General features: G+C 35.4%; 1 long non-coding RNA gene across 3 annotated transcripts; it reads right to left on the bottom strand.

Moving 5' to 3' along the window:
- Positions 1-123,058: 123,058 nt before the first annotated feature.
- On the bottom strand, positions 123,059-284,789 carry LOC122211886. Of its 3 annotated transcripts, none has more exons than XR_006198884.1 (4): positions 284,543-284,789; positions 250,717-250,790; positions 208,915-209,042; positions 123,059-123,785 (listed from the first exon to the last, which is right to left on the bottom strand). It is a non-coding gene; the product is annotated as an uncharacterized LOC122211886 (long non-coding RNA). The 3 variants fall into 3 exon arrangements; XR_006198886.1 differs by lacking the exons at positions 123,059-123,785; positions 208,915-209,042 and adding exons at positions 216,591-216,832; positions 236,316-236,448; XR_006198885.1 differs by lacking the exons at positions 123,059-123,785; positions 208,915-209,042 and adding exons at positions 216,591-216,832; positions 236,316-236,445.
- Positions 284,790-288,358: the final 3,569 nt, after the last annotated feature.

The following is a 288,358-nucleotide window of genomic DNA, read 5'->3' as shown; positions in this document are numbered from 1 at the left end:
TACTGATGATGTATCCAAATATCCCTCACTTGGAATCCAACATAATCCTCATCTTATTCTCATGTCAAGAGTTTAGGATTTGCCTTCTATTTTAGAATATTAATAGAATTGTTTCATTAATCATGCTATTCAAGGTGGGAAGAATTAACATTTAACACAGAGTAATAGTTTAGAGTTTAGAGGTATAACACAAATAATCTCATCGTGTTAAATAAAGAGCAAGAGCTAAAGAAAAAAAAACTGATAAAATACTCATTTATTAACTCCTTTATGAAACATCACTTCTATTATTGTATGCATGTAAATCTAGAGTGTTAAATTATGTTGGAAATGCCCTTTGCCACAACATAAATATAAATGGACTTTGAGGGCATCATGCTAAGTCAAATAAATCAGAGAAAGACAAATATTCTAGGTTCTCACTCATATGTAGAATCTAGGAAAGGTGAACTCAAAAAAAATAGTATAATGGTGATTACCAAGGGCTGCAGGTGGGGAAAATAGGGAGATATTAGTCAGAGAGTATAAATATCCAGCTTTAAGATGACCAAGTTCTGGGGATCTAATGAGTATAATTGGCAACACTGTACCATATACTTGAAAGTTGTTGAAAGAGTACATCTTAAAAGTTATTTACCACCAAAAAGTACAGTAATAATGTAAGGAGATGAGGATGTTAACTTTATTGTGGTAATCATTTTGTAATATATACATGTAACAATTATCACATGTACACCTTAAAACTTATACATGTTATATGTCAGTATCTCCATAAAGTTGGAAACATTTCTAAACAAATAAATAACAGGAAAGTTTTCCTGGTGAAGTGAAATAGTATTAACTATTCACCTTTGACATAGTGGGGAAAGAAATGCATTTCATAAATGGTAGACATCAAATTGGTAAAAGAAAGATATGTGAATAATAGCCAGAGAGCCAGCATAAGGAGAACAGTCTAGAAGTGTTGATGGAATGCAGACAGACTCTGAAAACAAATATTGAAATCTTTTGACAATAGACTAATATAGAAGTGTTAGAAATGAAGCAGCAGGTCCGACCCAAAATCCTGCTAAAATATTGCTTCCCTGCCATTTGAATTTAAATGTGGTATCATAACATCACCAGCCCTGGGTTGCCATATTTATTCATGCTTACCTTGTTCAGATTCCCCAGGTTTCCATAGTTTCTTTTATGTACCTGTATTACATTCCACTGCACAGTGGATTTTAATTTTAGACTACTTGCTCTTGTTGGGTTTTATGTTATTGCTATCTTATACTTCCAGATACAGTTACCTTCTGACTATTCTTAAAATAAGGCTAATAGATAATAAATATTATACAAATCCTACAACCTTTAAAATAATGAGTTTTAATAATTAGGCTAAAATAAAATTGGTACTTTCATTAAACTAATAACTTGGTTATTACTTTAAAATATAAACTTTAATTACTTTAATCTTTAAAATGACCCAGAATGAAAGATGGCAACTTTTCATTAGCAATTTGCAAATTTAAAAATTTATGGTCTGTTAATTAATGTATGTTCCATATAACAATTGTTTGTTTTTGGTTTTTGAGACAGAGAGAGAGAGAGAAAGAAAGAGTGCATATGTGCAGGAGTGCGGAAGGGGCATCGGGAGAAAAGAATTTCAAGCAGAGTCTATGCCCTAAGAGGGGTTTTATGTCACCACTGGTGAGATCATGACCTGAGCTGAAATCAAGAGTCAGACATTTAACCATCTAAGCCATCCTGGCACCCCAACAATTGTTATTTTTAAACAACTGTTAAGTTTAAAAATAATTCTTTTTTTTAAAAGGTTATTTATTTTTCAGAGAGAAACACAGAGCATGAGCAGAGGAGGGGCAGAGAGAGAGGAGACACAGAATCCAAAGCAGGCTCCAGGCTCTGAACTGTCAGGGCTCAAACTCACAAACCATGAGATCACGGCCTGAGCTGAAGTCTGACTCCTAATTGACTGAGCCACCCAGGCACCCTTGTTTAAAACTAATTCTAATACCATAAGATATATTTAACAATAACAAAAATAGCACTTACAATAAATCAACTAGCAAGGATGCAGAGAATATTTTAAAAATTTATGGGGCTAGACATTGGTCACTTACAGTAAAAGTATCTGTGATTTTATTCCAAATCTGTGACCTTTGGTAAGCCTGCAGGTTTATTTGTAATAATAGTACTTAACAATATTGAGATCAATATATATGCCAAGTATTATTCTATAGGTTGTATATGTTATCTCATTTAATACTTGAGAGCACTGTAAAAACGTGCTATAATTATCTCCATTTTAGAGATGAGAAAACTAAAGGTTAACTACCTTTTTCAATGTTATATACTGAAAAAAATGATGCAGTCATCTTTCAAGTCCAGGCTCTTTGATTCGTTGAACCAAATAATTGGGTATCTATTAATATGTCTGAGATTCTGTTTTATATGAATTTATCATATTATTACAATGTTGAGCTTGAGAAAGATGCACTTAATATTCTAGGTGTAGCCACCTTTCAATATTTGCATGTTGCATCATACCAAGAAACTCAAACAGGTAACTTCCTGGACATTTAGTTTGAAATATTTTCAGGGACTATATCATCACTACTCTTGTGGAAATAAATAGAAATGTTGGCAGTGGTGGACACTGACTTAAGGGATTCCCAGAAATGTGATTTTCCTATATCTTACCAGTTCAACGACAAGAAAATGAATAATAAATTTCTTGAAACTAATAGCAATGGAGTTTTATCATCTACATATAAAACATAATTAAACAACAGTTGCTAAGCAGAGAAAGAAAGTAGAGGAGAAAGAAAGAGAAGAAGAAAGACAAAGGGAAAAAAAAAAAAAAAGAACCTGAGAGAGGATTTGTGGGGAATAAGCTTAGGAATTTCCCCGGGTTTACACCCATGGGTTAACAAGGCAGAAAGAATTAGAAAGCCACAGGGTGATCACACCCAAGTTTGGGTAAACAAGATTATGTAAATAGGTATACGGAGAGCAAAGCAAAGGCCCCAGTATAGAGAGGGTGGGCAAAGGCCACAGTATAGGTATATGAGGTAAACAGGATTAAGTATTCAGGGCTGAAATGCGCCCCCCCCCCCCCAATTGGTACAATAGCAGAAAGCTGCTTTCACAGGAGGGAAGGACCAAATCAGGTAAACAGGTAAACAGGGCTATAGACCACTGCAGGAGGAGTTGCCTAGAGCGGAGCTAATTAGCAAAAGAAAGGTGTCTTATGGACAGTGAGGTAGCAAGCTCTATCTGTCTTATCCCCTAGGCTAGCTAAGATAAACAGGCAAGGTGCCTCCAGTCTGCCATTAACAACCATCTGTCTGGGGCCAGGATTTTGTTTTATATTGACCTAAACCCCTAACACCATATATCTTCAAAATCCCCTTTTCCTCAGGCCCATGAGTTAATGTACACAGACTGTTTGTGCACGTCCATCACGCTTGTAAGCCTTCTGATCTTAATAAATACGGAGCAAGAACACTTACTCGGGGCTCTTGTCTTCTGGACATTAGCCATCTCTCGCATTTTAATCCTGCACCCCGCTTTCTTGCTGGACAAGAAAGAACTCTAGACCCAGAGTCTAAGACAATGATTAAAAATCATAATGTGGTCATTGTACCTACTGATCAACCCACAAGGTGTGTACCACAAAGAAGGGCAGCCATGTCCGTCAGCAGCCTCAGTTCTTGAGCACTTCTCATAGTAAGAGAATCTAGCCTCGTGGAGTATGAAATTCACTTTCAAAGTTACTGAGTATATGTGTTATGCAAGATAGTTTCAATCACTTTATCTGGAGCTTAAGTGAAAAAAAGTGAAAAAGACTTTGTTTCAAAATAGGAGAGAAAAAGTTTGATCAATTTTTTTGAGAAACCATATGTCAGATTACAATGTGGTATCTAAATATGGTCACATACATGTGAGAAAAAAAGATGAAATTAAATTTAAAAGGACTGACAATTTTTCCGGAAGGTTTCATCCAAATAGCATCTCCAACTAATTTCTCTTTTCCAAATTGCTTTTGGAAAAATATCAAGATTACCCTTCCTTGCTTATTATACTCTAGAAGTTGATTATCAAATACATCCTTGTTCTCCCTGGGGAAACAATGACTTGCCCAAGTTCAATTTATAAGCCACAAACTACACCAAGTAGCAAAAAACATCTAGTTTAGGCTCTCTAGATCCATCCATGTTTTCACAAATGGTAATACCTCATCCTTTTTTATGAGGGTACTACACTAAGTGAAATAACAAATACCATATGACTTCACTCATATATGGAATTTAAAAAAACAAAATGAATGAACAAACAAAAAGCAGAATCAGACCTATAAATACAGAGAACAAACTGATGTTTGCCAAAGGGGATGGGGATGAGCAAAATGCATGTAGGGGAGACGGAGTACAGAATTCCAGTTATGGGATGAATAAGTCACAAGAATAAAGAGCATAGCATAGGGAATATGTTCAGTGACATTGAAATAAATGTTGTACAGTGACAGATGGTCCACACTTGTGGTGAGCACAGCAGAACATATAAAACAGTCAAATCACTATGTTATACACCTGACACAAACATAACATTGTGTGCCAACTGTACTCAAAAAAATTTTTTTTAATATTTTTTAGCCAGAGACAATTGTCTGGAAATCAGATGCATTGTAAATATTTGGAAATCATAGGATGAGGCATAAAATCTAAACTCATCTCTGCACAAAATATGAGCCTCACCTTGGTGAGGAATTGTGTAGAATTTCAGGTAATTTCCTACTTCAAACCCGACAAGCTATCCCACTACAGTTGCATGCAAGACACAAAACTCCTGGGTAAGAGACAAAGGATTTTACATTCATGGATAAGCAGGCAGCAGGAACTTAGGTTTGTACTATTTCCTTTTGTCTCCCCTCTTCCAGTGCCATAGAGATGTTGCACACTCAGTAGGTTTGTGTCACAGCTGACACAGCCCAATGTTAGAAATTTTCAATAGTGTAACAAACCTGACCAAATATGCCCCCAAAATATTATATTATCTTAATCATTCTGCTGAAGAAAAAATTCTGAACTCCACTCTCAAGGAGGAGACACTATTTCTAACTTCCTAGGCTGGTTTTTAATATCCTTGAAAAGATGGTATAAAGCAGAATCTGATACAAGATGTGAAGAAATGTGAGACTTGTAGAGAATTGTCTCCTGACAATATGCTCACATCTAAATACTTTGGAAAGAATAAAGTTTTCTTTATGAAAAAGTTATTGTTTATAGACTAGATATCATAGTGAACTCATCCCACACAGGGTGTGTCATAGAGCACAGCATCAAACATAAAGGATTATTTAATAAATTTTAGATAATTTTGATCATGCATTCTTTTACACTGAATTTTAATATGTTTCCCCTTCCTTCTTGCTTAATTTTTAAAACTTCTGAGAGCTATGAATTACTTTTCTTATTGTTGTTGTGTTACTTATAAGAGATTCATAGTGGTTAAGTAAATTTGCCCAAGGTAACAAAGCTAAAAGCCTTGTTAAAATGTATATTACTATTTTATGAAAATAATTACCAGGGGCACCTGGGTGGCTCAGGCTGTTAAGCATATGACTCTTGATTTGGGCTCAAGTCATGATCTCATGGTTCATGAGTTTGAACCCAGCCTCAGGCTCTGTGCTGACAGGGTGGACCCTGCTTGGGATTCTCCCTCTCTCCCCACCATTTCTCTCTTTCTCTCTCTCTCAAACTAAATAAATAAATTTTTAAAAATAATTACCAAAAGATGACAGTTCCTCACTCTACTACAGGTGTGAAGATTTTAGGAGTAAATGATATTGATATTTTTCCCCATATATTTGCACTTTTTTCTGAATTTTTCAATTCAGATTAGAGTTGAAGAATATAGTCTCCTTTGAGAATAACTCCCAAAGTACAGTGGGAAGAATAACTCCTTAGAAGATGGAACCATGCATGCCAAAAGAATTTCATTTCCACCATTTATTAATACTATAATCATAATAAGGACTTAATTTATCTGAGCCTTTTCCATGTCAGTAAAATAGGAATATTATTAGTTGCCAGAGAGCTTTATTCTACAAATTAAGTTAGATAGTATATGTAAATTTAATAGCACATACTAGGTATTCATTAAATTGGAATGATAATTTTCATATTCTGAGTCAATTAGTTTTTCAGCTCCATTTTCCCCCTTCTGTTTTAAAGCTATTAGACAGAAGAAGTCTGACTTGTCTTAGAAAATTACAAGATAGATTTTTTTTCCAGATAGAACTGCTCCATTCATTTTTTTACAGCATCATAAATCACTTTTTAAAAATAAATAACTCAAGAGACCTTTTTAGTTATTAACATGTTGGTTTGTGTTTTAGTTCAAACACATGACTTTAGTTCAGCAAAATATTACAACATGTTGGTTGTTTGGGTATTCTGTGAGACATGCTAACTCATCTGTATCAAATTCTATTATGGTGAGCTTACAACTGATTGTAAAAACTGAAGATGGTATGACGTTCTCTAGAAACACAATTCTAACTATGTCTTAAAATTATTCCCATTCTATTTTCTATATGAAACTAGTTTTCCAATATGCATGTATTTTCTTCCTAATTTTTGTTTCACATTTTATGCTTTTATAGAGATTTTATATATTTTGAGTGGTGTTTCTTTTTTATGTTTGTTTCAAATTTTTATTTAAATTCAAATTTGTTAACATACAGGGTAATATTGATTTCAGGAGTGAAATTAGTGATACATCACTTATATACAACACCCAGTGCTCATCACGAGAGCCCTCCTTAATGCCCATCATCCACTGAGCCTGTCACCACACCCACCACCCCTCCATCAACCCTGTTTATTGTCTATAGTTAAGAGTCTCTAATGGTTTACTTCCCTCACATTTATTTTGTTTAAATCAGTAGCAAGTACCTTTTGATACAAATATTATTATCTTTTGAATTGGTAAAGGTAAATACATTAAAACAATTTTTAAGGTGAATACATTTTAATTTTATCACTGAAGTAGAACTTTAACAGCATTCTTAAATTAACATAATGTATTATTATATAGTTCACCTAAAAATGTATTCGATGTCATTATAATAAAGCAGATAATCAAATATATATAGTTTCCTTTTTTTCCCCCTACACAAATATTTATTAGAAGTACTCTTTTTATCAGGACTATACCAACAACAGCTTGAAAGTCAAACCTGGCCCCTACCTGTTTTTGTGAATAAAGTTTTACTGAAACACAGCCGAATTGATTCCTTTATGAATTGTCAATATATGTTTTCATTCTTTTTAAAAAGGTTTATTTCTTTTTTTTGAGAGGGAGAGAGAGAGAGGGAGTGTGTGTGTGTGTGTGTGTGTGTGTGTGTGTGTGTGTGAGCGTGCACGAGCGCACAAGTTGGGGAGGGGCGAAAAAGAGAGAAAGAGGAAGAGAGAGAATCCCAAGCTGGGTCCCCACTGTCAGTGCAGAGCCCGATGTGGGGCTCAAGTTCAAGAACCTGAGATTATGACCTAAGCTGAAATCAAGAGTTAGACACTTAACCAACTGAGCCACCCAGATGCCTCAATATATGCTTTCTTATTACAATTGCAGAATGAAGTCATCGTGACAGAGACCATAAGTCCCTCAAAGCCTAAATCATTTATTTGCTGATGTTTGCCAAAAAATGTTTGTTGGCCCTGCATAACAGAATTATATGTATATTATTTGCAAAACACAAAAGTAATTTACCTTTACATTATCTTTGTTAAATATACAAATGATACTGAAGCATAAAAGCTAAAGCATGAATGATTCTCATCTACTCTCAATATTACTCTCCTCCAGAGTGGGTCCTTAATTCCTTGGTGGTTATTCACTTAGATCTTTTAACTCTTAACTAGCCAAAGTGTATTTTTATATTAAGCATATGAGATTCCATACAAAATAGGCAAATAATATACATAAATTAAATCTAAAAATCCCTGCTTTGAGTGCTATCTAATGTATGCTCACAGCCATCTGATTCTTTTCTGTTTCTTACTTTTAATCACCATTATCAGATAGGAGATTTTCAAGAATGAATATATTTATACAGTTATTTTTACCTATAGAAATATGTAGTTGTGGTGTATGTGTGTGTGTGCGTGTGCGTGCGTGTGCTTGAGTCAATTGCATCTCTTAATACGTACTTTTCTGCAACTGCCATTTTTCACTTAAGTTGTCTTGGACCTTTGCTGGTATCACTATATTTATGTACTTGACAGTTTTTAAACTTTTCATAGACAGCCTTGCACCATAATTTTAAAAAAATTCTTCCACTTTAAAAAATTAGGTTCGGGGCACCTGAGTGTCTCAGGCGGTTGGGTGGCCGACTTCAGCTCGGGTCATGATCTCACGGTCTGTGGTCGGACTCTGTGCTGAGAGCTCAGAGCCTGGAGCCTGCTTCCGATCCTGTGTCTCCCTGTCTCTCTGCCCCTTCCTTGCTTGCTCGCTCTCTCTCTGTCTCTCTCTCTTTCTCTCTCAAAAATAATGAACATTAACAACATTTTTTAAAATAAATAGGTTCATTCTAATTTCTCATAAGCTACACAATGCTTAGTTCTTGCTTTAAGGACTAGATCATTGTTTCAAATTGAAACAACAACATTTATAATTAAATAATTATAAAGATGGGCATTCTTTACTGACAACTATATTACTACTGCAAACTGCATATGCATATGCACATACTCTGGCATATTTTCCCCATTGCACTGACCTGTTTATCCTTCTTTTTCCTTAAAATAAAATAAATAAATAATAAAACCCAGGCACACAATATTCATACTGTCATGCAATGATTCAAACATACTAAGTATGCAAAGTAGAACAGTGTTACCCACAGTCAAGAGAAAAATAAGTCAAAAGCAAATAGACCCAGAAATTACAAAGTTAATGGAACTAGTAGACAATGTCTTTAAAACAATTACTACAACATGCCCAAGAATTACAAAAAAGTAATAAGCATCTGAAAAGAAATAGAAGCTACATAAAAGCAGCAAGAGATAAAAATATAAAATCTGAAATAAAATATTCACCAGTCTTGATTAACAGGTTAGGAATAGAAAAAAAAAATGAAGTGAATTAAAGGAAGATGTAGCAATAAAACTATTAAACATAGAGCAATGCTGAAAACTGAACAGGGTATCAGTGAGTTACAGGAAAAATATCAACTGGTTTAGAATATTCATAATTGGGTTCCAGAAGAAGAGCAAAAGAGTAGTAAAATATTTGAAAAAGTAATGGCTAAATATATTCAAAATGTGCTTTAAAAATATAAATATTTTAGGGGCACCTGGTTGGTTCAGTTGGTTAAGACAAAGGAAAAAGATGCTTCTGTTTGGGGAGGGTGGGTGGTTATTAAAAAAAGGGGGGGTGGAGTAAATAATAAACATACCAAAATTCTGAGAGAAAAGTCAAACAGTGTGTATTTTCAGGGAATAGGGACTTTTACATCCTATGGAGGAAACTAGGGCAGATGAATGTTCAGGCCAGTTAACCTGCTCACAAAAAAAAAAAAAAAAAAAAAAAAAACCTGAGAAGACAATAAGTTTCCAACTGTGGCTTGTCTTTAGTCTCAGAACAAGTAGGAAATATAAGCTAGTAGAGTGATAATTGGCCTGGCTAGACACTGAAGGAATGCCCCAAGAGTCAATTTGCAAAGTCTTGAAAAATAGTATTTTACTTTGCTTTGCTTTTTCTTTTCCTTATTCCCTTTAATTTTATTTCCCTTACTCTGCCTTCTTTCCCTTTCTTCTTTCTTCCATCCTTTTTTCCTTTCTCTCGTTCTTCCTACATGAGTTTCTTTCTTCCTTTTTCCCTCTCAATCTTTTTTTTGCATGTAATATTCAAAATATCCATTTTTTAACTAAAATTTACAAAAAATGCAAAGAAACAAAGACATTATCCATTTACAGGAAAAGAAATTAATATTGTCAATGGAGAAGTGCAGATGTTGGCGTTTAAATCAACTCTCTTAAATGTGTTCAGATAGCTTAAGGAAACTTCTGACAAAGAGCTAGAGAAAATGGGAGCAATGTAGCAAAGCAATGAAGAAGAGAATATCAATAAAGAGATAAAGTGTATAAAGGACCATAGAGATTCTGGAGCTGAAAAGTACAGTAACTGAAAGGAAATTTCACTAGAGTTCAATAGCATTTTTGAGAAGACAGGAGACTGACTGGGTAAACTTAAAGATAATTTAACCAGTCTCAGGAGAAGAAATAAAAAATAAAGAAAAATGAATAGAGCCTAAGGATGTTAGAGACATTATCAATTACATTGACATGAATTATGGGAGTTCCAGAAGGAGAAGAAAGAGAAAAAAAGAGGCAGAGGGTATATTTGAAGAAATAATGGCTAAAAATTCCTCAAATTTCTTGAAATATAACAATCTAGATATCTAAGAATCTCAATAAACTCTGAGTAGGATAAACAAAGATATCCACACTAAGACATATCATAATAAAACTGTGGAAAGCCAAAGATACATAGAATCTCAAAAGCAGCAAGAGATAAGTGACATCATTCTTTTCAAGTTCCTTTCCAAAACAGAAGAGATAACATTCCTCAACTGATTCTGTAAGACCAGCATTACCCTGACACAAAAGCCAGAGACATTATAAACTACAGACCAACTATAAATTTATGAATATAAATGGAAAATTGCCAGCAAAATATTAGCAAACTAAATCCAACAACATATTCAAATAATTATATATCATGACCAAATGGGATTTATCCCAGGAATCAAGGGTGGTTCAACATAATAAAGCTAAACAATATAATATACAACATTAATAGAATGAAGACAATGGAAGCACATGATCGTCTCAGTTGAAGCAGAGAAGGCATTGGACAAAATCAAACTTTCTTTCATAATAAAGACACTCAGAAAACTAAGAATAGAAAGGAATTTTTTTAAAATGAAAAACCCATACCTAATATCATGCTCAATGGTAAAATAAAGCTTTGTTCTTAAGATCAGGAACAAGATAAAGATGCCTGCTTTTGCCACTGCAGTTTGCATTGTACTGAAAGTTCTAGCTAGAGCAATTAGCCAATAAAAGAAATAAAACCCATCTAAATTATAAAGTAGAGTTAAAACTATCTCTAATTGCAAATGGCATGATCCTGTATACAGAAAATCATAAGGAACCCACACATGCACACTATTATTGCCAATAAACAAATTCAGGAAAGTTGTGGGTACAAGACCTATACAAACAAATCAATTGTGTTCTACATACCACAATGAAAAACTGGAAAAGGAAGTTAAAAAAAGCAATTCAGTCTACAATAATATTCAAAAAAAATAAAATACCTAAGAACAAATTTAACAAAGAAGGTTAAAGACATACAATGAAAACTATAAAATATTGCTGAAAGACATTTAAAAAATCTACATAAATGGAAGACATCCATGTCTATAGATTGGAAGACTATTGGCAAGTTGGAACTACTACTCAGGGTGATCTACGGTGATCTATAGTATCAATGTGATCTCTATAAGATTTACTGAATCCCTATTTCAATGGGCTTTTTTTCGGCAGAAATGGAAAAGCCAATCCTACAAAACAATCTTGAAAAGAACAAAATTGGAGCACTCACACTTCTATTTCTAAACTTATGACAAATGTACATTTATCAAGACTCTGTGGTACTGGCAGAAGGATAGACATATGGATCAATGGAATAGAATTAAGACTTCAAAAATAAAGTCGTATTTATGGCCACTTCACTTTCAATAAGGGTGCCATCACCATTCAATGGGGCAAGAATATTTTCTTCAACAATTGGCACTGGGATAACACTTATCTGCATGCAGAAGAATAAAGTTGGACCCCTAACTTATACTACATACAAAATTATCTAAAAATGTAAACAGCAATATAAATATAAGAACTAAAACAACAGAACTCTTAGGACAAAACAGAGGTAAATCTTGATGACCTTGGATATTGCAATGGATTTTCAGATACGACACAAAACGTATGAATAAAAGAAAAAATAGATTTTGGATTTCATCATAATTTTAAAGTTTTATGCAAAGGTATTATTAGGAAAAGGCAACTTACAGAATGCATAAAAATATTCCAAAGTCTATATCTGATGAGTCTAGTGTCCAGAATATATGATATTCTTACATGTAACTCTTATATATAACTCTCACAACACAAAACAAAGACAACACAAAAAACGGCAAAGTACTTAGTAGACATTTGTCTAAAGAAGATATATAGGATTTTAACAAGTACATAAAAAGATGATCATCATTCATCATTAGCAAAATGTCGTTAAAAAATAAAATGAGATACTGACTTCTTTTCTAGTGTCTTCCTGGGACACATGTGACAGTGTATAATTGTTTTTCCATATAGAGCTAGGTTTTGTTTTTAATTTTTTTCACTGTTCTTTCAATTCTCTGATTTCTAAGTATCCAACTTCAAGTTCACTGCATCATTTTTTCCACACGGTCCAATTTGATATCGTGGCAATCCAGTGATTTTTAATTACAGATTTTATATTTTTTATTTCAGATTTCATATATATGGTGTTTTAGTTGTATAATCTACACTTAATTCCATTTAAACTTTTTTTATTTTCCTACTTATTGAACTACCTATCTTCACTAATGAGTCTCTATTTAAAAGAGCTGCTTTAAAGTCTTATTTTAACAAAAACATTGGGTCATCTCAGAGTGTTCTTGGTGTTCTGTTCTTTTTCATACATGGCAGTTTTGAAGATGGAGGGAAAAAGCCATGAGCTAAGGAAATCAGAAGGCCTCAAGAAACTAGAAAAGGCAAGAAAAGATTCTCCCCACAGCCTCTAAGAAGAACAAAGAGCTTTAATACCTTGATTTTACCCCAGTAAGATCCATGTCAGATTTTTGACATCCAGAGATGTAAAATGATAAGTATATATTACTGAAACTGCTAAGTTTGTGGTAATTTTTACAGTAGCAATAGGAAATTGATAAGCTTCCTAATCTGCTGACATCTGACAGCTAATTTAACCTATGTTTTCATGTCTATTCCAAGAAAAAAAAGATAGTAAGTATATTAAATTTAATAATTTATTAGCAAGATTAATGAAGTAATGCAGATAAAATACTTATTTCCATGCCTGGCAACTGGAAACGTTTAATAAATGTTCATTATTCAACAAAATTTATTGAGCATCTACCACGTGTGTTAATATCTTTTCTAAGAGATGAAAACATAGTGGGCAAGAAAAAAATCGCTGCTCTTATATCATTTAAGTTCTAGTGATAGCAACAGCTAGTACTTAAAGTATTTCTGTGTTCCAGTCACTTTTCTAAATGTTTTACATATACCAATTCATGCAATCTTCACAACAACCATATGTGATAAATTCTATTATTATCATTCCTGCCTGACTGATTAGAAAACTTGCTCAGCGTAAGAAGAGCTAGGATATGAATCCAAACCATTTGTCCAGAGTCCATGCTCTGAAATTCTATTGTCCACTTCATTCTGTACTCTGATTATTAGTATTATGTAATTTAATGTTCAATGTGAGGGCTTGATTATGACATGAGAGAATTCATGAACACTTATTAAGGAATTAAAATGCCATGATGTTGCTTTGTAGAGAGTAGGCTTATGGCAATGAGAATGAATGATACTAACAGCAGATTAGAGCGCAGTCACACGAGGTATACCCCTTAATCCATCGTCCCAAATATCATGCAGCCTATTGAGGATAAACAGAGAAAAGGTTGAGTGACAAGTTGATATTAAGTGCATATTCCTCTAATATATGAAAAAAATTTGGGGATCTAGAACAGCATGTGGAAAGTAAAAGTTATTTAAATATCTATTACATGAATATCAGGGTTATTTTTGTAATATTTATTTTGAGGGGGAGAGAGAGAGAAAGCATGTGCACAAATGGGGAAGAGGTAGAGAGACAGGGAGAGAGAGAATCCCAAGCAGGCTCTGTGCAGATCATGACTTGAGCTGAAATCAAAAGTCGGACACCAACTAATGGAGCCATCCAGGCACCCCTTAGGGTTACTTTTTAATAAAGCATTTGTTTTATTTTCATACTTTAATGGCAATTACAGGAAAGCAAATATATTCTTAAATATTCGATATGATTTTCCTTTAGATTTTGTTTCAGTCTTAATTTATGGTTAAGAATGCCTTAATTTCTCGCTTATAATTACCTAATATCTGCATTTTTGTCTTTTTAAATCCATTATTTTTGAAAGTTTCCCTAAAAAGCTTTTAAAAATGCTTTTTTATCTGAATTTACTACTTTCTCTGTTTCTAATTTATTGATTTTTTCTTAGTTGCAATTATCTTGTCATCCTTCCAGATATTTTTCTGGCTTCTACTTCACTATCATGTAGCTTGTTTTCTTTTCTGACTTAATAACCACCATGTAGCTATTTGAGAATATACATTGACGTGGGAAGATGTCACGTCACATTGACAGTATTTAAAATTTTATGGAGGGAGCATATTAAGATATTTCTCTATATATGCAGATAGCCAAACAGATGGAATTTAGCTCATGAGTACAGAGGTAGGTCTTTGAAAGGAGAAAGAATACTTCTTTCCAGCTAGCAAGGATGAAGAAAACTGCTGTAATAGAAATGAAGAGTGGGGTATGGATTTTGATCCAGGAAAGGAAGAGATAAGTTATAGGTTATTTCAAAATGTTTGTAGAAACAAATACATTTTTTCTTTTTGTTCTATAATTTATACATAAGCAGCAGCCTGTTTTTATAGATATCATAATTAACGGCCCATAGGCTAATCTTGGCTCACAGAGACGTTTATGCCTGAGAGAAATAAGAGGTGTCCAAATACAAATATGGACTTCTGTTTTGTTTTGAAAAATTGAAAGTATTCTTTTGGTGATTCTAAAAGTCTCAAAGTAACAATATTTTTGAAAATTCCAATCCCAGGGCAACTTAAGCTGCTTAATTTTCTTTGGCTAGATTCATTACAAGAAAACTACAGCCCTGTGTGGACTACTCCAATCTCTGTTACATACCACTATATATACTCTTCTACTCTTTAAAATCTTAATGTTCATCCATAAAGTACATCAGAAACTGACTTACAAAAAGAAAGGTGCCTATTCGTGAGGCAGGGAGGCAACCGAAGTATTCTCTTCTCATCTCCAGAAACCAAATACCAATGTGTGGGAATCTGGAGGAAGGAAAAAAATCACCTACAATGTTGTTTAATAAGGCCCTTGTAGCTCAACGCTAGGAGTTAGAAATAGCTATAATCTCCTGTGAACTCTGTGGGTAGTCAGACTGAGATTTGTAAACTGAAGAGTACATTAACATTAATACAATTTGTAGTCCCATGATAATAATACTAAAACAGCAGACTCAAGTTCTAAATTCTGAAGAATGGATGTTAGACTTATTTTCCCATGTAGTCACGTATTTCCCCTTTTGTTATGTTTTCAATAATATTTTAATGGGAATTTAAAGAAGAAAATGTCAGGGATCAATATGTCAAACTAATGTCACTTTAACCTAAGTATTGACAGTATATATCTTACCGATTTACCCATATATTTTCCTTCTAGGCATTCTGTACCCTGTATTTATTTCTCTTGGTAGAATATATGTCTAAAGATAGCCACAGAAAGAAAGGGATGAGGAAGGGGAGTGAAAAGGGAAGAAGGAGAAAGGGAGAGAGAAATGGGATTCTTGAAACCCATAGTTTAGAGATTGAACACTCTTATTAGCCCAGATATCTGATTTGAAAAACAACGAAACATAATATTTGCAACAAGAAGCCTTTCCCCCACCAATGCCCGTCCCCCTTCCCCCCCACCCCCACACACACTATGTTTACTCCAGGCCAGAAAGAGAGCCATACTGAGTGGGAGTAATAAAGGAAGGAGGCTGTAGGCTTAGGAGAGTGGGATAAGACCCTCAGGGCCTCTGTGGACAGAAATGGACTGTCATGAGATACCCCAGTTGTTTCCTCCGGGAGTCCATCACTTTACCCACAAGCCTTGACAGTTCCCACAGAGACTTCTTCATGGTAACACTTACAGAGCCTGATTCTGAGAAGCCCCCTGGATGGTCTTACCAGATAGCTGGCTTCAGGTCCACAGCTGATCATCCGTCAACTGCTGAAAGTTTAAGACACTCAATCATGCCCCATGATCTGAGTCCCTTTACACCTCTTCCATGTACCAAACAGTTTTTCCACTACCAAGGACATTCATAAGTCCCTCAAGAAAGGGAATGGACTCCTAGACATCTACTATTACACTTAGAATAGTGCCTCTAAGACTCAAACAATATTTAAGTCTTCCAAAATCTGGGATATGGGAAGAAAATCCCTACTAGCATCCCTACTTCCCAAACCAGTATTTCGGTCAAATTGATTGGCAATAGATGGAGATCATTCCCTAAAGTGGCACAGGGATAAACCACATTCTTGTTATACAAGTTGAGGAAATGATATAATTCTAAAAGCAACTGGCAACATTTGCTGTGTTTTTAAACAGGACAGAGTTGCATGATTTTCTTTTTAATTTTAGGAATATCACTATGACTGCAGTGTGGAAAATAGAAATGGCAAGTGAGGTTAGGAGATGTCTAAATAGTTGGAGGACCTGAGGGGAATTTTTATAATTGCAATGACAGTGTGTGACCTTGAACAAGTTACCTAACTTCTTGAAATTTAGCTTACTTAGAAAATAAAAATAATTGACACATAATCATACTGTGAGGTTTCAATTGCATTGTTTTCATGACCATCTGACTTTGTGCCAGTTGCATAATATAAGCTTCTTCCATCAAAGTGTGAGTTCCCTAAGGGTAGTTCCCTAAGGGTATAAAACATCTTTTGTTTTATATATGTGTCTTCATCTCACTTCATACTAAGCACTTAAATGCTTCTTCAGTCAATTATGATGATGTGTGTAATATTTATCAATGTATAAATAATACTGTTTACAATAGGCTCAATTGTCATGAGCTTCTGAAATTTATAAAATATATTTCTTTATATTTAATGGCTTTTCATAAGAAAGCACCATCTAGAATACATACCTGTGTGTATAATTAGTAAAAGTAATATAAAATATAATATATATGTATATGTATTTAATAAAAATAATATAGTATTTATAATAATGTATATTATATATAATGTGAGGAAGGTAGATTTTTAGGAATTTTTTGATACATAAATGTAGGATGTATACAGGTCTAAGGTAAATGGGAAGATACGTAAATGGAAAACATTAATTTCTTAATATATGTAACTCCCAGATATCACAATACACTAAAGATCATAGTTATTTAATTCTAATACTTAGCCATTAATCAAATTTCCCTTATGACTTATTATTTTGATTCTCTTACATAATTAATTGCTTCACTATCATTTCCTATGTTTCTTGTTGTAATTCTTAATCTTTCAAGCTTGGATGAAAACTTCCTTTAGGAAGGAAAACAAAACTTAATTTGAAACTTTGGTAGTGTTAATTGAAATTTTGGGAGTGTTATTTGTAATGTTCTATCATTTGAATAGGTAACTTGTTTAAAAGTATATCCTTTAAATAGATTTTAAATAAAGTACTGAAACACATGCAAAGGAAACTCAATGAATTGCATTGACAATTTAATCCAAAATTCATTTTTGCAGATGGACCAGACAGGCAATTGTCCTAATTTTAGAAATAGCAGTTAGTTACCAATATCTATGACTGTTTCTTAAAACAAATTTTCCATATGTAGCCTAAGATTAACTTCCAAGTTTAGAAATTTCTTAAGTCTAAATTATAGGACACCTCTTTAAACACAGTATGCATTCAATTTAATAAAACAAATTTGTGCCCTAGTGGTATAAAAGAGTAGTTTATTCTTTATAAGTAAACTATTCTTTCAAATACCAAACAAACCCCATGTATAGTTAATTGAGAGATTTAAAATATTCATTCTCTAATTATCATTTGTATGCTTTCTGTCTAATGAGGAGCCAACACAGTGGTTAAGAGTGGAAAGCTGTCCACCTCCACTGCCTAGTAGCTGAGAGACCCAGCACAACTAAGAATATCTGTGCTTCAATTTGTTAATTTCTAGGAAGATAATACAGGTGCTTAAATTTCATAAAATTGTTAGATAAAATAAATTCATATACGTAGAGCCCTTAGAATAGTATCACATTTATATACAACTTTATATTAATAAACTAGGGTTATTATAATGGTTTATATAGTATAGTTAATGATGTCACTAAGAATCTCACAAATCTAGCAAACAAGCTAGGAAAGAGCACATGAAAATAATTTACTTTAAATGTTTATTTATTTTGAGAGACAGAGAATCCCAAACAGGCTCCACACTGTCAGCACAAAGAGCCCAACGCAGGGCTCGACCTCAAGAAGAATGAGATCATGACCCAAGCCAAAATCAAAAGTTGGATGCTTACCTGTCTGGGCGACCACCCAGGTGCCCTGCACACAATTTCCTTAATGTCATGTGCCGTGAAAATCAAACAGACATCCTATGGCATGTGCATGCTAATTATTATCAACATTACTCATTAAAGCTTCAATATTTTAGCTAAGTTACTGTGAAAGGAAAGAAATTCATAAGTTTGATCCCATAACACATTTTGACTCCCACAGTGTCAGATGATGGTTTTCAGCTCCAGCTGTGGCATAGCTATTAAGTTGTTTGGCATAAAGTAACAAAAGAAGGTTTTTAATGGGAAAACAGTGGATAATTGCATGTTTTTTTTACCCAATCCAACTAAACTCATCTCTTTCATTCCGCACTAATGCCCAATCAGATAATCACTTTGCTGACCAAAGTGACATTGATAATTATGCAGATTAAATATTTTATTGAAATAGTATTCAGTCATACATCCTGAATGTTATACATACTTATTTTGAAAATGTGTTCCAAAACTTTGGACTGAAGATATAACAAAAATCCTTTACAAACTGACTTTTACTAAACAGATTCACAGCTAAGGTATGTTTAGAGCTGGTTAATTCAGAAGTACCATAATGACCTCAAGGACCCAGATTATTTCTCCTTCTGTTTTATCATCAGGTGACAGCTTTGCCCTCAGTCTGGCTTCTTTCACAGTCACAAAAATTACTGAGATTACATCAAGACATAATAAATACCTGAGGCAGAATAGGAACTATTTTTCCTAGATCTCTCCTTTTTTAAAAAAAAATTTTTTTTAATTATTTTTTTAATATTTATTTATTTCCAAGAGACAGAGACAGAGTGCGAGTGGGGGAGGGGCAGAGATAGAGGGAGACACAGAATCCAAAGCAGGCTCCAGGCTCTGAGCTCTCAGTGCAGAGCCTGATGCGGCGCTCGATCCCACCAACGGTGAGATCAAGACCTGAGCTGAAGTCAGATGCTCAACCTACTGAGCCACCCAGGCGCCCCTTCCTAGGTCTCTCTTTAAACAAGAGAGGAAAATCTTACCAGAAATACTGGCAGACTTCTATGTATAGCTCATTTGCCAGAAGTGGATCATATGCTAACCCTGAAAGCAATCACTGACAAAGGGAATCGGAACATCCTTGCCTTAGAAGCAACCAGGCTTTACATCTGAACAAAAAGTAGGAGTCATCTTTCCCCCAGACACATGATGAAAGGATGAATGAATTATTAACAAGAGGATTATATTACTAAAAAGAAAAAGGAAATGAACATTGGTTAGGCAATAATGCCTGCTTGAATAATCATCTCTACATCTTTTTCTTCAAAAATTGTGAACTACATTGTACATAATCAAACTGCATGTATACAGGTGAATAATGCTAGACCTTGCTAAAGCAACTTATAATATAATCAAATTAATATAAGAGAATTAGTTAAATTTGAGATAAATGCATATTTTTTTTAAAATTCATTCTCCATCTTTCTTTAACTTGATCCAAAAGTTTGTAATTTACCAAATGCCATCCCTGAGTTAACTAGGTGTTAACTATACCCTGATGAATAAAACACATACAGTAGACATATGATGCTAATAAGTTTAAAGCAATAAGCCAAGCATTAAATAAATATACACATAAAGATATAATTAAAGTTAAGGTAAATGAAGGAAAATGACCAGATATGATAAGAAAGAATAATATTTGAGGGGAGGAGATAAATTTGATTGTACGATCTGAAGGCTCTGAGGGGGTCTCATTAAGAAAATGGCATTTGAGTCCTGAAAGATGAGTAGGGATTGACATACATTCTCCCCTTGACCAAACACTACAGTCAGGCTTTTCTGAACTTGTCAACAAGGTCTACTTTCATGTTCCTCTTTGCATTGTCCAATTTTAGCCAGACTCTTGATAAGCCACTTTGACTAGAAGCTCTCACTTTCAATATCTGATCAGTTTCTCCATTTTTCACCATCTTCTGTATAATGTCTCATCACCTGGCATGCCTTCTAGAAGAACACCTAGGCCAGTTTAGCTAGAATCCTTCCTTACGCCTTTTTTCCTCTGTAATTCCACTGAGTAATTCTCCATCCACTGAACCCAGCCCTGCTCCTTGGCCATTCATTCCTACTTGCCATCCTGTATTCAGAGTTAAACACAATCTCTCCTTCCCACTGCAAAATTCCACTGCTGCAGTCTTTATGTCTATCATGATAGTTCTCCCTTTGAAAAAAGGCTGTCCTATTGTGCCTTAATAATGCTATGGAATATATATTTTTTCTTTAACACTATTCACTATGTAAAGAATGGGGATAGCATCCCTGTAAGAGACCACTCTCTGCAATGAATCTTAAGGAGGAATGAACTTTTATGTTTACAGAGCAAGTAATTAAAAAAAACCTTACATTTCAATGATCAGAAATCATAAAGTTCTTTGTGTTTAAATTTAAATTAAAGTTCTTTAGTTTTAAAGTTAATTTATTAAATTTTTGGTTTCTGATGCAATATTTTATGCGTAACATAATACTATTTTAAAATATATATACCTATTTTTTCCTGTTAGCTGGAGAAGCGTCAAACTCATGACAAAAAGCAAAATTTACGAATAGAAAATATTTGCTGTCTTGTGATTTCAGTAAAATTATGCATGTTAATTATTAGGATTTGAAAGATGCTTTTATATTCATATTAATATAGCATAATGAAATCTTTCTGGAATTATCAACTGAATGGGACTTACAATGACACTACTTTGAATATTATTCATCTTCAAAAGGCAGTCACAGTGATTGCTACCTTTGGTAGAAACCATATATATTCGCCTCAATGCTTACACTGTTTTATCATTTTACAAAAGGAAAAATTAATATGGAGTAGTTAATAGCATGCATAATTTAACATTTTATATTTGTGACAGATCAGAAAATGTTACATTGTGACAGACCCAGGACTCTTAGTTATTACAACCATGAAAACAAATTCTTCAAGTCTGTGATTCATTGTTTGTCCTAGAAACAGATAATACAAGGGGAACACATTCTTTGAACCCTATCTGACTAGTTTCATTGGATTAGAATTTCTTCAATTCTGCCTCTATCTCTTGTGTGATGCCAGGAAAAGTTCTGATTACCAGAAACCTTGATTTACTCACCATCCTTCTAAAATGCAAGCTGTAGATGGGCAGGAATGTTTGTTTTGCTCACTAGTATATCCCAAGAACCTAGAGTCCAGCCCATATTAGGGTCTCAGTACATGTCTTTTTAACAAAATGAAATCCTCTAAATGAAACTCTTTTGAGCTTTTATGACTATTAAATAATATTGTGCACTTAAATGCTTTTGAAAGTGCTGATAGTAGGTGCTTATTAGGTATGGTATTATCAAATAACACTTCCAAACATAACATAACTAGACTCTTTTTAGAATTAGAATATTTATTATAAATATGGGTTTTCCCCAGATTAGTAAAAATAGCAATTTTACTCAAACTATTTTAGCATACATTTACTTCAAAATAGTTTTCAGAGATTAAAAAAAAATATGTTCATACAAGAAAAATAAAGCCTGTGTTTTGCAAACATTAATAACCCTGGTAGGCTAGTTTAAATGACTGAGTTAAATTTTGTAAATTCCTAATGTCATAATCCATCCATTAATAACATTTACATTTCCTGAAAACAAATGGGATTAAAAGATTCAAGCATAGTCATGAATAGTTAAGCTATTGTAATTTAGATTAAGAAAAGAGAGGATACTATCGGTTGAATCATGGGGGTAAACATGTTGAAGAAAATTAAAACAATCTTCAGTGAGAAGCTATCAGTAAAACTAGGGGGTGATTATTTTGAATAAAATTTGAAGTTTGAAAATGACTCTGGTACCCAATTTCCAAACAGTTCTCAGACACCAGCTGGGTAGCCTACAATTCGACTCCATCTGACACTATCTAACTAGATACGGCATCAAATCTCACAGGTTAAGGATTCAGTCTCACAAGGCTGATTCCCTGCTACATACACTTTAGATGTTGGGTACAAGTGCAGCTTGTGACCCATGCTTCTGATGACTGACTACACAATTAGACATTCCATTGACCCCTCCTTGGGTATGATTAATTTGCTAAAGGGGCTCACAGTAACATTTTATTTGCAGATTACCAGATTATGAAATGACAATTCAGGAACAGCCAGAAGGAAGAGAGGCAGAGGACAAGATATGGGGGAAAGGGCACGGAGTTCCCACACTCTCACCTGGTGTACCACTCCCAGCAAATCTCCAGATGTCCACCAACCCAGAAGCTCTCCAAACCCAGTCCTTTTGGGTTTCTAATGGAGACTTCATGATGTAGGCATGATTGATTAAATCGTTGACTTTTGGTGACGGCCTCAACCTCCCCTCCCTTGATAATTTCTCTCAGCAAATAACAGCCTTTTAAGCATCAGTAAAGGTCAAGAAAAAAATATATACAGATTTTTTTTTCATTTTAAACTCATACAAAACATAGACAGACATGAGGGGCACACTCATAAAATGGGACCTCTCATTTCCCCAGCACTATTCACCCCCTCCCTTTAAAACAAAAACAAACAAACAAACAAACAAACAAACAAAAAAACCCTGCTTCTTCACATCAACGCCTTCTAAACATCCTTTGTTCCTTCCCATTTCTTAGACCTCTAAATGTTGGGGTAACTCAAGGCTCAGTGTGAGAACCACTCTTCTTCTATATTTATTGTTATCCCATAGGTAATCTGACACAAGCTTTAATACCTTCTTGAAACAGGTCACTCCTACTTTTATACCCCTACTTTCCCATAAATTCCAGAATCCTTATTTGTCCTCTTCATTTGGATTTCTAATAGGCATTTAGAAACAAGTATACCAAAAAGACCTAGATTTTGGCCTCCAAATCTGCTTTTCTATCAGAGCTCCTGCGAGTGATACCACAATTCCTAAAACTTGGTATTATCCCTAATTGGTTTCTTTCTCACGGTCTCCACAAAAAGGCAGCCAAGAAATACTGGCTGCCCTCTCAAGAATTTCACAACTATAAACTCCAGACCAAACCACTATTATCACTTACCTTAAATTGGCTTTGTTTCCTTTCTTGCCATAGAGAGTTACTTTGTACATAGCAACAGGAATGATACTTTAAAATATAAGTATCTTAGATATAGATATAGACCATAATGACCACAATTATGGTCAAAGCTATGGTTTATTTCCCATAAAACTCAAAAGACTTGTCCATGGTCTATGAGGACCTCCATGATGAGCCTGTCATCAGATTTCTGACCTTATCCTCTCTCCCCTCTCCCTCTCCCCCTCCCCTTCTTTTTTCCCTTCTCAGTTTGTCTAGACCTTTTGCCTCTTGGCTTTACCCAAACAGGGCAAGCATGTTTCCTACTCAAGATTTTTGTAACTGGTGTTCTCTCTTCCTTAAAACCTCTTCCTCCAACGACATCATAAAGAAAAATGAAATTTTATAAGAAAGATAAAAAGGAGGTACTGTTATTTTAGAAAGAGTGGTCAAGAGAAAATTAACTGGTTAGTTGAATTTTTAAAGAGATACATTTGAGTGATATCAGGTCTATAAATACATATCTTTTACCTTTACATTGAAAACATCACGGGGTTCATCTAGCTAGCTTCATTTCCATATTTGAGCTCCCTTTTCTGAAAGTGAGAAACTTAACTCCCATTGCTGTTAATATAGTTACTTTTCCTAAAATCAATCCCTCCGTGTATAACCAATCCCCTACGCACACACAGTTACCCTCTTCACCACACTCAGCACCAACTGCCTGTCCTCCACCCCCATGCTCCACCTCTTGCTTACCTGCTTGAGTTCTGACACTCCTGCAAGACTGCCTCCTTCCATGGTATCCCACCTCACCTGCATCCATTAGCCCTTTTATCAAGGCTTCCTGGGCTTGTTGGATCTCCAACACCTGCTCTGGTCTTCGCACCAACTTTACTCACCGACTCTCCCCACATGGATACTATTCTGCTTGCCTTCTCGCTAATGATTTCAATCTGAAGTAGATTTTAAATGCTATTATGCAGAGATGAGAATAGTCACCAAATCTGTTAGGGTCAGAACTCTCCTCATTTAAAAGAGGAAATGCAAATCAAAAACACCATGACAGGATCCGTGAAAGCAGTTTGAAACATGAAGTAACAGAGAACTTTTTACTCAAGACATAATGAGAAGGATGTGGATTATAAACTAGAGAGATAGCTGAATACAATTTTATTATACTTCTTCACTGTGTTCCCATAAAATTCTCTCTTCTATGTGCTCTGTGAAATAAATATGCTGATATGAAAGACAACTGAAACAGATGAAATGAACCAGAAGAGAAATTAAACAAAAAAGAGCATGCTGATTGAGACAAAAGGGATGTAATGAACCTAAAGATCTAACGTTAAAAAAATCTAACAACTGAAATCCACAAAATAGAATCAATAAGTGTATTAGGAAAAAATCCTTTTGAGAAAACATCCTCAACCTTGTCAATATATCTGATAAAGTTGTGAATTTTATTCCCTTACTTCTCTATCCAGGCTTCCCCTCCCTGTTAACCCACAGTGGTGAGCATGTAACAGGCCTAGTCAATCACAATACTCTGTTCTGGCACAAATGAATGCTAGGAGTTATGCAAACATCATCCCATCAGGGACCATTAAACGTCTTTTATGGAATTCTCATTTGGAAGCCTAGGGGGAAAAAAAAAAAACTTCAACGGCATTTGGCAAGCAAAAATCTTATTGTTGCATTAACAATCATACAAAGGATTCTCTTCTCTGAGAATAAAAATCAAAAATGCATGATAAGATACAAAAGATGGATTGAAAGAGAGAATGTAAAAGACAGTTTACTAGGTAGTACCTCTTGGTTCCAGCTCCGGAATCCCTGGATGCTCAGATACTCTGAGCTACCACTGGGTCTGTTACACAAGCCAGTATGTGCTGTCCATTGCATACTCATCTTTCCCATATTCCCCAGCAGTTTTCCTTGTTTACTTCTCAGTGTTTACCTCTCACAACAGAGGCTGAAAATACTAAGTATTTTCTCTGCCTCCATTCAGCTAAAATACAGGCAGAATCCTGGCATGTGGCACGAGGAGAAATCTCCTAATAAAATGAGAGAAATCTCACAAGTTCTTCCCCATCTTAACATGGTTTGCATATTAAGAATGACTGGATGCTGGAGACAGAGATGAAGAGATCAAAGGAATCCTAGAAAAGCCGACTCAGCCTGGACATCTTGAAACTCCTGAATACCTCCTAGACCTACTAATCTGGAAATTGTGTGTGGGATAAGAAATGAAGCTTCTATTATTTAAGCACTTCTAAATAGAAGTTCTATTACATACAGCCAAGTGACTACCAAATGATATGCCAGTTCATTAATTTTAAACTAAAAACAGAATCCTGTTGAAGGGGAGCAGAATTTGTCACCCTAAAATACACCTTTTTGGCATAAGGATTATTTTAAGCCAATTATCTTTTAAAAAACAGCAGCATGAGAGAAGTTCTCAAAAACAAGTAGAAGTTATCATATTGTAAAAACAACCTCTTTAGTTCTTCAGCTGGTCCAATAATTATATTAATATATGACAGATGAATAGGAGAAAAACAAAAGTTTAATAACATGTAGACCTCCTGTATTCATTGGAGATGAACTCCCTGAAGTGGCTTGAGCCACCGTCTTAAAATCCTCTCCAGCTAAATTGGGGCACCCGGGTGGCTCAGTTGGTTAGGTGTCCAGCTTCAGCTTCGGTCATGATCTCATGGCTTCTGGGTTTGAGCCCCATGTCCGGCTCTGTGCTGACAGCTCAAAACCTTGAGCCTGCTTTGGATTCTGTGTCTCCCTCCCCCGCTCATGATGTCTCTCTCTCTCTCTCTCTCTCTCTCTCTCTCTATCTCTATCTCTCTCTCTCCCAAATAAATAAACATTAAAATTAAAAAAAAAAATCCTCTCTAGCTAAAAAAAGATATCAGGAGTGGGAGAAGGAGGCCAGTTATGAGAAGTGAAGGGGAGCATATTTTGCCACACCAAGATGTGTGTACGTCTTTAGCGTACTGATTATTTTATGCTGATTGCTTTGAAGAAACTGCAGACACAAGGGAAGCTCTGAAAACTAAGTAGAATTTACCCTTTTGTTAGAGACACTGACATTTCTAAGGGTACATTTGTACCCAGGACACAGTCTCAGGCTGTCTGCCTGTCAGACATGCGGTGCTACCAGCTCAGATGGGGTTAGCTATTGCTATGTCCCACTGACACACTGCAGGGCACAGACACACAATTTCAACTCCCTCTTTCTTAGGATGTAGGCCCCGGCTGGGCAGAGAGCTTTCTCATGCCAAGTAGAACCCCGGTTAGCACCCTGGGAGTGATAACCCCCAGATGATGGAGGAAGACAGATCATGTCCACGGTTCAAAGAATGTGAAAATAGGGCATGGAGAGTATATCCCAAGAAAGAGATGGAAGAAAGAGGGAATGTACTTGAGTTGAGTCTCAAAACCCCTAGCACATGCCTCATTGTCCCATCGGCCTTCAACTCCAAAACATAAAATTCTTAATAATTTAACTTAAGACTTAAGAAGAACTGAATAATTTAACTTAAAGAAGGCCTTCCAAATGTGTGGTCAGGTGCAACTACAGTGTTCTTATGCCCAAGAGGCCAGTTCTGCCCAGAAGCCAACCTGAATGAGTTCCCAACTGCCAAAATTAGAACAACGTGAGCAACAAAATAAATATTAAAATAATGGATTATAACACAAAGAATGAAATAAACACTTATGAGTCCATGTTGATTTAAATAACTAAATAGGAACAGAGGACAAATCATCTACACAGAAAAATTACAAATAATATATGTAGATACATTTTTCCAACCCATCCCCAGGTAGAGTTTAATTCACCTCCTCTTGAGTGTGGGTTGAATTTAGTGACTCAATTTAAAAAAAAAAAAGACAATATGATAAAAAAAAAAGGGGGGGGGAGTACATTTAAAGAGAAATCTGGCAAAAAAAAAAAATCCTAAACAAGTGACACATATTAATATCACTAACAATAAATAGTAGGAAACATAGGTGAGTATATCTTACAGACCAAATGTGAGAAAATGCTAGATATGTTAATTTTGAAAAGTACTCTATTGAGTGACTTCTTACAAGGCAAAGAATACATAAAACTCTCATAAGAATGGTAAAGGGAGCATCTCATCCATGACAGGATCCTCATTCAGTGGATATGACATCCTACAGTGCATTTTGAGATAGGCAGAGTTCTAAGGTAATACCCTAAAATCTCCAGCTTTTTGTGTTCACACACCTTCTTCTAGGTATTCAATCAAACATTTATCTAAGTATTGCTATAAAGGGATTTTGCACATGTAATTAAGGTTCACAATTAGTTGACATTAAAATAGGGAGATTATCCAGATAGGCCAGACCTAATCACATGATTCCTTTAAAAGTGGAAAGTTTTCTACAACCAGTTACAGAAGAGTAAATCAGAGAAGCATATTTTGTCTAGTCGAGAATAAAGTAAACATTCCTATTGGAACTGTCTATGGGAGCCACAAGCCATCCACAGGCAGCCTCTTATTACTGAGAATGGTGTCTGAACAACAGAGAAATGGGAGCCTCAATTCTATCACTACATGGAAATCAATTCTTCCAACAAATATTGAGCTTAGAAGACTATGAGTCTCATGGTCTTCATATAACTAACACCCTGAGCAGATCCAGTTCCATGCTTGGACCCATGACCTACAGAAAAGGTAAGATAATAAATGTGTCTTGCTGTAAGATAAGCTTTTAGTAATTTGTAGACAGAAATAAGAAACTAATCTACTCTCTATTCCCTTAGTCAACTTAGGGAAACTCGTAAATCCTACACATGGTTGGGAGCATGTTGTATAATCGTCCACTTTATGAAATAATCTCCATAATTTTTACAATCTTTTCTATTAAAAATGTATAATTTCTATTTTAGAGTTGTTTTTGGTTAATCACATCAGACTGCTGTCAGGGAAACCATACAAATGGCAAAGAAAAAGCATATAAACTACGAATAAAGGAAAATTTTAGAATATGACAAAGACTATTTGTCTCACAACTAAAGCTGAAATCATACACAAAACTGACAGTTAAAAACAAGACATTGATGGCGAGAGTCACCATTTTTGTTTAAATTAGCTTTTATGTCCCAACAATTCAGTTGTAAAGAAAATCAAATACCATATAAATGTTGAAAATGAAACCGTGACAAAATGGTAATGGCTTTTTCAAAATTGCTTTGATATTTCAAAAACAATCCAGTTATAAAATAATAATCTTATAAATATTGAAAATAACAATGCAAATTAACTTTTCTACAGAAGAGATGCTTACTTACCTATAAAATCCAGAAGAATTACATGACAACCCTTAGAATTAATAAAATAATTCATTGTACATTTGATTAAAAAATACTTAAAGATAGAATAAGTTATTTTCTATATATAGCATATTTGACCAAGTTAGAAGTATAATGGACATAAATCCTCTTCATAATAGCAATAAAAATATACAATATCTAGGAAAAAACTCAACATTGCAGGGTTATATGTATAAAATTATATTGTTATGCAGACAAAAGGAAGGCGTAGGATCCTAAATTTCTATATTGAAGATTTTAATATTTGCTTGTTTCTTTTATTACACACACACACACACACACATATATATATATATATATATATATTTTTTTTTTTTTTTTTTTTTTTTTACTTCAGTTATATCAATTTATCTTTATGACAGGGTCCAGGGCAGGCCACCCAGAATACGCCACTTGGACAAGGCATTTTGAGTTGAAGACAATCAAGGCCGTACAGACTCAAGAAGAGCTTTTTACCTCCCCGTTAACAACATGAAAGAATTTAGATAGGGGGCTGTTGCGAGCATGCTACGAAGGCACACACATGAGTTGTATCCTTCCACAAATGTCAGCTTTATGCAGTCATAAAGCAAGGTTACCATAATCACAAGGCAGGTTCAGGATTTCAAAATGAATGCCATTTCATTATGCATCTAACTTGGCTTCATTCATGTCATACAAAGCAAAGAACAACACAAAATTACACAACAAACAAGATACAATAAAGAGTAAGAAATTAACAAACTAAACAAGAAGTTAGCCCATGAGTGCACAGATGAGATGAGGCCTCAGTCCAGTCCTGGTCAGCTCTTGACGAGTGTTGTTTATTATGTTCAAGCAGTGGAGAATCGCACTGCAGCAACCAGAGAGTAGTGGGGCAGAGAATTCAGTAGTAGTTGCCTCTTTGATGTGATCAGCATCTGGAGAGGGTCAGCATCTGGGGAGTCTGACAGTTTGTTGCAAAAGTCCTCCCTTTTAAAAAAGAATGTTTACTTATCTTAGAGAGAGAGAGAGAGAGAGAGAGAGAGACAGCACACTTGAGTTGGGGAGGGGCAGAGAGAGAGGAAGAGAGAGAATCCCAAGCAGGTTCCATGTTGTCAGCACAGAGCATGACATACAGCTTGAGCCCACGAACCGCGAGATCATGTCCTGAGTCTAAATCAAGAGTTGGACACTTAACCCACTGAGGCATCCAGGCATCCCAAAAGTCTTTCCTTTTTAAAGGATCTCCTGGTTACCAGTTCTGGATGTTGTCATTTTGTGCTGGTTTTGGCAGTAGCCAGTCTAGCTGCAATGCTTTTAGCTTGTTTATGTCACTGCTTAACATGAGTGACTCCATCTTGCCCACTACAAGGGCCTGTACCAGGAAGGAGCTATTGCCAGAGATAACTTTTTACATCAGAAAGACTTATCTGCATGACCTGGCAAACATTTGTTTACCAAACATTTGCTCTTCCCATCTTCCTGTGAATTGTCTTCCTCTCCTTTGAAGACCTGTAAGCCTACACCCTTCTCCTTAGCTCTATCTCCTTTCTCTGCTGCCACCAACTACAGGACATTTATCCACCTCTATAATCCTTCTGAACAAGAGATTCTGTAATCAGTTGTTGCATCAATGCTTGTGAAACAACTGAGTGACTTTCTGTGGCCAGTTCCTGTTTAATTTATGCTTGTTACATGTGGGTAATAAAGTCCAAACATTAAAGCTGCTAAATACAGCATGATGAAACTAAAAGATCATTTTATGTACAAGGAAAAATGTTTCTTTGCACATGGTTTAAAGTATTTGATTTTTCTCTGTATCAGGAGGAGTGGACCTTTTTTAATGCATCCCTAGGCTCTTCTAATAAATATATTCCTGAGCAACTTTTGGATGAAATAGTCATTCTTCTGAATTGCATTTTTACTGTTTCAATTTTCTAAAACTTTGCTTCTTTAAGGTAAATGACCATCCAGCAGAACGTTGATAACAAAGAATTTCACATGTCACTCTCTTCATTGACTTGCAAATGCAATCATTTATGCTCTTTTTTGGATGTAGAGCAATACAGTGCATTGTATTACAGACTGCAATTCTCATCAAGCAGGGTGTGAAGAGCTGGTTCTGTGTCTAATTCATATCTACTATTGAAGGCTCCTATTGAAAAATACCATATTTCATATGCAAGGTTAAGCCTATCTTTCAACCAGAAAAAAATAAACTGTCTTTCTAGCTGAGGTATAAGTAATAGAATTAAAGTCAATCGAAGAGTCAATATCAGAAAAAGAAAAAAATCTGAATCCAAGATTCAAAGTATGAAGAATCAAATGACCTAGCACAGAGATACACATGAATTTAAAACAATGGAGAAAGAAACTAGATTTATTTCTAGGTTTTAAAGAAAGACTTAAACATATTATGATTATATATATCCCTCAGAGGGCTACCTCCTCGACAGGATATGTTAAGCTGGGAATGCATCTGAGCCTGTGTGTCCTAATTTTGTGGCATATATTTCAACTTCTTTGACCATGCCATATCTTAAAAATGAAATAGATCTATTAATAAAAGATTGTGGTCAAAATGAAAGGAAACAACCAAAATGTTTTAAAAAAGAAACAAACTTGGAGAATTTGACCAAAGCATTCCAATTGATGACATGGACCAACTAAAACCCTTTTCATTGTATAGCAGAGAATCGGAAAAAAAGAGGAGACAAAATGAGAGAACATTATATGTCCAGGACGAGTGATTTTATTATTGCTTGCTGTCATGATTTTTTAAATAAAATACAGTGCTGCTCAGCTGTCAGTTAAGACCATGACTGTCACTAATGAAATATGTCCTGCTGGAGAAATATTTAAAACAATATCATCGCAAAGGTGTCCCAAATTGGGAACTTTTGAGAAAAAGAGAAAGCAATTTTATTGGAGACTTAAGACACAAAAACCAAAGTCTATAAATACTGATTTATCTGGGTGTTTTTCCTCCCCAGACATTGCAGTGACAAATTTCTTTGGCTTAAATTCAGTTTAAATGAGTTATGATAAAGGATTATTGAAAAAAGTTAGGATATTTATGCTTTCGTGTTAATTTGTTTCCTCAAGTGGTTACGGCCTCCAAAGTCTTCAAGTGATTTCTTAAATTTTAATTCATAAGCAACTGGATTTAGGATTTGGTTGCAGTTTTTAGCTGAGTGATATTTGAGTTTCCAATTTCAAGTAGTCTTTAGAAAACCCACCTGAAGGAGACAGAAACAGTAGCACATAATTATTGTATTTTTTACATAACAGCTCCATGGCTGGATTTCTGCCGTGAAAAAGTCCCATCTCATAATGTGTGCTGGTATTGATGTATCTTCTTGTATGGCTTGTTTTCTGAATCATTAAGTGTTACAATTATGGTTTATTTAGGTGTAGCACTGTAGGAAATAATAACATCACTTTTAGTACTTAAAATATTAATTTTAATAAAAAAGTCTCAGCACAGTTGAAATTTCCAAAGGAGGCAGCCAGTGTTCCTGATGCTAAATTTGCCTTCCTGAAAGGTTAGGAACATTTAAAAGTGCCAGTAGTTGTTCAGGGCACAAAGATACCATAAATCTCTCCTAAAGTGTGGCTTAGTACTCTGAAAAAAAAGCATATATTCTCAAAGTCCAACACTTACTCTCCTGATGAAATTTATATTCTGGTGAGAGCAGTACTAGTAAGCTTCTCAGTTCTTTTCACTGTGCTAAAAGTAGAGAAAATGCCCACGAAAGAATAAACAAAACAGCCTTATGTTAAAGGTACAGATCAGTGAGGCTGAGATGATGCCTGTCATATCAGTAATCTGGCTCCCTGCCCAAACAGGGCCTCAGGGTAGCCGACTGAGAGATTGTTAGTTACATTCCAGGATCTATTTGTAGTGTTTGCACGTACTTGAAAGAGTGGGACCCTGGTGGAAATGGCTCACATTAGCCAAATTCACAGGAGACTGACATGCTGACCAAATGACAAACCATTAATGTGTAAAGAGAAATGTAAAATGACAAATCAGTAATGTGTAAAGAGAAATGTAATGCTCAAGGAGAATGTAACATCCATTTCCCTTAATCAGGACAGATGCTCCCATGAGAAAAATCTTCCTGGAAAGCACAAAGAACTTACAGTTGAGTAAATGGCAGCAATTAACACTTGTGACCAGAGGTGTCTGTGTCGGCTGAATGGAGCTCTCCTAATGGACAAGACTGCAGACACAATTAAACACTTTTAGTCTTTGAGTTTTACCTTTCTAAAGATCCTCTGCTTACTATTCCCTTTCTGTTTACCCAGTCTTCTTTTAGACAGGGCATATTATAATAAATTTAGAGAAGCCAAATTTGGTTATTTAAAATCTTGGGGCCGCTGGGTGGCTCAATAGGTTAAGTATCTGACTCTGGATTTTGGCTCAGGTTATGATCTCATGGTTTGTGGGTTTGAGCCCTGCATCCTGTGCTGAAAGCATGGAGCCTGTTTGGGGTTCTCTCTCTTTCTGCAACTACCCCACTTGTGCTCTCTTTTTCTCTCAAAATAAATAAACATTAAAAAATATTTAAAAAAAAAATCTTACACAGAATCTCAATGTATTAAGTGGCTGACCCAAGCAGCACCAAAATGATTGCAATGGACTTGAGGTCCACTTTTTCTCCACGTCACAAGCTATCCTGCCCTATCTCCACCTCATTTAGCCTCTAGAGAACTCTGGACTTTTGTAAATCAAGATTGGAAACTTCTGGATTGAAGAGAAGCAGTATCCTCTAGTGGTCACTGATAGAATCTTACTTGGCTAGAATTTAAAGCCAGTGTTTCTTTGTTTATAAAATAAGATTATGTTCCTATACCATTTGGGTGAGCTTGTTTACACTTTAGTAAAAACAACTCTCAAATCTCACTGATACGTCAGCAGAGAGCTTGTTTCCCACTCCTGTTCACGTTCTTCACAATTTCCCTGCATTATTTTTGTCCTTCCTCAGGACTCATCTGCTCTCTGGACGTCACTAGAAACGTTGAAGAGGGAAGGAGAGCATGTGGGTGGCCATGCAGGCTGCAGGAACTTACACACAGAAGTACAATAGCTTAATTCTACTTGTGTGGTATTGGCCACAGACACAAGACCAAGGCTGATTTCACCTGTGCTGGCTAGTCCAATATCGCCTCGGGGAAGAGTACTCATTATTACACACTACCTAAAACTAACCTTGATCACAAATCTGAGAGTTAGTTGGTCAAGGAAACTACATTTGCCAAAACAGTTTTGGCAAAATGTGGCATTTACTGTGTTTATTCTTAACTCGATGTTGTGTATAGAGGGAGGGGTATGTGGTCATTTGAGAACATTTCCAAGCAGTACAGTTTTATTATCTTTTAGCGATGTTCCAACAAGATGGGAGCAGAATGGACACAGGCCCAGCAGTGTTAGAAGGAAGACATGGCTGTGTGTCCTGAAGATGTCATTGTTCTATTTAGTTTCATTGTGTTTTCCTTAAATATTAATCATGTTTATTCTCTCACCAGTCTTGAGGAGTTTACTGCACAAGTTAACCAGAAGAGCTTCTTAGGGGTGATTGGAAACTTGCACCCAGCAGAAATCTGGGCAAGGTTTCAAAGATGGAGTCTAAACATCTGATGTTGGAAAGGGCGTACTTTGCTCTTTTATAACCAGTCATCATTGTACTAAGAATTGACTACTGGAAATAGAGACTACCTGGTGGACGTGCCAATGTTCATATATTCGTAAGACCTAATATTTGGGGGGAGGGGGAGGGGAGGGAACCAACAACCAACAAATATGGAACTACGTATTTTTCTATATATTTAAATAGCAATATATATATGAATAAAGCAATGTTTATATCTCTAGATTTTATTTCAATGTTTTCAAAAAATAGTTTTCACCTGGATTAGGGTTTTCAAAAATATGACCCAAAGAGGCATTTCACTTATCCTTTTAACAAGCTGTACAATGCCAAGGGAGGATGGGGGCAAGAGAAACACGTGTCCCCAGATACCAGGGCCCTTGCCCTACTTCAAATACAAGAGCTACACATGTTTTTATCTATATACATTTATTTAAAATTTCTAGGTTTTTATTTGAAAAATACATCATGGCTAGAGACAACAAATCAAAATTTTAAAAAAAAATTTAAAAGGGAGTGAATACCATTAACCTGTCTGATGTGACAGACCCTAAGGGAGGTCTGATAGCATGATGATCAAGACTGTAGACTCTGGGTGGTCCTATCTGTTAAGTGTCTGACTCTTGATTTTGGCTCAGATCATGATTTCATAGTTCATGGGATCGAGTCCAACATTGGTCTCTGCACAGCCTGCTTGGGATTCTCTCTCTCCCTCTATCTCTCTGCCCCTCCCCTGCTTGTGCTCTCTCTCTTTCTCTCTCTCTCTGTCAAAATGAATAAAATTTAAAATATTTTCAAAAAACAAAAATAAAGACAATAGTCTCTGAAGCTAAACTGCTTGAGTTTATATAAATAAGTCTGATATATGGTATTCAAGCCTTTTTGTTCAGTTAGCCACTGATTTATCCAGAGAAATAATAAACAAAACTCATTTTCAAGTTCATATATACCAAAATAAGGAACATACAAGAATGTTGTTTACTGAAATGTAAAGTAACTATTAGAGGAAAGTTTGAAAAAAAATTAATCTGCAAATTAAGAGAAGGCTTAAAACTTAAACTAAAAAAAAATAGCAGGTTAGCATAAAATGTTAACTGACATTACCAAACAGAAGTAATTTTCATGTAGCAAAAAAGGAAGTGGAAAGAGTTTTAAGAAACTAATAATGTTTCATCTGCTCCTAATTCAGGACTCCAAAGATGTGTTTGGTTTGGGTGATTTTGCGTTTTTGTTTTTGTTTTGCACTATCATAAAGTCTGTGGCAAATACACTACTGAAGGTAAGTTATTTTTTAAGACTTCCGTTTTATATTGTGTCCAAATGATAGCTTCCTATTAAGGAAAAATAGTTTGGAATTGATTCTACTTCTTCAGAAATAAAGTCTCTAAAATTTATTTTTGCCCTGTAAATTCAAGATAAGTTCTAGTTTGAAATCTGAAGAAGATTTAATAGTAACTTCTACAACTTTCACAGTTTAAAAATTTATAAGATATGTTTTAAAATAAATTGCAGTACAGTCTACAAATATTCAATATATTTGAGAGGAAAGGCAACAACATGCTGGACTCAAGAAGATACCCTTAGAGTTCTCGTTTCTGTTAAGTACATAGAGAGCTAAAAAGGGCGTCACTCCTACTAATCACCAAGAAAAAAAAAACACACACACACAATCTGTAAAAGCCATACTTTTCTAGAGCCCACTCAAAAGCTAAGATCACTCAGCCCAATGAAGACACACTAAAAGAACCTTAGTGAACAACACACCTTATGGTGGAAGACTGAATGTTTTCCCCTGATACCAATAAGAAGTCAAGTATATTCACCCCATCACCCTCATTCAGTATTCTTACTGAAGTCTTAACCGGTGTAATAAAGTGACAGTTAAAAGGATCTCTGAAAACTATCCAACACTATACATTCATTGTGGATTGGAATTCTAAGGGGAAAATGGAAAATAAACATTACACAGAGTTCTAAAGAATTCCAGAGTGGAAAGAATAGTTTCTGGACTTCCTACAGTGTAGCATAGAAACTATCCATCTCAAAAGAAACTTGAGTTCAATATGGCATGTAGGGAGTAAGGCCATGATGGATGACAACTATGTCTAGGCAGGTATATCTGTGGGCAGCCTCAGATGACCAGAAAAAGCAATAAATGTTAGGGAATCAAGCAAGGTGAAGTACAGCATAGCTGAGACCAGTGAGTAGAGAGAGGCACATGTGGTTATCAATATTGCTGGACTCCTGAGTGTTCCAATTCTCCCTTTAGATTTAGAGTAAGATCGTACTTCCTCACTACTTGTGCCCAGATGGGGCTATGTAACTACTTCTGGCCAATAAGTTGTGAGTGAAAATGATATGGTCCATGTGTAGAATGAGCACTTAATTGCCAGCGTGTGGCTCTCCAGAGTATTTTTTCCCCCTCTGCCATGGCTAACTGCAACACATCAGATAGTGACTTCTCTGTTATCCTGGGTACCAGAGAAAGGATAATGACAATGTTAGGCAGAATTTTAGGGTCACGCTTGATGTGTAAATAGTATAAGTATATATTACAAATATATTTAAGTAGTGTAAGGAAGAAATGAAACCACTGAGATTTTGAGGTTGCATATTACTCCAAGTATTCTGTGTAATCTTGACCCAAATAGCAACAAAAGCACTAATTTCAGGACATCATGTATCCCTAAAATACCCAATTCATACCTGGAATGAAATAATAGAGAAATAATTCCCAAACTCTGAATCTATATGAGAGGAGACTAGATTGTTTGCCAGAGTATCACTAAAGTTGTTAGACTTCAGAAATCAAGTACAAGTTCATTTATTAATACATATGAATTAAAAATAATGAACATAATGAATTAAAAATACCAATTTTGTCGTATCAGAAATGCAAATGGGTATGTATACGCTCTAAGGTCTTCCGAGAAACCAGTTTTGGATGATTCTGAGACTAAAATTAGTTAGTTGTGTAATTCTTATTAATCCATGATACTTACTCTTGTAACTCTCATACCATAGTATCTGAAATCATGTTTCCCCAAAGCTAACATTCTTGATAGCAACATTTAAAATGATACTTTATTCTTGGGGTGACTGGGTTGCCTAATTGGTTAAGTGTCCCACTTCAGCTCAGGTTATGATCTTGCAGTTCTCGAGTTTGAGCCCCACATTGGGCTCTCTGCTGACAGCTCAGAGCCTGGAGCCTGCCTCAGATTCCATGTGTCCCTTTCTCTCTTCCCCTCCCCTGCTCATGCTATGTTACTCTCTCTCTCAAAGTAAACATTAAAAAAATTAAAAAAATAAAGTGATACTTTATTCTTCACATTTTTGTCTATCATATGGGTTTATTTTTACCTTCAAAATAATCATTTATCATTAGTATAAAGATTCTAACATAATTTTAAAATGTCACTCGTAATCCAATATGAAGAATGTTTTTTCTCTAATAGAAGATTGGATATCCTTATTCAAAGCCCATAATCAGAAAGGTCAAGCAAAATTAGTAATTGTATTTGTATTTACAAGATGCTAAACAATTACTCACAAATAAGCTAATGTTAGCATTTTTGTACTATGCTAAGATTCATCCCCTCCTTAAATGTGTCATGTAGATTGTTGTTTGTCAGTTGATTATGGAATTAAACACTTGAATCCCTTCTTGTTATTTATTGAAGGAAGAATTGGAAATGAGCTTTTAAGAAATCTAAATTTAGGGACACTAAGTTTTATCTATATCATTAGAATTCATTTTATTAAGTCATCATACCCTTCTGCACCAAAGTTTAGGTTTACAGGTTGAATAAGGCCGAATTAAAACTAACCTATTATCTTCAAAGTTGCTAAGAAACTAGCACATGTTCTTACCACAAAAAAAGACATGATCGTTACATGACATGATAGAGGTGTTAGCCAATCATGCTATGCTGGTAATCACATAGCAATATATACATGTATTAAATCAACAAGTTTATACCTTAAATTTGCACAATCCTATATGTCATTTATATCTCAATTAGCAAAACACTCACACACACACACACACACACACACACACACACACACAAACACACAAACACACATAGTTCATCCACAATGCTGTGCACCTACAGCGTCTAAATAGTTCCAAAACATTATCATCATGCCAAAATAAATCCTCATACCCATTAAATAGTTGTTCTTTATTTATCCCTCCCCCTACTTCCTGACCCCACCAAACTGCTTTCTGTCTCTATGTATTTACATATTCTGGATGTTTCAAATGAATGGAATCATGCAATATGGAACTTTTTGTGTCTTGTCTCTTTCACTTAGCACAATGTTAAACAGTACTTAATTTCTTCTCTGAATGAACAATATTCCATTCTATGTCCATCCATTCATTGACATGTGCATTGTTTCCATGCTGACATTTTGGCTTGTGAATAGTGGTGCCGTGAGCATCAACGTACAAGCATTTCTTAGACGTACAAAGCATTTCAATGCTTTGGGCTGTATTGCCACAAGTCGATTTGCTGGAATCATATGGTAATTCTACATTTAGCTTTTTGAGGAATCACCAACTATTTTTGATAGCAGCAGAACCATTTTACATTTCCACCAGCAGTACACAAGCGTTCCTATTTTCCTGCCTACTTGCCGACACCTGTTATTTTCCATTCTTTTGATTATAGCTATCTTAGTGAGTGTTTCACCTGAAAGTTTTACTTTACAATCTTTTATCTCGTATTCTATAAATGCCATCATTTCTTGAGAGCAAAAAGTAAGTATATGCAAAGTCATGTTTCCTGTGGTAGTTTCCTTCAAAGTATTTTCTTCTTAGGGCTGTTTAGAATCTTTAAAGTGATTGTTTCCACAGATACTTCTGACGATTTTTTTTAGTTACTCATTTATACTCAAGCATAGTATCTGAGGGGGGGGGGAATCCTGTTTTGTGTACTACTATTGTAATTATATTTTGAAATATAATTAATTCCAGAGTTAGCCAATGCAAATGATTTATTCAGAAAATTAATAGACTAAGGAAACTGGGGACAGAATATGTGCTATAGGCTGTCCCAAAGGGACAATTCATACATAAACAGTTGAGTCAATTTCAAGAATTATGTTCATATATCAATATAATGTTTTCTTCTGATCAGCGCCCTCAAAAGGTATGCAATGACATTGATATTAACTGCTGAATGTCCTATATGGCGTATGGGAGACTCACTATTGGGGGCAAACCTGGCCCCTAGAGCCTGCCTGGTTTCTGTATTTGCAGATGCTCTTGTATTCTTTGTGTAATTAGTTATGATTACTTGGGATCTGCAGCAGCAGAAGGCAAACCATGTACCTCTGCCCCTACTGTTAGCTCTATTCTTGGCATCTTTTTCTGAGTTTAAATTCCTATAACGTTAACATACAGTGCTATATTAGTTTCAGGTGTACAATAGAGTGATCCAACAATTTCTTACAGTACTCAGTGCTCAACATGGTAAGTGTACTCTTAATCCCCTTCACCTGTTTCACTGAACCTCCTCTACCTGCCACCTCCCCTCGGGTAACCATCAATTTGTTCTCTATAGTTAAGACCCTGTTTTTTGGTTTATCATTTTTTTCTTTGTTTATTTTGTTTCTTAAATTCCACATATGAGTGAAATAATATGGTATTTGTCTTTCTCTAACTTATTTCACTTGGCATTATACCCTGTAGATTGATCCATGTTGTTACAAATGGCAAGATTTCACTCTTTTTGATGACTGAGTAATAATCCATTATATATAGATAGATAGATAGATAGATAGATAGATAGATAGATAGATGATAGATAGATATGGATATAGATATATATATATAGATAGATATAGATATATATATAGATAGATATAGATATATAGATATATAGATATAGATAGATAGGTATAGATAGATATACATGTATATACATATACATATATATATATACATACACACCACTCTTCTTCATTTATTCATCATCTATCAATGGACACTTGGATTGCTTCTATTATTTGGCTATTGTAAATAATGCTGCAATAAACATGTTTTCATAACCTTTGGGTAAATACTCAGTAGTGGAATTACTGGATCACATGGTAATTCCAATCTTAATTTTTTGAGGAACCTCCATACTGTTTTCCACAGTGGCTGTACCAGTTTGTGTTCCCACTAACGGTGCACCAGTGTTTCTTTTTCTCCACATACTCACTCACATTTGTTGTTTCTTGTGTTTCTGATTTTAGACTGTCTTAAAAAAAACCAATGTTTACTTATTTTTTGAGAGAGAGAGAGAGAGAGAGAGAGAGACAGAATCCAAAGCAGGTTCCAGGCTCTGAGCTGTCAGCACAGAACCCGATGCGGGGCTCAAACTCACAAACCATAAATCATGACTTGATCCAAAGTCGGATGCTGAACTGACTGAGGCACCAACGTGCCCCTGATTTTAGCCTTTTTGATAGATGTGAGGCAACATTTCACTGTGGTTTTGATTTGCATTTTACTGATGATGAGTGATGTTGAGCATCTTGTCATATGTCTGGTGACAACCTATCTTCTTTGGAGAAATGTCTGTTCATGTCTTCTGCCCATGTTTTAATTGGATTATTTGGTTTTGGGGTGTTGGGTTGTATAAGTTCTTTATATATTTGGGGTATAACCCTTTATCATATTTGTTTTAATGGCTTTATAGCATATGTATGAGAATGAGGGAGGATAATGTATGTGCAATATTTAGGATAGTGCCTGGCACATTGTACATTCTAAATATCAGTAATAATACTAATGCTCTAATCACTACAGTGTGATAAAATAAATAGCCTATGGTTAATATTATCTATATTCCAAATTTAAATGTAGCACATTGGTTATCACAATATAGGGTTTTAAAAATTAATACAGCTGCATCCCAAAGCAACAGAATATACTTTCTTCTCGAGTGCACATGGAACATTCTCCAAGATAGATCATATACTGGGTCACAAAACAGCCCTTCATAAGTTTACAAGAATTGAAATTATACCATGCATACTTTCAGACCACAATGCTATGAAGCTTGAAATCAACCACAGGAAAAAGTCTGGAAAACCTCCAAAAGCATGGAGGTTAAAGAACACCCTACTAACGAATGAGTGGGTCAACCAGGCAATTAGAGAAGAAATTAAAACATATATGGAAACAAACGAAAATGAAAATACAACAATCCAAACGCTTTGGGATGCAGCGAAGGCAGTCCTGAGAGGAAAATACATTGCAATCCAGGCCTATCTCAAGAAACAAGAAAAATCCCAAATACAAAATCTAACAGCACACCTAAAGGAAATAGAAGCAGAACAGCAAAGGCAGCCTAAACCCAGCAGAAGAAGAGAAATCATAAAGATCAGGGCAGAAATAAACAATATAGAATCTAAAAAAACTGTAGAGCAGATCAACGAAACCAAGAGTTGGTTTTTTGAAAAAATAAACAAAATTGACAAACCTCTAGCCAGGCTTCTCAAAAAGAAAAGGGAGATGACCCAAATAGATAAAATCATGAATGAAAATGGAATGATTACAACCAATCCCTCAGAGATACAAACAATTATCAGGGAATACTATGAAAAATTATATGCCAGCAAATTGGACAACCTGGAAGAAATGGACAAATTTCTAAACACCCACACTCTTCCAAAACTCAATCAGGAGGAAATAGAAAGCTTGAACAGACCCATAACCAGCGAAGAAATTGAATCGGTTATCAAAAATCTCCCAACAAATAAGAGTCCAGGACCAGATGGCTTCCCAGGGGAGTTCTACCAGACATTTAAAGCAGAGATAATACCTATCCTTCTCAAGCTATTCCAAGAAATAGAAAGGGAAGGAAAACTTCCAGACTCATTCTATGAAGCCAGTATTACTTTGATTCCTAAACCAGACAGAGACCCAGTAAAAAAAGAGAACTACAGGCCAATATCCCTGATGAATATGGATGCAAAAATTCTTAATAAGATACTAGCAAATCGAATTCAACAGCATATAAAAAGAATTATTCACCATGATCAAGTGGGATTCATTCCTGGGATGCAGGGCTGGTTCAACATTCGCAAATCGATCAACGTGATACATCACATTAACAAAAAAAAAGAGAAGAACCATATGATCCTGTCAATCGATGCAGAAAAGGCCTTTGACAAAATCCAGCACCCTTTCTTAATAAAAACCCTTGAGAAAGTCGGGATAGAAGGAACATACTTAAAGATCATAAAGGCCATTTATGAAAAGCCCACAGCTAACATCATCCTCAACGGGGAAAAACTGAGAGCTTTTTCCCTGAGATCAGGAACACGACAGGGATGCCCACTGTCACCGCTGCTATTTAATATAGTGCTGGAAGTTCTAGCATCAGCAATCAGACAACAAAAGGAAATCAAAGGCATCAAAATTGGCAAAGATGAAGTCAAGCTTTCGCTTTTTGCAGATGACATGATATTATACATGGAAAATCCGATAGACTCCACCAAAAGTCTGCTAGAACTGATACATGAATTCAGCAAAGTTGCAGGATACAAAATCAATGTGCAGAAATCAGTTGCATTCTTATACACTAACAATGAAGCAACAGAAAGACAAATGAAGAAACTGATCCCATTCACAATTGCACCAAGAAGCATAAAATACCTAGGAATAAATCTAACCAAAGATGTAAAAGATCTGTATGCTGAAAACTATAGAAAGCTTATGCAGGTAATTGAAGAAGATATAAAGAAATGGAAAGACATTCCCTGCTCATGGATTGGAAGAATAAATATTGTCAAAATGTCAATACTACCCAAAGCTATCTACACATTCAATGCAATCCCAATCAAAATTGCACCAGCATTCTTCTCGAAACTAGAACAAGCAATCCTAAAATTCATATGGAACCACAAAAGGCCCCGAATAGCCAAAGTAATTTTGAAGAAGAAGACCAAAGCAGGAGGCATCACAATCCCAGACTTTAGCCTCTACTACAAAGCTGTCATCATCAAGACAGCATGGTATTGGCATAAAAACAGACACATAGACCAATGGAATAGAATAGAAACCCCAGAACTAGACCCACAAACGTATGGCCAACTCATCTTTGACAAAGCAGGAAAGAACATCCAATGGAAAAAAGACAGTCTCTTTAACAAATGGTGCTGGGAGAACTGGACAGCAACATGCAGAAGGTGGAAACTAGACCACTTTCTCACACCATTCACAAAAATAAACTCAAAATGGATAAAGGACCTGAATGTGAGACAGGAAACCATCAAAACCTTAGAGGAGAAAGCAGGAAAAGACCTCTCTGACCTCAGCCGTAGCAATCTCTTACTCGGCACATCCCCAAAGGCAAGGGAATTAAAAGCAAAAGTGAATTACTGGGACCTTATGAAGATAAAAAGCTTCTGCACAGCAAAGGAAACAACCAACAAAACTAAAAGGCAACCAACGGAATGGGAAAAGATATTTGCAAATGACACATCGGACAAAGGGCTAGTATCCAAAATCTATAAAGAGCTCATCAAACTCCACACCCGAAAAACAAATAACCCAGTGAAGAAATGGGCAGAAAACATGAATAGACACTTCTCTAAAGAAGACATCCGGATGGCCAACAGGCACATGAAAAGATGTTCAACGTCGCTCCTTATCAGGGAAATACAAATCAAAACCACACTCAGATACCACCTCACGCCAGTCAGAGTGGCCAAAATGAAGAAATCAGGAGACTATAGATGCTGGAGAGGATGTGGAGAAACAGGAACCCTCTTGCACTGTTGGTGGGAATGCAAATTGGTGCAGCCGCTCTGGAAAGCAGTGTGGAGGTTCCTCAGAAAATTAAAAATAGACCTACCCTATGACCCAGCAATAGCACTGCTAGGAATTTATCCAAGGGATACAGGAGTACTGATGCATAGGGGCACCTGTACCCCAATGTTTATAGCGGCACTCTCAACAATAGCCAAATTATGGAAAGAGCCTAAATGTCCATCAACTGATGAATGGATAAAGAAATTGTGGTTTATATACACAATGGAATACTACGTGGCAATGAGAAAAAATGAAATATGGCCTTTTGTAGCAACATGGATGGAACTGGAGAGTGTGATGCTAAGTGAAATAAGCCATACAGAGAAAGACAGATACCATATGGTTTCACTCTTATGTGGATCCTGAGAAACATAACAGAAACCCATGGGGGAGGGGAAGGAAAAAAAAAAAAAAAAAAAAGAGGTTAGAGTGGGAGAGAGCCAAAGCATAAGAGACTGTTAAAAACTGAGAACAAACTGAGGGTTGATGGGGGGTGGGAGGGAGGGCAGGGTGGGTGATGGGTATTGAGGAGGGCACCTTTTGGGATGAGCACTGGGTGTTGTATGGAAACCAATTTGACAGTAAATTTCATATATTAAAAAAAAAAAAAAAAAAAAAAAAAAAAAAAATTAATACAGTACAAAATAACATACACAAATGTGTGTGTGTGTGTGTGTGTGTGTGTGTGTGTGTGTGTGTGTGTTTATGTTTATGGCTGCCATGATAGGGATAAAAGTGTGGAGCATTAAGTGGCCTTTAGTTTCCACATTCCCCTGTTGATTCACAACTTGTTATTTTCCTAACCTGATCTAGATGGCTTAGAACTGGGAAAGTTTTTAAAAGCGGACAGGTAAGAGGACTGTGAGCAGTTGCAGTTTTAGAGTTTTGCACAATGTACTTCATCAATCTGTTGGGGACAGTTGCAGAAGGAAGGTGATGAGAGTGGTTAGAATCCACGTAGGAAGGCTGTGTACGTTAGGGACAAGAGCACTAGATTGGCAATCAGGAGGCTCTGGAATGAATCCCAAATGTGCCACTTTATAAATCACAAATTTTAGCAATTATAAGCATTTTAAGCTCTAACTTTCTCACTTTGACTTACGGGAAAAAATGCTCACTTTACAATATTGTTAAACAAAAAACAAATTTAAAATATGAGACATTTATAAGGACACACATGTTTTTCGGTAGTCAACAAATGTTGGGTCCATTTTTTAATATCAAAATAGGTAAACAAGCGCCTGCCCTTAGTCGTTAGGTATCCTGTTTTACTTCAATGTTATAAATAACACCTATAATAAATCACGCTTGTTTAAAGACCAATGTCAGTTACTTATACTAACGTAAAATACCTACTCCTTAAAAAAACATTGAATTTTCCCCCCACTTTCTGTAATACTAACCAGCAGTTTAGATGGAGGTTTTTGATTATTGATTTAATCTTCTCATTCATTATTGAGATGTATTTCTTCATGATTCAGTCTTGGTAGGTTTTAAAAGAATAAGATACTTAGGAATAAACTTAACTAAAGATATTTGTATACCAAACACTTCAAAATAAGTATTAAAAAAACAAATACACAAATATATTCAAATATACCCCATGTTCATGGATTGGAATACTTACTATTGTTAAAATGTCCATACTATTCAAATGAAATTACAGATTCAATGCTCTATACATCAAAATCTCAATGGCTTATTTTTTACTCTTGAATAATATAGAAAAAACTCCTAAAATTTATATGGAATCCCAAAAGACCCGGAATAGCCAAAGCAATCTTAAGAAAGAAGAACAAAACTAGAGACGTTCGATTTCCTGATTTCAGAACATATCACAACACTACAATAATTTAAAAATATATGATCAATTCATCTTTGATAAGCATGTCAAGAACACATAGTGGGGAAAGGACAATTTCTTCAACAAATGGTGAAGCATTCAAGGATGCAAAAGAATGAAGTTGGACCCTTGACTTACATTATACACAAAAATCTGCTGAAAAAAGATTTAAATGTAAGACTTGAAGCTCTAAAACTTCTAGAAGAAATCACCAGGAAAGTTTCTTGACACTGGCCTTGGCAATGATTTCTTGGATATGACATCAGAAGCACAGGCAATAATAGTAAAAATAGATAAGTGAGACTACTTCAAACTAAAAACTTTTGCACGATAAATGGAACAAGCAACAGAATGAAAAGGCAACCCACACAACTGGAGAAAATGTTTGCAAACCATTTATCTGATAAGGGCTTAATACTTATAATATATAGAAGCACCTACAATGCAATAACAAAAAAAGAAAATCCAAAATCCTAATTATAAAATGGGCCGCGGACATGATAGATATTTCTAAAAAAAAGACACACAAATGGCTGACAAGTGTATGAAAAGACACTCAACCTCACTCAGGGAAATGCAAATCAAAGCTACAATGAAATAGCATCACACACCTATTAGATGGCTATTATCAAAAAATGAAAGATAATAAATGTTAGTCAAGTTGTTCAGAAATTTGAATACTTGTACGTCATTGGTGAGAAAGTAACATGGTGCAGCCATTATGGAAAATAGCGTGGAGTTTCCTCAGAAAATGAAAGATAGAACTGCCATATGATCCAACAATCCCACTTCTAGGTATTTATCCAAAAGAATTGAAATCAGGATCTCAAGGTGGTAGCTGCACTTCCTTATTCACTACAGCATTGTTCACAGCAACCAAGATGTGGAAACAACACAGACGAGCGGATTAAAAAAAATGTGATATATACATACAGTGCAATATTATTTAGCCTTAAAAATAGGAAAATTCTTTCATTTCAGAAACATGGGTGAATTTGGAGGACATTATGCTAAGTGAAACAAGCCTGTATTAGGACAAATACTGCATGATTTCACTTTTACGAGCTACCTAATATGGCCACATTCATAGAATTAGAGAATAGAACGGTGGTTGCCAGTGATTGGGACAAGGGGAAATGGAGAGTTGTGTTCATGGGTATAAAGTTTCAGTTATGCAGTTTAAATAAGTTCTAGAGATCTGCTATACATGTGCCTGTAGCTAACAACATGGTATTGTGTGCTAAAAATGTAAGAGGTTAGATCTCATGTTAAATGCTCTGTATCTCAAACACATACACATAAGGGACATAAGGAAACATTTAGAGATAAATAAATAGAGGTGAAAGCTATATTATCTTGATTATGATGATGATTTCATGGATATACACATATGTCCAAATTCATCAAACCATATTCATTAACCATGTGCAGTGTTTTGTTTTGTTTTGTTTGTATATCAATTATACCTCAGTAAAAGTATTTGAAAAATCTGAACAAATGAAACTTTGGTGACAAGATAAAATCACAAGTTTAAAATCTTCCGATTTTGTAAATAGCACAAGGAAAACAAGGTAAGACCAATTTACTGGCAGTGAAACAGATACACTCTTGGCTCTTATACTTTAAGAAAAAGAATGTGAAATTTAACATACAGGAGTGGTTACAGTTTTAGGTTTGTAACATTGCTCTTACTTTTTATACTTCAGGTTGCAAGCTAACTTGTGTAGAAAAAAATCATATAAAGTCAAGTTATGATTATTTTAAGAACAGTGTTATCATTACTATCATTTGTGTTTTTAACCTCAAATAGCATTAGAGATCTATAAATCTTGAAGCCAAACTTCACTCAAAAGCGTTTCTAAACAAAAGTTGAGGTCTAGGCAGTTTTTTGTTTGTTTTTTTTTTCTGTGTTTTTTTCTTTTTTTTAACGACTTTAACAACTACTTAAAAACAAATTTTGACCACTAATCCAGTTTTTAAGGTTCTATTTCAGTTCCACAGATGGCCTTAACAACTACCAGAATATACTGAATCCAATTATACAGTAGTTGTTAATGTTAAAGGAATGTGATCTTTTTACCAAACCAATAGATTGCAATACCTTGATACCTGTTCCTTTGGTCAAAAAATACTTATATTAAGAAACTGCCAATGTATAATAGAAATTAATACAATATCTATTAGTTCCATTTATTATTTAAAGCGTGCCTGTTTCTCATTATTTTGATGTTATTTCGTGGGTTTCGGTGACACAAAATGTAGCGAAGCATGCAATGGATTAATGACATAAAAGCACATGAGAATAAATGTTCAGCAGTTTCGATTTTGATTCCAGGCCTACATTTTAGTAAGGGCACATTATTGAAATAGCCAGTAGCTAGATTAATTATTTAGAATAACAGAATTCAAAATTGTCCCCAAAATAAATCAACCCACCTATGCAAATATAAATCTCTTGAGATAATCCCTCTATGTGCTGTTTCTTTGTGTCCCTTTCCTATGGTTACTTGTAATCTACTTGGGAAGATAAATTTATAGTATAAAACACTCTGAAGCAGACACAAAGTACTCCAAAGAATATACAAGGTGTTCCAAGTGTTGGTTAATATTAAAGAAATAGTAGCCTTTATTATTATAGAGACAAATACTGAAGCTGAATAACACCTGAGGTTTTAATTTTAATCACAATCATTTACTTCTATTATAGATTTTTCTACCGAAAACCATTAAACTTGTTATTTTGGCAATTAAATTGCCCTAATGTTGTTCAGTTCTCCGAACGTCTGAAATCTCACACTTTAACAAGTATTGAGGTGATCTTGAGCGCATGGTGCATTACTTGGTCTCTTGATTTTAGCAGAGAGAACCAGAAGACGCCATTGCTGATTAAAGGCTCAGTACTGTTTCAGGTACCAAATTACATGTCCGAATTGATGGTGTTTAGGTCGTTATTTTATTTTAGAATCACACACAACAGCATAAAACTATATTTTGTCTCCGACAAAATGTTACCCCCACACGCAAATACACATGCTGTACACACTCCACAAAACATCCAACCTATCACTGGGGAAATGATTTTTTCATGCCAAGAGAAAATAATAAATCAAAATCTTCAGGTTTATCTGGATTGCCATTTTATCAAAAGTAAATTGTAATTCAGATTATGATAGGGAAAAGATAGGATAAAATAAGCAGAGAGGGAAAGGTTAGAACTTGAGATGCCTGCATAGGAAAAAACATATTTTGGAACAATGCTGGGAGCATCTGACCACAGCAAACCCCCTTGGGAGTAAGGTTCCCTTAAAGATGTAACAGACACCACCAATCCCCCTCAGGTTCCCCTCAGGAATTTGACAATCAAAATACCTAACTAAAATAAGTAAACCATAAAACTTATGTTATATGAGGGACAATATGACCATAGTCTGACTTCTCACACAATGAAGTCAAGTCAATCAGGAATATGCAACCCAGCACCTAGAGTTATCAAGCTAATAAGGGTAGGACCTGAGAAAAAACAAAGCGGAAGGGGGGAGGGGGCTGACCAGAACCTTCTAAAACAAAGACCCTTGCCTCTGGTCGGGAGTATTCGCCTTGAAATGCCTTCTCTCTGCAAAGAGAGCTTTCATACTAATCTTACTGTCTAATCTTATACTCTAATAAACTTTTGCCTGCTGCTCATTTTATTCTATATCCATCTCTTCATTCTTTGAAGCAACGAGACAACGAACCCCTAGTGTTGAACTAAAGAATCCTACAATAAAATCACCTGTAGCTGAGGTCTTCTAGTGCATATAGACATATATAACTATACTGTACTATTACTATATACACTATACATAAACATATGTAACTATACTATACTATTAGTATATACTGTTAGTATATTACTATTACTATATACCATTACTATATATACTACACATAAACATATATAAATATACTGTACTATTACTATATAATATCCTTATATATTACTGAAATGTGGAGAGTGATTGTACTTAAAGGAACTATAAAGACTGCTTTGTACTTAATAATCAAAGTGTTCAAAAGTTGTTTACTTTAAAAAGCATGTCAAAATATTCTGAAATTAGTGTTCAAACTCAGAAAACTAAAATGGTAAATTTTTTAAAATCTGTAAAATATGACCTGTTAACATTCTAGTTTTAATTTGACTACAGAATGATAAGGATTTTTTGGTAGGATGATAGCTCATGTGTCTAAATGGTCAGGACACAGAAGAAACATAACTTCTAACAAATAAGCAAATAAGTGCTAAATTCCAAATAGAAAAAATCTTAAGTACTGGAGGTGTAAATTTTAATACATTAATTGTCTAGTCTCTCATATAGATTTGTGTTAATTTAAAAATGTGAGACTCAGGGCACCTCAGTGGCTCAAGTCAGTTAAGCATCTGACTCGTCATGATCTCACGGTTTGGGATTCTTTTGGAATGTTCTCTCTCTCTCTCATAATAAATAAATAAACTTTAAAAACAGTGTGACTCAATAAAGTTATGATTTACATATCTTCTGCGTTATCAATTTTTCTTTTATCACACCTGATTATAAAGGAAAAATTAGATTTCAAATAATCAAATATATAATTTGCCTATAATTTTGCAGAATACAAAATTGTTTTATTGTGCTGCATTTTTCTATAAGCACTGTTAGGTTTGTCATTTTGTTTCATTGGCTTTATTTCATAATTTTTGTCAACACATAATCATGTTTTCATAAAGGACAATTTAAATATAAGACTTTTTTGTTTTAAATTCTAAATATCCTAATATATTCAAGTGATTATTTCTTGGGAATCTATATTTGAACAGGAATTACAGGAGAGAGAATTGCCCTGTTATCTTCTTCCTTTTATAATTATTATAAATTCTAAATTTTTGCCACTCTGGATAAGGAATAAAGACAGCAATTGTTTAGGCCAACTAAAAAGCATATAATATTTAGATGGGAAATTAAAAGCCTATATTATGTATCTAAACCAAGTATACCTCAAAAATGAATTATAATGTAAACATGACAGAATAGAAACCGAAGTAAAATAATTGATATTAAAAACAAAAGACGTTTTCTATAGTTACTTGAAATATATTATCACTTTCAAATTTTGAAAATTGTCACCAAAAAATTAGAGATTGCTAAAGTTTTTGAAAATATTATTGGGGCATATATCCCCCTGTAAAAATACCTACTGTTTCTTAGATTGCTTATGCATTAAAAATTTAGGATGTCAATGTCAATAAGAAAAAGAACAACAACAACCCATTATAAGCAATGAAGTTGCTTACAGAAAGATGGGTGACAAGAATTTATAGCTAATTTTCTACAAAGCATAAAATAAGTATTTGGATAGATGGGTTGGGACAGAGGAATTTAAAGCAAACAAAAACATTCTTAGTATTTAATAATTATATGTAATCTTTTTCACATATCTATAATTTAAGTAATTAATAAAGGATAATAAAACAAATACACATAAATTCACCCACTGTTTAAGTAGTAGATCATGATTGATTTACCTATGTGCTTCTTCCTGACCCACCTTCCTGAAACACCTCAAAACTGCCACATACCTGGGGTGACTGGGTGGCTCAGTCAGTTAAGCATCTGATCTTGATTTCGGCTTAGGTCATGATCTCATGGTTCATGAGTTCGAGCCCCACATCAGGCTCTGCACTGTCAGCAAGGAACCTGCTTGGGATTCTCTCTCTCCTTCTCTCTGTCCCACTACCTCACTCTCTCTCTCTTTCAAAATTAAAAAACTTAAAGAAAAAAGAAAACTTAAAAAAAAAAAGAAAAAACTGTCACATACCTGAACAGTAATGTGTTTATCAGCTTTATGTTTTGTTGGGCTAGTTCTCTACACATGCACACACATATGAATAATATTAATTTAGTCCTGATTGTTTTTGAGCTCTGAAGGGATATCCTAAAATGTAATCATCTTTATATGAATGTTTTCTCTCTTGCATTACCTTTCTCAGCTCTGTCCCATGTTGTCACTGATGATGCAGTTCAATACAGTTTCACTCTTGCAGAATATCCTGCTGTGTGACTCTTCTAAAATTAATTAATTAACAAAATCATTGGCTTTTATGAAAATAGCTGCTATAAGCTCTCTTGCATATGTTGTCTGCTAAATACAGGCAAGAGTTTCTTTCAGATACACATTTAGGTGAGGAACTGCTAACTCGTGGTGTATCTGAAGCTTTAAATATAATTGCAAATTGTTTTTGCAAGACAGTCATCTGATTTATATTCCACAAGCCTTGTGTGTACTTATGTAACTCCACAACCTCCCAAAACTTGGTATGGTCTAAATCAGTGCAAAATGCTACCACATACTGGTGTTAATTTACAGATCCTTGGTTATTCATCCTCAGCTTAACTGGGAAAATAGTTAACACTGTTAACTAATTGGATCCAGTTAACATTTTAAATTATCTTTAAAAAATTTTTTTAAAGATTTTACAAGTATTTTTCCAACAGTAACAAGCAACTGTATTAGAATTTTTAATAGAAATTTAAACAAAGCACAACCAAATTTTTGATCCATGTTTTACTGGTTTTGAAGGCCAACTTCGTATGACTGCAAATAATTGCTATGAATGATTAGCCCAATATATATATTTTTAATTTCTACATCATCTATCTCCTTTCAATAACCTTTTTGTACACTCCTGCCTGCAACATTTGTCTACTTACAAACTGCACCACATCAATTTTGGTACATAGACATCATAGAAAGTGAAAGTATTTTACATCTTTAGCAAAATGGAATGATCTAAGTTCTTGTCCCAAAAGTTAACCGATATAGTCCTTGCTGTTCAATGACTGACTGTGTGAGATGCCTTCTTTCCCTTTGTTTTTATAAATAGTTGTTTACTGATTAATGCTTGTTTATTTGAATAAAATCCACTTAGGTTATTATTAACTGAAGACTCAGATTTTGTTTACAAAGTCAAGTTCACCATCATCGTTAGCATCTAGTTTGCTACTATTCGTCTCTTTCCATTCATTTTCTGATTCATTTCATAATTTTTAAAAATTCTTCCTCCATTAATTTTCTTCTTATTGTCCATGTGGGATGAAAACAAAAAATACATAAATAAAAATTCTCAACAGTGTCCAATGAAAGCTAAAATAAAATAAATAACTAAAAAAGACTACAAACATAAACTCTCAATTTTTCTGTCAAGATGGTGCAATACTGTGAACAACACAATAAGAAAACTAAAAGTTGATATAATAGCAATAATTAGCTTCACTTCTATACTATCTGTTTCTGTGTTACCATCATTCTTCCATTTGCTGTTTATAAAGTCATTTATTGTGTAAGTTGGGAATAATGATGAGTAATGAAATTCCTAGGTCAATGAAAGAGCTAAATGTTTCAAGATACAGAAAAAATAAGATCTGAATCTACAGATCAATTTCAGGAAGACTAGTATCATTTTTTTTTTTTTAAACACCTACCCCTTGAGGGTTGTTTTTTTTTTAAGTTTATTTATTTTTGAGACAGAGAGAGACAGAGCATGAATAGGGGAGGGTCAGAGAGAGAGAGGGAGACACAGAATCAGAAACAGGCTCCGGGCTCTGAGCTGTCAGCACAGAGCCGGACGCAGGGCTTGAACTCACTGATGGCGAGATCATGACCTGAGCCGAAGTCAGCCGCTTAACCGACAGAGCCACCCAGGCACCCTTAGTATCATTTTTATAAATGAGTTTTCCTGACTATAGTTTGTCTCTGATTTGTTGTTTTCTTAATGCTGTTCAGTGAAGTTTTATAAACTTCTCTGTAAAAGTCTCGCGTATCTATTGTTACATTCATCCTTAGGCAAGTTATTTTACTGTATTTGCATTGTAATTGTATCAACAATAAGTGATGTCTCTTTAAAAAGTCATGTTTTTAAGTATTTGTGGTCACAGTATAAACATTTCATTTTTATATATTGCTCTTAACAGAAATATACCTAACTAAACCCTTTTAATTTTTCTAAACATCCTCATGTGTTTTCTGTTGGTTTTTGTATCTCCTATATGTATGTTTTGGTTTTTATATTTTCAATCGTTATATTTCCCGTACAATATTATATAGTACATATGGGTGTGTAAAGGAAAGCTACTAATGATTCAATATTACAAGCAGAACGTTGACTGGAGGATTATAGTAGATAAGAAAATTCCCTACTCTCCCTAGTGGTTAAATAGCTTCTATCATTACAAGGTGTGCTTTTTCTTAAATTGCTCTCTCCACATCACTTGAGTTGATCATATTGTTTTTACCTCTAGTTATATATATATATATATATATATATATATATATATATATATATGCATGCTAATTGTTAACTGACTTGCATTCCTGTCATAAACATAATGTTGCTGTGATATATTACTTTTTTTTTTTCTTGGCTCTACTTTTCCAGAAGGCAAAAATTACAGGATCACGCTAAAGCTTTCCCATTCTTCTCCTGCATTTGAGTCCCTGCCAAGATGTAAGTGATGGTAGCTGACTTCCTTGCTACAGCAAGCTCTGAATAAATAACCTTTGCTTGTTCTCATTTAGTTGGTCTCCATTTATTTCTACAAACTACATATTTCCCTTTCAAAATCACTTGCATTGAACCTCACATTTTGATAAGAAGTGTTTTCATTAAAATTTAGCTCTAACTTTATTATTTTTGTTATGATTTCTTCTTTGATACTGGAGTTATTTGTGTTTATCTTAAATTCCCAAATTTACGGGTGTTTTTAATCCCTTTGGTTTTGATATCTATTGCTATTTAAGGCTTCTTACAAGTATCTGGAGAAATATAATTAAAAGCAAAATTTCCTCCCATCCCAGGAAATCTTTTTACCAAGATGGAAGAGAAAAAAATGTCAGTGTAATTATTGAATCAGCATTAAAGCAATCATGATGTTCATCATAGAAGTTCATTAAGAGATTGTAAAAACAGGAGTGCTTGGGTGGCTCAGTCAGTTAAGCATCCGACTTTGGCTCAGTTCATGATCTCACAGTTCATGGGTTTGAGTCCTATGTTGGGGTCTGTGCTGACAGCTCAGAGCCTGGAACCTGCTTTGGATTCTGTGTCTCCCTCCTCTCTCTCTCCTTCCCTCCCCTACTCGCACTCTGTCTCTCTCTCTCTCTCTCTCTCTCTCAAAAGTAAATTAACACTAAAAATTTAAAAAAATGAGAGAGATTACAAAGACAGAAAGCAAGGTGACTTCTTTATGCCAAGCAGACACAACTCATAACATATGGGTTCTCAAAATAAATAACTTACTAGTCCTCAAGTAAGAGGATTTTCCGTCACCATTTGTCACCGTGTGACTCATCCTGGTTTACCTGGTAACTAAGAAGACCACCTGTGTTCGCTAATTGACTTTATCCAGAGGTGGATATCTTTATGACAGGAGGTGGTTTGGAATGAGGTCTAAGTTTGACTCCTACCTTCCCACAGACACTAGGAGGTAGATTCACTTTCTTCCCTGATAATTAACATCTCAAACAGATAGTTCCTGGGTCCTTGAGAAACGCTGAAAAGAGGTTTATTTAACTTTTCAAAAGACTTTATTTACACAACTATAATTTAAAAAAAAATATTCTAAGAGAAAGGAAGGGGAAGTCTCCTCCCTTATTTTCAACAGGAGGAATAAGTCTCTTGTTTTTACCTGTATTTGCTCTTACATCATCAATGATTGACAGAAATTAATAGGAACCTCTTACCCTATTGTAATTTTCCATTTCTTTTTTGATGGTAGGTCTATTTATATTTCTTTTATTTGTGATTTTTCTTTTATGGTCACATCATCCTGGGGTAGTTATATCTTTCTGGTGAGTAAAATATTTTATAAAATGTATAGTAGTAACTTTGTCATTAAGGAGGCATTGTTTTTGAAAATCTATTTTATATGGTATATCTATTCCCACTCCTTTTCTATTATAACTTGCAATCTTTGTATGTTCCCAACATTATAACTTCAACTTTTCATGTTTACATGTATTGGAGTATCTCTTGAAGAAAAAATATATGGCTGAATTTTTTTAATGTAGAAATTTTAGTACCATTACTTTGGGATTACTAATATAACTGGACTTGGATTTGTTTCGATTTCTGCCTTCTATATGTTCTATCTTTAAATTTTTTTGGAAAGATTTAAAAAAATACATAAAACACATACAGCATAAACATGAAGTATAATCAATCACTATTAATGAAAACATGTGCAACATTACCTAAGTCAAGAAATAGAATATTGCCAACAGTCTAAAAGCCCCCATGCTCACCCCCTGGTTCCATGTTTCCTGTTCAATCATAGACCTCTCCCTCAAGGCTACAGAAAACTTGTATCCTGAGTTTCGTGGTAATCATTTCCTTCCTTGCTTTGTTTTACAGTTTTACTACACAAATATGCCTCCCTAAAAAAAAAAAAAAAGTTTCCTTCATCTTTTTTGAACTTTATACAAGTGGAATCAAACCTTGTGTATTATTTTGCATTTAATAATTTTAAAAGGTATTTAATTTAAATATCTGTTTTTACTGAGAGATTGTCCTAAACGTCAGGACTTCAATGGATTCTCCTTTATGTGTTCTTATGTCACCTTGTCCTTGCCTATATCGCACACTCTACCTCCCTTTTATTCTTTCTCACTACATGATAGACTCAATACAAGTTAAATACCACCAGGCACATATTCAGCAATCAATAAATACCTGTCAGCTAAATAAATGAAGGAAGTTTTGGTTTGAAATGTTAGAATATTCTACAGAATTATTCATTAACTTTTGAGTCACTCATGGGTTTAGGGAATCACTACATGAATAACCTGCTGGGTTTTTTGACATATCTGCATTCCTTTATTTTTCAGCCTGACAAATTTTATTAATCACTAAGGACTCCTCCAATAAACCTTTCCCAATGCTCCCAAACATATTTTGTCCCTCTTCTATCTCCCCGAAGCACTTTGCTCAAAACTGAAAGCATAAGCATGTTACTCTGTGCTTAACACTAAACCGGAAACTGAGGACACAAGCCTGATGGTATTTTCCCTGAAGGGATTTATAAGTGTGCCCTATAGTATACTTGTTATAGTGTATTTTTGTGCATCTTATGGATTTTGTCACAATAAAGATTAAGCAGCTCCAGAATTTTATTTTTCATCTCTGGGGTCCTCTGTATACTCCATTATATACAGGCCTTCACCTTGGTACTGGACGAAAGAAACAGACCCCTAGGTGAGTTATTTTCCTCAATGATATGTTTTTGGATTCAATATCAATAAAACTTTAACCTTAGTAACAACCTACCTCTCTAAAATAAACCATTTAAAACTTATATTAACTGTTAAATAAGCCAGAATGTCACAAAAAATAGGTTTTGTAGGGATGAAATTATGAAGATAACGGATATATAGAATTTCGTTTAGAATTTTAAATGGAAGCAAACAAAAACCTGAGTAGCCTTATGGAGTGATAAAAATGGTTTTAATGGATTTAATTAACTTACTCTATAAGAAATGAAAATTAAGGAATCATTCTTGTCTGAACTGAGCTATTAGCATGGTTTTAACTGCAGTCTTTACGGCCAAAAAGTCTTAGAGCAGATGGTAAATTTATAGTCCTTTTGCCCCTATGGAGAAGGAAGAAGGAGAAAATATAGTGCAGGAACTGTATGTGTTTCATGAATAAACTCAGGATGCAAGTGGTTGGAACCATTTCTAAATGGTGTATGAAAGTCACCATCGTTTATTCTAAAGCCATATAAACAACATGTATTTTTATGCTATGATACACTTTTCCATAAACTAAAAAAAAAGAACTTTTTCTCTCAAATAGTAGCAGTGGTTTAACTGGAATAACTGAGAAAAGAATGTGTAACCTTGTTTTCTAATTAATTTAAATACATAAGCATGAATGCATATATAAGTATTATGTATATAAGCATGGAATTTATTTCCCCAAATTATTATTTCACCACATCTAACATAAGAACTATATTTGACCATATAATATGTGCCAAGATACTTTATAAAAGTCATAAAAATGTGAATAATTTGATACTTAGGCATTTAAAATTTATATATAACTGTATATGTATACTTTCCATATATTACATAAATACTATATAAATGTACTATATTACATATATACATATAAATGTATATACAATTGATATATATGGTTTAAAAAACATGTGTAATACAATCTATAATATTATCTTGCATGTTTGTGTTTATTTTTGAGACATATAAAGGATAAAATTTTTAAAGATATTGTAAGTAAACCTAAAGTAGATCAAATAACTGTTATTTAATGATTAGAACAAATTCTTATGTGAAATCCCTGATGGTAACTATGAACTTTTTTTCTAGTAACATTGCTGTTCCATGCTTTTGAAGTGTCATGTACCTAAGATTTATCTTAAAAGCAAAATATGTCAATAACTTATGTAAATATAACCCTGGGAAATAAAATGTGCTTTGATTTTGTTATGTAACAGAGACAAATGAATACTCTATTTACTCTATTAATACTCTAATAGAATACTCTATTCCTTGTATACTTTGTAATTTCAAGTTTAGTGTTTGGTTGACTATCTTGATATCATGTCTTACAAATGAATCCTATGGATATAATAATAGTAGCTATCAGTAATTTAGTACTTACATATATCAACATTTAATGCATTTTTTACTTTATTATATCATGACCACTAAAACAAAACCAAAAAACGCTAACATCATAGGGCAATGTAATGGCGGGAAAAAAGGAATAGAAATGATATTGTATATAGTGCTCAAAATGCAATGCACTAACACAGAAGGTCACGTTAAATTTGTTTTTTCATATTAAAAATTTAAAATAGTATCTGGTGGGTCTGTAAAAAGTACAAGCTAAAGGTGGGGAAAGGAAAGCATGGCTTCTTCTGTGTGAAAGAGACATTTTTTTTTTCATATTTATAAATGGCTGTAGAAGCTACAATTTGGGGGTACTTACTGTTTGCCAGTCATATACTGTCCACCAATCTTTCAATGTCCAACAATGTAATGTATTTTTTTAAATACTCTCTTTTTATTTATTTTCTCTAATTTTAATGTTTATTTATTTTTGAGAGAGAGACAGAGCATGAGCAGAGAGAGGGAGACACAGAATCCGCAGCAGGCTCCAGGCTCCAAGCTGTCAACACAAAGCCCGACGTGGGGCCCAAACCCAGGAACCGGGAGATCATGACCCCAGCCAAAGTTGGTCGCCTAACTAACTGAGCCACTCAGGCGTCCCTCAATTACTGTAATGTAGATGAGTTTACAAGTGAAGTCATAGAGGTCCAAAGAAAGCAGATAACATGACTAGCACATTTCAGAACAAAGATTCAGGTCTATGTCTATTGACTCTAAACATTATACTTCTAGTTCTAACAAAGTAAGCTGCATGATGTAGAGCTTAGAAATATTCAATGCTGGCAACTGATGTATGAGGCGACCCAGAGAATTTATTTTCTTTTAAAAATGCCTTGAATACTTACTGTATTTAAAATATCATATTGGGATAGACTGAAAGGAAGGGAAGAAGATACAAATTTAATATGACAGTGCACACAAAACTGGATACTCTTGATTCTGTTTCTTTTAGTATAATTTGTTCTCCTCCAGTGTCATGTCTACTCTAATTATGGTGAACATGATTATATAATACATTTTTTGTTACAATAGGAATAGTAAGCCAGACTCAACCAGAGATAAAAAGAGGTTTGACCTTCATTCCACCACGTTTCTTCTTGAATTATTAACACTGGATGCAACAGCTTAGAGATTCTACTCTCTTATTATTTCACCTCCAATATTGGGTTGGATTAAATATGACAAATACCTTTCCGATTTACTAAACACAATGATTTCTTTTTCTGAAGCAACAGGGAGTAATAATGTAGATTTCTAAAGACCATCCCATTTTCCCAGTATCTAAGATTACAGATAATACTGATTTAGAACATTCTTGTATATGATTCCTATATATCTGTGTATGAGGCATACTGGGTTTCATAGATCTTTATAAGCGTGTTAACTCTTCTCCAAGAGACATGGAAGCCGTTGATGGGTTTTTAGCAGACTTACATTTTAACTCTGGTTGTCATTTGGAGGATGCATGGAAGGAGTGCAGAGGTAAATGACCAGTTAGAAAAATGTTGCAACACTCCAGAGACAATCCAGACTCATCATTATATGGCAGATGAGAAGTGGCTAGTTTGGAGATATTACTTGCAGGTTAGGCCAGTGATATATCGGTGATGACTAAGCCCTGGTTATGGTGGGTTTTGAGAAATGAGGAGAAACAGAATTTGATGACAGAAATTAGGGAAAACTCTACCAGGCAGTTTTGCTATAAAGAGGAGTGGAAAGAGGTGTCTGGGTGGCTCAGTCAGTTAAGGGTCCCAGTTAGGCTCAGGTCATGATCTCATGATCCATGAGTTCGAGACCCTCATCTGACTCTGTGCTGACAGTTCAGAGGCTGGAGTTTGCTTCAGATTCTGTGTCTTCCTCTCTCTCTCTCTCTCTCTCTCTCTCTCTCTCTCTCTCTCTCTCTCTCAGAAATAAACAAATATTTAAAAAAGAGGAATAGAAAATTAAGTGGCAAATGGAAGAAAATATGTGCTCAAGAAAAGATTCTTTTCATATAAGAAGATAAACAGCTGATACGAAAAGTCCAGAAAGGGGAAAATGATGTCCCAAAGAAGAGAAGGGAAAATTGTAGAGCAAAATATTTGAATAGGTTAAAATTATATGACCTGATCAAAATGTGGAAGATTGGGCTTTTGCCATGAGCTTTGTTATCTGATTAATATTAAAAAGACAGAAGGCAGGTTATAAGGCTATGGATGCAGGTGGTAACTTGTAGACTATCATTTTTTACAGGGGGTTTTCTTCAGTGGATAGGAACCAATGTTCTAAACCAACTGAAAATGTGGAAGAGGTATTAGATGTTTTTTTTTTTTAATTTTTAATGTTTTTATTTTATTTTTAAGACAGAGAGGGACACAGCATGAGTAGGGATGGGGCAGAGAGAGAGGGAGACACAATCTGAAGCAGGCTCCAGGCTCTGTGCTGTTAGCACAGAGCCCGATGCGGGGCTCAAACTCACAAGCTGTGAGATCATGACCTGAGCCGAAGTCAGATGCTCAACTGACTGAGCCACCCGGGCACCCCGAGGTATTGGATGTTTGAAGGGAGAGAAGGATTGAAAGTCATCTAGAAGAGAAGAGTGATGTACTGGAGTGATGTGCCATGTTGGATGAATAAAATAAAGGACCCACTTGAGGATAATCATGAATTTCAGATGACTTATTTTTTTTTTTGAGTTACACTTGCTGCACAATTGCCAGAGTAAAGGAAGCTACTTTTGAATTTAATTAGGGAAGTATCATTGCTAAAGAGTAAGAGAGTGAGAGAGTGTCCATGGATGAAAATATAAGCATGTGAAAGACAATCATTGTTGTCTATAAAACTTGGTTTCAAAAGGGGAGTGAAATCGTGATGGTACAAAAGGATGTGGAAAGGTAGAGGGGATGAATGGATTTTAGGTTCCTGCCAAGTGGAGTCAATTGCTGGATACAGAGTTAGAGGCCAGAGTGGTGTGTCTGAAATTGTAGCTACTAGTCATAAAATAATAGTCCAGGATATGACGATGGAAGTGACAGGCTAAGGAGCATTCAGGTCAAGATTGTTGATGGAGAAAAGTTAGGGAAATGAGAAAATAAGACTTAGGTAATAAAAACACATAATTTGAATGGTTATTAAAAATCATCCATTAGGAACACCTGGGTGGCTCAGTCGGTTAAGCATCCAATTCCTGGTTTCCCTTAGGTTATGATCTCATGGATCATAAGTTCGAGCCCCAAACTGGGCTCTGTGCTGGTGGCATGGAGTCTGCTTGATATTTCTCTCTTCCCCTCTCTTGTCCTCCCCCCACTCAAAATAAATAAATAAAAACTTCAAACTAAACTAAATTAACTAAAATAACCCATTAAACATGAAAGTTGACATCAAGATAGAAGCTGAAACATTCAAAAAATGAAGGGCAGTGAGAAGTCCCAGAGTGGATATTCAACTGCACAAAGGCTTGGTTCTCTGCATGTTTAATGTCTTATAATTCTAAGCTAGAAGTTTTGGGATGAATGATTTTTATATGCCAATATATGCCTTAACTGTATTTTCTAGATTTTATTCTAAATGATTTATTAATTTGCTTCCTACAATTAAGATTTTAATCAATAGGAGTGATCTGATGGAGGAATTTAATTTAACTTTTCAATACGCATACTTAATTGTGTTAGTAATATATATTTAAGAGTCTTTCTTTTTCCTTTGCCATCTTCAGGGAAACACGGAGGTTGAAATTTATCAACAACAAAATTATTAGTGTGAATTTTTATTGTTTTAATCTCTAGCATTGATTTAGCTATATCCCTTTTTTAATCCTTTTAATTATTCATTGGTATCTTAATTTTTCTTAGTCAATTACACCACAGGTTTACCTATTTTCAAAAAGCCACTCTCACTTTTGTTGATACTTTTTCTTGCGTAGTTCTCATCTATATCATTAACTCCTTCCTTATGCACAAACATTTAAACTACATTTTTCTCTATGTTAATTACTGTTTTAATTTTTTAAAAAATTTATTTGTTTAGTTATGAGTTATTTAGAATTATGTTTTAAATTTTCTAAATATTGGACTTATATTTTCCCTTCTATTGCTTTTTTAAAACTTAACTGTACTGTAGTCAAAGATTGAAGTGTGCATGATACAGATTCTTTACAATCTGGCAAAACTGGATTCTTGGTCCAGTATGCAGTCAAGTCTTGTAAAAGTTCTGTGTGTATTCAAAAATAATGAGTTCTCTTAGATGTCAGGAAAGGATTGCATATGTCAGTTAGTTACATGTGTTAACTATGTTGTTCAAGTCTATTAAAGGAAATCACAGCTTTGTCTGTGTTTCTTGATTGGTTATATCTTTGATATTATAAATAAAACCTGATACTAAGGAGCATCTAATTCATGTAAGTCTGATTTGATAATTTAGTTCTTTATTAATTTTGTGACCTAGATTGGCTTTCAACCCACAAATCATAAAAATTTTGTCCTTTCTCTCAAGAAAAAGAATAAAATATAAAAGCATGATGCCAAGATGCCAGCCAGTATGATTGCCAATCATCCTTGATATGAAAATAAAAAATGTTGAGGTAGATTATGGGCATAAATTTAATCAATAGAATATGGAAGAATTATATTTAGACTGACCTGAAGAAACTGCTTAGACCAGGCAGTGCAAGCAAAAGGGAAGACAGTGAACAATTCTGTTCTCTACTGTGCTAGCAGTCCTGATGAAAACCATCACATTAACTAAAGAGGAGATGGTGACCATAACACTGGTTTTTCTTGTCACTGGAAGAGCTTTATGTGCTTCTGTTGTACCTGGAAAAATATTGTGTTCACTTTCAAAATAACCCTATTAAAGCCACTGGTTATAATAAAAGCTATACAGGTAGTTAGAGACAAAGAAGAACTACTGAATCATAATGGTATTTTGTTATAGAGTTGGGACATAAGAAAGAAAGACCCACAGTAGCCTAGTGAGTCATTATTAGTGCGGATGTTTAGAATTGGCAATCAAGATGGCACATTACTAATTCCGGATACTACTAAATGAAAGAGACTATTTGGGTAGATTACCAATCAAGATGTGGCAACAACCTTTTGTGAGCAGACTCATTGAGATAGTATGACAGTGGCTCAACTGCAATGAATTAAGTGGGGTTCGAAAACCATCTCTGAAGAGGTAATTGTTTCATCCCCATCCCTACACCATACACATAACACTCTCTTACAAAGTGCAAAGTTGTTACATGTGCTACAGACCCTTGATGGCTTTCATGAGAAGCAAAAGTACCCACCCACTTCAATACCATTGTCAAAAACGATAACAGGGCAGTGATGGTGGCAGACTGGGGCCTCATTAAATGTGTATGCCTTATGGAAAGACTGTGCTTATGAAGCCAAGAAAATATGCAAGAGGAAATGACTTTGCTGCTCCTTTATTTATGTGCATAGGGCTGCATGATGGAAAGAAAGATTGATGCCATACAAAAGAAAGAAGTCAGGAAAGGGAGCAATAAAATGACAGAGAACAAAATTATAACCAGCCCATCTGGTGAAGTTGGCTTAGATGATTATTTAGTTGGTTTCTGAATAACAGGGACAAAAATGGAAATGATGGGATTTTCACTATGAAGTACATAGTTTCCGAGCCCCACTCTTAGCTCTTAAAGTGTCATGGTAAATTTGTTCTATTTACTTTAGTCTGGAGGAATTCAAATCCAATGACAAGGATCCTGATCTAGAGAAACCACATTTTTAAGAAAACTGAATAAAGAAGCAAGCAACAACAAAACAAGTTTGAGGTTGACATGAGATTGCTCAACAACCATGGGGGAAGGGAGTTTTCAGGCTATGTACAAGGATAGATTGGCCTGAACCTACAAGGAAAAATTTCTTAGGATTTTTAAAACTGGGAGCTCAGCTCCTATGTGAGATAGGAGGGGTAACTTAAAAGGTCTTAATATGAAACCAGGTCAGTGTGGAGATGCAGGGATGGAAGAAACCAAGGTGGGAATTAAGTTAGGAATTGGAATATTTCCAATGATGCCACTGCCTTTAACTAAGTAAATAATACAGATATTATGTATGAATGGAGTATGTTTCCTTTACTCTTTTTATTAAGCATGTTAACCAAAACTCTTTTCACTCACTTTCAATTTACTATGCTAAATGTGAAAGTTAAAACTGCTTAATCACTCTTTGTTAGTAAATATTAAAGCAATTCAGAATTCCAGGAGGGCAACAAGAAACAAGAGATCCTTGCTCTGATTAAAGAAATGGTTGAGACCAGCCAGTGTGTAAGGCGATCCTTCCTGGAACTTAACATTGACTACCCAGGACTAAATAAGTTGGTTTCTCCAATTGTTTCAGTTGCACCTATATGCTAAAGACTTACAGGATGGGCCACAAGCCAAAGTGACCTGGAATAGCTTTATAGATTTGATTAACATTTATAGAGAGGACAGTGGAAAAGTCTATTATATGAGGTCCTTATTATCTAAATTCTTGTTGATATTAGAAATATCAGAACTTATACAAACTGGGATCTTTGGTAGAAATCAGTAGGTCTTCTAGGTGAAAATGTTTCTGTGTTTTGAACTGGAAATCTGGATGTTTATTATAGTCTACTTAAAAGACAATTTCTTGCTTATTACTACTGTACTTTGATCCAAACCATCCCTGATGGACATCAGATGATTTTTAGGCTAAGAATTCTAATCCTGCCTTAAGTGGTATCAGAGAGAATTTCAAATAGGAAGAGGGCCTCATAACAATGGATCAAAAGGTTGAATCATGAAATGGAAGTCATATATTCAGGAACACTATTTAGAGAGGTTCACAAAGCATTTGTATTATTTGTCCATAGTGTCAAGAATAGAGAGGTCTTACAAGATCTCCCTGCACTGATAGCTGTGTGGCCTAAATCACTGATCTCTCCCAGCCACACTAAAGCAGGCAATCTGGTCTATTGATGGGATTCCCTGTATTGAAGGTTGCATTGTTATTTGGAAACCAGCAAGAATATGCTCTTAATATAGTTAATTCTTGATGGAAATAGGCAAGGCAGGAGATGAAAGCTGCATATATAACAGTGGGATTGGAGCTCTCACCCTCTGTGAGATATTTGAATACTCACATTCTTGATCTGTAGCCCATAGCTTTGTTATGTAGTCAAATAAATTGATTCTATAGGCTTGGACATTAAAAACAAAAATGCCCTTGAATTGATCATTCTGTTATGGTAAAAACACCCAGTTATGGTGAAAAAGCAAGAACCAAAAACAAACTCAACACAGTATGGAACATTCAGTTATGGAAATATTGGGGGGAATTTAGAGAAATAATTAATGTTTATTATGTAGATGCCCATGAAAAGGGAAAAACAGGTAGGAGAAAGAGAAAGAAGGAGAAGGAAAGAAGGAGAGAAGTCAGGCCTCCAGGTGTCAGCTTAGATAGGGACTGACATCTTATGGTAGACATTTCTGTCTATAATCAGTTTCCTGAGTTCATAAAAATAAGCAGGCATATAAGTGTTCAGGTCATGCATCAAAGAGCTATGAAGGAGCATATTCCTCTTGCACTGATGAAATGACAAATGTGACAAGGAACTGCACCCAGTGACAGCAAGAAATAAATGCTATGAAAGTGGTGGTGGGGAAAAATTCTCTAGGGACAAATGCTGGCGTCGACCTGGTAGGTGAATTAATTTGACCTCCTACAGTCTTGGGACCATAAACATGACTTGAGTCTTATCCTACTATAGGGTCACTTACTCGGTAACAGAAATAATCTATACTTAAAGTTTTGGCATTCTCTAGCCTTAGGCCTACCTCAAAATATGCATTTCACTGCCACAATGCACAGAAATTGGCGAGGAAAAAAAGCATTACCTACTGATGCCATAGTCCTTATCACCCTCAGAGCAATGGTCTCATTTCAAATTGAAGTAAGCAAACAAGAAAATTGTTACTCAAAGTAAGTGTTAAAAGGTTTTAAGGCTAAACAAGTACACTATAACCGAATACAAGAGTAACTAAGGCAGAAAACTGGCTAGTAAACTTCTAAAATTGGAAAGTGGAAGTTAGGGTTTGGAAGAATGCACATTACAACTGCTGTGTACATCCTTCCCACCTCAAATATTGTTTTCATTTTGCCTGATCCAATGGTCCCAGGCCAGGGTTTAAAATTACTTTAATCCAAGGAAGGTTGTATACAGGACTCAGTGCTAAGCAAATGAAACATTAATTCATGAACTACTTTTGAAGGAAAAGATATTTAGCTCTATTTTAGAAATGCTATTGAGGGTATCAGTGGTTGGTTTAAGATACAGATTATTTGCATTACAAAATCATTCCATGAATCCCACATTATTGTTTTTAAAGAGGTAAGGAAAATATTCTCTCCTCAGAGAACAATGATATTAATATAAACCATTTTATTATGTTCTACATTTTAGCAAGGGTAGCAATTTTTAAGAAGTAGTTTAAGGATGTCTGGGTGGCTCAGTCTCTTAGTCGACTGACCCTTGATTTCGGCTCAGGTCATAGTCTCACGTGAGTTGGTGAGTTCAAGCCCCACGTCAGACTCCTCACTGATAGTGCAAAGCCTGACTGGGATTCTCTCTCTCCCTCTGTCTCTGCCCCTCCCCCACTCATGCTCCCTCTCTCTCTCAAAATTAATTAATTTAAAAAAAACTAAAGAAGGGGTACTTGGGTGGCTCAGTTGGTTAAGCCACCCACTTTGACTCAGGTCATGATCTCAGGTTTGTGAGTTTAAACCCCACTGTGCTGACAGCTCAAGAGTCTGGAGCCTGCTTTGAGTTCTGTTTCCCTTTCTCTCTGCCTCTCCCCCTGTGCCCACTCTGTCTCTCTCTCTCTCAAAAATAAATAAACATTTAAAATATCTAAAGAAGTAGCTCAATGTGGCACCTGGTGACTCATCGGTTGAGACAAAATCGGTTGATTTTGGCTGAAATCATGATCCAAAGGTCATGGGATCAAGCCCCTTGTTGGGCCCCACTTGGGTTTCTCTCTCCCTCTGAGAAAAAAAAAAAAAAACAATAAAGAATGAAAGGAAGAAAGAAAGAAAGAAAGAAAGAAAGAAAGAAAGAAAGAGAAAAGTGGTTCAGTTTTTTTTTTGTTTCAAAAAATAAAAGCACATAAACTTCTTGAATAATTCTGTAAAACACATGATGACCTTGGAGAGTGTGTGTGCACGTGTGCACATGAGTGTGGAGAGGTATATTTCAACATGTATTTATTGTGCACTCTTTGTTCCAAACACTGTGGCATTTTCTCAGAGACCTCAGATACAAAGCAGATAAACCTATAATCTCATGGGAGAAAATATATATTAAAAAAAATTATAGGGAAATTCCTGGGTGCTTTGGGAGCACTTATGCAATTTTAGGCATAGTCATGGTCAAATACACTAGGTGTGTGGTAGAATCCGTTAAAAAAAAGTGGACTTTCTTCCTTCTGAATACCTTGAAGTAAGTATAACTATTGCTTCGATGAGATGGAAGTACAAGTCAGTTCTTTTTTATTTTGTACCAACATAATGCTCATCTCTCAGTTATCTATACTAATGGGAAGGTGCAGTAGCGTGGAACATCCAGAATGCCTGATAATCATAAAGTCATGAATGCCTGCAAACAATTTATATGCTATATATTTTAGTAGCTTCACCTTCCTGGGTAATATTTTGCTTCAGTGCACATTAAAATTAGTTTGCATTCTCTGTGTACACACTATCTAGATGATAAGAAAGATGTCCAGGAAATATGTGGTATGGTTAGCAATAGCCCTTTCAATAGATAAGACACAGAGCCGACGATTTTTATGTGCTTAACACACAATTGGTGGTACATGAATCTGTTGATATGATTGCAGGGCCAGCAAGAGTGTTATATCTATTAGTATGGTCTATATTTTATCTTCCCCTAACCACACTTAACAGAATCTAAAGCAACTTACATCTGAATGCATATTGTAAAATTTTATATTTATTGCCACACAGAAACAAAACTATCTACAGAGAGATGAACAGATTACTGAATTCTCTGGGAACTGATTTTTCTCTAAGTTTTCTGGGAGCTTAGAAAGTAACTTTAAATTTTGGCTAATACAATGTACTATTTATATTTCTGAAGTTAAAAATAATGACTATTCATATTAGAAAATTTTAAAATCCTAATTTTAAAAATTAAATACAAAAATTAACAGTAACTTCACCAACCAGAGGACAGTGCTATTAATATCTCATATAATTTCTTCAAGTCTTAAACAACTATTTTATAACAAATTTGGTCATACTGACATTATGTTTTTCTAATCTATTTTCACTTTTTATTTTCTTATATATCCTATTCTTTAAAAGGATTATTTTTATCATATTATTTATAAATACAGTTAAATACCTCATTTAATGAGGTCTTATCACCGGGTATTAAGGTTCCTTTCAAAAGTTCTAAGGGCAAGAGAATATTGTGTAGTGAATACAAGTTTGGGCTTTAGAATAAAAATGCCTGGATTTAAATTCTATTTGTATAGTTTGTTTGGGTGTTATTTATTAATAATTTGGTTCCTAGTCTCACTTTTTCTAGGTAAATTGTTACAAAGTTAATAGGATTATTCCTTTATTATTCAGGGATTGTTTTGTCATTTCATTATTTGTATTTAGTTCAGTTAATTTTTCTCCTTTTGAATTGGGGAGAATTTTTTGGAGCAAAGTTAGTAGAAGTGATAAACTACTGACTTACATTGTCTATTTCTTTTTTACATTACATATCAGTTTGAGATAGGTATTATCAGTATCTTAGAATTGATTATTATTATTCAGTTTGCTTGGGATTATTTTTCAAAATTAAAATATATTTTGAATGCCATAAAATGAGTTTTTTGGTAATAAATTAATATAATCTAGTAGTTTTATCCTTTGATATATTTATTTTACAAAGTCATTCATTTAGTAAATATTTGTTGTGAACTCATTATGGTTAAAGGCAATAATATATGTGTGATAAGAATATAACAGTGGGGGGAAAAAAGATGAAAATCCCTGCCCTCATGTTGCTTATATTCTAGGGGAGTGATACTACCAATAAGTAAGTCAAATGATAGTTGATCATCTGGTACTAAATGCTGTGCAGAAGAAGAAAAGAGCGGAAAGAAATGGAAATTACCAGAAGTGGCATGTGCTTCCTTGTTTTAAACGGAATGTACAGAGAGAATATGACTGAGAAGGAAATATTTGCATGTAGAGGTGATAGAATGAGCCATACAAGAACTGGGAAAGATGTCTCTCAAGCAGAGAAAGCACAAAAGGAAATAATGTGTACTGGTTCATTCTGAGAACAGTAAAGAGGCCCCTGAGTTAGAATAGGGGAGTGAAAGATGAAGTCAAAAGAAGTAATTTAAAATGGGGCGGGGGGGGGGGGTAGATTATCAAGTACAGCCCATTAAGAAGCTGTATAGATTCGGGGGCACCTGGGTGGCGCAGTCGATTAAGCGTCTTACTTCAGCTCAGGTCATGATCACGTCCTCTGTGAGTTGAGCCTTGTACCAGGCTCTGTGCTGACCGCTCAGAGCCTGGAGCCTGCTTCTGATTCTGTGCCTCCTTCTTTTTCTGCACCTCCCCTGCTTGCATTCTGTCTCTCTCTCTCTCTTAAAAAATAAATAAACATTAAAAAAATTTAAAATAAAGAACAAGCTGTATAGATTCAAAATCATTGATAGGAATTTGATTAAACGAGGGCCTTATTTGCATTATATTTTTAAAAGATTGCTGGAAAGAGATGAAAGGGAAGGAAAGGCAAAGCCATTGCAATAATCCAAGTAAGAGACGAAGTCTTGGCAGAGATGGTGGAGGTAGAGATGTTGAGAAGTGTTAGGATAGAAATACATTCTGTAAATAAAACTGACAGAATTTGCCAAGAGATTGTACTTGGTGTTGCATGAAAGAAAGAAAAAAAAGAGGAAGTCAAAGAAAACTAAGTTTTTGGCATGAGCAACTAGATAGGATACAGCTGACAGTTACTCTAATGGAAGAAAGGAGAGTGAAAAAGCAAGTTTGTCACAGGTGGGGATCAGTTCAGTTGTGGACAAATAAGTTTGAGAAGCTTCTCATCCAAATGGAGATGCATTGTGGTCAGCTAGACACAGCTCAAGGAAGAGGTCTGAGCAGGAGATTTAAATGTGAGAGTCATTTCCATATAGACAGTGTTCAAATCTGAAGACATCATCACAGTAACAGTGTAGGTATACAGGAGTTATGAATGTTTAAAGAATCTCATAGCATGTAAGGCCGATCTGGCTGTGACATCTGTCACCTAATGGATTGCTAGGTTTGATTTGGCTGATCTGTTTGGCTAGGCGGGTGTCCCCTTCCTCCCTCACCACTCCACATGCTTCTCTCCCAAAGTTGCACACTCAATGGAAGAGGAGGACTGTGGTTTGATCAAAGATATACAAGAAGCTGTGTTGCCCTGCTCGAAAGTCCAAACAAGCTCTGAAGGTCCATTTGTAGGAAAAGGTAGGATAGTCAAGTTTCTAAGACTCCGGAGACAATCAAATGAGGTGCTACATGTGGCAGTCTGCCTTTATTAAAAAAAAAAAAAAAAAAAAAAAAAAAAAAAAAAGCCTCCTGTAGGGAGAAGAGTGTTTCCTAGAAGGCAAGTATAGACAGTGTTTCACTGAACAGGGATAAATTGATTGTTGCAATTGTAGCAGATAAGACAAATATAAATAGGACTGAGAAATGATCATTGGATTTAACAACATGGAAGTTGTTTGTGACCATTCTCTCTGTCTCTCTCTCTCTCTCTCTCTCACCCCCACCTCTTTCTCTCTCATTCAACTCCCAACCATCCCCCCCTTCCCTCGCTGAAAGGAGGAAAGGAATTAGACACAAGAGGGTTTTTGTCAATAGAAGCAGAACAATGGAGTGGGACCAGGAAGACTGTAGAGAGGTAAAGAGTATTAGTGTTTTTATGATGGGAAAAATTAAAGCCATTTGTCATGCTGTTGTGCATGATCCTTGTGAGTGTCATTCTCATAAAGAGAAAAACAATGACACAGAACAGAGACAGTGAATTTTATGAAGCAATGGTCATGAGTAAGTGGGAGAGATGGAATCTGGAGCACAAATGAAATGTCCTGCCTTTGATCAAAAAATAAACAGTTCGGGGCGCCTGGGTGGCGCAGTCGGTTAAGCGTCCGACTTCAGCCAGGTCACGATCTCGCGGTCCGTGAGTTCGAGCCCCGCGTCAGGCTCTGGGCTGATGGCTCGGAGCCTGGAGCCTGTTTCCGATTCTGTGTCTCCCTCTCTCTCTGCCCCTCCCCCGTTCATGCTCTGTCTCTCTCTGTCCCAAAAATAAATTAAAAACGTTGAAAAAAAATTTAAAAAAATAAAATAAAATAAACAGTTCATCCATAGTAACCAGAGGATAGGAAGTATTTAGGGTCCCAGATCACAGTGTCTGGGGGATGTTGGAAGCAGGTGGAAAAATTCTCTTTAAACTGCCTACCTTTTCTGTGAAGAATGACAGATGAGAAACGATGTCAGATTCTAAGGAAGAACAGAAATTATAAAATAATAGCACAGAAGATTGAGAGAGTAAATTGGGAAATGCAGTAGGATTTACCAGTAATGGTAAGAATATATTTGAGGCTATTGGTCATGGATTTGATCTGATTTAATGTGGATTTCCTCCAGAAGAAGTAGATTCAATCAGGTTTGGGATTTTTAAGTAAGAGAGGAGTGAGAGAGCTGAAGGCAAAAGCAAGTGAAGGCTTCTAACAATGGACTGTGTTCTTAACTAATTAAGTAAAATGTAAGGATATAAGTGAGTTGTGGTAAAACCAGAGATTGTAGATTCTGTTTACTTCAATGATTAGTTGGAGTCACTGCACTGTAACTAGAAGAACACAGCTGGAAATTGAGGAATTTGTTGTCAGAAAATGAGCTGCTTTGTATTAATACTGTGGAAAGTTTGCAGTTGATGACAAAACATGAGTCACTCAGGTGGAAGCAAACCTGGTCTAGTTTAAGCAAACTTGAAGATACAGAGAAATAGGAACTTGCAGCATTATGGGATGGATTGGGGAAGGAAGCATCAAGAAATCAAAAAAAGTCAGGAATCACAGGCAATTCTCACCAATATTCTCAGTCATCTGCTGTACAAAAGTGGGTATTTTTCAGGAAAATAGCTGGGAGCCACTGGCAAAACCTTACATCCTACAAAATCCACCCATCTGTCTGCTGCAGACATAGAAGCTATGATTGCTTCTGCTTCTCTTCCACATTCAAATTCTCACACAATTTTCCCAACTTGGCAGAATGTAGTTCTTAAGCTTCCAGATCCAGCAACAGATAAGAAAGCATGAAGAATAAATGGTGCTAAGTTGCCGATAGAAAAATAAGTACAGTTTACCCCTTTGGCAATGTTTACATCATACCCTTGAACCCATATTTAAATTTAAACAACCACACCAGCAACAGCCTACGTGGTGCACGTGGAGTGGAGATATGTTACTCAGATCTCCTTCACCTCAAAGGCAAACTTTGTTGCCCTGGGATGCTGGGAGTGTTGCAAGGCCTTCAAGGGATTGCCTCTGTGGCAGAGAGTTGCCTCACTCAGTATCTTGTCCATCCAGGGATGGTGCACACCCAGGGATTTGTCACAGAGATAGAAAGTCCAGGCAATCGTGAGCCAACCTGTATTGATCCTGATAGGCCATTCAGATCCAGAATTCCCATTGGGAGCTGACCTCTGACCATTGCAGCTCAACTTTTCCCTCTGACCCATCTTGTTTCTTCCCTTTCTCTTCCATAGATGTTGATCCAAAAAATCTTTCCTAATAAATATCCAGAATACTACACTCTATGATACTAAACTAAATCCAAACTACAGCATCACACTTCCACATAGTGTGATACAACTATGTTTGTTACAACAAATCCCTTCACATAGAACAAAAGGAAGAAAAGCACTTCCATTTGTAATTATATCCACCTGAGTTATGACCATTCTTTAGGCACAATTTTTTAATATTGTATAATTTAAGACTTAATTGTATGATTGTTCACAAGCAACATCTTTGATAGGAAACAGTTATAGTAGGAGAAGAGGAAAATAGTCAATTGTGTACAAGTCAGTTTGTTATTTACAAATGAAATAACACAGGTAAACATACATAACTACTACAGTATTTGTTTCTGCAACTGGCCACTAGACTACTGTTGAATTTGATAACTTCCACCATTCATTCAATCGTTCTTTTGCCATGGACACCACAGTTCATTATGTTTTTAAATCATACCACACGTTCATGAAACTTCTGACACATTCCTGGATGTGTTGGGTTGCTATAGACTGTGATTAATAATGAACACTTGCTATGAAGTAATACTCTTGGTTGAAAACCCTGTATACCCATATGGTATAAGGGACTATCTGAATAGTCATCTCAGCCTGTTCAGTAACCTAATCTTCTTTTTGGTCTATTTGTTCAGAGGAATGAGAAGCATAAAACATCCATACAAAAGCTTAACTTGCCCTCAAATGGAACCATTATGTCCCCAAAGGGAATTATCTTTCCCTTGTCACTCAAGGATGATAAACTAGTAGAAAGCAAAACTGCAAAATTGGAACACAAAATTTTGTGACATATTAGTGTAATTGTGAGGGAGCTACTGCTATTCTATCTAGGTCCATAGCTATGGGAGAAGCAACATCCTCTAAGAGTCAGGTCAGAGAATAGAACACATCTTATAAGATATAATTCAGTCTGGTTTTGCTCACAACAATTCTTACAGCAAATGGTTGTGTCGTTGCCTTTTTTGTTTTGCTCACATCAACCAATTCTCCAGTTGTCCAGACACCAACTGGGTGTCCAACAAATTCCATTTAATTCTGGCATTAACTACCCAGAGTTAGTGCAGACCCTACAGGTAAAACTCTCAGTCTCCAAAGACTGTCTCCCACTTCAGACACCATTCAGTACTCTTGAACCTCCTGTATTTTTGACTGTCTATAAGTTGAGATTCCCATGATGCCTTCCTCCAGTCTGATAATTTGCTAGAAAGGATCACAAAATCCAGAAACACTCTTTACTTACACTTAACAGTTTATTATACAGGGTACGATCCAGGAATGTTATTTATTTCCTGTAAGTTCTCTTGTATAATGAGAAATTTCAGCCAATGCACAAGTTCTTGTAGTCTTTTCTCCAATAATATTGCATTTATCTTCAAAATCCTTGCCTTTAATTGACACTTTATTGCAGGTAAATATAGCCAATAATTGAATGAGCTATTTTTATATAACATGTCATGGATTATCAATATTTACTCCTGACTAATGATGAGATCATTATTACCTTCAAATATTAATAGATCATATACCTTCTCAAAATATATTTTAAGATCTTTTAGCAAAGACCACTTCATGGGCAAATAACAGTCATGAGTATAGCAACAACAATAAAAAAAAAATCACTCTAGATATTTTAGGCTAGAACTGATTTAAAACAGAATTAGGAGCATACAAAACTGTTGGAAGAGCTTGACCATTTCAGAAGCCCAGAAGTGCTAGAATCACAGGAAATTTTCACCAAAAACCTCAGTGGCTGCAGCCCTGAAGCAGATAATCCAGTCCTAAAAGCAAAAGTTTATGTCTACCATTTTTGAAAGGCCAGGAATCTAGTCATTGTTGCCAATGGAGTCATACTGGCTCCTGCTTCTTTTCCCTTTCCAACCTTACATGTCAGTGGCAGATATGCAGTTAGCAGGCTTTTTAGTCCTTGTGATAAAAGGATAGAAGGGGGCTGTCTTATACCCCAACAGACAATTTAGCACAGATATTGAAACCCTCAAATTAAGTGGGGAGTAGTGTTGGAACGAGGTACAAGGAGCAAAAGGTAAGTGTTTAAGAAGTAAAGGAGAGATAGCAAACTAGATTAATTTTTTACTTTTTTAAAAAATATTTCTTAAAGCCTCTTCCACTTCTCTCCCATAGGAAATGTTGTTGTTGTTTTTTTAATGCTCTATCATTGCCACATTTGCTGACTTTATGAAATTCAGTTAGAAGTTCTCACTTGTCTTATTTGCTCTGATAGAATTTCAACAACAAGTAAATTAATTGTACCTTGAATGTTAAAACCCTGAATATTTTGAAGAAACTTCTGTTAAAACTATAACTGCTTAGAGAGTTTTAAAATATAAAACAGCCTTTTTATTTTATCTTCTAGTCTTGTCATACTGTTTTTCTACCTTTTTAAAGACAATTAGACAATTCTATTGTAGATTTTATATTTAAGTTCTATTTCTATAGTCTAGACATATTCTAAAAATCATGAATTTTGGTAATTCATCACATGAATTAATAATGTAATTCTGTACACTTCTCTATTTGTTAGCATGGATTTTCCATGATATACCTTTACTTTTGGAGAGCAATAATGCATGGTTATTGATCTTGTGGTCTTGGGGTGAAAGTGCCTGAATATGAGCATTAGCCCCCCACTTGTGATGGTCACATGCTCTGAGTTTAACTTACTTGATGACTGTGTTTTCTCATGTGTTAACTGAGAATATTATCAGTACTTACAGACTTACTGTGATTACAAATCAAACAGTTCCTCATACCTAGTACATGGGAAGACCAAAGTTATCGAATTGTTGTAATTACTCTTCTTAAAGTATGCTATGTTGTCTTTGCTCTTAGCTCTAGAGACAGGGTTTTAGGATCTAGCTTTTAACCCTTTACAAAGAAAAAAACATGGCCCTTTTTTCTCTATACTTGACCAATTTAGTTTTTTGTTTGTTTGTTTGTTTGTTTCCTTTTGAGGCTTCTATAGTTGAGTGATCTGAAAGACAACAAAGTCATACACTATACGCGACAACTGCTTGTGTCCAACCTTGTCCTTGGCTTCCAGAAGTGAATAGGTGAATCACAAACCATGTAATGGTAACAAGATCTGGACTCTTCTAGGAGGCTAACTGAGACTACATAGATTTTTAAAATCTTTATAGAAAACTATAGATGTTGGAACAAAACACAAAGGTGGCTGCGTTCAGCCTTAAGTGTGTACACAACACATCTAGACCTTCACATCCAGTCTCTTACTCTGACCCCTACAAAAATAGATATGAACCTATTAATAATATTAATGGCAATTTGCCTATGCCTATATTCTCTTCTTCTTACCAAGTTTTAGTAACATTGCATCTGCATTTGTGAAGGTTTTCTTTGTATTCTAATATTAACCAGTAAGATTATATCACCTTCCATACATTCAGTTTTTCATAAGGTAAATTAATTCAGATAGACACCTGTTGAGTGACAGTTATTTCACTAGTTTCCAGGCATACAACAATAGAAGGTTACCCTGGCTTGAAGAAATAGGGAAAAAAGTCAATTACTATGTAACATGCTAACTGCTAAAATGTAGGATAATTTGAAATGTTATAGGTCTGGAAGAAACACAGGAGTGTGGCATAAACAGGTGGGAAAAAAAGGTAGCAAGAAAGTATACGACCATGAGGCAAATACTTAAGAATAAAACCTAAAATGGGGAGATATAAAGATCCCTGTGAAAGTAAAGTCCCCCAACAATCTTCCTGCTTTTTCTTCCAATATTAGTTCACATCATATTAGTCCTAGTTCACATCAACTTTCACAACTGTTCCATCAAAGCCAAACAGGACTAGTGCAGTCAATAATGGATTGTCTATATGCTAAGCATATCACTTGTATTCTTATGACTTGTATACTTGCATCATTTATATGATTGTACAATGCCTGATCTTGAGGAGAAGAGGGAAGAAATATCAATGCCTTTATGGGCTGCCATGGATCCAAGGTCTAAATCATTATCGTGCATGGACAAAGGAACCAATGAGGTTGAATGCTTGACACAGAGGGTGACTCAGAACAAGGGTCACATTGTCACCTCAGGACCAGGACCTTAAGTGAAGAATCTGGAATATCTCTGGAGTCCCTTCATGTACATTTCTAAACATAGGAACAGCATCAAGTGAATGCCAGATGATAATAGAGCCCCTTGGTTCCAATTCTTCCAAGATAAAGTTGTCTGGTTCCTTTGACTGACTTTCTTTTTACTAGTTCATTAAACAAGCTGCAGTGTGAATTATCATTCCAGTCACCCATTCGCTTTGTCATGAGCTAATTGAGTATGGTTAAGTTCACTCACTTCTTGATGCTGTTTGAAAGGATATTTTGCTTCATTTGAAAATTTGCTGTGTCATTTTACAAATCAGATGCTCTGATGATTGCTCACAGAATTTGATGATCTTTGTTTTATATTAACCTACTCAAGAATATTTATCCAGTCCTTATTATGTACTCAGTAAGATATAGTCCTGTCTTCAAGACACTCATTATGTTGGGAAGAGAAGTATGTAAATGAATAAATACAGTACTCAGGAGAAGGTGGAGGATACATAGGAGGAAAGAATGGTATATTTCTACTTGATTGGGATGTAGAGTGAAGAAAGGCTAGAGGTAACGATGTTTGAATTAATGTTTAAAAATTAATAGGTGCTTGGACAGTAAATGAGGCATAAAAGATGAAGGATAAGAAGCTGCCTGAACAAAGGCATGGAGACATGAGTGTTTCATTGAATAAATGTGCTTGTTCTGTTCAGATAGCCACCAGAAGGTTTTTATGACTAGAAGACAGAAAAGCAGTCTATACCCATATCTTAGATTCCAGAGGCAGGAGGAGGGAGGGATGGCAAAGGATATTTACTTGATCTTGAGACCCATAGGGAGTTGTTAAAATTGTAAGCAGAGTGTATAACATGATCAGATTAGAATTTTTAAACACGTAGGAGAGTAGACAAATAGATTGCTGAAAGAGAATAGAAATTCTATAAACAAATCTCTGTATTTATGGTGAATTGATAAATTACAAAGATAGTGCTTTAAATATGTGGGAAGAGGAAATTGGATGAGAAAGTCAAATAGTATATAGTAATTCTATGAGGGATAGAATTCTGAATCTGCCAATTAATATCTATATGAATTGGGCAAAAATAAGGCCAATAAGATGGGTTTAAATTGAAAAGCGAACAGCACAAGTGGTGTTCAGTAAATATTGGTGATTACTATACTATTATAATGACAAGCTGGCTATTTATCTAAAAAATATTTAGATTCATAATTTTCACCATTCATGAGAATATATTTCAAATGGATCAATAACTTCAACTTTTTAAAAAAATATGAATGTATTTGGAAAAAATATAGAACAACTATTTATGACTTTTAGATAGAGAAAGCTTCCTTAAAAAAGAAGCAGAATGCAAAAACATAAAAGATTTGTAAATTTGAAAATACCACAATTATGGATTTCTGTGCAAAGTGCCCACCCAAATTAAGACAAATGACTGAGCACAAGATTATCCAGTATATATAACAAGAAGTGGCAAAGATTTGGGGAAATAGGTATCCATGTGATACTCAGAGGAGTACAAATAGATAGAACTATTTTAGACCACAGTTTGGCAAGATTCATTAAAATAAAAATGACAGATGTTCTGCGAACTCATTTCTATTTCTTGGTTATGTATAGTCATCCTAAGGTAACTTACTTTAAGATACTTCAGCATGAAGAGTGTGATGGAAATGTGTAAAGAAGCAGTCACACCTATACCCAAGGAAGCGTATGGAAGAGTGTTCATTGTGCTGCTATTTGTGATACAAAAAAAAAAAAAAAATCAAAACAACCTATATATTCATCAAAAAGGTTTGAACTATGTCTGTGGCATGTCATAAGCAGTTAAAAAGAATGAGATACAGCCGGATTATTTCCATGAGAATAACTCTAGGAGATATTGCCAGGAGAAAGAAAAGTTGTAAAAACAGGTATAGTACGAAGTCTGTTTTAAACCACAAAAGCATATAATTGTTTAAGAATATTCATATATTAATGGATAGAAGGTTTGAAAACGATGCCTTTCTTTTTCTAGTAACAGAATTCCTTCTAGGGAAAATAAGTGTCATCGGACTGGATTATCGCTCACTCCTCCCCAATCCATAATATGGATGGACACATGCTCCTGGCTGGACCAATCAGGACATTCTTATTCCCTTTGCCATGGTCGTTAGTTTTCACCTGGGTGGTTGGAAGTCAAGACAATTAGTCTTAACCAGAGATTTTACTGGGCAGTTGATGTATTCTCCTGTGAGAGAACTAAGGTAAAATGAGCTTTAAAATTGAGTAACCACATTTGCCACTACGTTGGAAAAGTCTACATGGATTTTGCTTTCATTGTCCAGTCAAACCTAATCCTTACTAATATAGGATGTATGTCTCCTTAACTAACAGGGAGAAGTGGAAAAGAGAAATCTAATTTTTTTTTAAAGCAGAATTTGTCAAAACATATTAAACTGCGCTACCAGAGATCTTGGAGATCTGTATATTTCACTGTATGTAAATTTAAAAACAATTTAAAGGAAAAGAAATGCAGAAAGGGGGAGGGAAGAGAAAATGATGGTAAACAGGAACATAAGATGGTAGGAATAAACTTAAACACAGCAGTCTCAATGACTATGACTAAGTTAAATTCTCTTGTTAAATGACAAGTGCTCAGATGTGATATTTTAAAAGATTTTTTAAGTTTATTTATTTATTTTGAGAGAGGCAGAGACAGTGTGAGTTGGGGAGGGGCAGAGAGAGAATGAGAGAGAGAGAGAGAGAGAGAGAGAGAGAGAGAGAGGGAATCCCAAGCAGGCTCTGCACTGCCAGCAGAGTCTGAGGCAGGGCTCGAACTCACAAACTGTGAGATTATGACCTGAGCTAAAACCGAAGAGTTGGCCACTTGACTGACTGAGCCACCTAGGCGCCCCTCAGATTTGATATTTTAAAAACCATATTGCTCAACAGTATTTACAAGACACATCTAAAACAGAATGGCATAGGGTAGCTGTAAGTAAAGAGAAGAAAAACTACACTTAACCATAAGACCAACAGTTCCACTCCTAACTATCTACTCACGAGAAATGAGAGTAACTGTCCATAAAAAAGACTACACAAACGCAAATGTTTCTGATGTTTATTCGTGACAAACAAAATGGATTTGTAAATGGATAAACATTTGTAAATGTGTAAACATATCGTGGTACATTCATTCGGTGGAATACTACTCAGCAATAAAAGAAATGTACCACTGATAAGACAACATAGCTGAGCCAAAAAAAGCCAGATACAAAAGAATACGTGCTGTGTGTTTCCATTTACATGAAAGTCTAGAAAAGATAAAGCTAATCTATGTGAAGGAAAGTAAACCAGTGATTGCCTGAAATGAGGGTGAAGGATTACTTGAGTACAGGCATAAGGAAATTTTGGGATGTGATGGAAATGTTCTGTATTTTGATAGTTATGACATTCACTTGAATATATCGATTTCTCAAAACTTACACAAATGGGCCCATTTTACTGTATATAAATTATACCTCAGTAAAAAAAAAAAATGAAAAGGGAAAAAATAGAGAGGAGCACAGAAGAGGAATAGCTCATTTGGTTTTAGAGGCTCAGAGGAAGTAGGCTTCTGTGAACAGGAATCAAAACTCTTTTTTTTTTTTTTCTTTTTGAACGTGGGATCTGAAAATAGCAAGGCTATACAAAGTGGAGGAAGAAAGAAGAGTGTTCCAGACAGAGGAAGCAATAAGCACAAATTCAAGAAACAGATGAGAAACACTGGTTCATTTGGAGAAACCAAGCAAGAGTGCAAGGATACCCAAAAGAACAGGTGTGACAAAAGAATCAATTGAGGGTCTTCTGTGCCTTGCATAGGTGAGACTATCTTTACTTTGCTCTTGAACATGAATGATACTTTGTTCGGTTATAGAATTCTTGGCCCCACTATCTTTTACACATTAATATTCTGCAGTTTTTCTTCTTATCCTTGGGCACTCAGTATTGTTGAGAGGTCTGAGATTGTTTGCTGTTGGTTCCACTGCAGGTAAATAATGTTCTGTTCCTCATTGACTCTAGGCCATCTTTTGATCTGGTTTCACTAACATAATTTTTTCTTGATAGTCAATGAGTTGTTTCATTTTGACAATCTTATCACTCACACACTGGAACTCCTAGATCTCTCTGTGTCTCACCTTTTTTAATAATTTTATAACCTCCCTTTCCATTTCTAATGAGTTTTAAGGAAAACTTTAATGCCTGTTCTTCCCCCTGATTTGACTTTTTGTGTTATTAATAATTGAGTGGCTTTCTTCCTTTGTTATTGTTTCAAATTTAGCAATTTGTTTTTTTGTGGTTTTTTTTTTTTTGTTTTTTGTTTTTTGTTTTTTTGGCCAGCAGGTAGTTTTTCCCATTACTATTACCAGCTCTCATTTCGTAGATACAATGTCTTCTTCAGTTTTATAATTGAATTAACACAAATTTCTGTTTATGTTATGTATCCATCAGGGTTCTTCAGAGAAACAGAAACAATAAAAATAGATAATTAAAGAAAGACATAGAGAGATTGATTTTAAGGAATTGTTCACACAGCTGTGGGGACAGGCAAGTATGAAATCTATATGGGAGTGTGGTAGCTGGGAACTCAGGCAGCATTTCTATGTTACAGTTTTAAGTCAGAATTCCTTTTTCTCTGGGAAACCTCAGTTTTGGCTCTAAATGCCTTCAGGTGGTTGGATAAGGCCCGTCCTTATTACTGATGGGAATTTTCTTAAAGTCAACGGATTATAAATGTTAACCCCATCTACAAAATATGTTTACAGCAGCATTTAGACTAGTTTTTGACCAAACAACTAGGACCAAAGCCTCACCAAGTTAACACATAAAATTAACCATCATATGTTAGATTTACATCAGTTACTGTTACATTCATATAAAATAACAGCATTTTGCTTATTATGTGATGGGTCCTCTGGTTTCTCACACTCTTCTACTCTTTACAAAAGCAATTTGTTCTGATTCCTCTACAGAGTTGTCTTTTATGAAGTGCACCATCGTTGCACTTGCCCAAATTTTGGGTTGTATTTTGTTTTGTTGTTTAATCAATACAGATTTTGTGTGAATGTCCAGATTCTGAGGTTGAAATGAATTCTGTCAAATCAGAACATGTTAGATAATCTATCTCAGATTCTCAGTTTACCATCTCTTATAGATAGCAAAAAAAATAAAATATTTTTTATAGAAGAAATATGTTTCTTTAATAAAAGAAATATGTTTGTAATAACCTTTTCTTGGTTTCTGTCTGATTGAAAATTCATTTCAGGTTAAAAGTGGTAGCACTGGGGGAAAAAATGTTCACACCCTTATTCAAAACTGTTCTATGCTACAATTAAAGCAAAAAAAAAAAAAGCCATCATAATAGGTAATCAAAATGATTCATTTGGTAAGATAGATAAAAACAACTTTGGAATTCTGTTAAAATAGTTAAACCTAAACTATCATTGATGCCTTTTATGAAAGTAAAGGGAGTGGTCAGTGGTTATTAATAAAACAAATAGTGCCATCTACTGACTTTGCAATTATATTCTGAAAGCTGCCATAAACATCAATTTTATACCACATAATTTTCCAATGTGATAGTACTAGTCATTCATTTGCTATTTTGAATTTTCCAAGAATTTGTATTCATTTAAAATGATTACATTTAAATCTCTAGTTCTGATAACTGAAGTGGAATTTACATGTACTTCAATCAAATGGCTGCTTCTTTGCAAAATCACTGTTATCAGGAAGCAATTTTTTTAAGTGTCCCTTTGTGCTAGAAACTGCATGATGTAAAAGAAATATATCTATATTCTTGTCACACACACACAACTCAGTAAGAATTGTCAAGATTGCAGAAATGTAGAATTAAACCCCCATTACCCCTAAAAAACCTGCTGAAATGATTAAAGAAAGGCAAGCATTGATGTAACTTACTAATAAAGGAGAAAATGAAACATATTTCATAAAAGTATAGTAAGGAGGATCAGAGTTAGCTCCCACCACCTTTTAATTTAGATATAGTCTTACAGAAGGAAGTAACATTTCAAGAGTTTTACAATCAAAATAACGCAGTTATTGAATAATACGACATACTACATTTAAATAGTATGACATATTACATTTAAAATTTTAAAGTTCAGAGAAAAATTTCTTCCTGTGGCCCACTAGCTACACTGTGAAGTTTCTGGAAAGCCGAGCAGAAAGGACAGGCCTGTGCTCAGAGTGCATGCTTGCAAAGTATAGAGAACTAATGGCTCCAGAGCCAAGGACATGGGGCCAGAGAGCTTAATCTCCAGAAGACACCTTTCAAAGTCATTGATGGCCTCAGGGTTCCAGGTGGGGCTTGGTGAACACAATAGCCTACACCTTATATATCCTGTATATGGGCATAGGTGCCATGGAGGTACCACGTCAAGACAGAAGACTGAAGTTCCTACCAAAGTAGAAAACACTAATTTCTTCTGGTAGTAGCTCTAAATTCTGGACTGTCTCCATGAATAATCAAGCTTTTCTTGGAACATTGCTAGGCTTTCTTGAGAAGAGAGGAATCTTGTGAAAGTCCAATATAAAAATAGAATCAGCAGTACCTTCTAAGTTTGTTCCTTTGTTCATTCATTTCAGAAGTACTTCAAAGCAGGATGGTTTGCATAACACATTCATCTGTATAATGCTGTATTTATTTGAGTTAGAATAATTTCTGCTTAAAAATAAATGAAATCACAGCATATGCTTCCAGATGTAGGGTCCATGAGGAAGGATATGTAGTATATATGGTCTAAGCCCTAGGATGTAAGCCTTTTAAACCCAAGGCCTACAAAATTAGCAAAATCTTAAATTCTTCAATGCATATGCTTGGATAAGGAAGATTAAATTGTAGGAGTTTACAAGAACAAGAAAGGTTAAATACATAATTCCCTCACTATATCTATTGAAAAGTGTTCCCAATATAAACTTATACTTCACATGCTTTTTTTTTTTTTTTTTTGATGAGCAGGGGAGGAACCACTGACAAACTGGTTAGAAGTCATGGTAATTTGGGATTCTATAAAGCAAAGCTTGTCTTCTGCTAAATGTTGTTTAATCCCCTTTATTAGGCAGCAATGCCATGTGATCAATCAAACATAAAATTACTAGAGGTTCTAAGGCTGATAATATTTACCTTAAGGCAAGTAGGATTTCAGGTTAGTTACGACAAAGCAGTCTCAGTACATTTATAGGTGAAATTTAGGGTAATTTTCTTCTTTTTAATATTGCAGGCATAGCTTGATTCCATAACTCCTTACAGTAGGCTAAATAATGGCCACTAAAAAGAATAACCCCTAATCTATGGAACTTGTAAATGTTATCTTAGGTGGAAAAAAGATCTCCCACATGTGATTAAATTAACGAGTTTGAGATGGGAAGATTGTTCTGGATTATCTGGGTAGGCTCTGAAGGCCATCATAAGTGTCCTTACAAGAGGGAAGGACTGACATACACAAAGGAGAAGCCATGTATGTGAAGACAGATAAGGGAATTTGACAGAGGCTGGCTCTGAAGACTGGAGTGATGTGGCCACAAACCAAGGAGTGGCAGCAGCTACAGAAACGGAAAGAGGATGACACCTTGATTTAGGCTCCATGACACTGATTTCAGACTGTGGCCAACAGAACACTGAAAAAATAAATATCTGTTGTTTAAAGCCACTGATTCTGTAGTAATTTGTTGCAACCATCGTAGAAAACTGGTATACTCTCTAACATCCAGGGGTTTCTTTCTAATAATGGATATCATTTAAACACCTTTGGTTATCATTAGCACCGTGGTAAACTTCTGCAAAAATGTCTCTAATTCTTTTATCTCTTTTTTCCCCAAATCATACTGCTCTCCTCCCTGCTTACTGTGCTCCAGCCATACTGGATCCCTTAATATACAGTATTTCAGGCCTGTTCACTGGCTGTTTCCTTTGATTGGACTGTTTTTTTCTCAGACATCATAAGTATAAACTCTTTCCCTCTTCAAGTCTTAGATCAATTTTACCTTCTCTCAGGGTCTATTCCAACTACTCTATTCAACATTGCAGGCTTCTTTCCCAGCCAGCATAATGGAGGAATTGTACCCTGTTCTCTTTTATTATTTTAATCTCATTTCGATCTCTAAAATGTTGTATAATTTACTTAATTGTTATGTTTATTTTATATCATCATTCTACTCCCTCTAGTTATGTAAGCTTCATGAGTAAATGATTTTATCTCTTTTGTTCACTAATGTATTCCCAATGCATAGAACAATATCTAGCATATAATTGGCATTCAGTAATCTTTTCTCGAATGAATAATTGAAGAAAAACATTTAAAAGTCTACTGCAAAAAGTGAGAGATGCTGATATCCTAAATCATACCAAAGCAAAGTTCAACTTTTAGTTCAAGGTGACACGTTGTCAAGTCTTCCTTTATTTTTATTTTAAGTATCTGTTCTGTGCCTCCTAAAGGCTCAGACTTCATTAATAAGGCCACAAAATGGGCAATAACTTATAGATATGCTATTGCTATATCCTGATTATCAGGCAGGCTGAGAGCTTTATATTTACATAAGTTCTCAATGACTCTCCACAAAACACTGTCCCCTGGGCAAAGTCAAAAATGCCAGGGACTGGTTTCTACAACAAGGTCAGATCTTAAAGACTATGCCAAACTTGCCAAGTACTTCCCTAACTAGTCAGAAACTCATATAGAATGGATATAAAGGAAAAATTATAGCATTTTCCAGACAGACTGGATAACATGTAGAGAGGCAAATTTCATTAGCAGACCACTTAGTTAAAATCTTTCCTGGTCTATTAACAAGAGAAATCAAGAGGAAGTCCCCATTTCTTTATGGAAAGGGGCTGAAATACTGAAAGAGTGAATCACTTTTGATAGTTAGAATATGATTTGCACTATGTTATGAAATTCTAAAGCTGTATTCTGCAAAAGAAGTTCAGGAAGGGCCACGTGAAGGATGATGCTCTAAAATGAAGCAGGGTGGTGGTAGCACAAATGAGCCTCAGGAGAACTGGAATCAACACAGGATGCTGAAGACGCAGAACCTCAGTGACTGTCAAGTGGTACATGAGCGCCACAGGGAACATGCCAGAGAAACAAAAGGTCCACTGACATTAGGTCCTAGTCACATGAACACTGAGGACAGACACATACATGCAACTTTCAATACCCTTTTAGGTAATATCCATACTTCCTTGATCGTACTTTCCAAGGTTGTTGAAAACTAACTTTTAGATTTAATAAACTGCCTTGGTTTACTTATCTGTGGCTTATTTTTTCCCCTTTTGTTCTCTGGAAACTCATTTCAATAATAAACAGTTCCAATTAAACGGAATTCTTGCTTGGCTTTTTTTTTTTAAAGGATGATGTAATTATTCACGTTGGAAATTAACATCATGTTAACAGGTTTTGAATATTATTTTAGGAAGAAGTGATAAGTGTATCACCTTACTCTAATTCAACAAGGTGTGTTTTAATTTACATATTTAGAATTTAATGGTTAGAGAAGATTCTCTCAGAAAAAGTTATGGATTATAGAACCCCAGGTTCTATAAGAAGTCAGAGAACACTGGTATTTAAAAATAAGACTTAAAATATGAGAAGTCTTTAGTTACAACTAAATCTAAAAAATTGAAATAACCAACCAGAAAAAAAAGTACTTGGAGAGTCTACAATAGTGGGATATCCAAATAATCATGTAACAGTGAAGATTAGAAAAATGGCAAGATGCCATGATCATGGGGGGAATGTCTATCTGAACCAAGTATGGTTAAACAGAATATTCATTTTGCAAAGCACAAGTATCAGATCATTGATACAGTGTTGGATTTGGGGATGAAAGAAAATTAATGATGCAGAGAAAATGTTAATAAATCTGATTGATTTTATGTATTTGTTCTTATAAACTAATAAATAATAATGGTTTTACTGAATATTATATGCTAAAATGCATTCATTCAGGATTTAGTCATTGAGTGAGGACTTGCAAATGTAAAAGCAGGTAAGAAACAATCCTTGTCCTCAGCTGCTCAGAGTTTCATAGGACAAAGGTACATAAATAACTAACATCAGAATAAAATTCCGATTAAGAAAAGTATGTTGGCACACTGGTTTTGTCTCAACCCTTTTTTATAGTCATAGTTAATTCTATTTCTCAAGTTTTTCTTTTTTTTTCAACTTCCTTTCTTTTTAAAAGTACTAGCCCATAAGGATGAGTGTTCTGTTAAAAGGGATCATTCCAGGATAACAATCAACCTATGCAAAGGTAGGTAAGCTAGAGAAGCCACTGTGGAGATAGGGTGCACACAAGAAGCAGATATTGCCCTAATCCAGGAAGGAGCTGATGAGAACACAAACTTATACAGTAGGTGTGTATTAATACATGGAAGCAATACATCTAATAGAAGTGTTAAATGATCACCCAACCTACAAGATAATGGCGTATGTCTGGGTAGGTCTCTTTTGGCTGCAAGTAGTGTCTTTGTGTGCTAGAGGATTTGTATGATTGGAATAGGGGAGAAGGGTTGAACATTAAAGAAAAACCTGCATCCTATAGGGTACAATATGTCCACGGAGAGAGCTGCAGTCAGTGAAAGACCAGTTAGAAATGTGGAGTACAATATCCCCAGAGTAAAGGAGTAAGTGTTAATAGGTTGTCCACCATGCAATATGTGGTCAATAAAATGGAGATTCAGTAAGGATTTACAACTATGCATCCTATCAGACATGGGAAATACAATAACAAATACTCTTGAAATATTAAATATATAAGCGTTCAGAGTCAGCTAATAAAAAATGCTATAATAAGGCATTAGGTAGAAAAAATAATCAATCATATTGATCTACATTCATAAGATTAAGGATTGTCACTGCTCCCCAAAAGGAATAAAAAGAATAAGCCAGGGACTTGGTAATTGAGGGGTAAATCAAGGACCTCCTGACAGAATTTAAATATAAGATGTAGACCTGGTCATAGGAATAGTGTAGAATTTTCCGACCTGGGTCAAAGATTGTCAAAAGACTTTTCCTAATGATAAAGAAAAATGGATATTAGTCATGGAATTCTTGGAATTCATCCCCACACACTAGGTCTAAAATTAGTCTGTATATTTTGATAGTCAGGAGGTGTCTGGACTGATATATTGGAGCTGTTGTTTGAAAATTTAATTATGCATAGGTATCACCAGAGGTGTTAATTCAAAATTCAGAGTCCTGGCTCCTTTCTTCAGAGTTACTAATTCAGTACATTTGGAGTACCATAATTCAGTACAGTGAAGCTCCAGGAAACATCATTATGGACAAAAAATTCCAGGTGATTCTGATAAATATTATCTGTGGACCATATTTTGAGAAAAAGTGGGCAAAACAAGGGTTAAGAAATGAAACTATTATATTGTCTTTATTTCCAGGACTAGAAAATTCTAGGAATGCACAACTCGAAAACATGTAATAAAAGGTGACCAGCATTTGTTGATAGGCTTTCTTCTCAGTTACCCAAATAGAGTGGCTTACAAGTTCATCCAGCCCACCATTTCCCCCTTGGACTCACTGTTGCTCCCATTGAACCAAGATGTTATCTCAAGCATGAACTATGTAGTCCCCATATTTCAGTATCAGCAGCTAAATGGTTGTTATTCGAATACTAGATAATAAAATGGATCTCTACTCTGTAGGTAGGGGAAATAATGAATAAAACTGAATCACTGCTTTATTTTTGAATAGATGCTTCTTTTGTTAAGATGCTTTGAAACCACTTGACAAACACACAGATATATGACATATGACTCGTAACCATGTGCTACTCTTTTCAAGATCACCTTTGCTGATACACCAAGTCAAGTAGCCCTCACTGCTATGGAATTTCACGTTTGGGAAAGATATAAAATAATACTATATTCTTAGTAACTCATTTGGTAGACAAATTGCATTTCCAATATTTCAGAATTCTGAAAAAATCCTCAAGTGACTCTAAGAAATAGAAAAACTAATTATGATATTCTACTACAGTTATGCTCAAAAAATAATATACAACTGAAAAATTATGTTCACAATTAGAAATCTAGGTATACACATAAGGCACAAAGACAATTTCATGTTTTAAAAGATCATTTTGCACATGACAATTTGGCTTTAAGAGGCACAGCTTTAATATCAGTCATATTTTTAAATACAAATCATATCCAAGTACTTTAAAGCTCAATTTTCTTAAAGCATCATCTGCAAAGAAAGCATGTGAAATATATGACAAGAGAAAGAATATGAAATCAACATATAATTTGTACCCAAGACAATGAAGAAAATAAAATCAAGTAATGAGTCATACTTCAGAGTAAGTATTCTTTTCAGTACAATTACCCTTGAGCTCTTTTAGAGGATTAAATATGAGATTTGCATTCAGTGTTCTTTAGGGCTGCATACAAATGGATTTCATCAGTAAGGATTAGTACAATACATAGTTAAATGTTTCTGCCAATCCAAAATTCTACTGCCCTTATATTGTAAAATTCAACTACAATTTAAATCTAGATTGGCCCATGTAGAACAAATTTCTTTCTTGTGTGTGTGTATGTGTGTTTGAGAGTCTATGTAAGGTTTATATAGGACATATTGGAACTAGCAATAAAATATTTAGTCACATACCTGTTGCTGGCATATGATTTTTTTCATATAAACATGCTTTATATAGGATGTATATCTAATTTAGAGGGTGACTCAGTCACTTAAGCGTCTGACCCTTGATTTCGGTTCAGGTCATGATCTCACGGTTGGCGGGATTGAGCCCTGCATCAAGCTCTACACTGCAATTCAGATTCTCTCTCTATCACTCTCTCTCTCAAAATAAATAAATAAACTTTTTTAAAAAAGGATATATACCTAATTTATATTTGGATGGTTTTTTTTTTGGTTTTTTTGGTGTTTTTTTTTGTTTTTGTTTTTTTTTTTTTTTTTTTTTTTTTTTTTACCTAGAGAGGACAGAATGTTTTCATCCTGATTATTTTAATTTCCATATCTCAGGTACATAAAAACTATAATAAATTGAAATCTATAAGAAATTAGTTGCTGTCTAAAGAGGCAGAAGTGGCAATTCACCTGATAGGGAATAAATGCTTTCTGAATGAATGATATCCCTCTAATGGAATTTAAATTACCCTTTTTTAAAAAAACATTAATTTTCACAATGCTATTTAGGAGATAAGTTTTACTTATTTAAACAATATTTAGGCCTTTTATGAAAATTGAAATTAAGTTAGGACATTATCAGGCTGAGATCAATCACTTTCAATTTGAAGTCAGTGGTATCATTGTATCTTTGGGAACAATAGTGGATAGACGGCCCTAATGAAAAAATAAAGAATACAATTTGGTAATGTGATTTGAAAGTCAACAAAGATCACACTCAAATTATTTTGCCCAAATATGTCTATCAGAGAATTTCTTCTGCTAATCAAACCTGAAAACTATGTAAGTTTCATCCTGGGTGCTAAGAAAAAACGATGGCCTATGGCTGAGTGTTATGTAATGGAGATGGAATTCACATGGGATTAGTTTATCAAGTTAAGTCATAAATCTGTAAAGAAATCTGTGAGAAAGATTCTGAGCATGTTGTGTTGCTTAAAGGGAATATACTAAGAACACTTCAGTTTACAGCACTGAGAAGCTGTGTAACAGAAGAATCCTTCCTCAATCACAAATTTCCCTTAGGAAAAATTGTGATATACATGGATTTGCCTACGTATAACTTCCCACAGAAGATGTGGGAATCTTATATGAGAAGATTTTTGATCAAGATCCTATTGTTTGCTAGCCATTCTGAACCATTCTGAATGATTATGAAGTAAAAGTTAAAATAAAAAATCTAACATTGAAAATGTTAAAAAAAAAAAAAACCAAACCTCTAGAAAAGCAAACAAAAGTAGTTTAGTTGATCACATTAAAGCTGTATGAAATAAAGTTTCTAAAAACTAGTCAAATGTGACTATGATAAATAAAGCTAACAGTATACTTCCAACAATTCTAATTAATGAGCCATAAAACACTACTAATTAATTATCCCCCTATTTAGTATGTGATTTTGTTGTTATACTGGGTGAGCATAAAACAAATTCCTTTAGTTTTACATAAGTCTGCTCTCATACTTAATCCTCCAAATAAATTTGTATCCATCATAAATTTTTATATAATGTAGTTTTCAAAAAAAAGGGGTTTTAGTCATGTGATCTTATCATTAGTTACCTCAAAAGTTTTCTAGAGCCTGATGGGCTATAAGAAAAGATATAACCCTAGAGAGAAAGAAAAAAAGAGAGAAGAAAGGAAAGGAGGCAGAAAAGGAGGGAGGAAGAGAAAAAAGAGGAACGGCCTCATAACTGAGAAAGTAAAACCTTTTGTAATACAGTGTAGAAGAAAGTACAGAAAATAAAGAAAAGCACCAAGAACAAATGTCATACTTCAGTTTAATTAAGGGACAACCTTGACTATACATATCACTTTAGACACACATACAGTTTCTCGGTATATTGGATTTTTAAAATATTTTTTTAATATTTTCCCTATATATGATATTTTCATCTTTTTCTGACATAATTTTAGGCATCATAGTTAATTTTCAAATTATGTCACTATAGAGCAGAATAAAGATTGATAATCTTAGGGGAGAGATTGTTATACATAATAGAAACCAGTCAGGAGTAAATGATGAGAAAAGTAATGTTATCTCTGAAATGAGATTGGCAGTAGCAAAATGAGAACTAGTCAAATGAATCATCCATTAATTAAATAAGCCAATTTTCCCCATACATATTTTTGACCCCAACTAATAAAATGTGTAAGAAGTAGAAATAAAAATTAGCATTCTAACAAAAGGAATAAGAGAAATTATTTCAAACCAAGAGAAGTCTATAAATGTTTGCAAAATATATTAAATAAGCCTTTACATTGTAAGTCATAGTTTCTCCAAATGATAGCTTTACTTCTGTCCTTGTTCCCATATTCATTAATAGGGTGAGCCCAGAAATGAAGATCGAATTTATATTTAACGTTTTCTAGAATTTCATTAATGTAAGTCACTTTAAGTCATCTAATTCATTTCTATCATTTTGTATAAATTTCACTCTTTGTATAAATCTTAAAATGTTGGTATAAGTAAATATATGTCTCATAAAGAGTTCTTAAGTTACTCAATATTCAAAACTTCATCCAATGAATATTTTTAAGAACCTACTAAAAATAGTCCTTAACAAATTAGAAAGAAAATAAATGTGAAATCATAGGTCTGCTATGAATTTGGGAATGACTTCCAAGTTCCGGGGAGGTGAAAAATGCTTGGTACCTAGATAGCTGGACTAAAGGAGGGCATGAAAACAAGAAATATAAGTTCTCTAGGTGAGACCAAATTAGTTCCATAAGGTTGAAAAACAGATATTGTTTAGGGACTTTTCTTGGGAAACAGAACTAACATTGACGTTGCATACATACATAGAGTAATTCAGTGAGCCTTCCCCCCAAATGTATACATGTATACATTTAGTAATAAATGTACCAGATAGTAAACATGTATACAGAAAGCTTTTGTTATTACTTTCAATAATTCGCAAATGGAAAACAAAAAAATTGAGAATGATGGTGCTTTCTAAAAATGAATTTGTAATGGGTGAGAATCAATTATTGGCTTTGCTTCTCTTTTCCTCATTTAAGAAAATAAACAGGTCATATCAAAAATCTGTATAAAGAATCACTAAGGAGACCACTGTTCTATAAGAAGCATACTTTGATTCATTATTATACACTAATTTGAAAGCGGGATGGATTTTATATATCAGCATAAGTAATATATCTTGATTTATAAGATTTAAGCATATATATCTAAGAAAAATCATCAGTACAGATTCTTACAATGGACTACTTTAAATATTTAAGAAGATTAAAGAAGCTTTGTGGATCATTGTTAGAACATGTACGATTTTCATCCTTTCCCCTTTCTTCAAATCATTTTCTTTTCTAATAAACAACCTGAATAAACGATGGCTCACATTGTCCAATATTTATGCAGTGGTTAAATCCAAATCCAGTAGGATTAAAAATAAATGTGTAACCACATTATAAATGTATTTAAATAGGGCAGTGCTTGACTTTACATAGTACATCTAACTGATAGTATTATAAACAATCTATACAGATATCTACTCACTACCCTGCCACATCGATTCCCCAATTTATGTAATTGGAAAAAAAAAATCACACTCCTAAATTTATTTTCTAAGTTACTTTCTCATGCCAAGCTATTGTAGCATACAATCCTGTCACTTCTGAAAAATATTCTAACGTTCTTATAAAAAGATATTAAATTTTTCTTTGAAGTCAAAAACAAAAACAAAGTAAAAGAAAAATGAAAAGCTAGGTTGTTGAATTTTTGAAGGGAAACAGTTTTCTCTAAGGCTCCAATCATGATGTTCTCGAGATTTGACATTACTGTATGAGCCCAAAGCATGTGCCTTCAGAAGATTTCTGCAAGGCATTATCTATATATAGATTATTGAAAGTCCCTGGGAGGCAACTCAGTTATTTCGGTGGGAAAAATTCAACTTCAGAAGTGTTGTCAGCATGAATATATTTTTAAGCACACAGTATTTTATCCTCATATAATTGAATGAAATGGGACAATTAGATAAAAATATTAGATTACTGCTTTGAGGAGGGTTGGTGTTTTCATTCTAATGAAAATAAACTTTTATAGACATTAAGATTCATTGGTCAGAGAAAAGAATACCATTTGTATTGGACTGTGTTGTCTGCTTCTTCTAGAAAAGCCTCAAAGTTTAAAAGTACAAATAAAAATGAGCAAAAAAGTAACTTCCTATAAACTTATGATTTATGTTCTCTATGTATCTTGAAACAAATCGAAATCATTATATTGCACACCTAAGGCAAATAATAATAATAATAATCTGTTCCTCAGATTTCACTGTAGCAAATCTCAGTGATTTATGTCCAACCTTTCTAATGGTGATATGCAGCTCATTACTGGGAACATACAAATTTGAGTGAACATACAGAGCTATTTGTAATTGATCTCTTTATCAAGGTTTAATATTCCTCATGGTTGAATAATGACTCTCTTTGAAGAATATATAAAGTTTTCACCTTACTTTTCCAGTGTTTTTTTCATCAATCACAGAGCTAAAAATAATTGGAGTGTCTTTTTGAGAACAGAGGGAATGGGGAAAAATATAACTCTTAATGATTTTTAAGATTTTTCATTTTCATTTTAAAACTTTTATTTCACATTAAATTATATTTCAGGGAAAGCATTAAAAGTTCCTAGTTTGAAACTCAATATTTCAAAATATCTGTCTTATATCTCTGAATGTTGTATATCTAAGAAATCATTGTCTCTGTTGGAAAATCAATTCACCTCAAATGATTCAGCATTTGAAACTACCCAGCCAATCTCCTAGATTTTAATGATGTTAAATTATTATTTAACAAATATTTTATATTTTTGTGTTTCCAAAGTGCAGTTGAACCGGTTGAAAAGATTAGCTTTATATAAATATGCTGAAAAAAAGCTGACTTTGGTTAAATTATAAATGCCTGTTCCCACAGGTTAGGTAAACAGATTAACAATAACAAAGAACTTGATAACAATGTTGAAATAGATACTCACTTTTTTGAGACTAAGTTTGCACCAGCCCATCTTACTGAGATGGTAGCTAATTTTTTTTCATTTAGACTCTTATTTGTAAAATCAGTTTTTAATGTTTAGTTTACAATCTAATTTTTTGATACAAACTCTGAATACCTTTTAAATGTGATTAGTTCTGCTTGTCTTGCAAATGACTTACATGTATGAAAAATAGGATAATAAATCTGGCTTGCTGATTTACAGATGACCCTGAGTATATTAGGTAAATGGTGTTTAAATACATGATTCTTGGGGAGACTTCGGGAAGATGGCGGCGTAGGAGGATGCGGGGCTCACAGCGCGTCCTGCCGATCACTTAGATTCCACCTACACCTGCCTAAAGAACCCAGAAAACCGCCAGAGGATTAGCAGAAGGGAGTCTCCGGAGTCAAGCGCAGACCAGAGGCCCACGGAAGAGGGTAGGAAGGGCGGCGAGGCGGTGCGCGCTCCACGGACTGGCGGGAGGGAGCCGGGGCGGAGGGGCGGCTCGCCGGCCAAGCAGAGCCCCCGAGTCTGGCTGGCAAAAGCGGAGGGGCCGGACGGACTGTGTTCCAACAGCAAGCGTGACTTAGCGTCTGGGAGGTCAGAAGTTAACAGCTCTGCTCGGAAAGCGGGAAGGCTGGAGGACAAAGGGAGGGAGAGCTGCTGAGCCCCCGGACGGCAGAGCTCAGCTTGGCGGGGAACAAAGGCGCTCACCAGCGCCATCTCCCCCGCCCATCCCCCAGCCAAAATCCCAAAGGGAACCAGTTCCTGCCAGGGAACTTGCTCGCTCCGCGCAAACACCCAACTCTGCTTCTGCGGAGCCAAACCTCCGGCAGCGGATCTGACTCCCTCCCGCTGCCACAGGGCTCCCCCTGAAGTGGATCACCTAAGGAGAAGCAAGCTAAGCCTGCCCCTCCAGCCCCCGTGCACCTTGCCTACCCACCCCAGCTAATACGCCAGATCCCCAGCAACACAAGCCTGGCAGTGTGCAAGTAGCCCAGACGGGACACGCCACCCCACAGTGAATCCCGCCCCTAGGAGAGGGGAAGAGAAGGCACACACCAGTCTGACTGTGGCCCCAGCAGTGAGCTGGGGGCAGACATCGGGTCGGACTGTGGCCCCGCCCACTAACTCCAGTTATACACCACAGCACAGGGGAAGTGCACTGCAGGTCCTCACCACGCCAGGGACTCTCCAAAATGACCAAACGGAAGAATTCCCCTCAGAAGAATCTCCAGGAAATAACAACAGCTAATGAACTGATCAAAAAGGATTTAAATAATATAACAGAAAGTGAATTTAGAATAATAGTCATAAAATTAATCGCTGGGCTTGAAAACAGTATACAGGACAGCAGAGAATCTCTTGCCACAAAGATCGAGGGACTAAGGAACAGTCACGAGGAGTTGAAAAACGCTTTAAACGAATTGCAAAACAAAATGGAATCCACGATGGCTCGGCTTGAAGAGGCAGAGGAGAGAATAGGTGAACTAGAAGATAAAGTTATGGAGAAAGAGGAAGATGAAAGAAAGAGAGATAAAAAAATCCAGGAGTATGAGGGGAAAATTAGAGAACTAAGTGATACACTAAAAAAAAATAATATACGCATAATTGGTATCCCAGAGGAGGAAGAGAGAGGGAAGGGTGCTGAAGGGGTACTTGAACAAATTATAGCTGAGAACTTCCCTGAACTGGGGAAGGAAAAAGGCATTGAAATCCAAGAGGCACAGAGAACTCCCTTCAGACGTAACTTGAATCGATCTTCTGCACGACATATCATAGTGAAACTGGCAAAATACAAGGATAAAGAGAAAATTCTGAAAGCAGCAAGGGATAAACGTGCCCTCACATATAAAGGGAGACCTATAAGACTCGTGACTGATCTCTCCTTTGAAACTTGGCAGGCCAGAAAGGCTTGGCACGATATCTACAGTGTGCTAAACAGAAAAAATATGCAGCCGAGAATCCTTTATCCAGCAAGTCTGTCATTTAGAATAGAAGGAGAGATAAAGGTCTTCCCAAACAAACAAAAACTGAAGGAATTTGTCACCACGAAACCAGCCCTACAAGAGATCCTAAGGGGGATCCTGTGAGACAAAGTACCAGAGACATCACTACAAGCATAAAACATACAGACATCACAATGACTCTAAACCCGTATCTTTCTATAATAACACTGAATGTAAATGGATTAAATGCGCCAACTAAAAGACATAGGGTATCAGAATGGATAAAAAAACAAGACCCATCTATTTGCTGTCTACAAGAGACTCATTTTAGATCTGAGGACACCTTTAGATTGAGAGTGAGGGGATGGAGAACTATTTATCATGCTCCTGGAAGCCAAAAGAAAGCTGGAGTAGCCATACTTATATCAGACAAACTAGACTTTAAATTAAAGGCTGTAACAAGAGATGAAGAAGGGCATTATATAATAATCACAGGGTCTATCCACCAGGAAGAGCTAACTATTATAAATGTCTATGCGCCAAATACCCGAGCCCCCAGATATATAAAACAATTACTCATAAACATAAGCAACCTTATTGATAAGAATGTGGTCATTGCAGGGGACTTTAACACCCCACTTACAGAAATGGATAGATCATCTAGACACACAGTCAATAAAGAAACAAGGGCCCTGAATGATACATTGGATCAGATGGACTTGACAGATATATTTAGAACTCTGCATCCCAAAGCAACAGAATATACTTTCTTCTCGAGTGCACATGGAACATTCTCCAAGATAGATCATATACTGGGTCACAAAACAGCCCTTCATAAGTTTCCAAGAATTGAAATTATACCATGCATACTTTCAGACCACAATGCTATGAAGCTTGAAATCAACCACAGGAAAAAGTCTGGAAAACCTCCAAAAGCATGGAGGTTAAAGAACACCCTACTAACGAATGAGTGGGTCAACCAGGCAATTAGAGAAGAAATTAAAACATATATGGAAACAAACGAAAATGAAAATACAACAATCCAAACGCTTTGGGATGCAGCGAAGGCAGTCCTGAGAGGAAAATACATTGCAATCCAGGCCTATCTCAAGAAACAAGAAAAATCCCAAATACAAAATCTAACAGCACACCTAAAGGAAATAGAAGCAGAACAGCAAAGGCAGCCTAAACCCAGCAGAAGAAGAGAAATAATAAAGATCAGGGCAGAAATAAACAATATAGAATCTAAAAAAACTGTAGAGCAGATCAACGAAACCAAGAGTTGGTTTTTTGAAAAAATAAACAAAATTGACAAACCTCTAGCCAGGCTTCTCAAAAAGAAAAGGGAGATGACCCAAATAGATAAAATCATGAATGAAAATGGAATGATTACAACCAATCCCTCAGAGATACAAACAATTATCAGGGAATACTATGAAAAATTATATGCCAGCAAATTGGACAACCTGGAAGAAATGGACAAATTTCTAAACACCCACACTCTTCCAAAACTCAATCAGGAGGAAATAGAAAGCTTGAACAGACCCATAACCAGAGAAGAAATTGAATCGGTTATCAAAAATCTCCCAACAAATAAGAGTCCAGGACCAGATGGCTTCCCAGGGGAGTTCTACCAGACATTTAAAGCAGAGATAATACCTATCCTTCTCAAGCTATTCCAAGAAATAGAAAGGGAAGGAAAACTTCCAGACTCATTCTATGAAGCCAGTATTACTTTGATTCCTAAACCAGACAGAGACCCAGTAAAAAAAGAGAACTACAGGCCAACATCCCTGATGAATATGGATGCAAAAATTCTTAATAAGATACTAGCAAATCGAATTCAACAGCATATAAAAAGAATTATTCACCATGATCAAGTGGGATTCATTCCTGGGATGCAGGGCTGGTTCAACATTCGCAAATCGATCAACGTGATACATCACATTAACAAAAAAAAAGAGAAGAACCATATGATCCTGTCAATCGATGCAGAAAAGGCCTTTGACAAAATCCAGCACCCTTTCTTAATAAAAACCCTTGAGAAAGTCGGGATAGAAGGAACATACTTAAAGATCATAAAGGCCATTTATGAAAAGCCCACAGCTAACATCATCCTCAACGGGGAAAAACTGAGAGCTTTTTCCCTGAGATCAGGAACACGACAGGGATGCCCACTGTCACCGCTGTTGTTTAATATAGTGCTGGAAGTTCTAGCATCAGCAATCAGACAACAAAAGGAAATCAAAGGCATCAAAATTGGCAAAGATGAAGTCAAGCTTTCGCTTTTTGCAGATGACATGATATTATACGTGGAAAATCTGATAGACTCCACCAGAAGTCTGCTAGAACTGATACATGAATTCAGCAAAGTTGCAGGATACAAAATCAATGTGCAGAAATCAGTTGCATTCTTATACACTAACAATGAAGCAACAGAAAGACAAATGAAGAAACTGATCCCATTCACAATTGCACCAAGAAGCATAAAATACCTAGGAATAAATCTAACCAAAGATGTAAAAGATCTGTATGCTGAAAACTATAGAAAGCTTATGCAGGTAATTGAAGAAGATATAAAGAAATGGAAAGACATTCCCTGCTCATGGATTGGAAGAATAAATATTGTCAAAATGTCAATACTACCCAAAGCTATCTACACATTCAATGCAATCCCAATCAAAATTGCACCAGCATTCTTCTCGAAACTAGAACAAGCAATCCTAAAATTCATATGGAACCACAAAAGGCCCCGAATAGCCAAAGTAATTTTGAAGAAGAAGACCAAAGCAGGAGGCATCACAATCCCAGACTTTAGCCTCTACTACAAAGCTGTCATCATCAAGACAGCATGGTATTGGCATAAAAACAGACACATAGACCAATGGAATAGAATAGAAACCCCAGAACTAGACCCACAAACGTATGGCCAACTCATCTTTGACAAAGCAGGAAAGAACATCCAATGGAAAAAAGACAGTCTCTCTAACAAATGGTGCTGGGAGAACTGGACAGCAACATGCAGAAGGTTGAAACTAGACCACTTTCTCACACCATTCACAAAAATAAACTCAAAATGGATAAAGGACCTGAATGTGAGACAGGAAACCATCAAAACCTTAGAGGAGAAAGCAGGAAAAGACCTCTCTGACCTCAGCCGTAGCAATCTCTTACTCGGCACATCCCCAAAGGCAAGGGAATTAAAAGCAAAAGTGAATTACTGGGACCTTATGAAGATAAAAAGCTTCTGCACAGCAAAGGAAACAACCAACAAAACTAAAAGGCAACCAACGGAATGGGAAAAGATATTTGCAAATGACACATCGGACAAAGGGCTAGTATCCAAAATCTATAAAGAGCTCATCAAACTCCACACCCGAAAAACAAATAACCCAGTGAAGAAATGGGCAGAAAACATGAATAGACACTTCTCTAAAGAAGACATCCGGATGGCCAACAGGCACATGAAAAGATGTTCAACGTCGCTCCTTATCAGGGAAATACAAATCAAAACCACACTCAGATACCACCTCACGCCAGTCAGAGTGGCCAAAATGAAGAAATCAGGAGACTATAGATGCTGGAGAGGATGTGGAGAAACAGGAACCCTCTTGCACTGTTGGTGGGAATGCAAATTGGTGCAGCCGCTCTGGAAAGCAGTGTGGAGGTTCCTCAGAAAATTAAAAATAGACCTACCCTATGACCCAGCAATAGCACTGCTAGGAATTTATCCAAGGGATACAGGAGTACTGATGCATAGGGGCACCTGTACCCCAATGTTTATAGCGGCACTCTCAACAATAGCCAAATTATGGAAAGAGCCTAAATGTCCATCAACTGATGAATGGATAAAGAAATTGTGGTTTATATACACAATGGAATACTACGTGGCAATGAGAAAAAATGAAATATGGCCTTTTGTAGCAACATGGATGGAACTGGAGAGTGTGATGCTAAGTGAAATAAGCCATACAGAGAAAGACAGATACCATATGGTTTCACTCTTATGTGGATCCTGAGAAACATAACAGAAACCCATGGGGGAGGGGAAGGAAAAAAAAAAAAAAAAAGAGGTTAGAGTGGGAGAGAGCCAAAGCATAAGAGACTGTTAAAAACTGAGAATAAACTGAGGGTTGATGGGGGGTGGGAGGGAGGGCAGGGTGGGTGATGGGTATTGAGGAGGGCACCTTTTGGGATGAGCACTGGGTGTTGTATGGAAACCAATTTGACAGTAAATTTCATATATTAAAAAATAAAAAAATAAATAAATAAATAAATAAATACATGATTCTTAAAATATTGTTATTTATTTAACTTTCCGTCTGTATAACATCCACTTATGCATTTGTACCTTTAATGTATTTGTCCATAAAAAATAACAGTCTAGTTTGCTGTATTGAGCAACTTGTCACTGAGGTACTGGCTTTGATCATATATGGCTACAGAGATTGCAAATTGTCTAATTAACCACTATTGGTTAACTCTCCACAAGGTTGAGAAAAATAGCACCATGGCAGACATTAAGTGTCAGAATATGGCAGTGAAGTCATGTCTTGTCATCTAGTTTTCCTGGGACAGTCTCAGTTTATTGTTTTCAAGTGAAAGTATTAACAGTGCCTCCTTCTGCTTTTAAAAGTGTCCCAGTTTTGATGATAGCCTAAATGGTCATTCTTCTTATAAAGGAAAACAACATATCTTTTTTATGAGACATAAAACAAAATCATATTGACTCAATAGAAATCAATTGTTTAGAAAGGCAATAATTTGTATTTTATATTAACATATTCTCCACCTTTTGGACAAAGCATCTATATGTTTAAAACACATAGAATTCCATTTATTCTTACACAACACAACACACACACACACACACACACACACACACACACACACACACGTATGAAATCCTTACCAGTAATATTAAAAGTTAGGAATAGAAACACGTAACCATTATTTGTTGTTTCAACAATAAGTGTGCATTAAGTACAATCATGGGATAAAATTACAGCAAACAAAAGAGAAGTTTCAAAAGATAAGGATACCAGAGTCTCCATCTTGAGACAATAAGGTAAAGTTGGGAAAGACAATACATACATGCATATATGGAAAAAGAGAACCAATATAGAAAAAATAGAAAATGTGTGTGATATTGAAAGTTTAAAAAGCCTAGGAAGGTATTTAATGGAATAGAATAACTCGCATGCACATTATTTTATCCAGGTATAGATGAAAATAAAGAAATTATAAAATTACCACCCTTAATTGAAACGTACTTATAGGTCGTTAAAAATATCATAAACCAAATAGGAAAAGTGGCAAAGAATAGAAACAAAAAATTAGAATGGAAACAAAAGCCCACATTCATTAAAAATGTAAATTTTATTTGAAAATAAGTAGATAAAAATAAAAACAAAATCCATGAGAATCAAATTTAACAATTTAAAATCTGATAATATTCACATTTTGTTAGCTTTGTTGAGAGGGGAAAAAAAACACTGCTCATGGAAGTACAAATTAGTTCTCAAAGACCTTAGTTGTATCCAGAAAAAGTCATATTCTTTAAGTTGATAATTTTCCTTCTGGAAAAAAGTTAAAAGTAATTAAAGGTATATAAGAAGTTTAATATTTTCAAGAATCTTATTCAAACTATGATGTTAGCATAATAAACTTTTGTAGTCTATAGGTTTGAGGCTAAATAAATATAAACACGATTAAAATAATTATAATGTATTGGGGTGCCTGAGGGTCAGACTTTGGCTCAGGTCAGGATCTCATGGCTTGTGACTTAGAGCCCGGCATAGAGCTCTCTTCTGTCAGCGCAGAACCAGCTTCAGATTCTCTGTCCCCCTCTCTCTGCCCCTCCCCCTCTCCCTCTCTCTCTCCCAAAAATAAACATTAAAAAAATTATTATTATAATATAGTAGTATGGGCTTGGGAAACTGACAGGGATGTAATACTAAAGGAATAAATGAAGTCAGAAACCCATAAACAACATATTTCTAACCATGTAAAAATTTTCAGTGCATAGAAAAGAAAGTTTAGAGGAAAATACTCTCAGTTGCTAAATTAATTCTTCATCAGTCATGAGAATGAGTGATTTTTATTTTTTATTCTTAATGAATTAACATTTTTTATTATGTTGAACATATGTTGTATTGTAGTTGAATTCAATGGAAATAATTTTTCTATATCCTAAGACCTATCTGAAAATGACTGACTTTCTATTCATTCAACATGTAATAAATAATATATGGAACTTAAATATTTATTGAGATAAAATTGACATACATAAAATTAACCACTTTAAAATTTACAATTCAAGGGCATTTAGTGCATTCACAATGTCATCCAACAATTATTTTTTGTCAGTGCCTTCATATGTAAATATATGTATGGCATCATATATATTACTAAACACTATTCAACTCAGAAATATCTTTTTCCTTCTCTCAATTTTTATGACTCCAGTGTGTCTTGATTTGTAAGCAGGAAGAGGTAGGGGTCCCCAGAAAAAAACATGAGATAAATAGCTTTCCTGACTCAAGAGAAGTTATTTTAGGCCCCTAGCTATTTTCATGATCTCTGCCCTACTAGACCAAGTACACTTCCTTTACTTGGAAGGAGGTGTCAGAATTGCAAAGAAATGCAAAAACCTCAGTAGTTAAGGATTTTAGGGGAACAAAGGTAATGCAAAAAGTAACAGTCTGTACCCCAATGCATCAGAGACAATAAATCAGTGGTAGAAAGTCCTTGTGCTGTTTCCAAAGTAAGCAAAGGCTTTCATTCCTCACCGAGATGAGGAGCCCAAGACCCCATTTGATTTATATTGGCTCTGGAAGCAGCGCAGAGCCCTTCCTCTGGAAGTACAGTGACCTCTGGTTCATTATAATGTTAAAGTCTCCACCCTGAGAGGAGCACAAGAATCATTGACATATTAATAGAGGATGCCAGTATAAGTTCTAAGCACACCTGTGCCATCTCTTGCCACTTTTACAAGCAAGGACAAAGGTCCCCTTTCAGAATATCATCCTAACCCTAAATAAAAGGACCACACCCTTGCTCTGGGAGTCAAGGCTTTGGAAGTCATTCCCGGTGATCTCCTGATTTGCTGCAAATAACGTTTCCTTTGTGTGACCACTCCACCAGGTCTAGTCTTTATTTGTAACTCACCAAAGAGTTTCCACTTTAGTTAGGTTACAACTTAGGTTGTCTCTTAGATTAATGAATGCATGTCTTGTTTTCTCAATCAAATTGGAAATGTCTCAAAGCAAAATAAAGAACTTAGTTTGGGGCTGTTGTTTTATTCACTTGCAGCTAGATTTTTCACAGGGGTTGGTGATTCCCTGGAATGTATCTAGATGTCCTCAGGGGTCAGCATGTGCTCCTTGGAAGAACATTGCTAAAATTAGCCCAACACTGAAGTAGTTTTGCAGGATCACGTAATTATTCCATTGTAAATCAAATGCCAACTTGAGCACAGGCACTGGGTTAGAAGTGTTCCCTAATAGTAACCTAATCTTCCAGATAATCTGAATATACATGTGTGGGGAATACATTAGTCACTAAATTAAAAAGAGATAAAATTTTACCAGCCCACTTTCTTTTGTACTTTTTTGGAAGCAAAGACATTCTAAAGCTCATAAGAAATAATTACTATACACTTTACAGATGAACATTATACAGATGTAACATTTTACACCAAATAGCATAAAGGTTAAGTACCTGCATGCTAGAGTTAAACTTATTCGACTAGAATCTTAACTTCATACTTAGCTGCAAGGCCTTGGAGAAATTCCTGAACCTTTAAAAAATTCAGCAAAATGGGGAAAATAATAAAATACATCTATGGCATACACTAATTGTGAGAATTGTTTGAGTGAATCTGTTTAAAGTTGAGAGATGTTACATACTTATTTATTTTTTTAATGTCCAATTGTAATTTTTGAGAAAGAGAGAGAGAGTGAGTAGGGCAGAGAGAGAGAGACAGGATCCTAAGCCAGCCCTGTGCTAACAGCAGACAACCTGATGTGAAGCTCTAACTCACAAACCTTGAGATCAAGATCTGAGCTGAAGTCAGATACTTAACCAACTGAGCCACCCAGGCATCCCTGAGAGACGTTACATATTTAAATGCTAGAAGATTCATTTGTTGGAAGTCAGACCTATTTTATTAGTCTTGTCGCAACTCTGTGGAAATATTTCAACTATTCTTTGAAGTCCAAAACTAGGGAGAACAATTATATATTTATAACCCAGAAAATTGTATAAGAAGTTTGAGGTAAACATTACAGAATTAAAACTGAATAATAAAACTTTAAAAACTTTAAAAAAATGTCTGTATTCAAAATGCTAGATTGGGGGTCCTGGGTGGCTCAGTCAGTGAAGCGTCTGACTCTTGATTCCAGCTCAGGTCATGATCTCATGATTCGTGAGTTAGAGTCCCAGGTAGGGCTCCTCTCTGACAGTGAGGAGCCTGCTTGGGATTCTCTCTGTCCCTGCTCTTCCCCCACTCGGGCACACTCTCTCTCTCTCTTTCAAACAAATCAACTTAAAAAAAATTGCTAGGGAAAAATCACTAGCAATTTGAGGATTTGTCTATTCATATTCAGTTAAATAAGTATAAAGGATTCAGATAAATGCTTCTCTTTCTATTCTAGTCATAAAATGTGACCTACTCCTTTAAATTAAAAATATAATGTTAGAGATCAGTTTTATTAGATTAAGTGAATAGGACACTATCATAATATTTAAAAGTATTGCAGAAAATTGCAACATTAAACTGTCTTTGGATTCATTTATGGGATGCACCTAGCAGTATGATTCTAACAGGGATCTCAGGCAATGGAAGGGAATAAACATTGCTTCTTTCTTTTCTGTTCACCTTCCTTCAAGGGAAGATATTGATGCAGTTTTCAAAAACGAAGGTCCATGTCATATATTACATTAGTGAAATAAACAACACTTAAAGGCAGAAAGACTCTCCTATTATCAGATGTACTGACAGGTATTAGAATAATATAGTAAAAGCCATCCAGTTGGAGAAAAAGTATACTGTAAATAGTCTGTCTTTGCCATCAGCATTTGTTAGATCAAGCTGGAATAATGTCTTAGAAAATTTAAAATCTTTTAATGCATAGAAATGACCACAGAGGAACTATTTTTCTTGCCATGAAAGCTAAGCTGTCTGTTGCCTTGAGGAAAAGAAAATAATGAATTTGGAAAGTGACATTCATGCTTTAAATATTGCCAGGCTTAGTGATTTGTTTTTTATTTGCTATGTTCTAGTGTAACTTGGAAGAAACTGGACATGAATCCTGATTAGAAATTTAATCAAAGAGTAATGAATGGGTTTTTTGCCCTTTTTAAACCAATATTATTACATTTTGTTCTTGAGTCCATGCTTCCTAATAAAAATTAATGAAATTAGGACTATGATGCAAATTCAAAAATGGCCACCAATTTGTAAATGTGCCTAAAATGTGCCAGGAGGCAGTGATGAGAATACCTTTCAAAATAATTTTAGATTATCAAGTAGCTTCCAATCCAGAAGACTAAAAAATGAGCAAAAGTCAATGACTCCAAAACCTGTTCCATTACAAAAATTGAATATAGTAAATTTTAAAGATCTCATTGGCTCTATTAATCAATTCATAAATTGGGAAGCATCCCATCAGGCTATAGAGGATCCCAAGGGCTACAGAGAAGGAAGGTTTCTAAAGTTAGAGAGGGAGAAGAAAAAAGAAAGTTATAAGCAGGTTATAAGGTTTAGGCAAGTTTGCCCTCCCAGGGGGAACAGAAGGGGTCCATCAGTAAATTCCCTAATGCTGACCAGGAAATTCCCCTGTTGACTGGTTAAAGGCTACATTTCTGAGAGGATGACTGCAGTTAGGTTAGTTATCAAGTCTTGGTTTACTGACTTGAATCCTTAAGTGGTGCCATTTGGGGCAACAGATCTAATGACTGAATTTATAGTTTCGATCTCTTCAACCAGACAAAACATTTCTATTAAAGAGGGACATCTTATTCATTCAACATTAATTCAACAAATATATAAAAGGCCAGTGCTCTAACAGCTGCTTCTCAAGTGGTGGGGATATCAGGACTAACATGACACAGTTCCTACCCTTGCTGAGATTCAGTCTGGTGGCAGGCAGACAACAGACTAGTCATACTAGTCTGTGTATGGACTATGACGGGAATGGGAAGTATGTTATGAGAGCATATACAACAACCACTGAACCAACATTTATGGGTTCAGGAGAGTTTTCCTAGAGAAAATAATATTTATGCCAAAATCCTACTTCTTACCCTTAATTCTTCCCTGAAGGAGCCAGTAGCTGTTTAACTTTCTGATGTATGATCACATTTGTGAAAATGAATCTGTGTCATATAGAGTCTTAATAAGCATTGGGTGATCACTTGACTCAGTGTTTTTTCTTTCAACAAATTTCAACGTATTTTATGCTATTTTTAAAAATTGCTTTTATCAAAATAACATATTCTCATGATTTTTTAAAATTTTTTTAATCTTTATCTATTTTTTGAGAGAGAGACAGGGGAGGAGCAGGGAGAGAGGGAGACACAGAATTAGAAGCAGGCTCCAGGCTCTGAGCTATCAGCACAGAGTCTGATGTGGGGCTAGAACTCACAAACCGTGAGATACAACCTGAGCCAAAGTCGGATGCTCAACCGGTTGAGCCACCCAGTCACCCCCCACATGATTTTTAAAAGAATATAGTATTGCCAAATTTATAATGAAAACTCCATCCCATATCCAAACAACACTCCCAGAAGCAATCACCTTAATTATTTTAGCCACCTTTTACCTACCTATAAATATTCAATATTACTCATATTCTGCTCTGTCTTGATTTTTCAATTTGAGGCACTATTGCCTTTCCTCTATGGAAGATTAAATTTAAACATTCTTACAGTATTCTCTTCACCAAGGAGATTTACAATATAGACAGAACGCACTCTCACACACAATCATACCTGTTCACAAAAGCATTTTCTTTCTTTCTTTTCTTCCTGTAGTTATTACATCACAAGTTTGTCACTATTTATATTACAATGCCAGAAATAAATTCCACACTAACATTGTATTATTGTGTTATTATTTGTTACCCAGAATTAATAATTGCTTATTTATATTTGAATATTTGTTAATATATCCATTATGATTTCTTCTCAAGCCAAAAATTATATAGAACCTCCCTCAATGTTAACACATACTTCAGGTAATCTATCAGTTTTTCATTTGTACATTTTTATTTTGAAGATATGGCTTATAGAGACCCATGCCCCAGGACTTCTGCTTTTTGTACTTTCTGCTCTGTCGTCATCCTAGACATTCCTCCAGCTCCTGGGTTGAACAGCTCTTGATTTACTCTCTTCCTTAGATCTCACTGTAGAGAAGCTTCTTAAAAAGGATGGGGAAGTGGGGCACCTGGGTGGCTCCGTCAGTTAAGTGGCCGACTTTGGCTCAAGTCATGATTTTGGGGTTTGTGGGTTCCATCCCTGTGACGGGCTCTTTGCTGACAGCTCAGAGCCTGGAGCCTACTCCAGATTCTGTGCCTCCTCCTCTCTCTGTCCCTCCCCTGCTCATGCTCTGTCTCTCTCAGAAATGAATAAACCTGAAAGAAAGAAAGAAAGAAAGAAAGAAAGAAAGAAAGAAAGAAAGAAAGAAGAAAAGGAAAAGAAAAGAAAAGAAAAGAAAAGAAAAAGAAAAGAAAAGAAAAGAAAAGAAAAGAAAAGAAAAGAAAAGAAAAGAAAAGAAAAAATGATGGAGAACGGGAATCTGAGTGGTTCAGTCGGTTAAGTGGTCAACTTCAGCCTCAGGTTATAATCTCATGCTTTGTGAGTTAGAGCCCCACATTGGGCTCTGCCCTGACAGCTCAGAGCCTGGAGTCTGCTTTGGATTCTGTGTCTCCCTCTCTCTCTTTCTCTCTGCCCTTCCCCTGCTTGTACTCACTCTATCTCTAAAAAATAAGTAAACTTAAAAAAATAATAAAAATGAAATGACGGATAAAATTTAAGAGTATTGGCAACTTAAGAGTAATGTCTGTATTCTACATCCACATTGAGAGACTGAGTATATAATTCAAAATTGTCAAGGTTTTTTTTTTTTCTTCCAGATTGTAAAGTTAGTTCTCTTTGTCTTCTGTAATCTAATGTAGCTGCTGAGAAGTCCAATGTCATTCTGATTTCTAATCACTAGTTTGTGACCAGCTTTTTCACTCTGAAAAACTTCTGAAATCTCATATTCTTGGATTGTTTCCTTTTGTAACATCATGTCCCTATTTATGGAGGTAATGTTTTCTCTTGTCTCTGAAGGATACTAATTTTAGTTCATTAGTGATTCTCCTGCTCCTTTCCTTATTTGTTTCCTCTAAATTGCTGTTCTTTCCCTTTAGTTTAGTACTCTCTTTCATGTTAAGACTTTGCTTAAAAAACATGGTGATTTCTGGCTCTCATTAGAAATTTTAGATCAGTGAAAAGATGGTTAGATACTCTGTATTTTTGGATAGGAAATACAGATTGTGGGCCTTGAGGATAAAGTGATCCAGCAAGGGTCAAACCTGTAGTGTTAACACCTGTTCTAAATGCTGCCTCACTCACCTATGTGGGCATCAAAAGATTGTAGTATACAAGGCAGAGAAGCCTAGCTTTCACAGTCCTGCAATTGGTGCAGAGGACAGAGGCTGTAACACTTCCCTGTTCAGTAGAACACCTAAATCCTGTTCTCAGGTATGTTCAACATTCTGGAGTGAGTGCCTTTGTCAATTTTTGCCCAGGAGTTTTCTTCTGTCTCCCTACTGAGATGAGTGGCACATTCTGGGGGGCGGGGGGTGGGGGGGGAGCAGGGTGTTGGAAGTGCAGGGTCTAACTGAATCTAAATGATTTTTTTTTAGTGTTTATTTATTTATTTTTGAGAGAGAGCACACACACATAAGGAAAAGGCAGAGAGAGAGAGAGAGGGAGAGACAGAATCCCAAACAGGCTCCTTCGAGCTGTCAGCGCAGAGCCCCACGTGGGACTCGAAACCATAAACTGTGCAATCTTGACCTGAGCAGAAGTTGGATGCTTAACCAACTGAGCCACCCAGGCTCCCCTGAATCTAAATGTCTTTAAGCAAACGTGTTTCAGCAAGTTCTCAGTCTCACTCCTAACTTTTGGTATTCCTGACCTTTCCAGTTTTCTACAATATGAATTAACTTGCTTTTTGTTGATTTACCCATTCAAGGACTTATGTTTTAGCTTTCACTATTGTTATAACTGTTATTATAATAACAGTTATTATAATAACTGTTATAATAACTGTTCATCTTGCCAATTTTTTTTTTGGTATTTCTCTTCCTCTGTTGCCTCCTCTCCATTCCTTTGCCTCCTTAAGATTAAATTTTCATATCTTTACTCTCATTTTTCTGAGAATTCAGGAAAGTATGGAGATACACACATGTAGTCAATTCACCATGTTTAACCAGAAATCTGCAATTACTTGTTTATATAATATGTAGCTTACATACATACCTATAACATACATACATACATACATACATACATACATACATACATTTGCTGATGGATTTCCTCATATAAAATCTTACAATGTTGAGCCAGTTTTTAGTTACTATGACATTAACCACCATAAGTCAGCAATAATATTGTTCCCACACCAACCCACTGATGGATAATCTTGTGAATGTTGGGGTCTGTCTTTCTTGGTCACTATTATGTCTCCAGGGCTTGATTTAAAGTATATGTAAAATACAGTTGAGTGACTGACAAACTGATATACTACCAAGAATTGGACTGTATAGTTTACATCTTTATATTATGGTGTGATTATTTTTTTAATAGAACAGGATTGCTAAAGACCAACTCAGCAGAGCCTGTTGGAAGTACTTGCTTTGTCATTTAGTCTTAACTTGTTATTATACACCAAGCATTTTTCCAGACACTGTGCTCTACCTTTAAGCCCAGGTGATTAAGACTCTATATGGACAAGGACATTTCATTACCTTCAGCAAAGCTGGCACATGATTAGCTTGAAAACTGGATTATATGGAAAGAGTCTGCTGCAGTCTTTAGACATTCTGGAATATTGCTTATCAAGTCCTGTCTGACATTTTATCCTATATATCCCTAACCTATTGCTGAGAATTGCACTGTCCAGGCTGTTTATGACTCATGACTTCAGCTAGTTTAAGACTAGATGCTAGCTTGTCACAATCTACTACTGTGACCTCAACCGAATTGCTCTGCCGATTCCAGATTTTGCTTCCATCTTATCCCTGTGCACCCGGTAGAACGTAATGTCCTCCAAATCTTTCCCATATGAGTTCATGCGACTGCTCAGTATAAAATAAAATAGTGTGGGGGCGCCTGGGTAACTCAGTCTGTTGAGCGCCCGACTTTGGCTCAGGTCATGATCTCACAGTTCCTGGCTTCAAGCCCCGCATCAGGCTCTGTGCTGACCACTTGCTCAGCGCCTGGAGCCTGCTTCAGATTCTGTGTCTCCTTCTCTCTCTACCCCTCCCCTGCTCACACTTTGTCTTACTCTGTTTCTCAAAAATAAATAAATGTAAAAAAATAAAATAAAATAGAATAGAATAGTGTTTCATCTAGAATAATTGTAAATCATTCGCTGTTGTATTTTAAATTGGACCTATAACTGCATTTCTTTTCAAATTCTGCTTTGTGTGTCCTGAATACACCCCTTAAACAGTAACAGCCTTAGTCGTCTTTAGTCAGATTTGCTCACCTAGATCGTCATGTACATATCTGTAGATTACAGTGATTTGCAGTGGTTATAATTTTGTCTTCCTAACAACTACTCTTTTTTTTTTACAGGAAATATTAACATTTTGATATGAAATATCAGATTTATACAATATATTTATTTTGCTTTTCACTCCAAATTCTAATTATTTCTTAAGAAGCAGTATCAGTTCTTAATTTATTCTGAGAGGCAGTATAACATAATGGTAAAGGAAATGGAATGTGGAGCCAGCCTAATTATAACAGAATCTTGATTCTTCCTCTCATTAGTGGTGTGACCTTGGTCAGTTTACTCATATTCCATGAGCTTCCATTTACCTATCTGTAAAATAAAGATCATCATAATTACTATCGCTTAGGTTTTTTTAAATGATGACATATATTTATATACATAAATATACATATATAATATGTATTATATTACATGTATGTATTACATGTATGTATGTATGATATGTAAATATACATACATAATATGTATTATATTACATGCATGTATTACATGTATGTATGATATGTAAATATGTAAATATGCATATATAATATGTATTATATTACATAAATAATATGTAAATATATATATATATATATATGTATATATATATATATATATATATGGAGAGAGAGAGAGAAGTATTTGCCATCTTTATTATTTGGGGTCACTGAAATACAATGAGAGCAATTTTATTAATATCTGTAGATTATTTTTAACGTTTATATAGTTTATTTTTAGAGGGAGAGAGAGAACATAAGCAGGGGAGGGGCAGAGAGAGGGAGAGAGATTATCCCAAGCAGGCTCCTCACTGTCAGCACAGAGCCTAATATGGGACTTGATCCCACCACCGTGAGATCATGACCTGAGCCAAAATCAAGAGTCAGAGGCTTAACCGACTGAGCCACTCGGGTGCTCTAATATCTGGAATTTTTAATTGAATATCTAAAATATATCATTGAGCAATGGAGAAAACCCAACCAGTATAAAGTAAATAAAGTTGATTTAGCTGCATCTCTGACAATGAACTTCTATCCAACTCTTCATACATGGCATGGGGCATACGATTTTATCTCACTCCTACTAAACTATTGTAATTTGATTTCTTTGGAAATTCTCTTATGCTGAGAGAAGCTTATTTCATTGTAATTTCTTTTCAATAATTGTTAATGATGTATGATCAGAGATGGAGCTAGAGAGTTTATCCATTGCTTCCTAGCCACTGATGTCCACATTGGATACAAAGTATCCTTCAGTTAGCTGAATTCGGTCCCTGCGGTTGGCAACAACAACAATAAAAAAAGCTTAACCAATACAATGATATTTATTCTTTAATGAGCATTCTTTACATATATATATATACATATATATACATATATGTATATATATATGTAAAGTTTTCAAAGTATTATCTAACCAAAAGTTTTTCAAAGTATTATCTAATCCACAGTTCACCATTTTAATTAATAGGAAACTGTGGTCAAAAGTCCTGCTAAAATTAAAATACCAGCCCTACTTTTAACTTCCCTTAATCTGTCAGTCCAATGACCCCATCAGAAGTCATCAACAGACATAGTTGTATTTAAAATCAAGTTCCTAATCTGTAAGCTCATGGGTCACTTAAAATAGAGGGCCATCTCAACCAAAACCATTACATGTTATGATCATACAGGTAAAAAGCCCTTGGTAGTATGAGAGTTTAGCCAAACCAGACCCTTTATTACCTCAAGGAGGTCATCTCATTTTATGCCTGATAAGGTCAGTATAAACAGTGTTACCATGATTTAAATGCAAGGAAAATCATTACTAAATGAGACTAAAGAGTTTCATATTACCAGAACATAATGCTTCAATTTAAGTGTATCTTAACACCACACTTCTGAGAGGAAAGCTAATTGCTTTTGATTAACTCAGTGACTCTTGCACCACTGATAACATTGAGGGCTTGTTTTATATTACTGTTGCTCAGGACTTTCTTTTCTTAGATAAAGATGATTTAAAGGGCCTCAAAAGGCTTACAACTGAAAGTCAAATCACATTTAGTTTTGTTTTATAATTAGGAATTCAAAAACCGTACAGTTCTAATTAAAATTGGGAAACAATAAATAAAAAAATTTCCAAACTCATTGCAACTATCATTTACTTATTACATTGTATACATTGGTTCTATTAGAAACTTGTTCATCTCAGGAGATTAAGAATAAACTAGGGATTTTTTGCAATATGCACATTTATGTTTTGCAAGGTCATGGCTCTGACACCATCTAAAAATATCTGGACATTATCTGGTAGCAATTTTTAACCTGCTATATGGTAATTCAGTTGGTATTTGAGTTATTTTATCTAAGAGTTTTTAACTTTAAAGTCCTAATCAAGGCTAATCTGAATGCATCTAATTTTGAAAATTACCATGACATTACTCTTTCATAACACCCAATCCAAGGGATTTTTGGTTTTTGAACTCCTGCAAGGTTCTTCATAGGAGATTTATTCTGTTCAGGTGTATTTCAGTGAAAGCCTTAGTATAACATCAAGCACACTACCTTAATTCAGACTGAACACTTGCATAGATAAGGCATAACAAAGATCATTTTCAATTCCCATGTTTCACCTGTTATTTCCTTCATATTTCATTCATCTTTTCTCAGTATGAATTGCTCTTGAGTAAGTTACAGGAACTCAAAGGAAAAGAGAACACCATTAGTGTGGGAACTAGGTCATTACAGAAAAGAGCTATGATGTCTGGCAAATCATTGCTCAGATATAGCATGCTATGCAATATCATAAAAATTTAGATGTTATGAGCATAATAAAAAAGTAAAATAAAAAAAATTTAAAGGCTTCATGGAAGTAGTACAAAATAGGATTTGGACCTAAGGGCTTTATTAAAGAAATATATTTCTTAGGCTATATTTTCCATTGGCATTTTGTAGAGATTATCCACTTTTTCACAATTTTTCTCCTTGCATGTTTATGACCGTGTTAATATATTTTATGGCCATGTTTTGTGAGCATGTTATTGTTAACTCTTCTGAAATTATTGCTGATATATCAGTGAATGTTATTATGTAAAACTAAAGCATACAGTACTTATTTTTTTACTGGAAAGTATATTTTGACTCCTATATCCTAAGTAAAAATTTCTGTATAATAGCTGCCATTGGTTTCTGCCCTGAGATGTTTATAGAGACTCTATTTCCAGCATGTGCTGGCTTAGCTACGAGTATTTATTGATAGAGTTAGTTTTTTCAAAATAGTATCTGTATTTTTTTAGGTATGCAATGTTCTTTTGAAAAGATAGCAATTATAATTTGTGATACAGAACATAAATATATTTTATATATATATATATGTATGTTGTGAAAGTAATATATTATTTATATCAATTTTAATAAAAATATAGAACAAAGTAATTTTTCATGAGTATTCTTGGGTAGCTCTCTGGGTCTTTTGAAAGTCTTAAGCTCATAATGAAGAGATATATATATTCATATATTTATCAATATACACACACGTGTACACTCATGTATCCAAACACACATAAAACTTTAATAATTTTTCAAAATTACCCAACATCAAATACAAAGCATAGAGAAATACTATTCTGTTAGTTCTAGCAGCAGAGAGAGAGAGAGATAACCAGCTTCACTCTTCATTTTCATTCAACTGGTTTATGAACAGTAAGCTTAATCAACAAGTCAGCAGGAGTGGAATACAAGAAAGGACATGCTCATGAATATATTATAAAATATATGGTTCCAAAATATTTCTAATATTTAAAATATTATTTTCAGGTGACATTTTCTCCTGTGTTGGTTGACGCTTTCTAGGCAACTTTTCATATTACCTTTCTCTTGAAACCCATTCTATCTTTAAGCAGATCTAAAATAAAATATTGTAAGAATGGTCTAAAAGTTCCAATGTAACTATAGTAAGTTTTTCTGCCGGGGAATCCTAGCCTATATTTTGTAAATAAGAGAATGGAGCATATAGGACAGCTAACAAGATTCTGGTGGAGGAACATGCATTGAGCAAATTGGAAGAGGTCAAGGAGAGTAACTCTAAACTCACATGCCATTGTGTAAAAGGAATATTGTTCTCTCTCTTGCTCTCTCTCTCTCTCTCCTTTAATGTTTATTTATTCTTGAGAGACAGAGCATGGGCCAAAGAGGGGCAGAAATAAAGGGGTACAGAAGATGCAAAGCAGGCTCTGAACTGACAGCTTAGAGCCTGACGCAGGACTTGAACCCACAAACCATGAGATCCTGACCTGAGCTGAATTCTGACGCTCAACTGACTGAGGCGCCCAGGCGCCCCAAAGGAACACTGTTCTTTTTTCAAGAACTTTTACTCCTGGGCTTTCCAAATTGTGTGAAGTACTGAGGAATTTCACTACCTGCCTATTTGACATGAACTGTCCCTTTTATAAATATTAATGCGCATTTAAATTGTGAAAAACAGTTCAGCAATATTGTAATTTGATATTTGGAGATACAATTGATTTTCAGTTGGAATGGAAATGCTCTTTGTCTCTGGAGACATCAGAATGTCTGGTTTTTAAGTCTTGGACAAAATAAGGGCAGTGGAATGCATGTGCTGCTTTAGGTGTGTAATATACAATAGTTACCACCAGGGCTTTTTTGTTTTTTGGTTTTTGGTTTTTTTACTAATGGTTTGCTAACAGTTTGAAATGCTTGGCTTGATCATTGAAAGGGCTACTGAAAGATTTTTCCAGGGAGATCCCCCCAAAGCCAAGATCCCTTGCACAAATATCAAAAGTTCAAGCCAGAGACTGGCACAAAAAAGAACACTGAGGAGGTCACAGTACAGAATGTCCCTTGTACTGCTTACACTTGCACTCACTTTCTTTCACTATACTATACCCTTTGCTTACACAGGTATATTACGTACAGTCTGCAGAACATACTCTGCAATATTTGCGTTTTGGCATATCTTGAAATATCAGTCGGGGACCTAGTGTTTTAGTCTCCTTTAAAGCCCTGAAACGTTAATGTCTTTTAAACAATGTACCTCAGCTAATGTGTAAAACTTCTTCCAACATTGACATTGTTTTTCCTTTCAATAACCTTCACGTGGAAGTTCTTAGCTTGACCCAAAGATAATAAAACCTTGGTTTGTGAGCACAATTTGCTTTGGAAACATGTTTGTCATCCAAAGCATTTGTTTGTCAAAGTGAATTTCCCCATAAGAAAAAATGGAAACTGAGATGATTCGTTCTACAACCCAAAAATATTCATATAAAATGATTACAATACTATAATACAAAATAATAAAGAAAATACAAAATATAAAGAAAAATAAACAAATTAACCTGCACTTACTTTTGAAAACCTTTGTGATTGGTGTGAGGGAGACAAGAGAGAGGAGGGTTATTGTGTAGGACGACTTTCATTATCACTGTTGGATATTGACTACAGTACAGTATTAATAAAGTCTTCTCATATACTACATTTAATGTACACTGGAAATAAGGCACCAGGGGAAAGGGTCTATATCTGTAGGCAGCTTGACCTAGAAAGAAGCAAGGCATTCCTAAGCGTACTCTTGTATGAAAAAGCAAAGGACTGTCCACAGGTGCCCTAAAGTGACAAAAAGTAAACCAGTGCCAGTTGTGAGCACCTTCCAACGTTCTGAAAAATCACTGATACCTGCCAAATATCATGGCCTGAGACCAAGCATCCAAGCATGGGAGACAACCACCCACAATCCCGCAGTGTGTGTGTGTGTGTGTGTGTGTGTGTGTGTGTGAGAGAGAGAGAGAGAGAGAGAGAGAGAGAGAGAAAGAGAGAGAGAGAAGAACCACTGGCTCAGTTGTGATCGTGTAGTACGACGATCATTCACCATACTACTAGTATTGCAAGACATCACTCGTTTGTCAAGTTAAAATTTACTAGAAATGTTCGCTCCTCTTACAGAACACTCACAGAACAAGTTACTCACAATCCAAGGTTTTACAACCCAAGGGAGAGGCTAACGCACCCTGAAGCTGAGCTGCCCTTGCAGCACTCTATCCATCACGCTATTTCCCCAGTCAGGCACAGGTGGGAAATGGCACTGGTGGATTTGCTCTGAACTCATGATTTAGAACAAGATATGCAACCCCCATCTAGTCATGATAAAAACAACAATTTCTAATTGAAAACATCCTGCAAAATGCTTGATGTACTCTTCAAACTGTCGAGATCTCAAAAAAACAAGAGAAGTCTGAGGACTGTCACAGATAAGAGAAGCCTAAGAATAAAAGACTATTAAATACACTGTTGTACCTAGATGGGATCCTGGAACAGAAAAGTGACACTAGATAAAAACTAAGGAAATCTGAAATAAGTGCAGACTTTAATAATAATACTGTATCAATATTGGCTCATTAAATGTGATGAATGTACCATACTAACGTAGGATATCAATGGGGAAACTGGGTGTGGACTATATGGGAACTTTCTGAAATCTTCACAATTTGTATGTAAATCTAACACTATTCTAAAATAAAACATTTATTTAAAAAGGCATTCAGATGTAGTATTTTCTTTTTATATATTTTTTTTATCTTTAATAACACTTAACCAAAATTCATTTAAATCACACTTAAATCTGTTTCAAGACAATAGGTCATAATCACCATATAATTTACTCTAGATATTCAGGAACAGAGTAGCAAGCATTCAAAATCAGTATTTTCAAGAGCACCTACAGTGAATATTTATGAATATTAAACAAGACCTTTTGAATACAAAGCATAACAAAAATTAGAATGTGTCCAATTTCTACCATTGGTCAAGTGCAATGTTTTTCAGATGTGTACCCACAATTAGATATTTCTATGACCTAAAGACAAATATTTGTCAAAGTGAAAATACTCTGAGAAATTCTTCAGTAAGCAAAATTTTTATTGAAGTTTTTATTTCTATGTATTAATAAATAAACCATTAGAATTCCTCTAAAGTGAGATAAATATATATAGTTTGTTCTTCTCTGCACTCAACAGACATTATTCACAATTGGGTTTGGGTTACACAGAAATTTTACTTGTGGGAAACATAAAAACAAAATCTGAAAATCAAATTTGATTTATGGAAAGAAACCCCATGGGAAGTACTTAGCTATATTATAAATTAAATAGTTGAAACATATTCTATGAGAACAAAATATTTTGTGCACACTAAATACATATAAACACTAAAGTGAACATAAAAGTAGTATAGTAAACTAACAAAATAGGGCTCAAAAAAAACCTTGAGTCACAAGAATGATACTTAATCATTCTTTTTTAGTCTTAATAAACATTGTAAACTGTAATTACTTTTCATTTTTTCTAAGAGTCATTTCCTAGGACAGTCCTGATTTAGAATATTCTTGAATTAAATCTTTGATGTTTCAACATATTTTTGTTTTACTAGTTTAGATTTAATTCGCATAATAAAAATATTTGCAAGTATGGCTGTTCAGCAAATACAGCAATTCATGATCATCTATAATTCCACACTCCACAAAGAGCTGCTACATATCAAACTCTTAAATTGTAACAAGAACAAAATTTTAAAGTATTTTCTTAATATAAAATTGAGTCAAAGGGTCAGAGCATTTTTAAAAACTTTCGGTAAAATTTCTCATTCAAATATGCATAAATTTATTGCCCAGCCAAGAAATATGGTTTACACCAATTTGTGCATGATCAGCATGCATATTTTATGTGCATTTTATGTTACTAATCAGGCAAAGAATTATTTAATTTGCAATTCTGGATTAACACTGAGGTTAACATTTTGGGTACACATATGGAAAAGTACACATATAACCTCTATCTCACACCATATACAAACGCCATTTCCAGAGGAATATAGATCAAGCTGTAGAGGTTTGATAAGAAACTTTCCATAAGACAATGTAAGGTAATATTTTCATGACCTTGGAGAAGGGAATGATTTCTTTAAAAGGATACAATCAACTTATCAATAAATTAATTTCGATTACTAAAATTATTAAATTATTGATTGATTATGGTTTTAAAATTAAGAATTGTATTTATCAAGCAAAATGTTAAAGAGTGAAAATGCAAGCCATAAAATGGAAGAAGATACTAGCAGCAAATTTAGCTGAGAAAAGACTTTCATTTGGACAATAGAAAGAACTACTTTCTTTAAAATAATAAGAAAAAGATGCCTTGACAAAACAGAATGAATATGAAAATCAAATACAGATTTCTAAATCAAAGTATCCAAATGCTCGCTAAACATATGAAAATGCTGAACTTTATTAGTCAGTCATTAGGGAAATGCAAATTAGCACCTAGTGAGATGCTACCATAAATTCACCAGGAGGACTAAATTTAAAAGAACACTACAAAATATTCCTGAAATGTGGAACCAGAACCCTTACTGTTGCTAGTCAGGGTGTAAATTTATGCAACCACTTTAGAAAACTATGAAAGTATCTAATGAATTTAAACATATACATCTTCTATGATCCAGCAATCCACTCATAGATTTATGCAAAAGAGAAATGTACATATGAGCAACAGATTACATGTATTATATGTAATGTATATTATATTCAAATTGTTTTTAATATTATATCACATTATTTTTAATAGCCCAAAGTAGCACACAACTCAAATATCTATCAACACTAGTGTAAATAAATGAATAAAACAAAATACTATAATTATGCACAAGAACAAGATAAATTTCAAACACATAGTTTGGAGCAAAATAGGCACAAAAGAATACATATTTTAATATTTGATTTATGTAAATTTCAAAAACAGGGACATTATAGTGGGTTAAAATTCAGAGCAATGTTTACTTTTGGGAATAAGTGAGAAGCTCATGATTTGAAGAGGGCCTGAAAGCTGGCTCTGAGGTTCTGGGAAGATTCTATTTCTTGACCTGGTGGTGGCTACATGGCTATGTTTATTGGGTAAGTATTTATTTATCTGTACATTCATGATTCTTGTTCTTTCCTGTACATTAAATTTCAATGAAACATTTGTTTTTGAATGAATGCAGTCTTAAGTAGACAGTTTTAAGAAATAATACTTCCAAAAATTGTATGAAGTTCAAATTTAAAAAAAAAAAACTTGGGACACCTGGGTGGCTAAGCTAGTTGAGTTACTAAATCTTGATTTGGGCTGAGGTCATGATCTCGCGTTTAGTGGTTCAACAGTGGGACACCAACAGTGTGGAGCCTGTTTGGGATTCTCTCTCCCCCTTTCTCTCTCTGCCCCTCTCCCACTCGCACTCCCTCTCTCTTTCCCTCAAAATAAATAAACATTAAAAAAATAAACATCTTTTAAAAAAGGGAAAAAAACTTACTTTTCTTCTAGCTTTTTAAATTGTTTTGTATCCGCAAAAATAAGAATTATCACAGGTTTACATTTGCCCAATAGTTCATTAGGAATTTCTACGATCAGTTTGAGTGAAGAGGAAGTGTACAACAACATTTAATTTGTGAAACACCACTAAGTGGCTAGCCCTATCTGCATCTCATACGATATAATCATATTGTATATATTGGGAAGGATACAGAAGAGCTCAGATAGATAACAGAAATGATTCCCAGTGAATACCTGACTGACTGTAACCATTAATCGATTCCAGAATGTGGTATTGAATGTCACATTAAGTGGTAAGTTATTATTCCTATACAACTGTATGTTACTAGAATGCCAAAACTACTGGTGAGTAACTGATCAGGATGTAATAGAAATCTATTTACAATTTTAAAAATACTTTCTATGCTATCATGCCTGCTGATACAGCATGCTCTGTCTTCACGAGCTATTTTATAAAACATCTAAAGATCTGAAATAAATTCTAAATGCCATTCTTTTAAAGAGGACATATTTCAAAAGAGAGATCAGATTTAACATTAGTAAAATATTTATAAGTTCTAGTTAAATTCTAACTCAAAGCAGTTTTTGTCTTATAACTCTGGATGCAATGTTGAAATGTAGGTGAAAATGCCCTGGTCATTTACTATAATGCCATAGGCCATGTGTGGGAAGCATCAGGAAAGAAAAAAGATGAGCCTGAGGTCATATTCTGACTCTGTCACTTACCAGATGTGTTGTCTTGAGATCAGTTAGCCTTCCAATTAAAAAATATATAAAAGTGAAATAATATTTACCTCCAAGGTGTTTAATTAGCATGTTTTATACTGTTACTCTCTTTCTCTGTGCACTGCCACAAACAGATAAAAATGTCTGTGGCTTTGATTAAAGTTCCCTAATAAATATTTTAAAAATGTTTCCCCATTTTCATTGATTAATAGATTAAAATCTGGATATGTGCCTAATTCCTGAGTTATAATCAAATGTTTTTTTATTTTTAATTACACCAATGACAAGGCATTGTTCTATGCAAATAATAAATGTTATATGCAAATTACACATTTATTTCATTTATTTACTTCTCTGATCTTATTATTATTACTTTGGTTTAAGGGTATGTTGTCCAAATATATCTCTCCACATAAATGATAATTTTTATGATCCAATTATAGTTCTCAATTATGATAACCAGCATGAAATTTATGCATCCATAGAGACCTATTTTACTACAAGTACATTAATCAGTATAATGAATGCAGGTGAATAAAATTGTAAACATGCTAGAGAAAATGGAAGGAAGATGCATAAGTAATTATCACATTATACAGCATTAAATACTTTATCTTTTTTATATGTTAACCAAGAATAACAAGTGAGAGCCTCTGGAAGGTATTATGAATTTAGCTATATTTATTCCTTCAGTAAAACATAGTGAACATCTACTTATTATGAGTTACTATAGTCTATCAAACTAGGAATATAAAAGGAATAAGATATGAATCTCTGCTTTAACAGAACTTAACTTTTGTGTGCACGAGAGAGAGATGATAAATATGTAGGTAAGTGTATACATAATCCATGTTCAGATACTGGTAAGTGTCACCAGAAAATGACACTGAAGTAAAAGATGGAGAAAATTGGTGGGCAGAGAATTAAGCAGGGGCGTTCGGACGGTTAGGCCCTTTCCTCCTGTCTCAGAGACCTTATTCCATGTAAGATAGGGTGGGGTAGGCTAGGTCTCTTACACTAATGCTGATTTAGGGGTTAGAAGGAACAATGATTTTTAATTCAGTTGAGTTTACTTTTGCTTATATTTAATATTCAAGTATTAAGAATGTATGCAAGTCAATTCGGCTGCAAGAAAAATGATGATATGGGTGTACATGGCTAACAGAGACAGATTGGAAATTCAGTGCTGCAGGAGCCAAGTGAGGAAAAATTCTGCCAACTCAGAAGTGCTTATGCCTGTGAACTTTCCTGTCTTTGAGTGTTGTTTTAGAACAAATCAAAGATTCCTCTGAAGACCAAGAAAAAAGTGTATACCCAGCCATAGTTATGGACATCCAACTTTGTTTCTTGTTCACCGTTAGCTTTACGAAAACTTTCTCTGACAGTCCCGGCCATGCCCAGGTGAACTTTGAGTTGAGTCCTAAATGAGAACAGCAATACAGAGGTGTTAAGATCTGGGGAAAGAGAACAAAATAATCTAAGCATATATTTGAGTAGGAGGCTAAATATAGGTGGTGTCTTGATGACTATGTAAAAGTGTGTCTATTTTTCAAGCGCAATGAGAAGTCAATGAGGGTTTTTAAGCAAGAAAATTTTATGATCTAATTTGAGTTTGGATAATTTTGGATTATCACATTGACTATTTAAAAGGGAAAATCTGCCATAGGGACACATGGGAAAGCATGGAATCAAGCTAAGAAAGTAGAGGCAATTATTACTTGGACTAGAATATTGCCCCTGGAAATGGATAGAATTTGGCAAAATCCAGTTTTATTTTGGAGAGAAAGTGATAGGACTTCCTAATGTAATAGATGTGGGTGTTAAGGAAATGAAAATAATTAAGGGTGCTTCTGAGGTTTGGGGATTTAGTAACAGTAGAGGATAGTAACATTCAGTAAAATGGAGTTGATTGAAGGAACACCTTGATGGGAAACAGGTTACAAGAAGAATACAAGACTCATTAATTTGACGTTTTTTTAAATTATTTTTAATGTTTATTTATTTTTGCGAGAGAGAGAGATGGGGGGGGGGGGGTAGAGAGACAGAGAGACACAGAGTCAAAAGCAGGTTCCAGGCCCTGAGCTGTCAGTACAGAGCCTGATGTGGGGCTTGAACTCACGAACCAGGAGATCATGACCTGATCCAAAGTCAGACGCTTAACTGACTGAGCCACCCAGGCACCCCAAGACTTATTAAGTTTATAATAATATTTCTAGAGGGCATATTAAATTTAAGAGACCTATGTCATATACGTGTGCCTGTAACCTCGGATACCGGGTGTCCTGTACAAATGAATTTAGGAGTTTTTATCACATGGATGCTATTTAATGTTTATGGAGCTAGAGGAGATCACCAAACAATAACATATTAAGAACAAAGTCGTGGGGGGCAGAATTAAGCTCCGTGAATTACTACATGAGAAGTAAGGGAGAGAAGAAGGAGCCAATAGGGTGACCCTGATGGAAAATTTAAAAAAAAGTATTTTGGGGCTCCTGGGTGGCTCAGTCAGTTGAGCATCTGACTTCAGCTCAGGTCATGGTCTTGTTCGTGAGTTCGAGTCCGGCATCAGGCTCTGTGCTAACAAACAGCTCAGAGCCTGGAGCCTGCTTCAGATTCTGTGTGTGTCTCTCTCTCCACCTCCCCTGCTCATGCTCTGCCTCTCTCTGTCTCTCAAAAATAAATAAATGTTAAAAAAAAAAAAAAGTATTTTGTCCTTGGGACAAAGAGAAGTTTGTGTATCAGGAAGGGAACTATGTTAAATACTGAGATCAGGAAACATTTCATGTGACCTCTGCTTTGGCTAAGCCAGAGCAGTTCTAGTGGAACATAGGAGCAGAAGTCCAATAGGAACTGACTACAGAACTGGAGGTAAGAAAGTTAGAGTCCGTTTATATAGAATATAACAGAATATAATTTCTAAAATGTTCACTGTGAAAGGGAAAGAAAAATGGGGTGATAAATTTGAACAGATGCGGAATTAAATATTTTTTTCTACTTTTGTTTGTTTTCATTTAAGAACAGATATTCCTTTTGTTGTTGTTGTTTTTAAATGTTTATTTATTTTTGAGTGACAGGGAGAAACAGAGCACAAGCAGGGGAAGAGTAGAGAGAGAGGGAGACACAAAATCCAAAGCAGGGTCTGTGCTGACAGGCCAGAGTCTGTCGCCGGGCTCAAACTCATGGACCATGAGATCATGACCTGAGCCATAGTAGGATGCTTAACCCACTGAGCCACCCAGGTGCTCCTAGACTTGTTTTAATGTTAACAGAAATGATCTAGTACAGTAGGAGAAATTTAAGATTCTGGGTAAAGATTATTTCAGGAATTAATTCTTTAAGAAGCCTAGGGAATATGGGAATTAGAGAAAAAGTTGAGGGTTTGGACAAGGCTTTCATGCGAGCAGGAAGTACAGTTTTCCTTATAAGAGAATTGAAGGCAGGAAATATGAGTAAAGGAGCAGGTAATGTGGTATTGCAAATATGAAGCATTTTAGGAGTCTTGTTTGTATAATTTTCTTAGCAAATTATGAGGCAAATCTCAGGGTAGGAGCAGAAGATTGAATTATTTAAAGTCTAAGAGGGAGGAAAGAAGATAGGAACTAATTTCATTAAGTAGGAACATAAATTTCTCGGGGAAATGTAGTATTAAAAGATAGTAGTATGATTTATTTACTTGATTATTTTATACTTCTCCAGCATTTGAAATATTTTACAAACATTAATGATTTATGGAATTCTTAGAAATCAAATAAATACTTTAGCATATAAAATAATGACTGGTCTAAAATTTTGGAATGGATTTATTTCGTGACCATAGGTATGAAGACATAGATTGAATTTGTCTAACACAACTACGTTTAAAGTCAGATGTTTACAAGTCATTAAAAACAATTACAAACATGGTTTAATTCAACATTTCTCTCAGTGAAAGAAACAGTATGATTTTGTTTCTGGCTGGTCAGGCTTCATGCCTGAGCATGTTGGGACCACTCCTTTTTCCCTACTTTATCTGTCTCCATATCTAGACAGGCATGTGCCCCCAGAGATTTTATATATTTTAATCTAATGTCTAATGTCTTCTGAGCATACATCATTTTGAAAAATTTACACACTGCCTTTTATTAAACTCCCTTCTTTCCCTCTTTCAACATCCTCTACTCTATTTTCCTAAATCAATACACGTACTACAAAACGTATTCTACACTTTGCACACAATGGTGTTAATCACATAATTATCTTTAATAACAGTGAATTGGAAATAAGCTCAAAGGACTAAAATAGTAAATGATAAAGTGAATTATGGAGAAATGTAAACTTGTAAAGTCATTGAACTAAGACTATGTTTATGTACCTTTTCAATACCACACAAGATTTTTGTTATGATACTAAATGAAAAACATACACAAATTACATATGAACTACTTTTTAGCACATCTTACTTTGTCCCCCCAAAATTTTAAGATAGCTTGAAAAATCCCATACTATTCAACATGACAAAAACACATAAACTTTGGGAAATGATTTAAAAGGGGAAAATTATGATGTTAAGGTATATTCCTTCTATCTCGACTTTATTGAGGGTTTTTATTAAGAAAGGATGTTGTATTTTCTTTAATGTTTATTTATTTTTGACAGAGAGAGAGACAGAGCATGAGCAGGGGAGGGGCAGAGAGAGAGGCGGACACAGAATCAGAAGCAGGGTCCAGGCTCTGAGCTGTCACCACAGAGCCCAACGTGGGGCTCGAACTCACAGACCACGAGATCATGACCTGAGCCAAAGTCGGACTCTCAACGGACTGAGCCACCCAGGTGCCCTGAAAGGATGCTGTATTTTGTCAAACACTTCTTCTGCATCTATTGACAGGATCATGTGGTTCTTATCCTCTCTTCTATTAATGTGATGAATCACACTGATTGATTTGTGAATATTGAACCAGCCCTGCAGCCCAGGAAGGAATCCCACTTGATCATGGTGAATAATTCTTTTTGTTTCCTGTTGAATTTGGTCTGCTAGTATCTTGTTGAGAATTGTTGCATCCATGTTCATCAGAGATATTGGCCAGTAATTCTTTTTAGTTGGGTCTCTGTCTGGTTTGGGAATCAAGGTAATGCTGGCATCATAGAATGAGTCTGGAAGCTTTCCTTCCATTTCTAATTTTTGGAAGAGCTTGAGAAGAATAGGTATTAAGTCTGCTTTAAGTGTCTAGTAGAATTCCCCTAGGAAGCCATCTGGCCAAGGACTCTTATTTGTTGGGAGTTTTTTGATAACTGCTTCAATTTCTTCACTGGTTATGGGTCTGTTCAGATTTTCTATTTCTTCCCATTTGAGTTTTGGCGGTGTGTGGGTGTCTAGAAATTTGTCCATTTCTTCCAGGTTATCCAGTTTGATGGCATATAACTTTTTCATAGTATTCTCTAATAATTGTTTGGATTTCTGTGGTGTTGGTTGTAATCTGTCCTCTTTCATGATTTTATCTATTTGGGTTCTCTTTTCTTTTTGAGAAGTCTGGCTAGGAGATTATCAATTTTGTTTATTTAAAAAAAAAAACAACTCTTAGATTCATTGATCTGTTCTATTTTTTTTTTTTATTCTATATTGTATATTTCCACTCTAATCTTTATTATTTCTCTTCTTTGGCTGGCTTTGGGGTTTCTTGGCTGTTTCTAGTTCCTTTAGGTGTGAGGTTAAGTTGTGCATTTGGGATCTTTCTGGCTTCTTGAGATAGGCCTGAACTGTAATGTATTTTCCTATTAGGACTGCCTTTGCTATATGACAAAGGGTTTGGACTGTCATGTTTTCATTTTCATTTGCTCCCATTTATATTTTTAAATATCTTCTTTAAATGCCTGGTTAATCCATTCATTCTTCAGTAGGATGTTCTTTAACCTCCATGCATTTAGAGGCTTTCCAAATTTTTTCTTGTGGTTGATTTCAAGTTTCATAGCATCGTGACCTGAAAATATGTATGGTATGATCTCAATTCTTTTATATGTGTTGAGGGCTATTTTGTGACCCAGTATGTACATATTTTGGAGAATGCCCCATGTGCACTTAAGAAAAATGTGTATTCTGTTGCCTTTGGATGAAAAATTCTATATCTGTCAAGTCCATCTGGTCCAGTGTATCATTCAAAGCCATTGCTTTTTTAATTGATTTTCTGCCTAGAAGATCTGTCCATTGTTGTAAGTGGAGTATTAAAGTCACCTGAAATTACCATATTATTATCAATAAGATTGCTCATATTTGTGATTGATTGATTTATATATTTGGGTGCTCTCAAGCTGGGGGCAGAAACATTTACAATTGTTAGCTCTTCTTGATGAATAGACCCCTTAATTATGATATAATGCCCTTCTTCATCCTCAATGGGGAAAAACTGAGGGTTTTCCCCTGAGATCAGGAACACGACAGTGATGTCCACTCTCATCACTGTTGTTTAACATAGTGTTGGAAGTCCTAGCCTCAGCAATCAGACAACAAAATGAAATAAAAGGCATCTAAATTGGCAAAGAAGAAGTCAAACATTCGCTTTTCGCAGAGGACATGATACTCTACATGGAAAACCCAAAACACTCCACTGAAAAGCTGTTGGAACTGATACATGAACTCAGCAAAGTCCCAGGATACAAAATCAATGTCCAGAAATCATTGCATTTCTAAACACCAATAATGAAGCTACAGAAAGAGAAATCAATCCCATTTACAATTGCAACAAGAATCATAAAATACCTAGGAATAAACCTAAACAATGATGTAAAATATCTGTATGTTGAAGACTATAGAGAACTTATGAAAGAAATTGAAGAAGAGACAAAGAAATGGAAAAACACTCCATGCTCATGAATTGGAAGAACAAATATTGTTAAAATGTCAATACTCCCCAAAGCAATCTACACATTCTATGCAATTCCAACCAAAATTGCACCAGCACTCCTCTCAGAGCTGGAACACATAATCCTAAAATTTGTATGGATCCACAAAATACCCTGAATAGCCAAAGTAATGTTGAAAAAGAAAACCAAAGTGGGAGGCCTCACACTTTCGCTTGTACTACAAATCTGTAATTATCAAAACAGTATGGTATTCACATAAAAACAGGCATATAGACCAATGGAATAGAGAACCCAGAATTGTACCCACAAATGTATGGATAACTAATCTTTGACAAAGCAGGAAAGAATATCCGATGGGAAAAAAGAGTCTCTTTAGCAAACGGTGCTGGGGAGAACCAGACAGCAACATGCAGAAGAATGAAACTGGACAACTTTCTTACAACATACACAAAAATAAACTCAAAATGGATGAAAGACTTAAATGTCAGATGGGAAGCCATCAAAACCCTAGAAGGGAAAACAGGCAACAACCTCTTTGACCTTAGCCACAGCAACTTCTTACTCAATAGCAAGGGAAATAAAAGCAAAAATGAACTATTTGGACCTCATCAAGATAAAAAGTTTCTGCACAGCAAAGAAAGCAATCAACAAAATGAAAAGGCAACCAACAGAATGGGAGGTGATATTTTAAAATCACATATCGGATAAAGGGTTAGTATCCAAAATCTATAAAGAACATACCAAACTCAACACCCAAAAAACAAATAATCCAGTGAAGAAATGGGCAGAAGACATGAATAGACACTTTTCGAAAGAAGACACACAGATGGCCAACAGACACCTGAAAAGATGCTCAACCTCACTCATCATCAGGGAAATACAAATCAAAACCATATTGAGATACCACCTCATACCAGTCAGAGTGACTAAAATTAACAACTCAGGAAACAATAGATGTTGCAAAGGATGTGGAGAGACAGGAACCCTCTTGCACTGTTGGTGGGAATGCAAACTGGTGAAGTTGCTCTGGAAAACAGTGTGGAGGTTCCTCAAAAAATTAAAAATAGAATTACCCTATGACCCAACAATAGCACTACTAGGAATTTATCCAGTGGATATAGGAGTGCTGATTCATAGGGGCACATGTACCCCAATGTTTATAGCAGTGGTATCAACAATAGCCAAATTATGGAAAGATTCCAAATTTCCATCACCTGATGAATGGACAAAGAAGATGTGGTTTACATATACAATGGAATACTACTTGGCAATGAGTAAGAATGAAATCTTGCCACTTGCAACAACGTGGATAGATCTGGAGGGTATTATGCTAAGTGAAACAAGTCAGTAAGAAAGATAGATATCATATGTTTTCACTTAAATATGGAATTTGAGAAACTTGACAGAAGACAATGGGGGAAGGAAAGGAGAAAAAATTGTTTCAAACTGAGAGGGCAGAAAACCATAAGAGACTCTTAAATACAGAGAACAAACTGAGGGTTGATGGGGGGCCGAGGGGAGGGGAAAATGGGTGATGGGCACTGAAGAAGGCACTTGTTGGGATGAGCACTGAGTGCTGTATGTAAGCGATGAATCATGGGAATCTACTCCCGAAGCCAAAAGCACATGCATACACTGTATGTTAGCTAACCTGACAATAAATTATGTTTTAAAAAAATAAATAATAAATAAAATAAAAGGGGAATATTTTTAGGGAAAACAAAATGAAAACCAATTGGAATTTATTCCCAAAAATCTTCCAAAAGATGCTATATTTGGACAGAAATTTTACTCTAGGTATCTTCAATACCAAGTTTCTCTAATTAAAAAAAATAATAATAAGATTGGTTCTATAATTTAGAGTATCTGCTAGAGAAAGTAAACCAGGTATTCCAGGAAAAGCCCACTAAAACTGACTTGAATACCTGCTCGACTTTACTGTCCTGCCTCAGACTCCTTAACATGTGTGAGCAAATTTATTTCTATTCAGCAGAAAAGAAGATGAAGCAGAAGAGGAACATATAACTAGTTTTCTTTAAAAACTTATTGTCATAAATATACAATTAAGAAGAGGTGAATTACTCTCTGGTTCATCAAGAGACAACTCATTTATTTCCATTAAAGTGAGAATTTGCCTCTGTTACTGTTGCTACTGTTGCTGCTGCTGATAATTAATTACTGTTTCTACAACATCTTCTAGGTAGAATAAGCCACTAATAGGTTGGTCTATAATCATACTCTCTCACTAATGTACTGTAATGATAATGACATAGGAGCAATACAGGTATATTCTCCCAATTCCATGACCCCTAGCCAAGGGACCAAATGTGTATTTTAATGTATTTTTTTAATTTGATAAGTAATACAAAACATAGACTTCAGGCTATATTACACCTCATAAACAAACCTATTAATATTTCTGCAGGGGAGCACGTGGATATTTTCATTTGGTTGGATAAAAGAAGACTAACGTAGCAGTTCAAAGCATAATTTCCTACTAAATGAATTTACAAACATTTATAATAAAACCAAACTTTTAGTTTTTAGTGTTTTGCCTTGTTTTCATTTGGGAACAGTAGTTATGAGATCTTGGCTCCAGCATTCCATGCAGGTTGTTACAAAGGCTAAGTACAGAGATTTAAATCATTTGCCTGATGCCTGTAGAATGCTCATAAGTACTATGTACCTATTTTGTCCATGTTCCTGGCAGGCTATTTTTATAGATGCTTGTTGTGCAAACAAGGGATGTAGAACATCTTGCTGAACGCCCAAGTGGAGCCACAGATAGGTTTATGCGGGACTTTTAGGCTGGAAGTAACGTATGTTCGATATACTATGGCAAATACCATGCTCTTAAGATATTTACTTTCAGATGCCAAAAACATCAAACGTTATCTTGGTAGAACAACATATAAGGATGAAAATATTAACCCTTTTATTAGAGGCAAAAGTTGAAACACTGAAATCTTATTTCCTAACTTATTTGAAGGGAGGGCGGGCATCAAACACCTGCTCTGTATAGTCTGATCACCAGACAGTATATCTGTATTCTCGGATCTAGTGGTAGTTTATCAAAAGATTCAAAGCTCTATAGATGCTAGAATAGAGAGTCTCTTAAAATTTAAGAGATTTAACTCTGTGTAATACGTGGTCAATATGATTTTATTCTTACTGGTGGGCCCAGCTATACAGAGCCCTCTCTCCTACTCTCTTGAGTCTGATAACCTGAAAAATGGAATCTTGACCATGAAAACAGGATTGATGAATTAGCAGGTTACATATTAAAAAATTTACAGGCCAAATTTTGTTTTTCCTAATTTTACTCAAAATAGATAGTTATATCAAGCATCAGTTATTTCCCATACCATGAAAAGACCCTGTCTCCAGCTGCCCATGTCAGGCAGATTTCCTTGGATTGGGGTTGAATAAGGTTTTCATGACAAAAAGAGAAACAAGATATGGCTGATAAAATGAGAATTTTGAATATTTCATTCTTGATATTTGGCTTTCATTTGATTTTCAGTACAAAAGTAAGACAGGTATGTTATATTCTAATGTAAAATCCTGAGACCTAGAGATATTAATTTTATTCATTCAATAAGATTTTACAAAATTCATATATCATGAATGTTCATGCCACCAAAATTTGCCTTCCATTGAAGGGATGGAATATGAATCTGGGGACAATCTGGTCACTGGACTGGCCCCACATACCTGTGTTATTGGTATTTAAGACTGATTCGTGCCATAACTGGCACGAATATAGTTAACCCTAGCTCTTAAAACTGATTGAAATTATATGATATATAAATGCCATTTAAATCTTTCTCTTGAAATATAAGGATTTTTTTGTCAAAGGTGATCCTTTTCTGATATAAAGCACTGATAAAATATCAACAATTAATAACTAAAGAACTATTTAAACAAACGATTTCCTTCCTTTCCTCGTTACAAAATGATCTTCATTTTGATAAGTTCTAAAATTTTAACACGTTCTAAGATACCTTAAAATCCAGGATTTAAGACAAATAAGCAGATGCATATTCCACATGGAATTCTTTCCTGTGTTTGTTCTTTTTCAGTGTCTTTTTTCAATCGTAAAATTACTCCAATATGACTAGAACACCTGAAACCATCATTCTTTCTTAATTAGTGCCAAATAATAAGAAGGAAGGGAATCATTAAAGATACCTTTAACTTTGCTTCTGTTTGGAAAATGTTGAAAATATGAAACTATTAATTTAAAATGCACACACACACACACACACACACACACACACATACTTGCATAAACACCAACCTGTTTTCCTTCCTTCCTCCCTCCCTCCATCCCTGCCTTCCTTCCTTTCCTTGATTCCTTCCTTCTTTCCTTCCTTCCTTCCTTCATCATCATTTATTCATCAGCTATCTACACACACACACATAACATAAACATTAGATAGAATCCATACTTCATATCCCTCTCTCCCTCTCCCTCTGTGTCTTTTTGCATGTTTTAGGTACATTTTGAAAGTTTCCCTCAGAAGAAAAATTGTTGATAATGTGTTTGCAACAGATTTAGATTTCTCAACTCCTTATGATATTTATTGCTTACTATTTTGAATTGATAATCAAAGATTTCCAATTGATCTTCACTAAAACGCAAAAATAAAACTTTAGTCACCACTATCAACCTCAAGTCGTGTTCCACGTTATTTTTATTTAAAAAATTTGTGTAATTATACACATCAATTGACTATCAATTCACAGTTGAAGATCCACTGATACGCTGAGTTTTTGTTGTTTTGTTCTCTTTGTGTTGAGAAATCTAATTGCATATGTTTCTGCAGAGCACAAATCATTATTATTCTTATGAATCCACAAAAGCATGTATTAAGGTAGATTTGCCAAGGAATAATGAGCTTTTTTTTTCTTTTTTTCTCTATAATAAGACCCACTCCATTAAAGAAAATGCTCATTAGTAACATATTTGTTTGTGCCTTGAGTGAGGACTACATTAGGAATCATTATTTCATTTTGGAGCAGATGATGTATGAAAAACTCCAAGAAAACTTCAAGCCATCATCATCTGGGCTAGTCCAAGTGATTCCAAAAGCATTTTAACATCTCAATTTTATAAGTAATGGACCAAGAAGAGAGAAATCTTGTTTTTTATTTGCAAACCTGCTGTGATCATCTCCCTACAGTCACTGGAACTGAGGAAAATTGGCCAAAAACTCTCTTTTGAGGTAGTGAACTGAGGTCGGCTGTCATGAAGGTCATTACTTCATACAGAGCAATTATTATGGATGGCTCTTTCAAAAATGAATTCTGGGTACCACTAGGATAGATGGGACTTTAGACTGAATAGATAATTTGTTCTGTGGTTTATTCTTATACAGTTTAATAAAATAAACATATCTGACCCATTATTAAGAATACATTTTCTCTAAGTATCATCAAAATAATTTTTAGTTATTTAATAAGAGTAACACTAATTTTTTCTATATTCCATGTTGTTTTTTACTTATCTAATTTCACAACAACCTCAAGTAGGTGCAATTTAGATCACTGTTTTACTATGGAGGAAAGAGAGGGTAGAAAGATTAAATGCCTTACCCAAGGTCTCAAGCCAGTATTCAAATTCTAAAGTCAGGATCTTAACATTAGACAACAGATATGCTTATTCTTATCAAAAATAAAATCAAACTTAAAGTACTGAGCAGATCTAAGGCAGATGTAAGGCTACAGACACCTGTTGATATTAGGGTAAAAGGCTGAAAGTGTAGAATGGAGAGCAAATGAGTGTTTGAAAACAAATTAGTAAACTAAATCATTATTTTATTTTTAAAAGTGTTTTAAGTTTATTTACTTATTTTGAGAGAGACATAGAGAGTGAGACAGGGAGGGGCAGAGAGAGAGGGAGAGAAAGATCCCAAGCAGCTGTCAGCACAGAGCCCAATATGGGTCTCAAACTCTCAAACCCTAAGATCATGACCTGAGCCAAAACCAAGACTTGGAAGCTTAGACAACTGAACCACTCAGGCACTCCCATTGTCTTATTTTAATTTTAGCTGAGCAGTATGTAATACTATATATATATATCTATATATAGATAGATAGATAGATATAGATAGATATAGATATATATAGATATATATATATATATACATATATACACACAGATATAGATATAGATATAGATATAGATATAGATATAGATAGTATTTCCAAAACTAATTTGGGAGGGGAAAAATAAAACAGTGCCTGGACATAGGTTGAAAGGGTGGAGAGGAACAAGTAAGGGTTATGTTAAATTATAAAATTGGGAAACAATGTGAAAAAATGGAAAACAAATGAGGTGAGCCCTACAATTATCCCAGCTTATTATCTTGAGAGAATTTGTAGGCTGCAGGACAGAAAGGATGAAACAGGGCAGAAATCAGCATATTTCTTACCTTGAGGATATGGAGAAAGCCGAACTGGGGAATATTTTAGATAACTACACATGGCCTCTGCTAGTAGTCAGTATAATACTAATAGGTAAAAAAGTGGAATATGGAAACAAAGATCAGTTGGGAAAAATAGTAAGATGATACATTAAGCATAATATTAATAATCATATAAAATATGATGACTGAGACCCAGCAACTAAAAGGCAGAGAATGTCACATTGGATAAAAAAGCAATATCCAACTATATGCTGCTTGTTGAAAAAAACATTTCACATATAAAGATATCCATAGGTTAAGATTTAAGTTATGGGAAAATATATACTGTGATAGTAGTGGTCAAAGAAGGCTGGACTTTATATAAAAAATGTCAAAGTCAATTTCAGAACAAAGAATATTGCCAGCGATAAATAATAGATCATTTCATAATGACAAATGGATTGGCTCTTCAAGAGACTTAACAATCCTGAACATGCATGAACCTAATAACAGAGTTTAAATCCACGAAGCAAAAGTTCTTCAAGGAGAAACAAATTGACAACTGTAAACAATTCATAGCTATAATCAGATATGTTAATACCCTTCTCTCAATAATTAATAGAATAAGTAGGCATAAAATCAGCAAGGATATAAAAAAATCTAAAATCCACTACCAAACAGCTTTATCTAATTTACATTTGTAAAACACTGCCTCCAACAAACAAGAGTAGACTACACATCATTTTCAAATGTACCCAAAACATTTACCAAGATATACTATTTTCTAAAGTATAAAACAACTCTTACTAAATATAAAAATATTTAGGTCATGTGATATATGAGCTCTGACTACAACATAATTTAAGTAGAAATCAATAGCAGAAAAATATATAGAAAAACCTTCAAATGTTGTAAAACTAAATGGCACAATCCTAAAAAAGGACATATATCAGAGAATAAAACAAATAGTGAATAACTATTTGCACTGAATGAAAGTGAAAACACAGCATATCAGATTGTGTTTGATGGTATTAAAGAAGTACCCAGTGATAAACAATGTAAATTCAGTAGTGTTAATGATTTTAGGTTTTTGGAGAGTCAAAGGACTATTGAGATCAAGATATTAGAAAAGGAAACTGGAAATAATAGAGGCGCTAATTGAAGAGTGGGGTTCTTAAATTTTGATTATGGAGAAAGTGCAATTTGTTACTGACAGTATGATAGTTAAGGTATAGTCATGGGAATGAGTGGCTAGGGCAGAATGAAAAAGGAGTTGAGAGATCTGAGTTTTGAAATTTTCATCTGCATGGATATTGAAATCATCAAGAATTATCAAAGCACAAAATTTGGGAATTGGAACTTTAATCAAGGTTTTTATCCTCCTAGAATGAGAAGGCCAACTTGGGTGTCTAAAAACATCTGGATGGGTTTATTCTGATGACATCAGATTCAAAGTTGTATGATTTGAGGAAGAATAGAAGGTTCTAGAAGTAGCATTGGGAAGTAAGACACAGAGATGCTGCTCCTAGCACTTTAAAATCAATGGAGTACACAGAAAAGTGCCACGTATATGAGTAGGACACTGCAGCATATGCAGCAGAGTCAATGAATTTTGGCACATTTTTTAAATGTCTATTTATTTTGGGGAAAGAGAGAGACAGAGTTTAGGCGGGGGAAGGGCAGAGAGAGAGAGGAAGACACAGAATCTTAAGCAGGCTCTAGGCTCCAACCTGTCAGCACAGAGCCCAATGCGGGGCTCGAACTCACAAACTGTGAGATCATAACCTGAGCCAAAGTCAGACGCTTAACCGACTGAGCCACCCAGGTGCCCCAACATTTAGTACATTTTTGCAGAAAGTGTCTCAGTGTGTTGAGATAATTGAAGATTCTAGTTGAGTTACTCTGTTCTAAACTGTATCCCCTTAGAACCTATAAACACAAAATTTACTCTCAGATTATGTCTATTTTTCCTATTTTGAGAAACATAAAATTTAACTCTGTAGTTAATGAAAAATGATTTTTTCCAATATAAAAAATAATTAACACAATCCCAAGTAACAGCTAGTGTGTTAATGTCTTAATTACTAATATCCACATATAATTTAGATTAGATTAGATTTAACATCTGCATCAACATATAGTTACCCAGAAGCAGTAATATCTTTAACTATACTGAAAGGTACTGATTTATCGTTCTCTGCCATATTGTAAGGACAGTAAATAAAAGGAAGACAACACATTTTAATCCCACTAACCCCAAGTTAACAATTCTATTGATTAAATAAATGATCAAACATCACCTCTTTAGTGATATTTTATAAATGATTATAGATTTTTGTCATTGTGTATATAGGGATAAATGTAAATGAAACCAAACAAAACTAAAGTATTAGTTGAACTAAAAGAATTAAAATGAGCTTTGCAGGGCACTCATGATGAGCACTGGGTATTGTTTGTAAGTGACGAATCACTAAATTCTACACCTGAAATTAATATTACACTGTATGTTAACTAGAATTTAAATAAAAACTTGAAAAAGAAAAAAAGATATGAGCTCCACAGATAGCAAATGCAAAAAAAAAAGTGAAAGCAATGCATATCAATTATTGATCCTTGATATTTAAAGCTTCTACCAGAAACTAGCCCAAGCTGCACATATATAAATAAATGTGTCACCCTTATGTATAATTGACAACACATAACAGTGTATAGTAAAAGGATGAATATTTGCCTTCTTGTGTGTGTATCACACGATTGAATGGGTGTCAGGTTCTCTCCTTCTAACCACGAACACTCTATAGCCAATCTACACTGAAGATTTTGTTCCATTGAGAAGTGCCTTCCCACCTTGCCTTTGTACATATTGCCTCTCAGGCCTTTCTCTATACTACTTTTATAACTCCCCAGCATGCCATCTTATCTTTCAAATTTTTACCCCAATATCAATTTTCCTTAGGAAATGAATGTCAAAATTTAATTCCGCCCAGCATGTGCTCCATAGTTGTTTGTTTGTATCTTTACTTGGAAGTCTGTTGACTTTTATTACAGTAATTCACTTCAGTGACTGTTCCCTTGGACAAAACGCACACTTCAGCTGGGAAAATATCACAAGCTTACTCATGCAGAGGAGGAAAAATAAATTTCCCTCTACATTTCTAGGTTCTTGGCAGAGATATCCCCTGTAATAAAAGGGTGATTAACAGGAGAAAAACAAATTTAATCTTATTTCATACATAAGGGAGTCTAAAAGATATAAGACCCAAAGAAATGACCAAAGTAGACAGCTTTTATACCCTTTTGACAAGGAAACAATAAATTTGTGAAGAATTGATAAGACAAAGAAGTTTGAGCTTAGGGTAGGAAATTAGAGAGGAAGTAACAAGTAACAAACAAGGCTTGTTTATATAGCCTTCTTAGCTCCAAATTCTCTCTCTCTGGTTGTAAGGATGTCTCCTTTCCTTTTTATACTGGGAGGACACCCTTTCACATGGGAGATTCATTTTCTACATTCATGGAGAAAGGAGGGTTAGAGTGTCCTTGCATGGACTATTTCTTATGTAACTTTAGCTCAAAATAATCAATCTGCCAGAGTAGCACCTTTTGGGGTCACCTGCTTTGAAACCCATCATTTATATATTCCAAACTAAAACAACATCTGACCTATAAAGGGTGATTAATAATTGTTACAATGAATACCTAATTTTGCCTTATTCCTTTTTGTTTTGCAAGGCTGTGAGATATTACAAAAGAGTGAAATTCTTCCCTGCTAGTGTGATAAAATACTTGCCATCTTAGTCTGTTTTCCCTCAGTCTCTTTGTATGACTGACTTCTTACTTTTCACTGTAGTTACACCTCTATTACCTTAGAACAAATTCAGAGACAAATACTGACCATGTAATTATAGAGATTATTCAAGCTATGTAATAAATTCGATCGAGTACTAGGTTTCAAGTTGATTCCTAAATTATAAGCATTGAGGGTTTTTTCTTCTTCATAATTGTACTCTCTGTCACAAAGTGCAACAATACCTGTATTATAGGCCTCCCCTGGGTCTAAGTGACAATGACCTAATAGTCCTAGTTGGTCTACTTCGTGGATAAGTTTGGCAACATTTTAATTCTATGAAGATTTCCTCTCTACTCTAGCAATTTGAACCTCTGCTAACAATCCTTTAATTATTTTTTGTCAAGAAATTTTCTGATGAATTATGAAATAATTTTAGTATTAGCCTGAGAAAAAGTTGATTAAAAACATAAGCCACTGTCATAAATAAACCAAACATTTTCCCAAGTCAGTTTTCAATAAAATTGTGTATTTTATTATTTCTTTTTAATTTGTATCATAAATGCTAATGCTTAATCTAAACAAGTCAATTTAGAGAATAGTTCTAACAATATTAAGTGCTGACCGTCAACTCTAAAATGATTCAGGATTACAAATTTTCCACCAATGAAATATAAGATTGGAAAACATGGTAAGTACCAACATTCCTTTGACTTACTAGAGATTTTTCTGTGGAATTACATGTTGCTGATTGTTCTTTATTTATTAAGTATAAATGAAGAAATAAATCTATTTAAATTCAGGTAAATGAGGTAAAAAAAGAAACAACAGGAAAATGTTGCTTTTCCTCCACTTATGTTAATGTACTTTACATATGTATTCAGTATATCTAAATAATTTTTATTTGATAAGCATTGTCTGCATTTTTTGTAATGACAAAATAGCCATATAAGAATAACTATAGCAGGGAAATTAGCAAACTGAGTGCTTAAGGGTGTAGTCTACATTTTGACAATAAATTACTATCACAGAGGATGAATGGACACCTGAACTAATAAATGTCAACAAGATCATACAGAAAAATCAGACTCTGCTCACTCATATCATATATCTTATAATTTTGTGGTTGCATTATTAATAATATTCCATGTTATGTTTGAGCTTTTCACATTAACTTAATACAAAGCAACAGCATAATAAATACTTTTTAACAAACTAAGTCTTGTTATTCCTTTAATAAGAAGAATCAAATGGTCTGAGCTATTATTCAAATCCTAATGGTAATTTTGTAACTATTTGGGTATATTACTTTTCCTTTGTTAATACAGATTAACTATTTACATTTCTAGAATCTTTGCTTTCATAAATCATTCCCCTGTCACTTTTGAGATGAAGATCCTCTGTCTCAGAAAAACTGTTCTTGAAATTTGCATATGTAAAAATCGCAATCATAATAACTAATGTATTCAAGAAGTTTGATTTGTGATTTATTCATACTAGTTTAACAGAAGAGAGCTCTTCTTACTGTAATAGGATTTAATTCTTAACAATAGTATACTTCAGTAACTATGAATAACATTAAACGTTCAAAATAAGTACTATTGAAAACATATGTGCTATTTAGGGGGAAATGAAACATTTTTGAAAGTATAATTATGGAGAGTGCTTTATTCCTTTTATGTTTTAGTTTTCTTCCACTTGTTTTGTCTTGAGTTAAAAAAATGTTTTTGATCACATTGCTTTTGTGGGGTTTTGGAAGCCTTTGGACAGAGTGTTTTGCTCATGAAATCGTTTATAGGGAAACTAGTATGTGAATCAAAATAGTGCTGCACCAGTTCCCATTTTATTTTTCTGGCCAGTGTTCCTGAATTCAGTAATATGCAATTATAGTAACTGCCAAAATGAACACTAACCCAACAGAAATAAGAAAACAGGCCTGGTGTTCTTGCTTCTGAAAAGTAATTACATAGCTGCATCAAGAAAATAAGAATCATCATGTAAAAAATACCAAAGCTAAGCTAAAGAGGAATACTGGAAAAATTTACGGCAGGACATAAAGGCTACTTGGATTGTTATGTGTAAAGCAGGTCTACAAAAAAACCCATTCAACATAATATCTGTAAATATCTCTGAATTGCTCTTTTCATACCGCTGTGTATAGGCTTTCTTAGAAAGACAATTTTGGCCTGACATGAAGAGATGGAGGCAACATTTTTCAAAGGGCTTTTTAGTTGAGGCGCCTGGGTGGCTCAGTCGGTTAAGCGTCTGACTTCCACTCAGGTCATGATCTTCCAGGCTCATGAGTATGAGCCCCATGTCACTGGGCTCTCTGCTGTCAGCACAGAGTCTGCTTCAGATCCTCTGTCCCCTCTCTCTCTGCCCCTCCCCGCCCATGTGCTCTCGCTTTCTCTCTCTCAAAAATAAATAAACATTAAAACAAAGGAGTTTTTTAGTTTAGAAACCCTACCTCATCTTCATTATCTCCCTAACCTAGACCTTGGGTTATAGTTACTGCCTACACAAAATTAGTCTTCTCCCTTATGTTGGCAGCCTATGTAGCTTTGCAGTTTCCAGTACATATCCAGGTCACTCTAGCACTGACATTAAGAAAAAAAAATATCCTAGGTTTCCCCAGGGGTGGTCTCAGCATTCATGAGAAAGAACCAGCTCTTAGTCTAACAATCCACGAGTGAGGTACAGACTACAATTTTATGATGTCCCATCTCGGAGGATTATACGTTCTCCCCAGTGTCCTTCTTCTTTTTCCTGAAGAAGGACAGCCCTCAAGAGAACTATCCACTCATCAAGTTAGACCAGTTTAATAGATGAAATTAATTATTATTTACTATTTAAAACAATTTTAAGTGTTTATAAAAATAATTTACCTAAAAAGGTAAAGAAAAACATTAATGTAAGTATTTTCCATACTTTTAGAAACTATTCCAAACAACACAGTGGAAACAACACCTTGTTTGAGAATTAGACTCAGATTATAATCAATCACATTCCTAATTCCAGGTCATGACTGGCTAGGGTAGCTAGTGGTGAATAAAACACTGGAATTCCCATTTGCTTGTATTAGCATAATATTCAAATTAGGGCACTGTGGAGACATACAGAACTGCTTTAGAAGCATGTAAAAATTACAGATGCCGACTTCCTTCCATGAATCTGAAGTGCCTACTGCTAAAAGCTCTGGGATCAGACCCTTACCACGTTAGAACCACTGCTTATTAGAGCCTACATGTTTTTGTTTAAGGTGACTCAGTTGATTACACCCTCAGAAAGAAATTTTTTTTCAATTGCAATTTTTATTTTTGTGTTAATTGTTATCCCATTCCAGCTATATAGTTTAGAGAGAGTTCAATATTCTCTATATTCTTTTCCAGAAATGTTACACTCGCCAATAAGATCTTCGAAGACTTGTATCTATTTAGGAAAAGGATTTTTGTCTGCCTTGTCAATTACTTATAAGGCTTGCTCTGTAGAGTATTTTTGTTTTTAGAAAACAATTCATTTCATCTAAACATTTTAGTTGATTAGCCTAAATTTATGTACAAAAGACTCTCAGAATTTTATCTATTTACTCCCTATCTGAATTTATTTTCCTGTTTTTGTTTTCTTTTTTTTTAAATTTTTTTAATGTTTATTTATTTTTGAGAGAGACAGAGACAGAGTGCGAGTGGGGGAGGGGCAGAGAGAGCAGGAGACAGAGAATCTGAAGCAGGCTCCAGGCTCAGAGCTGTCAGCACAGAGCCTGATGTGGGGCTCAAACTCATGAACCAGGAGATTATGACCTGAGCCGAAGTCAGGTTCGACTTTGAGCCACCCAGGTGCCCCAACCTATTTTTGTTTTCTAAGGTTGTGTATGTATCAGCAATCAAACTTGCCAGTAGCCCAAAAGATTAGCATTGGGTTTTACTAAACAGTAACTACAATTTTCTATTTAGAATTATTTTCTTTTTCCTTGAGTTTGTTCTATAGAATAGGTTCTCCTAAAATAAATCTTTTGTTAGCATTAGCCAAATGCTAACCTCATACATTTTCTTTGTTTCTAATTTACACATTTTCTTGAATTAATCATACCACATATGTAATATTTACATAATTAAATAACATGAATTATTATTTTCTTCTTGTCTAAGAATTATTTAGAAAGTGTATTTTGTTTTAATGGTGAAATAAATTTTTGGCTAATATTTCACACTTTGAAAAGTATCTAGTAGAGGTAGGCTTTTTCTTTTTAAATTATCTGAGACTTCTTTTAAGACTTAACATGGAAGCTGTTCATTAATATTTCTGTAAATGTTTAAAAATAATGCAAATGCTGGGCTTGTGGGTATATGGTTCCATACACATCTATTAGGTCAAGATTTTCGATTGCGTCATTCAAATACTCTTCATTCTATTCTTTTGTTGCTGTTGTTTACTCAATCTATTTTTTTTCTAAAAGAATCATGTTCAATTCCTTCATTTTTGTTGTAGTTTTTTTTTTTTTTGCTATATTACATATCTGTGTACTTGCATGAAGATCCATGAATATTATGATCATCCTAATACCCATCCTATCCACTGAGATGTTTTTATGATCATAATTTATTACAATCTTCACAATTTTTGTCTTTAAATACTGTCGTTGCTGTATCAATATAATTTTCTCAAATTTCTCTTGTAGCTCAAAATAGTTTCTGCACTCCCTTTTTCTTAATCTTTTAGAGATGTGTGGTGTCCAGCCATTTGCAAGCCTGGTTCTCCATTTCTTATCTGTTCCAAGATCCCATTCCATCTTTCTTTGGCTGTGTTGCCAAAATATGGTTAAAGTACAAGTTTAGTTTTATAATTCTGTAACGGTCACAGCACATCAGGAGTAGACATGGGGACCAAAGATGTTACAACTGTAATTAAAGAGGATTAGACATGCTTTATTTAAAAAAATTTTTTTAACATTTATTCATTTTTGAGAGTGAGACAGAGCATGAGCGGGGGAGGGGCAGAGGGAGAGTGAGACACAGAATCCGAAGCAGGCTCCAGGCTCCAAGCTGTCAGCACAGAGCCCGGCACAGGGTTCGAACTCACCAACCGCAAGATCATGATCTGAGCCGAAGTCGCACACTCAACCGACTGAGCCACCCAGGCGCCCCTAGACATGCTTTATTCAAGAAGAGTTTGTCATTTTGAAATAATACATGTGATAAGTCATGTACCTGGGATACAGCACAGATAAGAATTTACCAAAATGTAGGTTATTTTAAAACCTTGGAGGAAAATGTGTTTTATTTCACATTCAAGTTTTCACAGTCAAGTTATTGTGTTTTTCCATGTGGTTTTACTCCTGTTTGTTTAAAATCGCAAACCAACATACACAGCAAGCATACACTTTCAGCAATTTTGTTTCCTGCTTTTCTTCTAGTTCCTGGAAAAGTGCCTGGTAGAGGGTAAGAGCGGTAAGAGCTTTCTTTCTTTCTTTCTTTCTTTCTTTCTTTCTTTCTTTCTTTCTTTCTTTCTTATGTTTTTTTAATTTATTTTGAGAGAGAGAGAGCAAGCGAGCAGGGGAGGGGCAGAGAGAGACAGAGATAGAGAATCCCAAGCAGGCTCTGGCTGTCAGTATGCATACCCACACAGGGCTCAATCTCATGAACTGTGAGATCATGACCTGAGCTGAAATCAAGAGCCTGTTGCTTCACTGACTGAGGCAACCTGGCGCCTCAGAGAGTAAGAGTTTAAAAAAAAAAACTGATTCATAAATAAATTAAGAGGTTTAAAAATACTAAAGAATGGTGGGACAAGTTAGACAATCTCTAAGTATGAAGGAGAAAATTACATATCAATAATAATATCCCTGTTTGGACTGCTTAATTTCTTTGAAGTATATTTAATGTGATAATTGCACATTGAAATACCCTTAATGTTACTCTACTGTCTTCTGCACATTGAAATACCCTTAATGTTACTCTACTGTCTTCTCTATATTTACCATAGAGACTAAGAAAAAAACAAAACCATCTGAAGAAAATTGATTTAATTTGTTCTCTGTGCTTCTTTTACCTATTACAAAAGATTTTCCCCTGGCAAAAGAAAAGTTAAAAATGATGAAAAATTATATCCTTTTGGCAATGACAGTATAGTTTTATTTCTTTCATGTCTTTAAATATCTTGATAAACTATAGCTTCCATAATGTTGTGAGAGTTGAGTGCCTTTTTAAACATACTATAAATTTTATAGTATATAAAAACTATAATAATTTTCTTACTGAGCTTCCTATTTTCCTATTTTTAAAACTTTAAACAGACATGTAATTCTAAAGTTACTACTGGTCTGATTGAATACTATTTGCCTTGATTTATATAACAAAACTCAATATGATGTTGAAGTATAGATTTTTTTTAAAGGGCTCTACTGTGTTTTGCTTCAAAGTGTTCTGTTCTCTCTGTACTAAGCCTTTCAGCTTAATGTTAAAGATCTTATTCTCTCTTGGACCCAATTTAATCAGAATTTTATCTGCACTACCCCAAGAGAACTCTTTACCAAGGTCACCGTTAGTTTCCATATTATTAAATTCAACCATCATTTTTCAGTTCTCATCTTACTGTCAATAGAATTTGACATAGGAAATCAGCTCTACTATTTTTCACTTGACCTTAAGAACATTTTTTTACTCTTGAATTAACCCCTACTTCACTGCCTGCTTCTTCTAGTCTCCTCACTTATACCTCTTCTATTCAACTTCTTAATGTTGGTAGAGTCCTGAGTTAGGTATTGATTTCTCATCTCTTTCAATCTACACTGACTGCCTTGGTGATCTCGCCCAGTCTGATGACAAAGAACCTACTTTATTTTTATCTCTAGCATGAACTCACCCTTCAATCCAGCCTCACATACATAATCATAATACCTAGTATCTTACGTTATATCTCTAAAAGATACTTCACGTGTAGCATCTAAAAACTAAACTAGTCTTCCTCAAACTTACACATTTGCAGTTGTAACTATAATGAGTAATGGCAATATTGTCATTTCATATGCTCCAGCCAAGAATTTTACAATCTTTTTTGACTAATCTTTTTCTTGCACCATCCATGCAATCTATTAGAAATTCCTGATAGCCTTATCTTTCAAACATACCCATAACTCAACTACTTTATTCTGCCTACCCCAACTGCTACCATTATGGTCCAAACCATCATGATATGTCATCCGGATTACTACAATAGTCTCATTGTAGAACATTGATGCATTTTCACCCATGCACTCTTACTGTCTTTGTTCTACAGCTAGACTGATTCCTTTAAAATCTAAACCAAGTTATGTAACTCCTCTCCTAAAAACCTTGTATGTTTCTGTTTTGTAAAAAGATAAAAAAAATCCTTATTATGGCCTGCAAAGCTTTATATAATCTTCCTCCCTTGTTACCTCTCTAATTAACCATTATTCACTCAACTCTATCTCCTCAGACTTGCCTTTTGACTGACCTTGAAATATGCCTAGGGCATTAGCATTAGTTACGCTTTTTGCCTTGTGAATTCTTCCCTCAGACATTCTTATGACTCAAAGATTACCTTCTCAGTATTCTCAAAACAAGGAACTCTATTCAAAATCACAAATCATCCCCATTTCCAATACTCCTAATGTCCCCATCACACTTATTTACTTTCATGTATTTATTTTATAAAAAAATTTTTAAATAGGGTCTGCAACACTCAGGGAGTCCTTGAGAACTTCACAGGTCATCTGTAACACCAAACTGCTTTCATAGTAATATGATGATATTATTTGCCTTTTCCACTGTGTCATCATTTGCATTAATGATGTCAGAGCAATAATGGGTAAAACCGCTGGCATCTTGGCACAAATCAAGGGATGACACTACCCAGTACTAGCAGACTAGCAGGCAACATGAACAAGAAGTCATTGTATTGTTCACCACCACGCACATATAATTTTTTAAAGCTATTTTCAATTAAGAATATTCTTCATAAACTGATAGCAATTATTAATTTTACTGTATCTGAATCCTAAAGCACACATTATTTGAATATTCTATAGGATGAAATAGAAAATGTATTTAAAGCGCTTCTACTGTGTAAAGTTTATCTCAACCAAAATCAATTGAGCAATTATTTGTGATGCAATTGAACTAGCTACTTTATTTTTATTTATTTACTTACTTATTTAGAGAGAGGGAGAGAGACTGTGAGCAGAGGAGGGGCGGAGAGGGGGAGAGAAAGAGAACCAAGCAGGCTTCAAACTGCCAGTGCTGAGCCCAATGTGGGTTTGAATTCACAAACCATGAGATCTTGGCCAGAGCCAAAATCAGGAGTTGGACACTTAATAGACTGAGTGAGCTACCCAAGTGCCCCTGAACCAGTTACATTTTAATGAATATTTATTTTACTGGAAAGAGCAAGTGACGGAAAAACTATGGTTATTCAGACTTGGGTATTTCCAGATATTTCTTTAAAATGATGTGTGTGAGTCTGTTACTTAAAGGAAAACACCTGACTGAATTTCTTGCCTGCTGTATGGAATCTCAGCCTATTGACAGTGATGTTCTTAGCTAGGGATGCCCAAGGCACTTACCCGGGCCTGCATTCATGCATCGCGAGCTCCACAAATACTCCCCACCACCACCACCACCAGGGCCCATGTGGTCGACCAACCCTTGTGACTGCAGGACACAACTTAGCAAAATCATGAGTGAATTTTGAAGAGCAAGATTTATTACTCACAAGTGCTGGAGGATACGTGACACACCTGAGAGCCACACAGCAAAGTTTCGGGTAGAGAGTGGGAAGGAAAACAGACCTGGACTCTGCCTTTATTAGGGATTAAGGGTGAGATACCTGGAAATTCACAGGTTCCCTCCTTATTGACAAATTTAAACCATAAGAATTAGAATGAGGGTGTGAGAAGGGAAAAGTGGGGTCATTCAGGCATTCAGTTATCCTGTTACCCAAGACTTTATAAAAGGGGAACTTCATGATGGAGCACCATGTTTCCTAATCAGTTGTTTTGTTAATAGCCGGTCATACAGCTAGAAATATGTTTATTTGAAATTAATGTCTTTGAAACAGATGCATTGTATAAGTCATACACTTATAATCAAAAAGCCTAATGCTAGACATTAACAGTAGATTGCCAATAATGCAATTCAAATTTTAAACAAAAATTAGAATTCTTGAAAACTTCTATCAGTGTCTTAGTATTTAATGGCTTTTCTGTTGAAATTGGTACTGATTTTTTATATTGTATAATGAAATGTATCGATATAGGAAATAATCTGTATATACTTAATGGGCAGGACATGAAGTTACAAAATCATGCTTGTTTCAAAGATCTGTTCAAAGTACAAGAACCACCAGTGGATTTTAATGTAAGAGAAATAGAGAATTTGTTGATATGGTTTCAGATACCTCACTGCAAGCAAGCTTTAAGAAACTAATAGTTATGGAGTGTTGGCATTATCAGAGGAATATATCCACAGTCATTTTCTTTAAGGAAAATGACATATCACAATAGGTTGAGTGAAGGGCCAGATAGATAAATCCAGTTATTATCTAATCAGTCAGATATGCAAAACAGTAGTCAGATTTGCAAAAATTGTAGAAAATGCCACTTTTTTCATTATTTTTATATTTTGAATTTGGAAAATACAGTTTTTTCCATGAAAATATATTGTTAGCCTGTCCTGTGTTGTTTATTGCTACTTTTAAGAAATACACATAGTTTAAAAGTCTGTTCAAATATCCAATATGGTATATATCAATAGATATCATTAACAGACAAAATTTTTTGTGATCTGTAATTATTTATGAGTGTGCAGAAATTCTGGCTCCAAAATATTTGAGAATAACTCTCCTGATGTATTCTTATTCATTTGTATATTATGCTCATTGTGTCCTGACCTATATCAGTTATTTATTGTTATCTGACAAACCACTCAAAATCTTAGGGGCTTAAGCCAACAACTCTCTAGGCTCTGAATCAGCAGGGTATTTCTGTTGGGTGATCTGAGTTGGCCTCATGTATCTCCACTGCTTGGGAGAATGCCCTTCTTATAGTAGATACTCAATAAATATTTGTAAGACAACAAAGAAAACACAAGAGGGGTTAATCTGATAGAAATTAGTGTCATATCATTGTTTTCTTGAACATTGAAATATACTATCATCTACTGGATAAAGATCCCTAATATAATTTAAGCTCTTTGAAAATAGGAACTAAATTTGGCTCCTACTGAGTCCTCAGTAAATATTTGTTGTATTAATAAATAGATCTCTTCAATGAATGAAGAAAACTAAATATGTAAAGAAATAGAAAATTATTATGAGATTTAAATAATTAATTATTTATTTATATGCTTAGTTAATATTAGTTAATACCTCTAAGAAGGTAAGCATGTAGACAAATATTTTACAGAAGAAAAAATAAAACAAATTACAGAATGTACAGAACAAAAACAGGAATAGGAAAAGGAAGATTCATATTAATGTTTGCTTAACATTTTCTTTCTTGGTCTTTTATTTGCTCAATTTGCTCTTTTTATTCTCTGTCATGTATACACACCCAGGAGATAGTAGAGATTCTAAAGATTCTCAAAGGAAATTTAAATATAAAATTTTTAATTGCACGATTATTCATAATTTTAGAAAATGCAAGCAGCAGAGGCATCTGGGTGGCTTAGTTGGTTAAGCACCCAACTCTCCATTTCAGCTCAGTTCATGGTCTCACAGTTTGTGAGTTCAAGCCCCACATTGGGCTCCATGCTGACAGTGCAGAGCCTGCTTGGGATTCTCTCTCTCTCCCTCTCTCTGCCCCTCCCCTGCTCATGTGGTCTCTCTCAAAATAAATATTTTTTTTTAAAAAAAATGCAAACAACAAAAAATATTTGCAGAGCAAAATCAATGAGTCAAATGATGATATCAAAATAATTATTATGGGGATGGCCGAGTGGCTCAGTTGAGTGTTTGACTGTTGATTTTGGCTTCGGTCATGATCTTGCAGTTTGTGAGTTCCAGCCCCACATTGAACTTTGCACTGACTGTGGAGCCTGCTTGGGATTCTCTGTCTCTCTCTTTCTCTGCCCCTTCCCTGCGCTCTATCTCTCTCTCCCTCTCTCAATAAATAAATAAACTACTAATAATAATTATTATGAAATTATATTGAATTAAAAAAAATTTTTAGTCTTTATTTATTTTGAGAGAGAGACAGAGTGTGAGCAGGGGAGGAGCTGAGGGGAGAGAGACACAGAATCTGATGCAGGCTCCCGGCCCTGAGCTGTCAGCACAGAGCCCAATGCGGGGCTCAAACTCACGAACTGTGAGATCATGACCTGAGCCGAAGTCGGACGCTTAACCAACTGAGCCACCCAGGTGCCCCATACTGAATTTTTTAATACAGAGTAAAAAATATCAAATTGAAATCATATGAAATGTGCAAAAATAAATTTCAGATCGGATATATTATTGTCACTTCTGAATGTGTATCGACTTTTGCAGCTATTCTTTCCTCAATTGCTGACTGAAAATATTATTTACAGAAGAGATTTTCATCTTCACCTAAAAAAAAAAGTATGCTTAATAATTCTAAGTGTAGTAAAAAAAAGTATATGCTCCCTTTATTATAGAAAATCTCCATAAACAATATTCTCTAAATCATCATGCTTGCCTCAGGACCAGTAGAAATACAGACACAATTTCTTAAAGATCAGAATTATAAAACTTTCTGCTTGCCTAGGGTTTCACAGTGTGCAATGATAAAATATGCTTGCTCTAGTGGCCTCTAGGTTAGACCTTGCTACTTTTCTGGTGCAGACAAAATCTTCAGAGAGCCACAAATGGTGTGGATTTTACAAAAGTGTTCTCAGCTGAAATATAATGGTTATAACTGCACTCCATTCTTTAGTTTGACTAAAATATCTGTCATCGGTAAGACCAATGAATTTGACCTTTCTGGGACTTTTGGATAGGTTCTGTATTTAAAAAAAATACAGTTCAGGTCTTAAATTTATAGCTAAAAGCTTGAAAATGTGTAAGTTAACTCAAAACAATTGTAATTTTCATTCATGACCTGCGCTATCGAAATAGGTAATATTCGCATGTTCCAATCAATATGGATAAAATGCAAAATTAAAAATCATACATAGTCTATAGACCAGAGAAAGCCATCTCTGTCATAATTGTAGTCTTTTGATACCTGCTAGTTGCCTAACATGAACAATTTTGTGCAATATTATAGGAAAAGAATCAGAAGATTATTGAATCTCCTAGAGAGAAACAGCAGGAATCTTATCTAAGCTATTCTTGATTGTTCTATTTTCTTGAAATTTTGTTCTTGCAGGAAAAGAATACTTTTCCAATCTCACATTAATTTTTTTGCAAACCATTTTAGAGCTAATAAGCATAGACCATTTTTATATATTATTTTTCAGGATACATTAGTTTATACTGCCATTAACAGAATCATGGAAAATAAAATAGCATATGATTACTCTCACTTTTACTCATAGGATGCTTCACAAAAAAATTTAAAAAAAAAACAAAAAACCAAAACTTACTATGCTAAAAGTAAGTTAAGAACTTACTATGCTAAAAGTAAGGTGAGAACCTTAAAGTAAGAAAAATAGGGGCACCTGAGTGGCTCAATCAGTTAAGTGTCTTGACGCTTGGTTTCGGCTCAAGTCATGATCTCATCGCTGTCCAAGCTGGCAGCATGCAGCCTGCTTTGGATCCTTTGTCTCCCTCTCTCTCTGCCCTTCCCCCACTTGTGCTGTCTCTGTTTCTCTCGGGATAAATAAACAAACTTTTAAGAAATAAATAAAGTAAGAAAAATAGAATATATAAGGTAAGCAGAGGGGCGCCTGGATGGCTCAGTGGGTTGAGCCTCCGACTTCCTCTTACGTCATGATCTCACTGTTTGTGGGTTCAAGCCCCACGTCGGGCTTTGTGCTGACAGCTTAGAGCCTGGAGCCTGCTTCAGATTCTGTGTCTCCCTCTCTCTCTGGCCTTCCACTGCTCACACTCTGTCTCTCTCTGTCTCTCAAAAAAAATGAATAAATGTTAAAAAATAAAAGTAAAAAAAATAAATTAGGCAGAAAGTCATTTGTAATTTTTGGAAGTAAGTTAAGGGAAAAAAACATGCTTAAAAATATGGTTTGTGTGTTTTGAATAAGTGTGTACAGTCTTAAAATACTGTTTATTTGGAGGTGTATTTTTATACATGAACATGCATACACACACATGCATGTGTAGACACGCACACCACATATTCTTCTCTAGAACATGGAAGTTACAGAGTTAAATATTAAAGTCAGTGCCTTCAGAATTTCAGTAGAAAAATAAATTGAAAAATAAAATGTCTCATTTTATATCTTCCACATAGTTCATGATGTTTCTTTATATTATGGTACTGAATAGAGAAAGTTCACTTAATGTCAACCCTAATAAATTTCATAGACCCAAAATAGGTCCTGTGATTTTTTTTTCTGAAACTTTGTTTTTGGTCATGCTATTCTCTTCACTCATCCTATTTAGCACAATTTTATCTCCTTGAAGCCTTCTCTGATCAACCTGGAGAGCAGTAATCTCTTCCATCAATGAGCAACTATAGGACTCTTAATCACCCTCACTTATTTTTACATATACTACTGATATGACACTTTTGTGTATTTATCTTGCTTTTGTATCATTTATTTATTCATTCAATAATGCCTACCACATTCTGGTTACTATTGTAGATACCCGGGATGCAGCTTGAACTAAGCAAAGACCCTATACTCAAGGACTTTTCTTTGTATTTTAGGCAAACTATAAAAGAGTAACTGTGTCAGCTGGTAAAGAGGATAAGAGGAAAACAAGTAATGTGTAAAAGAATAAGGAAGCTATTTTATATGGGGTAGCCTAGGAAGGCCTTTCTGATCAGATGCCTAACTCATCTGTTTTGTGGAATTGTCACATACTTGTCACATAGTATGTATGACTTGTATTTCTTTATATAAACTCTAGAGTTCCTAAATATTACTGGAAATGGCTGTAGCCATTCATACCCATTTACAATGGTTTCCCTACGTTAAGAGGAAACAAGACTTCTGGTATCTCTTCATTCCTCATTCATCCTCTCATTCTTGCATAAATTCAGTTTAGGATCATGATCCAACTCAAGCCTAGCTCTATCCATTTGTCTCCCCTTTTCCTTGGGAGCCAACTTCTAAAACGAGCATGTACTCTATTATTCTCAGCAATGTGGTGAAGAACCAATCCCCATAAGGGAAGATAAAGAATGGTTCTGCACTGTTATTGACTGAGTGGCTCTGTTTATATTAGAGGTCTGTTATTAGGAAGACCACTAGCCCACAGACATAAGTCAGAATTTTAAATGACCATTTCATCATTCATAAATGCTATATTTTGCTCCCAATTACTTAACTCACTTCTTTAATTTTTCAATTCATTTGGAATCCAATGAGGAAGAAGGAGGTTATTCAAATTACCACATGTAGGAATTATGTGGAAAGAATAAGTCTAGGGAAAAAAATAGTCTAGAGAAAAAGAAACAAGAAGAAACCCAAGGGTAAATCTTATCAAGGAATCAAAACAACAGTAGTTCATTTGACAAAGGGAGAAGCAGTCACCGGATTTAATCTCTCTGAAAATTGAATAAAGTGAAGACATAAAAGGGTATGTACCTTTGGATGGGACAGCAAAAGACTCATCTGTAACAATGGAAATGATAATCTCAGTGGAATGGAGCAGGAGAAAGCCATGTTGGAATGAGGTGAAGAGTGAAGGGGGCAGGGGACCCAGGCTCATGTGAGGCTAGCGTGTGACAGTGATGTAGATGCTGAAAGCTTTTGTGAAATTAAGGGAGAATTTTCCTTTGAAACAATTTTTTGGATTAACTGTATGCTCGAGAGATTAAGGAGAACAATGATGTGTGAGAAAAGGGATCAAAGAGGAATTAGCATTTGCTGGAAGACCTACTTTATTCATGGCAGAAGATGGTTTCAGGCACACCTTGGGGAGATGAAAAAGTTCTTCTCTATATAATCTTACAGACATAAAGCACGAGCTGAGGATATGAGTTGGAAGGAGGAGTAAAGGGAGCAAGGTGGAATTAGAAATCCGGGCACATTAGGAGATGTGTGTAATAACCTTTGTTGAAAATGAGGAAACCAGCTTCAAAGAGCTAATCAGAAAAAAACAAAACTACTGGGTGTTGTGGAGGGTCAGTTTGAGGTTGGTGTGAATTCAATATAATATTATTCTCAGCTCTGTGATTTATGCCAACAATTCTCATTTTCAATGAAGTCAACTTAGAAGCCTGTCTTTCTGGGCTTGCATCCTCTGTGTTTTATCCCCCCGCGTCTTCCTTAGTTTCTCATCTTATCCTGCCTCCTCTTTATATTCCCCTTTATTCAATCATTTCTTGCAGAAATGGCATTACTTCCAATTACATCATTAAATTAGCTACTGTATGTGAAAATATTTCACAGTGTTCCTGACAAACAATAGTTTAATTCCAGTTAAGTGTTAGAGTTTTTTTTTCTTTTTTAGAGATGTAATGTCCTTTGAGAACAAACTATTCACCTAATGAAGACTGAATTCTTAAGCAAGTGCTATGCTAATTCTTAAATATTACACAGAGACAGCTGCTAATTAATTATACAGAAATTTATTTAGACGGACACCTGCCATATTCCCAATAAAGGCTAAGCACTTAATTAAACTTATGTGCTGTTTTAGTAAATGCTTTCTTTAAAATTCTAAACCATTGAATCATAAGCCTCTTACTAAATTAATAATAACTGTTGAATACAGAGTAAGACTCCATCAGGTCCTTTAGCGTGGTGTTAAGATTGAGAGATAAAACACCAAACTCTAGATGGAAGAGAAAAACAAACACACTTCCATTACCACTTCATTTTTTCAGAAAATTTCGCTAAATGAAAATTAACGATATGTTAATTCTGTACCCATAATCAATATTTAAGTTTAATTAAACAAATATATTTGAAGACTTTATGTGTGAAATGTTGTGGCAGAAACCGCTACATTTTCACCAGTATTAATTATTTTCTTCCGTCCTTTAAAATAATGCCTGCCAAATTTAATCTCAGCAACTAGCACATAGAAGACATTTCTATTCCTGGATCCTACAGCTCAAGTTAGTATGTGGTTAACATTATTTTAGCTCAGTAAAAAGTGAGAGGGAATTAAAAATGAAACTTCCCCATTACAACCTTTAAAAGACAACTATGTTCCAGTTGGCATAAACTTTGTAGCTGTTCAATGAACACATTTCCTTTCCTTCCAGCATATAGCATACAGCTAGATTGTATTTCCTAACCCTCCCTTTAGGTCAGGTGTTGCCATGTGCTACATTTTAGAGAATAGAATGTTCTGTAAATGATCTGTGCCACTCTCATTGCTCCAATAGCTCCCAAATTGCTACTTCATGGTCTTTCCCCCTCAATCAGCTGGAAGACCAGCATGATAAACCTGGAATTCACTTGTTGACAATAAGGAAATCACAAAAAAGGGGGCTCAGATCCTTGAAGAACTTCCTAGAAGAGATCCACCGATGGGCAGGAACACCTGTTTAGGACTTCATGTAAATAAGAAATAAACTCAGAATGGCAAATTCACTGAGATCTTGGGGTTTATCTTTGGAGCTATAAGCATTACTTTCACTAACAGTTCCATGGCCTCCCTTTCCCACTTCCTTGGGCTGAAATATATGCGCCTGTTAGTGAGCCAGCCTCCAACACCCTTAGAAAGACAGCAACTGGGGCCCTAGGGCAGAGTCACCTATAACTATGATACATGGACTGATAGGTACTATTCTCTTACATCCGGACTCCTATTTGAAGGAAAAGCAAATATCTGTTATCTTTGAGCAACTGAATTATGGGAGTGCTTTGTTCTAAATTTTTACCCTACACCATAAATCAGCACTTCTCATAACTTAGCTTGTAGTAGCATCACTTATCGGGCTTCTTACAAACATAGATTGCTGTTAAACAGATTTCAACACCCATGATGAAACAACAGATACGAAAATAGCATTGTAGAATATAGAGATTGCCTTGTGACATTATTTTATCTTAATTATTAAAATGTATTTATGCATAAGAAATGACATATAAAAAAAGTCAAAAAGCTAAGCCTTAAAATACAGTTGTGTCACTAAAGATGCTATATTTAAGTTAGTCTTTGATAAAACAGGGCTGTGCTCTGTAACCGAAATGCATTCTACCCTCAAAGTAACATGTCTTCTCTTTACCTCAATTGTTCAAGTATAAAATTGTGAGCTTCTTAGTATAAGTAAATTTCATGAGATATGACAATGAAAACAGAATCTTGGCTTTCTTAATATTTGATTGTAATTATATTCACTTCATTCCTTGCTCGCCTTTATTGGGTTTTAAACCAGTCTGGACTCTAAGGAAGTCTGAGAGACCAAGTATAAACATCTATTCATCTCAATGAAAACAAAGTCAAGTATATGACATACTAAAAATGTGGATCCTGACAAACTTAACAGAAGACCATGGGGGAGGGGAAGAAAAAAAGAAAAAGGTTAGGGATGGAGGGAGACAAAACATAAGAGACTCTTAAAAACTGAGAACAAACTGAGGGTTGATGGGGGGTGGGAGGGAGGGGGGGTGGGTGATGGGTATTGAGGAGGGCACCTGTTGGGATGAGCACTGGGTGTTGTATGGAAACCAATTTGACAATAAATTTCATATTAAAAAAATAAAATAAAATAAAAATAGGATAGACCAATATAGGGAATAGAAAAAGTGTTGAACTACAACAAAAAGAACTAAGGCCTTACTCATGACACTGGCATTAATGGAAACATCGTTTAATATTGTTGGTTTTCTTCCGGTTCATTTATAAAATAACAATAATATTTCTTGTCATAATGATCTGACCACGTTTATATTAAGTAGGTAGAAGTGTCTTCTTCTAAAGTGCCATGCAAATGTGTTTTTTGGTGTGGCCATGCTCACAATATAAATATAGGTTAAATCAAATAAGTACATGCTTCTTTTTATTAGGAGTGCTCTGGCCATTAGTTTATTTTTGAACATTATCTATTTACTTAGAATAAGAAGCAAGCTAATTAGAAGTTACTTAATGTGTATTTGTATGTGTGCACATTGACTCTCTTATTATACTTTTCTTTGCCCATAAAGTAAGGAAAATACTGTTTGTAAACATGGCAAATCTACGTATCCAAATGAAAACACTTACTCCAAAGGGAATTTTTGCTTTATAGACAAATTAAAAACCAGCTGTGCTAGACTTTATGTAAAACATTACACAGCAACTGATTTGCCCACAAATGAATCATTTCAATGAATGCAACATATAATGCTGCAGGTGGCATTTATTTTGACAAACTAGTTTTATTAAGGTGGTTGAGTTTTTTAAAAAGGAGATTTCCTCTGCAAAAGAATTTAGAATTGCTCTAAAATGCTATCTTTTAAGTTTAAAAGAGAGAGTTCTTCCTACCATAATTTAGTTTCTAAGATTTTCTATTGCTTTAACATAGAGATACCACATAGATAATACAAAATAATGCATATTAATTTAGATAAGAGTCCTACAGTACAAACTGGAAAATCTACAAATAGGAGTCCTATTGGCAACAAGCTATCTTTATGTAAGATAGATGAGATAGATAAATGATAGATAGATAGACAAACATTAAACAGCATTCACTGAGTTCCAACGATTAGCTCTAAGCATTGTTCAGACTGCTAAAAAATTCAGTACTAAATAATTCAGAAAAATCATTACTCTGTAGAGTTCACAATCTAATAATGGAAAAACAGATATTAAATAACAGATTATGTTACTGATATTTAATTATAATTTTAATAATTTCAATTATGTATTTCCCAAGGTGACCCAAATTAGTGCATTGTAATTTGATTTTATTTAGAAGTACATATTTTTAACTGTGTGTCATACATGACTGTAGAAGTTTTGAGATATAGCAGTAAGTTTAAAAAAATTAAATCTGTGCTTTAATAGAATTTAAATTCTCATGAGAGACAAACAACATTAAAAATTTATAAATGTGGGGGAGGAGCCAAGATGGTGGAACAGCATGGAAGCTTTTTGTGTGTCTCGCGTCCATGAAATACAGCCAGACCAACACTAAACCATCCTACACACCTATAAAACTGATTGGAGGATGAACACAACAATCTGCACAACCTGAACCACAGAATTCAGCAGGTACGCGGTGCAGAGAGGTGAATTTGGGGAGGGAAAAGCCGGCGGCATGCAGGGAGCCACTTTTGCAGGCAGAGAGAGGACGGAGACTGGGGGGTGGGGAGAATACTGAAAAAACACCCCTCCCCAAAAGCAGCTGGAGAGAAAGTAGACAATTGGAAACAGCCGCAGGGACTAAACTAAAAAGGGAGAAAGGAGAAAGGAGAGGGTTTAAATTCTATTAAGACTGTAAACAAGGGGAGCCCAAAAGCTGCAACTCTGCAGCTCATACCTGGTGGTGTTCTGGTGGGAAGGGCGAATCCCCAGGAACAGAGTGGGGTCCAGGAGGTTCTCAGGCCACACGGGGAAAAGCGGGTCCACTGCTGGAAGGGCATTTGGTAGAGACTGTTGAAGCACCTGGTCCCAGCAGACCCTAGAAGGCAGCCACATTGGCTCGTGCTGGAACAAGGTCATTAAGGGTGAAGCCTGGAGCCAGATGTGTGTTGTGATTTTCCATAATCCCTGAAAAGCTGCTGCTACACTATCTTGCAAACTTTTTCTGGCTGGCACCTGGCCGCAATCTCTAAACATCGACAGCAGCAGGGTCCAGCAAGCGTTCCTGGGTGCAGCCATTAGACCATTGCTGGGTGAGACCCTCCCGCAGAGGGGCGGAACAGGTCAAAGCCGCTCCAGTCCTTCAGAAGTAAGGGGCCGGGGAAAACAGCCGCATCTTAGACAAAACTCGAGACAGCGGTACTGCCTGGGGCCTGGTCACAGAGACTGAAAAAGCAGGGAGTGGATGAGAGCTAAAGACAGGACAGGTGTGCAATTGCTGATCCAGGAGAACAGACTGGGTAGCTGGGTGACACCAGGTCCACCACTACCGCGCATGCGCATAGGCACCTACGAGCACTGCAACAATCCACCCCAGTAGGCTAGCAGCGCCATCTAGTGGAGAGCAGAGCTGTTACACTGAGCTCAGCCCAACTGGGCCAACCTCTCTCTTCAAGAACACAAGTCTCGCTGCCAGCTTATAGGCTATAAAGCGCTACATACACTGACTTCTAGGGGAAAACGAAGTAATTTCAGTCCTACTTCAATCTGCTAGCAGGTTCATCTTTTCAATTTTTTTTTCCCTTTTATGCTTCCTTTCTTTTTCTTGACTACAGAAAGAAAAAAATTCACTTTTATTTTCAATTTTATTAAAAATATTTTTCTTTAATTTTTATTACTATATTTTATACTTTGTGTAAATTTTTTCAAATTCTATTTTACTTCCATCATTTTATTTTAATCTATTTCAGTGTATTCAGTCTATTTCAGTCTATTTCAGTGTATTCACCTTTTCAAATTTTCAAACAATTTTCTTTTCTTTCTTTTTCTTTTTTCTCTTTTTTGTTTCTTTTTTCTTAATTACAGAAAAAGAAAAAAATTCATATTTATTTTTAATATTTATTAAAAATATTTTTCTTTAATTTTTTCTACTATATTCTTTACTTTTGTATATATTTTTTCAAATTCTATTTTACCCCCATCATCTCATTTTAATATACTTCAGTGTATTCATTTTTTCAAATTCTCAAACGATTTCTTCTTTATTTCTTCCCCCCCGCTTTTCTTTCTCTAATCTGTCAAACCACTTTCAACATCCAGACCAAAATACACCTAGGATTTAGCATCATCTATTCGAATTATGTGTGTATGTGTGTGTGTGTGTGTGTGTGTGTGTGTTTGTTTAATCTTTATTTTTAATATTTTTTATTTTAATTTTTTTTATCCACCAAGACCTAACAATTATAAACATGTATGCGCCAAATGTGGAATGAACCCAAATGTATAAATCAATTAATCGCAAACATATAGAAACTCATCAATAGTAATACCATAATAGGAGACTTCAACACCCCACTCACAGGAGTGGACAGAACATCCAATCAAAAAATCAATAAGGAAACAATGGCTTTGAGTGACACACTGCACCAGATGGACTTAACCGATATATTCAGAACATTTCATCCTAAAGCAGCAGAATACACATTCTTCTCCAGCGCACATCCAACGTTCTCCAGAATAGACCATCTACTGGGACACAAATCAGCACTAAGTAAGTACAAAAAGATCGAGATCATACCGTGCATATTTTGAGACCACAACGCTATGAAACTCGAAATCAACCACAATAAAACATTTGGAAAGATAACAAATACATGGAGACTAAAGACCTTCCTATTAAAGAATGAATGGGATAACCAAGAAAAAGAGGAAATTAAAAAGTACATAGAGGCCAATAAAAATGGTAATACCACAGCCCCAAACCTGTGGGACACAGCAAAGGTGGCCATAAGAGGGAAGTCTATAGCAATCCAGCCCTTCCTAAAGAAGGAAGAAAGATCTCAGATACACAACCTAATCTTACACCTTAAAGAGCTGGAAAAAGAAGAGCAAATAAAACCCAAAAACAGCAGAAGACAGGAAATAATAAAGATTACAGCAGAAATTAATGCTATCGAAACCAAAAAAAAAAAAAAAAAAAACAGAACAGATTAATGAAACCAGAAGCTAGTTCTCTGAAAGAATTAACAAAATTGATAAACCACTAGCCAGTTTGATCAAAAAGAAAAAGGGAAGGACCCAAATAAAATCAAGAATGAAAGAGGAGAGATCACAACCAACACAGCAGAAATAAAAACAACAATAAGAGAATATTATGAACAATTATATGCCAATAAAATGGGCAATCTGGGAGAAATGGACAAATTCCTAGAAACATACACTACCAAAACTGAAACAGGAAGAAATAGAAAATTTGAACAGAACCATAACCAGTAAAGAAATCAAATTAGTAATCAAAAATCTGCCAAAAAACAAGAGTCCAGGGCCAGATGGCTTTCCAGGGGAATTCTACCAAACATTTAAGGAAGAGTTAACACCTATTCTCTTGAAAGTGTTCCAAAAAATAGACATGGAAGGAAAACTTCCAAACTCTTCCTATGAAGCCAGCATTATCTTGATTCCAAAACCAGACAGAGACCATACTAAAAAAGAGAACGATAGACCAATTTCCCTGATGAACATGGAGGCAAAAATCCTCAACAAGATATTAGCCAACAGGATCCAACAATACATTTAAAAAAGTATTCACCACAACCAAGTGGGATTTATACCTGGGATGCAGGGCTGGTTCAATATCCGCAAGACAATTAATGTGATTCATCACACCAATAAAAGAAAGGACAAGAACCATATGATCTTCTCAATAGATGCAGAGAAAGCATTTGACAAAAGACAGCATCCTTTCTTGATAAAAACCCTCCAGAAAGTAGGAATAGAAGGAGAATACCTCGACATCATAAAAGCCATATATGAATGACCCAACCCTAATATCATACTCAAAGGGGAAAAACTGAGAGCTTTCCCCCGAAGGTCAGGAACAAGACAGGGATGTCCACTCTCACCACTGTTATTCAACATAGTATTGGAAGTCTTAGCCTCTGCAATCAGACAACACAAAGAAAGAAAAGGCATCCAAATCGGCCAGGAGATGATCAAACTTTCACTCTTTGCAGATGACATGATACTCTATATGGAAAACCCAAAAGGTTCCACCAAAAAACTGCTAGAATTGATTCATGAATCCAGCAAAGTTGCAGGATATAAAATCAATGCACAGAAGTCAGTTGCATTCCTATACATCAACAGTGAAACGACAGAAAGAGAAATCAAGGAATTGATCCCATTTACAGTTGCACAAAAAACCATAAAATACCTAGGAATAAATCTAACCAAAGAGGTGAAAAATCTGTACACTGAAAACTATACAACGCTTGTGAAAGAAATTGAAGAAGACACAAAAAAATGGAAAAAGATTCCATGCTCCTGGATAGGAAGAACAAATATTGTTAAAATGTCGATACTACCCAAAGCAATCTACATATTCAATGCAATCCCTATCAAAGTAACACCAGCATTCTTCACAGAGCTAGAACAAACAATCCTAAAATTTGTATGGAAGCAGAAAAGACTCCAAATAGCCAAAGCAATCTTGAAAAAGAAAACCAAAGCAGGAGGTATCACAATCCCAGACTTCAAGCTATACTATAAAGCTGTAATCATCATGACAGTATGGTACTGGCACAAGAACAGACACTCAGAACAATGGAACAGAATAGAGAACCCAGAAACGGACCCACAAACTTATGGCCAACTAATATTTGACAAAGCAGGAAAGAATATCCAATGGAATAAAGACAGTCTCTTCAGGAAGTGGTGCTGGGAAAACTGGCAGCGACATGCAGAACAATGAACCCGGACCATTTTCTTACACCAGACACAAAAATAAACTCAAAATGGATGAAAGACCTCAATGTAAGACGGGAGGCCATCAAAATCCTTGAGGAGAAAGCAGGCAAAAACTTCTTGGATCTTGGCCGCAGCAACTTCTTACTCAACACGCCTCTGGAGGCAAGGGAAACAAAAGCAAAAATGAACTACTGGGACCTCATCAAAATAAAAAGCTTCTGCACAGCGAAGGAAAACAATCAGCAAAACTAAAAGGCAACCGACAGAATGGGAGATGATATTTGCAAATGACATATCAGATAAAGGGTTAGTATCCAAAATCTATAAAGAACTTAGCAAAATCAACACTCAAAAAACAAATAATCCAGTGAAGAAATGGGCAAAAGACATGAATAGACACTTCTCCAAAGAAGACATCCAGATGGCCAACCGAAACATGAAAAAATCCTCAACATCACTCATCATCAGGGAAATACAAATCAAAACCACCCTGAGATACCACCTCACACCTGTCAGAATGGCTAACATTAACAACTCAGGCAACAACAGATGTTGGCGAGGATACGGAGAAAGAGGATCTCTTTTGCATTGTTGGTGGCAATGCAAGCTTGTGCAGCCACTCTGGAAAACAGTATGGAGGTTCCTCAAAAAACCAAAAATAGAACTACCCTACGACCCAGCAATTGCACTACTAGGCATTTATCCAAGGGATACAGGTGTGCTGTTTAAAAGGACACATGTATCCCCATGTTCATAGCAGTGTTATCAACTATAGCCAAAGTATGGAAAGAGCCCAAATGTCCATAGATGGATGAATGGATAAAGAAGATGTGGTATATACATACAATGGAGTATTACTCAGCAATCAAAAAGAATGAAATCTTGCCATTTGCAACTACGTGGATGGAACTGGAGGATATTATGCTGAGTGAAATTAGTCAGAGAAAGATAAAAATCATATGACTTCACTCATATGATGACTTTAAGAGAGAAAACAGGTGAACATAAGGAATGGAAGCAAAAATCATATAAAAACAGGGAGGGGGACAAAACAGAAGAGAATCATAAATATGGAGGACAAACTGAGGGTTACTGGAGGGGTTGTGGGGGGGGGGGATGGGATAAATGGGTAAGAGGCACTAAGGAGTCTACTCCTGAAATCATTATTGCACTATATGCTAACTAATTTGGATGTATATTTTCAAAATAAAAAATAAAATTAAAAAAATTATAAATGTGTAGAATGTTACTAGGGGATTAGTGCTATGAAAGAAAATAAATTGAGTAGGAAAATAATGGTGTTTTAATTCAATGGTAGACTTAAGGAATTATATCCTGGGATGAGCCAAATATTGAAGCACTTGAAGGAATGAACTATGGATGAATAGATTCCCAGGCAAAGAACAAGAATGTTATGAGGCAGAAGTGTGTTCAATGAATGAACGGCAAGATTATTAAGGTGCAGAGGACTAATCAAGATGATGAATAGAAGATCATGGTAGAAATATGTCCCCCCCCATTCCATATCTTGAAGCCCTAATCCCCAATATGATGATATTTAGAGACGGGGCTTTCGGAAGGTAATAAGTGTTAGATGAGGTCATGAGTATGGGAAAATCAGGAGTCCAGCATAAGACATACTAATTTTGGTGATAGACATCTAAGTAGAGATTTCTTATTAGGCAATTTGATAACAAAGTCTGTTCAGGGGAAAATTATTGCCTGGTTGATACCTTTGGATTTACCAATATTGTGGTTTGCCAAGGAAGTGAACTTAGACAAAAGAGAAACTTGAAACATAAAAAAAAAAGAGAGACAAATGAGAGAACCATTGGAATAATTAGGCCTTCCAACATTTACAAGTTTGAAAATGGAAAAACAGAAGAAGGAGGAAGAGGCAGAAGGAAGGAGAAAGGAGAAGGAGAAGAAGAAGGAGAAGAAGGAGAAGAAGAAGAAGAAGAAGAAGAAGAAGAAGAAGAAGAAGAAGAAGAAGAAGAAGAAGAAAGAAGAAGAAAGAAGAAGAAAATCAACGACAACAACGATAAAGACAAGTGAGTTAGAAAGGGTAAAAAGGTATCACCTAAGGCAATTAAAAAGTGTTTTTTTAATTTATTGTTTGTTTTTATATTTCCACAAAAGAGAGTAACTCAATTCTTTATTAAAAAAAATTTTTTTTACATTTATTTATTTTTGATAGAGACAGAACAGTGGGGGCAGAGGGGGACAGGGTGCAGAGAGAGAAGGAGACACAGAATCCAAGCAGGCTCCAGGCTCTGAGCTGTCAGCACAGAGCCCGACACAGGGCTCAAACTCACAAACCCTGAGATCATGACCTGAGCCAAAGTTGGACGCTTAACCGACTAAGCCACTCAGGCGCCCCGAGAGTAACTCAATTCTATAAATGCTACTGAGAGGTAAAATAAAATGAGAATCAAAAATTGATTGACAATTTGATTTAGCAATCAATATCATTATTGAGCTTCATCAGAACACGTTTTAGAGGGTGATGGAAGAGTAGGACTGATTGGGATTTGGATCAGAAGGAAATGATAAGAGAGTTATAATTCCAGCATGACAGCCTGAGAAACTCTATGGATCCACTCACCATGGAAATTGGTAAAAACACTTTTCAAAAACCATTTGAAATCTATGGTAGACATTTTTCTCCTGCGGTATCCAAGTTCTGGTGGTTATTAGTACTCAGACTTACTGTAATATATATCTAAAATTCCCAATTCCCAATAAAACTTGAGGCATGTAAAAAAAGTGAATTATGACACATACATAAGGAAAAAGGCAGAAACTAAACTCCCTGTGAAAGCAAAGAGATGGCAAGTTAAACAAGGACTCTAAATTGGCCATTATAATATGTTCAAAGAACTAATGGAAACCATGATTTTAAAAAAATAAATGAAATTGTGATGATAATGTCACATCAAATAAAAATAACACTAAAGAGAGAAATTATTTTTTTAAAGAACAAAATGTAAATTCTGGAATTGAAAAGTACAATAATTGAAAGAAGAAACTCACTAGTTGGGCCTGACAGTAGATCGACTCTTGCAGAAGAAAGATTTGGTAAATTTGAAGACGTATAGATAGACAAAGAATAGAGAGGAAAAGAATGAAGAAAACGTGAACAGAAACTCAGAGATATGTGCTCTCCAATATTTGTGTAGTGAGAGTACCAGTAGGAAGGGAGAGAAAGTAGCAGAAAATAAAAGTCAAAGAACCAATGGCTTCAAACTTCCCAAATTCAACAAAAAATATGAATCTTCACATTTGGGAATCTTGATGAACTCCAAGTGGATGAAACACAAAGAGATCTGTGGTGCTGGAGTGCTGGAGTTCCATTGCAGCAATCCATTGCATTCAAAGTAACAAGGTTGTAGTACCCAAGATACCAGGAAATGTCCATGTGTAGAGAAATTGCTGTAGCCTAGCAGTCAGATGTGTATCTGCAGAGTCACTTGTCAGTTAATATACCCAGCAGCTAGGCAAATTCCATGTGATGGCAACTACCTGGTGTAGGCATACCAATGAATTTGGTAAGGTGGAAGTCACACCGGCCACTCTGTGGGACTGAGACAAGAGAGGTTGGATTACCTCTCTTCGTCTTTCCCATGCCTGGGCTCAAAGGTTGGAAGGTACTCAAGTTCTATAGTGATGGGAACTTTTCTTAATCAACTGTAACGTGGGCAGTTTGTCCCTTACCATGAACAAGAGTAGCACCTCTTTATCCAATCCACAGAATGATGAACCCAAAGTTTTTGATTTCTATCTCCTTGTGGCCTAACAAAAGTTTTTATTCTATATCCATCACATGTGGCTACTTGGAGCAAAGCACTTTCAAAAGCATTTTGAAAAACATTTTCAAAGGGAAATGTTGAACTAGAGACTTCAAATTGATGGTCATCATCTTAGAAGCCCTTGTAGACAAAAATCTATGCTGTGCATCTGGGGGTTAAAAGAAGGAGGTTACTATCTTCCATATCTTGTTGTTTAACAGCCATTCTAAACTTCCATCTCTCAGACTCTTCAGAAACGGGTCAAAGAGGATGCAAGACCCATGCAGGATAACCTTGTGGCAGGAATTAAAGGTGTATTGTAACCCATTCCACATAAAAGCAAACTGATTTTTATCATCCCGGTGGAGAAGGATGGCTTAAAGGGACCTTTGTGATGTCAGTGACCAAGTTCCCTCAGCCTGAGCAATAACCTGTAACTGTCACAATGTCATGTAAGTACTGCAGGCACCAATGGCTGAACTACAGTGTTGAGCTATCTATTATCAATGGTGAGGCTCCAGGCGCCTGACGCTTTCCACACAGACAAGATAAGACTACCAAACAGAGAAATAGTCTCATGAAAGGCTTTGGCTTCCTTTAGCTCAGCAGTGAGGGAAGTTATTTATTTTTTTTCCACTGGCAACTACTAATAAAACAAACAAACAAACAACAGCTTTAGGTGCAGATACTAAGGTTTGTAGCATTCCACTTGCCCCACCAAGATGGCCTCAACTGCAGCATTTCCTGACAGGGCTTGGAGGTAAACATAAGCAAGAGTACACATATATAATAGATCTATAGAGTCAGAAGGGGGGGGGTGGGAGGAGGGGGGAGGCATAACAATAATGGGTTGTAGACCCTAAGGGATCCACGTATAGTCAGGCTTTGTCAGTGCTCCTGGTGGTGGTGGCCTCAGCCCTCAAATAAGAGAACATTATCTATTTTTCACTCATCTTGGTTCCAGGGGTTTTAGGGACCACAGTCTCCAGTGCACTAGTACCTAAAAGACTGAAAAGCTGCAATTCTTCCCTACCTTCCCATTGAACTCTAACCTTGGTGTAAATCTTCATATTTTCCTAGAAATTGATGGGCACCCCCACCTTCACTGCCTCACTCTGCCAACCTCTAGTATTGTTTATTTTTGAAAGGCAAGAGATCTGGGTAAAAGTTGCCAGGGCCTTCTGATTCATCTTCAGATTTATCAGAAAGGTCATTGGGGATAGTGCTGATATTAGTTATAGGGGCTATCATCACAACGGTCCTTACAGGGTCACCTGCAGCACTCTGTATGTCTGGTACTTGGCCTTGAATTCCTTAATGGTATTCTTAATCTCCTCCATTGTGCCTTTGTGTTTGAGTAACCAGATCCATAGATCTCTTTGTGAAGCTCCTTGCCCGGATTGTCCAGGGTAGGGTGCCTAATTACTGTTTTACCTCCTTTTTGTTGGTCAACGTTTGCTGTTTTGGCAATAGCTGACTTTTCCATCCCTGGGTTTGTCAGTTAAGATCTGGATTGTGTCATGGACAGATTAAACTGCCCTCATGAAGAGCTTTAATTAGGCTTGATAACCAGCAGGAGCTACATAAATATAGAAATCTGAGTCTGATTAGTAGTTTCATCAGCTATGATTCCCACTCTCTGATTGTAGATCCAAGAGACAACCAAGGTAACTTTCAAAGCCACTATATCCTCTGTGAGAGTAGTCTAGAATGTTTTTCATTGGTAGGGTAAGTCAAACCTGAAGGAGCCCAAATAGTACCCAGCTGAAGAAGAGAATCTCAGGAGTTTATATTCTCACCTTCTTCCTCTTCTTCTTTAGGCAAAGGGACAGATCCCAAGGTTTTTGGAGGAAGGGGTTCTATTCTAAGGAAAGCAAGGCTGGGTTCAAAATTGAAAAATCTATTAATATGAGTCACTTATTTAATAACAAATTAATCAACTAAGTGAATATAACTATATTACCTTCTCAATAGATGCAAAGAAATCATTTGACAAAATCCAGCACCCTTTCATGATAAAAACACTCAACACACTACAAATAGAAAGGTATTTCCTTTGCCTAATAAAGGAATCTATGAAAACCCCTCAATTAACAACATACTTGATGATGAAAGATTGGATACTTTTTCTCAAGATCAGAAAAAAGGTAAGGATGTCCACAATTGTCATGCCTATTCAATGTTGGATTAGAGATTCTGTCCAGAGCAACTCCGTAAATAAGTAAGTAAATAAATAAATAAATAAATAAATAAACCATCTAGATTGGAAAGGAAGAATTAAAATTATCTCCATTCATACATGACATGATCTTGGATATAGATAATCTTAAGGAATACGTCAATAAATTTGAACAAGGCTGCAGATGCAAGACCAATATACAAATCAATTGTATTTCTATATATTTGCAATGAAAAATCCAAAAATGGAATTAAGAAAAGAATTCCATTTATAATAGCATCAAAGAAATTAAGAATAAATTTAACCAAAAAATATGCAAAACATAAACTTTGAAAACTACAAAACGTGTTGAAAGAAATTTATAAAAATTAGAAAATTCATGTCATGTTCTCAGACCTCAAGAATTAGTATAGGTAAGACTGCAATACTCACCAAATTTGTCTAAAGATTCAACACAATACCAACCAGAATCCCAGTTGACTCCTCTGCAAAAATTAACAAGCACATTCTCAAACTCATGGAGAATGGCAGGAGACATAGAAAGCCAAAACAGTCTTTAAAAGTAAAAACAAAGTTGCAAGACTCAGAGTTCCCAATTTCAAGTCTTATCACAAAGCATAATAATCAAGACAGCATGGTATTGGCACAAGGATAGACACATAGACCAATTTATAAGAATCAAGAATCCAAAAATAAAACTATGTATCTATGGTCAATTGATTTTCAATTAATGAGCCAACACTATTCAATTGAGAAAGAATAGTCTTTTCAACAAATGATGCTGGGACAACTGGATAGCCATATGCAAAATAATGAAATTAGATTCTTACCTTTCACCATTTTGTAGATACAAAATTCATCTGAAAATGGATTCAAGATCTAAATGTAAAAGCTAAAGCTATAAACTTTTTAGAAGAAATCATAGGGACAAATCTCTGTGAACTTAGATTTGTCAATGGATTCTTAGAAATAACATCAGAAGCAATAGTAACAAAAGAAAAAAATTAAAAACTGGACTTCATCAAAATGAAAGCATTTATTTTTCCAAGGGAAATATTAAGCAAAATGAAAAGACAGACAACAGAATGAACAAAAATGTTTGAAAGTTATATCTCTGAGAAGGTACTTCTATCTAGAACATAAAGAGAACACTTACAGCTCAATAATAAAAAGACAACCTAATTTAAAAATGGGTGGAGGATCAGTATAGACATTTCTAAAAAAACATATGTGATTGGCCAATAAGCACAGGAAAAGATGCTCACTGTAATTAGTCACCAGGGTCATTATTTCTTTAGTGAACTGGAATTTTTTGGTCCTAAATAAGTTCCATTCTCTTTCATAACCTGGGATTTGGTTTTATTTATTTATTTACTAAAATTAAATCCTAATTTTATTTAGTTTGGTTTATTTTTTATAAATTCTAATTAATCTTTTGGGTCCCCAGTTTCAAAACAGTAAAATTATAGGAACTCTAATATATATACATACATATATAATATTCATATATGTTATATCTATATATCATACCCCTAATATATATATCCATATCCATATATATGCTATATATAACTCTACTATATATGCATATACATACATACTCTATATGTAACAGAATAACTCTACAGCTATGTTTGCTGCTATTACAGCTATTTCATTTTGGTACAGCATAGATTTAGAATTTAAATCATGATTCCAGTTTTTCTGCTGCAATAATCTTGTTTAAATTATTTCATTCCCTCTACCCTCATTTTCCACAACTATACTTATCTATAAGCACGTTAACATGTGTCTCTTCTGTAACAATATTAAATAAAAATGATATATAGAGAGCACCCTCCCCTTGTGTTTAAGATGCCATACAGTTTGGTTCACTTTACATCACCTTTAGTGGTTAATATCACATGAAAACTTTTCTCAGTATGTGTATGCTCAGTAATTTCAATCAAAATCAATAATTATGTGATTAAAAAATGCTCTAGGCTCAATATGGAAACCTCCCTTCTAAATCAAAGCATAGCTTTGAACTCAACAATGGAGGAAAAAATAAAAGAACTCATTATCAATTCCATGAGTTATTCAATATTTTGGAACATTACCTCTGGTTGAGGAAGAAAAGTTTAAAGAAGTCATTTTTCATTCCCTGAGAGGTGTAATTATTTAACTCATTAACAGGAGTCAAACTGCTAAATTTTGGGGGATTCATACCAAGTAACTAAAATTTGAATATTTTTCTGGTACTCCTTCACAACGCCAGCTTTGAAAACTGAGAAATGATACAGGACAATAAGTTTCTAACAATAATGGATGTTCTTTTTTGATGCAAAAAGGGTAACTTAAAGCATTTCTTATTTAAAAAAACTCAATTCTTCCCAGCTAATTTGAAAACCTGGTGCAATCTGAGTTTACAAAAAAGCTAATATTAGAGCTCTCATTAATCTCTCATCGAAGATGATAGAAATTCCAAAGTTCTTGAAATATGCTATTGCCTTTAAAAGTATACTTATAAAGCTACCCCTTTTTTTCAAAATGTACTTCATGCATCCAAAGTCATACTAAAAACTCAGCTTTTTTTTCTGCTTCTCCATTGTTCCGTGTCTAAAGCCTAACTAAAAATAGAGGTATAGCAACTGTGTATTAGCACAAAATACTGATTGTTGTGTACAATAAAGGCAATCAGTTAATAAATAAGGTATACTTTTGTTTACACATAGAGGAATACATTAGCTGTTAATTTTTAGATCCCTTTTCTAGCTTTGAGAATGTGTATCCTATATGCACACACATTCTCTCATTTGTATATGTATTATATCATTTTTACTGACTCTAAAATGCACAATTTTCCACATTATCACCTTTCTGATATCATAATGCTTTTATAATCAGGGGAGTCAATTGCTGTTTGGTGGGCAGGAATAGTAACGTAGTTGTCATTGCCTGGTACTGGACTTGAATTTTCCTCTTTGCAATACATCAAAGTGATATATATATTTAATAAAAGGCTATGTTATAAGACTGCATTGTATTGTACTTTTAATTGGCAAAATATTTTTTTAATTTCTTATTAGTACATAAGATAATGGTGATTTAGATTCAGTCAATGGTATCGTGAATTCAGTATTATACACAATAAACACATACACACAGTTAGTTGACTTTGAAATCACTTCCAAGCATATGTACTCTCACCCCAATTACATTAAAATGTGTTTATAATCATTCTCTCCATTTCCCCCTGCTCATTCACTGTTCAATTTATTGTTTGGCTTCTGTTCCCAGCACTTGATAAAACATTTTGGGGGAATGCAATCAATGTCTTGAATATTTAGTTCTCTTCCTGTGTGACCTACCTGCATTTCAAACTTTGACTCTTCTTGAAATTTTTCTCCTTTAGCCTTTTGGCACTTTCCTTAATCTTATCCAATATTTATTACCATTATTTCTGCCTTATACCCAGGAATATCTTCCTCTTAGCCACTTAAGTCTTGCTATTTCCCACAGTCTTGTCTTTATTCCTCTCACTCAATGTCTACTGACTTCCTCTTAATTTTATCCTAACAATATGGTGTCAAATATCACTTGTTTGTGAATAAGTTCCAAATCAATATAGTTTTTCATACATCTCCCTTGATAAGCAAACCATATATATCCAACATTTTACCATATATGTTCCCCTGATAATCTCACACCTCTATCAAACTCCAAATAGCTCACAATGAATTGTAACTATTCATTTACTTAATCATTTCAGAAGATTCTGCCAGAAAATGTGCTTTGATTTGCAGAATCATTATTTCACTTCTAGACTTTTATTTATGCCATAGTCTACATAGTTTCTAATACTAGTAATCAAGGACACGCACAGGACTTCTCATTTTCTTATATCCTCACATTAAACTAATCTTTAGGATCAGGTAATTCTACCTTCTAAATATATCTCCAATTCTCTTCCCCTCGTCAGTCCTACTGTCACTCTCTTGATTTCGGTCTTCCATATACTTCACACTTCACCAAGAAGGCCTCCCTCTGGGTGTCCCTTCTAACTTCACTTTTTAAACCCACCCTTCAGATTGTTATAACGATTGTTTGGAGGGAAAAAATTTTTGATTATTTCTATCTCCTAATGAAATCCTCTTAATAGCCCCCTGTTTCCTTCTAGAGAATTAAGCCACCATGAATTCTATAACTTCAAGGAAATACATTCTGCCAACAACAACATGACCTTAGAAAAGGATCCTGAGGGGCGCCTGGGTGGCTCAGTCGGTTGAGTGTCCGACTTCGGCTCAGGTCATGATCTCACGGTCAGTGAGTTCGAGCCCCGCGTCGGGCTCTGTGCTGACCACTCAGAGCCTGGAGCCTGTTTCAGATCCTGTGTCTCCCTCTCTCTCTGATCCTCCCCTGTTCATGCTCTATCTCTCTCTGTCTCAAAAATAAATAAACGTTAAAAAAAAATTTTTTTTTAAAAAGAAAAAGAAAGAAAAGGATCCTGAGACACAGATGACACTACAACTTGTGCAGAGAATCCAGTTGAGCTGTGCCCAGATCTCTGACCTTTGGAGACTGTAAGATAAGAAATGGGTATTGCTTCAAGCCACTCAATTTAATTTATTATTAATGTATTGCTATGCAGCAATAGGAAACAAATACCTGTGGTGTACAAATACATATTCAATGTCACAGGATGATAAACACGGAACAACCTAATGGAAATTGTATAGTTACTGCAATTTTAGAGAAGAATCACTGCTTTTGAAGTTTATTCAAGAAGCATATTTGTCTGATGGATTGAGATTCAAAATTCATGTGAATTTTTAAGGCATTATCTGAGTCTTCAAAGATACAGCTATGTTTACTAAAATTTGAGGCCTGAAACTGTTGTTTTTCTTCCCTCTAACCTTGAGTGTTGTGAATGAAAAGATGAATGATATTCCTCTGTCTTCCATGCCTGAGGCAGTTTGAGTGTTGACTAGATGTCCTTTTAAACATATTGCTGAAATTCACCCAGCTAGAAGATAACCCAGAGGCCTTAGGGGTTGCCATGTATAAAGTTCTTATCTAAGAAGAGTTTTAGCAGGATATGCTTCACATATCTAGATTTCTAATATTTATTTATATTATTCCAGTTTATTTATAAAAATATATTCCAGTTTACTTATAAACTGGAAATTTCTGGATTTATAAGCCATAGGAGCTGTGTAATAAAAATTACTCATGTATGTTCTCTAGGTACATGGTAAATGGGGTATAAAAATTTTAAAGACTCTGACCTGAAGTAACTCCCATGCGCTATCTTGGACAGTACAGATAATTCATGCTCCCAAAATGCACCCCAGTACAAAAAAAATTGAATTTGTTGGGAAACTGACAGTGCTTAAAATGTTTATATCTCCTTGATTCATTGATTTTGCTTTGACAAAATATTACAAGGATATAATCATGACCCAATGCCAAATTGCTTTTTAGTAATAACACAATGGTATTTAAAGTTTCTGTGCTTGGGGTGGCTCAGTCAGTTAAGTGCCCAACTCTTGATTTCAGCTCAGGTCATGATCATTGTGTGATCGAGCTCTGCACTGGGCTTGGAACCTGCTTGGGATTCTCTCTCTTCTCTCTCTGCCCTTCCCCCAACTCATGCTTGTGTGCTTTCTCTCTCTTTTTCTCTCTTTCTCAGAGTAAATAAATAAACTTTAAAATAAAATAAAAAAGTTTCTATGCTTTAGGCAGCACAATTATCATTCCTGGAATGTCCTTAATTCCCTTCCTTTATAGAAATAAGACCAGACATTGTCTTATTTATCTTTGTAATCCTTTTGTAATTTCTTGGAACATGTATTTCCTGAATGATTGAAAATAAAACCTGTATCTGACTCTTTGGATTAGGGTAGTTATATGTCATATTGGTCTACGTATTTTCTTCCACAGAGATTTAGCATGTATATTTTATTTTCTAATTAAAAAATAGATCCCTTGTTTTTAAAAATGAATACCTGCAATAATGTTTGAAATAGTCCAGTAGTTTATCTTTCCTTTCTTGCTTATATTACTTGAACAAAATTGGTCCCGAGAATAAATTCTCATGGAAGCTTGAATGCATCATATGCTAAGGATGTGTTACTTTCCATGCAATCACTGAATTGAGCCAACTTTTCTGTTTGATTATTTGTTTTTAATTAGTGTGGTTGATACACTGTCAACAACCTCCCGCCTCTCTGAAATGGCTTAGTGAGTTCATTTGGGCTTTATCTGAGAAGTTAAATTTTCCAAAATTACTTAGGGATTAATTAGGTTTTTTTTTTTTTTTAATTAGAAAATTGCTGTTGATTTTTGGGATAGTGTATGAAAGTTCCTAGCTGCCTGAGGCCACATCCAGAATGATGATGGAATTACATGGGCCCAACTGAGGGCAATTTGGGTATGGATGTGTCTTCTTGATAGTTTGTGAGTTTGTGAGCATTGAGACAAAAAAGATGATGGGAATAAAGTAGCTCTGCCAAATTTTCTGGTTTAATTGTTTTTAATATTCAGTCTAAATGTTTATTTGAATAATGTTTCTTGACATTTTCAAATGAATTTACAAATATATAATTCAGCAAGAAGTGTCAACTTTTTTACATCGTATTGAGGTAAGAAATAATACTTAAACATGCACCCTCAAAACAAAAAGACTAACTCAGACTTGAGGGATGACTGACATGTTACCTAAGACTGAATGTCATTTTTGTAACTGTTTTAAGCAGAAATGAATCAATGGGCAACATTTCAGGCAGAGAGTTTTCATATCAATGAAAATCATCCAACATGCAAGGCTGTAGAGAGAGGAAATGTGCATTATTATAAAGTGGCACTTTCCGATTGGAAAATATGCTTAATTCAATTTTAAATTTATGTACAGTAAAATTCACTCTGTGGTGTACAACTGTTTGTTTTGACAAATGTGGTATTGTCATTTTTGTCAATTTTTAGCCATTGGAACACATGTATAGTGGTATGTCACTGAGGTTATAATGTGCATATCTTTATGGACCAATGGGGCATATTTTCATATCCTTATTTGCCATTCATATACCTTCTTTAGTGGAGTTTCTATTCCAATCTTTTGCCCACTTTTTTATTGTGCTGTTTGTTTTCTTATTGTTGAGTTTTAGAGTTATTTAAGTATTCTGGATACAAGTCCTTTCTCAGATATGTAATTTATAAATATTTTCTACTGGTCTATTGTTTTTTTTCATTTTCTTTAAAGCATGTTTCAGTAGAACCAGAGTTTTTATTTTTATAAAGCCAAATTTATTAAAGTTTTATTTTCATAAAGTGTTTTCATTAATGTATCTAAGGCTTCTTTGCCTATCCAAAAGTCACAAAGGTTTATACAAACTTCTATTAAAAGTTTTATATTTAGGTGTCTGATCCATTTTTAGTTAATTTTTTAATAAATTTAAGGCTTATTTTTAGTAGACATTCCATTTTTACAGCACTATTTTTGTTTTAAAAAATTTATTTATTTGTCTTTAGACCTTGATCAAAAATCAGCTGACTATATTTCTGTGGGTCTGTTTCTGGACTCTGAACTCTGTGGTTTTGATATATATGTGTGTCCTTTGACAATCCCTCACTGTATTGAGTGTTTCGATTACTGCATATTTATAGTAGGTCTTAAATCAGGTAGTGTGAATCCTGCAACTTATATTTTTTGAAAAAATTATCTTGAGTATTCTTGTTCCTTTGCCTTTCCCTCTAAATTTTAGAATTAGCTTGTTACAGAAAAATCTGTTATATTTTATTAGAATTGCATTGAATCTGTACATTTGTTTAAGAAAAATTGACATCTTGGGGTGCCTGGGTGACTAATTTGGTTAAGCATCCAACTCTTGATCTCAGCTCAGGTCATGATCTCACAGTTCATGGTGTGTGCGTGGCATTGGGCTCCATGCTGCCAGCACCAAGCCTGCTTGGGATTCTCTCTCTGCCACTCCTCTCTTCACTCTCTGCCTCTCCCCTGTGCATGTTCATGCCATCTCTCTCTCTCTCTTTCTTTCTTTCTCTATCTCTCTCTCTCTCAAAATACACTAATAAATTTTTTAAAATGAAAGGAAAAATTGACATCATATTAATATAATCTTTCAATGCATAAATACAGCACATTTATTCATTAAATAGTTTTTAAATTTTCATTAATGTTTTATGGTTTTCAGTGTAAAAATCCTATTTATATTTAACTCAGTTTATATGCATTTACTTCTTTTGCTATAATAAATGATACTGTTTCTTTAATGTCAAATTACAAATGTTCACTGTCAGTGTTAGAAATGAATAGATATTTGGATTTTATAACTTGCAAATTTACTAATTCACTAATTCAAGAAGTTTTCCTGTTGACTGTTGTGTATTTTTATATAAATAATTGTGTCAACTGAAAATACTCACTTGATATCAAGTTAAGGAAGTTTCCTTCCATCTCTAGTATGTTGTGAGTATTTATTATGAAGTGGTATTGAATTTTGCCAAATACATTTTCTGCAACTATTGAGATGATCTATTGAACACTTGTAGTAATGGACAGTATAACCAAAGAAGGAAAAAATGTTTTTGAACAACCAAAAAAAAAAAAAAATGGAAAGAACAACTAGAACAAAAGTCCCATTTTTTAATCCCTTCTTAAATTTAATTAGGTTTTTTAGTCCATATGTCTTCTAAGTCTATGTATAAGATCATGCTACCTACTCTCACAGACACCTACTCTCACAGCATACACACATGCACACACACACACACACACACATTCCTAAAATATACAATGTTTCAAAATATGATGAGCATTTACTTCATTTGCTTACAAAATTAAAAGTCTTATTTCTTATTAGTAGTCATATCTCTCTTAGTTGGTCATCCAATACCTCAGTCTTCAACATACATAATACGTGGCTTTTAGGATCACTGTGCCTTTCAGTGACATGCTGACAAAAGGGAAATAGCATGGATGATCACATGTGGAAGGTCTTTATGGAACAAGGCTGGAGTGGCAAACATTCTTCCCTTTACATATCAATGGATTGCACTTAGTCATGTAGCTATGTCTTATTGCAAATTAGGCTGGGCTATGTGCTTTAGTTGTTATGTCCAAGAAGAGCAGAAGTTGCATAACTTGCTAACCTTTGTCATAGCCACCAATGATTTTGTAGTTGAGTTTGAATTGAATGTTAATATTCTAACAACTAAATTTACAAATACATGACTGGAAAATTTTTGCATTTTCTTTATTTTTAAAAACAGCATCCCATAAGCATGAAATTAATAGTGTTAAAATAATGTTTCCATTCTTCCATAAAATTCTGTATAATATTTGAAGCAATATGGGGCACCTGGGTGGCTCAGTAGGGTAAGTGTCCAACTCGTGATTTTGACTCAAGTCATGATCTCACTGTTTGTGGGACAAGCCCCTTTTTGGGCTCTGCGCTGACAGTGTGGAGCCTACTTGGGATTCTCTCCATCCCTCTCTTTCTGCACCTCTCTCTCTCTTTTTTTTAAAAATGTTTTTAATGTTTATTTATTTTTGAGAGAGAGAAAGAGATAGAGCATGAGTGGGGGAGGGGAAGACAGGGAAGGAGACACAGAATCTGAAGCAGGCTTCAGGCTCTGAGCTGTCAGCATGGAGCCCAATGTGAGGCTCTAACTCACCAACAATGAGACCAGGACCTGAGCCAAAGTCTGACGTTAACTGACTGAGCCACCCAGGTGCCCCTCTCTCTTTCTCAAAATAAACAAACATTTAAAAAATATTTGGGGGCGCCTGGGTGGCTCAGTCGGTTAAGCGGCCGACTTCGGCTCAGGTCATGATCTCACAGTCCGTGAGTTCAAGCCCCGCGTCAGGCTCTGTGCTGACAGCTCAGAGCCTGGAGACTGTTTCAGATTCTGTGTCTCCCTCTCTCTGACCCTCCCCTGTTCATGCTCTGTCTCTCTCTGTCTCAAAAATAAATAAAAACGTTAAAAAAATTAAAAATAAAATAAAATAAAATAAAAAATAAAAAATATTTGAAGTAATGTCAACATATTTATGAATTATATACTTGTATATACTTATGAATTGTTTTTCTTATATAACAATGCTTAAATTTTTCTTCATAGTAGCATAGTTTTAAAAACTCACATAGAATTATTGCCTCTTTCATACATGTAAACATTTGTTTTCTCAAATGTGAGGATATAAAACATACATTTGGTATATTCTTGGATGTACCATATATTTGAATCTAGCAGTGTTCAATATGAATATTTCATATGCATTCCTGATCATTTTTAGCCAGTCTTGTAATTTTTGGAAATAAATTTTAAAAACTAGTTTAATTTATCATAAAATATAATTTTGAAATTCTAATTTTATTTTTATATGATATCAATCAATAAGCTAATGATAATATATTCACATCTAGCCACATGTTTTACAAAATTTTAACCATTAGTGTGAATTTAGTTGTTTAAGGTTACATAACACAGACAATGATTCCCAATTTTTCTTCAAAGTACTATGGGTCCATTACCTTATTGTCATACTAAGAAAGAACTAAAGAAAGCACCAAAGGTAAGAATCAGGGGAACTGTAACTTACTGATGAAATTTAGTAAATTAGAAAAACTGGCTCCAAAGAAAGATTTAAATATTAAAATACTGAGTAATTGAAATATTGTTGATATTACTAAAATATAAATTAAATTACAAAAACCTATGCTTAATGGAACCAAGGGATTCTTTTTTAAATTGTAACTACAAATAAAATATTTGGCATCTAAGATGAGTCTAACAAACTTGTATGCAGTGAACTTAGGGGAAAAAATAGAATAGCATCATACTCAAATTATACGTTATACAAGATTGGATCGTAGTGTGTTTTAGGAAACCTCAACAATGATACCAAGCACAACGCTAGTAAAGCAAAAATGTTATGTTAACAAATATCCTATTTGTGCTTCGTACTAAAATAATATTTACATTTAGATTTGGATTTTATTACATTGGTGTTTTATTTACACTTTGAGTTATAACATTAATAATAGTAGGCTAAATCAAGTTTAGCTTAATTTCATTTTCCACAAACTTCACTTTTATGCACATTTGCATAATTTCCAGCAACAGTAATCACAGTAATTCAGATATCTATAACCTCCTCTAACCATGTCATTCGTAATTGCAGAAAATAGAAATTAACCTTTCTAGGAACTCAATAGCATAATATCGTTTGCTATTATGGAAAAGGTAGCAGGTGTGGCATTGGGCAGCAGTCATTTGTCAACTTAAGTAAACCATAATGGTGGCATCAAGAAGAAAATTATGCTAATGTAAAAGTAATGTTTCTCAGTGCTATTATTAGCACTCTATACCAGCAGAATAATGAGAAGCAAATCACTCCTGAATTTCCAAATTATTTTTTTCTTATGGTACAGTGTTTTCCAGATTCCTTTTTAGATTCTATAAGCGCAGAAATAGACACATGGAAGGTGCTTAAACAACTGTAAATGAATTGAATGTAACCTAAAGATTAGTCATAATTGGCTAATTTGTATTCCTTCATGTGATGAATGTATTAATTTTTTATAAGTGTAACAGTTTTCAGTATTTATGTTAGTTAGATGTTTAATAACACATTAGGATCCCTTCTTGTCCCTCAAACAACTTACATGTTTAAGTTTGTTAGTAAACAACATGTCAAAAATATTCTGCTCTTCCTTGGGACTCAAACTTACAACTTAAGTTTGAAGCCTGAATCTGCCCTGGATATATGAGCTTCAAATAGTAAATCAATCTCTCTTATTTTGTAATACCTTTATCTGTTAAAAAAAAAAAAAAAGAAATAGTCACCATTTTCTTTGTTTTAAACTTTGTAAGGGTTGATGATATTATGTGTATAAAAATCACTTAGTGAATTTCAAAGCACAATATGTTATTAAAATATAATTCTTACTTAATATCACTGGACAAAAATTAAATTCCACTAAATTATGTCAGTGATGAGATAAAATATGCAACTATTTGTAGAATCCAAATGTTGAAGTATAACTGGTTTTGTAATTTTCTGTCTTTGTCCAAAACCTGATAAATCAAAATAATATCAAATAGCATAATAATATGGTTAAATGTAGAATTCTCTCTGCCACTTGTACATGGCAAAAGATTAGGTGAAGGATAAGCAGTATCATATTTAATAAAAATAAAATATTTAAGGTAGGCATATGTGCCCCATGATGAGAGTAAAGAATGGAAGAATGTCTTCCTCTATTGTAGAGCTAAAAATGCCGAGCACTGGGATTTTTACACTGACTACTTTTACTGCCAGACACCATATTCATAATTTCTAAGCCAAAGGTATGTAACTTCTCAGAATTTATGAATCAATGAAATTATATTCAACAAAAGGCACCTGGGTGGTTCAGTTGGTTAAGTGTCTGACTTCGGCTCAGGTCATGATGTCATGGTTTGTGAGTTCGAGCCCTGTATTGGGCTCTGTGCTGACAGTGAGGAGCCTGCTTGGGATTCTCTCTCTTACCCTCTCCCTCTTTCTCTCTTTGCTCCTCTCCCACTTGTGTTCTCTCTCAAAATAAATAAACTTTAAAAAATTATATTCAAGAAAATCTCTGTGGAAAAATAAAGATGGCCACAAAGTTTTTGTATCCTTCCCATTGAGTGGTAGATTTGAATTCCCTTCCCACTGAATCTGAACTGGTTTAATGGACTGTATGACTCAATTGAATGTAGTAGAAGTGACATTATGGAACTAGCAAGGCTAGGTCATAAGACACCTGATAGCTTTCACCAGGACCGCTTAGAAGACTCATTCTTGGAACTCTGAGTTGCTATGTAAAAGATTGACTGTCCTGCTGAACAGGCCACATGGAGAGGCCCAAGACTGCCTGAAGAGTAAGAGTCCAGCCTCCCCCACAGACATCCTTTTCAAGGTGTCAGAAATGACCATATTGGAAACTCCAGACCACCTAGCTGCCAGCTGAATAATGTTGGGTGACCCATGTCAATATTAGGTAAAATAGAAGAATGGCCTAGCTGATCCTTGTCTGAATTTCTGACCCACAAAATCATGAGATATAATAAAATAGTTGTTGCTTTATGCCACAAAGTTTTAGAGCAGTTTTAAAGCAGAACACATGAAGACCACAAATGTTAGGATAAATAAGAAATGATTCTCTACCATTTTATGATAAAATAAAATATATGTCATAATAATAATAATAGTTACATATCAACAAAATGGTGAATATTACAGATAATTTTGAATATGTGAATTAATCCTAGACTAAGAAATTTGGAGAGATTTCTTATTGAAGTTTACTTTCATTTGAATGTCAATGCCCACCAGATCTCAGCTTAAGATTTGCAGCAAGTGATTTTTATCTATCCTGAAAAAGAATGCATTATGTTCTGTTGGATCATTATATGTGTGTTTTACACTTCATAATTCTGTATTAATTTACATGATGAGGGAAAAACAATTTCAACAGCTATGAAAATGGCCATATAATCAAACCATTGGTATCAGTCAAGGGAAACTCTCATATTTTTTCCTCAACTTTAAAAATAATATTTTGCTCTGGGGCACCTAGGTGGCTCAGGTGGTTAAGCATGCGACTCTGGCTCAGGTCATGATCTCACGGTTCGTGAGTTCAAGCCCCGTGTCTGGCTCTGTGCTGACAGCTTGGAGCCTGGAACCTGCTTCAGATTCTCTGTGTCCCTCTCTCTCTTCCTCTCCTGCTCATGCTCTGTCTCTCTGTCTCTTACCCTTTCTCTCCCTCTTAGAAACAAACATTAAAAAAAATTTTTTTAATAATATTTTGTTCTTAATGTGGTAAGTTTAGTCTGTGCTTCTATAAAATAGGTATACTCAACACTTCTTATAAAAATCATGCAAATAATATTTTGAAAAACATCATGTCTCTAAAATTTCATAGGTAGGAATATATCTGACAAGTACAGGTAGCAGAGATTTGAAATGGAAACTGTAGCACATGAATCAACATATATGTTTTTAGTACTCAAGACCCTAAAGTGAGTAAAGCATGAAAGTTGACTAAGATTCCTGCTAAACCAACTGCTTTTAAAAGAAATTCAATATCTTTTGACGTAAAGAGAGGACATGACTATAAAGTTTATAGAGAAATGTTTTTCTTAAAATAAAAAAGGTCTTTTTAAGAAAATAAATCATAGAATTCTCATCTTAAAATAGTCAAAATTACACAAAATACAGACACAAAATCCCCTTGGAAAAAACAATAAGGATAACTGCAAATATCCAGGTTAATACTGAACAAAACATCATTCCCCATGGTATCATTTCATATAGGCTGAAGAGGACATGATGGCAAGCGAACCCTTTACTTTTTCCTAGCATACACTATGCAGAACGGAAAGGACAGCCACATTTTCCAACAAAAATAACTTTACTGTTTCACTTCAGGAAGAAGGAAAGTAACCATTCTGGGTGTTATGATATAGTTCCATAAAAAAAATAAAGTCAAATTAAAATTTAAAAAAAAACCCACAGAATCTTTAAATTCATGTCCTAAACATGAAAGAAAAATAGCAAGATTATCATTATTCAAAAATACAAATAAATAAACACATAAGAACTTGTATCTTCTTCTCCATGTAGTGAATAGAGGATAGAGGAAGGGCAAAATGAAAGCATGAGGAATAGTTATGGGGATTTTGAAGGGGTCCAGGTAGGGGGTGTTGGTACATTATATTGGATGCATCCCACTAGAAAGAAATGAACCAATTATGTTTAGGTTGCAAAGACAGAGGAATGGAGAGTTGAGAGAATAAGGGGAAACAAAGATGTCATTTAAATTTCAGACTTGATAATTGGGTATCACTTAGAGGTAGAGAACACCAGTCTGATAGATTGCAAAATGTAGCCACACCTTGCAGTGCCTTCCCTCAAGAAGTGAAATCTAATTTCCCAGTTCTTAAGTCTGGGTTGGCCATGTGACTTGTGCTGGCCAATGGAACATTAGCAAATGTAACCAGAGACACTTGAAAAGTATTTGCACATTTGAGTTTGCTCTCTTATAGAACTTAGAACTCTCCTGCCATTTGGGGGAACAATTACAGAATACCCCTTGCATGTGTAGAGAGGGCCAGGTTAATTGCCATCCCAGCCAAAGCCTTTATGAAGCATCCTTAGGTGCTGACCTACCAGCTGGCAGACACATAAGCCAATCATGTGTAGACCAATCAGTATAGAGCCAATCAGTATAGACCAGAAGATCTATCCAACCTGCAGAGCTGAGAGTTAAATGAATAGTTGTTGTGTTAAGCCACAATTATTTAAGGTTTGTAGTAGTTACCTTTTGCTGTGTAACAAAGCACAACAAACTCAGTAACTTAACATACATTTATTATCTCATAGTTTCTTGGTTCAGGAGTCAAGGCATCACTTTGCTGTGTCCTCTGCTGGGGGGTCTCTCAAGGTTGTAATTAAGTATTAATAGACCTGTTTTCACCTTGAAGCTTGACTGGAGAAGAATGAACTTTCAAATATACTCAGGTTGTTTAGGAGACCACATGGCTTAGTTGGTTAAGCTTCTGACTTGATTTCGGCTGGGGTCATGATTTTAAAGTTTGTGAGTTCAAGCCCCTCAATGGCTCTGTGCTGACAGTGCAGAGCCTGCTGGGATTCTTTCTCTCTCCATCTCTTTCTCTCTGCCCCTCCCCCACTAGTGCTGTCTCTCTCTCTCAAAATAAATAAAGTTAAAAAAAAGCAAAAAAATACACTGAGGCCATTGGCAGAATTTATTTCCTCATGGTTGTAGGAGAGAGGGATCAGCTTTTTTCTAGCTTTCTGCTGGAGGCCACCTTCACGACTAGGGGTTGCCCAAAGCTCCTTGCAGTATGGGCTTTGTCAGTGTGGCCGCTTACTTCACTAAGCCAGCAAGAAGAGTCTCTAGAGCAAATCTGCTAGCGTGACAGAATTTTATTTACATAGGTAACATACTCAGGAAGTGACATGACATCATGCTTGTCATAGTCTGTTGCTTAGAAACAAGTCACAGATCCTGCCTACACTCGGGGGAGGCGATTATACAAGGTCGCAAACACCTTCAAGTCTATCTGCCACAAGGTCATTTGTAACACAGGAGAAGTTATTAATTGATACCAACCAGCAGGTAAAAGGCAGTTACTTTAATGAAGACCTTATGATGTTATGGTTAAAAGAGTAGATTCTGTGGCTAGACTGCCTAAGTTTATATCCCAGGCGAGCCACTTAGCTGTGTGCCACAGGGCCATTCATCGAACTTTATTGTTAACTACCTAAATAATTGCTATTTTAAGTATTGGTAGATTTTTTTTAATCTACGGGAATCCTTATTATTCACAACAAAACAAGTCACAATCATACTGATACCTTTTGCTCTTACCATAAAAAGAAAAGAAAATTGAAGTGAGATGTTGTATGTCTGTCACAATTTTGTACCCAAACAACTTAACAGTAAAGGACCTTTTTTAAGAGTATCTGTGAGCATCAGCACTGTAGAAAACAACCCGATGCAAAGCAGTGCTACTGCCTCAGGCACCTTTCGGTGACATAAATATTGAAGCCACTGAGACATTAAACTATAATTTGGGATTCATGCTGCAGTGATTTGACTCTATGGCATAGTCTGCTAGGATTTCCCACCTGTTTTTCCATAAAACTGAAAGTAGGAAACCACTGAAATTCAAGTAGGTTTTCCCTTAAATGTGTTTATTTGTAACATCTAAAAAGGCAGGAGGTAACAGCTAAAAGAATACACATTCTGATGCCAACAAAGTAATTCTAAACTTTATTCTGTTTAAATTGCAAAGTATTATCTATACATGCTCTCCCACTGTACATATTATTTACACATCTGGCTTCTAATATATATTACCAATATTATTTGTATGTTACGTTGCAACTTGGTCTGAGTGTTAAGTGGCATACGTTGAAATAATATAAAAATGAAGCATTATTACTTGATTCCTACATTTTTACTTTAAACACTTGAGTAATTCAAGAGTATGTTTTTCAAATCTTGACGTTTCACTACTTTCAATGAATAATTCACTCATTACATATGAACACAAATTGTGAAACCTCACTATGTTGTTTTATTTTATTATTGGCTAGTTTGTGGCAGCATAGTTTTAGAAATTCCTGATGCCCTGTTAATAATTGTACATGGAATTAGCACATACTTCTTGATCTTTTCTAAAGCAAAATATATTTTTCTGTATTATAGTATGTTACTTGCTGATACACAAAAACCACTGAGTATTCATTACCCTACACGCTTTCAATGGTTCATTGTCATTACTTCAAAATATGTATGAGTGAAAAAATGTTCCCGCATGAAAAATATCTGAAGTTTAACTCTTATTTAATTTGAGAAACAAGCTTTCTTATTACTAAGCAAATACTTCTTCTTTGAGACATTTAGGTCACTGAGAACTTGTGAGTTGGAAAAGTAACTTGTAGAATCATTAGGATGCTAAGATGTGAGAAAGAGAGAAGGAAAAGCACTAAGTATTAAGCATAATGATCTGCACCTGGTTTCAATCACGACTTTCTTCCTAAGCATCGACCATTTTGGAATACAAATTTCAGTGCTTGCACAGCTGGAATACAATGCTACTTTCCAGACAGTGGAAAGTCATTAAGAGTACACAAATAGACCGCAATATGATTTCGTAAGACTGAACTATGAAATTTACTGAGGGGTAGGACTGTTTAAAATATGTTGGGTTTGTTCAGAACTACTTTTCTTAAATAGCCTAAAAGTAAATACAGAGAAGATCATTCCATTGCCTGTCTGGGATTGATCTACAAGGAGTCTATAAATACAGGAGTGATTACCATCCAACGTGGGAGCTATTGCTGCTGTCCGAAAATAAGCCTCCCTGTATGGCTCCAAAGGGTAAAAATTCTGCTACCAAGGGAACAGACTTGACTTTCCACTTATCTTTTAATGACTTCCTGCAGGCAAAAACCTGGAGCCAAAATCCTACTGACATCTGTTTGTTGGTATGGGTCTTATTTAGAACCCCAGTACTAGATAATTATTCATTATTTGTTGGCAGTAGGATCGTGCAGCTCGTAATGTTTTGCAACATTTAAGCTATAATAAATAAAGGAATAAACAAAACTCTTCTCCTAAATACTCATTTATATAGAGCATCAGCAAAACAAATGGAGAGCTTATCACAATTTATTGCTAGATAGTCACTGCTTAAAGTTCACATTTATCATTAGCAAATGCAAGGAAAGAAAACTATTAGCTTTTTCATCTTATATCAAGTGTGACATTTTAGTGATCAAGAACACTTCATGTTGTAATTTATGCTATTAAATGAGTCAATGTGTGGAGTATTTTATTTTATCCTTAATATTTACTTTTAAGGCACTACGATTTTACTGAAGAAGAACAGGGTTTCAGCTAGAAAAAAAAAAAAATGTGGATTTGAGCCTCAACCTGACATTAGAGATATTAGGAAAATCACTTAACCTTCTTGATCTTCTTTACCCATGTATTATATGGTGATAACAATATTTATCTCAAAAGGTCATAGTGGAGAATAAGTTAATAGGGTATATGACATCACTGTCTTAATAATGTTTTATTTTCTTCTTAATCTTCTATTACTTGCTTTGAAGTGTTTAGTTTTAAGCACTTGTGCTTAAGTCAGTGCTGACCAAGTGATGTTTAGCATTGAAAGACAACTGAGTTAATTCAATTTAAATATAGGTATGTGGGACCACTACAGGATAGAAATATTAGGCACTTACAATGTGAGAATGATCCAAATATGGACCATGTCTATGGTAGGTTAAAAAATGTCCCCCCAGGATATCAGGACCTAATTCCCAGAACCTATGAATATCACCTTACATGACAAAAATATGTGATTATTTTTAAGAATTTTGAGATGAGGACATTATCCGGGATTATGCAGGTGGATCCTGAATGCAGTCACATGTCCTTATAAGAGAGAAGCAGAGATAGTGTTAGCACAGAGAGAAGAGGAGACACCCAGAGAAGATGATGTGTCCATGGTGGCTGATCTTGGAGGAATATGGATGCAAGTCAAAGAAAGCTGGTAGCGGTCAGATGTTGGAAGAAGAATGAAACAGATTCTCTCTTAGATCCTCCAGAGGGAATATGGCCCTGCTGACAATTTGATTTTGAACTTCTGGACCCAGACTGTGAGAAAATATATTTCTCTTGTTCTACATCAACAAGCTTGTAATAACTCATTACAGCAATATCAAATACTAATACAGTGTTCTTTATTATTTATAGCTAAGTGGGATTGACTAACAAATGATCCATGACATTGGAAGGGATAAATACTAGAAGTTTGATCCAGTTGCTAGGGAACCATGAGAGAGAAATTGTTGAGTCATAAATCATCACAAATGTGATATTTGAGTGGGCACTGGACCTTATACAGAATTCACAGGAACATAAAGAATGGAAAAAAGACATTCTAAATGTATCACATACATGAAGGCAAAAAAGATGGTTAAAAAGTTAGAAAGCACTGGTTAGTGGATGCTTTGGTTTGGGTTTGGTTTGCTTTGCTTTTGCTTTTGTGTTTGCTTTTTTGTTGTTGTTTTTAATGTGAGCTCCTTCCACTGAAATGGAGGAACCATGTGGAGGAAAGTCAACTTTGAGACCTAGTAGTAAAGGACATAATGTAAATAGTACCCAGGAACTGGATTGAGCTACTTGCATAGATAAGCATGCGAGCAAAATGGAAAATGTTCTTTATCTCTGAACCTCAGGCACTGTGGAGATGCTTTCTCTTCATGTAATACATGTGCCCTAAAAAGGGAAATCAACTTGTCTGGTCTACACTGGTGGGTACAGAATGGAGTGGATTGCAGGCTAGGACAGTATACAGACAGTAGAAGTATAATGGATAACGGGCACCTTGAAAGAAAACAAAGCAGATATGTTAAAGAGAGAGCAAGATCTGGTCAAGATTCCCAACCACTCATTAGGGCAAAGAAATTGAAGAAGCATCAAAACCACTTATTTGTAGGTATATATGTCAGTGGTAGTTTTATTGATGATATTGGTATGTGGTGAGCATGAATGGGTTCATCTTATTACATTAACTGTTTAGCATATTACATTTATTTAATAGCTTTGTGTATGGTTCATGTATCTAAAGGGAGCATTTGTGTTGTTTTTCCCCGAGTTAAAATAGCCATTCGGTATTTTCATGAAGAACAGTATTTTGAAGGGTAGAGGACAGGAAAAAAAAAAAAAAAGGCCAGTATTTTGAATCCCTGCATAAGCAGATTAGGTAGGTACTATATTACCATTTTAATAAAAAAGTCTCGACCACTTTCATTTCTCTCTAATTTTGAAGAAGCTTACTCATACAGAAGGGAGAATACCTGCAAAGATGTTGAAGCATGAACAGGCATAGCCGTTTAGGAAAAGTAGAGACACCACTGTTAGAATAAAAGGTGAATGACCAGGATAATAGAAAAGACTCAGTGGTGGTTTGCAGCAATGTTGAGAAGATCTTATATGGCAAGCTGAAGGGTTTAGAGGTGAAATGCATAGGACGAATTAAAAAAGAAAAACTGAAGGCAGAGAAACCACATAAGGCAAAGAAAACTAAGACTAGTAAATAATTTTAGACAAGAGAAAATGCCAGCCTGAACTCAAATATTAGCCCTGCCACAAAAAGGATACCTAATATTTAGTATATAAGGCTTATTTTGAGGACCCTGGGGAATGACAAAATGAGGCAGCAAATGCATATCTCTTTTCCCCTCAATACACTTTCTGATCTGATTAATAATAATCCTTTGATCTCCAGGTTTGACTATCTCAAATATTCATAAAAACTCTGAATTTATACCTAATATTTAACATGCAGTAATATACAAGTGGACAGAACTCTGAATGATAATCTGTACAAAGAAACAAAAACTGAAAGCTTTTAATGTTCCATCAAGGTATATAGGGTTGTCTAAAATAAAAGTACAAGTGTTTCAGATAATATTGTCCCCTACAATAGTAGAGATGCAAAATTGGCATTTCATTATAAGGCAATCCAAGTTAAAATGAAAACCCTATCACTTAAAAAAGATTGACTGATGAACATATAAATGGAAAAATTGCTTAAATTTGGGGGACTAGTAACTCATCACCAAGGAATAGAGTTTCGTGCCAAGAAAAATATTAGAAAGAAATTTTATTAATCCAGAGCAATAATAACAAACAAACATGAGAGGGTTTTTTTTTCTGAAATAGCCATGTTTCATAGCATGAAATTATTTTTGATTTTTAAAATATTCTTTTGATTTAAATATATGGTCCATGCAGTAGCTAGATAAAAGCTCATTAAAATTAGATGAGACCGCTACCAATTACAGTAATTGTCAGAAAAGCAGTTGGCTTTGGAAAGTTAAAATTATTGTCTAAAAGCTATTCTGAATAACTATTGAGATGAAATAATTTAAAATTCATTTTTCATTTACCACAAAAGACCTAGATAGAAGAGGCTGTATTTATTGGTTTTGGCTAATAATAAATTGCTTTACCCTTATGGGAAATATTTTAAATGCTTCATCCATTAAGAAAGTTTGGAGTTGATTTTTCAGTTTAAAACATTTGTATAAGTATGTAACTATATTTTTTACACCAGCTTTAAAAATAATAATATTGAAATTAGAGTGGTAGTGTCCATAATAGAGTTTTTCAAACTTTTAAAAAATATGATAGTTTCAAATATTATCCTATGACGGTATTAAAATATAAGACTGTCCATGAAGTAGATCAAGGATAAATGAGGATTAGAAGATATTTTCAATTTTAATTGTCCAAAAGGCTGTTATAAACAACTTTCTAGTGAGAAAAAGTTACATGAGTGGTTTTAACCATGTACTTTAAGTATAGACATTAGAGGATAATATCAAATATCAGAGATAGAGATGTAACAATTGAAACCATTCTCGGAAGAGAAATGATTCACCTCTAAAGCCCATTTGAGAGAACTTTATAGATACAGTGTATCCTTGAAGCCAAGAACTATTTTTCTATGTACTCTCAAAATTTAGGATTTTGGCTATTATGTAATGATAATATTGTCCATTGTAGGGGTACCTGGGTGGCTCAGTCGGTTGAGCACCCGTCTTCGGCTCAGGTCATGATCTCACAGTTTGTGGGTTGGAGCCCCGCGTTGGGCTCTGTGCTGACAGCTCAAGCCTGGAGCCTGCTTCAGATTCTGTGTCTTCCTCTCTCTGCCCCTGCCCTGCTCGTGATCTGTCTCTCTCTCAAAAATAAGCATTTAAAACAATAAAAAAAAAAGAAGAAACTGGAAGATATTTATAAATAAATAAATAAATAAATAAATAAATAAAATTGTCCATTGCATCAAGTGTGTTCAGTAAATGCTTAGGAAAGGAATAAATGAGCATCATGAAGTTATTTGCCAGGCACTTTTCCCCAGTGAAGAAGCTCTTTCCCATGGAGTTCCCATCCTAGTGAAAAAGGAAGCAAGATGAGCCCCAGGATTGGCACAGTCCGCCAAGCAATATTACATTTCATAATTAGAGATGAGTCAGCTAATGACAGCACGAAACGGAAAAATTCTGGTCACAACATCTCCGACATACTTTTTTTCTTCTAAGCATTGTCAGTAAATCAGGAAAAAAGGCATGAGTATTCAGGCGTTTTAAAAAGGTTCATGTTGCTATAGAAATTAATTCTAATTTGCATATCAATCTAAGTTGATATTACTATGAGGTATAGTTGACCTTTGCTTTTTTTCTAAACACTTGTGTTTGCTTTCATCTGCAGATTTTTGAAAATACAATTAGAGAGGTTGCTTAAGCCTTTAACCTTATGTTAATCAAAGTAAGAATTTATGTACCAAACATAATTAGAGGATGAGAAAATGAACTTCCAGCTAGCACATTGACACTTTCAGTTAACACATATCTTCTTTTCTCATATTTTGACCTAAAATAATTTTTACATTTGCTCTTTGGCATCATAACAGCCGATTGTTGGGCTTATTTAGAAGAATGGTTACATTACATTATAAATGATATTGAAGATGAATGATTACATTATCTGAACCACTTTTTTTTTCAGCAAATATGCATAATTCAGCTATACCTTGATTCTCAGAATCTGAATTCCTGGAGGTGAGACTTAGACATTACATTTTAATTAACTAGCTGGGATTCAGAACTTCTGCTACCAGACACGCTCAGGCACATTTCACACCTGTTCCCCTCCACCACCCTACCTCTGGCACCAATCTCGATGTGGAAGGAAAGCTTAAACATGATTCAAGGACACAATTAGTACACTGTGCTAATGGGATAGGTTGGGGATTATAAACAGATTTACACTAAGACAAGCAATCTCTTGGCTTCTCCTCCGAGATATCATCCTCTTTCAAATTTATTCCTTGTTTGTATTGGTTCTTTTGTCTTCATCCCCTATGCAACTGGTACAATAAAACAAGTCTCATGCTACCAATCGTTTTGAAAGGACTCCCTTTTATTAAAATTTGTAGCAGATGCAAGGAGGCCCATAAGAAGGGAAGTCTTAAGCTAAAATATATTCTTCCTTAGAATATATTTTAATTTCTATTTCTACCATAATTTCTCACCACTCATTCATTCACTCAATCAGTTAATCAGTTAACCAGCATTTGTTGAGTTGCTACTGTATGATAGGCAGTATCACAAACATTGTTGGCTAAGCCCTAACAGTGGTCACAGAACCTACTCTCATGGAGATTATCTCATGGAGGGAGTGGGCCATAAACAAATCCTAAGGAGGGAAACAATATTTCAATTAGAAGTCCTATGAGGGGGAAAATGAACAGTTTAATGGGGATTGGGACTTTGCTGGAGTAAGGAGTTCAGGTAGTGTTTTAGATAAGTGGTCAGGGAAAGTTGTTAACAAAAAACAAAACAAAACGAAAGAAAGAAAGAAAGAAAGAAAGAAAGAAAGAAAGAAAGAAAGAAAGAGAAAGAAAGAAAAAGAAAGAAAGAAAGAAAAGAAAAGAAAAGAAAAGAAAAGAAAAGAAAAGAAAAGAAAAGAAAAGGAGCATACCACAAAGTTATCTGGGAGAAGTGCAGTCCAGGAAGAAGCCTGAAGATGGAGTGTTTGGTCAGTTAAGAGACAGCTGGGAGGCCAGAGGGACTGTACTAGAAAGAAAAAGGAAAGGATGTTAGGAAATAATGCCAAACACACAGTGAGTAGGAGACCAAATGTAGCCTTGTAGGTCTGTATACAACATAGACTTTGGCTTTTATTCTTAGTGATTTGACAATCTTTGGGAATTACCATGTCAGAATAGAGAGACCAGACTTGCCAAATCACATTAAGAATGCTTTGTCAGCCTCTAGCATATGTAAAAAGAATCGTTGATTTACTTAGCCCAGCTTACATTTAATTTGCACCTTCAAATGGTTTAATCAATTAGATGAATGTCAAAGTTATTGCTCATAATAAATATAATTTCTTGTCTAAAATACCCTCTTTGGTAAAGAAATATGTCATCTCACACCCAACTAAACTAAAACGATACCAGTCTTAAGACTTGGCCATTTTATTAGTGAATGTTTCAGCAAGAAACAGAATCAAATTCAATTTTTCAAAGAACTTGAATTAGGACAACATTTACAAAAGTGTAGGAATATTATAATGAAACAAACAAAAGATTGATGAACTCAGAGAATAGTAATAATAGTAAGCTATTGCCTCTCCTAGGACTGAAGGGGTCCAGTAGCCTAGTGAGAGATCAGGCCATGAAAGAAAAGCTGCCCAGAGTTGCACTGAAAAACAGCCACTGCCAGAGATCTGACTCAGACCCTACCCATGAACAAGCATAAAACCAGACCTGTCTTACCTTCCACCCTCTAATCTTTCTTTTTTAACTTGTTTTATTTTTTCTTTTTTTGTATTCACATCCAAACTACTTAGCATATAGTGCAACAATGATTTCAGGAGTAGATTCCTTAGTGCCCCTTACCCATTTAGCCCATCCCCCATCTCCCACACCCCTCCAGTAAACCTCAGTTTGTTCTCCATATTTATGAGTCTCTTCTGTTTCGTTCCCCTCCCTGTTTTTATGTTATTTTTCTTTCCCTTCCCTTACGTTCATCTGTTTTGTCTCTTAAAGTCCTCAAATGAGTGGAGTCATATGATTTTTGTCTTTCTGACAAATTTCACTTAGCATAATACCCTCCAGTTCCATCTACGTAGTTGCAAATGGCAAGATTTCATTCTTTTTGATTGCTGAGTAGTACTCCATTGTATATATATACCACATCTTCTTATATCTGGGGGCTCGGGTATTTGGCGCATAGACATTTATAATAGTTAGCTCTTCCTGGTGGATAGACCCTGTGATTATTATATAATGCCCTTCTTCATCTCTTGTTACAGCCTTTAATTTAAAGTCTAGTTTGTCTGATATAAGTATGGCTACTCCAGCTTTCTTTTGGCTTCCAGGAGCATGATAAATAGTTCTCCATCCCCTCACTCTCAATCTAAAGGTGTCCTCAGATCTAAAATGAGTCTCTTGTAGACAGCAAATAGATGGGTCTTGTTTTTTTATCCATTCTGATACCCTATGTCTTTTAGTTGGCGCATTTAATCCATTTACATTCAGTGTTATTATAGAAAGATACGGGTTTAGAGTCATTGTGATGTCTGTATGTTTTATGCTTGTAGTGATGTCTCTGGTACTTTGTCTCACAGGATCCCCCTTAGGATCTCTTGTAGGGCTGGTTTCGTGGTGACAAATTCCTTCAGTTTTTGTTTGTTTGGGAAGACCTTTATCTCTCCTTCTATTCTAAATGACAGACTTGCTGGATAAAGGATTCTCGGCTGCATATTTTTTCTGTTTAGCACACTGTAGATATCGTGCCAAGCCTTTCTGGCCTGCCAAGTTTCAAAGGAGAGATCAGTCACGAGTCTTATAGGTCTCCCTTTATATGTGAGGGCACGTTTATCCCTTGCTGCTTTCAGAATTTTCTCTTTATCCTTGTATTTTGCCAGTTTCACTATGATATGTCGTGCAGAAGATCGATTCAAGTTACGTCTGAAGGGAGTTCTCTGTGCCTCTTGGATTTCAATGCCTTTTTCCTTCCCCAGTTCAGGGAAGTTCTCAGCTATAATTTGTTCAAGTACCCCTTCAGCACCCTTCCCTCTCTCTTCCTCCTCTGGGATACCAATTATGCGTATATTATTTTTTTTTAGTGTATCACTTAGTTCTCTAATTTTCCCCTCATACTCCTGGATTTTTTTATCTCTCTTTCTTTCAGCTTCCTCTTTCTCCATAACTTTATCTTCTAGTTCACCTATTCTCTCCTCTGCCTCTTCAAGCCGAGCCATCGTGGATTCCATTTTGTTTTGCAATTCGTTTAAAGCGTTTTTCAACTCCTCGTGACTGTTCCTTAGTCCCTCGATCTTTGTGGCAAGAGATTCTCTGCTGTCCTGTATACTGTTTTCAAGCCCAGCGATTAATTTTATGACTATTATTCTAAATTCACTTTCTGTTATATTATTTAAATCCTTTTTGATCAGTTCATTAGCTGTTGTTATTTCCTGGAGATTCTTCTGAGGGGAATTCTTCCGTTTGGTCATTTTGGAGAGTCCCTGGCGTGGTGAGGACCTGCAGTGCACTTCCCCTGTGCTGTGGTGTATAACTGGAGTTAGTGGGCGGGGCCGCAGTCCGACCCGATGTCTGCCCCCAGCCCACTGCTGGGGCCACAGTCAGACTGGTGTGTGCCTTCTCTTCCCCTCTCCTAGGGGCGGGATTCACTGTGGGGTGGCGTGTCCCGTCTGGGCTACTTGCACACTGCCAGGCTTGTGTTGCTGGGGATCTGGCGTATTAGCTGGGGTGGGTAGGCAAGGTGCACGGGGGCTGGAGGGGCAGGCTTAGCTCGCTTCTCCTTAGGTGATCCACTTCAGGAGGAGCCCTGTGGCAGCGGGAGGGAGTCAGATCCGCTGCCGGAGGTTTGGCTCCGCAGAAGCACAGAGTTGGGTGTTTGCGCGGAGCGAGCAAGTTCCCTGGCAGGAACTGGTTCCCTTTGGGATTTTGGCTGGGGGATGGGCGGGGGAGATGGCGCTGGTGAGCGCCTTTGTTCCCCGCCAAGCTGAGCTCTGCCGTCCGGGGGCTCAGCAGCTCTCCCTCCCTTTGTCCTCCAGCCTTCCCGCTTTCCGAGCAGAGCTGTTAACTTCTGACCTCCCAGACGCTAAGTCGCGCTTGCTGTCGGAACACAGTCCGTCCGGCCCCTCCGCTTTTGCCAGCCAGACTCGGGGGCTCTGCTTGGCCGGCGAGCCGCCCCTCCGCCCCGGCTCCCTCCCGCCAGTCCGTGGAGCGCGCACCGCCTCGCCACCCTTCCTACCCTCTTCCGTGGGCCTCTGGTCTGCGCTTGACTCCGGAGACTCCCTTCTGCTAATCCTCTGGCGGTTTTCTGGGTTCTTTAGGCAGGTGTAGGTGGAATCTAAGTCTACCACATCTTCTTTATCCATTCATCCATCGATGGACATTTGGGCTCTTTCCATACTTTGGCTACTGTTGATATTGTTGCTATAAACATGGGGGGTGCATGTGTCCCTTCGAAATAGCACACCTGTACCCCTTGGATAAATGCCTAGTAGTGCAATTGCTGGGTCATAGGGTAGTTCTATTTTTAGTTTTTTGAGGAACCTCCATACTGTTTTCCAGAGTGGCTGCACCAGCTTGCATTGCCACCAGGAGTGCAAAAGGGTTTCTCTTTCTCCACATCCTTGCCAACACCTGTCATTGCCTGAATTGTTAATGTTAGCCATTCTGACAGGTGTAAGGTGGTATCTCATGGTGGTTTTGATTTGTATTTCCCTGATGATGAGTGATGTTCAGCATTTTTTTCATGTGTCGGTTGGCCATCTGGATGTATTCTTTGGAGAAGTGTCGATTCATGTCTTTTGCCCATTTCCTCACTGGATTATTTGTTTTTTGAGTGTTGAGTTTGATAAGTTCTTTATAGATTTTGGATAATAACCCTTTATCTGATATGTCATTTTCAAATATCTTCTCCCATTCTGTCGGTTGCCTTTTAGTTTTGCTGAATGTTTCCTTAGCTGTGCAGAGCTTTTTATTTTGATGAGGTCCCAATAGTTCATTTTTGCTTTTCTTTCCCTTGCCTCTGGAGATGTGTTGAGTAAGAAGTTGCTGTGGCCAAGATCAAAGAGGTTTTTGCCTGCTTTCTCCTCAAAGATTTTGATGGCTTCCTGCCTTACATTGAGGTCTTTGATCAATTTTGAGTTTATTTTTGTGTCTGGTGTAAGAAAGTGGTCCAGGTTCATTGTTCTGCATGTCACTGTCCAGTTTTCCCAGCACCACTTCCTGAAGAGACTGTCTTTATTCCATTGGATATTCCTTCCTGCTTTGTCAAAGATTAGTTGGCCATTCGTTTGTGGGTCCATTTCTGGGTTCTCTATTCTGTTCCATTGTTCTGAGTGTCTGTTCTTGTGCCAGTACCATACTGTTTTGATGATTACAGCTTTGTAGTATAGCTTGAAGTCTGGGATTGTGATACCTCCTGCTTTGGTTTTCTTTTTCAAGATCGCCTTGGCTATTCAGGGTCTTTTCTGGTTCCATACAAATTTTAGGATTATTTGTTCTAGCTCTGTGAAGAATGCTGGTATTACTTTGATAGGGATTGCATTGAATATATAGATTGCTTTGGGTAGTATCGACATTTTATCAATATTTGTTCTTCCTATCCAGGACAATGGAATCTTTTTCCATTTTTGTGTCTACTTCAATTTCTTTCACAAGATTTCCATAGTTTTCAGTATATAGATTTTTCACCTCTTTGGTTAGATTTATTCCTAGGTATTTTATGGTTTTTTTGTGCAACTGTAAATGGGATCGATTCCTTGATTTCTCTTTCCATCGCTTCATTGTTGGTGGATAGGAATGCAACCGATTTCTGTGTGTTGATTTTATATCCTGCTACTTTGCTGGATTCATGAATCAATTCTAGCAGTTTTTTGGTGGAATCTTTTGGATTTTCCATATAGAGTATCATGTCGTCTGCAAAGAGTGAAAGTTTGACCTCCTCCTGGCTGATTTGGATGCCTTTTATTTCTTTGTGTTGTCTGATTGCAGAGGCTAAGACTTCCAATACCATGTGGAATAACAGTGGCGAGAGTGGACATTCCTGTCTTGTTCCTGAACTTAGGGGGAAAGCTGTCAGTTTTTCCCCATTAAAGATGATATTAGCAGTGGGTCGTTCATATATGGCTTTTATAATCTCGAGGTATGCTCCTTCTATCCCTGCATTCTTGAGGGTTTTTATGAAGAAAGGATGCTGTATTTTGTCAAATACTTTCTTTGTATCTATTGAGAGGATCATATGGTTCTTGTCCTTTCTTTTATTGGTGTGATGAATCACGTTAATTGTCTTGCGGATATTGAACCAGCCCTGCATCCCAGGTAGAAATCCCACTTGGTTGTGGTGAATACTTTTTTATTTTTTTTTTTTTTTTTTTTTTGTTTTTTGTTTTTTTTTTTTTAGGTTTTTTTTTTTTTATTTTTTTATTTTTTAATATATGAAATTTACTGTCAAATTGGTTTCCATACAACACCCAGTGCTCATCCCAAAAGGTGCCCTCCTCAATACCCATCACCCACCCTGCCCTCCCTCCCACCCTGCCCTCCCTCCCACCCCCCATCAACCCTCAGTTTGTTCTCAGTTTTTAACAGTCTCTAATGCTTTGGCTCTCTCCCACTCTAACCTCTTTTTTTTTTTTTTTTCCTTCCCCTCCCCCATGGGTTTCTGTTATGTTTCTCAGGATCCACATAAGAGTGAAACCATATGGTATCTGTCTTTCTCTGTATGGCTTATTTCACTTAGCATCACACTCTCCAGTTCCATCCATGTTGCTACAAAAGGCCATATTTCATTTTTTCTCATTGTCACGTAGTATTCCATTGTGTATATAAACCACAATTTCTTTATCCATTCATCAGTTGATGGACATTTAGGCTCTTTCCATAATTTGGCTATTGTTGAGAGTGCCGCTATAAACATTGGGGTACAGGTGCCCCTATGCATCAGTACTCCTGTATCCCTTGGATAAATTCCTAGCAGTGCTATTGCTGGGTCATAGGGTAGGTCTATTTTTAATTTTCTGAGGAACCTCCACACTGCTTTCCAGAGCGGCTGCACCAATTTGCATTCCCACCAACAGTGCAAGAGGGTTCCTGTTTCTCCACATCCTCTCCAGCATCTATAGTCTCCTGATTTCTTCATTTTGGCCACTCTGACTGGCGTGAGGTGGTATCTGAGTGTGGTTTTGATTTGTATTTCCCTGATAAGGAGCGACGTTGAACATCTTTTCATGTGCCTGTTGGCCATCCGGATGTCTTCTTTAGAGAAGTGTCTAGGTGAATACTTTTTTAAATGTATTGTTGGATCCTGTTGGCTAATATCTTGTTGAGGATTTTTGCCTCCATGTTCATGGGAAATTGGTCTATCGTTTTCCTTTTTAGTGGGGTCTCTGTCTGGTTTTGGAATCAAGGTAATGCTGGTTTCATAAAAAGAGTTTGGAAGTTTTTCTTCCATGTCTATTTTTTGGAACAGTTTCAAGAGAATAGGTGTTAACTCTTCCTTAAATGTTTGGTAGAATTCCTCTGGAAAGCCATCTGGCCCTGGACTCTTGTTTTTTTGGCATATTTTTGATTACTAATTCGATTTCCTTACTGGTTATGGTTCTGTTCAAATTTTCTGTCTCTTCCTATTTCCATTTTGGTAGAGGATATGTTTCTAGGAATTTGTCCATGTCTTCCAGATTGCCCATTTTATTGGCATATAATTGCTCATAATATTCTCTTATTGTTTTTATTTCTGCTGTGTTGGTTATGATCTCTCCTCTTTCATTCTTGATTTTATTTATTTGGGTCCTTCCCTTTTTCTTTTTTATCGAACTGGCTAGTGGTTTATCAATTTTGTTAATTCTTTCAAAGAACCAGCTTCCACCCTCTAATCTTGTGTCAATTCTTCTCATTACTGGATTGTAGGATGTTCTACCTAGATCATGGTAGGTAGATGGTTGATGGTTCAGAGTTGCAGAAAAATTCTCTGATAAATATCCTGGGCCTTGGCCTCAGAGAACTGCCTCACCGAAGGAAACTTCTCTCTGAAGAACAATGCCCAATAATGATTAGTTGTGGTGGGACTACAAATGGAACCCACTGGAACAAATCTGAAGGGCCAATCACAGCTCCAGAGCTCACCCTCAATGACTGAGGCTTCAGATGTCCTCACATAATAGGACAGCATCTTCTTCTGCTAATACTGCCTACTTGACTTCCTTGCAAGTGTATCTTTCAAAGGAATTCCCCATTGATCTCCAAATAACTCACCATCTCAAAGTCTATTTTTAAGTAATTCAATATCAGGCACCCTCGTTCGCTGAACCAATCCCAACTCAGCCAGCAAGAGAGCTGAGGCAGTGAATGTCATAGCAGCCAGTCTGCCTAAGCTCAAAGCAGAGGAAAGACAGACTGAGAATGAAAAGGAATGAAAGTAGGGTTGGGGTAAAAAGGCTGAATAATAAATAATCATCCACAAAATCTGGAAGAGTCACTTATGTTTTACAAATTATGACTTTTTTCCTTGTTAATAAGTTTACATAAAATTTAAAAACAGCCCTCAAATTTCAGTAATACATAGGATATTATTCTAATAAACATTTTCTACAAATACCTGCATTGTTACTGCACCTTATACCTTTGAGTTTCAATGTCTAAATATGACACCAATAATTGTGTCATGACACCCATAAAATATCTGAGATGTTCCAAGCTTCTCTTTTAAATTTTCTGTTTCTCCCGCAAGTCTTCTGATTATATAAATATAGGTAAAAATAATATGTTTCCTAAAATATCTGTGGCAATGCTAAAAGGCCCTATCCAATGTTCCCTCAATTGTAGACATAAGACATATTAAGATGGACATGAGGGAAGTATAAAATAGTGTCTTAAAAGCTCTATTCCAAGGGTGTCTGGGTGGCTCAGCAGGTTAAATGGCCAACTCTTGGTTTTGCCTGGGGTCATGATCTCACAGCTCATGATCTCACAGGTTCAAGCCTCACATCAGGCTCTGAGCTGCTTGGGATTCTGTCTCTCCCTCTCTCTCTGCCCCCTCCCCTACTTGTGCTCTTTCTGTATCTCAAAATAAATAAACTTAAAAAAAAATGGTTCTATAATGCTGAAAATGGTTTTATTTTTCAACAATTAAAATTGTATAATTTAGACTCATTGCAGAGATTGTTCAAAATCGAGTAGGATAAATGAGGTAGATCAAGCAACAATCAGAAAAGCACAGCTTGATGAGCTTACGGTTTATGCGACTCTTTCATGGAGCTCACTAACCTCACAAATGTCAAAAAATAAGGAAAGACTTGCACCTAAGGAGGAAAACTAACAGATGCAGCAAAAAACCTTTGAATCAATGGATGACTTAACCTTGCTTCATCCATCCTCCCAGCCTCCATCATTCAGCAAAGAGATGGTTGCTTCCGTTAAAAGGCAAATTGGACTTACAGACATTGTATATTTTGTTTTGTTTTTTTAACATGGGATAAAATGTTTGTGTTACTCTGTTGATCCAGTAAAAACAAGATGATTTTTTATCAGATAGTGAAAAGAATTTCTCAAGACACATCTTTGTAGGCAATAAGTGTGGGAACATGTGTATTAGATGAAAGCACAGAGAATCCATCTTTGGTGAAAAGATGTAGGATTAACATAGGATATATATATATATATATATCCTATTTTTTGAAGAAAAAAAGAGAAAGTAAAATGGTCTGCTGTGGGTTTTTTTTTGTTGTTGTTGTTAAATTTTGTTTTCTGGTTAGCCTTTGCCAGATTAAAGAAGTTCTCCTCTGTATTTACTTTGCTAAAAGATCATGAGGTTGTTACTCTTTTTATAATGAATGAATGCTGAATTTTTGTAAATATTATTTCTGCTTCTACTAAGGTGAACACATTGTTTTATTTTTTAATCAGTTGAGATATTGACTTACATTGTTTGATTTTTAATGTCCAATGAAACTTGCATTCCCTGAGATATATCAAATTTGTTCAAGATATATTTTCCTATTCATGTATTTTCTGATTTTGGCTTGCAATTATTTTTGAGAATTTTTACACCTATGTTTTTATATGAAATTGGCTAGTAATTCTCCTTTCTTATACTATCCTTATCAGAGTTGACTGTCAAGGTTTTCCAGTCTCATGAAATGAGTTGAGCTTTCTTGTTCTATTTTCTAGAAGATCTTCTACAATATTAAAAATATTCCTTTCTTGTCTGTTCAGTTATAAAAAAGTTAAGTTGTCATGACCTTGAGGTTTACTTGTAGAAAAATATTGATGGCATTCAATATTTTAAAAAATATAGAATACTCATTTAATTTTTTTATTCCACAGTCAGTTCTGACAAGTTGTTCATTTCATATCTATTTTCAAATGTATTGCTATTAGATTGTTTATAATATTTCTTTATATGATCTATTTAAACTCTGTGTATTCCACCTGTAGTCAGCCACTCTTTTTCATTGCTAATATTTATACCTTTTCTCTCTTTTTTGTCTCTTCATAAGTAGCCACTGTTTTGCCAATTGTACTATTCATTTCAAAGAAACATTTTTTTTGCCTTTGTTGAACTTTTTGTTGCATGTATGTTTTCTACTTATTTTTCTCCGTTTTTATGTTTATTTATTTATTTTGAGAGAGAAAGAGAGAACCTGAGCTGGGGGAGGGGCAGAGGGAGAAGAGAGAGAGAATCCCAAGCAGGTTCCCTGCTCAGTGCTGAGCCCAACAAGGCCCAGTCTCACACACCCTGAGATCATGACCTGAGCCAAAATCAAGAGTCAGATGCTTAGCCGAATGAACCACCCTGGTGCCCCTGTTTATTTTTTTCTTAAATTTTTCTTCTGTCTACTTGTTGGATCTGTTTTGCAACCTTTTGAAGTAATACTTGATTTCTAAGTTATACATTTAAAATTATAAATTTCTCAAAATGCTGCTTTAGTTATTTCAAATAAGATTTGGTATGCATTATTTTGTTATCCATTAAAACATTTTTTAATTTTTTTTTTGAGAAGGAGAAAGAGAGAGAGTGGAGGAAGGACAGAGAGAGAGGGAAAGAGAATCTTAAGTAGTCTCCATGCCCAGCGCAGAGCCCAACACTGGCTCTATCTGTTAGATCATGACCCGAGCAGAAATCAAAAGTTGGACACTTAACCAACTAAGCCACCCTGGTGCCCCTAAAATGTTTTTCTTAATACATTCATGTTCTTTGTAATATCCAAACATATGGAGGATATATTATTTATAGTTTGCCACTGATTTATAATATAATTTGTACTGTATTCAAAAAATATACTTTGATTTCACTGTTGAAGTTTTTTGTGATTTGCTTTTTTGGACTAGTATGTTTGTATGCCATATTTACAGTGTTTGCAAATGTACTTTGTAGGTTTGAAAAATAATGTATAATCTAGAGTTCTTAGGTATAGTAGTCTAATTTGTCCATTAGGTCAAAATGATTCATTATAATTGTTCAAGTCTTCTAAATCCTAACTTTTTTGGTCTATTTTCTACTTTTTAAAACTTAATATCTATTTTTATAGAAGATTATCTTATTTTTCTAATGAAATAAATTGTATCTACTTTAGAGATACTTTACTGATTTCCAAAGGAAGTTGAGCAAAGCAGGTAATTACAGAAAGAACACAAGTCACCTATCTTCCCATGTACTTATTCCACCAAGCTATAAACTATTTTTATAGAGCAGATTTAGGTTACTGATGAGTGAATGTATTTGAATCTATTCAAATAGTTTCAACCAACTTGTATTTCTGCCCTACCAGAAAAGTTTATTTACCTCATAGCCATGAGAGAATTTCTTTAAAATACAGGATACATTGTCCATTTGAATTTCAGATGATGAATAATGTTTTACCATAAGTACATCCCATATAATATTGGGGACCTATTTATTTTTTAAATGTATTCATTTTTTATCTGAATTTGAAATTTAACTGGGTAGCCTGTGGTTTTTACTTGTTAAATCTAGAAGTTCCTCCTCTGCCCAAAACTTCCCAATGGCCTCCCTCCTCTCAAGGAGTAAAAGCCAAAGTAAAAACCATTGTGGACATGGGAATCCATGCTCTGACCTTGGACTAACTCTTGGGTCTCGCTTTCTATAATAACATCCCAGTGTTATTCCAAAATATCCACATTGCCCTTCTTGCTGTACCTGGACTACATCAAACACACTTCTGCCCCAGGGCCATTCTCACTTTCTTCAGGTGCCTGTGAAAATGGGTCACTTTTTGAGAGAGCTCCTCCCTGACCAGCTTATATAAAATAGCAATCATTTCCATATTCCCTGCCCTCACTCTCTTATCTTTCTTTCAGATACTTAGCACCATCTGATGTTATCTAATTATTTTGCTGCCTCCCTTCCAATTAGATTTAGGCTCTATGAGGTCAAAGACTTTGTTTTGTTCACACTTGTATATACAAGGCCTAGAACTACACCGACATGTAGTAGGGGCTCAATACATTTTTGCAGATGGAATAAATGGAATAAAAATTGTGTATCCATAAAGTAACATAATGTTTGCCATTTATAGTATTTTTTCCAGTGTACCATCACTCTAAGCATTGTATACACAACTCAAAGGGATTTTACTAAGAGAATTAAGGTGATTTAAATGATTGTTCAACCAAAATTATATTTAATCTTCAACTGGAAAAAGTAATACTTATTTAGATGGGGGAAACAGCATTTATTTTCATGTCTTCTTATGATTTATTTAAAATTAAGCAAATAAGTAAGAGACATTGAAGTTAATGACACTATCATTCTACTATAGTGTTGAAAGCAATTAAGATTTTTTAAATAAATTTTAAATACACTCACTTATAATTTTAAATTTATTCATGCAATTATTTTGATTCATCAATATTTTTACATCAACTTCTATGTTTTTAAAAAATCTGATTACAAGTTCTTTTTAAAAACCAACATATTATAGAGTATCATAGTAAGGTCAGAGATGCATATAAACCTATCCTCACAAATGATGAAAACTAGCCTCATAAGTCCAGTGATACTTAACGATTGTACTTTAAGAAGATATTCTGAGACTGGGTTGGAGTTCCAAGTAACAGCTCATTCAGTTCACCCTCACCTGCTAAGGCATAGTATCTAAAGAATAATCTAATGCCAACCAAAAGTGGTTGTGCCCAGTGGCTTATAACTTCAGCTATACACTGTGACAACCCACTACATAAATAGTCAGACCATCGAGTTTACATAGCCACCAACAAAGGCCTGCACTTCCCTCAAAGTGAATTCTGTTAAGAATTTGGATAATTTTCTTTCCAGAAGACATGACTTAGAAGCTTCCCACCCTATTACAGATGTCCCAAGAATATTGGGGGAAAGAGGTCCTGATCTCAATTACTTTCCTCCTAAGAGGCTCCTTGACCATGTTCCAAAGGTGATCATAATTTAGTGTTTAGTGTTTAGCATGGCAATCCAAGAATTCTATTCTCTACGGAAATGAGTGCTTACTTGCTTTACATTTGCACAACCAGAAAAACAGCCGTTCAAGGAATTATTCTGTAAGGAAAGTGTGGGCTATGCACCAATCTGGTCTTTATGGAGAAACAGTGCCTCTTCCCAGGTGCTCTGTCGCATCATCATGAAAGTATAAGAAAGAAAACATGGAAACACAGCTTCATTAAAAGAAAAAAATTGCTACTACATTCTGATTTCTTTTTGTTTTCATTAAAAAATTTTTGTTAACATTTATTCATCTTTGAGAGACAGAGAGAGAGAGAGAGAGAGCGTGAGTGGGGGAGGAGCAGAGAGAGAAGGAGACACAGAATGTGAAGCAGGCTCCAGGCTCTGAGCTGTCATCACAGAGGCCAATGCGGGACCCGAACTTACTGACTGCGAGATCATGACCTGAGCCGAAGTCGGACACTTAATAGACTAAGCCACCCAGGCGCCCGCACATTTTGATTTCTTAATTCAAATGTTGTTAACATTTGCTCTAACACTTGGTTTAAAATATGACTTTGTAATTAAGATTAAAGTTTAGATATGACCTATTTGCAGAGACTATAATTTGTTGTCAATATTTCTACAGCTTTTGGGTAATCTATCATATTATTAAAATGCTTCACACACAATGAAGGAGAAAAAAATATTGCCTAGTTAGCACTACAAGACTCTTCTCAAACATAACTAATATTTATTTTGAACAAAATTGCTATAGAAAACTAAGTTGTATGAGATTTTATATGATCTCTACAACTACTAGGCAGTATCATACTGTGGAATGACTATATTTTACTTCATCTGTGACACTATTTTTTTTGGTGGAAAAGATCTCTTAATTATTCTGATTTTAACATTTACCCTGTGGCTTAAATTCTAATAATATTTCTGAAGGTATAAATAAAATAGTTCAGTTCAAGATAGGAGCAATAATCATTCCCAAGTTCTCTCTCATAATGGTTCATTGCAGGGAGAATGCACCAAAAAAATAGGAGGCAAGGACATTTTCCAGGAATTACAGCTGCAGGATGTACTAATAACCTGGGTTCGGGTATCACGTTGACATTTCTGCTCTAGTGACAGTTCCATCTTAACCACTCAGCTCTGCCCTCTGTCTGTCTCTTTATTTCTCCTCTTCCGCTCAGTACTGATTCTACTGCCCGTTTCTACGCTTTCTCTCTGGGTATGACATTTAAAACTCCCAAACAGAGAGAATGTGACTGTTTTGTCACTATCAAATCAAGATCATCCCTGTCAGGTGCATTTGCTTGTTTGGTTTTTGCCTTCGCTTTTAACAAGGGATGCTCTTCATTCCAGTCAAAGATGGCCTTTTGTTTAAGAGGCTGATTCCTGCTTCAGTTACTTATGGAATCAGAGTCAAATGTCAAATCAAAGGGCTGTGAGGGTGAGTTATTTAGAGTTTCCTAGTCTGTTGAGTACTCTAGATATATTTAGCCATAAGCATGGAAGAAATATATTATTTTGGATATATTTTCAATTAAATAATTAGTGCTTATGAAGACTCTAACAATAACGTACAAATCCTTACCTGACTGAAAACGGCATGTTCTTCTTGTAATTGTTACTCCTGCGGCCCTCTTAGAAAGCATCACCAGTGCAAATGCACGTTATCTACATGTGTTCTTTCACTTAAGAAAATATTTTTAAGTGTTTCTTTGTGAATTGGCTCTCTTTTTCATTTTGTTTTCATCTTAAAAACTTTAATAAAAAAATTAAAAACGTCATCACTTAGCTTTTGTGGAATGTTTGCCAGGGTCATAGCTCAAATTTATTTATAATAATGCTATAATTGTAACAAACCAAATATCTTGTACTAGACATAGGCATTCATTGATTCGCATTTACATAAAACTAAAGGTTAATTTATTAGAATTTTTAGAAAGAAGATACAGAAAATGAATTTGTCAAATAAGTATTCCCCCAATATCAAAATTTTCATACTGATATTATAACAATTATAATTCTAACACAGTGGTTGCCTTATTCCTGAAAGAAAAGGGAAAACTTAGCAGATGGAGTAGACGCTGACGAGCCTGGGAAAACCAGGCAGATAGGAGTCTCTCAGATCCCCCTCTGCCTAATGCCCCAGGTGTTATTTCCATGCTACCTTGGCCATTTCACAGAGAGATCAAGACTTCTTCCACACTGACATTGGCACAAATTCAGCAAAGGTCCCACTGCTCTGGAAATCCCAAACAAATTTAAGGGGTTTTAATGACCCCCTGAGAAGAATTTTGACCCCAGGAGAGGGCAAGGCACAGAAAGATAGCTTTTCAGCACCGAGCTTTGACTATACACTAGTCTCACTAAATTGTGCCAAACCTGCCACTTGAAATCCAGGACAGACTGTATGACCACTTGTAGGTTCACTCTATCGTTCGTAGTCCTCCCGGCTTCAACTTTGAGCTCAGCAAATATTTTTATTTTTCAAAAAGGCAGATTTATGCATAAAACGGTAGCTCATAAGACTAACTTTTCACTACCGACCTGTAAGAAGTTTAATTTGAAATTCAAAAATGATCTGTGACATTTTTTGGTCCATGCTGTATTTGTTTCCCCTGAGGCGACAACTGCTACTGCCTTTGTAAATCATGGGAAGGTGAACATCTAAAAAATTTACAAAGAAGCATCTTTGTTAAATGCTTTCCCGTATTATTTGGCTCCACTAGTCTCAGTAGTTGTAAACCACAAAAGGCAGGAACACAAGATATTCATAAATAATTCTTCGTATAAAGTAAAAGTAGTGACACACGTAAACGAAAGTTTGGTCCAATAATTTTGTGACCTTAGTGTGAAGCAACTATTATTTTATTTTGCATACATTTTGTACAAACTAAAAACAAACACCTGGAATGTAACCTGCCACACTAGAATCTTAGTCCAGTCTATTTCTAGAATTTAAATTCGAGATTTTTGACTTTGGAACAAACCTAACTATTAAAAGAAAAATACTGTGCTAGACACTATGTCTAAAGACACGACGCTCTTGAAAGGTAAATAAGGCAAGCACACGAATAAGTATAATAACATAAAAAGTTAAAATAATTGTGAAAGTTAATAAAAAGAACCATATCATTGTAGAGAAAGGAGTAGTAGTTACGAGAGGCCTCTTTCTAAACCAGACTCTAGTACAGGAGATGTGATTTTAATAAGCTGGCTGCTTCTTTAAATATCTTCAGAGAATTTCCCTGACTTCCCTGTGAAGAAGGGGACTTTACTCATTATGTAGGGGGGACTTTACTCATTATGTACGGTAGCCAATCTCATGCCTGCCCAGTCATGAGAATTATTAGAATTTTTTGACATGACATCTTAAGGTAACCTTTGATAGATATACTATAAAGTAAGAACTCCTTGGTCTTACCCGCCTTAAAAAAATCCTGAAGGTGTCCGTGAGCATTTAACATATAACAAAATATCCTTCACCTGAGAGTACTTCAGTTTAATAAGCCAACACCGGAAAAGTGTGAGTCATGGAGTTCCTGAGAGAATCTGCGTAGGACAACAAGGAAAGTATATGTTAGCACTGTCTTCACACTTGCCCTATATTATGCAAGCTTTTAGCATGCTTGATATTTTATAATGTCAGAGAATACAAGGAGATTCCACTTACTATCCCCAATGAGAGGAGACAAGTTATAATTGATACACTGCCCTGAGTGTACGGGGGGAGCGTTTCATTTCAAGTAGAAAAATAACAGCCGGTTGTATCCATAGAGGCTGTCCATTAACCAAGCTCTTCCCCCACTTCTTTCTAAGATGGTGGGTGGCACAGCCAGTTCCATAGTTCTGTGTGGACCTTTCAAATACATGCAAAGAAACAGATCTCACCACAAGACTTTTTTTATTAGAAGACTAAGAAAACCCATGCTTTAAAATGTCTTTGCACAGAGGTGACTGGGTGGCTCGGTTGGTTAGGCGCCTGGCTCTTGATTTTGGCTCAGGTCATGATCTCATGTGAGACTGAATCCCCTTTTTGGCTCAGTGCTGGGCGTGAAGCCTGATTAAGATTCTGTCTCCCTCTGCCTCTGTGCCGACCCGACTGGTGCGCTCTCTCTCTCTCAAAACAAACAAACAAAAAAAGTCTCTGCACAATAGAATACTTTTTTAAATGTTTATTTATTTTTGAGAGAGAGACAGTGCATGCACAAATGGGGGAGGGGCAGACAGAGAGAGAGAGAGAGAGAGAGAGAGAGAGAGAGAGATACGGTCTGAAGCAGGCTTCACGCTAACAGCAGAGAATCCCACATGGGGCTCGAACTCCGGAGCTGTGAGATCATGACCCAGGCCAAAGTCAGACACTTAATAGACTGAGCCATCCAGACGCCCCTACAATAGAATAATTTTTAAACAAATAAAAATATAATGTACACTGGGCCAGCACTAGCACAGTACATCTATTGTTAAAATTACATCATTGAATTTCAATTTATTCTCCACCCTAGTGAACTATGGGCTCCTTGAGGAAAAGAACAGTCCTTTATCTAACCTCTGTCTAACAGCCCGTAACATCATCTCCATCATGTAGGTTTTCCATATGCTAAGAAACCTCAGGAACCTATAAAAAAACCTATTTAACCTATAATTGTGAACATTGACATTCTCAGCCCAAAACTACCAAAAATTAATGTAGCAAGAGCAGTAGTTAAAACAACAGGAAACAAAAGAAAAAGAAAAAGAATTTTTTTAAATAAATCTTTATTAATGTATTAGTGCTTGATTATCTACCTACTTATTAGAAAATGATATAATTTGTAGGATAATTTGAATTGATAGTTTCATCATATATGACTATTATTGATTAATGATAAGGACAATATTTAACCTTATTTTAAAGTTTAGATTTGTCCTGTTTTTGGCTGTTGATATATATTGGCAATCCTAAACCATTTGACTATGATTAAGATAACATTGTGCTTTATTTTAAAGATAGAAAGAGAAATATAATGGTTAAAGGGATCCACAAGTATAATTAAGGCATGCTAAACTGGTTACTTTTCTAAATCACTTTAAGGGAAGTGAAGCAACTTCCCTTGAACAAGGAACTATTTTAGACGATGCATTTCCTCAGCTCAGACATCCCATTTGTGACAAAAACCATCATAGATACTAACTAAAGTAAGACAGGCACCATGGCAGGACAGCTGAGATTAGAATTGGTTTAGTAACATTCCTGATAGCAAGGCACTAGAGGAAGTGATTTTTCCATATGTCACCTGCAAAACAACACATATGACACCAATTAGCGTTCAGCATTTCAAAAATAAAGCATCTCTTTTTTGTTTTATTTATTTTTGAGAGAGTGTGAGCAGGGGAGGGGTAGGGAGAGAGGGGAACAGAGGATCCAAAGCCGGCTCTGCACTGATAGCAGTAAGCTCGATGCGGAGCTTGAACTCACAAACCCCCGTGACAATGACCTGAGCCAAAGTCAGAACTCAACCAACTCAGCCACCCAGGTGCCCCCAACAAAGTATCTTTTTAAATATTTGAGTAATTTCTACATATTCTATGTTTTATCTAATGCCTTTCATTTAAATTTCAATTTTATTCCTGGAGTTAAAATCACTGACTCGGAAATAAGCTCCATGAAGGCCGGGACATTTTGCCTTGTACAGCAGTGTATCCACTACCTACACAGTTTATGACACATAATAATCCACAGTTCACCAATGATTATTTTTAATATAAAAAACATTAGGGCATGGGTAATTGAAGATTCCTAAAGGCTTGAAAAAAATCCTAGGTCAACACTCTTGTAAAAATATGGTTTATAATGTTTGCATTAAATATATATCATGCCATAAAAATACGACAAAATAATGCATCTTATATATTAAATCAATATTACTACTTATACTTCATGATATATATCCTATAACTAACAATGCATATCTTAATGGTTATGTATTTCTGCCAACAATTTGTTCAAAACTATACCCTGAATAAAAACTTAGCTTCAAAGAATAGTAGTTAAAGTAACTTCTAAAAGTCCTAAAGATCTCAACTTGTATTTTGCCTTATTTTAAGCAAATATAAATAAATATATATAGTCATTCAAAAAATAACACAGAAAAAGTAATTTTTCTGACATATATGAAATCAGTGAAAGAGTCTAAAGCAGTTCATTTCATTCTGCTACAAATTGAAGAAAACCAAACTGGCATAAACAGTAATTAAATTTCAGGCACTGTTCTGCAATGCATGTTCAGCTTCTGAAGAATAAGCAGCTGCTTGTAAAATGTGGCAATCTCTTCCTCTTAAAAGAGGAACAGAAAACCTCTTGAAAAGCAGAGAATCCCACAAATGGAAGACTTTTTAAAAAATCTATGGATGAATAATAAACTTTCATTTGAACAAGTAGAAAACTGTGATACAGCCCTCTGCATGAATATTATAGAATGTTAGCATTTCCATTAATTTCTTCTTATAAATTGTCAGGTTGAACACAAATCATTCAACTATTTTAGAAACTGTAAACTCTACATTTTATGCTATCTATAATCTCAGAAGGACACAATATTTAACATCAAATCGAAAGCCATCCCTAACACAGCTCAATAGGTAATGATCACATGTATTTAAACCTATTTTCAGATTAAATCTGCTGCAATGGCTTTCAAATAAAGTACCATATCTGAAATCCCAGCACATCTTTTATTTGAACCCAAACTACTTCAAACTGAGTCACTTCTCCCTGATTAAAGCCTTGGCAACCACCACTGAGAGCTTGCTTTTAACATGTCAATTCATAGACTCCAAGAATTCTACTTTTTGTAATAAAGTTCACTCAAAGTTTGACAAATAATTGCAGATGTCAATTCAGGGGAGAGATGAAACCAAGAAGACCTATTTAAGGATGGTCACCTTTTTTCATATTTTCCACCTCTGCTGGAAAATTGGCAGATGAACAATAATGACAAAATGGAGTTTCTCAAACTGGATTTGACTTCTGCTGGCCAGAAAAAGCCCAGAGGTCACCACCAAGCACAGTCCTTCTCCAGCACAGCATATGCTTCTCAAAGAGTTTCTAGTGTTTTCCTTTTTGTAGAAACTACACCAACTTCCACCATCATTTTAAAATGCAGATAACAGAACAGAGTGAGGAAATAAGAGCTTTAAAATTGCTTAAAATTCAGCATGCAAACCTAAACGCTTGACTCAGGAGGATTCCTTATGATGGTTATTCAAAATTTATTTGCTTGTTATTTATACACCATGAATAACTGATTTCTTGTAAGGAGAAAACACACAAAAGTTTAAATAGAGTGTTTTATAAAATGAGAAATACCAACCACAAGGACGGAAATGGATAAATACAGTTTTTCCATGGTAACACAATTTAGATCCAAATGATAGCCTATTATCAAAAAAGTGTCAGCTCTGTTTAGTATATTTTATTTAAGAAAACAAGGAGGCATGCATTAAATGATTTACAAATATTTCCAAAAGGGTCTAATTTTTATATTATTATCAATGGAAAATAAATGTATTTAAAAAAAAAACAGTAGACAAAAATGCTACTTCATCCTTAATATTGCTTTTTAAATGAGAAGAGATTCCCTGTGGGAGATTTCTGGTTGGAAAAGATTGGTTTCTTAAGTAGCCTCCCAGACACTTAGGGCATGAAGAAAATTGCTTCAGTGCATTTGAATCAGACTTAGAAGAAAACCTAATATCAATAACATGTTCCCCCCTGAGGTAACTAATTTAGTCATTAGTCAACAATAAATCAGGCAGATTTCTACCCACTTTGTGGAAGCACTTACACCAAGAAATGAATAATTTCTTATAAAAAATATGTATCTTTGGTGTAATTGGGAATTTATATAAAGAAATGAGATTCAAACAAGTATAACTCAAATTGTGATTAAGTTACGTAATACAATTTCTGGTTTAAATAGATTTAGTTATAATATAAAGAGAAAAAAAAATCCTTTCTTCCCACTTCCTATCTCCACCTGTCATTCCAACCTCTACTCCCCAGTTTAGTTCTATAATGAATATAGAAATTCAAAACATAAGTGTTCCTTTATATGACTATGCTAGGACTTTAAATTTTAAGCAATTTATGGGTAAATTTATGAACAAGTGAATTTCAAAACTTACTTAGAACCCAGAAAGGGAGAATCAATGACTTTCAGTTCATTACATTTGCTCTATCACAAATATTTTTTGCTCTTAAAAATGTCTGGTACAGGAAATAAAGTACTGCCTTTTCCCTTTCCAAAAACATTACATAAATTTTAGCCAAGATATTTTGTTGAGTGACTTTGTATCCAGAATAAATAAAGGTGAGAACCAGTTATTGGCAAGTACTTAACAATATTTTTTTGTTTCTTTCAGTTCTTTTTTTAAAGTTTATATTTAAATTCTAGTTAGTTAAGATATAGTGCAATATTGGCTTCAGGAGTAGAATTTAATGTTTTGCCACTTACATATAACACCTAATGCTCTCTCTTTCATTTCTTATAGAAATGTGATTGGGGAAAGGACAGTGAAAAGAACAAAGATCTAACCAATAATCTCCATAAATTTCTTTGTCACATCAGGCATACTTTTTGAAGGAAAAAACTCACCACTTATATAGAGCTAACCCTTTAAAATACAAGGATATCAGAACTAATTGTCTCACAATCTCCTGATATCTCAAAAGAGAGAAGTAATAATATCAGGATTATTCACTGTTGTGGGGTATATTTTCTGTTTATCCAAAGAAGAATATTTGTAACTATCTGTTCTTGAATTTTCTTTGGGAAGCAAATGTTCCAAGTGAGATGATTATGTTTTGTACGTATTGAAGAAAAGAAGATTCTGCATTGCTTTAAAAATTCAATGTAACCTAAGTAACAATAACTTAAGAAAAACACATTCTAAAGTGAAAATAGCTTTTGACCTTATACAACAATGTCAGATTTTCAGTATCAGGAAGAGATCATTATTCTCAGCATGGTGCCATATATGTTGCAAAAGTGCAGTGTCTAAAGAATTTTTTTGTAGAAAGCAATTTTGTCATATTATGTGCTTACCAAATTATCCCTTTGGGATGAAAAACCTTTGGCTTTTGAGTTAACTCTTGGTTCACTTGGATCAAAATGAAATGTGAAAAACAGTGAAAAATAATAACATGACTTCATAAAATGTTGTATAGCTCAAATGAGTTTTCTGTGTGTGGAAAGTGTCTTTAAAAAACATTATAAAGGGGCGCCTGGGTGGCTCAGTTGGTTGGGTGACCGACTTCGGCTTGGGTCATGATCTCCCAGTTTGTGGATTCAAGCCCCGCGTTGGGCTCGGTGCTGACAGCTCAGAGCCTGGAGCCTGCTTCAGATTCTGTGTCTCCCCCTCTCTCTGTCCCTCCTCTGCTCATGCTCTGTGTCTCTCTGTCTTTCAATAATAAATAAATGTTAAATTTTTTTTTAAAACATTATAAAAAAAGCTTCAATTTATAATGATGATCAGTCATAATGATAAATAAAAGAGTCTGCTTCAAGATTTTACTATTGCACGACAACACAATTTGTCAGAAATTTAGGAGTCACAAGATTATCTGAAAATACCTAGATGTTTAACGTGAACAATTCATTTCACTACAACCATCATGCAAAGATCAGACTCCCCAAAACTGGCAATATGAATTAAATAAAATGTAATACAAAATAAACATAGTAAGATATATATCAAGTATGGTAACATAACTTTCAAGGCTTTTGTTTATGTTGCAGTAATAAAGGAACAATTTAGACAAAATGTAAATATAAAAATTTATATCTCAGGAGGATTCACTGCAATGTTGTATTTAAACACTAATACAATGTTTAATAGTATTAATAACATAATATTCTAATTTTCCTAGATTAAAGAGGCCCTTAAGAGTAAACATTTACCCTTATACATTAGGTCCTGGAATTTGTGGGCTCTTTGATCTTGCACGCATTCTTCCATATTAAGTGCATATTGATTTAGGCAGTAATCACGTTGTTTTTTTTTTTTAAATATGTTTGATGACACGCGTATTTGTGTGGAAGGAAGCCCCTAAAATGCCCTCCAATGATCCCAGTCTTCTGGTATTTAAAAAAAAAAATTTAATGTTTTACTTTATTTTTGAGAGAGAGAGAGACAAAGCCCAAGTGGGGAGGGGAACAGAAAGAGAAAGATGCAGAATCTGAGCTGTCAGCACAGAGCCTGACATGGGACATGAACCCAGAAACTTGGAGATCATGACCTGAGCCAAAGTCAGATATTTAACCAACTAAGCAAGCCACCCAGGCGCCCCCTAGTCTGCTGGTATTCATTTGAGCCCTTTTGTAATACCTTCCCCTTAGTACAGGATATATATATTGACTTGTCTCTGAAGAACAAAACGTAGCAACAGAAATAATAAGATGTCTCTTCTGAGATCACTACAAAAAGACTATGGCTTCTATCTTAGGTGCTCTCTCTCTTGCCCTTGCTTGCTTGCTCTGAAGGACGGCAGCTGCCAAGCTGTGGGTTTCCTGGTGGAGTGGGCTGCTGTGGGGAGTCAGAAGATTTAATTACAGATCAAGATGGAGCTGAGAAAACTGGACCGCAAGACGTCAGTGTTACATAATGAGTCTTTAGGGCCAGTGCCTAGACTGAGTTGCAGGGTGAGGGGATGTCCCTCAGGACAGGTGACCTTCCAGAGACAGAAGTGGAGCCATAGCCCAGAAAGACAGGAGGACAAGAGAACTTCAGGATGAACTCTAGAAAATCAGAATGGGTCCTTAGGTATCTAGGTGAGGCCACTGAGCAGCAAAGTAGGGAGACGGGGTCAGAAATCTCCAAAGGCCAGCAGTGGTTTAGGGATTTTACAGTCACAGGGTCTGTCTTAAATATGGCTAGCAGATATTGGGTGCAATTTCATGAGATATGCCAAAGAGGAAGTCTCTAAATTGCTAACCAGCAGGCTGATTTGAGTTCTATTTAAGGAAATTGGATGTGTAAGAATTTTAGTTTTGTGCCAATGGATTTTGAGCCAATGGTCATAGCCTTCTGTGAAGAAGTAAACAATATCAGGCCAATATGTAAGGGCAACTTTTGGCATTTTTATTATGTAACACCCACTTGATATGGAACTGGGTTTTTCAGCCAACAGACAGAGGGTATTTGACGCTTGCCACCAGCCACCTGGGTGAGCTTGGAGGCAGATCAATTCCCCATGCAAGCCTTGAGATAACTTGAGTCCCGGTGAGCAATGTGATTATGGTGTGAGACCTTGAGCCAAAGATGCCCAGGTGAGCCATGCCTAGATGCCAGATCCATGAAGCCTGTAAGATATTAAAAGATGGTTGTTTGAAACCACTAAGTTTTAGAGTAATTTGTTTCCCAAGTTACATGATTATTATAAAAGGGATAATCCTATGCTTTCTTCACCTAGAGCACTTTGAGATCTATATTGCTGATTTATATTTAAAACAAAAAAAATAACACAAACAAAAACAGTTGAATCCCACTTTTCCAAGTTGGAATGGATATTCACTCAACAAATTTGCTAAAATAAATGCTCATTGTACATATGCAATTTTATAATTTCAGTAAAATGGACTGAAAACAAAATGCCTTATTATGTATTTATTAGAATAATAATAAATCTTTTAATAGAGAAGCTGAAAAATACATAATAGATCCATTAAGGGAGAAACTTATTTCTTGTTCAACAGATTCTAAAATCACTATCTTGAAAGTGGGTAGGGTTTCCTCTAAACAGAGAAATAGGGACCAGTTTCCTTTTATCTCTGCCACATTCAATAAACTGTCAAAGTCACCAACCCCATTTACATCAAGTTTGCATAAGGTAGGGAAAATGGAGGAAAAAAATGTGGGGAACTATCTATTTCTTAATCATACTGGCCTCAAATGCTATATATCACTTCAACTCTTATTCACTTGGTAAGATCTGCCACAGTGTCAGATCTAAATGGAAAGCAGGCCTGGAAAATACAGGCCTTAGTGAGGCATCCAATTCTCAGACAATATACTATTGCCAGGAAAGCACACATCTTTGGCCTGCCCTTGTGGGTACGTATATTTCCACATAATGAAGGGAACATACTTGCCCTCACCAAGAGTAACAACACAAAGCATAACATGATTTAAACTGAGTGCAAAAAATGTTACACTTCGTGCTCATATGCTTGACGACAAAGGAATGATATTATTTCACTAATAGAAATATGAAGCAAGATGTTTGGGCTAATCTTCACTTTTTCATTCAACTTCTAATATTCAGATATTCCTATATTTCTTTCTAAGAATTTGTATTATTCTCATTTTTTGTGTGTGTTTTAAGCACTTTAAATCAAGACAGGAAAATGACAATGAAATCAGATGCATGATTTTAGAAATGGGCCAGAACAGGGGCACCTGGGTGGTTCAGTCCGTTAAGCATTTTCAGCTCAGGTTATGATCTAATGGTTGATGAGTTTGAGCCCCATGTTGAGCTCTGCACTGATAGCACAAAGCTTCCTTGGGATTCTCTCTCTCTCCCTGTCTCTCTGCCCCTCCACTGCTCATTCATGTATTCTCTCTCTCTCTCAAAATAAATAAATAAGCTTAAAAAGGAACGAAATGGGCCAAAACAGAAAGCAGTAAATACCTAATTAATAATGATGATTAAACAGATTTTTTTTTTAGCATTTAATGCACATATAGTTGGGTCATCAATATAATAGAATTTAAATTTCAGTTACACTACTTTTTAGATGTGGAATTCTAATCTCATTACAAGCTTGCAGTTCCAAGAAAACGTATTCAAAATGAATCTTAAAATTAACACTCTACACTCATCACTCCAAGCCCAGATAAACTCATTGAGGAATATTCTGTAACATTTAAGGAACAACATCAATTATACAGAAAATAGGTGAGGAGGGATGACTTAACAACCCATATTAGCAGGCCAGCATTGTTCTTATAACAAATTCAGTTAAAAATGCCATAAGAAAAGAACATAGATGCAAAAATGCTTAACAAAATAGTAGCATATCAAATCCAAAAATACATAAAAAGGATAATCATGAGAACTAAGTAGGATTAATTCCAGGTATTCAAGTATGGTTCAGTATTTGCAAATCAATTATTAAAATCAACCTTATTAACTAAACCTATTAACTGAATAAATAAGAAAAAAAAGATCATAAGATCATAATAATAGAAATTAAAAAGTATTAAAGTATTCAAACAGTTCAACATTTATTTATGATTTAAACTCTCTGAAAATTAGAAATAAAAGAGGACTCCTTTAACCAAATACAGTGCCTTCAAACCCCTATGGTCGCATACTTAAAATAAAAGACTGAATATTTTTACCCTAGGATCTCTCAGCTACTCAACATTGTACTGAAATTCTAGCTAGTGCTATAAAGCAAAAACAAAACTATACAGATTGGAAAGGAAAAATGAAAACTCTTTATTCACAGAGAACATCATTTTCTATGAGAAATTTCCAAAAATTCTAATGGGACAAAAAAGTAAGTTCAGAATGGTAGCAAGATGCATAGTAAATATACATAAATCAAATGTATTACTTTATATCAAAAATATGTACTGCATCAAGATGTTGAAAACTAAAAAACACTAATGAAATAATTTACAGAAAATCTAAATAAATGGAAAGATAGATTGTGCTCATAGATTAAAATACTTAGGATTATAATGAAGGTAATTCCCCCAGCTTCAATTTTTAAGATCAGGATAACCCCTATCAAAATGGCAGCATAAATCTTTGTAGCTATCAATTGTTGATTTTTAAATTTATGTAGAATGGCAAAGGACCTAGATGAGGCTTCTAAAAATTCTGAATAAAAAGAATGAATTTGAAGAATTAACATTGCATGACCTTAAGGCTTATTATAAAACTAATTAATCAAGAGGGTGTGGTATTGGCAAAAGGCACATTTATCAAAGAAAATGAACAGAGAGCCTAGAAATAGACACACAAAATATAGTCAATTCATTTTCAACATCCATGGAAAGACGAATTAGTGAAAAGTCACTTCAGCAAGTGGTGTTGGAACTATTGGATGTATATATGCAAAAAAAAAAAAAAAAATTAAACAGCATCTATCTCACAACTCAAACAAAAATAATTCAAAGAGGATCAGATATCTAAATGTAAAATGTAAAGCTATAAAGATTATGAAAGAAAGCAGGAGAAAATATGTATGACCTTGGGTTTGGTGATGAGCTTTTAGATACAATAAGAAAAGTATAATCCATGAAAGAAATTAATGATAAATGGGACAATGAAATTTTACAACTTTTGCTTTACAAAAGACGCTGTTAAAAAAAGATAAGCAAAAAATATTTGCAAATCACATATCTGATAAAGAACATATCCATAATAGAGTAAGAACTTTCAAACTCAACCATAAGAAAACAACTGATTTTTTAAAATTTTTTTAACTTTTATTCGTTTTTTGAGAGAGGGAGAGAGAGACACAGAGTGTGAGTGGGGGAGGGGCAGAGAGGGAGACACAGAATCTGAAACAGGCTCCAGGCTCTGAGCTGTCAGCACAGAGCCTGATGTGGGGCTCGAACTCATGGATTGCGAGATCATGACCTGAGCCAAAGTCGGACACTTAACTGACTGAGCCACCCAGGCACTCCGAACAACCCATTTCTTTAAAAGATAAATAAATAAGCAAAATTGGTCAGGCACTTCACCTAAAAAGATGGATAACAAGTAATATTTTTTTTTTCCATTGGGACATTATTTTTCATCAGGAAACATGAAATTAAAATCATAATGAAATATTACTACACACTTATTAGAATTGCTGACCATATCAAAGATGTTAAAAAGATGCAGAGCAACAGAAACTCTCATTAATTGCTAGTGGATATGAAAAATGGTACAGTCACATTGGAAGATAGTTTGTTAGTTTCTTATAAAGCTAAACATACATTTATCACTTGGTCTGGAAATTTCACTCCCAGTTTTTAATCCTAGTGAATCGAAAATTTATTTCATGCAAAACTCTCTACATGAATGCTTATAGCAGAGCTACTCATTATCACCAAAAAAGACAGCAACTTAGGGGGGAACATCCCTCACCATAACAACAGAAAGCCTCCTAAAACAAATAATTGTTATAGCAAGTTTCCAGGATACAAGGTTAATATGCAAAAGTTAATTGCTTTCTTATAAACCAACACTGAATACTTGGAATTTGAAATTAAAAATTACAATATCATTTATATTAGCATCCTCTGAAAATGATTAAGTATACATTTAACATGATATACAGAAGACTGTATGAGAAAAACTACAGAACTCTAATGAAAGAAATCGAAGTGCATTTAAGTATATGGAGAAATATTCCATATACATGTATAAAAAGACTCAATATTGCTAAGATATCAGTTCTCTTGATCTATAGATTCAATGCAATCCTAATCAAATCTTAATCAAAAGTCCAGCCAGTTAGTTTGTAGATATTGCGATTCTAAAGTTTATGTGGAAAAACAAAAGACAATCAAAAGTATCAAGTCATTAAAAAAAAAAAAAAAAACACTGAGAAACTGTCACAGACTTGAGGAGACTAAGGAGACATCATGACTAAATGCAATGTGGTTTCTTAGATCTGATACTAGAACAGAAAAAGGGCATTGGTGGATAAACTGGTGAAATTCAAAGGAAGTGTGGAGTGTGGGTTATAGTAATATGCCAATATCCATATTTTAGTTTTGACAAATGTACCATAGTTATGAGAAAAATTAGCATTCAGGGAAATTGGGTAAAATGTGAATAGGATCACCATACTACCTTTGCTACTTCCCTATAAACCTAAGATTATTCCTCCAAAAAATATATACTTAGAAAAAAAAGGCAGCCAGAAAAAATAAACATGCGTTACTTCAAAAACTAATTAGATTTTGTTTTGCAGTTTTCGACAGAAACAATTAAACTTTTTGCACAGTTTTCGACAGACACAATGGAAGACAAAGACAATGTAATTACATTTTTAAAGTTCTGTGTGAAAGAAAAAATCTACTGATCTAGAAATCTATAACCAATTTTAAAAATCCTTCAAAACTGAAAGTGAAATAATGACATTTTGAGGACAAAAAAGCACTATAAAAATTATTAAAGACAGTTCTTCAGGCTGAGAAAAAGTAACATCAGATGAAAGCACAAAATTGCTAGAAGTCAAGAACACAGAAAAAGATTAAAATGAAAACAAATATAGGAGAATATTAATGGTTTAATGAAATAATAATATTTAAAAGTAAAATATGGCAATAAGAGCACAAAGTGTGGGATGAGGGGTATAAATCAAATTAAACTATTATTGAATTTTGTGGTTTTTTAAGTTGTTTTTAATCTTGTTAATTAGGGAAGTCATAAATGCACCATTGCAATCAATGTACACTATAATAAATCAATGATGCTTGTTTCAATTGATGGTAATTTTTTTTAATTTATTTTTTTAACATGAAATTTATTGTCAAATTGGTTTCCATACAACACTCAGTGCTCATCCCAACAGGTGCCCTCCTCAATACCCATCACCCACCCACCCCTCCCAGCCACCACCCATAAACCCTCAGTTTGTTCTCAGTTTTTAAGAGTCTCTTATGTTTTGGCTCCCTCCCTCTCTAACCATTTTTTTTCCTTCCCCTCCCCCATGGTCTTCTGTTAAGTTTCTCAGGATCCACATAGGAGTGAAAACATATGGAATCTGGCCTTCTCTGTATGACTTATTTCACTTAGCATAACACTCTCCAGTTCCATTCACTTTGCTACAAAAGGCCATATTTCATTCTTTCTCATTGCCATGTAGTATCCCATTGTCTATATAAACCACAATTTCTTTATCCATTCGTCAGTTGATGGACATTTAGGCTCTTTCCATAATTTAGCTATTGTTGAGGGTGCTGCTATAAACATTGGGGTACAAGTGCCCCTATGCATCAGTACTCCTGTATCCCTTGGGTAAATTCCTAGCAGTGCTACTGCTGGGTCATAGGGTAGGTCTATTTTTAATTTTTTGAGGAACCTCCACACTGTTTTCCAGAGCAGCTGCACCAGTTTGCATTCCCACCAACAGTGCAAGAGGGTTCCTGTTTCTCCACATCCTCTCCAGCATCTATATTCTCCTGTTTTGTTCATTTTAGCCACTCTAACTGACGTGAGGTGATATCTGAGTGTGGTTTTGATTTGTATTTCCCTGATAAGTAGCGACGTTGAGAATCTTTTCATGTGCCTGTTGGCCATCTGGATGTCTTCTTTAGAGAAGTGAATTGACAGTAATTTCTAATTTCTATATTTTCTACTATATATATTAAGTAAATATATACTAACATACGAAATCACAAAATTTGTAATTCTTTTTAAAATAATCTTGAGAGGCACCTGGGTGGGTCAGTTGATTAGGCATCAGACTCTTGATTTCAGTTCAGGTCATGATCTCACTGTTTGTGGAATCAAGCTCTGCATCAGACTCTGTACTGACAGCACAGAGCCTGCTTGGGATTCTCTGTCTCCCTCTCTCTCTGCCCCACCTCCACTCATGTGCGCTCTCTCTCTCTCTCTCTCTCTCTCTCTCTCTCTCCCTTTCTCTCAAAATAAACATTAAAAAAATAAAATAAAATAAAATATTTTTGAGAACTTCCACTTATGACCATGCAGAATAAATATGCCTTGTTTGCATTCTCATCATAAACACAAGGAAAACAGAACAAATTATATAAAGCTAACTTTTTCTGACACTGGCCAAAAAAACCAGTGCATGACCAAGAATTCTGGGGAAAAGTACACATGAAGCAAGATTGGTAATCTTCCCCAGACCTTTGACTAACGACATTTTTATCCTGCAGCACAAGCAGGATGACCCCAGGCAGAGATGGCAGCCATACTGAGTTATGAAGATAGAGATGGAAGTCTTGGGAGAGTCTGAGGCAGCTGAAATATGTAGAGCAGAATAAATAAAGAGGGCAGAGTTATGCAGAGAAAATTTTAAAAAATCTGCATAGGCTACTCCATAAGAAATTTGCTGATTACTAAACCATAAATCATGGGGTGAAACTCCATGAGACCAGGGAAAGAGCAGTTGTCAGCCACACAGTCTCAGAACTTAAAAGATGTCTGAGTACTGACCATACAGCAGAGGGTTGTCTCACTGAGCATTAGACCTATCAGTAGTAATAGGAGAAGAAGGACTAAGATATTTGTAGATTAAAAGCTATTCTAGACCTGCCCTTAAGCTTAAAATCAGATTAGAAGTGATCTAGCTGATCTGAAAGTAACTTAATTGCCTGCCATAAAGAAAGAAAGAAAGAAAGAAAGAAAGAAAGAAAGAAAGAAAGAAAGAAAGAAAAAGAAAGAAAGAAGAAGGAAAAAGAAAAAACAATCAACATTCTAGGGGCGCCTGGGTGGTTCAGAATCAGTTAAGTATCTGACTTCAGCTCCGGTCATGACCTCACAGTTTGTGAGTTCTAATGCTGCATCGGGCTCTGTGCTGACAGCTCAGAGCCTGGAGCCTTTCAGATTCTGTGCCTCCATGTCGCTCTGTCTCTCTGTCTCTCTCTCAAAGTCAATAAACATTAAAAAGTTTTTTTAATCAACATTCTACCTAGAAATCCATAATACAACATTCATGGTAGGCAATATTCTTTCAAGAGTTACTAGATGCAAAGTAACAGAAAAGCGTGACCCACAAGCAAGAAAAAAATGAGTCAGTAGAATGAGACCTAAAAAGCAATGGAAGACATTTAGAAGACCACAGAAATAGAAGACAAAGATGTTAAAACATCTTAAATAGAAGTATTTAAAGAAAACATAAATTTAGCCAGAAAAAAATAACTTCTAAAGCTGTAAAACTCAATATCTAAAGTAAAATTTTACCAGACAGGCTCAATACTAGATTAGAGTATGAATAAGAAAAATTAAGTAAACTTGAAAAAATAGCATGCCTAACTCCAGACTGTTGAAGCAAGGGAAAAAAATTAAACAGATGGAAAGAAAGAAAAGATGATAAGAAGAGAAAGAGAGAGGGAAAGAGAGAGGAAGGAAGGAAGGAAGGAAGGAAGGAAGGAAGGAAGGAAGGAAGGAACAGAGGGAGGAAGAAGGAAGGAAGGGCGGGGGAAAGGAGCAGGAAAGAGGCTGGGAAGGAAGGAAGGAAAGGGACAGACATTCTTTGTGGGGCAATACCAGTTTACCACATATGTATTGGAGTCCAAGAAAAAATAGGGGAGGATAAAAATATTTAAATAAGATGTGAAGGAATAGTGGCTAAATAATCAAAATGATGAGCATTATAAACCCACAGATCCAAGAAACTGGTGGGTAAATAAACTAAGTCTTTTAGAAAGACAACATTCTTGTGTCCTGGGAAGAGAAGAGAGTATGTATGCATCTGAGTTAGGAAAAGAAGAAAGAATGAATGATGTGTTCAGTCTTAGTGTCTACCACACTGCACAAAAATCATTACATTTCTTTAATAAAACATCCTACTAAGGGGGCCTGGATGGCTCAGTCTGTTAAGTATGACTCTTCGTTTTGGCTCAGGTTATGATCTCACGGTTTGTGGGACTGAGCCCCACACCCGGCTCTGTGCTAACAGCAGGGACCCTGCTTGGGCTTCTCTCCCTCTTCCTCTCTCTCTGACACACACTCTCTCTCTCTCTCCATCTCTCTGTACCTCAAAAATAAATAATTAAACATTAAAAAGAACATCCTACTAACTCACATGTATTCATCAGTAGGAAGTAGAGGATTAAAAAGAAAAAGGAGCAGAATCAATTCATAAAAACAAAAACAAACAAATTTTTTTTTAAAAAGCAAAGAAAAATATTCAATCCCTTGGGGTACCTGGGTGGCTCAATTGGTTAAGTGTCCAGCTCTTCATTTTGGTTCAAGTCAGAATCTCATAGTTGAGATCAAACTCCATGTTGGGCTCCAAACTGAGTATGGAGCCTGCTTGGGATAATTCTCTCTCTCTCTGTCTCTCTCTCCCCCACCACTCACTCTATAAACAAACAAACAAACAAACAAACAAACAAACATTTTTTTTTTTAAATATTCAATCCCTTGCAAATTTAAATGAGAAACAACTTTAGACCACAAAGTGGACATAGTTTGATTTTGTTGTTTTGGTAGTTATGTGAGTGGCGATATCCAATCTTACCTAACCTTTTGAGATAAATGTGGAGTTACATAGGATCTGTGAACACAAATTTATAGTCATCATAGGATGCTGTGGAAATCCAAGGATAAACTGATAGAAATCATTAACAGTTAATAAAAAATAATTATCTCAATATGTATGTTCCAGAGATGGGAAGAGTAGTCATTTTATGTATCTCTTTGCTGGCCACAAAATAAAAATGTCATCTACATTAGACTTTTGCCATCAGCTTCTCATCCAATATACACGACTTGTATCTAGATTTTTCTTCTAAACCTTGATATTTGGTTATTTATAAAAGCATGTATTTATAAATGACTATATTGAGATTTAGAATTTATAAAAGGTTATAAATACCTTTTACGTGGACAATGGGACATCCATAAACAAACTATTTCATTTTGACTTATGTATTTTTTCAAATGTTTTGCTCTCTTGAACCAGGTCCCACAAGTGTCAGTGTCAAACTGTTTCCTCCTGAATATATATGTTATGTAATATATATAAGCTATTGCATATAACATGAAGTTAGAAATAGAGAACACTTGGACAATTAATTTGTTCATTAAACGTCAGCTACTACCAGTTTTAAGAGAATACAACTGTCCTTGATAAAATTTATCCTATGTCTTTTAGAGATTAGTTTATGAAATACTCCTCCATGGAGATTGCTGCATTTTTAAGTAGAACTGTGATAACTGATCTTAGTCTTGGGATAAATCTGCTTCAACTTCACGTATTTTTAAATTGCTTTCACAGGCTGAAGCTCAAGTCATCTAAAAAGTACCTTGTTACATGAGCAGCAAATGTTTTAAGAATCCCATTTAAAATACAATGAAACTTAGGTCAATACATTTATAAGAAATGAAGATTGTGATGTTCATCCTTCTAATTCAGTGTTCTTTCCTCTATGGCAATGACTTACTAATTGTCTTCTTTACACTCTAAGGTTATACACGGAGCACAAAAACACTAACAAGCATGTTTTGTGTCTCTGATTACCACTGACTATAATGTAGGTGTGTTTTGAAACTTTGATTTTAAGGGTTGCTACATTTCAGGATGACTAGGAGTGAAAGAGTGTCTTTAATGTTTTACTGAAATTTAAAATAAATACAGATTTAATAAGCTTCTGTCAGCTATGGGATTGGAACTACAAGTATATTTATTTGTGTTTCATCTCATTCTTTACACTTCACTGCCATTAAACATGTAGGAAATCACAGAGGTGAATTGCCCTGATAAGCTTATACTAATTTCCCAATAGCATATTAGTTTCATACATGAATGCAAATAGAGTGGTGTTTGGCAGTTTAACTATAATTAACAGCGGGCTATTATACTATATGGTAGATAAATAAATAAAATACGCTAAATATTATACTGTGCTAATATATTAAACAACCCTTATATAGATAAAAATATATCCCCAATACACATATATATCTGTATATATCTATTTAATTTACAATTGATACTGATAAAGATTGATAGATTGATAGATTGATAGATTGATAGAGCTTGCTATCGATTTGTGTAACAAAATATAAATTTTTGTAAAGTATGTATTATTATTTTCATTATTTTAATTAATTTCACACATTTTTCACAGGGCACCTGAGTGGCTCAGTCAGTTATGACTCTAGATCGCAGCTCGGGTCATGATCTCATGGTTCATGAGTTCAAGCCCCATATCTGAACTGTTAGCACAGATCCTACTTTGGATTCTCTTTCTCCTTCTCTCTCTGCCCCTCTGCTGCTTTCTCTCTCTCTCTCTCTCTCTCTCTCTCTCTCTCTCTCTCTCTCTCTCTCTCTTAAAAATAAACATTAAAAAAATCTTAAAACAAATTCACACATTTTTCTTTCATACTCAGAAGAGAAGCAAAAATATAAATATCTAAAGATCTTCATTTCATTTTGCATTTTCATTTCATTTACTTTGCTTTCATGTAATCTTATTCAAGAAAATATCACAGATAAAGGGTAAATAATAATTTCACGTTCATAAGTGTTCTAATGAAAAAGAAAGGTAAGTAAGATTCATTGATACTGAATAGTGAACAGATTCAAAAGAATAAAAATATCAAATATGTCATGATGAGTGAATTGAAATCTAATCTACACATAGCACCCACTCCTAACTACTGAATCTATGAAAAAAATGTATATATGCCATGTTAAGATTTAGACAGAGTTCCCTTTATCCCTGATAATTTAAGGATTATTTAGAATTGTGTTGGGAGTTCCCCGGTACAGAATGCCTTTGATGTACATAGTGATTGATGTAGTTTTGAAAAAGGTATAAGAGACAAAAAAAAAAATAACAAAGGTGTTACAGAACATTTTTTTCTAATATTTGAGGCATATAACTTCATTTCAGGTTGTAGAGTTAGAGCATACAATTTGAATAAAACTGAAATCCCCAACATCTAAAAGCGTTACCAAAAAAGTCAAGAGATAATGTTTTGACCAATAAACCAACAGTGTTTATTTTATACTAGAGAAGAACTTTGATGCACAATAGGGAATTTGCAAAAATAAGCAAGTTTGTTGTTGTTTTTAAAGTTCAGATTCAAAGTACTGAGTCATTCCAAATGAATTAACCTTAATTAGGAACTATAGGGATTGCACGAATGTGTTATGTAATTCCTGTGCAAATATAGTTCAGAAGCTTGAACTAGAGAGATTCAGAGAGAAATAAAATAATATACCATCAACGAAGACATAAAGCTTTATATTCTCACTCATAGTTTGCCAAAGCCTAAACCATTATAATTGTTAAAGCAATTGCAAGAAAAATAAGGTATTCTAAATCTTCTAAATTTCAAGAAATAGAAGTTCTGTAAATCAGAGTGAAAGGCAGTATGGTGGAATAAAACAGAGAGAACGTGTGTGGTCCTGTGTGTGTGTGTGTGTGTGTGTGTGTGTGTGTGTAAATTCGAGCCTGATGCAGAGTTTGATTTTCAGCTCTAGTACTTATTTATGTTACCTAATTTCTTTGGAGCACAGTTTTCTTCTCTCCAAAATAGGACTGATAGTACATACCTTGTAACATTGTTGTAGGTATTCATGTTAACACATGTAAAGTCCTTTGCTCAATGTTGACACACAGAAAGACTCAATAAATGCTACCAATTATTTTCAACACAGTACATTATTTGGAAAAACTAACCAGTAAACTTATTCAGTTCTTGAAAACTCAGAATTATGCAATCATTTACATTTAGTAAAATCCTATTTAGTATTGGTTGATCTCATGAATGTTATAAGAAGTAATTTAGAAAGTCATAAGTATTACTCTTTTATCAAATATTTTCTGGGGGCACCTGGATGGCTCAGTTAAGTGTTCATCTCTTGGTAATTAAATAAATAACATTTAAAAAATATATTTTCTGAATGTTTTGTATCCATTAGGAAATATAAATACTAAAGCAAGATAATGTACAAGAAATACCACATGGCAGAACTTCATATAGTAAATATCTATTCTTAGTTACTCAAATTCTTCAGTAATTTAGAATTTTTAAAGAGGGTTTCACAGTACGAGTTGTATGGTTCTGAATATGTTTCTCATCTTTTCTTCTGTTCCTCTCACCCACATATACTCTATTCCAGCCATTACAAATCATTTCCATTTCTCCTAATAATTTTGTTTCACAACTTGTGCCTTTAATTATGCTGTTCCCTTGGCTGGGAATTCCTTTCTTTACTATAGACTGTAAGTTACAAACAGGCAGAAATCATTCTTTGCTTTTTTAAGGGTTCTACACTCACTATATGTCAAGTACATAATAATATCTGTAGAAAGAATAAATGTCCATCAGAATTCCTCCTTATTCCCAAGATGTGTCTCCAGACAAGCTCAAAATTTTTCCTTGGTGAATCATGTTGGACATTTTACAGCCATCTACAGAATTATATACCTCATCCTTTGAGCTTCCAAAACATCTTATGTTTGCAACTAGTTAAAGTTTAAAATCAACACAGTCTCTTCAGAAGTGAGTACTGAAAAAGGAGAAATAACATTAAACTCTTTGAACTCTATCTAAAATCATGTAATAATACACATATCAATTCCCAGATTCAACATTCTATAGCCCTGAAGGTGTTAGTACAATATTGGTGATGTGGTCTTTAATAAATCATAATTCTCCTCAAATTAACATTTATTTAAGGTAAGTTATGGAAACCTACCATGATGTTTCTACATAGATTTTTATGAAACCACAGTTTTATGATAGATTGTGAACATTCAAATAGACCAGTAACCTCAGAGTCCAAACAATAAAAACCAAGTAATACCTATGGATTGTGAACACAGATCTCCAGGTGTCACACATTTTTGTAAGCTTTAAAGAAATAAAGAAAACATAATCAATGATAGCAAGTTGAGTTATTAAAAGGAAGAAAAAAAAAACACCAGAGATTATAGAAATTCAGCCAGTGGAAGGAATAGCAAAATAAGAAAATAAACTATAGGATTGTATAATAGCAAAACTGCTTAAGATTTATTTTAAGAATTTAAGACAGAACACAACAAATCTTGATGTTTCCTGTTTTTCTAGGAGTGCAATAATAAGCAAATATAATGACACTATTTTAGGTATAGAAAATGTGCCAAAACAGGTCTTTTTAAATTTGTAGGCATTGCACATTTTGCAAATAAACTTACTATTATCAACTTTAGATTAGAAATGGGAAATAAAAAAACCTTTGACCCTCAAAATCTTCTATTATTCTCTTTGTTTTGCTCTTGACTGCATTAGCAACATGTCCCAATTTATTATCATCAGCTTCTGTTTTTAAAAAATGCTGTCCAGAGTCTGTCATCATCGGTCTTAGGGTTTTCCAAAGTGATTTATATCATGTTGGCTTTCCTTCTATGAGCTTTATGGTTGTCTTACTCTTTCACTGTGACTTTTTGGTACTGGAGAGGAAACAGCCTCAAGATAGCCTGGGAAGTTGTATGTGTCAAGGATTAGTGGATCATTATAGCCTATGTTTTCTTTCCATAGCCTGCAATTATATTTTTAACTGTAAATTTTGTTGACATGGTGATAGTGAAGAAGTGAGAAGAGCCAACTATTTATCAAACATTTTCTGTGGTAGATACCACTTTTCCCTTGGAGCATCTGCTTCTTTTCCATGTGGAAATAGCTTTTCTGTAATGGGAGTGAATAATACAGTGTGAAAATTGTAGCAAATCCCAGATCTGTCTAATTCAATGAAGTCCTAAGCCTAGTCCTTCCTAAACAACTTTCTATTTAGTCCACTCATCCATAAACCCAATGCCTAACATTATACTTTAAGTTCTAGCTAGATTCTCTACCTTGTAGAGTTTTATAATTGATTCTTCCTGCTGTATTAAAATATAGTCAACCAGTTAAATAATGTTACATTAATTTAGCATTTTTTATCTCAGCTTGTATTTTTATTTTTTTTTATTTTTTTCTCTTTAATTTTGTTTGTTTTTGTTTTGTTTTGTTTGTCCCCCAAATGATGCATACATTCATTCATCCACCAATTAACTGAATAAACATGTCTTGAGTAATTTTACCAGTCTTGGTAATGTGTTTTGAATAATGGACTAAAAAGAATTTTATTTCACCTCCTATATCCCTGTCCTAAATGTAATATTTTAGTATGTTCAAATTTTAGAATAGTAATCTCCTATTTTTGCATGAAATGCTTAAATGTTTAGAATTACATTGAAGGATTATTATAGTACATGATATGCACTCCCAGTTGACATCATTTTCATGTTGCTATAATATTAATCCAATAATCTAGAAGCTTTTAAGATCATTAAACTTGAATTAAGTTACCAAAAACTAATTAGCTCTTTCTTCCTTGCGCTCATAGCTCATGTTAACCAGTCTTAGGCACTTTATATTCATTAGTCTAATTTCTCTTTGATTATATTTTTATTCTTGATTTTTTTTCTAAAATTTTCTTACAATGACAGATGTTTTAACAAGGCAAGAAATGAGAAGAAAATCTAGACATCTGTAATCCCATTTACTAGGTATAAAACACATGGTTAGTATTATGTTTGCTCATAAAAAAAAATATTCTTCCAGGCAAAACAGTGAGCATTTAGATGCTTCTCTTTATGAGAATTTTGCTATCCATAAATAAACATTTTTTTTTTTAATTACTATCCTCCTTAGAGGAAAGCATGCACACTTGAATGAGCAAGGGAGGGGCAGAGGGAGAGAGAGACAGAGAGAGAGAGAGAGAGAGAGGGAGAGAGAGAATCCCAAACAGGCTCCACACATGGGCACGGATGTAGGGCTGGATCTTATAACTGTGAGATCACGACCTGAGCCAAAATCAAGAGTTGGTTGCTCAACCAAATGAGCCACCCAGGTGTCCCTGTTGTCTACATCTTAATATTAACATTATAATTGTGAGCACTTTCCAATCCTGCTAAATATTTTTGAAAACATTTCAATGTTCCCATATTAGTGTACTGTACTCAATGGTTTAAGATATCTGAGTATACCTTTCCAAATTTTAGTATATTTGTTATATTAAAATTCTTTGTACCTATCTTTTCCCACAGTTCTATTTCCTTATTTTGTGTAAGAAAATATATTGAGTTAAGTATGTCACTTTAAAAGCTTTGGAAGGTATTGTAAAAATAATTTAAAGTTACACCTATTGTTTGCACCTCACAAAACACTGCTTCCTTTCTCACATTTTAGGATGGCAATAGTGAAATGCTTATGTTCCCACAAATATCTTGCTATAATTTATCACTATATGTTTGCCTCACTAAGTTTTATTCAGTAATTAAAATTTAGTTCAAGAATTACTTCAGAAAGCTTTACCGAATCTCCCAAGGTAGCCCCCGTGACCAGCACAAAACCTAGCATGTGGTAGACATCAAATAATTTATTTTTACATTAATTATTCAGTTGATATATTATTCAATCATAAATTTGATCTTCACAATAAACTTTCCATGTGGGCAAATGTTATTTTCCACATCATACTGAGTGAAATAAGCATAAAACAGATTACTTGCCTGTAGTTATATAGCTGGAAAATGTATCCAAGGTGTTTTGGTGATCAGATATAGACCATATGAATCCTATTATATTAATCTCCCAATTCATCAAACTTGACACAGGACATCTGAAATAGGTTTGGAGCTAGGAAGTGTTGGGTTACAATAAATATCACTACCTTTGGTTACATGATATTAATAGTGGATTTCTATTATCTTTTCCATTATGCTTTAGTTCTACATTTTTAATTTCTTCAGAATTATAAAATAATATGAATGAGATGACATTAAATAATGCATGATGATAAATCTTTCTTAATAATTATTCATCTATGAATCTATAGAGGGAGGATATGAGAAATACAAGATGATTAATAAATTAATTATATTTGAAATAGGATTTTTCAAAAAGCATATGGTTAGCATGTTATGTAATATTGTTCCTTTTTTAAAAAGCTTGGCCTTAGTGGAGTATTTCTAGGAAGTTTATTTGTACCTACCGCAATAAATTACATTGTTTTGAAATGCCATTCTTCACCAGTATAATGAAAAAGAGGAAATAATATGAGCTTTGGAATAAAATAAAGATATTGTTGATTCTGATGAATGTTAAAATTTGAAAAACATTGTGTAAAGCAAGTCTCCTGTGTTAGTTTTCTATTTGTCCGTGACACATTACCGCAGATTTAACAGTTTAAAACACCTGCTCCTTACCTCACAGTTCTGTAGGTCAGAAGTAAGCTCAACAGTTGGAGTGGGCGGTTAGTTAGGTTCCAATAGGATGCCTGGAGACCAGCAAGGAGGAAGTCATGGCCAACCATGAGAAAGTCAGAGGCCTGTCCTGGCAGCATTCCAAAAGGAAACCACAAGAAAGTTGACCAAACCAGATAGGTCCAAAATGGGTGACAAAGTAGGCCGGAAGTTCCTGACCAAAAAAGGAAGGAAAGGCAGGTAACCCGCATTCCTAGAAGAGACCACCTGCTTTCAAGAAATGTTTGTTCCAGGTAATGAATATTCCATTGCCTTGTTAACAACTGTCAATGAACCATCAAGACCCAACCCCAGTGCACAGTCCTCCCTTGAGCTCGTCTGTTCTCACTTCTCAAGAGCTATTTTCCCTTTAATAAACTTTTCTGTTTGTACTGCTCATCCACTGTGCTGTGTTTCTCTTGAATTCTTTCTCCTGATGAGACCAAGAGCTGTCAGCGACATCTTTTGGGTGGGCTGGGTTGAAGTCCCAGAGCCTCAGACCGCTCAAGTCCACCTGACAATACAACTATGTTCTCTTCTTAGGGTTTCAAAGGCCAAAATCAAAGTGTTGACAGCACTGGCATTTTCTCTGGAGGATCTAGGGAAGAATTTGAATCCAAATTCATTCAGGTTTTAACAGAATCAATTTCCTTGATATTTATTTCCTATAGTGTGAGATCCTCATTATCTTGTGGGGTGTTGGCCAAGGGTCACCCTCAGCTCATAGGAATAGCTCTGGGGTCCCTTCTGTTTCAGCCCCACCTTCTTAAAAGCCGGCAATGATATATCCTCTCATGCCAAATCTTTCTCACACTTTGAATCTCTTTAATGTGTCCTTCTGTTACCAGCTGAAGAAAACTCTCTATATTTATTATTTTTTAATGTTTATTTATTTATTTTGAGAGAGACAGAGACAGCACCAGTGAGGGAGGGGCAGAGATAGAGGGAGAGGGAGAGAATCCCAAGCAGGCTCCGTGCTGCCAGTGCAGACCCCAATGTAGGGCTGGAACTCATGAAACTGTGAGATCATGACCTGAGCCAAAACCAAGTCAGATGCTTAACCAACTGAGCCACCCAGATGCCCCAAAAACTTTCTATTTTTAAAGGATTCCTGTAATTAGGTTATATTAACAGATAATTTATATTTCTGCTTTTTAAAATAATTTTCTGCATTTCTTAAGTTTTCTATAATCAACATATTTTTTTTTTCTTCCAGTTAAAAAATGTTTGCTTTAGAATAGAATTTGGCCTTACCTTGTATAATTTTTAATTGGTCATTTAAATGAATAAAGCCATATTATTCTTGTTTAGTAGAAGAAATTTGGAAATCCTGTGGGTGCCCAGCATGGAAGCTACTGTTTAGATGCAGGAAAACTTCCCACTAGACAAGTTTTGGTTTTTTTTTTTTTTTTTTTTTTTTTTTTTTTTTTTTTTCAACGTTTTTTATTTATTTTTGGGACAGAGAGAGACAGAGCATGAACGGGGGAGGGGCAGAGAGAGAGGGAGACACAGAATCGGAAACAGGCTCCAGGCTCCGAGCCATCAGCCCAGAGCCTGACGCGGGGCTCGAACTCACGGACCGCGAGATCGTGACCTGGCTGAAGTCGGACGCTTAACCGACTGCGCCACCCAGGCGCCCCTAGACAAGTTTTATTGAGAGACAAACATTCCAGATACTTAATTTCTTAGCACCTGGTAAGCGCTAACTTGGGCTCAGTTTACCAGATGCCCTGCCCTGGATATTGTATCCAAATATCTCAAATTTTTAAACTAATGACGCAGAGAGACAGACTAGACATTTCCCTTTGGCAATACAGTATTAACAGCAACATTTAGTCTCCAGATAAGCAGATGCAGCAGTGACTCCCCAGTTTCCTTCCTAAATTGTGGCAGTTTTAGAAAGCCAGTATCAAAGAATTTCTCTGGAACCAGTTCAATGAATAAGGATTTTACTAGCATTCCACTACTATTAAGACTGCATGCATATCAGTTTCCAAAACAGAACAATTAAAAGCTCTTGAAGAGCTTTTCAAAAAATTGTCTGAAGGCAGTGGAGAGCTGCCAGACACTTGAAGGGAGTAAAAACATGGAAGAGGGGATGATTCTGAGTAACTTTCCCATTTTCATTGCTTCTAGATGAAGACGGATACAGTCTGTACCATGTGGGGTAGCCAAACTCAAAATAGAAAATTCACTTTCTTAAACTCTGGAAAGCAGAGAGGACAAGATGGTAAAACCTAAAATATGTCAAACTCAAGAAGACATCGATTTCCCAATGTCAAAAGAAAATTGAGAGAGATTTACCTGAAAAGAATATTTTATTGAGCGGGAAACAAACTTTCTAAGAATAGGGAGACTTCAAAACTGAAAGTGATGAGAGGTTGGGCTCTCAGCAGGTTACAGCTCAGTTTATAAAGAGCAAATGAGGAAGTGTATTGTTTTCAGTTGTGATTGGTTACTAAATACTTACATTTCTATTAAGGTAGTAGCTCTGATTGAGCTTATTTATGTGTAGCTGATTGGTGAGGAAGCTGCAAAATTCCACGGACATGAAGAAAGCTTAGATTTTGTTTAAATTCAGAGTTAGCCCTTAGGGGAAATCAGCATGGTTTAACTTTTGATTATGTGACTATAGGTGGTTCCCTTGAGAGTAGCCTCCATTTTGGTTTAACACCAATAATAGCAGTTTTCAACCATAAAGAGAATTTCAATTTTGTATTACTTTATACTTTACCAACCACTATCACATACTTTGTTAACCCTCATTAGAAATGATAAAATACATATAAGAGTAGAGAGAGTGATTCTGAATATTTAATTAACTTTCCTAAAATCTGAGAAAGTGACATAAATGAGTACCAAAATCTGATATCCAGCTTTAACGTTTTGTGTTCTTTCTCCTTGATCCAGAGAGTCTAATTACTTAGATGTGAGGTGGGGCCGAGACAGTCCAGGTGATTTTGAAGCATGTGGTTCTTAGATAAGGAATCTGCTAAGAAGAAAATGGGTAAGAGTCATTGAAAAGGAGAGCAGCAATTGAAAGGACCACTCCAGTCCTGGCAGACTGCCAACTTTAATGTTCCCACTTTCTTGGCAAGTCCAAAGCACATTCTGCATTTTCAGCTCTTAGAACGAGTCAGATCTCATATCAAGACTTTTTATACCCTTCGTCTATTTTTAGTACTCAGAACAACCTGTCAGGGTATGTATCCCAAACTCCATATTGTAAATTAATAATCTGTAGTACAGAGTGACCAATAACTTGATCAAGGAACACAGACAGAAAGTATATTAAATTTAAGGGGCACCTAGATGTCTCAGTTGGTCAAGCGTCCGACTTTGGTTCAGGTCATGATCTCAAGGTTCATGGGTTCGGGCCCTGCATCGGGCTCTGTGCTGACAGCTCCAAGCCTGGAGCCTGCTTCAGATTCTGTGTCTCCCTCTCTCTCTCTGCCCCACCCCGCTTGCTCTGTCTCTCAGAAATGAATAAATGTTAAAAACATTTAAAGAAAAAAATTCAAGGTGATTTGATTATCTCTAGTATGTCATGTGTTATCCTAAGCCATTCCTGACAATTGAGCTATTCCCATGCAGGAAACTTCAAAATACAAAAGAGAAGTATGCGAAGAAAAGATTTCTTTCTTTCCTGGAGCTTCTTTCAAAATACTCATTGTAAATAGGTGGGGAAGAATCTTTTTTTCTAAATCTAGACTTTTGTCTCAGGACAAGTTTTTCTCAACATTTGTTTATACTAAAACATCCTAACATTATTAGCAGATCAGTTCCTGTAATTTCAGATGCTTCTTAAAGAAGAGAATTCATTTAACATCATAAATTTTACTTAAGAGTAGGTTATCAAAGATTAGAATTATTTGAATGAGGTTGTAATTACTGGCTTAAAGTCTTTAATTTCGAAAGAAGAGGCACAAATGATTGGAATATTTCCATAGCTAATTTTTGTATTTTTAACTTTCTTTTCTTTCCCATTAATGGCAATGCTTACATTTTCTTTTTCACTGAACTTGCTGCCTCACCTGTTAGAGCGGCTCACTCTGCCCTACTTCTTCTTCTACAATTAAAATTTGGCCTAAAAATGTCTTGGCTCTTTGTGGGTGTAAAATCAACTCTATTGAAATTTCCTCTTTAATATGAAGTCAATGCAGTTTGGTAGAAAATATCCTAAGGTTTTCTTTGTCTTCACGCTGAGTGGTGGGACACTGTTAGGATGCCTTACCACTCAAGCTTTATTCCACTGTAAAATGAAAATTAAAATCCCATTCCAGAAGTTTACTGTGAGAAACATTAAATATCTATGTCAAGTGTTTTTGTACAATAATCAACATTAGTCTACCAGAGACTCTTATTTGCCATTGTGACACTTGAATGATTTTCCCTATTCAAATAGATAGCAGTTGCTTATTTTAACACTCGGGTAATAATCACTAGGGCTGAGGCACCTGGGTGGCTCAGTTGGTTGAGCATCCTACTCTTGGTGGTGTCGGCTCAGGTCATAATCTCACGGTTCATGAATTCAAGCCCCGCATGGGGCTCTGCATCAGCAGTTTGGAGCCTGCTTGGGATTCTCTCTCTCTCCCTCTCTCTGCTGCTCCCCTGCTCATTCTCTCTCTTAAAAATAAACAAAAATAAATAAATAAACTTTCAAAATAATCACTAAGGTTTACTTTTTTATTTGTAGTATATTTCTTATTTCTATATTTCTTATTTAGAGTATAGAGTATAACTTTAGTTGTACTTTCTTATTTAGAAACGAATGTTGGAGAAGCACACTGATTTTTCAGGATTAAACTCACAGGATCCATATGCCCTAGAGTTTTAAAGTCACAGTCTTTTGGCCATACTGAACCCCAAATATGAAAAATTCGTATTTCAATTATTTAGATCTTTAAAGAGACTTTATGTCAATTCTTGGTATTATTAAATATTAGTAAAAGAAAAGAGCAGACTATCTGAAATGAATTATTCATCTCCATGTTTGTCTTTATGAATAGGTTAAATCTTCATTTTTAACCTTTAAGAGATATTTTTGCGTCTCTTTGTTTAGTATTAAACATCAGTAAAAGGTGTAAAATGTTACACTCCTCGAATTTTAGCATGATTACAGTTTTAAAATGAAAATGCTAATTCTCTAGTCTCCAAATATGATTAAACTGTGAAAACACTTGCTTAACATTATTGTAGTTAGTTACATTCCAAAAGTTAGCTTTAGATATGTTTTTTGCTTCATTCATTATAGTTACTTTAATGAATATTTTGACAAATATATCGTTCCTATGAGACTACTCCAAGCCACAGTATCAACTGACCTAATAGCATTCTGAATTTGTCAGTGAGTTATCACGTATTACTCTAGATCAAGTGAAATCACATTTCTAAGTATCTATTCACTGTTCTTAAACTAATAGGTCATTACTACAATTCTGTTTACTAGTGAACAGGATTTTGTTCCTACTGTTTTGAGTAGAGTCCTGTAATTAATGAGTCTACATAGGCATTAATCATATCCTCTATCAAGTAGCCTAATGACGCTGAGGAGGTTGTATCATTATGGTGTTAAATTATATTTTGCCTGACAGAAGATAAAATTATCTCTCTCTCTCTCTTTTTTAAAGTTTTTTTATTTATCTTGAGAGAGAGAGAGAGAGAGAGAATGAGCTGGGGAGAGACAGAGAGAGCGAGAGAGACAGAATCTCAAGCTGTGCTCAGCACTGTGAGCACAGAGCCTGACACAGGGCTCAGAACCATGAACCATGAGATCATGACATGACCTGAAATCAAGAATCAGGTGCCTTCCTTTTGGGATGAGCATTGGGTGTTGTATGGAAACCAATTTGACAGTAAATTTCATATATTAAAAAAAAAAAAAAAAAAAGAATCAGGTGCCTTGAGGCACCTGAGTGGCTCAGTGAGTTAAGCATCTGGTTTGGGCTCAGGCCATGATCTCATGGTTGCTGAGTTCGAGCCCCATGTTGGGCTCTATGCTGACAGCTCAGAGCCTAGAGCCTGCTTCACATTCTGTGTCTCCCTCTCTCTGCCCCTCCCCTGCTCATGCTCTGTCTCTCTCTCTCTCAAAAATAAATAAACATTAAAAATTTTTTTTAATTCACCAAGAAAAACAAATGAATTAAAATGAAGAGACTTCAGAAGAACGCTATTCAGAAGAGGATGAATATTGCAGATTAAGAGTTCTGGGGGGATAATTATAATTGGAAATTAGCAGTGGTTTGTCTTTGCTTTAAAGACAAAGAAAGAATAGAAAGCCTTCCATTTTAAACTCAAATTAACTATGGAAGGATAGTGGTTATTCTTGATGCCTTCCTTTTGTTACCTTCTACATCAAATATGTAATCCTCACCCACTCTTGTTAATCTTGCCTCCTTTACATCCTTCAAACTCCTAGATAGTCCTCTTCATCAAAACAGGAACAATCCAGTGTCATCTCTCATCTGTATTCATGCATCATCTTCCTAGGGAGATACCTCCCATCTTCATATATGCTCTTTCTTCCCTGGGTTCATCCTCAAAGTTAACTTCTGGAACAAAAAACTCACCTTCTCTCTCCTGACTAAAACTTCAGTGTCTCCTATAATGGTTAATTTATGGGTCAACTTGGCTTGGCTACAGTGCTCAGTTGTTTGATAAAATAATACTCTAGATGTTGCTGTAAAAATATTTTTTAAGTTGTAATTAACATTCAAATCAGTAGATTTTGAGTGAAGCACTTACCTTCTGCAATGTGTGTGGGCTTCATCCAGTTGGTTGAAGGCCTTAAAAGAAAGATTTTGCGAAGAAAAAGGAATTCTCTTCAAGCTTTAAACATAGAGACCTTGCCTGCATGAGTTTTCAGCTTTCTCTTTACCTCTATTTTGATAGATTAGATAGATAGATGGATAAATAGATACATGCATGCATACATACATACATACATATGTACATAGATAATACATTATAGATAGATAGATAGATAGATAGATAATAGAGATAATAGGTATAGAGACATAGATATAAGTATTCATATCTATATTTTCTGTTTCTCTGCAGAATCCTGACTAATACATCAATCTCCCCAACACCTTCTGATAAAGTGTAAGCCTAATACCAGGTGCTCTGTGGCTGCCTTACATGCTCAGCCTCTTCTGTCTCCAATCACTCAACACTCCTGTCATATTTAATTTGCCATATCTTTTTCTCATCTTCTGGGCTACACACATAGTCTTGGTATATTTTGAACTATTTAATACCTGACTACCGTCCTTCAGAGCTCAACCCATACATCATCTTCTTTTCTTCTTCCATCCCCCATGCCTGCAAAACTGGATTGGGAAGTTTCTCCTCCTGGAACATCTTTGGGATACAATTATAATACCACTTGTCACATAGAAATCATGAACTTCATGTCTAGCTCACCACTATAATTTTCTAAAGGGCAAAGCCAACATATTTGTCTATGCATCCACCTAGTCTGTTGTTATTCTAGGCCCACATTAATTGTTAAATGAATCAATCTATAACAAATTCATCAGATCATGTAATTCTACCAGGCAAAGGCTACCAGATAGGCTACTTATTCTCTTTCCTGTTTATTTGATTCATTTAAAAATACATATGCATATATATCTATATCTATATATGTGTATATAGATATAGATATATATAACACATATATTAACTTTTTAAGACTATGTAAGCTGTTATGGAACTAAGAATAGAATGAGAAAGAGGAGTGATATCAAAGTGTTTTATTGGAAACTCTGTGTCAAATGCTCAAACTAGAGAAGCAAATATACTCTAATGATAAGAGTGTTTACTGTATATCAAGCACTGGTCTAAATACTTTATGAACTTTATGAGAACTCTATAAAGAACATAATGTGCTTATCTACAGATAAAATACAGATGGATTCTATCGAAGAACACCAAGACACAGAAAGTTTGAGCAATTTGCCAAAAGTCACATAGATAGAAAAGGACAGAGGTGAAAAGAAGACCCATGAAGTTTAAATCTAGCATCTATATACTTAATCACCCCATAATATCTCAATGTGTGAGGTACCAGATACATATTTGGGGAACAGTAAATATGAGTAAGTAGCTACTCTTCTCTTCCTTCTAGTTTAGCCATTTGTGTAATAGCCATTGTTAAATTTGGCCAATTTAAGTGGTTAAGCAAATATTAGTAATTTGTAATTAATAACTATAAACTTCTGGTTATTCTCTTTCTTATGTTTATTTTCAATATGTACTTGGTCCAGACTTCTGAAATCATGTCAAATATATTTTAGCCAGAGGTAGGTTTTTAAAAAGCAGACAAAGTGAAGAAAAATAAAAACAGGTAAAAATAAACTTTTATCATGACAGTAACTTGGTAAATGTGATAACAGTCTAATTTGGGTGTTAATTGCCAGAAAAGAAGAGGTGATATCGAAAGAAAAAAAAAGGTTCTTACACATTTTGGAATTTGTATTTAATAATGGTTATACTATATGGTTATCTAGTTTCACCTTAGAAATAGAAAGAACATGTTTCTTAGACATTTTTAGCCCTGAGAACAAGCAGATGAAAATCTCTATTTAATGTCAGTAATAATCTGTATACAGTGACTTAAGCATTAGCTTCTATAAGAATCCATTTCCAATTACCAAGTGACAGATATGAGCAATTTGTTTGTAGATTCCTTAAAATGAACAGTCTTAGGGTTGTAGCAGATGTGATTATGAGCTCTCTCTATCATAGACAGAAATACAACCAATAATAACCGTGAAGGGAGTAGCCTTAATCCTTTTTGGCCATATTCTTTGAGGATTAATCTGAGGCACCTTTTATTTATTAAAGAAAATAGCGAATTGAATTGTTTCATTTATACTGTACTGCCAAGTTGGATTCCTAAAATAAAATGTGAATATTTGATTATTATAAAAGCAATATAAGATACTGGCAGGTCTAAGTTTCAAGCCTTAGCAGTGCCCTTTGATGGCTGCCGGTCTTGGCCACACCACTTGACTTAGTGTATCTACCCATCTGATATGAAAACTAAGCAAGACACAGAGAAAAACACTACATTTTTTCTTGCTGTTTCTACTTTTGGTAGCATAACCATTTCTAGGCTATTATTTTTTAATATTGATTGGCAAAAAGAACACACTTTATTCTCAAACTGTGTAACCAGCAGTAGAAATAATGAAGTCAACAGTTTTTGCTTCAGAAAAACTCCATTTTATCCTTACAGTTCTTTATTAAGAGATGATTTCTTGATCTTCATGGTGGGTGTTTTTGTATTTCAGACTATTTCTCTCTCCATTAATGAAAAGCCAGCTTTACCTACGTCCTAAGTGATTAGTCTTTCATTTCCAAGTGACTGAAGAATTTTAACCCCGTTAGTATAAGGAAAGTTTATCCCCTGAAAATCTGTTTATTAAATTTCCTACTTAAATGTTTCAAAATCTTGTCATGGATCAAAAATCAAAGGAGATAGTACAGAAGGAATCATAGTGATGACCTTAAAGTAAACCAGCCAGTTATTTTACCAGCAAAATGGGTTTATTTTGGAATAGCAGAGGAATTACAATTTGGGGCATGCAAACTGTGGTAAACCACAGGCAAGTCCAAAGATACAGAGGAAAAGTCAGCTTTTGTTAGGCTTCAGGAGGAAATTGGGGAGGTGGTGGGGGCTTCATTGAAGTGATGGGGGCTTCTCACTGGCTGCAAGTGGTGGTTAGTGTGTTGTTGCTGGGGTAGGGAGGGATCTTCCCTCTTTTTCTTAAAAGCAGGAGATAAAATTCCAGTGTAAAAAATGATCTTCCTTGTCAAAACAATTCTTGTCTTCTTTCTGCTAGTTATTTAGGTTACAAGCAATGGTATGTGCATGAGAGTGCCCCCTTCAGGGCTTCCAAACTCCATTTTTTTTTAAATTTTTTTTTTAACATTTTTTCATTTTTGAGAGAGAGAGACAGAGCATGAGCAGGAAGGGGCAGAGAGAGGGAGACACAGAATCTGAAGGAGGCTCCAGGCTCCAAGCTGTCAGCACAGAGCCCAACGTGGGGCTTGAATTCCAAACTCCATTTTTAAGGAGGTTTCCTTTACTAATTTTCACAATTAGATTTAAAAAATAACTTTTCTTTGAAAAGAGAACTTTGCTAATTTCTTAAATCTATATTCTAAATGACAAAAGAACCACATGCTAGTTGTAATAATTCTTTAAAAATTATATATATATATATATATATACATATACATATATAAAATTATATATATACTCACATATACATGTATATATGTGTATATATATATACATATATATGTGAATACCACCCCTTTGTAACAAGGTAATCCTTGGTAGTACTTTGTTCACTTTGTTCTATACTTTTCCCATAGTATATTTTTATTGTGGCAGTTTGTGATTGGATGATAATTTCCAGATTACTTGCTAAATTTTCATAGCAGTTAGTGCTTGTAGAATTATTACTTTCAGGATAGTATTTGTGATAGCCAAAATATTTCTCAGATGATAATGTTGTAAGAAGGGTGGTGTTGCTTTTACAAATGCAGGCCAAATGTAGGATAGTTTAGGAAACTATCACCTAATATAAACTTCTTATATTCAAGCTTATTAAGAATGTCCACAATAACACAGATATCCCTCTGTTGCATAAGCCACCTGTGTTACTTCAAACATTTAAAAAGTTGTCAAAATACTTGAAACACAAATTTGCCAGCAGTTTTTTAACTTTCAGTGAAAAGAGGACCGACATTGAAGTTTCACTGGTTGAGTGGCATCCAGTAACACCAACCTCTGATTTGCTGCAATTGCCATCTCAAAAGTTAGTTTCCTGAGAAAGCAATTAAATTTAAAATTTTCCATTCATCTTAAATAAAGAGCTGCTACAACTCACGTCACCTTGTAAATTTTTAAAGAGCTTCCCTTCCTCATCAGCCCCTGTGGCATCCATGGTGGTCAAGTTCAAACAATTCCAGAAGTAGCCTAGGGCACATGCTGCTTACACGTGATCAAAAGAACTGGTCAGAACTAAAGGGAAAAGCTAAAATTCCAAGTCCTTCAACATGAGATTATATCAGCCATTTAGTTTGAATTTCACCCTGTTTCAGTGGCAATCTTATTAAAGTTACTAATATTTCTAAATATATACAAAGCATATTTTATGTTTAATTTTCAGCATTTTCTCCTTGTTTATGATCTGTTTATTTCCATTATTCCTGGATATTTAGGTTCCATAGTTTTATCTTCTCAGATATAATGCTTTGTATGATGGTTTGCAAACCCTGAAACTTTGTTATTGTCTGTCATCAAAGATCTTAGCAAGTTATCAATGATTTTCCCTACTGCAAACTTGGAATTCTCAGCAACATTCAGTGATTCAAGATTATGCCTATTTAAGTGAATATTAGGAAATAACTTCATTAGCCATTCTCCACTAAAAAAAGATATGTTTATTTTTAAAAAATCATATAGCCCAAGAACAACACAGTTTGAAAATAACAGCAAGGACTCAATTACCTGGATGTGATTCCTGATACTCTTGCTTTTAGAGTCATATCAGTGGTGTAAGGAATCAAGTTATCTAGTCAACTAATAAAATGGATATGTTTCTTGGGAAAGGTGGCATATTAATTTGCTAATATTTGGTACCAGTATATTTAGTAATATGTGAACTCAAAGTGACCGATTGGGTCATCTAGATGGTACTGGAAAGTAGCACATACAGCTGAAAAATACTAAACAGGTAAATTTAGATTGTGGCTTTCAGCACTGTGGTAAACTGATTAATGGCCCTGAAGAGACCCACATCCTAATCATCCAAACTGTGAATATTGCCTCATATGGCAAAAGAGACTTCATAATCGTGATTAAAATAAAGATCTGAAGATGAAGAGATTATCTTGGATTATCTTAATGGGCCCTAAGTGAAATCACAAGTGTTTTTATAAAAGGAATTTGGAGGAGACTTGGCACAAAAGAAGCATCCAGTGTGCGGACTAAGGCAAGATGCTAAGATGCTAAAAGTCTGGCTTCAAAAGTTAAGAAAGGGTCCCACAAGTCAACAAATGCAGCTCTAGATGCTAGAAAGTGCAAGGGAATGGATTCTCCCCTAGAGCCTCCAGTGCGATGCTGAGCCTTGGACCAGTGAAACTAATTTCAGACTCCTGATCTTCAGAACTGTAAGAAAATAATGTGTTCTTTAAACAACCAGGGTTGTGGTGGTTTAATTACAGCAGCTACAGAAAACTAATACAAGGACTGATATGCCTTTATTGTTTGGTTTGTTATGTTGCTTGGCATTTAAACTGTGATTTGAATGAAGGCTCAGTAGTGAGGAATCCTTGTTTTTCCATGTATTACACTTAGTAGGTATTCAAGAAGTGTCTATTATATTGATGCTAGCAATAATATTAAAAATAGTGTAAATGGCAAACTGAAAAAGATGGAACAACAATGCCTCACCAGGTTGGGGAACTAATTTAGAGAAACCAGGATCTCATGAAATAGGCATTCTGTTTTATACAAATCTGAAGTGCTACCTTGTGGCAGAGAAGCTTGGGAATCTTGGAAGCTTAGGTGTAAGCCCGGGCCTACACCAATGGGTTAACAAGGCACAAAGAAACACAAAGTCATAAAATGCTCACACTCGAGTTTGGGTAACCAGATTGGCACTTCAAGAATTGGGAGGCACAAAGGTGCCAAGAATAGGGAGGTGCAAAGGCACCCCCAAATAAGGAGGGGGTGCTGAACCCCAAAAAAATAGAGAGAGAGAGAGAGAGAGAGAGAGAGAGAGAGGCAAAGGCCTGAAATAGAATTTGTGCAAAGGTGCCCAATACATAGGAGTAACAAGATTAGATATTCAGGATGAAAGCACCCCAAGTTTAGTACTATAGCAGAAATCTGCTTTCATAGGAGAATAGGGCCAGGGCAGGTAAAAATTGGTGAATTGGACTTTGGAACACTGCACTGTAGGCAAAGCAGCCCAAAGCAGAGATGGTTAACAAAAGAAAAGGTGTCTTGTTAACCCTGAGGTTATTCGCCCTGTCTGTCTCATCCCCTAGGCTGGCAAAGATAAACAGGCACGGCATCTCCTGTCTGCCATCCACCCACCTGCCCGGCACCTGGAATTTGTTTTATATTGACCCAAACCCCAAACACTGTATATCTTCAAAATCCCCTTTCCGTCTCACATCCACAAGTTAATGTTCCTAGTTTCTTTGTCTCTTTGTACATGCCCATCACGTTCGCAAACCTTCTGATCTGAATAAATGCGGAGCTAGGACCCTTATTCGGGGCTCTTGTCTTTTTCCTAGACATTAGCCATCTCTCTTTTTAATCCTGCATCCGCTCTTTGCTAGACAAAAGAGAACTTTAGACTTAGAGTCTACAACACTACGTAATTTGTAATGTTAGAATACAAATTTAATCCCAAACTCATCAGCGAAATAGAGCTAATAGTACCTAATTCACATATGCTATGAAAAAATTAAGGAACACAAAATGGCCTATATAGCCCTAATATTTAATGGATAAAAAATAAATCTTAATTTGTTTCCCTCTTCATGTCTGTAGTCAAATGTCACACTGGCTTCAAATAAACATGGTTGGAAGTGGCAGAGCATTTTAATTTCAGCATTTATAAGTGGATCCAGGCACAATTATTGCTGTAGGCAGGGGTCCAAATGCATATGAGAACAAAGTGGGTAACATGTTATTATAGGACAAAACAGGCACTTCTACCCCAGTTCTAACATTAGATACTCCTAAAAGTTCTCAGTTGTTTATTTATCAAATATACCCATATCTAGGCCATAAGTTGGAACAATATTCACAGGTCCATAGGACCTCAGGAGCAGACATTTACAATGGCAATATTAGTCATCCGAGATGGTGATCATATGGTACCTCTGTACAACGAAACTAAGCCAGCAAGTGATCCAGAAGAATATTTGGAATATTTTCTATGCATTAAATGACAAGTTCCTGGAAAAACCTTGTCGTTCTCTTCTAAAATGGAGGAATAGAATTTTTAAAAAATGAACTCAAGAAAATGCTTTGGACAGTTAATACACTACTGATTTAGCCAGATGATTTTTGAAGCTTTATCACAAATGAGAAGGTCCAGACTTTCAGAGAAATCAAAAGTGAGTTTGGAATATAGTACACATTAGATACTCAGTAAATGAATTTTGATGTAATGAATAAATGAATCTGTGCCAGAAAAATGAGTAAAGATTTCACCTAACATGCCATCAAAATCAAAAATTTTTTTTGAAGGTATAAACAACAAACAAATACCTGTTAGCTTAAAAAATATATAGGCGCGCCTGGGTGGCTTGGTCGGTTAAGCATCCGACTTCGGCTCAGGTCACGATCTCGCGGTCCGTGAGTTCGAGCCCCGCGTCGGGCTCTGTGCCGACAGCTCAGAGCCTGGAGCCTGTTTCAGATTCTGTGTCTCCCTCTCTCTGTGACCCTCCCCCGTTCATGCTCTGTCTCTCTCTGTCTCAAAAATAAATAAACGTTAAAAAAAATTTTTTTTTAAATAAAAAAAAATATATAAAGGATCAGTGATGGGAGCAAGACAGAAAATGCATTAGTTAGGTGTCAATTTCATTATTTATATAAAAAATTGTTGTTGTTTTGGATAAATATATTAATTTCTTAGGGTCATGCTCCTTCTGAAGGTTCTAAGGAAAATTTGTCCTATGACTCTTCCTAGCTTCTGGAAGTTGCTGGCAATTCTTGACACCCCTCACTGCATCCCTTCAACCACTGCCTCTGTTGTCACCTTGCCTATTTCCCTCTGTGTCTGTGTTTTCTGCCCAAATTTTCCTCTTATATAGTCACTTAACTAACCATATCCATATAAGATCACATTCACAGGCTGAGTGCACATGAATATGGTGTGTAGGCACACCAATCAACCCAGTGCCCCAGGTATTTCCTGTAAAGATACAATGGTTCCCAACTAGACACTATTACCAAAGATCCTTTTAGGAGTATTTTGTTGGTGGTGCTGTTTCTTTACAATATAACCTAGGTATGTTCTAAAATTGTTGAAAATGTTTCTCTGTTTCTTATACTTAAATGCTTTCTTCTCTTAATTCAAATAAAGTTTATTTATCAAAAGTAAATTGAAGATCTAGGACTCGTTAATTTTCAAGTTATTAGTTACAAAAGGGTTTTGTATAGTTTTTCTGGACTCTTTATGGTGATGCTGAGACAATAACTAATTTCTTCCCTCTTTTGTAAATGTATAATTTTGTTCAAACTGCAACCTCATTTTCCCCCAAGCCTTTTTAATGCTACAGCATTTTCAAATGATGTATTTTTTTTCTTTTTCATTGATCCATCTCTAAAATTATGGTGCTTTCAGAGCGCTACACACCATGTCTCCTACTTCAGTCCCGCATTTTCTGTGGCTGATAATGGGTGTGCAATTGGAAATGACTTTTTATTTTTTAACATTTGAAGCTATCATCTCTTATTATTGCTTTTTTCTCATTCTATTTCTACAGAGAGGGAGATGAAATGTAGTAACCTTCCAAGCACAAAATTATTTTTACTGATTTTAGTAAAATGTTAGAAGTCATACTTAGAAAAACTCATATTCTGTCTGTGGCATTTTTAATGAAATGTTCAGTAGGAATATATTAAATTCTTTGGAAAAATGTAAAGGCTTTTGAAACTATAAATGATCTTAAACTAAAATTTTAATTCATTACTATTTTATGAAAATAAAAGACATTTTTATTTAGGTATGTTTCCATATATCTAGAAGTTATTTAATTTTTAAAAATTGTCTTATAATAGTTTACATATAAAACCAAATAGGAAGGGAGCTTATTTACAAGTGTTTTAACATGTATGTATATAATAGGATGAATGTATGATCAGATTATATAGTACAACCATATAAAGTAAAAAAAAAAAAAAAAAATGAAATGACTGTTTGAAATCAAGGTTGTTGTTTTTTCTATTCCATCTTGCTAAAATATCTTTAAAGTAGAATTTGTGGTTCACTGAGTTTAAGATACCCTTGATGTTCAAAGTCATCCCAGTCACAGGAAGGGGTTGCTGAGATATCTAAATAGAGCCCTTTGGTTTTTACCATCTCCATGGTTATGTCCCTAGGTCTCCTGGTCCCTGAGTGCTCTGCTGGTATCTGATAATAGAATTTGCAATTAATGAGCACAGATCTGCCCTTTGAGCTCTGGCAGTACTCAACTGGCACTGTGGTTTGAAGTTTGGCTATAACCCTCATTAGGGCTCTGACTCAGAATGTTACAGGTCTATCTGTCCTCTTTCTGTAGTGACCCACTCAGGCACATTTACCAGCCAGAATCTATGGCTCACTACTGAATCACTCCTCAAACAATACATGGATTTCTGTCTGTAGTCCAGAGCATGAAGCTCTCTTGGTAGATAAATTCTAGATCTCTGTCTGCTAACCAGTGTTGGGTCAAAGAGTCACAGAGCCAGGTCAGTTCATGAGGTCTTCTCTTTAAAGAGTTTAAATGGGAAACATCTGCCTTAAGTCTCCTTCATATTTGCCTGTTTATCAAGCCATACGCCAGGCTGTCACGAGGGGGAAATGGAAAATGCTGGAGCCTTAACACCTGTAGTCACACCTCCATTAAAAATGCATGGGGCCCGGAGCGCCTGGGTGGCGCAGTCGGTTAAGCGTCCAACTTCAGCCAGGTCACGATCTCGCGGTCCGCGAGTTCGAGCCCCGCGTCAGGCTCTGGGCTGATGGCTCGGAGCCTGGAGCCTGTTTCCGATTCTGTGTCTCCCTCTCTCTCTGCCCCTCCCCCGTTCATGCTCTGTCTCTCTCTGTCCCAAAAAAAAAAAAAATGCATGGGGCCGGATGTGTTCCAGAATTCAGATTTCAGGGGTTTTAGAAAGGTAATCATGTATTTATACTATATATTTCATTATACTTTCAATGGGATCTAAGGCAATACTCCCAGCAAAACACATTATTTCTGTGTGCTTGTGTGCGTGTATGTTTGTACACACATATACACATTAAAAATAAGTGTGAAAAACAAAGATACAACTTCTCATCAGTTCAAATTACGTTCTGCCCAGGGTTCCTACAGTAGAAATGAGTATGAGTGACCCAGACCACCAGAGTAGGCTTCAGTAGATTGAGAATACCAAGGATATGCCTGCTTCCTGAGAGGCAAAATACATTTAGAAAGCCCCTCTCTCTTCATGACTCCCAACTTCCGTGTATTTACTTACCCAAAAAAGTCCAAAACCGACTTCTTACTGCCTTGAGTCACAAAGTGTCCAGGTTCAAACTTTGATGAGGCAGGCTGCAAAAAACACAACAGGGTGATTAAACATCAGTATTTTAGGGGCACCTGGGTGGCTCAGTCAGTTAAGTGGTACAACTTCAACTCAGGTCATGATCTCACCATTCCTGAGTTTGAGTCATGCAACTGGCTCTGTGCTGACAGCTCAGAGCCTGGAGCTGGCTTCAGATTCTGTGTCTTCCTCTCTCTCTGCCTCTCTTCTTCTCGAGCTCTGTCTGTCTGTCTATCTGTGTCTCTCTCTCTGTCTCTCTTTCTCTCTCAAAAATAAACATTAAAAACTCAGTATTTTAATATTCAAAATTCAATATCTACATTGCAGTAGTAAGGGTGAGGCCATGAGTCATATCCCACTTTCTCTAGCTTCAGAGCCCTGACTCTTGATCACTATTCTGTCTCTCATCCACCTTTTATGTTTACTGTGTGCATGACACCTTTTAAAAACCCTTACAATTATTAAATATTTTAATCTCACAATAGCTTTGGAAAGTACAATTCGGGGGCCACAAAATAGGACATTAACTTGACCAAGTTCATATGGGCAATATTGGAAAGAACCAGAATTTGAAATTCAGGTGACTGACAAGCTCTTTCTACCATCTCTCACAAAAGATTCAAGATTTTTAGATGCAATTCATTTAGAAAGGATTCTACCCAAACAATGACTCATAGATTGAAAACTTTACATTGGCTCTACGCTAAGAAGAAACCACTAATTTGTTATTGTCATTTGTGCTATTTTGTTTTCTCTACACTTTAAGGAAAATGTGTTCTTCAGTGATATCACACAAAGAAGCTCCAGTCTACCTTTCTCACCATGCCATATGATGAGTTTTTTACTGTAACGAGCTCTGAATAAAAAGGAAGTTAATGAAGAACGAACACATTAAGCAAAATGCACCAAGGGCCCAGTGCCAAAGGAAATGAAATAAGATGCTTAGATCTCTTCATTTCAGATGGTCACTGTTGGTTTTTAAGAAACTCTGAAATCTTGGTTGGCCTATACATTGTTAGACACTGTCCAAACATGACCGTGTGTCCCAAAATGGGAACAATACAAGAAAAACTAGAGCTAAATTCTAGCATCAATTTCATTGTTTATTAACTGTGTGCATTTACACAAAATGTTCTTTAAATCTCTAAGATTGATCTAAACATAAATATTTATGAGATGTTTATTAAAATTAAATAATACAGTCAATGATAAATTACACTGCAAAATATAACACATATATATTTAATATATTATATAATTATATAAACATATGTAATATGTTTATATATAAAGATATAGGAAACAAGATACTCACTGTACTAATTACTTAATAACTGCAAAAAGAAAAAAGAACCTCTACAATGGAGAAATCTGGACCATACCACCCTTAAAAATGTTATCACATATTAGCATTACCAATTATGAAACAAAATGAGTTTGTACTAAGAAGGACACAATATCATCTATGCAATGTTCTTGAGGAAAATTATTCTAATTAGGAGGAAACAATCAGACAAATTAAGACAAAGATAATTCTACAAACCAAACTATCCAGGCCTCTTAATATAAAGAAAAGTTTTTTAAAACCTATAAAGTGAATCAATGAGGCTAAAGAGACTTGATAAACATATGTGTGATTTTTGACTGGCTCCTGGATTTAAAAGAGTGAAGACATCATTGGGCCAATAGAAGAAATAGAAATATAGACTGTATGTTAGATGATATTATGATAGAAAATTTAGATTTCTTGAGCCTGATACAAGTAAACTAGTCATGCAGGTGAATACCCTTGTTCTTTGGAGATGCATGATGCAACAGCTGGGTTGAAATGGTTCGGTAAAGGAATCGGGGGTATGTGTGTAAAAGAGAGAGAGAGAAAAGGAGAGATGGAAAGGGAGTAAGAGAGAGAAAAGATAAAAGAGAGAGAAAAAGGCAAATATGGCAAATGGCAACAATTAGTGATTCTAGCTGAAGGAGGAATATATGGGTGTTTATTAACCGATTCTTTTTTTTAAAGACCATATTTTTTTAGAGCACTTATAAGTTCACAGCAAAATTAAACAGAAAGAGTGGAGATTTTCCATGTGCCCATGATTTTCCCCCAACACATGCACAACCTCCTCCATTATCAACCCCCACCAGAGTGGTTCATTTGTTTCAATCAGTGAACCCACACATTGACACATCACACCATTTCAAGTCCATAGTATACATTACCACTCACTCGGTGTTGCACATTCTATGTATAATGGCATGGATCCGTCATTATAGTATCACACAGGTATTTTCAATGCCTTAAAAATCCTTTGTGCTCTGCCTATTCATTCCTCCCCACTCCCTAACTTCTGGCAACCACTGATCTTTTTACTATCTCCATAGATTTGCCTTTTCAGAATGTCATATACCTGGACTTCTAATAGTACGTAGTCTTTTCAGATCAGCTTCTTTCAGTCAATAATAATGAATTTATGTTCCTTCATGTCTTTTTATGGCTTTATAGTTCATTTCTTTTTAGCAGTGAATAATATCCCATTGTCTAGATGGATCACAGTTTATGTATCCATCCACCTAGTGATGGACATCTTGGTTGCAACCAAGTGTCTTCAACTACTCTGGGTAAATACCAAAGAGCACAACTGTTGGATCATAAGAGTATGTTTATTTAATAAGACACTAAATTTTGTTTCATAAGCTTTATAAGGCACTAAAATTTTGCAGAAATTTTTAATTTTAATGATGTTCAGCTTATCAGTTATTTTTTTTTTCATGGATTGTGCCTTTGGTGTTGTATCTAAAAAGTCACTGCTATGTCCAAGGCGATCCAGGTTTTCTCCTATGTTATATTCTAGAAGTTTTGTAGTTTCGCCTTTCATACTTAGGTCTATGACGCACCTTGGGTTAGTTTTGTAAAGACTGTAAGGTCTGTGAGCAGATGCATGTTTTTTTTGTTTGCTTTTGCTCGTTTTTTGCATATGATGCTCAGTTTGTTCTGGTATCATTTGTTAAAAAATATGCTATTATTTTAGGTAGATAAAATTTGTTTCAACTATAAATATAATAGTAAACATTAAATATTTATTTGCATTTTACTTGAGATTTGGTGGAAAGATTTCTGTCAAACAGGAAACATAGATCCTACTCTGCTACTAATGATGTAACTTTGCTGTTTAATGTCCTTTTCAGCTTCTGTATTGGTAATGGGTTAGGTCATCTGCGGAGTATTTTTATCTCTAAAATCATGAAATATTAGATTTTAATTGATTCCTACAAGTTCTAGGAGAAGCATCAACTAAGGGAAACTTAAAGTGTTTAGCATCGTATCTTTGAATAGAAACACGTCTTAGGGAAGGGTAAAGAAGCCCTTGAAATAAAGATGAGTCACTTTCCCTCTACTCCTGCGTTCATCCAGCATTTTCCTGTTGTAATTCAGTTTATTCCCCTTTTATCAATATTCTAATTTAAAAATTATCTGAATGGCAATTTTCATGAAACATTTTTTCAATACAGAGCTGTTTACTTAGCACAAAGATGAAATACAAATCACCAGTGTTTTTACTGCTTACAAGAGAGAAGCTGGACAATTTGATACATCTGTGTAAAGTATTCAGGAAATCAACATAACATTTTGAGGTTCATAAAAATCACTACACCCAACAGACCTTCAAGACACCACATAATAGATTGATTTTTAATGTAGTATAGTGATTAGTCTCAGTGAGTAAAGATTATTGACTATAATTAGTTTTGGTGACTTAGAAAAAATATAATATATGGTGATTGATGATACTCTAGTTATGTATGTGAGAGTCAATAATTAAATTATATTACATTGAAAACATAGAGAAATTTTGTGCTATTTTATTTCTGCATCATATATTTATTGTTCTTATCTCAGAATTCTTCAGTGTTTGGCCACTCTAATTTTATATCCATTGATTTACATAAAAATTTTATGAGCTATTAATTATCTGGAAAATTTCAAACCTGATATGTGATTCTGCTTTACATATACATTTCTTTTTTTTTAATTTTTTGATGTTTATTTTATTTTTGAGAGAGAGAGACAGAGCATGAGCACGGGGACCAGGGGAGGGGGGTGGGGGGAGGCAGAGAGAGAGGGAGACACAATCCGAAGCAGGCTCCAGGCACTGAGCTATCAGCACAGAGCTTGACTCGGGGCTGGAACTCACAAACCATGAGATCATGACCTGAGCTGAAGTTGGACCTCAACCAACTGAGCCACCTACATATATATTTCTGATAGAATATTTCCACATAATTATTCTGATTAAAGGATATTTTAAAAAATATTTCTACTGCAAACAATCTTTTTTTTTTCCTCTGAGACTGTGATTATGTCAGTGATAATTGAGTAAACTAACGATTTAATCGGTCTAATTAATTGCCTTGATTCATGTAATAGAAACCTCTGCCCAATATAGAAAAGCATATAATTTATTGTCTTAGTCAAATATACATTCCAGATGCTGAGATAATAAGCCTAGTGTGTTATATTTCCAAGTTTGTATGTAAACAGTTTTTTATAATCTCCCTTCATTAAATAATCTATACTCAGAATATGATGGTTGAATCTTAGTATTCTAAAATATAGACATGATCCTGTCTCATTTTCAGATTTTTTTCTATGCCTTCCTTTCAATTCTAAGAAAAAAAGTATTACACAAATTTTGCATGACATGATAGCCCTCACTGACCTCACCCCACAGATGTTTCCGTCTAATCCTAGAATACATGTGAAGCTCCCCTCACACTGGATAGTCATTAATCTCCAACCATCTGTACATTCTCATGTTCTCATGCCTTTGCTTATGTTTAGTTTGGTAGTCGTAAGGGTCAATGGAGTCATAAGTGTCCTACTTCACCTTTTCCAAGAAAATGGTAACTATACTTTTCTTCTTTCTTTGAAGAGTGATGTGGACATATGACTTATCTTGTCCAGTTAAACTTGAGCAGAAATCTGTCCATTCCAGGAGGGAGCTGTAAAGAGCTAGTGAATTAATCACTACACCCTCTTTTTCTTCCATGAGGCTCACAGAAGCATGTGTTGAGATCAATCTCCATTAGCCTAGGCTTCCTCATGTCTACCATGGGCAGAGCTTCTGTATCAGTCAGGCTCCCAGCAGAACATAGAACTCAACTCACTTGGTTCAAATGGAGATAATTTAATAAAGGTACAACTTGAAGAAGTGGAGCCAAAGTTAAGGGATATCACAATAAATGTTGAGACCCCCCAAAAGTGAAGGTGAGGAAGAGACCATTCCAGGTAAAGGAAGTAGCATGTGTAAATGCAGGAGCGGGGCTAAGCATGAGTTTTTGAACAACTAAAAGAAACAATATATGGCTCAATTACAGATACTGAGAGGGAGATAATCATGAAACGATAATAAAATGTAATACTAATACTGTGGTAAATTGATGTCTGAATGAAAGACACTGCTGAAAGAACTTTATATGTATTTGCTTATTCAATTTTTAATTTTTTTAATGTTTATTCATTTTTGAGAGACAGATAGAGACAGAGCACGAGTGGGGGAGGGGCAAAGAGACAGGGAGACACAGAATGTGAAGCAGGCTCCAGGCTCTGAGCTGTCAGCACAGAGCCCGACCTGGCGCTTGAACTCACGAACCACAAGATGATGACCTGAGTCGAAGTCAGATGCTTAACCAACTGAGCCACTCAGGTGCCCCTATTTTGAAAACAATGATATCAAGTAGGTACTACTAATGACTTATCTGAGAACTGAGGCACTCAGTTCCTAGCTCCTACAGGTGAAGTGTGAAAGAGGTTAGATTTGAACCCAGGTAGTGTGTCCCCACAGCTCTTGTTTATAACTATGCCAGCCATGCTCAAACCGATTTTCTCTTTCTCCTAAGACAAATAAGAATCCACTGAAGGGTTTTAAAGGGCAAATGGAATAGATGTGATTTCTAAAATGACGATCTTCTTTATAGTGTGGGAAATTGATTGGAGAACAGAAAGTACATATTAGTGAGACTAAGTAGGAGGGACCTTTTTTCATACAGATAAGAGATGGTGTTGTTTAGCTTAGAGTCATAGTGTTATTGATGTAGAAAAATATTGATGAATTTGAGGGATATTTAGGAAGTGAACTTGTAAAATCTCAATTATGTATTGTATATGGGAGGGAGAGGGCGGAAGCATTTAGGACATCTGTCTTATACAGTCAGATTCCACCATGGGGTCATTCATTAAAATGGGAACAGTGAAGGAGAAAAATTGAAAGAGAGATGATGAGTTTGGTTTAGGACTGGCTGACTTTGAGCTGATTTTCATTTATTCATACATAGATACTGATTAAGTAATTGGTATTGATGTCTGAGTCTCACTAGTGCTATGGATTCAGAAACTATTTTCTACAGATGGCATTTAAAGTAATAGTCATGGATCAGATCACCAGGAGAGAGAATGTAGAGTGAATAAAATGTGGTCTAGGACCAGGTCTTAATTGCTCTGACATTTCACAGCTGGAGAGAAGATGTAAGTATTTAGCAAAGAATTAAATCCCTGACAAAGAAAAATATGAGAAAAAGACTATAAATAGTACAAAGAAGAGTAATAAGATAAATGTAACCAGATACTTATAATGGAAAGTAGAACAGAGAGCTGACAGAGAAACAAAGGAAAAAATGAAAAGAGATGCACAGAATTGAAAGTTGTTAATAGTTTGAGCAGTTAGAAAAATAAATTAACTGTTCATGGCATCAGATAGTACCCCAGAAAGCAGCTATGCCAAATTTATTGTTATTAGTATGTAAAATGGAGGTCCAAAGAATTTGAGGGATATGAAATGTGTATCTTTTATACTATGGTATGCTTAGTATCCATCATTATTTTCTCATTTAATTATCTAAAATAGTTAAACTGCTTTATATACTCAAATGAAAAATATATTGTCATTTATTAGGGAAAATTTCCCAACATTTGTAGAGAAGGCAAAGAAGATGTGGTATGTCCTTTCAGTGTTATGCAGGGAAATTGTTTAAAACAATCATGGATAAATTACTTAATTCTCAAGGAGAATATACCTGAGTTAGACTTTGCTCTTTACTATTTGATTAGCACCTGGACACTGTAATGTCACATCTTAGCTTATAGGTTTCTCATCAGTGAAAAAAGGTAACCTCAAATTTCATAGTTTCATTGACCCATAGGACATTAACCAGTGTCATATACAGCCTGGTATTTTTTGTATTTCTTATTTTACTATTTTTAAATGCCTGTAACTGTTCTTCAGATTTCCTTTGAACTAGTTTTAGTATCTCTCTAGTCCCCTCAGTAATGAAATAATTTTTTAGATACATTCATTTTATGTTTATATGAGTAACACATTTTTTTTCCAGTTATAGTTTGGCATAACCAATTGGTTTACTAGATTAAATCACTGTTTTACTGTAGTAAATGGTCCAGTGGTAGCCTGAAAACAACCAGATTATGTGATAAAATATAAAATAGCTTACCTGGATATATTATTCTTTAGCAGTCATATTTTATCATGCATAGTATGGTATCAAAATTGACCTATCTCATTTCTCACTTTCCATCCCAGTTTAGGCTGAGGCTCAAACACAATGGATGCAAACTGTTTCCATATTCCAAATTGAGTTATTAGTCTGCTATCTAAAATGGAATAGAGGGGCGGCTGGGTGGCTCAGTGGGTTAAGCGTCCAGTTCTTGATTCGGACTCAGGTCATGATCTGACAATTTATAAGATTGAGCCCTTTATTTATTTATTTGTTTAATTAATTAATTAATTAACTAACTAAATGGAATAGAAAGCAAGATCTTTTGTTGTTGTTGTTGTTTAATCTTCTTAAGTTTCTTGACTACAAGACTACATAAAGACAATAAAAGTGTCAAAATTTAGAGATTAGAAAAAAGACTTTTAGAGAGAGTTCTTTATGTGCTGTGATTCCCAACCAGAATCCCAAAGGGAAAAGTGGGAGGTACTTCCTTTTTCATATAATGTGAAAAGATAGAGGGTTTATAAAGACCATTCAGATAGCCTAATATGGCTCACCTTGAGCTTGAGAAGTACAGTATATTGTTTTCTGACCCATCTCCTCCTGAAGAACAAAAGCTAGGATCACTAACTGTTATCAGAAGAAAGCAAGGATAGAGAGGTCTTAGCCGAAGTTGGCCACCTGTTGAGTACTGATAATACCTAATTTCTTCACATTGCCACTTGTAAGACCAGAGGCTTCAAATAGACATACATGAACACTAGAAGTGTTCTCTCTGAAAGTCTCCCAACCAGGTGATATGTTGCAATGAAAGCCAGGCTTATACCAAATTCTACCACACTCATAGAAAAAGTCATTTACAAACAGACCCCAGAGAGTCATGTCACCTATTATTGTAGCAGTATTCTGTTCTACATCTAGTAGGTTATCATTTTGTAAGACAGCAGATTCCCTCCATAACATGGCAGTACATTGGACTGAATACAGGCATAGACCAAAACTCCCACTGGGAAGATGTTGGTTAGTTAGTTAGTTAGTTAGTTAGCTAGTTAGCTAGTTAGAGCTCCCTAGAGCTCACAAGTTTACTAGTAAATAAACATATCTCAATCACTACCCATTCAACAAATATACATATATAAATACCTTAATGCTGACTTACAAATCCTCTAATACAGACCGAGATGATGATAGTTCAACGGTTAACTGAAATCAACCTCTGACTTAAAATTCTATGGATTCCTTATTTCTCTCAGTAGAAATAGAAAAAGCTCTTAATTTTCAAAAGCTAACACACTACCCCTAGAGTATTCCAGATTAAAGTATTTCAAGTGTTTACCAAGTACCTACAAATACAAATTACATAAAAATCACACCTGTGATACTGAATTATTTTTAAATAAATAACTCACAATATAAACCAAAGGTCTATAGGTATTCCTGGCAACAGAATGGGCAGGCTATTTGCGTAAGACAAGATGCAAGCAATGGCCCAAAGTAACCAGCCAGAATAGAGTTGCTCTTGGTTCTCCTTAAGGCAACTCCAGGTGAGAAAGTCCCTGTGGGCTCTGATAAACTCACACACCGTGAGTGAAAGTGTTAGCTTTAAATATCTACCAGGCACACACAACATTATTAACCAAGTACCAACTTTCATTCCACACTGCAACACCCAGAGTGGATCACAAACTTCTCTCCTGATAGGGAGGGGTATTTCAACTTAAAATGAAGTTCCTAATGTTTAAATTAATACGCTGGATTGAACAAAATAATTACTGAACGGAGACTGTGTGTGGAAATTGGAAGTTACTGGAGGATTTTTGTTATCTAAAAGTGAGCATGGCAGGCATGGGGTATGCCCTACTTTTGCCCAAGGGAAGCAAAGGCAAAATGAATCTCATGGCAAGGGGTGGGGGTGGTTGGAGATGGACGGGAGGATAAAAATAAGGTTCCTTTATATTTGTACTCAATTAGTCCCATTCTTTCAATATGATTCCTGTTCCAAATTTCTCACAGACAAATAGCACGAGTACCTCAGGAACCTAGTTAAATGCTCAAGCTCCACATGACGCTACCATAAAAAGTCCCTTGTAGCTTCCCTTTCAGCATCCTCGAGCCTTTTAATTGGACCGTGAAAAAATTCATATGGGCCACAATTAACAGAGAAGTTTCAGATACCTTGTGATCCCATCCTATCACATGAAGGGCTCAGGAGAAAGGATTGCCTTAAATACAAGTTATCCTGGGCAGAGCTCTGGCAAGAGCAGAGCTGGTGCCCTGCACCCAGGAGGCAAAGGGCGGTGGCAGCGGCGACCTGCCTCTGGTGGGAAACAAGCTGTGATGAGAAAGCACTGCCTAGACCTAAGAGTGGTCTTATTGGTCATGCTAGAAAATAGTAATTGTATTTACATCCCAGTTGTTACCAGAAGTTTTGGAGGGAGTTTCCTCCCAGGTAGAGTTCCTCATGAGGAAAGGTAATGACCGTCCTAGCGTCTCCCTCAGTTGAAAGGATCCCACATCATTATGGACCTTAGTCATGTAGGTCACATATTTGATTTGCCCTTCAGTCCATAAAGAGTCAGCTGCACATGGATATCTTGGGCTCGTGTTTTTTCTTTAGTCATCTTTACTCCCTCCTGCCATGTCGCCAAGAGCATGACTTGGTTTTAGCAGTATGCTGCCAGGGTAGAGCCATGGAGAACTTAATCCCTGGCTCGATTCTGGGCAGAATAGAAAGCACATTCAAAACCTCCATAGGAATAAATGCTTCATTCAGATTATTCAGAATGGAGCATCTTCAAAACAAACATTTACTTTAGTACTTCACCTTTCACAGCATAACTACTGAGTTAAGTTCTTTTCCAGTAAGAGCAAGAAAAAGAAAGAAAGATAAAGTAAGTTAGGGAAACTGAAGACACCCAGCTGCTCCATATGTTTCAGGACACTTTACCTGCAGTTGTTCAGAATTTCAGAGTTTAAATGATGTATCAGCTGATTGGCTAAATAATGTCAGTCAATATGCCTTCCACTAGCTGTCTATTACATGTAGGTTTTCTCTGGGTTAGAGTTCTTCTGTAACAGTCTCTAAGTGACTTTGGCCTAAAAGAACATATTTTAGAAAAAATGTAACTGAAGAAAGGATTGCAGATTAGGCAGAAGTTTGACTATTATTATTTATATATATTATTAATTACCTTTTCTGCTTGCAACAGCTCTAAACTTTCACTACTTAGCATTAGTAGGTTCTTGTATATTTCTCCAAGAAATTATCAAATGTGCCAATTAATTTATAGAAAATTTTGTCAACTAATTTTATTATAAAATAAGTTATTTATAAAATATTGCACTAGATGAATGATCCTTGATAAATTAAAATTTGTTTTTGCTGTCCTCAGTGATACTTTTGTTCACATACATAAAACTAACCAGGGTGACCTAATTCTGCCATGGAACTAAGAACCATCACTGCATTTTAGAGGCGGAATGGGTGGTTCTGAGGAATCACAGCTGACCAGCTGAACCAGGTGTTCACACTACTTCCCAAGAGCTGAAGAATTGTGTATCACAGGTAACATGTCAGAGCTGTCCAATGCCAAGCTGACATAAACCAATGTTTATTGACATAAACCAACGTCATCACTGACATCATTTCCGTACAAGACCCCCACTCCTCTCTATAAATTAATTGAAGTCCCACTGTAGTTTCTCACTTTGATATGGGTTCTTAATCTATGATGAATCCAGAACTCTACAATCAGTACAAAAGCATATTTTGGGTTGGGTGAAACAAGTTATAATTAGAGCTAAGTGGACTGCATGTTGTTATACTTGGGATAACTATCAGTGATAAATGAACTATAAATGCACACACATTTCCTTTGAGATCAATTCAGGGAAGAAATGAAAACATGTAAATAATTAGACAAAAGTCAATATGGTGGCCAAACATTACATCCCCAATTAAAATTATACAGTGTATAAAGCTGTATAAAGCTATACAGTGCATAGCTTTCCTTCAGAATAAAGGGTTAATTAGGTTTCCTTGAAAGAGACTGCATGTCAACAAAAGCAAAAATAAACAAGACTTGAAAACAGAATGGAATGAGCTCTTCCATGAATCTGTAAGACGTAAAGTAAATGTGTGTGTGTGAATGCATGAGTAGTTAAGATATGTTGAAGCAGGAAGAAAGATCTGAGACCTCCCTGCTTTTCTTTCTAAAAGAATTATGGTTAGGATGTTCTGAAGGTTCTGCATTTAAGAAATATATTGATAGAAAGAACTAATAAAACTCCCAGCTATAGGAAATGTAATTTTTAGAAATTGCTCAACAGGAAAATAACAAGCAGGTAAATACTAGCAAAAAATATAGAGTCAATCTTGAGGATTAGCAATCACGAGATTTTTCCATGAAGACTTTCAGCTGCTGATATGAGGTTTGTATTTGCCATAAAGTAAAACAAGTAAGTACTTATATTAAAACTTGAGAGAAAAATCACTTTTTCTTATAGCCTAGTAAATTGCAATCAATACTCTGCTTGCCTAGTAGTAGAGATATTTTTATCAATTTATCTGCAATTACCAAAGAAATACCATGCAGAGGTAATTATGTGCTGTTCCCACTTTTTGAAAAGTAGTGTTTTATCAAACAGTGCTTGGATATGTCTACTGGCCCTGTACAAATTCACAGGGAATCTAGAGAAACTGCAAAGGGAAATGTGTCCTATTTCACGATTCCATTTCCAAGTTCTGTAGAGTTAAGCACCCAACTGCTAGATATAAAACGGTTATGTGCCTCTATTGGTCTGACTTTTATTATTTTATCAATATCTCTGTGGAGATATTGGAGAGGCCTATACTTAAAAGATACACTATTTTACTTTTATTGACTAAAATCTTTCCTTTTTTTCCTTATGTTAATTATAAATCTTGTGCTTTAGATCCATATGGGTTTTTTTTTTGTAGTTTATTAGCAGGCCAGAAGACAATATTATAATGGGTAACATTTAATGAGCATTTATCATATGCCAGGCAGTATTTGAAGAACTTTACATGAATTTTCTTATTTAGGTTGCACAACAAATATTGGAAGTAGACATTTTGTTATACCTCGATTTTACCAGTGGGAAGAAATAAGGCACAGAGATGTTGAGGCATGTGCTTGGTTGCAAGACAGGCAAGGAGCAGAGCATTAACTATGTTAAAATACATAGTTATCTCTGCAGCCCAATGCCTGACCACAGATCCATATTCCCTCTGTTACAAAACACTCAGCCAAATAAAAGAAGAAAAATGTTTTCTATCAACAGCCAGCTTTTCAGGCAAAATCACCAGTTGCTTACAAAAGGTGATATTATTTAACATAAATAAGTAAAAATTACAATGTTTTATGTAGCTTAGGAAGAGATATAAAAAGACAGGTGTACATAGTTTTTGCACACGTAAAATATACCAAGATAATGCCAAAACCTCAGTTATGGTGAGCACATAAAGTATTATTTTAAAACAAAATACATCAAGAACTTAACATATTAGAGGCTGTTGTTCCTTTGACACGATGGCTCAAAGGTAGGGGAAGGATGACTTGATCACAGGCAAACTGTTGTTTTTTAAAGACTACAGAATTATTTTTTTCATGTCATGGATTATAATAATTTTTAAATAAAAATGCCCTATGTTTAATACTGTGTTTGAAAATCTTTTGTACAACCTTTTAGAACTATAGTGGTTTGCAAATATTGGAGAACCAAGTGTGAGAGCACCTCTCTGTGGTGGGAAATTATTACAATTTTAAAGAGAAAAACTGATTTTTTCAAGAGCTAACAATTGTCTTGTGGATTTTCTGACCTGTTTTTCTCCTGACTCCTAAATTTTCTCTTTTTTCTCCTATTAATTATTGCTAGTGGAGAAAGATAAGCAATATTTAGGATAGTATGCAACTCCTGACTTTCAGAGAAAAAAGCATGATGTAATTATGGATCTTGAGGAAAATCAAGGATAAATTAGTGACACCATATTTGTTTCTTCTATATTTCTAAGAGAGAATGTATTCATTTCCAGAATACAAAGAAAATATTTCAGTGTAAGTTCAACCAAAGAGGCAGAACCCCTAAGAGATTATATACCACCTTCCCTCCCTGATTGCCTGTCTATGGACTCTAAACTCCAATATTAGACATAAAGCAATAGTCTTAACGAGACAATCCCATAAAGTCAAATCCCTATGATTTGTGTCTGAAGCTGGAGCTTGAAGGTTACAAAGTAGGCAGTGATAGAGAGAAGATATGTATGAAATACATCAAGAACAATCAAGGAGCCATAAACAAAAGCTGGAGGCCACAAGAAGAGTCTAAACCAATGTTAATTCCTAGGGCCTCTGACCTTAGTTGTGTGGTTGTCCTGCAGAAGTGAAGGCCTTTCATCATGGAACTCCATACCTACATTAGTCTAAGAGTAGAAGCAGAAGGAAGATCCAATGGAAGCTGGAGGAATTAGAGTGCTTGCCACTGCCTCTCACCAATGGGAGGAGCCAGTAGATGAATGCCGATATGCGTGAGCTACAGAATGGCTGCTGCTTCCTTTCCTAACTCCAATCTCCCATAAAACATTCTGTTGTGCTTCACCCTAACCAGAACTGTACAGGAAATTCTGGAAAATGTAGTTAAGCCTAGCCACGTAGACACATCACAAAGCCACCACAGTTTACTGCTTGTCAACTCAGCACCCACACATATCTCTTAAACTATGCTAATCTCCAAATATGGAAACTGACAAAATCATGCTTCCACTCAACATGGCACAACTATCTCTGATGCACCTGCAAGCTGACTAACCCTTTCCACAAAAAGAATACAGAGTCTCTTTTTTGTCTCTGGGTGATATCATTTTTCTACCTGTTGGCTCATACTCTCTCATTGATATCCTGTAGCTTAAATACAGAGATGTAAAGTTAACCACTATTAACCTTAATCTTATTTTATATGATTAGAGGATGAGAAAGGAAAGAAAAACGACAAAAAGTTGTGTGATGTTAGTATGTATACACAAAAACATATTCACATCAAAATAAGGAAGAAATACTCATAACTGTTACAGTCCATGTGTCTCCAACAGGTCACATGATCATAACTGGTATGTATAACAAGCTTCTTCCACTAACATTCCAGAAGCAGGCACTTCTGTTGGTCACTGTTTCTTCTGGTGAAGTTACCCAAACCTTCATTCCTGAAGGATCTGGGCCATTAGAAGTCCAGCCTGAACTGGGTTAGGAGAGTCTCCACTGGCTTGAATGACAGGGCCTAAGAATATTAAGGGGCACCCTGGAGGATCTGCATTCTGTGCATACCCTCCTTAATCTGCATTGTTGAGTCAGCCCAATGTTACCCTGATCAAAAAATCACTCCAACGAGTACAGAAACCCTATTTTTTTTTTTTCTGTTAATTCAGGAGCCTAATCAGGCTCGTCAAAGTCTCCACTTCCAGTTCAATGCTATCATTGTCATGTTCCTTGTCAGAAGCATTACTCTCTTTGGAACTAAGATCTCAAGACTCCCCAGACTTAAGGTCAGGGAGATAAGAAGCATACATTTTGTTAGTGATTTACTTGCAGTAACAATGGAGCAGCCTCCTCCATTTCCCTACCTTGATTTCCTTGGCCATGAACTCTGACTGTGGGACAAATCACACTACACATGTAGTGTGCTGAACATATAGAGCATCCTGGAGATATTACTGCAACCCTGGAAGGTCTTGCCATCTAGCTGGCACCATTCCATCATAAGGCCATTCCACCATTCTATCAGCTGTTCTATAAGGAAAATCATGGTTAAACCAGTTAACTCCTCAAGATTGGACCCACTGCCACCTTTCATTTCCTGTGAAATAAATGTCTTGGTTAATAAGGATGCTGTGGAGAACTGCATGATGATAAATAAGGCAATCTGTACTACACAGAAGGCATTCTTGTGGGAAGATTGGGTAATCAGCAGTGCCTTGGTGACTGGAAGTTCATACAGCTAAGCCCATGTAAACCTACATCTCCGTCATCATGACCAATTTTCCACTGACAGGGGTAGCTAGGGAAAATGGTTCACTGGTCCACAGCATATGTCATCCTATCTAGGTGAGTATTAAAATCCTCTTTTATTGCAGTTACCCTTGGTAAGCCTTTGCCTGGGACACAAAAATGTTCAGACTGTGTGTCTATTTGGAGAGGTATCTCCACATGAATCTTGTCACCAGTTTTTCAGTCTCATTCCCTCTAAGACTTTGATCATCCAACCAAACAATTGTCCATAGCCCATATGTCAATATAGACCTGTACCTCTGGCTATTTCTCTTTCCAAGCAAAATGAATACCAGGAGCACTTTTCAAGTTCTGGCCACTGGGAATATTTCCCTTCCCTATCCTGTAGTGCTATCCCAAAGTGGGGATATAGTGTTGCACTGTCCTCTTTTGAGAAGTGCCCCAAATATATGCAGGATCATGGATTAACCAAACCTGAGTTTTTTGTTTTCTCATTCAATTGACTGAAGGGAACTTCCTGTGAGATGCTAGCTGTGCACTAGAAAGAGAAATTAATACAGCAGGAGGAGGAACCATGGGTGCTTGGGTCATTTCCTTATGCATCTTCCTTGTGCCTTCAGGGCCTGTTAAGCCTCATGTCATTCAGACCACTTCCATTTGATGATGAAGTACTACTGTGTGTACCCAATTTCATGGCTTGGTGGGTCAGACAATACCCAATTCATGATGGGCAGTTCATATTGCATGGTAATGTGGTGGTTTATGGTCCACTTTTCAGTCTCTACTAAAGCCCAGCAGCAGGCCAAGAGCTGCTTCTCAAAAGACTAGTTATTCACATGGCTCACTCCAAAATTCTAATGGTCTATATAATGATTGACCTGTATTGGTCTGTGCAAGGCTCCTATCAGCATCACTATCAGCCACCAACACTTTAAGCACCATTAGATGAGCTGGGCCACATGGTCTGTGATCAAAGCACATTAATACACAGTAGACCGGACCTGTTGCAGAGCCTTCTTTTATTTGGGGCCTGACTCAAAACTGGTTTACTTCATAAATGGGACACACAAATTCCATTAATTCCTACAATCTTTGGAGTAGTTGAAATGATTTCCTGAAGACAAATTACTGTTGTATAAGTATACTCTGATTCCTAAATAACAAACAGAAGTTCAAACCAGATTTGGAGACATTTACAAAGATACATTATCAGGGAATTTAAAATGTCTATTCGCCACTCTTTGAAGATTGAATCGTTTCAATGCTTCCATTGGTGGTTCATGTGGTAACATATGCCTATGATTCTATTTATGTGATCATTTCTTTGGTTAAAAATTATGGAAAATATTGATATTACTAATTCATTAGTTTCAGTAAAATTAATTCATGCTGATTTCTAGAGGTGAAATATCAAGATGGAACACAAAAAGCTGAAAATGAAAATCCATAAAATGTAGTACTAGTTTGGGAAATCTAGATGATGGAGAAAATCTAAAGAAATGTTGATTTAGCCCAAAAGGAAGAAAACAAACAAACAAACAAACAAAAAAGACTAAGCTTTGAAAAGGATGTAAAAACTCCCTTTCCACTGGATTTAAAAGAAGGAAAAAAAAAAGAAGTCAGGAAAGCAGGAAGGCAGGAAGGGAGGGAGGAAGAAATAAATTAATGAGTAAGAAAAGGAACAAAGGAAGAAGAAAAAGCCTAGATTCTCAGCACTGGAAGTATACCATACATAACAAAAATGGCAATAAAGATGTTTCCAGGTTTTATTTTCAGAATTCATGTGTATAATTCAGAAATCATAAATGTTTACAGTTATCACTAATATTGCATAGTAAGGTAAAGACTGAATTTTGAGTAAACAGGTGATTTCTACTATAGAGAATAAAATATATGTGCTCTGCTCCCCTTCTTGTTTGCCTACATCTGTTTCCAACTTGGATAATTTGGCTTCCTTCTCTGCTGCATGTACACAAATTAAACAGAAGGTTGATCCAACATGCTGTTTATTCAAGTTAACACCTTGTTAAGATACAGTAAATTTGCTAATTTATTTGCTATATTTAAGACTAATACCTTATTGTACAGCAGGTTTTATTCCATGTTTTGGAAAGAAGTGCTGATGCAAACCTCTGAGGTACCGATGTAACTGTTAAAAACTCCTCCTCCTTTTGTTAAAGTGCCAATTCCCTTTTCTCCCCGCTGTGACTTTTACTGCTTTTTACGCGGAGACTGCGCAGTGTCTTATCCTTCAGGAAGCCCTCCTTAGTAATTCACACTGGTGAGCGGGCTCCTTGTAGGAGTACAGATGATTAACTGCGCGCCCTCCTGCCGTTCTCAGTCAGCAACCCGCTCTATAACTGGCTCAAACAGATGTTTCTCTTTTAGATCTTTAAGAACTATAATTGGGTGGAAAAATAGCATGTTTCACTTAATTCAATTTACTACTTGCATTCATTCGTTAGAGAATTCATTTAAAATCCACATAAATATGCTGTTTTGAATACATGAAGGGACCATGAGTTATATGATTCTGTCCATATGTCAGTGAACTGTATTGCATGGCGGTTGACACTAATACAGGGCAGCTTAACTCAAATTTAGACAATGCAACCTGAACTTATGCCCAGCTCACTTGGTGACAAAGGTCTTGATGGAGTCTAAAGTTCTCTGAGGTCAGGTAACTTGTCCATCTGTATCACTGCTATGTGTCTATTTTCTGGCCTATGATATTAAACATCTGATAAGTGTTAAGTAAATATCATATTTAAATATATATGGTATATATTTATAAACATTAAATATATATTATAATATATTTATTTAGCTATATGATATGATATAAAAGAGTAATGGAAAGTATTAAAATATAATTGTATGATTGTTTCTTACGTACACAGTACTTTTGTTATGTGCAAGTATCAATAAGTTATTCTAATTTACTTTGTATTTTAGTGGGCACTAAAACCAGAGTACAGGGATATATGGGGGAAAAAATCAACATATTTTAAGTATTTGTTTATTTATGTGAGAGGACCCAAAGATTATCATAAGCTTGAAAGATGGAGTAATTTGTGCATATGATATGTAATTTTGAAATTTTTATTAGTGGATGAAAGTGGTTGAACAAAGTAACAAAAGCCGCCACTCAGTTGACCGTTCGGTATTTCACATTTGTTGCTTGCTACGTGATATTTTAACATTTGTCTGAATTTGAAACAATATGTCACATTAATTTATCAGAACACTGTATAATAAATACTATATAATATTATTATAAATACAGAATAAATATCCACAATAATGGATATTTCTTTTGTTAGATGCATATTATTCAGGATCACTTATTATGTTTATATACTTATGATATGAAGTAGAAGACTGTATTACATCTTGGAGTTTGTTTTAGAAGATAGAAAATTTTGAGGAACCATAATTTTAGAGTTGGGCCTAGTACTAACATCCAATGCTTAAATAGTTTAATAATTTATTATTAGGGTTTTACTATATGTAGTTGTTATGCTTCTAAACATTTTCTCTGCAGTATTTCTGGGATAATTTACACTAAAATTAGTTTTTAAAAAGGTCATAAAATATGAGAGTTAAACATAAATCCAGAGAATCATTCATTTTTAATTTGCTTCACCAATGCCTGGTACATATCAAGAAAGTCATCTTTCCTATGGAGTGAAGGATGTCTGTATATATGGCACATAATTTTTTTTTTTAATAAACACCTTGTCATATTAAACGAGGCAGTTTGTAGGGCATACTAAGGAGTTCAGAACACATGAGAAAGCTATTTTCTATCTCTTAATAAAGTGATTAAAATCATTCGTTGGACCCGTGGAAGTCACATAGTGACAACCTAAATAATTATAAATATTAATCTTCATGCAACTCATATCATCTTCCAAATTTAGCAAGTAAGAGAGGGCATTCCTAATAAGAGATGTAGCACACACATTTTTTTTCATAGCAAAACATGGAATTCACCAACAAAATACTAAAACATAACATTAATTTAAAAAAATTAATCTGTCAGAATCATAATCTATGTCATATTTCTGATCCTCCACAAATTATAGTCATCATTTTGTCACTCTATTTCAGGTACAATTAATTCCTCAATCTGTTTCCATAAGCTTCAAAAACATCCTTGGTCCCGTTATGGACAAATTTTCTTCTATTCATACCTTCCTTTTTATCGTTCAATTTATCTTCCATTTCACAAATTTATTATAGCATCTTGGATCATCTACCTATAGTTCTCTGTATAGTCTCAATGTTATACCAGAAGTCAAATGACTCTGTTAATTTTCTCATTGATAAGGATTTTCACTTGGAGGCAAATTGTATCTCCTTTCCCCCTTTTATTAGTCAAACACTTTATACATATTCATGTTAAGTAATAAAAGAAAATCTTTAAGAAAAAGAAAATCCACAATATAACAACATAAAAGCCAATCAATTTATGTAGAAGAAATTTAGGTAACAGAAACCTAGATTCTTAGAATGGAAAAAAAGTTTTTTGCCTTAATGCAGAGAGTCCCTGTGTAATATCCCAGAAACATGGTTAATAGTCTTTGCTTCAACAATTCTAGCAGTGGGGAATGCACTACTTCATTAAGGAGTTCATTTTATTGATGGACAGCTTTAAAATTTGAAAGTTCCACCTGATATTTGTTCATGTTTTCATATAGAGCATGAGCAAAGTGCAAATCTAAGGTAGCTGACCTCATCTACACTCTGAACAGGAGCATCTTCCCTGTAACCATACCTGTGCGTGTTTTGTATTCCAGATGATTTGACAGCAAATAGCCGTGTAAGAATATCTACATAGATTCTTTTATTTAAAATTTTACAAAGATAATAAAATACTTTCTTAATAACTGAACTCATACTCTGAAATGAGAACCTGAACACACAGTGCATTACAAATCTCTTTTTCCTCCTCACTAAGGATAGGATGAAACTCTTCACCCATGTGCCTGAAATAACTCCAGTCTAATCTGGATCCTGCATGATGTGCCCTCTATAGGTTATGCCCTATTCAACATGACCTACAAATACATTTGCTTTTTTTTAAACCAAGTGTGCTAGCCTATTGCTTTTGCCCTTGTTTAAAGTGTAATCTTTTACAATAAGCATTGTGCCTTTCAGAAATAACCTTGCAGGGCGCCTGGGTGGCTCGGTTTGTTAAGTGTTCAACTCTTGATTTCGGCTCAGGATCTCACGCTGAGCATGGAGCCTGCTTGGGATTCACTCTCCCCCGTTAAAATAAAGGAATAACGTTGCTTTCTTTCAGTGTATCTGGCTAGATGCTGACTGTGAATGTGTAGGGCTGTCCATCTACCTGAGCTTTAGATGCTGTGAAGATAGAAGTGAGATTAGAGTGTGAGGAATATCGATATCAAAGCCCTTTTGGAAGGTAAATCCAATCCTGCTTAGTGTTTGAAATCAAAATGTAACAATATCCAGCACCGGGGTAATACCTGTGTAACCATAATGATCCCAAGTATCATTAGCTGAGGAAATTACTGTGTTTGAGTTTTACAGAGGACTGCAAAAATCACCACAATGTCTGTAGCAGTTAAGGATAGCACTTGATGTCTTGGTTGGAAGATATTTGGGATGGTACAAATACAATTTTTCTTTTAAGTTTATTTATTTATCTTGAGGGAGGCGGGAGCAGAGAGATAAAGGAAAGAGAAAGGAAAGGATCCTAACTGGACTCCATGCTTACAGCACAGAGGCTCAAACCCATGAACCGTGAGATTACGACCTGAGCCAAAATCAAAAGTCCCATGTTTAACCAACTGAGCCCCCAGGAGCCCCAGCACAGTTTTAATTTGAAACATTTTCATATATACACCATCCTCTACCCTCTAACCAAGACATCAACTACCATCCTGAAGTATCTGAATTTAAACTAAGTGTATAAACCTTAAATAAAAAACTGAAAAAAAAAAACTAAAAAAACAAAAAATTACCTCTAAGTGACAGAGGCTGAGATATTTATCTAATATATCATCCTGGAATCAGTACAGGTTCTTTGTTTATGTTTGTGTTGTCTAATAACTTAGTATTTTTAACTGTACGTAATACAAATTACTGCTTTGTCTGTAGTCCATAGTATGTCCAGAAAATCAGAAGACATTAAAAAATGAGGGGCTCCTGGTGGCTCCATCAGTCGAGCGTCCGACTCGTGATTTCGGGTCAGGTCATGATCTTACTCTTAGTGGATCTGAGCCCCACCTTGGGCTCTGCGCTGACAGCATGGAGTCTGCTTGGGATTCTCACTCTCCCTCTCTCTCTTTCTGCCTCTCCCTTGCTCTCTCTCTCTCTTTCTCTCTCTCCCTCTCAAAATAAATAAACATTTAAAAAAAAGAAGACATTAAAAATGAGCACTACTGTAAAGGTACAATATTTCTAAGGACATGTTTTATATAATTTTACTCAAAAAGACTGCAATACAATAAAAATAAAATAAATGAATTAATACTTGCCACAAAACTAAGTTAAATTGATATTCAATGCTAGGTTGTACTAGTGTTGACACAAAACTAAGTTTGACACAAAACTAAGCAAATGTAGATTCAGGGATTTGTTTAGACCTTCCTACAATGGTTTCAAATGTGTAAGAACAACTGAATGATTTACTTCTTCCCAGGTTAAGGGTGTTGATCTCACATTTATTTGTTATTTGAGAAATCTTTCTAAACTGTTCTGCAAACAAGTATGAAAAATAGGGATAGGAGTTTCTGAAATGATAAAAGGAGATTCGTGATAGTAGCTTGCGTTTGGAAAGAAGACTCATATTAAAGACTAAGATGTAGAAAAATTAGCATTCAAATATTGTATTAAATTCAGAGAGTAGTTTCACTAAATGAATAATAAACATATGGAACATGTCACCAAGGAGACCAATTAAAAATGTGGTAAATCAAAAGTACTGTCATCTTTTCTGGTGGAACAGAAGTAAAGGGAATAAGACAAGAGAATACAAGTAAATGTTTTCTTTATTGGAAAAGTTCAGCCATTATTATTTTCTTAATATGGAATACACAAATTAGTCTCTCTCTTGGCGGAAATTTCTAGCATCAATCTCACCTTTGCATATGCAGTTTTTTAAATTAACATTTTCCCGTAAGAATTCTATCCTAAAATACACGGAACTAAAATTGCCATCATTTTTTTTTATAATGAAAATGAAGTTCAAAGAAGTTAGGTGGTATTTCCATTATTATGTAGATAGTAAATAGCAGAGAACCTGGTTGGAGATGTCCTCCTTAGTTTTACTTAGGTTGAGAGAAAATACATGTTCTCCTTGGGACCAAATTTAATCCAAGGCCACCACAGGTACTGCCACCATAATTAGCCACGGGGGAGGCAAACAGAAGAGCGTTTGAAGAAAATGATGTGGTCAATAGTTTTGTTTCTTAATTTTCCAGCCTTTTTCCTTACCTCTACTAATGACCCTATTCTACCACACTCTATTTTCTTTTTATATTTAAATTGCTTTAGTTGGCTTTCATTATCTGGTGCACTCCTGGACCTCCAAGCTTTCAGAGATGTCTTTCCTTCTGCCTTTCTCTTCACAGCATCCTATCATTCCTCATACCTGACTTCAATTTATATACTGCTTCCTCTTGGAAGCTTTTTATGACTCCCCAAATGTAGACTAGTACCTTCTCCAGTGTTCCCCCTACAGAAGTGTATCTCTCATTTTATAACTTATATTTTAATTCCTTTTACAATTAACTTCATTTCCCCCCAGGCTTAAGATCTTTGAGGACAGACACTGGCATTCTTGTTCTATATGTTATCTCTGGTATCTAACTGAGTATCTGTTGGAATTGATGCATATGTTTGATACTCAATAAACATATGTTAAATACATAACTCTCAGTTTCCCCTTCATAGCCAAGAAAAACCATCTTCTTCAGGGATTTTTCTAAACTTTGTGACAACTGTTTTGTTCTTTCATTTGTCTGGTACTTAAAGGCAAGTGAAACCCAGAATCTTGTCCTCAGTCATTTTTCCTTACTCTAACCCCTTTCTCTGGGAAATTTATTCCACGTACAAGACACAGACATCTGCTAATTTATTTCAAATCAATCAATATCCTCTGCTCAGTCCTTTATTTTTTTTATTTGTCTCATATATTCAACTTCTATTTATACTTGAGTGTCCCATATGCATCATGGATAAAAATAGCCTTACTTTTCCCCATAATAAACTTGTCCTCTGTTCTCTGCCCTTAAAAGGCATCAATAATTACCTAGTTTCTTAAGCTAGAAGCCTGGGAGGTATACCAAGTAGCTCTTCTTTCTTGCTTATGTATAATGAATCTACAAGATATAATTTATTTTCCTTTCCTTGCCACCCATGCTACTACTGCATTGGGTTAGTAGTTTATCATTTAATAATAATAATTTATAATAGAGAAGTCTCCATTTTTCACAATGTATCACAAATTTTCAAAAGTACAATTCTGAATCTGTAGTGCTCTCCTTCAAAATCCTTTACTAATTCCCACGATCTTCAGAACAAAAATTCAAATTCCTCTATATTACAAAATATCCTTCATGTTCTGGATAAAAATACAGCACTTACTTCCCCAAATTCTTCTTCTACTATATCTATACCTTTAGGATAAGTTCTAAGTATTTGGAATAAATTGATTTTCTAAAAAATGAAGCATATTCTATTTTTCCCCTGGCTAACAATATGTGTCTCCCGATTTGTAGCCCTTGCTAAGATGTATTTTTTCCATGATCTCAAGAAAATGTCCCCAAGCTGTGACAATGTAACATTATTTGCAAAATTCTATCACAGCATGTATCACATACTGTTGTTATTATTGTGTCACTTGTCCATCTCCCCTCATTAGATATTGGCTCATTGGGAGCAGGAAACCAAGTCTTTATTCTTAGAGCTCTAGAAACTAATACAATGCCCGGCACTGTTGTTTCCTTTTCTTAACTTGCTTGTAGGAACTAAATCTCTACCATTAGAATTATAAGCACCAGTGAAACGCCACTGGGGATATAGGTTAAATATGCTCTTAATAATTTATTTTTGGTGCACCTGGTTGGTTCAGTCGGTTAACCATCTGACTTTGACTCAGGTCATGATCTCATGGTTTGTGGGTTCAAGCCCCACCTCAGGCTCTGTGCTGACAGCTCAGAGCCTGGAGCCTACTTCGGAATCTGTCACCATCTCTCTCTTCCCCCCTGCTCACTCCCTGTCTCTCTCCCTCTCTCTCTCAAAACTAAATAAACATTAAAAAAAACTTTAAAAAATTTATTTTACTAAGGCTTAAATATGTCAATTTATTTTTATATTAATTTAAAAATTTTGTGAATGATAGTAATTATTAATTATTCTCATTTTACAAATAAGACAAATTTTCCTGAAGAGATTGAATCCCCCATTATTGTGACATCATCACATCCTCATCACATTACATTCTAGAAAGGATGTCTTCCCAAACCTGAGAGGCAATTGTTGTGGCCCCATTGCATTTCTTTTGCATCCTCAGACCCTTTAGTCAAAATCTCTGAAGGAACTAGTATTTCAAACACATGAGAGAGAAATTGAATAACAATAATTCTAAACACAATTTTAAATAAATGTAATAAACATATCAGTATGACCACTAAAAACTGTGATTGAGGAGACATGCAAATTCTGTATAACAGGTATTTAGGTAAAGATAGAGAGACATACACACGTGTACATATACATGAATACATATGAGTTTATATGTGCTTGATACATGTATGTATACATACACACAAAGATTATATACACTTTGCATACATATACATGTATAATACATATTTATTGCCTATACCCGACTTTAGAAGTACTAATAGTTAACTTCTCTGTATCTGTACCTCATTCTACATAATAAATCATACATTGTATTTCTTTTAGAGACAAGGCAATAATAAGTTTATGATTCTAGCATTAGAAGTCATTTTTAATTTTATGATTTTGACTCTTTTGGAAGTCATACTTAACTATATTATTTTCAAATATATATATTTTCTATATATATTTCAATATAACTATATTATAATATATAACTATATTATTAGGTATAATACTTTATACCTAAACTATTACTCAGTTTGTAGTATAACCAGATTGATGTTCTTTTTTTTTTTTAATGTTTATTTATTTATGAGAGAGAGTGAGACAGAGTGTGAGCAGGAAAGAAATGTTTATTTATTTATGAGAGAGAGTGAGACAGAGTGTGAGCAGGGAAGGGGCAGAGAGAGAGGGAGACACAGAATGTGAAGCAGGCTCCAGGCTCTGAGCTGTCAGCACAGAGCCCAACACGGGGCTGGAACTCACAAACCATGAGATCATGATCTGAGCCAAAGTCAGATGCTTAACCAACTGAGCCACCCAGGCTCCCCAGATTGAGGTTCTAAGTAATGTTCTAACAATACTATATATAAATCATAAGGAGATATTTATTTTTTAACCACACATTTCTTATGATTATATATATGAAAAATTCTTTTTGTTTTTTCCCTTTTGGTAGGGAAAGGGATTCTGAAATCATAGTTATAGTTCTAGATTGATGCCCTCATCGTTTCTTTACCATAGTTTCAATAATGACTTCTTGTTTCAATTCCTTACCTAGAAGTATTAGCTACCAGTCAAATTTCACTCTAAATATGGTTTCAGTTCCTAAGGAAGTCATGAGGGAAGAAAATCAGGGAAGAGAAAAATTGTTAATGGATTAACTTCTCTACCACGTAAACTATGGTATAGTATACTATACCATGTTGGGAAGGGGGGCCTGGGTGACTCAGTTGGTTAAGCATCCGACTTTGGCTCAGATCATGATCTCACAGTTTCTGAGTTCGAGCCCTGTGTCTGGTTATGTGCTAACAACTCCGAGCCTGGAGCCTGGAGCCTGGAACCTGGAACCTGGAGCCTGCTTAGGATTCTGTCTCCTTCTCTCTCTGCCCTTCCCCCGCTCACACTGTCTCTCTGTCTCTCTGTCTCTCTCTCTCTCTCTCTCTCTCAAAAATAAATAAATGTTAAAAAATTATAATTACATATGTATGGAGAATCCACATAAACATGAAGTATACCAAAGACAGGCAAAATGAGGCATATGTGTCATTCTGGATGAGAAGTGGGTAGGGGTATTGAGCTTAAAAGAGAAGGAAGGCTATTCACAGGAAGAAAGGAAAGAGTAGACGTTTGGTAAACAAAGGTTTGCTGGGCCATACAGAAACAATGGGACACAGAGAAGAATTTCAACAGTCTTTGCTAGTTTCCTTCCAGTCTACCACACCTGGATTATATTGTACTGCAGTTATCTAGAGTGACAGCTCCCTTCCCAAAACAGGTCCTCTATCTAAAAGTTTTTGAACACTTATAAGGAAGTAAAAAAGAAAAATGTCTTGAGTCTTCTGTTTCTTAAAAACAATCAGCCAAAAATAATCCACATAACAAAGAAACACAATTTGGGGTAGCAAATTTTGCTCCCCTACAAGTATAATTATTTTTAAAAGTATTATGTAGATAATGTCATTATTATTAATCAAATAATAGTCACAGATAATTATCCTTTAGTTGACATTACAATGTATCCTTCCATTACTCCTGCCTTCAGTCACTCTGCATCTCAACTTAATGGTGAGACTTTTATTGTTGGGTTAAAAAGTCAGAAACATCAATATAATCTGTGAGTAAATAAAATCAGTCTTTGTATCTACATCTATATTGATATATAAACCCAAATTCATATCCAAACCTAGATGTTTCAAGTACATAATATGTACCATAGTTATAACAGAAATGAAATTAGTATATATTCTGATGGATTTTATATCAACATGATGTTCTCAGTAGCAAATATCAATTTCCCATAAGTTCCAAACATTATATTCACATTAATGTAATTGCATATATTTTAGTATCTTTAAAAAGGGCCTTTAGTAGACAGGATTTGGGGAATAGAGATAACTGTAATAATACATATCCCCATGTCAAAATGCATCATTAATTTTATATTTCCTTTAAAAAATTAAGGTTTGTTCCATATTATCTTTTGCATAGATAATGACATACAAGGTTTCAACTTTATTCATAGCCAAATAAACAACATAAAATCTTTGTTAACCAAATTGAATAGTTGCTTTTTTGTGCACTTGTGTGCTATTATAGCAAACGCATAATATGGGTCATTTCTTTTTCTCTCAATTAGTACAATTATTCAATTCAGACATTTTATTTAGCTGAGAATTTTCTCAGTGTTTTTCTATTTCGTTAATCAAAACTGCACAGCTAAGATTGCAAATGAACAGTTCAATTTCAAAAATATTATGAATGTCATTTAGAAGTAGGCTCTGTTCTGGGTACTCTGTTAGAATCCCTTTCCCTGAAGAGATGGTTTTTACTATATTTTCTTTATATCACATAACAAATCACTAGTGTCCTACAGACAGAAAGTCAAAAGTCAGCCTTAAACCTGATGTTAAATTGATTCATCATCTGTAGCAGAAACACATAGAAATAAGGAAATTAAAAATCTTATTATCTTGGGATGCCTGAGGGGCTCATTCAGTTAAGCGGCGGACTCTTGATTTCAGCTCATGTTTGTGAGATAGACCCCCGTGTTGGGTTCTATGGGACAGAGGGGAGCCTTCTTGAGATTCTCTCTCTTGCTCTCTCTCTCTCTGCCCCTCCCTTGCTCGCTCTCTCTCTTTCTCTCTCTCTGTCTCTCAAAACAAGAAAAAAAAAATTTAATCTTATTATCTGTTGCTATGATATTTTCTATTCTCTCAAAAAAAAAAGTGATGGCATTGGATAATTTCTTAAGAAGTAATTTATTTAAAGATAAATAGTGTAGGAGCACCTGGGTGGCTCAGTCAGTTAAGCATCCGATTTCAGCTCAGGTCATGATCTCATGGTTCATGAGTTTGAGCCCCGTGTCGGGCTCTGTGCTGACAGCTTGGAGCCTAGAGCCTGCTTTGGATTCTGTGTCTCCCCCTGTCTCTCTGCCCTTCCTCTGCCTGTGCACACTCTGTCTCTTAAAAATAAATAAACATAAAAAAATAAAGATAAATAGTGTAGGACTATATAATCCCCTAATGTTGAATTTACTCTGATTGTTTCCTTTTAACTCTTCTTAATTTATTACTTGAAATTGAAGAATGAACTTTCAGTTTTTCAATTCTAGCAGCACAATTTTTCTTTCTCACATACTCTTTTTAATATTAGAGCTTTATTAAACTTCTAACAAACAAACAAATAATACATTATAATGGAAAGCATGATTTCAATGAAAATCTAATTTCTAGTATCCTAATTAGCCGAACTAAAAGAGTAAAAGTAGCTTTTGTAAATGGTCTTTGCTCTAAAATACACTTGACATTACTTGTTGCTACTCTTACCTATTCTGGGTATTGTTTTTCCTATACTTTTTGGGATTGTTTTTTTCTGCAATTGTTCCCAATCCTGATTATTTTGATTGAAAGTGTAATTCAGTGACATTTACTGAATTACTGCCAAATGACATTTTAGCTATGATGGATACAAATATGAAACAAGCACAGACTCTATCCTCAAGCATTTACAAAAAGTTGAGAACGCCAACATTTATTGAGCACCTAATGTGTGCCAGACAGCTCCTGATCCATATTACAGACTCCATCGCTCATGTTCAAATAACTATCCTGAGGAGAAGGTATCTTTATCTATTATTTATTAATATGAATGGCTCAGAAACATTAGATATATGTGTCTTAAATAGGCCAAAATTTGATGATATTAGCAATAATACCAAACACACTATGCCTATGACACCACATTACCTGACACTATGGGACTATGACACAGGGGGCAGAGGGAAAGGAAACTCCCAGGGAGGGGACTAGAGAGGAGATATACATGTCCAAGTGCTGTCACATAGCAACACAGCAGAGTCTCTGGGTGAATAATAAATGCCATCAATGTGTTTCCATGGGCCATGGATGTGGGATAAACTTCTCAGGTTCTCTAGGTAGTTTGAACATTGTTTCTTACAAATGAACATTGAGTTTTTTACCTATCATATCATCCTATAGCAGTAGATATGATAGAAAGACATATGGACTTCTAACAAAAGCTGTTGAGAGAACTTAGAGAATATATATATGTATGTGTGTATATATATATATATATATATATATATATATATATACACACATATATATACATATATATACACACATATATATATACACATATATATATATCCATATCAAACACAACCACAATTAACAGTTTACACAGGTAAATGCAAACCAGTTTTCCCAGAAGCCCTGACATTGCTGACTTCAACCAAAGTAGATCCACCTCATACTTTTACTTTTTCCTCATCCCTCTTAGAAAATTTAGAGCCTAGCTACCTTTACATTTGATCCTGCAAAGGACCTTACTGTGGACACTAACTCTGGGACCATCCTCAACCTGTGTCCTCTCATGATGCAGCATAAGCTAAGTAAACCACCCACCACTATCTGAAAAAATAAACACTCCTCACCTGTCCCCCACTTATTTTGTTCCACTCTAGGCACTGTGGGACAAATTTGGACCTGCTGCCAATACCAAGAGGTAGAACTAATCGCTCTCAGACTGGGGAACACCATCTGGGCTATACTCAAAGTAAGATCATATCCCCTACTGCTGACTGCAGATGACCTCCAACTTTAACTTCTACAGTGTTGCTGTGCCCCTTCCTTTCCTGAGAAGTTCCTACCTTTGCCAGTGTCACCTACACACCCCTTGGTATATTGTCTAACCTTGGCAATTTACCTCTGCGCTGACAAGATATGTCTGGAAGCAACGTGCCACATGCACATCACAGGGAACACGAATCTGATTGAGAACAATGGGAACCATGCTGTTGACAATTCAAGTCAATCAAACATACTAACATGACCACAGACATTAACACCTAGGTTAGGAATCCTTCTTCTATTCTACTTCTACTAACAACACCGATTCCAGCTAAGCCAGGCTTTAAATATCTCTTGTGACTCAGAGATGCCCTCTAAGATGCCTCTATGGGCCAAGTTTAACTTCAAATTAGCAAAAGAAAACACCCTGTTATTAACTGGTGCCATAAAATAAACAGAGTGATGGGCTACTACCTATCAAGTCTCATTGAGGGAACACTCAGAGATTGCATTCAGCTAATAGCGTGATGCTCTTGATTGGTGCAATCAAATCAAAGATGCTATAATTCAGAACCAATACCAGCAGAGTCTACAGCATTACAGAGATAAAATTATAGCTCTTACTAACCCCTGGGATGATGATAAATGTAACCCCTACCAACAATGTACGCCCTTAAAACTATTGGCCTTTTTTTCTATTAATTGTAATAATCTCTCTCCCTCTCCAGTGGAAGCCCCATTTATTGAAGTGGAAAGAAATTGCACTAGCCAAGTGTCCAAGGGAACTTTACCATGTATCTCCTCCCTGGCTGCCAATTACTCTATACAAGGAAGGCAATGTATACAACATAGTATGTATATCAAAAAAAAAAAAAAAAAAAAGGCAAGTGTTACCTAACAGTCAATGGCAGCAGGCTCTACAATAATTGCTACTCTGGCTACCCAAAGTAAACAGTCACAGCTCCTCAAAGTTAATCTCAGAACACATTAGCCAAGTATACAATGCCTAACCACTTATTCATGTTATTTTTAATGTCATCCATCATCCATTGAAGTAACTATACTTGGGAGAGGGAACAGCCTTGTTTAATTCCTTATGACGTATTCTTAGCCTCCACTCATTAGTAGTTGGCATTAAGCACAGGCCAGACGAGAGAACTGAAAGATGAACTGGTAGGAATCAGTAGCCCTTCTTTTTATTTTGGAGGGGTGGTAGGATCAAGTGACTGGGGGAAGAGGCCTCTTTATTATTTTTTAACTATGTATTTATTTTTGAGACAGAGTGAGACAGAGCATGAGTGGGGGAGGGATGGAGAGAGAGAGGGAGACATAGAATCAGAGGCGGGATCCAGGCTCTGAGCTGTCAGCACAGAGTCCGACACAAGGCTCGAACTCGGGAATGGCGAGATCATGACCTGAGCCGAAGTCGGATGCTTAACTGACTGAGCCACCCAGGCGCCCCCTCAGTACCTCTTCTATAACTGAACTAAGACATCGTAAGCCTTCAGTGCTTTGCCTCAGTGATACCATGGCATGTCTGTCACCCACACCAGCAAGGGAAAGCTTACAGGTTCCTACCAACCAGTACTCACCAGCAGTATGAAAGCTTTAGGCTTATTTCATCAGTTACCTGAGGACTGAGGAGGTCCATTCCAATAATGAGAAAATGGACAGTCTGGGGCAGAGGGAGGCAGTGGGGAACAACAAGGACAGAAGCATCCCTTTAGCAAACTTGGTCCAATTTTAATAATCAAATGAGTAATTATCCTTTTAGTCTTCTCAAGAAGCCAGCACCTCTTGGATCTGGGGTGGGGGCAGGGAGGAGCTGGATCCCATTAAAGCATAAAGGCTTTCTGGGATTGGCAATATCTGGGCACCAGTGTCCAATAGAACCAGCCAGTGTCACTTATTTTGGGGGTACAAACTACAGGTAGTGTGGTAAAAAAGAGATTGTCTGCAAGGAAGAGCCAGCTGGATCCCTCTTTGGGGGCTGGTTCCTGCCACTGGCTAAGGAGGGTGGCAACAATGGGAGGAGGGTTGCCTCCCAAGCAGACCTCTGACACCGACTATAATCCAACCACATTAAGAATGGTAATTGTTCCACCGATTTACCAGAGATCATTCAATTTGGGACCCCCATGACCTTAGGGTCTAATATAACCGCTCTTGTTATTTTAGAGTTCATGCATAAATGGTTTGAGGTGGTTTGTTTGGCCTGTGATGGGAGCATGTTCTCCCTGTTGATTTAGGCCAGATGAGGTCCTGTTTGTCGTTAACAGGCAACACTTCATTTGGAGTTTGTCTTTCATGAGTTTCCATTAAACCAGGGCAGCTGTGGCCTTTGAATGGCTTTAGCATTAGCCATAACTGCCAGGAAAAAAAGGACTTACATTTGTCAGGAGCTCCCCTGAGAAACTGGATGGACCAGGACTCAATTCAGCTTCCTCCAGACTGGTAAATCATCATGCCGAACACACTGTCTGTTGCCTGATAAACTCAACTCCAATAGCTGACGGAGGGGATCTCTGGCCTTGTCTAATGCTCTCCACTGACAGTTGGCCTGGGCCTTCATGAGGCCTAATGCAGGATCGGGAGCCCTCCAAGGCATAAAAAGCCCACATTAACAAGGTACATGTGTACTGAGGTCCAAAGCCTCCTTTGGTGTTTGGGTGTTCATTCCCATCTTTCACACTAATTATGGAGATCCTTCAGTAGGTTCACCATTTTTTTCATCTTCACTAAGACAGCCAATAGTTTAATTTCAGCCCCTGGTATGTAAAGTTTGCTTCCTGTCAGATACACTCTACATAGGCAGGCAGACCCTTTTATATTTGTTTCCTGGGTTCAGTCCTTAAAAAAGAAGCTAGGCCTCAGAGTGAAAGAGGGGATACTTTTTCTGCTCCAAATGAAAATTGGTCTTTTCTTTCTGACCCTTCCCTTTTGCGTTTTCTGTTTTTATTTGTAGGTGGTTACTAGCAAAGAGGAGTTAGTTGTCCTCGTGACTATCATGGTAGTATTGTGCGACTTGCCCACTAGAGGGCACCAGTTCTCTTCCCGAGGGTCCTCCACTCGGGTCTCTCCCCCCTTATCCCTCCCAATCTAAGCACCTGGGTCTGCCCCAGGGTTCACCTGGTGAGAAGCAGCTGCAAGCAGGACCCATTGTGCAGCTCCTCTGAAGCACCTGTTCAGTATGACATCCACCACCTTACGAGTCCTGAGAGGTGCAGGAATATAAACCTCCTTGCCTTTAGCCACTTCAATTAATGCCTTAACGGTACAGCCCAAGGATTGGGTTCTGGATATCACTCCAGGAATGGGACAGAATGACACCATCCACAACAACCAATCCCAGTGTGAGCGCTGCAGAGGCAAACCAGCTCTTTACCAAGGTGTCTCCCTGCAAGCTGGGCTTAGGAGACCAGCCTTGGCCTGGTACCTCTGCCTTATCGACTCATTTTTCTGATAAAGGGTCCCCAGAGAGGAAGATGTCCTCTTGGCCCAGAGTATCCCAAATCATCAGCTAGCCACAGAGAACCTCACCTGCTATAGCCATTCTGGTGGATGGGCAGCCCACCCTCAGTATAGAGGTCTGCTCTTTTCTTCCTTTTCTTTTCAGGCCCACAAGCCTTAAAACGTCCAGTATCTCCTAACGGTCACCCAAGCATGCATGCTCACCGCCTTCCCTGGGCAGCTGGCACTTGTGATCCCAAAGACAACTTCTAATGGCATAGGTTCACTCAAACGCTGGTGCGTGCTCCCTCGACCTGGCTAATGAGGCACACCAGGAGATCACAAAAGCACGGAGTGCCGTGCAACAAGATGCCACTCCAAAGCAACAGTGGGGTGTTCCAAATTCTGAGCCCCAACAATGCAAGGCCATTCAGGATTGTTTGCCCATTGTATGGGGGCTGTTCAAGGGAAAAGATATGCCCACCATCAACAACAGCACACAATGAACTTGATTTGGGTGACACTTTGACAGGTTTGCATGGTTCGGGGCTAGGTGGAAGGAGTCCTCCATGAGACCCCACAGAGGCTACAGTTCTGGAGACCACCACCAAGAAGGAGAGGACGGCAAGGGAGAAAAGGATTGGAAAGGGGCTTTTGTGTCCAGCTGATGTCACTCAGTAGCTTGGTAGGGAGCCTTTGGGTCAGAGAACCCCGAACGGCAGCAGCAGTTTCGTGTCTTATAACTACAAGTTTCTACCTTATCAATGGCCAGCAGATGTGGGCTGAGGTTTCTCAGGGTATGCAAAGCTGGCAGGCTCTGAAAGCTAAAAACCCGCTTCTTTGGGCTATTTTTAAAATAATTGGATATATAAAAATTTGAGTTTGGCACCAGCAGGCTTTTGAATGAGCAGGTCCCAGCCTGCTATGAAGAGTAAACATAGGGCCAATATACAGAAGCCATCTTTGGCTCATTCAGATAACAACTAGAATACTGAATGACACATATTAGTTCTCGTAGCCAGAGGACTGAGTAAATTGCTTGACATAGAAAATATTCTCAGTATTTATGAAAACAGGAAGGCAGAAAGACAGGCAGGCAGGCAGAGCCAAGGTGTGAAACAGCTATAAAGGGAATGCAATGCAGACCACAACCATTCAACCTGGAAACTTGCTTCCTTATTTGAATCAGAGCTCTGTCAATTACCAGCTAGGCTTTTACCCTTTATTAGCTCTCAGACATTGGATGACTCACTTAACCTTTCAGTGCCTTTGTAATCATCTATAAAATGGGCACAATAAGGTTTTTCTCTTAGCATTTTTATGAGGAGTGTGTGAGTTAATATATGTAGCTAAATTAATAAGTATTGTATAAATATTAGCCTTACTTTGTGTGATCCAGTACAGGAGTACCAGTTTTGGTATATTCATAATTTTTTGCACTATATTGCTTCTATATTTTGTGTATTTAAACAACCAAACCGACGTCAAATACCGTGAATTTTACCTCCCAGTCATCTCTCCAATCTGGTTTTCCCTTTAGCTTCAGAGGAGCCACGGTCCCAAAAGCTACTGCTTCATCTTGCTTGTCTTATATCAATTCTGACCCCTTTCTAGTCTTTTGTATATTCTGTAGACAAATGATGGTTTCTAAAGTTAAATCTCATATCCTCCCCGAAACACCACCAACATAATTGAAACACTTTCATGACTTTCTAATCCTTTGAGATAAAAGACTCAGATGTGCGATGGTCTGTATATGTCTGACTCATCTGGACTATAACCACCTTCCCAATCCAATTCCAGGTCCCATTATCCACCCCCTTTTTCTTCAATTCCATAAATATTCTACGCTCCCTTCCCTATAACACGTTCTGTCTTCTGTATATTCCAGTGTGTCCTCTGTTACCTCATATTCGGCCATAGCACATCCCAGCCCCTAGGGATTTCCTACTCTTGTTTCAAATCTCAGATAACTACATGTTTCAGGGAACCCTGTCTTAAAAATGATCAGTTAGGGGTGCCTGGGTGGCTCAGTCGGTTAAGCGGCCCACTTCGGCTCAGGTCATGATCTCGGGGTCCGTGAGTTTGAGCCCCGCGTCAGGCTCTGTGCTGACAGCTCAGAGCCTGGAGCCTGTTTCAGATTCTGTCTCCCTCTCTCTGACCCTCCCCTGTTCATGCTCTGTCTCTCTCTGTCTCAAAAATATATAAACATTAAAAAAAAATTTTTAAAAATGATCAGTTAAATCCCCTGCCCCTTATGTTTTCATAGAACCACATATATCTCTTTGTATAACTTATCCCAGTAACATTTATCCAAATGAATATCAATAATATCTTTTCCCAATGCTGACAAAGAGCTTATTATTAAATCTGAACACTAAGCTCACTTTCTGGCTCATGATGGCCAGTCAATACATGTTTAGTAAAAGGAAATAAATGAATTAAAACATGTGTTGATTACTTCCTATGGGCCAGATAGAGTAACTTATAAAGAAATGGACACATTTGAGCAATGTATTTATTTTTAGGGGTCTTATCCTTAATTTCTAACTTCAAATTGCAATTGCCAATTACAGTTGACCCTTGAGCAACCTGGGAGTTAGGGGTTCAGTAAAAAAATCTACATGTAACTTTAGACAGCCCCAAAATTTAGCTACCAGTAGCCTAAGATTGACCAGAAGTCTTGCCAATAACATAGTCAATTACACATACTTTGCATGTTATATGTATTATATACTATATCCCAACAATAACCTAAACCAGAGAAAAGAAATTTTTAAGAAAATCATGAGAAAAAATACATTTACAGTACTGCACTGTATCAAAAAATAATCTGCACTTAAGTGGATCTGCCATAGTTCAAACCTATGTCATTCAAGGGTAGGCTGTACTGAAATTTAAATTAGAGCCAAAGGTATAAAGTAATTGTCCTGATTCTTCACTTCCAGGCACACAGAGTTCAATTACTGACTATTGTGTATTTCAAATATCTGGTGCCAACAAAATAGAGAACAAAGAAATAGTCATTGAAAATAATAAAATGAGATTTTACTTAGGGAAATGATGTATACCACGATACATCTGAGGAGAAAATAATCTGGAGCACACATTGAAAGGGCAAGAGTTACCTAGAAGATGGCAATGCCATACAAAGCCTGTGTGATGGTGGATAGCAAATTGTGTATGAGGTGATAACAGACATCCAAAAGGCCAATGATTCCCTGTGCCTCATATCAAATTACATTATGCTGCCAAACACTGAGATTATGGTCCCCATATATCAAAATAAAAACAGCTCATGATAACCCACCTGCTTCTGTTGGGCAATATGTCGTGAAATATATAGGAAACTGGTGAGTAAAAATTAATTTAGCACATGTTTCTGGATGTTAGTAATATACCTTCAGACTATTGCAGGACTGGGAAAGTAGTTGATGACGCTAAATTATTTACTACCAAAGCAGAGCTCTGCTATGAATTGATGACATTAGATTTCAAATCTCCTTTTCTGTGAAATTCTTCTTTGCTCTTCACTTCTTTCTCTACAGGACCCGTGTGGCATCAGTACCTTGCTTCATGGACACCAATCCATATTGTCCTAGTAAATAGTTTCACACATTCCATTTTGTTTTGGCTGTAGAGATACTGATTAATCCTAAATTTGTGATTATAACTGCATTCTTATTTATATATCTTTAACTTCAAGAATACATAATACTGCAGGAAAAACCATACATGAGATTTAAAGCATGAAAAAAAATGCTTAATCTTGCTAAATCACTTATTACCAGTTTCATTGGGGCAAATAATTTAATTCATGAGACTTAGATTTCTTATCTATAAAATATAAATAATACAATCTTGCTTATAATACTATTATGAGTCAAGTGTTTATAAAAACTATTG

The sequence above is a fragment of the Panthera leo genome, chromosome F3 (assembly GCF_018350215.1).
Source record: "Panthera leo isolate Ple1 chromosome F3, P.leo_Ple1_pat1.1, whole genome shotgun sequence".
Lineage (NCBI taxonomy): Eukaryota > Metazoa > Chordata > Mammalia > Carnivora > Felidae > Panthera > Panthera leo.
The sequence above is the reverse complement of the archived record's forward strand: the minus strand, read 5'-3'. Positions and strand labels throughout refer to the sequence as shown.